The sequence below is a fragment of the Schistocerca serialis genome, chromosome 6 (genome assembly GCF_023864345.2).
Source record: "Schistocerca serialis cubense isolate TAMUIC-IGC-003099 chromosome 6, iqSchSeri2.2, whole genome shotgun sequence".
NCBI lineage: Eukaryota > Metazoa > Arthropoda > Insecta > Orthoptera > Acrididae > Schistocerca > Schistocerca serialis.
This window is the reverse complement of record NC_064643.1, coordinates 743,660,714-743,946,690: the sequence shown is the minus strand read 5'-3', so window position 1 is coordinate 743,946,690 and position 285,977 is coordinate 743,660,714. Positions and strand designations below refer to the sequence as shown.

Genomic DNA, 285,977 nt, shown 5'->3' with positions numbered 1-285,977 from the left:
TCATTCTAAAGCCATTTGTTAAAACTGAACAAAGGGCTCCTCTTCTAACTATAATCTATTGTAGAAACTTCAGACAAAAAACCATGCTCAGTTCTTGGAAAAATGCACAGGTCACACCCATCTACAAGAAGGGTAGTAGAAGTGGTCCAAAAAACTACTATCCAATATCCCTGACATTGATTTGTTGTAGTATCTTGGAACATATTCTGAGCTCAAACGTACTGAGGTATCTTGAGTAGAATGACCTCAATGCCAAAACCAGCATGGATTTTGAAAACATCGATCGTGTGAAACCCAGCTCACGATTTTCTCACATGAAATACTGAAAGCTTTGGATCAAGGCAATCAAGTAGATGCAGTGTTTCTTGATTTCTGAAAAGCATTTGGACTTAGTAACGCACCTACGCTTATTGTGAAAAGTGTGATCGTATGGGGTATAAAGTGAAATTTGTAACTGGATTGAGGACTCGACCACCGCGGGATAACATCTCTTCCGCAGAGAGAGCAGCCATTCGTTCCCTTAGGAATGATGACGAAGTAGTAGTTTTACCAGCTGACAAGGGGAATGCCACGGTTGTAATGACGCGGGATGATTATGTCCTAAAAATGGATTTACTTCTCAAAGACCCGGCGTACAGAAGACTATCTAATGACCCCACAGAAAGGATCAAACGTAAGACACTTTCACTGCTGAAAAAGAGTTCGTTATCAGATGATTTACGTAAGAAACTTCATCCTGGTGCTGCCGTTCCGCCTAGGTTGTATGGTTTGCCTAAGTTGCATAAGGAAGGGGTTCCTCTACGCCCTATTGTTAGTAATTTGGGTGCACCGACCTATAACCTGGCAAAGTATTTATCATCTGCTCTCAGTCCGTTTGTTGGCAAATGTGAACACCATATATCCAGTTCGGTGGATTTTATTCGACGATTGGGATCTTTGAAGTTGATTCCTTCAGATCTGTTAGTGAGTTTCGATGTGGTATCCCTATTTACACGAGTTCCTCTGGAAGAGTCCCTTAGTTTGATCAGTGAAAAACTGGATGAAGAGCTGGTGAAGCTTTGTCGTCATGTGCTGACCTCCACGTATTTTTTATTTAACGGTAACATTTTTGAACAGAATGACGGAGTGGCTATGGGTAGTCCTTTGTCACCCATAGTCGCCAATTTATTTATGGAGGACTTCGAGGCTATGGCACTGAGGACTTCAGCTTTGCAACCAACGTGCTTCTGGAGATACGTGGACGATACCTTCTTCGTATGGCCGCATGGACGTGCTGCTCTTAACAGGTTTTTGGACCACTTCAACTGTCTTCATCCCCGTATCAAATTTACTATGGAGGTTGAAAATGATGGGATGCTTCCATTTTTAGACGTTATGGTTTATAAAAAACCAGATGGAACTTTGGGACACAGCGTTCACCGAAAGCTGACACACACAGATTTGTATCTGCACCCTAAGAGTTGTCATCCACCACACCAACGTAGTGGCGTCCTTAGGACTTTGGTACGGAGAGCATATGCCATTCCCGACGCAGACAGCTTAACCCAAGAACTTGAGCATTTGATGACTGTTTTTAAGGAAAATGGATACACCGAGAAACAGATTCGTCGGGCTATGGAACTTGGACCGTCTCCGGAGGTGTCCGAAGAGGAACATAGATCTGTGGCCTTTCTTCCTTATGCTGGAGGCTTATCGTTTAAGATTGGACGAATTTTAAGGAGTTTTAACATTAAGAGTGTGTTCCGTCCACCCTCTAAGATTAGGGCTCTGCTCGGCTCTGTGAAGGATGATTTGGGACTTAAGAAACCTGGGGTATACAAAATCCCGTGTCAATGTGGGAAAGCTTACGTTGGCCGTTCTATTCGCACAGTGAATGACAGGTGTGTGGAACATCGCCGTCACACGAGGCTACAACAGCCGGAAAAATCGGCCGTAGCAGAACACTGCCTGAATGAGAGACGTAAAATGAAATTTGAGGAAACTGTTGTAATTGCCAACATTTCGGGTTTTTGGAATAGTGTGTATAAAGAGGCGATCGAAATTAGGTTGGCTGATAATTTAATCAACAGGGACAATGGGTTTCCTCTTAGCAAAACGTGGAATCCTGTATTATCTCGCATCAAAACTGAACGTTCTTCGATGCGGCCTTGATTGCGATATATCGTTGCCAGCAGTGTTTCACTAAGGGCGGCGCCACCTCCCTGTTTTGGAAGTCAGAAACCGTGATGGGCGGCGCATGTGCCGTGTACTGAACGGTGGCCTATATAGGACGTCGAATTGCAATCTTGCGTCAGTTCTCAGCAGCAGAAGCAGCATTTCCTGAAGATGGCGAACAGTTGGATTGGCGAAATATCGAGTCAAGTTGATTTTAGGATCCGGCAGCAAACCCGAAAAGACTTTCAAGATGGATTGAGGACTTTTTGTTAGGGAGGACACAGCGTGTTATCTTCGGTGGAGAGTCATTGTCAGATGTGGAGGTAACTTTGGGTGTGCCCAGGAAAGTGTGCTGGGACCCTTGCTGTTCATGTTGTATATTAATTACCTTGTAGACAATATTAATAGTTAAAACAGGCTTTTTTGCAGATGATGACATTATCTACAATGAAGAACTATTTTGAAAGAAGCTGCACAAATATTCAGTCAGATCTTGATAAGATTTCAGTGTGGTGCAAAGTCTAGCAACTTGCTCTACATGTTCAGAAATATAAAATTTTGCACTTAACAAAATAAAAAACAACAGTATCCTGTGACTACAATATCATAAATCACTGTTGGACTCGATCAACTCATACAAATACTTTGGTGTAAGATTTTGTAGGGACAGAAAATCTAATGATCACATAGTTGCAGACTTCAGTTTATTGGTATGATATTGGGGAAGTGCAATCAGTCTATAAAGGAGATTGCTTACAACTCACTCATGTGACCAGTTCTAGAATGTTGCTCAGGTGTGTGGGACATGCACCAGATAGGACTAACAGAGGATATTGAACATACACAAAGGAGGACAGCATGAATGGTCGCAGGTTTGCTTAATCCACGGAGAGCTTCACAGAGATACTGAACTGGCATACTCTTGAAGATAGTCATAAACTATGCAGAGAAAGTCTATTAACAAAATTTCAAGAACTGGCTTTAAATGATTGCTGTAGGAATATACTAATACCTCCTATGTATTGCTCACATGGGGATCATGAGGATAAGATTAGAATAATTACTGCACACACAGAGGTATTCAAACAACATGCTCCCTGTGTGCCATACATGAATGGAACAGAGAGAAACCCTAATAACTGTTACAATGGGATGTACATTTTGCAGTGCACCTCATGGCGATTTGCAGAGTAGAGATGTAGATGTACCTGTAGAAGCACTGGACACTGCAAAGGCTGCAGAATCCTGAAAACAGGAGAGACTGGAACAGGCAGTCTTGGTCTGTTGTAATAGGCACAGGGCAGCCAAACTGCGATAAACCTGGTTTACAGTAACACGTTTGCCATTGTTTCTGCTGGAATAGCAGCTAGTGGCACCACTTCTACTCAGCATGTTATACAATACGTGGTTATCGTGTATCTTAGGGCGGTAATAACACACTTTAGAGGGAAGCTTCCTCACTAGAACTCGTAATCGTCGTGCCAGCGCGGCAGTTGAAGACAGCGTCCAGTGTGAGAAGTGGGCACATTGGAAACTGTGCTGCCAGAGTCTCTTGTGTCAAACAGCTGTGTAAGCGGTGGAACGTCACTCGAAGCATCTGCAGCGTGGGGAGGCAGTGACGGCAGGCAGATTGGAAGCGTTGGAAAGCGGGTTGGGGAGGGTCCACGCCAGCTTTAAGTGGTTAACAGAAACTGTTTGAGGTCGTCTGTTCAGATGAATTATGAGCATTTCACTCCATGGTGCAGGCCCGGATAAGGTGCTTGCAAGGTCGCTCACACGGAGTCCTTGTGCAGCATCATGAATTCACATGCAAGGTCCTTGTGGACGAACACCGGCGGCGTGGAATGAGGGTGAGGCAGGGGGGTGTGCAGTCAAGCAATGTGCACATGTACCCATTCCACAAGGGCCAGAAGATCGATGGCGACAGCCGGTGGTGCGTCCTCCACAAACTTTCCTGGAAGAAGGAGGCATTCTCTGTATTGAATCTCTGCCAGTGATGCATTCAGGCCTTCCTTATGGACAGAGCAGATGCCGCATAAGACCCAAGGTAGGGCCTCGGACCATAACCCACCATGGCAAATGAGCATGGCTTTGAGAGTTCGGTGCCACCGTTCGACCAGGCCGTTCACATGCAAGTGACAGACTGTGGTGTGGAATCTGGCTACACGGCACAGCTCGCACAGTCAAGCAAAAAGTGTGGATTTGAACTGTCGTTCCTGATGAGTAGTGAGGGGAAAAGGGCAGCCGAAGCTCACTAGCCATGTGGATATGAAAGAGCGAGCGATGGTCTGCTGTTATGTCGACAAGAGGGACCGCCTCGACCCAGTGAGTTATGTGGTCAATCATAGATAATATGTATTTGTAGCCCTCGGAAAGGGGGAGTGGCCCAACCACGTCAATGTGGACATGTTGAAGGCAACCCCTTGGGATACTGAACTTGCCTAGTGGAGGCTGCGTGTGGCTGCTGACTTTACTACTTTGGCATGGGACACATGCGCGAGTCCAAGTGTGGCAGTTGTGCAGCACGCCAGGCCACATGGAGCATTCAGTGACTAGCCTCATCGTGGCTTGCGTTCCGGGGTGGGCCAAGTTGTGTAAAGCACTGAAGATCCAGTGTCAAAGAGCGGGCGATACCAAGGGGCAACGAGTGACCGTAGAAACATCGCAAAGGTTAGGGCTCGTCGACCTGTGCAGACTAGAGGTTGGATAGCAAGTGATGACTCACTGTCTGAAACCAGTTTCTGTGTATCATTGTATTCGGTCTAGAGTCAGGCAAGGTCATCTGAGTGCAAGGGTGCGGTAAGTGCCAAGATACAAGATAGATAGTCAGCTACAACATTCCCTGTGCCGCAGATGTAGCAAGCATCCAAGGAATGTTGATAAATATAGTCCATATGGTGGAAACAGCTCAGTGGAAGGTCCTCAGCCAGGTAGTGTATTGCATCCACAAGAAGCTTGTGATCCGAGTAGATGAAGTTGCCCCTCGAGGTCACTCTAGAAGTGTTTGATTGCCTCATAAACCACAAGAAATTCACGGATGAAAACCGACCACTTACACTGGCTCTTAGTTAGTTTCTTCAAAAAGGAGGGGGGCAGCTGGGTGGAGTTGATGGTGCACTGTTGTAAAACAATGCCCGCAGCTGAGTCACTATCATCAGTTGTAATAGAAACAAGGGCCTCAGGATCGGGATGGGCGAGTGTGACAGCTTTGGCGAAGACAGTTTTGAGATTATCAAATGCATGGGTTTGGTCCAGTCCAACTTCCGTTTCCCCATGGTATTTTTGCTGGAGAGGGCGTCAGTGAGGGCCAATTGGACAGAGGCAATCTGAGGGATATGGCATCGGTAAAAGTTTATCCTATCGAGAAAACTAAGGAGTTGAGCATAATCTTCATGAAGAGGCAGGGCAAGAATGGTTTCGGCACAAGAATCCATTGGTTGGAGGCCATTGGCCAAGACAGTATGGCCTAGGAATGTATCTGATATAGAATAGAGTTTAGATTTATTGTGGTTGGTCACCACACCATTGGCCATGAGGACCAAACGGACAGCACTGGTGCTCCTCGGCAGAGAAGGAAAAAATCAGAATGTCATCCAAATAAGCAAAAGCAAAAGGCAGAGATAGCAAAATGGAATCAATGAACCGCTGCCACATCTGCGCAGCATTTTTCAAGTCTAAGGCATGTAACAGTATTCAAATAGGCCGTCTTCGGGATATCCGGCGTGTGCATAGGATTTGGTGATATGCCTTCAAACAATCTAAGACAGAGAAGAACTTGGAACCATGTAGTAATTGCGTGAAATCCTGGATATGTGGAATGGGATAGCTAATGATAATTGTCCAAGCATTAAGGGATCTGTAGTCCACGCACATGCGTAAGGAGCCGTCCATTTTATGGACAAGGCAGATAGGTGAAGACCAGTTGCTGTTGGATGGTCAGAGCATGCCTGAAGCCAATAAATCGTGAACGATTTCTTTTGCACGTAGAAGTTTGGAAGCATCAAGATGCCTAGCTTTCTAACGTACAGGTGGTGGTGTGGATTCTATGACAAGTGACATTGCTTTTGGCCAATACCTGCAAAGGTAGGCAGGCAGGGGTGAGCGAGAAGGGGGCGGGGCAGATGTGACGACAGTTCACTGACCTTGCCAGGCCAGAACGGCATGGGCGGGGTGTCGGGTGCAGATGATGAGGGAAAGCGTGGCGCAGCAGCCACGTGATGCGAGGAATCCCACAAAGTGAGAAGAATGTGATCATCCTGTACAGTAACCAGTGGCAACACGGAACCAGCAGCAGGCAGAGGAAAGCTCGACACAGGAGCAATGTAGTGTGAAGACACAGTAGATGCGAATGTTGGTTCCTCTTGTTGTGGCTCTGCAGACAGGCTGCGAATCTTACTACATGCGTGTGACAATTCAGCAGAGATGCTGACAATGCGGGTGCGTAATGCCTCGTTCTGTGTGCGGAGCACATCGATTTGTGAGCATACATCTGACAAATCAGAGAGCCATGCAGTAATATTCTCGAGCAAAGATGCAGATGAGGAAAGCATAGCGAGGGATGTGGAGAGCGCAGTCATGCTTAACGCGTTTGATCACGGAACAGTAGAACTAGATGCATGGCAGAGTGCAGCAGCCTGCAGGTCTGGTGAAAGTTCGTAATGGTGTAGAAAGTCCAACCTGATCACAGGTTCATCCATGTCAGTGACATGGAAAGTCCAAGGGGAGGTGGCAACTGGTGATAGGTGAAGTGACATCTTGATGGAGCCAAGGACCACGATAGGGGAATGATAAGCAGCGATAAAAGCAAGGTTAGCAGGGGCAAGCATCTTGGCCGGGATAATGCTGATGACGGCGCCAGTGTTGATGAGAAAGCAAGTGCCCGATGGCAAGTCAGTAACGTAGAGACGTCACACCGCTGGAGTGAGTGGTGTGGTGTCGAACGGTAGGCGCCATGAAGGATCATGTCAGGAAGTGGTGCCTAAACGTGCCCACCGGAATCATTTGGGTAGGCACAAGGCGCGCGACAGTTATGTGCGGCATCCCCATAAGTAGCATGGTACCAGCATAGTGGGTAAGCTTGAAGGTGAGGAGTGGGAGGAGGCCACAGCTGGCTAAATCGTTGCTTGTGGCCACTTGGGCTGCTGCTTAGGCGGGGTCGGCTGCTGTTGAGAGGCTGCAGGCCACTAGGTGGCAGCTCCTGACAGGCTGCTGAGGTGCTGAGGCAAGCGTGCTGGCCTCTGTCAGCAAAGCACAGAACCAAAGGTGCAGGCATGCCAACTGATGGCAATGGAAATGTCGTCTGTGGCAGTGTTGATGACAAATGATAGCATAGGCTTGGTCGGTGATGTTTAGGTGAAACTCGAGAGGGTCAGCAACATGAGATAGCAGATGAAGTTGTAGGTCTGAAAGCAGTTTGACCATCCACAAGGTCCAAAGCGCATCATCAGGTAATGCTTGATCATCAATTAATGCACGAAGGCACCGCCAAAGTTGCGAGGGTGTGCGGTCGTCAAGATGCTCATCGTGAATAATGTGGTGGATATCCTCTGGCGGTGGGTGAGAAAGGCGCTCGATGAGCAATGTTTTTGCCGTCAAATACTTGGGCGAGGCAGGCGGAGAGAGCAGCAGATCACTGATGAGGTCTGAGTGAGCGTGGAGGTGACTCACCAGGCAGACAAAATGTGCATCGGTGTCCAAAATCCCAGGGATATCCAGTAGGTGATCCACCAAGCCCTATGGTTGTCCTTTTGCAAAGCAGGCAGCTTCATAAACCTGCTGGGTAACACATGTTGATGCAGCACTGGCAGACAAAGATCTGTGCATGCAGGGCAGGAAGCCCCCCAACACTGGGAGTGCAGTAGCGGTGGATGGTGTGTCATCTGAGGTATGCATGGGGAGGTGGCCACAAGCAGCACACAATGTGGAGTGAGCAGCTGCAACAGACGGCACGATGTGTCCCAATTGCAGGCCCAATGACGAACACAGTGAAGGTGTAACGTCTGGTGCCGTTTCAACAGTGGGCAGAAGGTGGTCGCAGTGCAGCTACGGTGGGGGAGGCTGATCCAGTAACCGGCACAGGCATAACGGTCGGTGCCACTACAAAAGTGGGCGGAAGGCGATCATGGTGTAACCACAGAGTGACAGTTGCGGAAACCGGCACGGTTGAGGCGACTGGCGTCACCGAAATGGTGTGCAGGAGGGGAAAGGGGGGGGGGGGATGTTGTGACATTAGGTATATAAGAATGTGCAACCCCATGCACTGGAATGTTCGATTCACAGTTCTGGAACTTCATTGGCACATCAAACCAAACCTAAAGGAGACTGCATAGCCGATGGGTAAACCACAACATCCTTGACTCAGTTGTCGTTCACAGTGTCACTAGGCAGTGTGCACTGTCCATGTAGTGGCCGTTGCTGCATAGTTGCACTTGATGGTGGCTGTCTTGAGCCAGTTAATATCAAGTGGCTGCTGGCGTGGCTGGGTGTAAACTATTGTTCACTTTTAACTAAACACAGATTTGGTACACGTGATCACTCGTGCTCACAAGCACAGTTAATAGGATGCATAATACTAGCATCGAAAGACACTGGTAGATCCATTGTTCTGAAGACAATGTGAGTTGGCACACAAAGTCTGTTAATGATGAATAGAAGCACGAAATAACTAATGAACATATGACGACAATTTCAGGGTCTCCACTGTGGTTATCACACATCGTAGGGCAGTAGTAACACACTTTAGATGTCGTTTATACATTTATGTAGCACTGAAGTAAGCAAGAACAACATGGCAGTACAAAAGTTGCACACCGAGGGAGCGTAGAACAAAAGGTAGTTCAAAGATGCTAGAGTTCAAAGATATGGTGCTTTATGCCAGAGGCACCACAGATACAGTGCCAGGAGTATGTAATGATAACTTTCTGATTCAGTCAGAGGTCTTAAAAGATCAAGACAGACATGTTGCACCCACTCTTTTAGTATTTGATATTTGCTGCGCCTGCAGTACACTTGGCAGCCTACTTTACTCCATTGACAGCTGATGAAAACTTGGGTGCTCAGCTTGCAGCCTATCTTCACTTTGGCCAGACAAAATGTTCCATTATTAATTTTTTAGCTGGTCATACCCCTGGGTGACACATGTTATGCAGATTGTTGAAATGGTTGTACAAAATTTTTGTGGGATTACCAGACATAACCGATTTTGGAAGACGTCACACCATAATTGAGTAGCTGTTCTGGGGATCATAACTGCTCTAATGTAAGTCCTGCAGCCACCTCTTGTAGTAATTCCTTGATTTGCAGGTCTATCTGTTGCATTGTAGTGAGCTCTTCATAACTGATGCTGACTATTGCTGCATTAAGCAATGAAAGAAAATCAGATGAGGTGTTGTTCTCACTCTGAGGATACTGAACATCCATAGTGAACTGGCCAATAAAGTCAAGGTGGCAGAATTGGCATGAGGTACAGTCCTTGCCTGGATTAAGAAAGTGTACTAATGGGAATGGAATGTAAAAATTGTTACTTGTCTGCTTTCAATGTCTTCTCAGAAATACCTGACCACCTCATAAAGTGCTAACAGTTGCTTGTCATAAGCTGACTACTTATATTGCAATGACATGAGCTATTGAGAGAAAAACTATATCAGCTGTTACTGACCCATGACTTTGCTGTAGGACTGCACCTACAGCAGTTTTGCTAGCATCAGTGGTAACTGACAAAGGCACTGATTACACCGGATGTGCCATGTTATGGCTTGGTGTAAACTACCCTTTAATTCAGTCAAATGCATGTTGCATTTTACTGGTTCATAACAGTTTGTTTGCCATGAGCACTTTGACAGCAAAATGTGTCAGTTAATGACACTTGTATTCCTGCAGCCTGTGGTATGTGTCCACAATAGAAACTGATTGTACCGATCAAGCGTCTCAAATCATGGAAGTTTTCTTGTGAAGGCATGTGTAAGACAATTTCCATATGTAGCTGTGTGGGTCTAATCCCTTTCTTTGTCTCCAAGTGGCCTATAAAGATTTATGAAGTAGACATTTTTCCCCTTCCACGCTATTAAAAATTGTTGCAAGGCTTCAAAAATTAGGTGTAGGTGGCCCTTTTGCTCTTAGAGAAATCTAAAAAATACTAGGATTTTGTCTAGACAAGAAAAATAAAATGGGTAATTATGGAGGACTTTATCTACAAAATATCAACAAGTCTGCGTGACATTTTTTAATCGATAGAGCACAAAAAGAAACTTGTGTAGCCCAAATGGTGTAATTATCAGGGGTTGTCGTGTGTCTTCATAGGCCACAGGACTTTACAAATATGCTTTCTGCCAGTCAGACACACTGAATATGGAGGCTCCTGGTAACATATGCAAAATCTTGTACATTAGATATAATGAGCTGATTGGGTACACTTTGGGAATTAAGAGCTCAGTAATTCCCACGTAGGCAGTAGAACTGCCCTTTTCTTTGCTCTAAATGTATGGGGTTGACCGCAGGTGAACTATTTCTGCTTGTACTAATTCATTTGTAATGGCCTTGGTGGCTCATGACCTGTCCAGCGCTAGCCAGCAAGGCTTGGTCTAGTCTTGTCTTGCATAGTATTTAACTTGTGTACCATATCATGTTTAATGGTCCTCGTTATCCTAGGAACACTTGTAACACTGGTAACACTGGGAAGAGTAGCATGTGCACTGTACATGTGCAGTACTGACCTGCATGTATGTGCATGTTGGCAGTCTGCCAATGATTCGTGCCAATGAATCTCCAATGTTGGTGTGCCTAAGTTTACCATCTGCACCCAGTAGCAACTGATTTACGAAGTGCATTCAAGTTCTAAGGCCTCCGATTTTTATTCTAATTAACTACTCACCTGAAATTGATGAAACTGGCATTACTTCTCGACGTAATCGCCCTGCAGACGTACACATTTTTCACAACGCTGACGCCATGATTCCATGGCAGCGGCGAAGACTTCTTTAGGAGTCTGTTTTGACCACTGGAAAATCGCTGAGGCAATAGCAGCACGGCTGGTGAATGTGCGGCCATGGAGAGTGTCTTTCATTGTTGGAAAAATCCAAAAGTCACTAGGAGCCAGGTCAGGTGAGTAGGGAGCACGAGGAATCACTTCAAAGTTATCTCGAAGAAACTGTTGCGTAATGTTAGCTCGATGTGCGGGTGCATTGTCTTGGCGAAACAGCACACGCGCAGCCCTTCCCGGACGTTTTTGTTGCAGTGTAGGAAGCAATTTGTTCTTCAAAACATTTTCGTACGATGCACCTGTTACCGTAGTGCCCTTTAGAACGCAATGGGTAAGGATTACGCCCTCGCTGTCCCAGAACATGGACACCATCATTTTTTCAGCACTGGCGGTTACCCGAAATTTTTTTGGTGGCGGTGAATCTGTGTGCTTCCATTGAGCTGACTGGCGCTTTGTTTCTGGATTGAAAAATGGCATCCACGTCTCATCCATTGTCACAACCGACGAAAAGAAAGTCCCATTCATGCTGTCGTTGCATGTCAACATTGCTTGGCAACATGCCACACGGGCAGCCGTGTGGTCGTCCGTCAGCATTCGTGGCACCCACCTGGATGACACTTTTCACATTTTCAGGTCGTCATGCAGGATTGTGTGCACAGAACCCACAGAAATGCCAACTCTGGAGGCGATCTGTTCAACAGTCATTCGGCGATCCCCCAAAACAATTCTCTCCACTTTCTCGATCATGTCATCAGACCGGCTTGTGCGAGCCCGAGGTTGTTTCGGTTTGTTGTCACACAATATTCTGCCTTCATTAAACTGTTGCACCCACGAACGCACTTTCAACACATCCATAACTCCGTCACCACATGTCTACTTCAACTGTTGATGAATTTCAATTGGTTTCACACCACGCAAATTCAGAAAAAGAATTATTGCACGCTGTTCAAGTAAGGAAAACGTCGCCATTTTAAGTATTTAAAACAGTTCTCATTCTCGCCGCTGGCGGTAAAATTCCATCTGCCGTACGGTGCTGCCATCTCTGGGATGTATTGACAATGAACGCGGCCTCATTTTAAAACAATGCGCATGTTTCTATCTCTTTCCAGTCCAGAGAAAAAAAAACGGAGGCCTTAGAACTTGAATGCACCTCGTACATCCACAGTTGTGAAATGCAAGGTGAAAGCTTCATGTAGTCCAAGGTCCACTGTGAGTGCAAAAGTTCATACAGTTTGATGTTTGTGTCGCTGGCAGTGTGCAACTGGAGTATGGTAGCCAAAATCTCTGCTTGAGATGCTTCTTTGGGGATGGTGTTTCCCTCTGAACTGTTGTCAATAAGAAGATGCTGGTTTGATCTCTCGTCCGTGACATAGAAACTGCAGCTGTCCTCCTTAGGTTGTCTTAAACTTATTTGGCCAACCCATCTCTACTGGCGTGCCATGGCCCACATTACCTATCGTAGGCTACACCTGACATTTGTGAGACTGCGTCAAGTACTCCCACTTGTTGTTGCAGTCTTGTTTTACCTGTGACATCATTGACATGTACTTCCATGAGCACTCAGTTCCATTCAGCAACTTGTTGCTGCAGCAGGTTGGTTTGGGACTACTGCTACCATTGTTGTCCCTTCCATAACAGTATTGCTTTTGTTGCAGGATTGCAAAAATTCTATTCCCTTTTTGTAATTTGATTTCCCATGTGTCATTTTCATATGAAATCATCACTGATTGAATATACAGTGGTCTTATTTACCAAAAGTGTCCAAAGTGAACTATCTGACATGTTTTTCACATCTAACAGTTTACATGTCTCTGAAACTATGAAGGCATGCTGCTGCACAGGTTTTCTGTGTGTACCAGTCACAATATCTGCTGTTCTGGGAACCTAGCTAATTGCTCAAGCAAGGTAGCTTTTGCCATATCAATTTTGTCAGCAGCAGATGGCTTTTGTATCATGTCACTAATAATAGTAGCATATTCATCGCCATAGCCGAGTAATATGCAATACTTCCAATCATCTTCCACTATCTCAAGACAGCCAAGAATGATTTCTGTGATAGAAAATGTGTCATCAGGTGATCTGACTGGAAAGGAAGTAGTTTAGGGTGAAAACAATCTCTCACACATACTTTGTGAAAATCATTTGTGTTCAGCACTTGTTTTACCAAATGAAACCCCAGTCGGCAGGGCTCCATATTTTTGTACTAATCAGTTCAGCTGCATTATTCTTGGTGTGGTTGAACTAATAAAAGTACACAGAGTACTGTTGCACAGATCTGAATTTCCAAGCACAACAGACTTTTGTGCATGAGCACTGTCCCCACACTGTCCTGTAATAGTAGAACACGATCTTAATCATGTTTGAAGTCACTGAGAAGATAAACTGTTCTGAACATTGTCTATGCAAATGTTTTATACTGTTGTCACTAGAAGAAGGTTGTGAAAGTTTGCCACTTTCCATTTTCACAATATTCATTGTCTGTTCAGATTTGTTAAAAACACTTTGAGAGCCAAAATTAAAGTCCTGCTAGTAAAAATGTTCAGATAAAAGTTGCTCAGTGTAAGACACACTGTTGTCGCAAAGCATTCTGTTGCATATCTTGAATTTTGCTGAAAATAATTTTCGTGTTTGTCAAGGGTCACCACTGTGGATTCCAGGTAGGTAGGTAGGTAGGTAGCAGGAATGACACGCGCATTGGTTGCAGGTAAAATATTAACGGTACTTGGTCATAGAGTTGTGGGGCACATGTACAAGACATTCGCATTATCGAACAGCTAAAAATGAACTTAACTCTCATGCAACATTCCAAAGATATCACTAAACTCAAAAGAATTTCTGATAAACATAATTACACAGTTTGTACACAATAAGTTGTTGCTTGGAGGGTGAAGTCCCCGTACATTCATAGTTAGTTCTAACCCTTCCATGTTCTCTCCACTCATGCCATATGGGACTACATCACAATAGTGGAGATTCAGTAAAATGAGTTATGCAAAAGTGTACATTTCACATCTTGTGGAAACAGCTTTCAAAAAATTTTGAGGGTATAGAGACAAGCACAATACTTCCTGCATGTGATCACCATATTTTCTGTCCAGATGAGGTGCTCATTCAAGGTTACAACCAATTTCTGCACTGTCTTCTGATATGGCACTGAAATACCATTGAGAAGTATACGAGACAATTGTTTGCAGAATACTGGACTTATTAGTTTCTAATGTGATAGCACTATTACTTGGGCCTTCTTTGCATTTAGTTTAAGTCCCAGGTTTTGCACCAATCTTAACACTGAAGACTCATCTGGAGAACTGCAGTATTGATATCTTCAGATGAGGCACTTAGGTAAAGCTGGAGATCATGGACATAGAAATGATATTCGCACAAGGACAGAACTGATAAGAAATAATTGACTTACAACAGAAACAATAATGGGTCAAGAACTGACCACTACAACACTCCTGAGAGAATATGCTTGAAGGAACACTTTTCATACCCACAGACTACACACTGCTGTCTGATTTTCAACTAGCTTTCAAACCATTCCAGTGTACTATCCAAAAGTTTTAGCTTTCACATGTTTCTGAGCAGTATGTCAAAATTGGATGAATCAAAGGCTTAGCCGAAGTCTAGAAGTGGAAGATGTGCATGGCATATTTCAGGTCATCAGTTACCTTAATGTAGTGTTTGTAAGTCAGACTAATGTTTGTCCCATAAGTTGAATTTGCAAAAGTGTTCAGTAATTTTGTCATGAACAATATATTTCAGGGTTTTGGGTACAGTGGATAGAATGCTGATTGGTTACCATTCCTAGGGATGGGTCAGGCTATGCTTCTTTTCCATGGAGAGAGATTCATAAGAAAGAAATTAAATGTGTCTGAAAAACAGATATTAAGCTATCAGCAGCATACTTGATCATGGTTATGCTGATACCATCATCATCTATCACTTCATAACAGAGTGTCATCATTGTTTTTCTTATGTTTATAGTAATGAGTTTTAGGTCGAAAGTGTCATCGTTGGATTCTTTGCATCAGAGGGGTTGGCCGCTGCTGAGAAACAGTCATTCAGTTTATCAGCTGAGAGCTGAAAAACAGTTTCTGATTTTGCCTTTCCATGGAATTGCAGGTCTTGTATCAGTGCACACAAAGGAATGAGCAAAATCGTGACACATTGTTTAACATTTTTTTGCAGCTTTCTGCATTTCTCATAGCTTTCTGGTTTTGGATCTAACATGAAACTTCTGTGAGCAGCATTCCTGTTGTTCATTATTGGGCAGATATCAGCTGTCAGTCAAGGAGCACGAATTTTTCTTATGCAGATTGTATGTGTAGGAGTAAATTTGGCATACAGAGCTGTGAGCTTATCTGTAAGTTCACGGATTTTCCCATCTATTGTGGGTGCCCTGATTATACGGTGCCAACGGGTTCCTGAGCAGTCAGCTGTTAGAGCATTAAGACTACATATTTTATGTTCCTACAGATTATATGGCATGATTTGAGCTTTGGGGGCTTTTAGGATTATATGAGGAGAGAGGCCTGGAGCTGAAATCTGACCTACATATATCTCTTACTCTGTCAGTCTTTTCACTGAGATTACATCTATGGGAATCAGGTCACTTAGCTGCTGTAATAACCTGAACGCCACTGGTATGAAAACTTGTATTTATTCTAACTGCACAATTACACACATACACACGTAAACAAGCCTTGCGAGCGTCACCGGTCGAAACGTAAACACACACTGCCCAAAAGCGCGTGCCAAGACCCGCATCCTAAGAGCGTGTCAGTGCACAGCGATACCAGTCTGCTCTATTCCAGTGGTCGGTGACCACCACAGAGGCCCCCCCCCCCCCTTTTCCAGTGTGGAGCACGGTGAGAGGAGGTGATGTAGGTCGGCGTGGTGATCGGTCTGTTGTGATGAAGTCGCGGTACCACGCCAGTGGGCGTAGCAGGCGGCCGAAACGGGAAACTGGGATCAAGCAGCCCGGCGATGCAGGGGCGTGGTGTGCAGTGAGTGGCACGCAAATGCAGAGGTGGCCGTCCTCATTGATCAAAGCAGTGATTGCTGGCTCCTCTGCGTCTGTCGGTACAGCAAACGTGCGTAGGAGTGTAACCTGGGCAGCTGAATCGTCCAATGTGTGTGGGGGGAATGTGCAGGACGAACAGTGTCCCATCTCATAGCTGGAGAGACAGGTCCTTGACCGGAAAAGGTGACACGTGGACGTGGTAAATGGGGACGCTGGCGTCGTCGGTCTGCGTCGGCAGGGCGATGTAAACACTAAGGTAAGGGGAGGGAGGGGTGAAACCTTCACACGTGACCTTTCCTGCAGCCTCTGAGCTGGGGGGAGAACACGAACCCCTGGTGTCACACGCATCATCACACGCATCGTCACATGTGTCACGAGTACCGGAGGGAGGGTTCGGTGCATTTGAAGTATTCGAGATGGAAGGTGGCATGAGAATGTGGTCGGGGTGGAAGTTGTATTCTGAAGTTGCCTCATCGTTCAGGTGCCAAGCTGGTTTAAGGTGAGAGATGGACACTGATTGTATTCTACCGTTGCACAGAATGTCAAAGGTCTGCGGCGAGCAGCTTATCACTTTGTGTGGGCCCGAGTAGGGCGGGTGTAGTGCGGGTCGTACCATATCATCGTGCTGTATCATGTAATCGCAAATGTGTAGGTCTTTCTGCATGAAGGCACGAGGGACCGTGTGTGCTCTTGGGGGCGGGGGGCCTACATTCGCGGCGCAGTGTCGGACGCGTTCTATAAGCGTCGGAAGTTCTGACTGCGGGGGAGGATTGGAATCCTTGACGAATTGTGCTGGGACGACGAGGGGTTCCCTGTACAACAATTCCGCTAGGGAGCCTTGCAAATCGTCTTTGTAAGCCGAACGGGCACCTAGTAGTACCCAGGGGAGGGCTTCAGACCAAGATCTGTTGTGGCACATCAGAGCTGCTTTTAATGTGTGGTGCTAGCGCTCGACCAACCCATTGCTTTGGCGGTGGTAGGTGGTTGTACGTAATTTGTTTGCACCACATAGATCGCATAATTTGCCAAAGAGCACAGCTTCAAATTGTCATCCTTGGTCCGTCGTGACCGAAGATGGGCAACAGAACCGCACAATCCAGGAGGCAATGAAGGCCTATGCGACAGAGTCGGCGGTGATGTCTGTTATTGGAATCGCCTCTACCCACCGACTAACACGGTCGATGATAGATAAAATGTATCGGAAACCCTCGGAAGGAGGAAGCAGTCTGACCAGGTCAAGATGGACGTGACAGAGCCTGCCTTTCGGTACCTCAAACGAGCCCAACGGTGGGTATGCATGACGGCTGACCTTAACGCGTTGGCAAGGTATGCATGCCCGTGTCCAGTTTTTGCAGTCTACTCTAACCCCAGTCCAGTTGAATCGCTCTGTTATGAGGTGTGTGGTAGCCCGAATACTGGGATGTGCTAGGTCGTGGATAGTGGCAAATAACTTATGGTGCAAGGCGGCTGGTACTAGGGGGCGGACAGTACCTGTGGAGACATCACAGAGGGCTGGTAAGGCCGAACCTGGAATTTGGCGGGGCTCAATTGAGAATGAGGTGGACTCGTTATTCAGTAACTGTTGAATGTCATCATCCGCTTGTTGCTGGGCAGCTAGGTCGTCGAAGTCCCAAGAAAACGAGATCGTACCGACCCGTGACATGTAGTCAGCAATGACGCCTCGATATAACGGATGTCTGTTGTGAATTTACATATTAGGTCCATGTGTCTGAAGTGGCGGGGCGGGGAGGGAGGGGGGGGGGGGACGGAAGGGGGGGAGGTTGTGGGATTACGCACAGCGTCCGCCAACGGTTTGTGGTCTGTATATATGGTCACTGACCTACTCTCAATGTCCTCCCGGAAATGCCGAACTGCCTCGTAAATAGCAAAGAGTCCTCAGTCAAAAGTGGACCACTTACGCTGGGAGACTGACAACTTCCGTGAGAAGAAACGTAGTGGTTGTGTGGAGCCTGCCACCTGCTGCAGGAGCACAACACCGATAGCAGCGTTGCTTGCGTCAGCTGTGATTGATATTGGGGCGTCAGACACCGGGTGCGCGAGCGTGACAGCGTTTGCTAGTGCCGTTTTTAGTGCGATGAACGCGTGTCGCATGTCGTCACCCCATGGGACCTTGCAGAGCCCTGAAGTATTCTTTCCGACGAGTGTGTCGGTCAACGGAGCCTGTAGGGATGCGGCGTGTGGGATGTGCCGCCGGAAAAAATTTATCATCCCTAAAAAACGACATAGGTCACGGTAAGTCTCGGGCAGGGGGAGGTCGCGTATAAAAGCGACTCTGTCTGACATGGGGTGGGTCCCTTCCACGGAAACAGTATAGCCCAAAAGTGTCACACTAGCGGACCGTAACTGAGATTTATCGTCGTTGATTTGGACTCCATTCTCGGCGAGAATACTAAGAACTGTTGATAGGTGCTGTTCGTGTTGCTCGAGGGTAGTTGAAATGAGAATGTCATCCAAATACGCATAACAGTATGGGAGTGAGAAAAGGATGGAGTCGATGAACCGTTGCCAAGTCTGAGCGGCGTTTTTGAGGCCGTACGGCATGTAACAGTATTCGTACAGTCCGAAAGGGGTGATAATTGCTGTTTTAGGGATGTCGTACTGGTACATGGGGATCTGATGGTATGCTTTCCGGCAATCAAGTACAATGAAAATGGGTGCACCATGGAGTTGTTGGGCGAAATCTTGTATGTTTGGTATAGGGTAGTTGTCTAAAATCGTTCTGGCGTTCAACTGTCGTTAGTCGCCACACAGACGAAATGAACCGTCCTTCTTTGGCACTAGATGGATAGGAAGGGTCAAATGCTGTTGGATGGATGGACAATACATGTATCTAACAGCTCCTGCACAGCAGTTTTTGCATGCTGTAATTTGGTGGCAATAAGGCGTCGAGCCTTGTTGCGTACTGGGGGGGCCTTCCGTGGTGTTCAAACGGTGACAGGTACCGTTAGTAATCGCACCTATCACCTGCGGGACACCCTGGGGAACCACGATGGGGCTACGTGGGGTAACACGCACTACATTAGAGGCAGGAATGTCACTGACCTGCGGGAAAATGCATCGTTGTGGAGGTATCTGCACCTCGGTGGAGTTCTCGTGGGTGTATCCCCGCAGTGCAGAAGCGTCCTCTGCTGCCTCCCATGTGCGTGACAGTTCGGCTGACGTGGTGGTGATCAGCTGTTGCAGGCGCGCATTTTCAGCGTGAAGGTCGGTGATCTCGAGGGGCCGGGTTGTCAGGCGCGACTGGGCGGAGGAGAGCTCTGTCATGAGATAAGCGCGTTTGGCTGTCACGGTGGGCAAGGTATCACAGTGTGTGGCAGGGGGCCGGGGGAAGGTGGTGAAAATCCCTGGTATCCTGTTGCCAGAAGCGTGATGCAGGAGGGCTGCTGCCTCGAGGTCTGGTGAGAGCCCGAAGTTATGCAGGAAATCCACATCGATAACGGGGCAGTCGACATCCGCGACGCAAAATGTCCAGGTGCAGCGTAAATCAGGCGAGAGATTTAGTTGGAGTTTGGATGAACTGTGGACGCGAATTGCGGAATTGTTGGCTGCTCGCAGTGGCACGGTGGGCATCAATGTCGAAGATGGGGCGCTCGACTTAGGAATGATGATAGCATCGGCACCCGTATCCAGGAGGAAATAGAGTGTGCTTGTCCTGTCATGGATGTACAGTCTGCCGGCACGGTGGGCAGCGGGGATGGTCAGTCGATAATGTTTTTGGCACACTAAACTGCCGGTGTGAGCCGTGGCGCCTATTCTGACTCGCGCTTCCCGTTTGGGTAGTTGCAGGGTGCACGACAAGAATGCGCAGCATCGCCGAACGTGATATGATACCAGCATAGTGGGTATGCTGGGTGTTGTGCCTGAGCCGGCGAGCCGGCAATGTCACGTGGCATGTTCTATAGCGCCCGCGTGAAGGTGGGGCAACCGGCTGAGGAACCGTAACAAGTACGGCCGTCTGGTCACCAGGGGGCTCCATCGGCTGTTGCTGCGAGCTGCGCGCCCAGCCTCTGCTGGCCGGCCAGTGAAACGTAGTAGACGTGACGGCAGTGTCGCCAACATTCGGAGTGTTGGAAAAACAGGAGGACGCGACCTGGCGATGTTTGATGATGGAATGTGCCTGGTCTGACAGTCGTTTTTCCTCCAGAGCGGCGTTTTGGTAAGCCAACAGGTGTAGCTGGAGGTCTGGCGGTAATTTCACAAGCCACAATGCCCAGAATATGAGGTCGGGCCCCCCCCATGAACCATGGACCTTGCCATTGGTGGGGAGGCTTGCGTGCCTCAGCGATACAGATAGCCGTACCGTAGGTGCAACCACAACGGAGGGGTATCTGTTGAGAGGCCAGACAAACGTGTGGTTCCTGAAGAGGGGCAGCAGCCTTTTCAGTAGTTGCAAGGGCAACAGTCTGGATGATTGACTGATCTGGCCTTGTAACAATAACCAAAACGGCATTGCCGTGCCGGTACTGCGAACGGCTGAAAGCAAGGGGAAACTACAGCCGTAATTTTTCCCGAGGGCATGCAGCTTTACTGTATGATTACATGATGATGGCGTCCTCTTGGGTAAAATATTCCGGAGGTAAAATAGTCCCCCATTCGGATCTCCGGGCGGGGACTACTCAAGAGGATGTCGTTATCAGGAGAAAGAAAACTGGCGTTCTACGGATCGGAGCCTGGAATGTCAGATCCCTTAATCGGGCAGGTAAGTTAGAAAATTTAAAAAGGGAAATGGATAGGTTGAAGTTAGATATAGTGGGAATTAGTGAAGTTCGGTGGCAGGAGGAACAAGACTTCTGGTCAGGTGACTACAGGGTTATAAACACAAAATCAAATAGGGGTAATGCAGGAGTAGGTTTAATAATGAATAGGAAAATAGTAATGCGGGTAAGCTACTACAAACAGCATAGTGAACGCATTATTGTGGCCAAGATAGATACGAAGCCCACACCTACTACAGTAGTACAAGTTTATATGCCAACTAGCTCTGCAGATGACGAAGAAATTGAAGAAATGTATGATGAAATAAAAGAAATTATTCAGATTGTGAAGGGAGACGAAAATTTAATAGTCATGGGTGACTGGAATTCGAGTGTAGGAAAAGGGAGAGAAGGAAACATAGTAGGTGAATATGGATTGGGGGACAGAAATGAAAGAGGAAGCCGCCTGGTAGAATTTTGCACAGAGCACAACATAATCATAACTAACACTTGGTTTAAGAATCATGAAAGAAGGTTGTATACATGGAAGAACCCTGGAGATACTAAAAGGTATCAGATAGATTATATAATGGTAAGACAGAGATTTAGGAACCAGGTTTTAAATTGTAAGACATTTCCAGGGGCAGATGTGGACTCTGACCACAATCTATTGGTTATGACCTGTAGATTAAAACTGAAGAAACTGCAAAAAGGTGGGAATTTAAGGAGATGGGACCTGGATAAACTAAAAGAACCAGAGGTTGTACAGAGATTCAGGGAGAGCATAAGGGAGCAATTGACAGGAATGGGGGAAAGAAATACAGTAGAAGAAGAATGGGTAGCTTTGAGGGATGAAGTAGTGAAGGCAGCAGAGGATCAAGTAGGTAAAAAGACGAGGGCTAGTAGAAATCCTTGGGTAACAGAAGAAATATTGAATTTAATTGATGAAAGGAGAAAATATAAAAATGCAGTAAGTGAAACAGGCAAAAAGGAATACAAACGTCTCAAAAATGAGATTGACAGGAAGTGCAAAATGGCTAAGCAGGGATGGCTAGAGGACAAATGTAAGGATGTAGAGGCCTATCTCACTAGGGGTAAGATAGATACCGCCTACAGGAAAATTAAAGAGACCTTTGGAGATAAGAGAACGACTTGTATGAATATCAAGAGCTCAGATGGAAACCCAGTTCTAAGCAAAGAAGGGAAAGCAGAAAGGTGGAAGGAGTATATAGAGGGTCTATACAAGGGCGTGTACTTGAGGACAGTATTATGGAAATGGAAGAGGATGTAGATGAAGATGAAATGGGAGATATGATACTGCGTGAAGAGTTTGACAGAGCACTGAAAGACCTGAGTCGAAACAAAGCCCCCGGAGTAGACAATATTCCATTGGAACTACTGACGGCCGTGGGAGAGCCAGTCCTGACAAAACTCTACCATCTGGTGAGGAAGATGTATGAGACAGGTGAAATACCCTCAGACTTCAAGAAGAATATAATAATTCCAATCCCAAAGAAAGCAGGTGTTGACAGATGTGAAAATTACCGAACTATCAGCTTAATAAGTCACAGCTGCAAAATACTAACACGAATTCTTTACAGACGAATGGAAAAACTAGTAGAAGCCAACCTCGGGGAAGATCAGTTTGGATTCCGTAGAAATATTGGAACACGTGAGGCAATACTGACCTTACGACTTATCTTACAAGAAAGATTAAGGAAAGGCTAATCTACATTTCTAGCACTTGTAGACTTAGAGAAAGCTTTTGACAATGTTGACTGGAATACTCTCTTTCAAATTCTAAAGGTGGCAGGGGTAAAATACAGGGAGCGAAAGGCTATTTACAATTTGTACAGAAACCAGATGGCAGTTATAAGAGTTGAGGGACATGAAAGGGAAGCAGTGGTTGGGAAGGGAGTAAGACAGGGTTGTAGCCTCTCCCCGATGTTGTTCAATCTGTATATTGAGCAAGCAGTAAAGGAAACAAAAGGAAAAATTCGGAGTAGGTATTAAAATTCATGGAGAAGAAATAAAAACTTTGAGGTTCGCCGATGACATTGTAATTCTGTCAGAGACAGCAAAGGACTTGGAAGAGCAGTTGAATGGAATGGACAGTGTCTTGAAAGGAGGATATAAGATTAACATCAACAAAAGCAAAACAAGGATAATGGAATGTAGTCTAATTAAGTCGGGTGATGCTGAGGGAATTAGATTAGGAAATGAGGCACTTAAAGTAGTAAAGGAGTTTTGCTATTTGGGGAGCAAAATAACTGATGATGGTCGAAGTAGAGAGGATATAAAATGTAGGCTGGCAATGGCAAGGAAAGCGTTTTTGAAGAAGAGAAATTTGTTAACATCGAGTATAGATTTAAGTGTCAGGAAGTCGTTTCTGAAAGTATTTGTATGGAGTGTAGCCATGTATGGAAGTGAAACATGGACGATAAATAGTTTGGACAAGAAGAGAATAGAAGCTTTCGAAATGTGGTGCTACAGAAGAATGCTGAAGATTAGATGGGTAGATCACATAACTAATGAGGAAGTATTGAATAGGATTGGGGAGAAGAGGAGCTTGTGGCACAACTTGACCAGAAGAAGGGATCGGTTGGTAGGACATGTTCTGAGGCATCAAGGGATCACCAATTTAGTATTGGAGGGCAGCGTGGAGGGTAAAAATCGTAGAGGGAGACCAAGAGATGAATACACTAAGCAGATTCAGAAGGATGTAGGTTGCAGTAGGTACTGGGAGATGAGGAAGCTTGCACAGGATAGAGCAGCATGGAGAGCTGCATCAAACCGGTCTCAGGAGTGAAGACCACAACAACAACATGAGGTCGGGGAGTTGCTCCTTGCCCACCTGGGCCCTTCAATGGCGCCAAAGTTGTGAAGGTGTACGGTTCCCTATTGGCACATCATGAATTATGTAGTGGATGGCTTCTGCTGGAGTGTGCGATAAGCGCTCGATGATGCGAGCTCTTGCGATGGCATATTTGTGCTGGCTTGGTGGCGAGAGCAATAGGTCACTGACCAGGTCCAGTTCGTCGTGGAGGTAGGTAATTAAACTAATGAAACGTGCGTCGTCTCCCTACACTCCGTGAATGTCCAGAATATTGTCCACTAACACAAACCATGATATAGCGTTGTCCTTCTGTAGTTGTGGGAGCTTCAGAAACCGCCCTACAGGTGGCTGCTGTGGCGTTGTGGGAAGATGGCGATGGGGGGGGGGGGGGGGGGGGGGGGTACAGCAGAGGCCCGGAAACTGGTATAGGGTCGAGTGTCTGTACTGTAGCGCAATTAGGCCTGTGACCACATGACACACACGGTGCGGGAGCAAACGCGGTAGGCGCAGGTGTCGCAGCTGCTGCAAACGTGGTCGCATGCTGTTGGTACGTCGGGAACGTAGCGGTATCCGCTTCGGGCGAAAGTACCTGGTCATGTGTCGGGCTGGTATGTAACATATTCATACGGGATGTTGCTGAGCACTGTGGTGAGGGAAGTTCTTGTTTCACTGCGGTATGAAGTCCGGAAACTGACACGCGTTTGGATGCACTGCAACATGTGTGGGCCACGGTGCATGAACTGTACTAGTGGGGTTATGTTGTGCACACGGGTTTAACACTGTAGTCGGAGCCGTTGATGGCTGAATTACCGGCAATTCATCCATGAATGAAATTGTAGGCAAACTCATGGCGAGCTCTGGGTCACAAATTATGTGGTCGTTCATCGGTGTGTAACGGTGGTAGGAGGAAAGATGAGAAATGGGTGTACTGTGGTCGTATTGAAAAAGTCCGGGGTCACCACTATGGGAATCAGGTCGCTTAGCTGCCGTAATAACCTGAACACCACTTGTATGAAACTCATATTTATTCTAACTGCACAATTAGACATATACACACATAAACAAGCCTCGTGAGTGTCACCGGTCGAAACGTAAACACACACTGCCAAAAAGGCGCGCGCCAAGACCCGCATCCTAAGAGCGTGTCAGTGCGCAGAGATACCACTCTGCTCTATTCCGGTGGTCGATGACTGCCACACATCTAAAGGAGAGTGACTGTGTAGTGTGTGGGTTGCAATGGAAGAAAGCTCATGTTGTTGCATCTGCACAATCTTCTTAGGTTTATTGAGGATGGAAAGTCTCTCAGCAATCTTTATTCATGTCTCCCATTATGATGATGTGCTCATATTGACACTGAAGTGAATGTATTTCTGACTGTAAGGAAGTATTTGTGTTTATAGACTACACCATTAAGTGGTGCTTCTGGCTCTGTAAACTTATTTCAATGAACATGAGTTCAGTCTGTCTTTCTCTGATATGGTTCAATGTGCTTAAGACCATGGGTTTGTGGTTGCTCATACATGTGCACCAACATCCCCACCACATTTCTTTGGCCTCTCAGCACTGAGAAATGTATGTCCCAGGAAATGTGTTATTTTAGCCAGACAGGACGATTGTGTAAAAATTTTGTTGATAAAAAAGAAGGCTTAGTTCTTCTTAATGTGAGGGCAAGGACTGGACATCACAGTGAGCTACTAACAGCTCTGACATGCTCTTCCATATGGACTTTGTTCACATTTCAAGGAAGTGGCGTAGCTCATGGGTGATCAGAATTCTGCACACTGGAGGTGATTCTTACTTACAGTCACTGTATGAGAGTAGGTCACAGAGTTAGGGTTCTCTGAGATTACACAAATATGTGAAATAGAGAATAAATATTCAGTATTATGAGAAGGAAAACTGCTACTCACCATATAGCGGAGATGTTGAGTTGCAGATAAGCATAACAAAAAGACTCTCACAATTATAGCTTTTGGCTGTTAAGGCCTTCGTGAACAGTAGGCAGACATATGCACCCACCCACCCTCCCACCCACCCACACACACACACACACACACATACACACACACACACACACACACACACACAACTGCAGTCTCAGGCAACCGAAACTGCAGTTGTGTGTGTGTGTGTGTGTGTGTGTGTGTGTGTGTGTGTGTGTGTGTGTGTGTGGTGTTGTTTACAAAGGCCTTAATAGCTGAAAGCTACAATTGTGAGAGTGTTTTTGTTGTGCTTATCTGCAACTTAGCATCTCCACTATATGGTGAGTAGCAACTTTCCTTCTCATAATATTGACTTTCCTTCTCGTAATATTGTTACAGTCCATCCTGGATTTTCCACTGTTTGAGAATAAATATTCACTGTGAGGAAATAAATCCAGATAGAGAATAGTATGAAACAATTCAATCCTCTCTCTTAAAGGATGAAGTGTAATTAGTGTATCATACAGCTTAGAGTGGAAAGAAACAGAAGAATGATTTATGGAGCTAATGCTACCAGCAGAGAAAAGTAAACTTCATAAATACAAAGGAGGAGGGGGAGGAAGAGGAGTTTAGAGTTTAATGTCCTGTTGACAGTGAGGTAATCAGAGGTGGAGTACAAGCTCAGATCAGGTAAGGATGGAGAAGGAAAGTGACCATGGCCTTTCAAATGAACCATATTGGCATTTGCCTTAAGCAATTTAGGGAAACCATGGAAAACCTAAATCAGGATGGCCAGGCGCAGGTTTGAGCCATTGTCCTCCAGAATGAATAACTACAAGATTAGCACTGGAAGCTAGAATTTAATTACAAATAACTATAATGAAACTTGTTGTGGTTTCCCTAATTAGGAGTTCAGAAAAGAGATAACCAAGAAAATATGTGAGAAATGAAAGCAGGGAAAAAGAGCAATAATCACAGTGTCACTAGTCAAAATAGACCGAGAATTAAAAATAGAAATATTTGTAGTAACTAAAGTTAAGTAATAAGTACAGAACAATAGGTGAAGGTACAAGTACAATGCTAATTACTGAAACAATACAGTTGCAAGATGGTATTTTCAGAGAAAAAAGGGTATTACACTAGTTCAGTAGTTTACACCTTGGTTAGTGTAGTTTAACTTTATTTTTCAGTCTTTTCACATTTTTAGGGGATATAAGAGACACTGGCACCCCCCCCCCCCCCCCCCCTCCTCCCCTCCTCCCAATCATCAGTCTTTTGACTGGTTTGATGTGCTCCTCTTTTGTGCCAACCTCTTTATCTCAAAGTAGCACTTCCATCCTACATTCTCAATTATTTGTCAGATGTATTCTAATTTCTGTCTTCCCTTACAATTTTTACCCTCTACAGCTCACTTTAGAACCACAGAAGTTATTTCCTGATGTCTTGACACTCATCCTACCATTTTGTCCCTCTTTCTTGCCAGTATTTTCCGTATGTTCCTTTGTTCACCAATTCTGTGGGGAATGTCACCATTTCTTGTTTTATCAGTCAACCTAGTTTTCAATATCTTTCTACAGCACCACATCTGAAACAACTTCAATTTTCTTCTTTTCCAGTTTTCCCATAGTCTGTGATTCACTTCCATGCAGTGCTGTGCTTGAAACATACATTCTCAGAATTTGTTCCTCAATTAAGGCCACTGTTTCATACTATTATACTTCTTTTAGCCAGGAATGCCCTCTTTGCCACTGCTGATGTGCTTTTTATATCTGCCTGCAATGTGTTATTTTGCATCCAAGTTAGCTGAATTCCTTTACCTCATATACTTCATAGTCCCTATGTTAAATTTATTGCAAATCTCATTTCTGCTACTCATCATAACTTTCATCCTTTTTCAATTTACTCTTAATCAATACACTGTACTCATTAGACTGTTCACTCCATTCAACATGTCCTGTAATTATTCTTCACTTTAACTGACCATAGCCATCTCATCAGTGAATTTTATCATTGATTCCCTTTTACTCTGAATTTTATCCCCACTTTTGAACCTTTTTTTTTGTTCCCAGCATCACTCCTTTGATGTATGTATCGAACAGTAGGAGTGAAAAACTAGATCCCTGTCTTACACCCTTTTTAATCTGAGCACTTCATTCTTGGTCTTCCATTCCCTCTTGATTGTTGTACAAATTGTATATATACTACCAGTATTTCCTATTTTTCTCATAATTTTGATCATCTTGCAGTTATGTACACTGCTGAACATTGTTACAGATCGATAAATCCTATGAACACGTCTTGATTTTTTCAAGTCTTACTTCCATTATCAATTGCAATGTCAGAACTGCATCCCTGGTGGTCCTACCTTTCCAAAAGCCAATTTGATTGTCTTTCCCATTCTACTGTATATTATTATTGTCAGCAACTTGGATGCTTGTGTAATAGTTCTCATATTTTCTGCCCTTGCTTTCTTCAGGAATGTGTGGATGATATTTTGCTGTAAGTGTGGTGGTATGTCTCACATTCATAGATTCTACACATCAACTTAAATAGTCACTTGATTGCTCCTTCCCCCGACGATTTCAGAAATTCTGAAGGAACATCATCTATCCCATCTGCCTTATTTGATCTCAAGTCTTCCAAAGTTTTGTTAAACTCTAATACTGGATCTCCCATGTCTTCCATATCAACTCGCATTTCTTCCTCACTCATGTCATCAGACAAGTCATCCCCCTCACACAGGCCTTCAGTGTACTTTTTCCCCTTATCTGATATCTCCTGTGTACTTAACAGTGGAATTCCCATTACATTCTTAATGTTGATGTCTTTGCTTTTAATTTAATTGAAGGTTGTTTCAACTTCTATTAGCTGAATCAGTACTTTCAACACCAAATTCTAGCTGGATTTCTTTAAAGTCATTTTGCCTCAGTTACTCTGCACTTCCTATTTAGTTCATTCCTAAGTCACCTGTATTTCTATGTTTCCAAATTTCCCTAAATATTTTCCACTTCCTTCTTCAGATGATCAATTAAAGTGTTTCATTGGTTACCCAAATCTTCTTCACAGTTACCTCCCTTGTACTTATGTTTATCCATCCAACTCATGTGATTGCCCTTTTTAGAGACATACATTCCTCTTCAACTGAACTGCCTTCTATGTTACCCATTATTGCAGTATCTCAGAAAATTTCAAATGCATTTCATCATTTAACAGTACTTGAGTATCTCACTTCATTACACACTGATTCTTTTGGACAAGTCTTTTAAACTTCAGCCTACTCTTCATCATTATTGAGTTGTGATCCAAGCCTACATCTGCTCCTAGGTATGCCTTACAATCGAATATTTAATTTTGGAATCTCTGTATGACCACGATGTAAGCCAGCTGAAACCTTCTTGTATCACCAGGCCTTTTCCAAGCATACCTTCTCCTCTTGTGGTTTTTGAACAGTGTGTGACACCAATATCAATTTTAAGTAGTTTGTTGTTGTTGTTGTTGTGGTCTTCAGTCCTGAGACTGGTTTGATGCAGCTCTCCATGCTACTCTATCCTGTGCAAGCTTTTTCATCTCCCAGTACCTACTGCAACCTACATCCTTCTGAATCTGCTTAGTGTATTCATCTCTTGGTCTCCCTCTACGATTTTTACCCTCCACGCTGCCCTCCAATACTAAATTGGTGATCCCTTGATGCCTCAGAACATGTCCTACCAACCGATCCCTTCTTCTGGACAAGTTGTGCCACAAACTTCTCTTCTCCCCAATCCTATTCAATACTTCCTCATTAGTTATGTGATCTACCCATCTAATCTTCAGCATTCTTCTGTAGCACCACATTTCGAAAGCTTCTATTCTCTTCTTGTCCAAACTATTTATCGTCCATGTTTCACTTCCATACATGGCTACACTCCATACGAATACTTTCAGAAATGACTTCCTGACACTTAAATCAATACTGGATGTTAACAAATTTCTCTTCTTCAGAAACGCCTTCCTTGCCATTGCCAGCCTACATTTTATATCCTCTCTACTTCGACCATCATCAGTTATTTTGCTCCCCAAATAGCAAAACTCCTTTACTACTTTAAGTGCCTCATTTCCTAATCTAATTCCCTCAGCATCACCCGACTTAATTAGACTACATTCCATTATCCTTGTTTTGCTTTTGTTGATGTTCATCTTATATCCTCCTTTCAAGACACTGTCCATTCCATTCAACTGCTCTTCCAAATCCTTTGCTGTCTCTGACAGAATTACAATGTCATCGGCGAACCTCAAAGTTTTTATTTCTTCTCCATGAATTTTAATACCTACTCCGAATTTTTCTTTTGTTTCCTTTACTGCTTGCTCAATATACAGATTGAACAACATCGGGGAGAGGCTACAACCCTGTCTTACTCCCTTCCCAACCACTGCTTCCCTTTCATGTCCCTCGACTCTTATAACTGCCATCTGGTTTCTGTACAAATTGTAAATAGCCTTTCGCTCCCTGTATTTTACCCCTGCCACCTTTAGAATTTGAAAGAGAGTATTCCAGTCAACATTGTCAAAAGCTTTCTCTAAGTCTACAAGTGCTAGAAATGTAGATTAGCCTTTCCTTAATCTTTCTTGTAAGATAAGTCGTAAGGTCAGTATTGCCTCACGTGTTCCAATATTTCTACGGAATCCAAACTGATCTTCCCCGAGGTTGGCTTCTACTAGTTTTTCCATTCGTCTGTAAAGAATTCGTGTTAGTATTTTGCAGCTGTGACTTATTAAGCTGATAGTTCGGTAATTTTCACATCTGTCAACACCTGCTTTCTTTGGGATTGGAATTATTATATTCTTCTTGAAGTCTGAGGGTATTTCGCCTGTTTCATACATCTTGCTCACCAGATGGTAGAGTTTTGTCAGGACTGGCTCTCCCACGGCCGTCAGTAGTTCCAATGGAATATTGTCTACTCCGGGGGCCTTGTTTCGACTCAGGTCTTTCAGTGCTCTGTCAAACTCTTCACGCAGTATCATATCTCCCATTTCATCTTCATCTACATCCTCTTCCATTTCCATAATATTGTCCTCAAGTACATCGCCCTTGTATAGACCCTCTATATACTCCTTCCACCTTTCTGCTTTCCCTTCTTTGCTTAGAACTGGGTTTCCATCTGAGCTCTTGATATTCATACAAGTCGTTCTCTTATCTCCAAAGGTCTCTCTAATTTTCCTGTAGGCGGTATCTATCTTACCCCTAGTGAGATAGGCCTCTACATCCTTACATTTGTCCTCTAGCCATCCCTGCTTAGCCATTTTGCACTTCCTGTCGATCTCATTTTTGAGCCGTTTGTATTCCTTTTTGCCTGTTTCACTTACTGCATTTTTATATTTTCTCCTTTCATCAATTAAATTCAATATTTCTTCTGTTACCCAAGGATTTCTACTAGCCCTCGTCTTTTTACCTACTTGATCCTCTGCTGCCTTCACTACTTCATCCCTCAAAGCTACCCATTCTTCTTCTACTGTATTTATTTCCCCCATTCCTGTCAATTGCTCCCTTATGCTCTCCCTGAATCTCTGTACAACCTCTGGTTCTTTTAGTTTATCCAGGTCCCATCTCCTTAAATTCCCACCTTTTTGCAGTTTCTTCAGTTTTAATCTACAGGTCATAACCAATAGATTGTGGTCAGAGTCCACATCTGCCCCTGGAAATGTCTTACAATTTAAAACCTGGTTCCTAAATCTCTGTCTTACCATTATATAATCTATCTGATACCTTTTAGTATCTCCAAGGTTCTTCCATGTATACAACCTTCTTTCATGATTCTTAAACCAAGTGTTAGCTATGATTATGTTGTGCTCTGTGCAAAATTCTACCAGGCGGCTTCCTCTTTCATTTCTGTCCCCCAATCCATATTCACCTACTATGTTTCCTTCTTTCCCTTTTCCTACACTCGAATTCCAGTCACCCATGACTATTAAATTTTCGTCTCCCTTCACAATCTGAATAATTTCTTTTATTTCATCATACATTTCTTCAATTTCTTCGTCATCTGCAGAGCTAGTTGGCATATAAACTTGTACTACTGTAGTAGGTGTGGGCTTCGTATCTATCTTGGCCACAATAATGCGTTCACTATGCTGTTTGTAGTAGCTTACCCGCATTCCTATTTTCCTATTCATTATTAAACCTACTCCTGCATTACCCCTATTTGATTTTGTGTTTATAACCCTGTAGTCACCTGACCAGAAGTCTTGTTCCTCCTGCCACCGAACTTCACTAATTCCCACTATATCTAACTTCAACCTATCCATTTCCCTTTTTAAATTTTCTAACCTACCTGCCCGATTAAGGGATCTGACATTCCACGCTCCGATCCGTAGAACGCCAGTTTTCTTTCTCCTGATAACGACATCCTCTTGAGTAGTCCCCGCCCGGAGATCCGAATGGGGGACTATTTTACCTCCGGAATATTTTACCCAAGAGGACGCCATCATCATGTAATCATACAGTAAAGCTGCATGCCCTCGGGAAAAATTACGGCTGTAGTTTCCCCTTGCTTTCAGCCGTTCGCAGTACCAGCACAGCAAGGCCGTTTTGGTTATTGTTACAAGGCCAGATCAGTCAATCATCCAGACTGTTGCCCTTGCAACTACTGAAAAGGCTGCTGCCCCTCTTCAGGAACCACACGTTTGTCTGGCCTCTCAACAGATACCCCTCCGTTGTGGTTGCACCTACGGTACGGCTATCTGTATCGCTGAGGCACGCAAGCCTCCCCACCAACGGCAAGGTCCATGGTTCATGGGGGGGGTTAAGTAGTTTATACAGTGTAATTATGTGTATGTGACTACGAAGTGGTTGTTCTTTACTAGTTAAGATCTTTGAATTGTCAGAGGGAAGTTCAAGTTTGTAATGTACTTATTATAAAAAAACTTAATAATGGTTAAAAGTAATGAAACTTTATAAAATATTATTGTTAAGAAAGAGAAATGTGTTTGTAAAAAACTGGTTCATACATAGGGATCTTGTATTGTATAGTAAAAATGGTGTAGGGAACCCCCTCTGCTACAGAAGTGGCCTGGCATGCGCTAAAAGGTGGATTTGGCAGTCGATATGGATGGCTACTGGGGGAGCATGCTACACAGTCAGTGGCTAGCCGTTGTACGGTTAACAGTGAGGGTGCCAAGTGAGGCATCTGAAAGCGAATTTATATTGAAATTGCCTCAGATGTAGTTTCAGCTGTCGTATGGTGCTCTTGTTATTATGGAATGGCTCTAAAACAAGAGTAATTCATTGCCAAGAAGAATTTATAAAGAGCATTCAACAGTAAGAGTGTGAGGCCAGATAGCCGTCACGTGCTTGCCACCACTATTGTGCCACTGCTCCGCCTGCTTCAGGAACTCAGATGTGTGTCACAGTATGGACCAGCATGTTTGTGTGAGTGGTTTTCAATAATAATTCCAGTGATATAAACATGTGTGTGAACCTTAAAATTGTCCTGATCATGAAACCAATGTAGGGTCCCATCCTAAACATGCAGAAGACCGAGTATCCTGTTTCTGAATAACTATTGATTTGTGTCTGCATTAAATATGCCAAAGTTCAGTGCCAAAGTGTAAAAATGTCAGTAGTTAAATTACCTGCTTCACAGGTAGTGAGAAAGGCACACAAATTGAACTTATACAAAAGTAATTTTGCTTTGATTATTACTATGACCTATTTTCTGAAGTTAATTGAACTTAATAGGTATTTGAATTACTTGCTTTAAAGTATGAACATATAATTTGTTTCAAGTGGGCTTAGAAATCAATATTGGCAAATTGCAATTTGTTTCTGAAATAGTCACAGAATTTGCCTGTAAAGACAGTTTCAGTTTATGGGTTCCCACTATATTCCCTTCTATTATAAGAAAGATAAATGGCATTTACATAATAGTGAGAGTATAAAAAGTGTTTATGTAGTGTTATTTAACTTCATTTGTGGTGCTTGTATATTAGTTAAACCAGGGCACTTGTCACACCCAATTTTAGTCTCATGATGTCTTGAGTAACATCTTAGTGCTGAACTGGTTAATGATTGAGATAGTAACTATAATTGCTATGAGTGAAATATCATTTAACTTCCTACGATTGCTGATTTGTGGTAATAGTAACTACTGCTAACCACTACTCGTTTCATCCGGTAGTGGTGTGTGTTCGTTGCACTATTTAAAAGGAGTATTAATGAAAGTCACTTTAGCAACTCAGTTTCATTTTTCTTTAAACCTAATGTTTCAAATTATTATGCCTAATTAGGCTGGCGACCATTTGTTGTTTCATTCAAGTGAACTTCACTACTTTCATTACTTCCAAAATAAAGCCTTTCAGTTTTCTATTAACTGCCATAGATATGCAATTACTGTTCAATACCTTCTACCCATTAGGAAAACACAGGTTCAAAACATTTCTAAATTCCTCCCAGAGTGTAACGCTAGCTTGCTATATAGTGTTATACATCAGAACTTAAGGTTCAGTTACAAGGATATTGCAGCTCACTTTATAAGTGTTTTTGCTGTTACTACCGTAAATGTATTGCAGAGCTCAATTAGTCTTTCTCCTCTCGTTCCTACTAACAAGCCCAACCTCTCGTTCCTACTAACAAGCCCATATTCTATCTTCTGTCCCTTCTCCTAATACTGTGCTCCAATTCCCCATGATTATTAGATTATCATCTCTTTTTATATCCCAGACATTCAATACCCTCATGTAGTTCTCTTTCTCCTTGATTTTAACTTGTGATGTCAGTATGTATGCCTGAAGTGCTGTTGTTGACATTGGTCTGCTGTTGATTCTGATGAGAACAAACATACCACTGAACTGTTCACAGTAATTCACTCTCTGTTCCATTTACATACTCATAACAAATTCTACTCCTGTTGTACTATTTCCTGCCACTGTTGATGTTAACCTGTATTCGGCTGATCAGATAACCTTATCTTCATTCCATTGCACTATATCTAGGCTGAGCCTTTGCAGTTCTCTTTTCAGATTTTCTAGCTTCCCTACGACATTCAAACCTCTGAGTGTCATGCTGATTCATAGTATGTTACACTTTTGTTGGTTATTCAGTCTTTTACCCGTCATTATCTCCCACTTCGAAATCCCTTCCTAGAGGTCCAAATTGGGGTCAATGCAGAATATTTTGCCAATGGAGAAAGCATAATACTTTCTCAATTACAGGCCACATGTCCTGTGGGTACACATTGCGTGACTTAATGCAGTAGTTTCCATTGCTTTCTGCATCCTCATGCCATTGATCACTGCGAATTTTTCCACCAGTTTCCCACCCCAAGTGCAAGTTGCCTAGAAACTCTGCTCCTCTGCCCTCTTTAACAAGGTCATTAGTAGAATGAGGGCAACTCCCCGTACAGGAGTCTTCAGCCACCATTGCTGATGATTGCTACTAATAATACAATTGTCTATGCCTCCTTCCCTTCCACCTCCTCCTATTGTCTTAGTCATTACCACAAGATAGGGAGAATTGTAGTGAGAAACTTTCTGAAAGCTGGCACCCTACTTCTGTGTAATTTGAAGGGTCACAGGACTCACACAGAGTAGCCAAATGTGTAGTTTGTCCGTGTGTGCCTCTGCAACTTCTTAACCCATCCCCACAGTCCAGTGGGGGTTCTATGGTACAGCTGCCATACATCCTCAGTCCTTGAACAAGGTTTTGGTATTGAACTACAAGAATTGGATTCAAAGATGTGAGTGTTAAAAGAGGGCATTGCACCAAGAAGTTCTTATATAGTTGGTGAAGCAGCTGGGAATCAAGTGTCAAAATGACCGAGACGGGCCAGCACATTACTTCTAGAATGTCTGACGATCTTCTAGATTTTTCAGAATGTTCCATTATCATGTTGTGGTTAAGATATGTTCCAGCTTAGAATGGTATATATAGGCAATGGAGAAATGCATACATCTGTTTACTTTTGTGCTTGTGGAGATGTGAGTGTTTGTAGTGGTCACTATCGTCCTGTGATGGACACCAGAACATCTTCTGTATCTTTTTTGTCAATATATATTTCAAGGCAAAAACTTTGAAATCTATCTATATTATTCTCAAGCTTTTGGCTATTCTTGAATGTTGTAGACTACTCCAGTATTCAGTGTTTTCAAACATTCTTGGATGTTTTAAAATGTTCTGTAAAGTTCCAGTTTTCTTTAACATTCTCGAATATTTATGAATTCTTTGGAATGTTCTTGATGTTCTATAAAGAAATGAATAGGAGAGCGGCAGAGTATTTTATCTCAAACTAGGGCAGTTTTGAATACTAACGTGGATTTAAGAGTACTGAAGAATATTTCTGAATAATTGAGTGTGAAATGTTAACATTTTTATGATGTTTTTGAATGTTAATTTTTATGATGTTCTCAAGCGACCTTGAACAGTTTCTGAAAACAAATAAAAATAAAGACATGTGAAGAGGGTCTTTTCAAACTACTATCTTAATAAGGCAAACGCTGTATGCAAATGTCAACAAGAGACACACTTCATGCCATCTGATTCCCTAGTGTTGAGCAGATGAAAAAATGAAATGAAGTGTCATATGGCGAGGGCTTCCCGTCGGGTAGACCGGTCACCTGGTGCAAGTCTTTTGAGCTGACGCCACTTTGGTGACTTGCATGTTGATGTGGATGATATGATGCTGATGATGATGACGATGATGATGATGATGATGATGACGATGATGATGAAGACGACACAATACCCAGTACCTGAGCGGAGAAAATCTCCAACCCAGCTATGAATCGAACCCGGACCCCCTTGTAAGGTATCCTGTCGCGCTGACCACTCAGCTGTCAAGGCAGACCGAGCAGATGAAAGCTTTATAGCAGGGATGGCCCCAGTGTTTGCTGAGTTTGTCGCTGACTTTTACCAGATGTCACCCATTACCTGACTACAAGCTGCATGTTCCACATGGAATACCAGCATACTGTGTTTACTTACATTCCACACACCCCTCCCCTCCAAACATATACAATCAAGCCCTCTGAAAGCTGAAGACTTGTCTCTCCCATATATGGATAAAGTTATACATTTTACAACCACACTTGGGTCATTCTCCACCACAGATATCATAAAATGCGCACCTGCCATGATATTTCTGTTTTATGGGATGTGGTAAATGGCTTACATTCTACTGACCGCTTCTCCTTCTTAATCCACCTGTATCAGGGGTGACCAAGATTTTGGCCCATGGGCTATGCCCTGACACAAGTGCCATTGTGCTCAGCTTCGCTTCACATTTCTGCTACCGCCACACCACGCTGTCTGTGCGGGAGGAGAGGGTAGGGGGGGAGCCATAACTGCCACATTTAAATGGCAGTGCAATTGCACAGCTTACGTGTTGGTTTTACATTTCATATTTCTCAACAATGTAGATCACAAGCACAACAAATTTTCAGTATATTTAATTATTTTTGGTGTACCAAAGACGTAATTTTTATCTGGTACGAACTGCTGGAATATAGACAGATGCAGACAATTTCATAGATTTGTGTACTCAAGTTGCCACATAATCATGACTTATTTAGTTGCATAACTGTGAAAAGGTCTTTCACACAAATATGTCAACTGAAATATTGTAGCCCTTCTGTAACCTCATTATGGAGACATGGAAACTCTACCTGAGGAGAGCAATGTAGATGTCCTGGACAGTTTTAACATAAAATGATTTGGAATTAAAACAGGAGTTCCATTTCAGGTCAATCAGTTACATCTGTACATGCACATGGGCTCTTTCAACAGAAACAGCAAATGGTCTCAAAAAAAAAAAAAAAAAAAAAAAAAAAAAAAAAAAAAAAAAAAAAAAAAAGAAGGGTAGGACTGAAAGTGTTCTCGAAACATTTAGGAAACAGTCTTTGTAATTCAAGGCCACAATGAATTTTTGACACCTCACACTTTCTTTAATGGTAGTGGGTTTAGGGAACTGAGCTGTGTTTGTCAAAATGAGTCCCTTTCTATAACACAATTTTCTTTTTAAAAGCATCTCCATCAAATCAGAAAGAAGTTGCTCCTCTCCTAGCAATATATTGCTGTGGGCAGTATGCAGTCAAGTCCACTTAAAATGCGAGGTCTGCAATTCAGTCCATATGTTCTCATGTTCATTCTTGCACTCATTTGTCCTTCATAAATTCAACAACAGCAAGCTTTAAGTTTAAAAAATCATTCCAGGACTGCCTCTTGACTTAACAAATTTACTCTGCAGTAATATATCTAAAGACAAAGATTCTGTAACTTAACAAACGAAAGCGTTGGTACGTTGATAGAGACAAAAAAACACACACACACACACACACACACACACACACACACACACACACACACACACACACACACACACACATATTTCAAGCTTTCACAACCCACCGTTGCTTCATCAGGAAAGAGGGAAGGAGAGGGAAAGACAAAAGGATGTGGGTTTTAAGGGAGAGGGTAAGGAGTCATTCCAATCCCGGGAGCGGAAAGACTTACCTTGGGGGGAAAAACGGACAGGTATACACTCGTGCACACACACACATATCCATCCGCACATATACAGACACAAGCAGACATAGTCTCCATGCTCCTCATTCGGTTCAATCAAAAACAGTGACAAGTGCCAGTAGACTAATGTGAGCGACATCATGAATGTTACTATTCATACCACCAATATCTTCAGGTGCTGCATACCTGCAAATTTAGCAGAAAGTGCTTCTTGACGTACTGAACAGTGAATCCATTGGTCATTGTAGTTCTTTGCTCTTTCATTGTTAATTAAATCTTTAAATTCTTTCTGCATGGTGTTGTAATATCATTTCCTAACAAATCTGCAGTACCTGTTGTTTAGGGGACTACATAATGTATCTCGGAAATTCTACTCCCTCTCTTCAGTCATTCCCATTCATTCTTAAAGGCTTGTGATGAGAGGTTGCTGGACTGCCTCTTTCTGTGGAAAAATCAACTGGACCTGTGAATGTCCTTCATACCACAAACAAATAGTGAAGTGTAAACAGCACTGACACAACAAACTAAAGAGTGTTGTGCTGACTGGAAAATGCCATATCACAATACTAAATGAAATATTGCACAGTACCCATTACTTCCAGGAAAGAATGAGACGGAGTCTTCACCCACTCATGGCCCACACTTTCAGCCTGCAAGAAGTTTGGCATGCTGTTGGCGGTCCTGATCTATATTAATCTTCCTAGCAGAGAGAGAGTGAGAACAGTTTTGGAAAGACACCCACAAAATGGGTGTTCAGTAAGGCTAGCTAGGCACTGTATTCCCAGCTGGCTGTAATAAAACACCCTGACAACATCCAGGAATGTGAGTAACACTTAACAGAAGTGGTCCACAGGGCTGTTAATGCATCCATTGTAGAATTTGCCTCACATTTTAGGTGAAGGCTTGTTTTGTGGTAGCACCAAAAAACAGGGTATATTGGGGGACGGTGGGATGCACTGTGAAAATTCATAATAAGTCTACCTACAAGAAATCTAACAGTGTTTTGGATAGCTCAGATTAAAACAAGAAAGGGAGAAAAGAAGACATGAGTTCCATTTTCTCAACAAAAGTAAGGGAATCAATGAAGAGAATTTCTGGGAGTGCTAGTCCTTGTGGATTCCACTTCATAAACAACATCAAAACACTCCTTGCAAATCACCAGACTAGCCAGCCAAAATCTTATATTTTACGTGTGTCATGAAGCTGTAGAGAGGACGTGGAACATTTGGAATGAACAACCACATTCGCGGTGTTGGATGGTTTCAACTCTTTCAGTAGCCCATGATATCTCATGTGGTCCTGGGTTGGCCAAACTAAAATAATAATAGCACAGCATGTTACATCATCTTGACTTGCTATCAATTTAATAACCTAGAGGCCAACAATTTCTTAAACGTATCTCAGTCAACTTTGTGCCTACGTAACCAGATATCTGAAGCTTCCGCATGGCTGCTTCAAGAGTCATACTGGAAAGCATTGTAGAGAATGTGTTCTCTTGCCCATCTCCTTTACTAATGCTAAACCAATTGCTCAGTTCTCCATCCACTCGCACTGCAGCCTTGAAACCAGCCAATGTTGCTTCAATAAGTGAGACATACTTCAATGGTATACCAAGTAGCAGCAAATTATTTAGCATTTGAACTCTATTGAGACTACCAAAGGCCTGCTTGAAGTCTGCATAGAGGTTATAAAGCTCAAAGTTATACTCTTAGGCCTTTTCATGCATTTGCCCCAACACAAATATCTGGTCTGTTGTAGACCTATTAGGCCAAAATCCAAACTGACACTCCACAGAATCTCTTCTGCATATAGCACTAACTTGTAGATAATACTATAAGAAGATCTCATAGGTTACATTCAGCAGAGTAACTCCTCAGTAATATGAACAGCAGGTCTTGTGTCTTTTCTTGTTTATTGATTGAATTCTTCTGGGATTATTTCCTGATTCCATGTTGACTTAACAAGTTTGTGGATCTGCTTAAGATCAGTTCACCCAGTTATTTCATAAACTCCTGATGCTCTGTAATTTTTTAGGCAATACACTACCTTCCTCTAATATCGGATCCTCTATTTCTGGATCTGTAGTATAACAGAGTGGCTGCTCATTCCTGGTAGGATTGCTTTCCAAAATTTCCTTCAAGTATTCTCACTGTCTATCCAGAACACCTAGTTTATCTGTCAGCAAACTTCCCTCTTTGTCGTTATGTTATTTTCGGTCTATATGCTTGAGTTCCTTCTTTAATTTTCTTGTAGAATTTTCTGCTTTCATTCCTTTGGTAGTGCTCTTCCATCTCCTCTGTCTTTCTCTTCATGGATTCCTTTTTTTTCCCGCCTACATACCCTTGCTGGCTCTATTATCTTTTCATTATGTAACACTTGATTTGATCTAGTTTTCTACTGTAAGCATTTCAGCCTTGCTTCCTTTTTCTATTCCATTGCCTGTCTACATTCATCATCATACCAGTCTTCATTCCTGTCCCCTTGTTTCCCTCAGTATTTCATGTGCTGTTGTCCTAATGGTGTCTTTAATAGAGTTCCATTCTTTGTCTGTATCATCTCCACCATCTTTTGTTTGTAGGCCTGTCTTTCAGTTGTTCTATATTCCATTTCTTTGCTCTTGTACTAGTTTCTTTGGCAGCCATGGCAAGTTTCTGTCTCATTGTGGCTCCTACTACGTAATGGTCAGTATCAGAATTAGCTCCTCGGAAAGTGCGGACATTTTCCATGTCGGATGCCCACCTCTTTGGTGTCAATATATGGTCTATTTGGTTTGTTTCATTTGTCCCTGGTATTTTCCATGTCCCTTTGTAGATATTTTTTCTTGGAAAACTGGTACTTACTGCCTTCAACTTGTTTGCAGAAGCAAACAAGGCAACCCTCATACCATTATTATTAGTTTCGTCATGCAGACTTTCCTTACCAAACACACTTCCAAACGCCTCTTCCTTTCCCAGTTTTGCATTATAGTCGCCAAGAACTATTTTGGAATCATATCTGGGTATTCTGTCACAAACCTCCTGTAGATGATCATAGATGTCCACAGTATCTTCATCTGATTCTTCCGTAGGTGCATATACATTCACAAAGGTAACACAGTGAAATTTGCCTTTCATACGAAGAGTACATATTCTTTCATTATTAAGGGGTGAAAGCAATAACAGATCTATGCATATCCTTGGAGACTATAGATTCAACCCCATGTTCCCCTTGTCTTTTGTTTCTTCCTGCATAATTCAGGGAGAATTTCTGCTTATAAATCTCTCCTCTTCCCTTCCACCTGATTGTCTGCAGTGCAACAACTCCCATCCATACCCTAGCATCTCTTCTGCAATACCATTCATCCCTCCTGTTTGCAACAGTGTACACATGCTTCTAATTTAAGCACCAATAAATCCATATTCCCGTTTCCCAGCACAGTTTATCGTCATGAGGGCAGTCTGGCATTCACAATAACCCTTAAATGCATGAATTTTTTAATCTTTCAAAAAAATAAATAAATAAAAATTTCAATCATAGGGAAGAATAGTGAAAAAATTCCTATGTCACTAGTTTTCCAAAAAAAGCACACATCGTGTGTGTGTGTGTGTGTGTGTGTGTGTGTGTGTATACAGTAGTCAGTCGATATTCCACAAAATACAAAATAAAAAGACATCAGTTTTCAATAGTTGTTTCTTATTTATTTATTTATTTATTGAAAATCAACCTATATACATATCCAAACATAATTGTATCTATTTAAGAAAATATATTTAACACATTATGGGTACGGTACCGTAGTGAATGAATTGTGATTAATTTTTTGTAAAAGCAAAGAGGCTAACTGGTTTCCCCACTATTGGTGGAAATTAGTGTAGCAGTTCTTCCCCTTGTTGAAACAAAGGTATGCATTACATTTACTGCAAGTAATGAATGTATACCCTGTGCATCCTGGAAATTTGCATCTATTTCTTTTTGTATTCCACGTAGGCCAATGATCAGTGGAGTCACTTCGGACATCTTGTGGTGGGATAACAGCCCTGTAACACTTCTTCTTTCTTGCCTTCAGTTGATTCTGAATTTCATTACTTGCTCTACGCTCTTCGGTCCACATCTTCCTAGGCTACAAAGACATTGTACCAACTCAAGCCCGAATTGCTTCTGATGCAAGGGTTTTTCGGATGGTCTCTTGATCAGTAGTATTTCCTTGTAAAGGATCCACACATGTATAACTGCAAGATCAAGCAAGAGGTAAAACAGTCTGAAATACCACTTCTTGGATTTGGCTGTAATGGAATGACGACCCAAATGACTGTCCATAAGGTCTACTCCTTCCATGTGTTTGTTATACACTGTCACAATTTCAGGACAGTCAACTTCCTTGTGGGCTCTTAAACTTCGTTCATAGCCTCTTACTTTACTTTCTGGCAATTTTCCTATGAATGTTGACAGAAGAGTCACACATCTGTTTTCCTTAAATATCACAGAAGAGATGTCCACACAATCCACACTGGCTACAAATTCTTCTGATGTACCTCTGGGCACCTTACTTAGCTCCTTCTCTGTTGGTAATTTGCAATTAGGAATTCGGTTTCTTAGGACCGTCCCTATAGACAATAAGCACTTTTTATGCAAATACACCATAAGAGGTAATGCTGTATAATAGTTGTCAAAATAAATTTTATGATTGACATGTTTTGGAATGTACCTCTCAAGTCTGACAACAATATTTGAGCTTGCACCCAAATCTGGTTCTGTTGGTAATCTACTAGCAGGATTGTTCTCTTGTCCAGAGTAGATCTCAAATCCTGTGGTTGAGGAAAGAACAAACAACTTGTAGCCCCATTTATGGGGTTTGTTTACAAGTACTGTTGAAGACTGTGTTTCACTTTTGTTGCAAACATTTGTTCATCGAGTGACAAACACTCATCAATTCTAACTGATGAAAAGCTTTCCATCAGATATTCAATGATTGGCCTGATTTCATACAATTTATCATAACCTGGCTCACCTTTAGGAATCTGTTTAGAATTATCATTAAAATGCAGATGTGCTCAATTTTTTTCAAATGCATTCAAAGACGTAGTCTTCTACACCAAGTCATTTCCAATTCTAGCATTCCAAAAATCTCAAATGTTGCTACCATTGGTAACAGATGTCAACAAGCAGATCTCAAATATTTTTTCACATCAGATGTTGTTATTTGAAAGACTTTAGTTGGAAGTTTTTGTGAGATATACAGCATACTTTCATCTTTTATTTTTTGAAACAGTTCATCTTTGAAAATATATTTGAAAAAGTGATATGGTGTTTACAGACTTTTTATTTCTTCAGAATAATCTAAGTTTCCCTTGAACTTCTTTTGATTCTTGCACAAGAAAAGATTTTTTTTCTTCCACATACAATGAATGCATTTTGCAGTTGCTCTGATAGTTTTAGGTGTACCATTCGTCTGTGATTGGTTTTGTAAAGAATCAATACTTTTGTCATAATTATGATCAGTTAGTGGTGCAACAGAGTGAAAAACATACCCATCATCCACCCTTTGTGAAGTACTTGGAAATACATGGGATAACTCAACAGTTTCTGTTCTATCATCAGCTGAGTAATCACTGTTAGAACTGCCATGACCAAATAAATCATTTGGATTTACTGAAGGATCATCATCACTGCAACTACTGAAGCCACTTAAGTAATCATCATCACTGCCAGAAGGTAAATCTAGTAGCTGTCTTACTTCTTCTGGAGAAATATTTTTCTTCAAAATACCACTGTGATTGAACAATCAATCCATAATCTAAAAGTCAATGACCAACAATTAGACACCATAGCACCTATAATACCCTATACAATAATGTCCAATTTCCATACAGGATCAATGAATGAAAATATTCAAGCAAAAGTCACAAGAACATAAAATGACCACAGCGGCATGGTTTGTCAGTATTCAAGTGATGTTGCACATATGCAACATACGGTCGTTGTTATTTATAATTCAAATTTGGATAGTTTGCGCAATTTTTTTGCTTAATATGTTTCTATGAGGGGCATGAAAGGGAAGCAGTGGTTGGGAAAGGAGTGAGACAGGGTTGTAGCCTCTCCCCGATGTTATTCAATCTGTATATTGAGCAAGCAGTAAAGGAAACAAAAGAAAAATTCGGAGTAGGTATTAAAATCCATGGAGAAGAAATAAAAACTTTGAGGTTCGCCGATGACATTGTAATTCTGTCAGACAAAACAAAGGACTTGGAAGAGCAGTTGAATGGAATGGACAGTGTCTTGAAAGGAGGATATAAGATGAACATCAACAAAAGCAAAACGAGGATAATGGAATGTAGTCAAATTAAATCGGGTGATGCTGAGGGGATTAGATTAGGAAATGAGACACTTAAAGTAGTGAAGGAGTTTTGCTATTTAGGGAGTAAAATAACTGATGATGGTCGAAGTAGAGAGGATATAAAATGTAGACTGGCAATGGCAAGGAAATCGTTTCTGAAGAAGAGAAATTTGTTAACATCGAGTATAGATTTAAGTGTCAGGAAGTCATTTCTGAAAGTATTTGTATGGAGTGTAGCCATGTATGGAAGTGCAACATGGACGATAACCAGTTTGGACAAGAAGAGAATAGAAGCTTTCAAAATGTGGTGCTACAGAAGAATGCTGAAGATAAGGTGGGTAGATCACGTAACTAATGAGGAGGTATTGAATAGGATTGGGGAGAAGAGAAGTTTGTGGCACAACTTGACTAAAAGAAGGGATCGGTTGGTAGGACATGTTTTGAGGCATCAAGGGATCACAAATTTAGCATTGGAGGGCAGCGTGGAGGGTAAAAATCGTAGAGGGAGACCAAGAGATGAATACACTAAGCAGATTCAGAAGGATGTAGGTTGCAGTAAGTACTGGGAGATGAAGAAGCTTGCACAGGATAGAGTAGCACGGAGAGCTGCATCAAACCAGTCTCAGGACTGAAGACCACAACAACAACAACATACCTGTCTTAGTTGGTGTGATTTTTTTCTCCTTTCAAAAGTGGCTCTTAATATGGAAAACACAATTTCAAAAAACACAATATTTGATTTGAACACCACGATTTAATACAAGTTCACACTGCAGCCAACCTTGACACAACTAACACCATAGGCACTTTCTAGACACACTGGTGCATCTGTTAAACACATATTAGTTCACAACATTCCCACTGGAGGCACACAAAACAGTTTTATAATCAAAGTTGCAGATATGCAACACTATGCATTTAAGGGATAATAGATTTTTTTAGGGTATCAACCCTGCGATCAATCTCCAATCTGAAGGACCGAGCCTTCATTTTAGAGTTAGCTCCCCTAGAGGAGTTGATGACCTAGCCTATACAGTCCCCCTACCCTATGGTGTGGGACACACTTCATCTGGCTTCTCAGTCAAGACCACTCCAGCTTGGGTGACCCTGCCAGAAGCTATGCTGCCACTGGCACAGCTCTCGACCTCATCAAAGCATGCAGACCCTTCCTCCTGGCAGTGAAGGTGCCTGCAACAAGGTGGTGTCCCATCGGAGGGAACAACTGCAGTGTCCCACTTTGACATTTTCCTTTAGTTCCGAAGATGAATCTTCAACATCTACACGTGGCTACTGATGCTTCACAAATGAACATTACATTTGGTACAATATCAGCAGTATTGTCTCAATAATCATATCTGATACAAGTCAACACCAGTGACATGACAATAGGCAGATGAACCATAAATTTACTTTCAACATGTATATGTATTCTCCAGTAGAAAAATGCTACTGCTGAAGCACAAAAAAGGTGAATGTGTTCCTCTTTAAAAGAAATTGACAGAAGAATGGGGAACTGCTGCATAGATCCTCATTCCGCCTTCCTCACCAAAAACTTTGGCATGTGAACATATTCACACTCTTTTTAACATACAACATTCTAAATCCTGTTAACCAGTCTCTCTCTGTAGCTAAGTCTTCACACTCAGCATCTTCCTCTCACTGCCACTGTCTATATGTCTCTCTCCCAACGTCTCCTTTTTCTCCCACTGATTTATAGTATATCTCGCCCACTGTCTCCTCTTGTCTTTCTTTCCCACTGCCACTGTCTCCACCATACCTTAGCCACTCAGAAAATCTTTCTCTATACCCACACATTTAAAATTTTGGTCCAAAATATGCTATCCCGTATACATAGGTGTTAAAGTTCGGCAGTCTGGGTTGGTCTAGACCTACAGGCCTATGTATGGTCTCCACTCATCTGTATTTTTTGCTTCCACTGTCTCCTCTCTCTTTTGCTACCACTGCTTATTTCTCCATCCATCCATCCATCTCTCTTCTCTCTTTCTCAGCCACAGTCTCACTGACTGTCAATATCTCCTCTCTCTCTCTGGCTCCTGTTCCTATTGTCTTCATCCATATCTCTTTCTCTTTCACTGCCACTTTTTCTCTCCCACCATCAATCCCTCTCTTCTCTTTCACTGACACGCACTGTCTGTATGCTACTCTCTTTTATCATCAAAAAGTGTGAATTATCTGCGTGCCAAAATTTTTGGTGACACAGTTGGAATGAGGTAGCTTGTTCCCATAGTGTTTTAAACAAGTGCATATTTGCCATTTCAGTGCTCTTGCAGAAGCATTTTTCTCCAGGTTTCTTTCTTTTATTTCCATATATACTTCAACATATTTATATATTTTGACACACATAAACAACAAACAAGTACAAATAAATAATGGTTCACACAAAATTGTTTGATTTACATTTTTTCTGGATACTTTGCTCATCGATCACAATTCATTGGAAATGACTGCCACTGATTTGCATCTTAAAAGAGTAAAAATGTCATTAGAAATATTTTACTGAATTTAGTCTCTCCAGTTTTACATGATTTTGGCAGTCATTTTAAGTTCTTTCCTGGCATGTTAAGAACTTTTTTGTCCATTTTTTCTCACTGAAATACCACTTTGAGCATATTTGTTTGCGTGTGAAGCACCCATGACATTGAGACAGCAAGTCATGAAGTTTCATTGGTGAAAAACTGCTGAATAAAAACATATGCTGGTGACTACAGAATCCCTGCATTGATCTTAGAGCCCCTGTTATGTGTTCACTGTATCAGTTAAAACTGCATTTACACCTCAGAGCAGATATTCTGCGAGTGTTTCACATGCTTAATTACAGTAGCTTTGAACCTCTGGATCTCAGAGACAGATAACGATACTGAAAAAAGTTTCAAAATTCCACTAGATCATCATCTTACGAACATATGGTAAAAATTTTGTGAACTGCTATGAACAGAAATTACAGAACTGGCTGTCCGACGACTGGTACTGTCCATATAAAAAAAGTCATAGTTTTTCGAGGTTTCCACAGGAACCACCCATGAACAAATGGTGCTTTTATATTCCATGTAAGGTCCACCTAGACCACACCTAATGCAAATAAATCAACTGATTTGCTCAATTTGCCGAGGCTGGAAGACGTATGTAACATTCAAATTTTGACCCTGTACTCTTTGGTAGCTATAGTATGCTCATTATTCCAATAAGCAGGCAAATGGTCACTAGGCTAAGGGCTACCCAAAACATTTAACCTCTTATCTCTGTGATCAATAGAACTCGAGATATGAGCCCCTGAAAAATCCCATTTTTGCATGTGGCTTTTTGGAACACATTGGTTCCACACGAGGACCAATTCTTGAGGAGCATTGTTACATTTATCCTACTGGAACATGGATCGTTCGTTCTTGCCGACATTAAATCAATGAATTGTGTCATAAGCGGATGTTCAACACAAACACATAAAAAGTGAGGAAAAGCTTAAAAATGACATCATTCTTGAGGAACTGAATAAGCTAGGTATCTTTACGGAAAAAAAATGGAAAATTAAATTTACATTTATAAAGTCAGAATTTTAGTACTCGTGAATAATGCTTAGATCATAAGGAAAGAAAGGTTACGTGTCAACAAACTCTGATCATTACTAATCACCTATAATAAAATTTAATGATGCTGTCGATTGACTGGACTACCTGTGAACATTTGCACTATACTGCAAACAAGAGCAGTGCATGGAAGGCCCGTAGTATAGCTTAGCCAAATTTTACCTTCCTAGGGAACGAAAATCACTTTCCCATTTCCCATGTCACTAAGTATGAACAACTTCATAAATCACAGATGGCTACTGATGTAATAAAACAGTTTCACAAAAAACACATTCACAAAAAACACATTCACGAAAGCCTATACAGTGTTATCAAACAAAAGAAAATCTAGGCTGGAATAATGGCAATATATTGTGTTAGGTTTCTTTTAATTTGCATTGGGAGTGTTCATTAATTTTGTACTGTGTGGCAGATGATCGGTATTCACTACTTGTCAATGGAAGTAGGAAGTTGTCATTATTGGATCTACTGCCAACCTATGCAGTCTGATAGTGGGTGGCACTCATTGAGTAACTGTTGTACAACAGTCTTCATTTAATTAATTTCATAATAGCTATTGCAAATGAGCACCACATTTGAACATGAACATCTCTATGATGTGCTGCCATGAAACTCAGCTGATAGGTGTGGCACAAGGATGTTGCCAGGAGTGAATGAAGTTGTCTCTCAATTTTTCCATAGTCAACAATGAGTTGCAAGTGAGGAGTGGTGCATGAGTGTGGTTTATCTAGAATTCTGTGCATTGTGAGGTGTAAAAGTACAGTGAATAGGAAGAAAGAATGACTGATATTCTTAAGTTTTTTATACCTCAACAATTATAGAAAGCCAAAAATGAAACTGATGGAACTGAAAAATACACTACCTGTGATGACATATTATGAGAAAAGGGCGACTCAAAATTAAAGGTAGGAATACAATTAGTTGAGAAGCAGGCCTTATGACAGGACCAACAGAATATAACGTAAATGACAGGAAAATGCGAAATCTGGGAATGTAAAAACGTATTTTACTATAATTATACTGTTAACTCGTTTATGTTTTTAACATTGCCCAGGTACTAAAAGAGCACTATAGAAACTGATAAGAAAATAAGATGAGCAGACAACAATGTTCTGACAATTTCTAAATCATATGTACAGGGAAAATGTTTTGTCCCAACTGTCATGAAAACCTGTGTGTGCCCCTGCTTCTGAGTGAACACTATTTTCATCATAGAGACCTTTACTGACTATCATTAAAAAAAACAGATCACCAACAAACAGACTTCCAAAACGTCTTTCCAGTCTACTTACTCTGCATGTGGACCACTATGTGCATCACATTAATAATATTAAACGATGGAAAGTCCAGGTTGGAATATCAACAATATGATCAAAAAGATAGACTGTTACTCACTGTAAAGATGACACTGTGTAGCTGACAGGCACACCAAACAAACTGTTACACATCTAGCTTTCAGCCAAAGTCGTCTTCAGAAAGAAAGCCAGAAATTAAGAATTCAGTAATTTTTATCAGCAGAACTAGATGTCTGCATTTTGGACACATGATATTTAAGGTCAGTTTTGATGTGACCTCATTATTAATGTGTTCCCATTATAAATTTCATATATCTGCACTTCCAATTCTGTGATTGCACAGTGATGGATCTCTTCAACCACACCTTAACGTCATCTTTTTTTTTTTTTTTTTTTTTTTTTATGGTGGAAATCTTTTGATCGGATGGATGGTATTGTGATGGGTATCCCGTTAGCTCCAACTACAGTATATCTGTTAACAGAGAATTATGAGTACATCACTTTGTAAATGGTTCCAACAGCTTATTACTGCACTGTTATGTAGAACGACAGATTTGGTTATATGCCCTGAGAAAAATGGGAATTTCTTGGATTCCTCAACAGCATCCATGACAAAGTCAAATTCACAATAAAGGGGAAAAAAGACACTTCCTTGCTGTCCTCATTTGCTAAAAACTCTATGGGCATTTCAGCAACAACAAAATCACAAGCAGTTTCAGGAGATAGTCGAAAGGACAACACTAACAAGGAAGAGAATAAGTAGCTTCCACATCATAACATTTATCATGAATATGAGCCAAAGTACTTTAAATTAACTATGTAATTAAAAGTCAGATAACTAGCCACAGAGTTATAACACCATGAAACACGATCAATACAATGAAAGAAAACGGTACATTGACTCTATGCTGATGGTAAATGTGGGAAAAATTCTCTCCCAAATGGGTAGTGGCCCATATTCGGCTCCAGAAAACATCCCGTCTATACACTGTACATCGAAGAGGTTTCTGAGGTGAGCTGTAATTAATCTGTCAGTGAGATGGGATAATTCAACAGACACTATAGGAGAACAAGTGTCTTGTACAGATCAGATGACAAAATAAATTGGCAGTAAGATAACTCATAAATAAATATGGCTGGCTTATGCAGAAGCCTAAAGATTTGCTAAGACAAATTTAAGAGAGGTGAATCTCAATCATCTATACAGGCTTCTATCCAACAGCAAGAGCCAGCATGCAAAATGACAATGTTCACAGATCAGTAAATATTTTAAGTAGAATAACATAATGCATCGACAGACTAATATTACCAGAGTTTCTGAAAGTAATAGCGCAATGTTACAGCAGAAGCATCTAACTGATGTATTAATACAGGCAGTAACTTAAGTCTGTGTGCTGTGAGGGAGTGATGTTTACAGGACTTCTTGCAGTTTAAGATGATGAATTATGTAATCGTTGCAGGGGACTGTGAGCATAATGTTTTAATACCTTAAGCTGCCTAAGGAAGAATCCACTTGTGAACTAATATGAAACATTACCTTATCACCTGCCACTGCAAAGTGTAGCTGACAGCACTACACCATAATTACTGCAACCAAAGTTATCATTGAGGAATTCTAGAGCTCCAACACTCAAATACTGCTTCTACTTGTTACACATTTTAGTGAGTAGGGCAGTTTTTATTCCTGTACCTTGAACATTAATGAGTTATCTATGACACTACTTCTTCCCAGTGCTATGTGTGTAGTTAATTTTCGTACAAGTAATATAGATATTTACTTACATACATTAATAAGTTAATGGCTGCTGCTCAAATTTACACTATTGATGGTCATTGGCTATCTATTGTGGTGTAACATATAACTTTGGGAAGGTGATATGTTGCACAACATCTACAGTACCTATGAATGATGATCACCACGTGTGAAAGTATTTTCTTTTACATATTGTCTTCTTTGTTTTTCAACCTCTTTTTTTTCCTGCAGTTGCAGATATACAGTGGTGGTTAAATACTATCTTTTGCAAACTTGTTAAGATCAAACGTGTTCCTCTTTATTCTAAAGCATCTTCTATGGCCACTGTAACAATATGGGTGTCAGGTTTTGTTGAATTGTGTGTTAGAAACTGAAAAAAACTGAGGCTTACTGTGATTTAGCATTAGTTTATTTTCTACAAGTCATGAACTTATGCCTTGAACTGCACTATTTGAAACAATGCCAATGTTGCACACAACGTCCTTTACTACCAAGCTAGTGTCATCAGCAAACAGAAATAGTTTAGAGTTACCTGTAGTACAAGAGGGCATATCATTTATATAAATAAGGAACAGGAGCGGCACCAACACTGATCCCTGCAAACACCCCCCCCCCCCCCCTCTTGACTGTACCCTACTCAGATCCCACATCACAGCCATTCTCAACACTGTGGATGACCTTTTGTGTCTGTTGCTAAAGTGAGAGGTGGACCAATTGTGAGCTACTCCCTGTATTCTGTAACAGTACAACTTCTGGAGCAATATTTTGTGATCAACACAATCAAACACCTCAGTTAAATAAAAAAAAAATGCCTTTTGTTTAACCCATTCAGTACCTCACAGAGAAAAGAGACTATAGCATTTTCAGTTGTTTAACTGACTTCTAAAGCCAATCATGTGATATAAAATGATCAATCATCCTTACGTACACAGCCTTTTCAATAACTTTAGCAAACACTGATGGCATAGAAATAGGTCTAAAATTGTCTACATTTTCTCTTTCTCCCTTTTTATAAAGCAGCTTTACTACTGAGTACTTTAATTGTTCAGGAAAATGACCATTTCTAAAGGAAAAATTACAATTATGGTTAAATACAGGGCTAACATGTGCAGCACAGTACTTTAATATTCTGCTACACTCATGCTCATAAATTAAGGATAATGCTGATTCATGGTGAAACATCGCTCTGGTGGGCAGTTTGCGGGTTTAAATCACCTTGGTGTATGACCATGAGGTGCATTTGACCTGTGGTCGTCGCTAGGTGGCGCTGGCAGCAGTCCATATGTGCAGAGGTGTGTTAGTGCATGTCAGAGTACGGTGCAGCAAGTAAATGTGCTTATGACGTTATGAGGGGTAGAATACTAGGGCGACTGGAGGCTGGTTAAACACAGCAGGTCATAGCACGGGCCCTCCATGTGCCACAAGTGTGATCTCAAGATTATGGCAACGATTCCAGTAGACAGAAAACGTTTCCAGGCACTACAGTACGGAACGTCCGCAGCGTACACCACCACAAGAAGACCGATATCTCACCATCAGTGTCCGCAGACAGCCATGGAGTACTGCAGGTAGCCTTGTTCTGGACCTTACCATAGCCACTGGAACAGTTGTCTCCAGACACACAGTCTACAGACAACTGAACAGACATGGTTTATTCACCCGGAGACCTGCAAGGTGCATTCTATGGACCCCTGATCACAGGAGAGCCCTTAAAGCCTGGTGTCAAGAACACAGTACAAGGTCGTTGGAAGAGTGGTCCCAGGTTATGTTCACAGACGAGTCCAGATATAGTCTGAACAGTGATTCTCGCCGGGTTTTCATCTGGCGTGAACCAAGAACCACATACCAACCCCTTAATGTCCTTGAAAGGGACCTGTATGATGGTGTGGGGTGAGATTATGATTGGTGCACGAACACCCCTGCATTGTCTTTGACAGAGGAACTGTAAGGTCAGGTGTATCGGGACATCACTTTGTACCAGTATGTCCTCCTTTTCAGGGGTGCAGAGGGTCCTACCTTCCTCCTGATAACACATGGCCCCACCGAGCTTCCATCATGGAGGAGTACCTTGAAACAGAAGATATCAGGCGAATGGAGTGGCTTAACTGTTCTCCAGACCTAAACCCCATTGAGCACATCTGGGATGCTCTTGGTCGACGTATCACTGCACGTCTTCAAACCCGTCAGACACTTCAGGAGCTCCGACAGGCACTAGTGGAAGAATGGAGGCTATATCCCAGCAGCTGCTCAACCACCTGATCCAGAGTATGCCAACCCATTATGCGGCCTGTGTACGTGTGCAAGGTGATCATATCCCATATTGATGTCGGGGTACATGCACAGGAAACAGTGGCTTTTGTAGCACGTGTGTTTTGGGACAATTTTCTTAACTTATCACCAATACCATGGACTTACAAATCCGTGTCGTGTGTGTTCCCTATGTGCCTATGCTATTACCACCAGTTTTGTGTAGTGCCACATTGTGTGGCACCACATTCTGCAATTATCCTTAATTTATGAGCGTGAGTGTAAATACTCCACCATATCCATGAGAGTCCTTAGTCTTCGATGATTTAATTATTGACTCAATCTCCCCCTTGTCTGTATCACAGAGGAGTATTTCAGACATCAATCTTGGGAAGGCATTTGCCAAGAGAGTTATATGATTCCCTGTAGAAACTAAATTTTTACCAGCAATGCTCAAAAAATTATTGTTAAATACTGTACATATATCTGATTTATCACTAACAGAAATATTTTTGCTGTGAACTGACTTCATATCGTCGAAGTTGTGCCGCTGACCAGTCACTTCCTCCACAAATGAACATATGGTTTTAATTTTATCCCATGAATTAGCTATTCTATTTGCATACCACATACTCTTTGCCTTCTTAATAACACTTTTAAGCACCTTACAGTACTGTTTGTAATCGGCTACTGTAGCTTGATTGTGACTCCTTCTAACATTTTGCCATAAATCCTGCGTAGTTCTAAATGATATCCTTATCCCACTAGTCAGCCACCCGGGCAGCCTTTTACTGCTCCTAAGCCATTTAGAACGTTCTGATGGAAAGCATCTGATGTAGAAAATGTGTATCCACAATCCCAGCCAAAGAAACATTCAGAATAACAGAACAAGACCTAGATATTCAAATAACTATGCATGAGGTGGCATCTGTTCTTTGACAAGTGTGAGATCAGGATTCCACGCAGAGCTTAAGCAAAAACCACCATCTCTATTGATAAGGTTCCTTGCTTATTTAATTTCAAGAGCTTCCTTAACAACACTATCCCAATAGCTGGAAGTGCATGCCAGAATCTCTCTGTTGTTATTTTCCATAGGACGACCAGTGACACGACAATTTACGGATTGACGGATTAGCTTGGCTGCATGTGTGCCACTTAGGCTCAGTGCACAGGTCCTCCGCAGTCCTGATAGTCTGACCAATATATGATGTGTCACTACTGCAACGAGTATGATAAACACTATCCTTACACAAATCAAGATCATCTTTTACAAAACCTAAAATGACCCTGATCTTAGATGGTGGTCAAAAAAACGCACGTCACACGTAATTCTGCTAGTCCAAAGCAATGATATAGCATTGGCCCCGTCTGCAGGTAAAATAGCAATATCTGGCTCAACTTCTAAGTGAAGGTAAAGCAGCCCTCTCAGCTGTTGTGATATTACTCTTGGGTGGATGTGCCTCAGTCAACACACAAGTTGCTTCCCTCCTAGCCCCCTCTGTAACATCAGGAGATGATTTAAAAACAGCCTGTTCAACAGAACCAATAAAATCAACCACTGGGGAACATTTGGGAGTTGGCACAAAATTTCATTTCCCTCGCATGGGTAAAGCCGCATTGTCGAAAGCTTTCTCAGTGAGAGTTACCACAGAACGTCAAAATATAGTATTAGACTCCAAGCCACAGAAAAGTTCAAACTTTGCCAAATGTCGGCCGCTTACAGAATGAAATTCTCAATCAGATGGTGACCATGAAGCACCTTCCAGCCAGTCCCAAGGAAAAGCCGAAATTTTTGAAGCCAACATTAAATGAAGCTGAAACAATTCCCTGGAAACAAAATCTAATTGCTGACAAGTGTAATGGATCCTTTAAAAGGCAAGAGCTAGGCCAGCACATTGCCTGATTTGACCGGCGGCAGGAGAATTAAGATAATGTACAATTTTGGCAAACAACGGAACAATATTTTGATCACGACACCTCAGCAAAACCAACAATACACACTCCAATCTTACTCTACTGTGAAGTTTATCCAACCTCTGTCTCTCCTGGCATATACAATGTTCAAATAACTTATGGAAAAGCAGCCTGATGATGACGACGTCGACAATTGCTGGTATTTCAACAGGAGCATGCCCTGCCGTTTTCAAGGCGAAACTGCAGTAAGCAAGTAAGTGCTGTGAATTTAAAACCTCGATTTTCGGGGAAACACTGTGTAGATACAACACACACACACACACACACACACACACACACACACACTCTCTCTCTCTCTCTCTCTCTCTCTCTCTCTCTCTCTCTCTCTCTCGCTGTAAACACTACCTCCTGAAGTTGAAGAGGAAGCCACGGAGGGAGGCATGTTGCCTGTTGACTGGGGCATGTCCACTAAGAGTAATATCACAGCAGCTGAGAGGGCTGCTTTATGTCCACTCAAGACTTGATCCGGATATTGTTATTTTACCTGCAAACAAGGGGAATCCTACCGTTGTTTCAGACAAGCATAATTACATTCAAAAGATGCAGGTTTTACTGTCTGATTCAGCGTATTGAAGGATTGGTGCTGAACTCACAAAAAGTAGAGAGAGAAAGTCAACAGCCTCCTGAAGATAAGTTCCTTATTACAATAGACTATCAAGAATTTGAATTCTTACTGTACTGTTCACCTAGGTTATAAGGCTTCTCTAAGGCCCACAAGGAGGGGTACTGTGAGTAACATTGGTACTCTAACATGTCATGTAGCAAAACATCTCGTAACTCTGTTGAGCCCTACAGCAGGTCGCTGAGAGCATCACATTAAGAACTTGGAAGGATTTCTTATGTCAATTAGAGGAAATTTATTTGAATGATTCTGATATTATAGTAAGTTTTTTGATGTGGTCTCACATGTTCCTCTGTTTGATTCATTATGGTTGTTTGGCGCTGAATTAATGAACCTATTCTGAAATGTGTAGATTTCTACTTTTTATTCAACGACCACTACTACGGACAGACAGACTGAGTTGTGATGGGAAGCCTATTGTCACCTATTATGGCCAATTTGTTTATGGAAGATTTCGAGAAACTCGCCTTGCACTCGGCAGCTTTGAAACTTGCATGTTTTTTTTTTTTTTGCATATGCAGACGATACTTTTTTTGTTTTGCCTCATGGCAGCGATGCTTTGAATGACTTAAGAACACCCGAATTCAAACCAACCAAATATTCATTTTATGATGGAAGTGGAAAATGATGGCTATCTTCCCTTCCTTGATATATTGGTCAGGAGGAAGGTGGATGGTATGTTGTGATGCTTACAACAGCCGAGCAAATACACCATCGCATAACATTGTCTTTGCAGTGGCCGTCCTATGAAATGTAACACCATAGAGATTCTGGCATGCACTTCTAGCTACTGGGATAGTGTTACTAAGGAAGCTGTTGAAATTAAATTAGAAGGTAATCTTATCAATAGAGATGGTGTTTTTTGTTCTGCATGGAATCCTGATCTCTAAAAACTCCACCCAAACAGGCCATAAGGTCCAACAGTACTGACCAGCCGCCACATCGACTACAGCCCAAGGTGTCACTGGATGCAGATATGAAGGGACATGTGGTCAGCACACCGCTCTCCCAGCACTTTTGTCAGTTTATGAGACCAGAGTTGCTACTTCTCAATCAAGTAGTTCCTCAGTTTGCCTCACAAGGGCTGAGTGAACCTCGCTTGCGAACAGTGCTCGGCAGACCAGATGGTGACCCATCCAAGTGTTAGCCCAGCCTGACAGCACTTAACTTTGATGATTTGACAGGAAATGATGTTACCACTGTGGCAAGGCCATTGGTAATCCTGATCTCTCACTTGTCAAAAAACAGAGGGACAACATTTATGCTACTCAGCCACTGAGCATTAATTTCACTATCAATGACTTCTGACGTCAGTCATCTTTGGTTTGCGGTGGCTCGTGTTTACAGAGCGCGCGTGTTTCTCTGAAAATCAGAGGTTTTCAATTTGGTGTGGCAGCACTTACTTATTGCAGATTTGGCCTGAAAATTGGAGGGTGTGCTCCTGTCAGGATATTGGCAGTTGTCGATGACTCACCTGCTGCACACCTGTAAGTTATTTGAACTTTGAATATGCTGGGAGAAAGTAAGGTCTCACAAGACCTACATACTTACAATCAGCTACCACAAGAACACACAACAGAGGTAAGCACAATCCTACACTTCGCTAATGACCAAAATTACTCTGAATTAAAGAATTCTGCTTGCACAAAAACAGATTGTCAATGGGAACCCCAATGCTAGCAAATATCTTTATGAGCAAAACAGAAAAAAGAATTTTCCACAAAATAGTATCAGGAAAATAAAATATACTGTACTGGCGGAGATATGTGGATGATATCCTCTGCTTGGTAAATGAACCATAAAATAAAATAGAACAACAACATGCACAGATAGGCACATTACACAAATACAAAAAGTTCTCCCAAGAGACAGAACCAGCAGTCGAAATAAACTTCTTAGATACACCCATCAGAAAGAAAAATAACCAACACTTATAATAACCAACACTCATACAGCTTTTACAGAAAATACACTACAACAGACAATATTACATCAATTGCCTAACCATCCACAGATTCAAAAAGAATTTGCCTACTGATATATGCTCCACAGACTAAACACAATACCACTTGACAAACATAACTATAATAAGGAGCTGGACATGACAATTCAGATAGCAAAAAATAATGGATACCAAGAATCCTCCAGTAACATAATTGTACAAGAAAATCCTGGAAGAAAAAAAAATAAATAAATAAAATAAAATAAAAAATCCAGAGGCCACACACACACACACACACACACACACACACACACACACACACACACATACATACACACACACGTGCACGTGCCATCATCCCTATCACTCCACAGCAAGGGCACAACACAGGAACAAAACAGACAAGCTGTTAAACACTCCCATACTGAAAGAAACTTGACAAGCAAAACCGTGAACATCCTCAAGAAACAAGGAATAAAAATAGCATACCAAAGTAATAACACTTTGCAGAATTGCCCACAAAAGGAAGATCACGCTGATACGTAACAAGAATCTGACATTTAGCATCTCCAGCGTAGCATTTGTTATGCTCTATACTTAGGGCAGATAGGCAGAACTTTGAAATATGATAGAAAGAACACAAAAGAGTATGGAAATATTGTACCAGCCATTCAATATTAGCAGGGCACTTTTGGCAAGAAAACCATCACGCCACAATAGGAAAGCACATGAAAATAGTCAGCTTCAGTAATAAGAAACATCTCCTAAATCTGCCAGAGAACTTCCAAAATGAAAAAGAAATAATAGAGATGATACACACAATAAATGACCAGACTGTTCATGATCTAGGCAAACAAAATTGTAAGAGAAAAAAACCACATTGTTACAGTGACCATTCAGGGATGCTTTAGAATATAGAGAAACACATTTGGTATTAATAAGACCTTCAATACATTTGTAAGACAATGGTATTTAACCTATATGATTTGTATTTTCTTTTAGTTAAGTGATTTAGAATGGAATACTGTTCAGAAGTTTGTTTTTCTATTTGCGCATGTATTCTGGTGTGGAGGGATGCTGCAAGTCTTCAAGACAGGATAATGAGAGCAGTTCCTCTTATGCTTGTGAGACCTACTTGTGTGAGGTTTATTCGCAGCAATCTTGTTCGAGCTCAGAGATGTGCCATACGTCATAGGGCTACAAGTACTATGACAATTGGTACTATGTCACGGGAACAATAGACGAAATTCACGTCATTCCAAACCAAACTGTCATGCCAATTGTACGAACTGCATTTTTTAAAATCAGTTTTCTGTCTGGTTCAACACAGCCCACCCTGGATTCGTCTCCTGTGCTAACCTTTTCGTCTCACAGTAGCACTTGCAACCTATATCCTCAATTATTTGCCGAATGTATTCAAAGCTCTGTCTTCCCCTACAGTTATGACCCTCTAGTACCGTGTAAGTTATCCCCTGATGTCTTAACGGCTGTTCTATCATCCAGTCCCTTCTTGTCAGTTTTTTCCATATATTCTTTTCCTCAAAGATTCTGCAGATAACTACTTCATCCTTATCTCATCAGTCCACCTCCATACTAGAACATCACCTCCTTCATATTTCTCTGTTTGCACTATACATTGTGGCAGGCAATGTTCTCAAGGCATTTGCCAAACCGCAACTCCTTCATCAGACTGCTAAAGGTAGAGTATAGTTAATCATTCCAAATCCCTCACTGCCAGTGGTGGCTCTGCTCTTTGCATCACCTCAAACTTTGCTAAGCACTGACTACATTAATGTGTGGCTTACGAGGAGCTGCTCGGCCACTGTATCCCATTCTTTTTAACTCCCAATGGACAGTTACTGTGCTAGCTGGACTACTCATAGCACTTCGAAAATCATGAGTGATTTGCTCTGCTGATATTTTTTTGCAACCACCTTTCGCAAAGTTTGATGGTCCTTGCCAATCAGTATCTGAGCTCTGCCTGGTCTTCGTTCAACTGTAGTACCTTTGTGTTTCCACTCGGTGCATACATCATAAACACCTCCTCCAATGTTCATTAGATAAACACTTTCAGTGTTTCAACACAGAAACAGCTCCTGCACAGAAGACATCATCCATCTGAAGAACTACAATTCCGGAGAGATAGGTGGTGGTTGTTGGGATGTTTAAGGGGGACTAAACAGCTAAGGTCATTAGTCACCCATTCCAAAAACAGGCGAGACAAAGTCGCGGAGCAGATAAAACCCCAAGGGGGAGGAGACGCCCCCCCCCCCCCTAGGCACTAAAGAGCACAAATTAGGCAACAAACACTACAGAAAAGAAGAGTACAGACGAACACCAGACAGAAAGAAACAGAAGAAAATAAGATGCCCGGAGAATGGTTGACTGACCACAAGAACAAAAAAAGGGAAAGAGTCAACCATCCGACGACACACCAAAACAGCAACCAAAAATGAGAGACGCGAGGACAAAAGACACAGAAAGGGAAAGGTGCAGGACCCCCCCCCCCCCCCCCTAAATGGAACCATAAAAAGGACTACGACGGATAAAATGTAAAACATTGTCAGCCATGGAGGCATCGTCGCATAAAATCAAAGGCAAAGTGCCCGGGAGATTAAAAGACTGCCGGAGGGTGCGCAGTCGGGGACACTCCAATAAAATGTGGGCGACCGTCAGCCGGGACCCACACCGAAACAGGGGGGGATCCTCCTGACGCAAAAGATGGCCGTGCGTCAGGTAGGTATGGCCGATGCGCAGCCGACACAAGATTATAGAGTCCCTGCGAAAAGGCCGCAGGGAGGAGCGCCACACATCGGTCGTCTCCTTGACAGCCCGCAGTTTATTCGGGGCTGTCATGCCACGCCACTCAACAGACCACATCCCAAGCACCTTATGGCGCAACACCAGCTGCTGATCACGAGCCATAAGGCCGATCTCCAAAGCTGGGGCGTCGATCGCCCCTTTGGCCAGCCTGTCAACACGTTCGTTCCCCGGGATGCCAATGTGACCTGGCGTCCAAACAAAGACCACCGAACGACCAGAGCGGGTAATGGTGGAAACAGACTCCCGAATAGAGGACACCAGAGGAGAAGAGGGATAGCAGCGGTTGATGGCCTGGAGGCTGCTCAGGGAGTCACTGCAGATGACGATGGACGTACCTGAGCATGAACGCATATGCTCAAGAGCGCGCAATATGGCCACCAGCTCTGCAGTAAAAATACTGCAGCCAGCCGGCAAGGAGCGCTGTTCAACATGGGCAGCATGAGCAAAAGTGTAGGCAGTGCGGCCATCAACCAGGGAACCATCAGTGTAGACAGGCTCACAGCCCGGAAATGAGGCGAGGAGCGCAAGGAAACGGCAACGGAGGGCCACACGCGGAACCGAGTCCTTGGGTCCCTGTGCCAAGTCCAGACGGACGGACGGCCGGGGCAAACACCAGGGAGGCGTAGGTGCACGGACCCGGAAGGGAGGCAGAAGAGGGAATGAGCCCAGTTCCGACAGCAGGGACTGGACGCGGACAGCTATGGAAAGCCCAGACCTAGGTCGCCGTTCGGGCAGATGGAGGACCACGGCAGGGAAAAGCAGGCGATGATTGGGATGGCCAGGCGAGCAATGCACGTGGACAGCATAGTCGGCGAGCGGTCGAAGGCGGCGAATCTGCAGCGGGGGAACCCCGGCCTCCACCAGTAGACTATCCACGGGGCTCGTACGGAAAGCGCCAGTTGCAAGCCGAACCCCACAGTGGTGTATGGGGTCTAACAACTTCAACACTGAGGGTGATGCAGACCCATAGGCCAGGCTCCCATAATCAAACCGGTACTGCACAAGGGCTCTATACAATCACAACAGCGTGCAGCAATCTGCACCCCAAGACGTGTGGCTAAGGCAGCGGAGGGCGTTGAGGTGCCGCCAGCACTTTTGCTTCAGCTGAGTAATATGAGGAACCCATGTGAGCCGGGCATCAAACACGAGTCCCAAGAAGCGGCAAGTGTCCACCATGCCAAGCAGGTGGCCGTCGAGGTAAAGTTCAGGATGAGGGTGGACCGTCTGACGCCTGCAGAAGTGCATAACTCGAGTCTTGGCTGCAGAGAACTGAAAACCATGAGTCAGAGCCCATGATGCTGCCTTGCGAACTGCGACTTGCAGCCGGCGTTCGGCGACTCCCGTAGTCGTGGAGCTAAATGAGATGCAGAAGTTGTCGGCATACAAAGAAGGAGACACCGACGACCCCACGGCTGCAGCCAGACCATTAATGGCCACTAGAAATAAGGAGACGCTCAACACCGAGCCCTGCGGGACCCCATTTTCCTGTGTATAAGATGAACTAGAGGCGGCACCGACTTGCACCCGGAAAGAGCAGCGCAATAAAAAGGTTTGAAGAAAAGCCGGGAGCTGACCACGAAGACCCCACTCATGCAACATGGCGAGGATGTGATGCCTCCATGTGGTGTCATACGCCTTCCGCAGATCGAAAAATACAGCAACGAGATGCTGATGTCGGGCAAAGGCCGTACGAATAGCAGATTCCAGCCGCACCAAATTGTCCGTGGCAGACCGGCCCCGACGGAAGCCACCCTGGGATGGAGCAAGGAGACGGCGCGACTCAAGGACCCAACACAAACGCCGCCCCACCATACGTTCGAGCAATTTGCACAAAACGTTGGTGAGGGTAATGGGACGATAGCTGTCCACCGCCAGTGGGGCTGCACCGGGCTTCAAGATGGGGACAATAAGACCCTCTCGCCATTGCGATGGGAACACACCCTCGCTCCAAATGCGGTTAAAGATGGTGAGGATGTGTCTCTGGCAGTCCCTGGAGAGATGCTTCAGCATCTGTGTGTGGATGCAGTCCGGTCCTGGTGCTGTATCAGGGCAATCGGCGAGGGCAGCGAGGAATTCCCTCTCGCTGAAAGGAGCATTATATTTTTCAGAACGACGCGTGCGGAACGATAACGGCGTCTGCTCGGCTCGCTCCTTGAGAGAGTGAAAGGCGGGGGGGATAAGTTGCAGTCGCAGAGCTCTTAGCAAAGTGCGCAGCAAGGTGTTCAGCAATGGCGGCAGCGTCCGTGCAGACAGCGCCGTCCAAGGAGATCCCAGGGACACCCATAGGGGTCTGGTGTCCATAAATCTGCCGTATCCGGGACCACACGAGTGAGGGGGAGACACGGGAGCCCAAGGATGAGACATACCGCTCCCAGCACTCCTGCTTACGCCGTGTAATAAGAGGACGAGCGAAAGCACGGAGCCGCTTAAAGGCGATGAGGGTCTCGAGAGACGGGTGCCGCCTATGACGCTGGAGAGTCCGCCGACGGTCGCGAATAGCCTCAGCAATCTCCAGCGACCACCAGGGTACAGCCTTCCTCCGAGGGAGGCCAGAAGAACGGGGGATGGCAGCCTCGGCCGCTGAAATGATGGACATGGTTAAAACACGGACCACCTCGTCAATGTCACCCTGTGGGGGAGACTCAACGGTTGCAGCGGAAGTAAAAGCCGGCCAATCAGCCCTGTGGAGAGCCCAGCAGGGCAGGCGCCCAGAAGAATGACACTGGGGCAGTGACAAATAGATGGGAAAATGGTCACTACCACACAGGTCAGGATGCACTCTCCAGTGGAGGGACGGGACAAGTCCAGGGCTGCAAATAGAGAGATCGATGGCCGAGAACGAGCCATGGGCCACACTGAAATGCGTGGGAGCACCAGTGTTCAAGAGGCTAAGGTTGAGCTGAGCCAACACATGCTCCATGGCCCGACCGCGGTCATCGGAGACAGTCCCACCCCAGAGAGGGTTGTGGGCATTGAAATCGCCCAGAAGCAGCAAAGGTGGCGGGAGTTGAGCCAGCAGCGCAGCCAAGACATGTCGGGGGAGCTCCCCATCCGGAGGAATGTAAACAGAGCAAACAGTAATAGCCGGCGAGAGCTCAACCTTGGCAGCGACTGCCTCTAAAGGCATCAGAAGGGGTACTGGCGAGCTACAAACAGAGTAGTGAACAAAGAGGCAAACCCCACCTGACGCTCGTTGACAGGCAGCGCGGTTCTTATAGTATCCCCGATAACCGCGAAGGGCGGGGGTCCGCATTGCCGGAAACCACGTTTCCTGCAGAGCAATGCAGAGAACAGGGGAAACACTCAGAAGCATCCGGAGCTCAGGCAGGTGGTGGAAATAACCGCCGCAGTTCCACTGGAGAATTGAAGCAGGAAGGGACTGGGAGGGCGTGAATGCGACTAAGAGGCAGACAGCGCCTCAGAGCCAACTGCCGCCACCGGGGAAGAGTCAGCTGAGTCCATAGGAGAAGCCCCCAAGGGTTCCGTGAGGGCGAGGTCCACGGCAGAGGCGAGGATCTCCACCTCATCTCCGTAGCCAGGACTATGTACAGCAGGCGGTACTGAAACCGCCGGAATGTCCATCTTCTTGGACACATTCCGTTCCTTCTTCTCACGTCGGCCCTTAGGGTGAGAGGGCTGGGAGAGCTTCTCTGAAGGAGCGTCGGAGGCTGACGATGACGCAGAAGCCCTACGACCAGCAGGTGGCGGAACCTTCAGCCACTGGCTGACATCCGGCTGGGTAGGAGAAGAAATGGAGGAAGGGAGAGCCCCGAGGGACCCCTTCCGCGAGAGAGGAACCGGCAGAGGCAACGCCGGCGGAGAAGGAGGGGGAGGGATCGAGCCACCCGGTTTTGGAGGAGATGTCACTCCCGAAGTAAGCGTGGGGTGAGCAACAGAAGAGGGTTTTCCCCCAACTGCTAAGGGGGCAACAGAGGAAGGCTTGCCCCCAGGCACGAGGGGGGCAGACAGAGATACACGGCCCCGAGGGCCCACTGAAGGCGGCACAGATGAAGCGACAACCATCGCTCGCGTGGGCGACGATAACATGGCTGCAGCATAAGACGTTCGAATGGAAGCAGGATACAACCTTTCATATTTCAGTTTTGCCTCTCGATAAGTAAGCCGGTCCAGAGTCTTAAATTCCATGATCTTCCGCTCCTTATGAAGAACGGGGCAATCCGGCAAGCATGGAGAGTGGTGCTCCCCACAGTTGACACATACAGGCGGAGGCGCACATGGAGAATCGGGATGAGAGGGGCATCCACAATCTCGACATGGAGCTCTGGATGGGCAACGGGAGGACATATGCCCAAACTTCCAGCACTGGAAGCACCGCATCGGGGGAGGGACGTATGGCTTGACGTCGCAACGGTAAACCATCACCTTGACCTTCTCGGGCAAGACATCACCCTCGAAGGCCAAGATAAAGGTACCGGTGGCCAACCTGTTAGTCTTGGGTCCTCTATGTACACGACGGACAAAATGTACACCACGTCGTTCCAAGTCGGCTCTCAGCTCGTCATCGGATTGTAACAAGACGTCACGATGGTAAATAATCCCCTGGACCATATTTAAGCTACTGTGGGGAGTGACGGTAACAGGGACGTCACCCAGCTTATCACACAAGAGCAACGCTCGTGACTGGGCTGGGGAGGACGTCTTGAGGAGGATGGACCCATTCCTCATTTTAGACAACCCCGCCACTTCCCCAAACTTATCCTCCAGGTGTTCCACAAAAAACAGAGGCTTCATTGTAAGAAAGGAGTCACCATCAGTCCTGCTGCAGACAAGGTATTGCGGTACGTAAGGCTCCCGCTTGGCACTAGATCGGCATCCCTCCCATGGTGCAGCCGAGGGGAACGTCTGAGGGTCATATCAAAGTCTACTCTACCTCGCTTAGAGACGCTGGTGGCCGTGCGACCACCAGCTTGGTGTGATTTATTGCGCTTCGCCACATCCGCCCAGATGCCACCTACTCCGAACGAGGGCTCTCCCCAAGGGCGCCACCCAGCCAAAGCAACGGGTACCTGGCCGATATCCCGTTGCCTGGAGTCCCCGTGCCCCAGACAAGATGGGCACATACTCCTTGGCATGCATGGGGAGGAAACAGCTCTGGCATCTGTAGTGCGATCCCTGCGTGGTCAGGGGGCTACCACCAAGAGGGTACATGACGACCTCACCACAACGGACTGGCTACCGTGCTGGATTTTAGGTGTTGAAAGGGTCCACAGTTGTCGTGGGTGCTAAGAAGAAGAGTGCGCACAAGGCGAGAAGGAGACAACCCAGAAGATGTTGGGCGTAGTCCCCCCCCCACACGACAATAGGTAACATGCAAGATGGTGGAGCATGATGGACCAATAGAAAAACACCACGTAAGGTGTCCTTCCCCAAATGGCACGCACTAACAACGGAAATTTGGAAAAAAAAAGGAGGTCAAACCCAAGAGGGGACCATCACAGAAGGCCGAAACGTTTGAGACTCCTTTTAGTCGCCTCTTACGACAGGCAGCAATACCGCGGGCCTATTCTTACCCCCGAACCCGCAGGGGGATCCAGAGAGATAAGTTCAGGATTTGAAGTTCTCAGTGACTGTGATTTGACCCCACAATTATTTTCCACAAATGAAACACCTCACTATCCATTAATTATAATTGCCTGCCATATCATTCATTGAATAATCTGCTCTAACTGATAGCTTTTAGTCTGGTACCAGTATCATTATGGCCACTCGTGAATTACTCCTTTCTTTTACAAAATTCTTTCGGATCACATGTTAATGAATTACACTATCTGATCAAAAGTACCTGAACACCTATTAGTGGACATTAATGCAGATGGCATGTGGATGCTGTCAAACTTTATGAAGGCTGTTGCTATGCTGGGGACATTTTCGATTGTTATCTCAATGTCTATGGAGAAATGGCAGCCCATTGTCCCTCAAAAATCGAAACCAGAGAGGATAGTGATGTTGGACATTGGGGTCTGGAGTTAAGTTGATGTTCTATCTCATCACAAAAGTGTTCCATGTAATTTAGGTCATGACTCCGGGTGCACTAGCCTACTTATGAAATGTTACTGTTAACAAATCATTGCCTGACAGGTACTGCTTTGTGTGCATTGCCTTGCTGACACACACATTCTCTCTGAACTATTCCTCTGCAGTTCCTAATACACAATGCTGTAAAATGTGTTCATGTCTTTCCCCATTTATCATTTTCTTAAACGCAACAAGGGGGCCACACCATAATCACGGAAAACGCCTCCCGAACAGAGCATCACCTCCTCCATACTACACTGTTGACACTACATGTGATGGCACGTAAAGTTCTCCAAGCATTCGCCACACCCAGTCCCTTCCATCAGATTGCTACAGGGTAGTGTGGTATCACTCTTTGAATCACCTTAAGTATCACTTAGCACTGATTCCAGAAATTTGTGGCTTATGACCAGCTGCTTGACCACTATATCTCATTCTTTTTAACTCCTGGTGGACAGCTATTGTGCTAGCTGGACTGCAGATAGTACTCTGGAAATCACAAGTGATTCCCTCCACTGATTTCGTGCAATGTTTTTGGAAATACCCTCTGCAAAGTTTGACTGTCCCTGTCTGTCAGCACAAGACATCTGCTTCGTCTAACTGTGGTTGTTCCTTTGCAAATCCAGTTCACAATCACATGACCAACAGTTGACTTGGGAGCTTTTGAAGGGTTCAAATGTCCCTGATGGATATCTTACTCAGAAAACATTCAGTGACTGGCTCACAGTAACTTACTGTGCTCTCTTGATCGACCGATTCTGTTGTTACTGCTTCTATATTGACAACACAATACTCCTTACCATTTTTAAGCTGGTGAGTCCACCTCTTGTGACACTAGTGGTCAATTTCTCATTATACAACGGTACCTGCACACTTCTGATCAGATAATGTAATATTGTCTATTAATTGTGAAAAAAAAAATCTTTCCAACAATGTATGACTGGGTGTACGCGGTATATTACAAGCACATGGACAAAATCTGTTAATCATACTGTGTAAAACAAAAGGAGGACTAGGAATTGTACATGAATACAGGAAGAATAGAAAGGAATTCATTGTTAATGAAATAGTAATCTGAATTATTTAGTAACTATATAGTAGCAATTTACAATAAAATAACAATTAACAGTAGCAACAATTTATAAAGATCATACAATGCAGTAACCTCATACATTAAAATATGAAAACTACAAGCAAAAACAATATGCACAAAGTCAACAGGTGTTTTCTCTTACCCAAGAATTGTGAGACGCAGTTCAAATACCATCTCCCCCACTCCAGTTGAAATAAACATGACTAGTCATATAGTTACTTAAAGAAAATATTCTTGCACGTTTTACAATATTCACAATTAAAGCAATATTTTTGGCACAAATACACACTGATATAAAGATACTATAACGCAGTAACAAGTAACCATTTGAATTATATGTTTTAACAATTACTTCCAAAATTCCTTCAAGTGCCCCTTGTTATTTGTAATGTACATGGCATATGAGCACAAAAAAAAAGGAAGTTCAAATTACAGCAAAGTGAAATAAACATATTTTTTTTCTTTTTCATCATGCTCTCCTCCTACTTTCAACCCTCACCCTCACCCTCGCTCACACACACACACACACACACACACACACACACACACACACACACACACACACACACAATACACTTAATTCATCAGACTTAGAAAACATTCTGCAAGTCAGTTCCTTCTATAGAAAACTGGATAATACCCTAAATCATTCCCATTGTCAGTCACTCTTTGGTAACAAAATATCATCACAGATCTAAAATATCCTACAGAACAAAAGGAAGAAAAATATAAAACTGCACTTTTTTTCAATATGTCTGTCTGCAGACGTATTACATTTCTGTTTAGCTGCAGGGCTTTTACAGACCATATCGGAACTTCTGGTAAACATGATGATTATTTCATTTAAAAAAAGAAAAGTAACATTTTTACATGTACACACAGTAACAAAATATAGTCTCTGAATAGATCTTACTACTTGATACACAAATGTGACACTTGTGAGAAACTACAAAGTCACTGAGCACACAACAAAGTTCTAATACAACAGACACAAAATCCGAAAGAAAATACTTTTGCATCATGCTGGCTCCTCAGGCACTCCAAAATATGTTAATGCTATAAGACTTAATACAGGATTAATTTTAACACAGCCATAATACTGGCCTGTTTTCTTTTTATGGTCTGCAAGATTCCTTCACTTTTTTAGTGATATAACGTATATGAGATATATGTGGCTACTATTTCATCATAATATTAATGTAGATCTTACACATAAGAACAGAACCACAGGGGCAGATTCGTAATTTCTCAGTGACCTGGTGAAAGCTGGAATCCCTTAGCATCAGTGAGAGAACAATTACTTTTTCTGCACACTGTTACACAAATATGATTCTTAGCCTGAGAATAAAATGCACAAGAAGAAAGACTGTTATTGTACATTTCAGAAATACTATGCAAGTACCATGGAAATATGTGTAGTAATTTCTCCAAGTCCCTTCCAGGCCATACTGCCATATTATACAACAGGTAATAGGTTTTCATTTGAATAACCTTTCTTCTGGTTGTACTGAGTAATGTCCACAATCATGCATCTCTTATATGCAACTTGGATGCTTTGAGGGTAATCCCAAATTAGTGGAAAGAGAGGAAGGGGAAAGCAATGAGCAATAGTGCAAAACTATATCACGATTATTTTAAACAGGACTATTGAATTATATATTGAATAGACAGAACAAGCCTCAAAACAAGTAAAAATAGTCTGAAAAGAATGCTATTGATGACTGCAATTTAAACAATGGCTTATTTAGTGTACATTTTGGATTAATTTCAATGGTAAATGATTAATGGTCCAAATCAACAAAATGAATTTTCCTGCTGGTAATTTTGTACTTTTGCATAAAAGAAATACATGTTGGGGTGTTTTAAGGAGGTTCATTTTGCTGAGGTTATGTATAATTATGTACTTCTTGCAGTCAAAATTTAAAATGCATGCAATCTAAAATAAGTGACATAGGAATTTATAAAAGAAATGGTTACACAAAAATTATAGCACCAGAACAAAGAAGCAAAGAAACATTTAAAATTAGGTTTACAGAAATACTGCTCCTCAACATACTAAATAATATAACATTGTTCAATTAACAATGATTATCCAAATATTTGGAAAATATAAGGTAAAGTTTGTGTGTCAAACTACTTATTATGGTCTAAAATAATGAAAAAAACAATCACGCAGAAAGGAACTTACATACTGCTTACTCAAAATGTGAGCACAAAATTATTGCAATACATACAACAGTCAAGTTTCACTATAAATTTAAGAAAAACTACAATTACAAAGGGAATTATAGAAATGAAAGAAATATAGGAGAAAACCAACAGATTACATACAATGAATAATCAGTTCACATATTACATATATTAAAAATGTCATTTATAAAATACTATACTCTGTCAATGGGCTTTCAACCAGTGAACAGCATTTTTGTCAACCAAAGCTTTTGCAGATTACAATTTAGTTTTTCACTGAAAGTGTAACGTGAGATTCTGTTGTCAATGAGACAGTGGACCTCATGGCTGGAAATGGAGCATTCGAACATTCCTGTCACACAGAATTTGTAGTTGACATATAAAGCTTTACTTTGCTTTCCATCAATATATTGCGCCATTATTTACACAAGGCATTTCCACATTAAACATTATATGAAAATAAATAGACCTTAAGAGAGAAAATAGCTGTACATGCCAACATAAAAACACAGAAGATTCATTGTTTGACAAGAACAAAACATGCTAGTTCTCATTTCCTCTCACTTCTCCATGTAAATGTACTGTCAAAGATGAAAGTTATGGTACTTGTTGTGGCCAAGATATTATCGCAGTACACGACCAACATTGTCTGATGCTTCTGATGACTCAATATGTCGTAGTGCTGCCTTATTAAAGTTGCAAATCGATCCAAGGAGTGCAGACCGGCTGCTATCCATGGCGACTGATGTGGAGTGGGATGATTCAGAGGGTCCTGAACACATTAGTTGAGTAATCAGACACGATATGTTACACAAAAGATACAAATAATAAATTTTAACCCTTTAAAGATAATTTATTGCTACTTAAGAATCAGCTGCTAGCCAATGCACACACAAAAGAAATATTTTTCAGGATAAGGTTTTAGCTTCACCATTAACACATGTGGAAAGGGTTATAGTAAACAAGATGGGTCGAAACAACATGTTGCAGGAGAGACAGGTGGTCAAGACAAGACGGTAAGCTACAATACAATGAAAATGATAGATTAAAAAAAAAAAAAAAAACAATTAAGTAAGACACAATTTTACACATTATTTTGGACTTATTTGATTTTTTATACTGAAAGAAAAGAGGAGGAGGAAGAAGAAGAAGAAGAAAACAGAAAAGAGCAGGAGGGGGTAAAGAAACAAGGCAAGAAAACAGCAAAGACTGAAATATAAAAGAAATGTTAAAATGAGAAATGAATAATTTATTGAGATGGGAATAATGGGAGTGGTAAAGACAGAAACATGGCCTACGACAGAAAATTGAAAATAGATAACGAAAAACATGAGGAACTGTATTATCTATGTTAGGACAATATTGGAATTCTATTTTCGTGACAACACATTGGATGATGTCAGGGTTAATATAAAACTCAAATTTGTGATAACTTGTTCCGTTTTCATCATACAGAGCTGACAGACTTAACTGATACTATTGTCAATCATAACCAGAATCAACTCCAAATCCAAATGCTGGGTCGTCAATTAAGTACAACACTTAGCACTGAAAGCATATTTGTTATATACACCAACACACAGTTAGAACAGAACAAAACTGATTTCCTGGAGAGAGGATGCTCTTGTTTGTACAAACATTTAATATTCCAGAAAAAACAAACATTATAAACATAAGAAATTTTGAAAATCTTCCCCAAAAATGATAAACATTGCACAACAAATGATTGCTGGTTGTCATGCTCGAACTGGAGAGCCTAAACCTGGTACCCAGTGACACTAACAGCTACACTACACAGCTTGTGGCATTGCTCCCTCTACTGTTTCAGACGTTCTGATTGGAGTAGACTACAACACCCCAGATCTATACCTTAACAACGACCCTCTGTGTGCCAAAGTTTAGTGATCATCAAGTGGGTCTTCAGTTTCCTTCAACAAGATGCCATGACAGTCCTGATCATAAGATTTTTTAATAGCCACCCAATTCTGCTGTACAAGTTGCACAATCATTTAAAGAAAGGCTATGCTCCGTAGCATGGAAGTATCCTCAGTGTCCAATATTAGTACATTGGCATTTTGTGCTGAGTTAATCCTGATTTGTGTGATGTGCCCACCCGCCCGCACGCGCCCACACACACACACACACACACACACACACACACACACACACACACACACACACACACACACACAAAGAGAGAGAGAGAGAGAGAGAGAGAGAGAGAGAGAGAGAGAGAGGCAGGCACATAGTCACCACAGACTTAACATAGCTCTGAACATATTTTTTTGACACATATTCCTTAATTCTATATTTACTTAAGCCTGTAATCAAAAATCTATTGATGTCACCACTGTTCTAGGACCTGAATATTCCAAATCCCAAAGTAGCTAGACATCCACATTGAATGTCTTCCTCCCCTCCCCACACATTTATTTTGTTTTAGAAATGTTAATGACTGAACACAGAATTCATGCATCTCTTTTTGTGATTCAAGATCGGTTTGTCCAGTTTCTGTGACTGCTCTTTTTAGGGATGCGAATTCCTCCTCAACTGAATTGCTTACTGTGGTAGTCATTATTCTAGTATCAACAGTTCTGGAGTCCTTCAAATACATGATACCAATATTAGAGAAGGAAAGTTGTGACTCACGATGTAGCAGAGATGCTGAGTCGCGATACGCACAACAGAAAGATTCACACAATTATGGATTTTGGCCATTAATGCCTTTGTCAACAATAGACACACATGCAGACACTTTCAGTTGGTTTCAGTTGTATGAGACTGTAGTCTTGAGAGCAAGTTGCGTTTTTGTGTGTGTGTGTGTGTGTGTGTGTGTGTGTGTGTGTGTTTTGTTGTTGTTGACAAAGGCATTAATGGCCGAAAGCTGTAATTGTGTGAGTCTTTTTGTTGTGCCTGCTGCAACTCAGCATCTCCACTATAAGGTTAGTAGCAACTTTCCTTCTCTAATATTGTTACATTCCATCCTGGATTTTCCATTGTTTGATAGACCATGGTACCATTGCTCAACACTTCATTACCCCACACATGGGTTCATCCTGACAATTTTCTTAAGCTTCAGCCTATTCTTTATTATTACAAAGCAGTGATCTGAATACTCATTGAGTACTGAGTATCAATCACAAACCAATATCTGATTTCAGAATCTCTCTTTCACCCTGATGTAATCCAGAAAGAATCTTCCAGTGTCTGCCAAGATTTTTCAAAGTATACCCCCTCCTCTTACAATTTTTGAAGAATGTATTTGCCATTAATACATGAAATTTATTTCAGAACTCTAAGAATCTTTCTCCTCTCTCATTCCTACTATCAAGCCTGTATTCTGCAGCGACTGTCTTCTATTCCTCCCCCTACTATAGTGTTAATTTCAATTTATTTAATTGCATAGATAAAAAGTCTACTCACCAAGCGGCAGCAGAACACACATATAAAAGACTGTTGTAATTAGCTAGCTTTTGGAGCCAGTGGATCGTGCTTCAGGCAGAAGGGTTGAAGGGGAAGGAAGAAGGGTGAAGGAAAAGAACTTGACAGGTCTAGGAAAAGGGGCAGAGTTTGGGAAAGTCACCCAGAACTGCAGCTCAGGGGAGAATTACGGTATGTGACGAGAAGGAAAGACTGATTATTGGGGACTGCATCAGAGGAGAATTTAAAACCTCAGAGCTTAAAGGTGGAAGACAGGGTAATATGCAACTCAGAGATTACTACTAAAACATTGTGCACGAGTTAATAAGAATGAAAAGCTAAGGGCATTGTACATAACAGAGGTGGGAAGGGGGCGGTGAAAAATAGATGGGAAAGACAAAGAATGATGTAGAAAATTAAATGAAGTGAAGCATAGAGTAGTTACAGTGAAAAAATGCTGAGATGAAACAAATTAATGTAAATTACGGCCAGGTGGGTGGAGAGAACCAAGGACATGTTGTAGTGTTAGTTCCCACCTGTGCAGTTCTGAGAAACTGGTGTCTGGGAGAAGAATCCAGATGGCGTATGTGGTGAAATAGGCACCGAGGTCACACATGTCATGCTGTAGAGCATGCTCTGCAACAGTATATTGCGAGTTCCCAGTATACACCCTCTGCCTATGCCCGTTCATCCTACTTGATAATTAGGTGGTAGTCATGCCGATGTAGAAGGCCAAACAGTGTTTACATAATAGCTACTATACGACAGGTTGTTTAGCAGGTGGCTCTCCCTTTGATAGTATATGTTTTACCAGTTACAGGTCTATTATAGGTGGTGGTAGGAGGGTGCATAGGCAAGTCTTGCAGCAGGGACAGTTACAGGGGTAGGAGCCATAGGGTATGGAGATGGGTGCAGACGGAACATAAGGTCTGACAAGAATATTGCCAAGATTGGGAGGGCGACGGAAAGCTTTTCTAGGTGTGGTGAGCAAAATTTCAGACAGAATGGCTCTCATTTCAGGGCGTGATTTTAGGAAGTCATGGCCCTGTCGAAGTAGCTGATTAACACATTCCAGACCAGGATAATACTGAGTCACCAATGGTGTGCTCCAAAGCTGTTTTGTAGAGAGATCAGCAGTACCACGATTGGATGTGATGGCCCAGGAAATTTGCTTTTTAACTAGGCTGGTGGGATAATTACGTGCAGTGAAGGCCGACGTGAGAATGGTGGTGTGTATTGCTGTAAAGAGTCTGCATCTAACAAGGGAACCTCCTCATCGCACCCCCCTCAGATTTAGTTATAAGTTGGCACAGTGGATCGGCCTTGAAAAACTGAAAACAGATCAATTGAGAAAACAAGAAGAAGTTGTGTGGAAATGTGAAAAAATAAGCAAAATATAGAAACTGAGTAGTTCATGGGAAGATAGGCAACATCATGGACACTGGGAATGCAGGAGCGCCGTGGTCTCGTGGGAACGTGAGCAGTTGCGGAACGAAAGGTTCTTGGTTCAAATCTTCCATCGAGTGATAAGATTAAATTTTTATTTTTTATGTGACAAACTGTTATGTTTTCATCACTTTTTTGGGAGTGATTATCACATCCACAAGAAAACCTAAATCGGGCAAGGTAGAAGAATCTTTTTACCCCTTCGCCAAGTGTACAAGTTAGGTGGGTCGACAACATATTCCTGTCATGTGACGCACATGCCGTCACCAGTGTCGTATAGAATATATCAGATGTGTTTTCCTGTGGAGGAATCGGTTGACCTATGACCTTGCGATCAAATGTTTTCGCTTCCCATTGGAGACACACGTCCTTTCGTCTACTAATCGCACGGTTTTGCGATGCGGTTGCCTATGCGACCCATGGACTACTCAGTTTATATATTTTGCTTATTTTTTCACGGTTCCACACAACTTCGTCCTGTTTTCTCAATTGATCTGTGTTCAGTTTATCAAGGCCTATCCACTGTGCCAACTTGTAACTAAATCTGAGGGGGCTGCGATGGGGAGGTTCCCTTGTAAGCAAAATACGTTTGCCTCAGAAGCCAAGGCCATGTGGAAGGGAACGTTTGACATGGAAAGGATGGCAACTGTCAAAATGTAAGTATTGTTGTTTGCTGGTACGTTTAATGTGGACGGAAGTGTGTAGCTGGCTTTTGGTGAGGACAAGATCAACATCAAGGAAAGTGGCATGGGATTCAGAATAGGAGCATGTGAAATTTAATTGGAAGAAGGTATTAAGAAATTCCAGGAATTTTAGCAGGCCAGCCTCACCATAAGTCCATACAGTAAAGATGTCATCAATGTATCTAAACCAAACCTGGGGCTGAAGACTTACGGATCCCAGTAAATTCCCTCCAAGCAACCCATGAAATGGTTGGCTTAGGAAGGAGTCATCTTGGTTCCCGTGACTGTACCCTGATCTGTCTGTATGTCTGCCCCTCAAAGGTGAAGTAGTTGTTTGTAAGTACAAAGTTGATGAAGGTGAGTAGGAAGGGTGTCATAGACTTGGAATTAGGCGGGCGCTGAGTGAGTAAATGTTCAGCAGCAGACAGACCACGTATGTGGGGGATGTCGGTATACATGGTGTTTTGGGAGTAAGGGTCAATATTTTAAACAGTAATAGTATAAGTAATCCTGAATAAAAAATGTTATATGAACATAGGTCCACAAATCCTTTGTTAGGGAGGTACGAGTATTGAAAGGAACTTTATTTCTGCAAAATTGGTGTGCACAACATTAACATATACGCAATGCTACTGGACCGTAGCATGATTTTCTTGCAAACAATGCACGGATACAAGCCATGTTTTACATGCAATGTTTACACTACGTAGACTACCACGTATTATGGTCATAACGTACGTAGTACAATCACCCGTTATTTGTGCAGTTGTGCCGTGTAAGCCACATTGTGTAGTATACCGGCGACAAATCGGTTAGCTGTATAGCGTATGGTGTTAACTGTGTTTGTACAAGTGCTGCTAACAATGCCACACGTCTACAGTAATGTGGAGTATGCAGATATGGGTTATGTTTATGGCTTCTGTGATGGTAGTGCTACCGCTGCAAGAGAAGAATACCACAGGCGCTTTCTGACTCGGCGATTACCTCATCACACGGTGTTTACCAAAGAGTTTATCACTTTGCATGCAACAGTATACAAGTAGACATTTTTCGCCTGAGCGTGCACGTCAACTAACTTTGAAATAACAGGAACAAATTATCGCAAGTGTTGAGCGAAGTCCCAGTACGAGCATATGAAGAATGTTCCTGTGTATGAATGTCCCACAGACACTTGTATGGGAAACATTACATGCGGAAAACCTGTATCCATTTCACATAGAGCGTGTCCAAAATCTTCACGTTGACGACAATGCCCATTACTTCAATTCTGTCACTGGATAATTGAGAATAGTCATTTGCTTCCATACATACTATTCACTGATGAAGCCTAGTTTTCACGACATGGAATAAACAACACACACAATAATCATCGATGGTCATGGGAACATACATACGCTTCAGTGGATAGCAATTTCCAAGTTTGTTTTGCCATCAGTGTTTGGTGTGGCAGGATTGGTAACCTTTTGGTAGGTCCATTTATTATCAATCAGTGGGAGAGAGGTACTTGCATTTTTTGGAAAATTCATTTGTGGGACTATTGGAAGACATCCCTTTAGCCAAGTGAACTGGAATGTACTTTCAACATGACAGTGCCCCTCGACATGTTACCTTACATGTGAGGGACCATCTCAACCGCACCTACCCTAATTGCTGGATTGGGCGTGGCGGTGCTATATGGCCTCCAAGATCACCTGACCTTAAACCTTTAGATTTCTGTTTATGGGGTTGGATGAAATCAGAGGCGCACAAAGTCAAGGTAAATACATGAGATGAACTGCTTCGTCGCATCATGGGCGCTGCTGAATTGATTAGGAACCAACCAGAGGCAACTGAACAAGCAACACAACATGTTATCACTAGAGTGCGGCCAGGATGATTGGGTTTGTGGATATTAGGAAAAAGGTAAAAGGTGGGGGTGCATAGTTTGGGTGGTGTGAGAAGTTCTATGGATTGTCCTTGTGATGGGCTTGAGGTTTTAAGGAGGGACTGCAGGTCAGTTTGAATCACAGGGATGGGATCTCTATGGCAGATGCTGTAAGTAGAGATGTCAGACAGCTCGCGTGGACCTTCATTAACATACTCAACATACGTTAGTGAAGGTTTACGCTAGCTGTCTGACATCTCTACATACAATGTCTGCCATCAAGATCCCATACCTGTGACACAAACTGACCTACACTTCCTCCTTACAACCTCAGGCATCTCACAAAGACTAACACATTAATTCATAAAAATTTTTACTCCATTCAAACCACAACACCCCCACCTTTTACCTTCTTCGTAACATCTAAAAACCCAACCATCCTGGCCATTCTATAGTTGCTGCCTTCAAAGCACAGAACATATATCTGCCTTAGTTGATCAACACCTACAAACCATAGTACAAAGACTCCCTTCCTACATAACAGATGCCAATCATTTCCTAGATCGTCTGAAATCAGTGCCCGTCCCACTCCCACCACACACCTTGCTTGTCATCATTAATGCCACCTTTTTCTCTATCAACATCCCCCACGTACACGGTCCGTCTGCTGCTGAACATTTCCTCAGTCAGTGCCTGCCTGATTCCAAACCTATGACAGCCCTCCTACTCACCTTAATCAACTTTGTACTTACAAACAACTACATCATTTTTGAGGGGCAGACATACAAACAGATCAGGGGTACGGCCATGGGAAACAGGATGGCTCCTTAAAACGCCAAACTTTTCTTGGGTCACTTGGAGGGGACTTTCCTGGGATCTTTAAGTATTTAGTTCCTGGTTTTATTTACATACACTGATGACATCTTTACCATATGGACTCATGGTTAGGCTGACCTGCTAAAATTCCCGGAATCTCTGAATAACTTCTCCCAATTAAATTTCACACGCTCCTATTCTGAATCCCATGCCGCTTTCCTTGATGTTGATCTTGTCCTCACCAAAAGCCACCTACACACTTCTGTCCACATTAAACCTACTAAGAAACAACAGTATTTACATTTTGACAGTTGCCATCCTTTCCATGTCAAACGTTCCCTCCCATACAGCCTTGGCATCTGAGGCAAACATATTTGTTCAGGTGCAGACTCTTTACAGCAATACACACCACCATTCTCATGTCAGCCCTCACTGCACATAATTATCCCACAAGCCCAGTTAAAAAGCAAATTTCCCGGGCCATCACATCCAATCCTGGTACTGCTGATCTCTCCAAAAAAACTGCTTTGGAGCATACCACTGGTGACTCAGTATTATCCTGGTCTGGAATGTGTTAATCAGCTACTTCGACAGGGCCATGACTTCCTAACATCACGCCCTGAAATGAGAGCCATTCTGTCTGAAATTTTGCTCACCACACTTAGAATAGCTTTCCATCGTCCTCCCAATCTCCGCAATATTCTTGTCAGACCTTATGTTCCTTCTGCACCCATCTCCATACCCTATGGCTCCTACCCCTGTGACTGTTCCTGCTGCAAGACTTGCCTATGCATCCTCCTACCACCACCTATAATAGACCTGTAACTGGTAAAACATATACTATCAAAGGGAGAGCCACCTGCGAAACAACATGTCATATACCAGCTATTATGTAAACACTGTTTGACCTTCTACATCGGCATGACTACCACCTAATTATCAAGTAGGATGAACGGGCATAGGCAGAGGGTGTATACTGGGAACTCGCAATATACTGTTGCAGAGCATGCTCTACAACATGACATTTGTGACCTCGGTGCCTATTTCACCACATACGCCATCTGGATTCTTCTCCCAGACACCAGTTTCTCAGAACTGCACAGGTGGGAACTAACACTACAACATGTCCTTGGTTCTCTCCACCCACCTGGCCGTAATTTACATTAATTTGTTTCATCTCAGCATTTTTTCACTGTAACTACTCTATGCTTCACTTCATTTAATTTTCTACATCATTCTTTGTCTTTCCCATCTATTTTTCACCGCCCCCTTCTCACCTCTGTTATGTACAATGCCCTTAGCTTTTCATTCTTATTAACTCGTGCACAATGTTTTAGTAGTAATCTCTGAGTTGCATATTACCCTGTCTTCTACCTTTAAGCTCTGAGGTTTTAAATTCTCCTCTGATGCAGTCCCCAATAATCAGTCTTTCCTTCTCGTCACATACAGTAATTCTCCCCTGAGCTGCAGTTCTGGGTGACTTTCCCAAACTCTGCCCCTTTTCCTAGACCTGTCAAGTTCTTTTCCTTCACCATTCTTCCTTCCCCTTCAACCCTTCTGCCTGAAGAAGGATCCACTGGCTCCGAAAGTTTGCTAATTACAACAGTCTTTTATATGTGTGTTCTGCTGCCGCTTGGTGAGTAGACTTTTTATCTATCTAATTAAATAATTTTGTCAATAATTGATTGTTTTCAATTTGAATTTAGCTATACATACTGGGTTACCCTTTCACTCCACAGGTGTAATACCTCTATCTCATGATCATTTGCTTGTGACTTCAGTTTGTAAAACTAAACCACAGTTTACACATACCCATATGGTAAGCTTATTTCCCTGTCTGTCTGATTAAAATAGAAATAAAATAGCATAACCAGTCCCAGAACTGGGACCCTACACCAGAGCCAAGTCTTATTATCCTAGCCAGTCTCTATTGTTATTTATTTTATTATGTTTGATTTATCATTAGCAGTAGGGAGAACAGACCAGCTGTTTATGAATTGGGCTGTAAATTTTTCATGAAAAACAAACATCACGTATGTATAGAAATTAGTACAAAAAAGCATGAAGATTAACTAAATGTGCTTCAAACCACAATATTTGCATAAAGAAGCAACAGGAAGCGCAAAAAATTATAAATACTATGAAAAAATATCAAAATCATCTAGCTTTTAGATAGTTTTTCCCATCTAAGTGAAAAATGGGGGTGGGGGGGTTGAAGAATTTTTTGCAGGAGAGACAAAGACAAGTTATACACTTGTAGATGCTGACCAGGGAGTTGCTATCTTTTATATGCACTAACATCAAATGTTTTATTCTCTTATTTCCAAAAATAGTTTTCCATGCCTCATTTTCAATATAACCATGGAATGGTACACAGCTTACCTCCTTAACGTGTAGTATACATTTTACCTACGTGTTCAAATATGCTTCTAGAAATAGCTTTACGTGTTATTAACACAAGCAATCTTCTAAAGGTCTTATCAATATAGACAAACAAACAAATTACAAACCCACTGAAGATAGCGCATCATATGTTGAAAGAAGCATGGTTGAAAGAAAATAAATGGTATCGTGCATAATTTGAATTCTGTATTGGTGTCTCCCATTTTCAATGTGTTCATAAAAATTCATTTCACTGCTGGAATATATTCTATTTCTTTGTTGTAAAGAGTGCAACAAATGTGAAAATAACACTTTTTTAAAAGTCCAGCACCTTCCTTATCTTCTTTCCTTCCTGTACACACACACACACACACACACACACACACACACACACACACACACACACACACAATACACAAAATTCTAAGATCCACATGTAAGCTTACAGTTTCTGGACCACCACTACTGCAATCACACAAAAGAGAAATAACGTATTACAATAAAGGACAATTACATACTAATCTCATGATTTCTGGAAAAATTAAGGCTTAACAATATCCCAATTAAGTACGTCATTAATCCAATTTTATTCCTATTTTCCTTATCACTAAAATAGATACAAAACATTTACAAAATGCATGCTCATATATCTGTAGAGTTTCACATTCCACAAACACAAAAAGGATAATAAAAAGACTGCATCAAAACTGCCAACAAATGCTGCAACAAATTTAGGATGTCCTACTCTGGACTGCAACTCAACTATGCAGTAAACTTGCCTGCTTACCTTAAACTCCCTGTGCAATGAAAACACACAAACCATACCTATGTCCCAAAATTAATCAAATGACAACATACTTCACATGGGTTTTGTGCAACTCTATCTGAACGTGCCTCCGAAGGCCCAATGGTACCATCCAACCACTGTGTCACTTTCTCACTGGATGCGGATGTCAAGGGGCATGTGGTTAGCATGCTGCTTTCCCTGCTATTGTCAGTTTCCATGACTGGAGCTGTTGGTTTTGAATCAAGTTTTTTCATTTTGTTTACAACATAATCCATTAATTATTTGTAATACTACATGTATGTATTTGTGTGTGTGTGTGTGTGTGTGTGTGTGTGTGTGTGTGTGTAGTGTAATGTTTGTGTTGTATGATAATTATTACGATGATGATGATGGAAGGAAGAGGGTGAAGTTCAGCGCCAGCACATAGCGTACTCCTTTCAAATAGCACCAAATGGGCCATCAAACTTAAAGTCCCCATCCAAAGGGCAGATCAGCATCAACAGTGTCACATGCCCTCACTTCATGACACACTGTGGAAAGGTTTGGTATCTAAACCAACACACTGGCGCAAAGTCTGGTGATCTGGAATTTTATGCCGCCGCCACCACCACCACCACCTTTTAAGAACCCTAAGTGGGAAAAATCATGGGTTAATCCGGGACAACCATCTGCAAAACCAGATCGATTCAGCAAGAAGACAATGGTCTGTGTTTGGTGGGATCAGACAGGTGCGGTTTATCACGAGCTTCTAAAACCTGGTGAAACTGTGAATACTAATCACTACAGACAACAAATGGTCAATTTGAACTATGCATTGATCGAAAAAAGACCAGAACGGGCTAGAAGACATGGCAAAGTAATTTTTTTACACAATAATGCACCTGCACACAAAGAAGAACTGGTTCAGGATACAATCAAAACACTTGGCTGGGAGCCGCTACCCCACCCGCTGTATTCACCAGACTTGGCCCCTTCCGACTACCATTTGTTTTCATCAATGGGACACGCATCGGCTGAGGAACACTTCGATTCCTATGAAGAAGTCGAAAATTGGGTGTCTGATTGTTTTGCTTCAAAAGACGAACATTTCTATTGGCGTGGTGTCCACAAATTGCCAGAAAGGTGATCAAAATGTATGGAAAGCAATGGTCAATACTTTGAATAAAATGTTTTTACTTTTCAATTCAAAATTAGTGTTTCATTTTCACAAAAAAAAACCACTCATTTCATACTGGTACACCATTCGGCAGACCTGGATGCTCACGCAGCAACGCGGCTAGCCAAGCCTGCAGTCTTAACTTCAGCGATCTGATGTGAACCGGTGCTAACACTGCAGCAAGGCCATTGACAGAAATTTTATATAAGCCAAGAAAATTATTTTACATCATTTAATACAGACATAACTACTACCAAAAACAAGCTGTATCTACTTCTGACATTGTGTTAGAGGAATGAAACAGAAAGGGGTGTTACACAGAAGAAGAATTATAAACACAAGCCATGTAACTCCAATTAATATATGTGGAAATAGAATAAAAGCCATGAAATACTTATTTTCGTAATTCAAAATAATTCTTAACAACTTGTCACTGACTTATAAAGGCCAGAGAACTCTTACTGTAATGTCCACAATGGATACCGTCCATATCCATGAGCAGATGTTTATGAAACTAATAAATAAATCTATAATCATACAGGGTGCAGCAGATGCAATGTCCACAGTTGATGTGTCAGTTCTAAATTTTTGAAGGGTTGATAAGAGATTAATGAAACAAAACAAATATTATTTATATTATTTATAAAAATCATAATTATACTGTATGATACAATTTTTCACTCACTTTTACATATAAGACCACTCTAGTACCAGCTATTCTTGATGAACTGTTGACACTGCCCACATAGTTGTCAGTTCAACATGCAGCTGTTTGTGACAACTAAGTTAAAAGATTGAACAATACACGAAATAAGAGAACAGCAACCACTCATATATAGTGGACTGTCATCTATAGTGGACTGATGTGTGGAACATTGAAACATGCAACAGAAAACTATTTTCACTAGCTTTCAAGTTTTTGCTCTTTTTCTAGTAAAAAGTACACACATCCACACATGCAACCACACACACACACACACTCTCAAATGTACACTCCTATGGCCATACTTTACTTAAAAAAGCACTGCACCACGATACAAACTGTGAGAAGCTAACAGGGACTCCGCATCAGGGCTCTGTACCCTTTACAATTGGTCATATGAGCACTGATAATTTGAGTGGTTTTGGATGCTGCTTGATTTTTTCTGAAGTAGTGGCTGGTAAAATTCAGAGTATCATGACAGACAAATCATGTCAATATTCCTAAGAATGAATGGACACACAATATTGTTAACAAAATTCAGCTGAGTGCACAGTGGGTATTGTATCTTTTGACTCCAGATTAGTACTCAAGGAAGGAAATTTCAAAATTATGTTTGGAAATCTGAAGGTTGTTTGACATTGTTACTTGACTCCTCAAAAAATGTTGATTGCTATTACACTTTGAAAACAGAATTGCAGTCAAAGCAGTATCCTGGTGCATGCGAGTTTCTCCAAAGCCAGATAGCATATTGGGTTCCTCCAGCAAACCCTATCAGCTGGCACAGTTTCAGCTTCCTCTCAGCTTGTGTCCCTGCACTGAATATCCTTTGCAAAGGTTCATCTCCAGGTGTTATCAGGTTTTTACTCTATTTCTGCAGCCATCCATTGGTTTCCACAACATCGCTGATTTTGGGAGTCTTCATCTTCCATGTGTAGAACATGCCCTGCAAGCTTCAGTCTTATTTCAGCAACTTTTCAGTATGCTGCATAGACTACTACTTTTCAGCACTTCAATTATCACACCCATGGTTTGAATGATGCTCTTAAAAATTTGCCTCATGTAACATTTGCAAAAAATATTGAGCCTGTGTGCTGATTTTACTGAGTCTTTCAGGTCTCTCATGTATTTTTGGCCATTGGTAGGATGCTAGAGGAGTACAGTGAAGGTTTGTGGACATATTTACAGACTCCATTTGCCATATGGGCCAGATTCATTGGAGATGGCATTCCTAGTTCTGCTGCAATGTCTGCATCTACATCCATGTTATTACAGATAAGACTATTGAGATATAGAAGTACGTCAATATATTGTACTACCTTCTGTTGCATTATAATGTGAATCGATACATTTCCATTTTTTATGCACGTTGTATCTGTCTTATTACCATTTATTTTTAGCCTAACAGAACTCGCCTTTCCATCCAGCTTGAGCATTAATTGTAAACTGTGTGGTGTTTCCATCAAAAGAATGTTGTCTGAAAAATCCATAAATGTAAGTCATGTTGAAGCAGTCCATCACTCTTGTTTCCATGATGAAATCTACGACTAATATGAAAAAATCAATCCTTATTTAAATTCCTCTCAAATTGCTACAGAAAGGCGTATTTCAATCTTCTGTTGTTAAACAGCAATGTTACAGGACGTTTTGTTTAGTGAGTTGAAGCAGAAGCAAACTGCAGGGAAAAATTATTGTTGCAAAGACAATGTGTTTACAAATTATCACAGTTCTTGAACTTGGCTTTGAAACAGTTTCAAACCCACTGTATCTCCCCCCCCCCCCCCCCCTCCTCAATTAACATCCATGCCATTTTTGCTCCTGTTTGCTAAAATGGTTTGTAGGGGCAGAGCAGTTTTAAGTATGTATTGTGAAGAAATATGAACTAATTCTTTCCTGAAGGAATAAAAAATTTGGGAACTCACAGCCTCAAACAGGGTGAACTCAGTTGAGATCCCTACCCCCCCCCCCCCCCCCAAAAAAAAAATTCTTTGCAGAATTTTTTAAATTTTGCAATGCTCTGTAATGGAGGTGGGGATTAGGAGGGGGAAGGCGTGTATATTAATGGGTCAAAGGTTTTTTAATAGGTCATATTTGTAACTGTTGTTGTTGTTGTGGTCTTCAGTCCTGAGACTGGTTTGATGCAGCTCTCCATGCTACTCTATCCTGTGCAAGCTTTTTCATCTCCCAGTACCTACTGCAACCTACATCCTTCTGAATCTGCTTAGTGTATTGATCTCTTGGTCTCCCCCTACGATTTTTACCCTCCACGCTGCCCTCCAATACTAAATTGGTGATCCCTTGATGCCTCAGAACATGTCCTACCAACCGATCCCTTCTTCTGGTCAAGTTGTGCCACAAACTTCTCTTCTCCCCAATCCTATTCAATACTTCCTCATTAGTTATGTGATCTACCCATTTAATCTTCAGCATTCTTCTGTAGCACCACATTTCGAAAGCTTCTATTCTCTTCTTGTCCAAACTATTTATCGTCCATGTTTCACTTCCATACATGGCTACACTCCATACGAATACTTTCAGAAATGACTTCCTGACACTTAAATCAATACTGGATGTTAACAAATTTCTCTTCTTCAGAAACGCTTTCCTTGCCATTGCCAGCCTACATTTTATATCCTCTCTACTTCGACCATCATCAGTTATTTTGCTCCCCAAATAGCAAAACTCTTTTACTACTTTAAGTGCCTCATTTCCTAATCTAATTCCCTCAGCATCACCCGACTTAATTAGACTACATTCCATTATCCTTGTTTTGCTTTTGTTGATGTTCATCTTATATCCTCCTTTCAAGACACTGTCCATTCCATTCAACTGCTCTTCCAAGTCCTTTGCTGTCTCTGACAGAATTACAATGTCATCGGCGAACCTCAAAGTTTTTACTTCTTCTCCATGAATTTTAATACCTACTCCGAATTTTTCTTTTGTTTCCTTTACTGCTTGCTCAATATACAGATTGAATAACATCGGGGAGAGGCTACAACCCTGTCTCACTCCCTTCCCAACTACTGCTTCCCTTTCGTGCCCTTCGACTCTTACAACTGCCATCTGGTTTCTGTACAAATTATAAATAGCCTTTCGCTCCCTGTATTTTACCCCTGCCACCTTTAGAATTTGAAAGAGAGTATTCCAGTCAACATTGTCAAAAGCTTTCTCTAAGTCTACAAAAGCTAGAAACGTAGGTTTGCCTTTTCTTAATCTTTCTTCTAAGATAAGTCGTAAGGTCAGTATTGCCTCACGTGTTCCAGTGTTTCTACGGAATCCAAACTGATCTTCCCCGAGGTTGGCTTCTACTAGTTTTTCCATTCGTCTGTAAAGAATTCGTGTTAGTATTTTGCAGCTGTGACTTATTAAGCTGATAGTTCGGTAATTTTCACATCTGTCAACACCTGCTTTCTTTGGGATTGGAATTATTATATTCTTCTTGAAGTCTGAGGGTATTTCACCTGTTTCATACATCTTGCTCACCAGATGGTAGAGTTTTGTCAGGACTGGCTCTCCCACGGCCGTCAGTAGTTCCAATGGAATATTGTCTACTCCGGGGGCTTTGTTTCGACTCAGGTCTTTCAGTGCTCTGTCAAACTCTTCACGCAGTATCATATCTCCCATTTCATCTTCATCTACATCCTCTTCCATTTCCATAATATTGTCCTGAAGTACATTGCCCTTGTATAGACCCTCTATATACTCCTTCCACCTTTCTGCTTTCCCTTCTTTGCTTAGAACTGGGTTGCCATCTGAGCTCTTGATATTCATACAAGTCGTTCTCTTATCTCCAAAGGTCTCTTTAATTTTCCTGTAGGCGGTATCTATCTTACCCCTAGTGAGATAGGCCTCTACATCCTTACATTTGTCCTCTAGCCATGCCTGCTTAGCCATTTTGCACTTCCTGTCGATCTCATTTTTGAGACGTTTGTATACCTTTTTGCCTGTTTCACTTACTGCATTTTTATATTTTCTCCTTTCATCAATTAAATTCAATATTTCTTCTGTTACCCAAGGATTTCTACTAGCCCTCGTCTTTTTACCTACTTGATCCTCTGCTGCCTTCACTACTTCATCCCTGAAAGCTACCCATTCTTCTTTGTAACTACACATGCTTAAATATTTCATGCCTAATCATTTCCCCTCTTTCCTAGTCCATTCATAAATACTGCATGGAAAGAACTACTGTTGGTAAGGCTTTGTATGAGTTTGAATCTCTTCAACTTTCTCAGCATGATAATTTTGCAACATATGTAAGAGGGGCAGTTGTAAGATTGTCTTACACCTCTTCAAACATATGGTCACCGAGTTTCCACAGTAAACCTCTCTTGCAACGTCTGCCACTACAGTTTGATGAGCATTCCATGATGCTTTCCTTTGGAGCCTCTCTAATTCTACTATTAATTCTATGTGGCAAGGGACCCAGACAGATGAGCAATATTCAACATACAGACCAAACAAAAGATTTGTAAGCTTACAGTTTTGTGAATAAATTACATTTCCTCGGGGGTTTTCATCTGGCATCTACTTTTCTCCACCACTAGCTTCACATGATGATTACATTTCAGATGAATACCTCTCAATATTTTACAACTATTACTGTTTCCACTGATTGTTGCCCAATAGTGTAATCAAATAATAATGAGCTTTTCATCATATTTATGCACAAAGTGTTACATTTATTTACGTTGAGTGACAACACTCAACTGCCAGTTCCTTTACAAAGGACCAATCCGTTCTATTTTGCTACAATTTTCTGGCATTATAATTTTTCAATATACAACAGTATTATCTGCAACAATCCCAGAGAACTCCTGGCACTACCAATTGGATCAATTAAATATACCACAAAAAGTAAAAGCCATGCAATGCTCACTTAAGGTATGCCAGAAGTTACTTCCACATGTTACAATTTCATCCCCATCAAAAACAGCGCGTTGAATTCTATTTGCTAGAAAGTCTGTAATTTTACCATAATGCTAGTCTGGATGTTAAGCTTCAACAATTGCCGTAATTGAGAGCAAAGAAAAAGAGAGAGAATACTATTAATGCTGGCAGAAAATTAATTTTTTGGCATCCTTGTTTTTCTTGGTATTTATTTACCTTTGAAATATGGGAATTATGTTTCCAAATGTGCACATGAGCACTTTGAGTAAGGAGACAAATCAATTTACATTATGGAAGGCTCTAGCTGAAACACGTATTCTTTCAGAGTTAATTAAAAACAATATAAAGGTAATACAGGGTCTTTGGAAATTTCCGTTAAAAAGTTCTAGAACTTGTGGAGAGGAGAGAGTATATAATATTTTGAATAGGAACCCATGTCCGAAAACCTATCGCTTTCATTCTATGATGATTTCAATTCAGTTGTTTAACTCATCCATTTATGCTTGAGGTGTGACAATACAGTTATTACGTAACAATTCGAAAGGAAACTTTATATGAGTACTGGCTTGTTAGTGGATGGCCTCCAGTGCTGATACGATATTTTGCATTTGGTTATCTGATCTGACTCGTCTCCACTCCAAATTTCAATGTAGCCAACCTTCACCAAAGTTATCCCTCAGTCAAGATGGGATCTATTGGTGGCTGAAGAATACATTCCTCCGGTGGGTGGTCAGTAACGGTAACATAGCATGATTCTCCATTGACAGCACTGAGGTGAGGTTCCTGACTGCTTCAGTTGTCCCTACATAGATGCCCATGAGGATGTGTTCTGGCACATCAAGGCAATAGGTGAGCTTTCCTTGTCCACTTGTAATGATTATGTCTGCCACTAATATATAGATTTGTTTTGTGAGCTTGAGTATCTGTTAGTACTTCACTGGAGCTTCACATTTAAACTAAGTTTCTGGATTGTTGACTAGAATTCATCTCATTTAAGATTGTTGGAAGTGTGTTCAATGGTACACTATTGCCAAGAGCAATGTTGTACAAACTTGATAGAGTACCTTTGTCAATTCTGGAGCTCCAATCTCCCACAGTCTATCACTGCTCGCAATGTAAATAAGCTGTGGAATGAGTGGCTGGAACTTCTGATACTGATTGAGATTAAACGAGGCACATCTGAAAGAGATCTTGGCCAGGGTACAAGATGGGCTTCACCCTACTGCCTTTTCCAGGTGCGCACAGAAATGCCCTGTTGTTTGTCTTCTTGTAGTGCAATAGAAACTGAAAATTCTTTTCTCTTTCTTTGCAGTAGCATATAAAATCTCTGGTCATCCACAAGGGAGACACTCTCATTTTGTCCTCCATTCTACGAATGTCCATTTTTCTGTGTGGTTACACAATTGGTAAGGGAGCAACTTGCATCTTTACCATGTAGAAACTCTGAAACTGTCCGACTGTTGTGGCACTTGTCTGGGATTTCCAGGTTTTCTTTTCTTGGTGTCAGCTTTTCTTTTAGGCAGCAGTGTCAATGATCAATGAACCTCTTTCAAAATTAATGATGCTACTTCCCTCTGGTTGGGTTCAACAGTCAATGCTGCTATGTCACCTATTTGGTTTGACATTATAAGGCATCATGGATTCACATAACTCTTTTCTTAAAAACGGCATTCGCCACAATAGTGACAGAAATTGCTGATAGTGCTCAATGACTGGCACAACATCCTGAAGTCTGTCAAATGTCTTTTGGTGTACTCTTTTGTGACGCACTGCATCGATGTGCTGACACCACCTGATAAAATCCTCTCGTGAGGTGACATCTTTCAAAATAAGCCACAGACAGACATCTTCAGCCATGGTCACATTAAGTGTGATACCTTATCGGCTTCAAAGCACTCTTTCTAGGTGGCTGTGTTGTCCCTCAATGGCACTGACTATGTTCTTCAATTGTTCCTCTGCTATGTGGATCTGCTGCTAGCTGAAACCCAACATTTTCTTAATTTCCACCTGAAATTTGTTCCAGCTCTTTATCTCTTCCTTAATGCACTTGAAACACTGCTGGGATGCACCGTCAAAGTCAAAATAGCTGCTAACAAGACACACACGTAATCCTGCTTCTACTGAGACATTAAATAATGTTCCAATAAATTACTATATTTATTTAATAAGTCCCAGAATGTTCCAGAAATCAGAAATGTTAAATCACAAAAATTCCCTGAGTCAGGAATTAGACTGTTGACTAAAATATCACACCCTAGCGACTATAACTGCTCCACAATGGTGTATGTATGATGCACAGCATATGGCAAAATATTCCTATTTTATTTATCACAGTTTTTATTCCATTCCATTTCAGCTCTCTTCTTAGTTTAGTCACCCCTCACATCTTGCTATTTCTTTCAGGTTTAGTTCTCATCCGTACCAAATGGAGACCAGCAGCTCGTCGTTACTAATACTGTGGTAACTTTATCGGAGCTTTTAATAGTTTTAATGTGTAAAAATTTTCTTATGGCTCATCTCCGTTTCTCTCATGAGACTTAAGCAATATTTTCTTCCCTTATGCACCATTTTAGCAACTGTTTTTCCTGTTTTCAATCTTTTCCATTTCTCCTGATAAAGGAATTTTATCACAAGTATTAACAATAATCATTCTTACTTTTGATTTTCAGAAAATTGTATACCAAGTACAATCTTACCATCGTGTTAAGCTTTGTGGTTCACTTGCATTCAGCAAGGACAAAAAAGAGGATAGGAAGAGATACAATGTTCATAAAACTATATAGATCCACCAAATAATGCAAGTACAGGCACTACAGTACAGCTAACAACAACAGGAAGATGCGGACATTTTCAAATTCAAATACAGGGTTTTTCACTATTCCTATAACAGGCTTTGAGGGTTGTAGAGGGGACTTCATAGCTATAGTTTTCTAAATCAGACAAAGTCCATGTACAGGCCTGCAACTATTATGAATACAATTATTGGAAAGAATTTAAAAAGGCTGTTTGATTGCTCAAAAGCAGTTGCTGGTTTTCTCTAAACTTATTTATTAATTCTCACGATGTGTTTCAGGATTAGCCCATCATCTGACGACCTACACTCCTGGAAATGGAAAAAAGAACACATTGACACCGGTGTGTCAGACCCACCATACTTGCTCCGGACACTGCGAGAGGGCTGTACAAGCAATGATCACACGCATGGCACAGCGGACACACCAGGAACCGCGGTGTTGGCCGTCGAATGGCGCTAGCTGCGCAGCATTTGTGAACCGCCGCCGTCAGTGTCAGCCAGTTTGCCGTGGCATACAGAGCTCCATCGCAGTCTTTAACACTGGTAGCATGCCGCGACAGCGTGGACGTGAACCGTATGTGCAGTTGACGGACTTTGAGCGAGGGCGTATAGTGGGCATGCGGGAGGCCGGGTGGACGTACCGCCGAATTGCTCAATACGTGGGGTGTGAGGTCTCCACAGTACATCGATGTTGTCGCCAGTGGTCGGCGGAAGGTGCACGTGCCCGTCGACCTAGGACCGGACCGCAGCGACGCACGGATGCACGCCAAGACCGTAGGATCCTACGCAGTGCCGTAGGGGACCGCACCGCCACTTCCCAGCAAATTAGGGACACTGTTGCTCCTGGGGTATCGGCGAGGACCATTCGCAACCGTCTCCATGAAGCTGGGCTACGGTCCCGCACACCGTTAGGCCGTCTTCCGCTCACGCCCCAACATCGTGCAGCCCGCCTCCAGTGGTGTCGCGACAGGCGTGAATGGAGGGACGAATGGAGACGTGTCGTCTTCAGCGATGAGAGTCGCTTCTGCCTTGGTGCCAATGATGGTCGTATGCGTGTTTGGCGCCGTGCAGGTGAGCGCCACAATCAGGACTGCATACGACCGAGGCACACAGGGCCAACACCCGGCATCATGGTGTGGGGAGCGATCTCCTACACTGGCCGTACACCACTGGTGATCGTCGAGGGGACACTGAATAGTGCACGGTACGTCCAAACCGTCATCGAACCCATCGTTCTACCATTCCTAGACCGGCAAGGGAACTTGCTGTTCCAACAGGACAATGCACGTCCGCATGTATCCCGTGCCACCCAACATGCTCTAGAAGGTGTAAGTCAACTACCCTGGCCAGCAAGATCTCCAGATCTGTCCCCCATTGAGCATGTTTGGGACTGGATGAAGCGTCGTCTCACGCGGTCTGCACGTCCAGCACGAACGCTGGTCCAACTGAGGCGCCAGGTGGAAATGGCATGGCAAGCCGTTCCACAGGACTACATCCAGCATCTCTACGATCGTCTCCATGGGAGAATAGCAGCCTGCATTGCTGCGAAAGGTGGATATACACTGTACTAGTGCCGACATTGTGCATGCTCTGTTGCCTGTGTCTATGTGCCTGTGGTTCTGTCAGTGTGATCATGTGATGTATCTGACCCCAGGAATGTGTCAATAAAGTTTCCCCTTCCTGGGACAATGAATTCACGGTGTTCTTATTTCAATTTCCAGGAGTGTATTACGAACAGACAAAATTATCAAACGTTATGTTACAAATTTTACAGAAACGCTAATTTCTTATAAAAGTCAGTTCTAAAAGAACAGTATTTAAGAACAAAACACTTTTTGATACAGAGATGCATACAAGTACAAATGACTTTCATGTAGATTTCAAATACCGCCTTTGCTAATATACTAATATATAGTATAACAGGTAGCACCACTAATTGCACAGTTCAACCCTAACTGTTGAAATACCCAACAAGCAATGACCAGCACCACCATGTGAGTTGAGAGGAAGGCTTAGTGACACTAAGTGGTGTAACTGAGTTGATGCAAGTTTAAAGAGTGCCACAGAGATTTGTGACCAATGTAAGCATTACAATTAAATTTTTAAGAGGCAGTTGCCTAAAGTGTGTGTTGATACATAAAACATTTTAAAATTACTTGCTCACCCATGGGCAAAAATTCTATCTTACTTATAAAAATTCAAGTGGCACATTATCATAAAAGTAGTGTGTAAAAATCTTAACAAGGCTTTTTGTTTGTATACAGAAGTAAAATCGTCGAGATATGAAATATGTTACAGTGCAAACTGGTTATGTAACTTAGCACAGAAACACATTTTCATTTTTATCACAAAGTGGAAGTTCTTGGGTTGTTGCTCATCCAACCAAGTACAAATACGTAAAACATTAGATGAAATTCAAACTTCACAAATGAAAGATTACAATTCAATTTTTACAACTGACGAAATACTGAGGTTCAAATGGCTCTGAGCACTATGGGACTTAACAGCTATGGTCATCAGTCCCCTGGAGCTTAGAACTACTTAAACCTAACTAACCTAAGGACACCACACAACACCCAGTCATCATGAGGCAGAGAAAATCCCTGACCCAGCCGGGAATCGAACTCGGGTGCGGGAAGCGAGAACGCTACCGCACGACCACGAGCTGCGGACGAAATACTGAGGGCTCATCAATCTGATCTAGTGCAAAATTGGTGTAAAATTTATTAAAAAATGGTTCAAATGGCTCTGAGCACTATGGGACTTAACATGTGAGGTCATCAGTCTCCTAGACTTAGAACTAATTAAACCTAACCAACCTAAGGACATCACACACAGCCACACCCGAGGCAGAATTTGAACCCGCAACCGTACAGCAGCGTGGTTCCAGACTGAAGTGCTTACAACTGCTTGGCAACAGTGGCCAGATAAAATTCACTAGAGGAAGTTATATTTTCACAAATGAAAGGTTATCAATGGCATAGATAATGGTACAAGCAGGAAAGGGATACTGTATTATTTTTTATTTCGATGGAAGAACAGTCTGTATTAAAAACTTATGGTTGCTCATTGTCTGCTCGTTAATCAAAAGGGTAGAGTTAGAGTGGTTATTGACGTAAATGTCCATTTCTTCAAGTACATCCAAATTATTACCCTTATTTTCATTTTGCAATATTGATAAACAATTCCCAATAGAAACTAGATGATGATTCTATTCCCTTGCATGGTATCCCAGGGCACTATCATTACTTCTGTATCCATGCTCCCTGAAATATGTTTCGAATTCCCTTTCCGTTTGGCCAATGTAGTAACATTCTCAGGATCCACATTTGTTCCTGTACATCCCAGCATCACAAAACTTATTTTTTTGGGGCTTCCAAACGATGTCACATGATCTGCCCTAGTTAGTTATTGGTTTGGAAACGGACCTATATTGAATTTTTTTGCGATTTTGTACAATAATGGACCATGGTAAGACAAGGTAATATGTCTAACGTTTTCCTTATTTGTTATTTTGCTTCTTTTTATTTTCCTGAATATTTTTTTCTCACTTATATTCCTAATATCTTTTTCATTGAAACCATTTCCCAAACCTATATGAATTATTGTTTACATTTCCTTACTTCTTTCCACACTGCCCATCCCAAGACATAGCTAGCCTGTGGAAAATGAAATTAAAGATAGCTTTTTTTTAATGAGAGTCAGGGCGTAGTACTTACACTGGCCATGAATATGTGTGGTGCTCTTTAAACATGCATCAACACAGTTCCGCCACCTAGAATGACCGACCCTTTCTCCCAGCACACACAGTGGCACTGGTCATTCCTTGTTTGGTATTTCAACAGTTAGGGTCAAACTGCACAATTAATGGTGCTACCTATTATTCTGTGTGTCAGTAATGACAATATTTCTAAAATGGTACGTGTTTCTGCATCAAAAAGCATTCTGTTCTTGAATATTGTTCGTTTAGAACTGACTTTTATATGAAATTAGTGTTTCTGTAAAATTTGGAAACGTAACATCTGTTTATAACAGTTCATCAGCAAATGGGTTAACTCAAACAGCATCATGACAGTTAATAACAAATTCAGAGAAAGGCAGTGACTGTTTTTAAGCAACCACATAGCCTTTTTAAATACTTTCCAAGAACTAGATACAGTTTTGATAAGGCACCCATGTCTGGGATGTTCCGCTTGGATGTAAAGTAAGTCTGAAGACTGGATCAGTTTCAAATCTCCCACTTCATGGTGCACCACAACTGAGACAATGAGCTCTGACTTGGGTGTTCCACAAGAGCCTCCAGCATTGGCAACATTTTGAGCACTTGTCATCAGGTTCTATTCTACATGATAAAGGATGCCTTCTGCAAGATTAAGAGTGCAGCGTGTCTGGAGTATCACAGTCAACCACGCTAGTTTAACTGTACTGGTTTCTTGCAGCCATTGTTGTAGTCAGACAAAAACTGTATGTGATGTCACAATTACAAAAGAATCTGATAATGGTGCCTTCTTCTCAGTTTTTGTATGTGCTGCAAAGGAGGAGATCTAAAAGTGGTCCAACATTCAAACTCATTTTGTATCCAAATGGTACACTGCCAGACTTGGGTTCCTTATCAAAACTTTATCTACTGAGTCCCTTCTAAAACTGCTAGTAGCCTGTAAAAGGAATTGTGGAACATCTTGCATACACAAAAATTAACAGGTAGGGTTTATAAGTTATCTACTGTGCATCACTAAAATGTGCTGAACACATGACAACTTTTTTGTTTTTTACAGTTTCGACTCTTGGACATGACTGATGGAATTAAATACATGCTACTGTTACAAACAAATAACTAGGTGTTGCAAGAAAAAATGCCAGGCCACCAATGGACAGCAAAAACTACCAGCTACGACAAGGGAGACTAGTTTGCTTAATCGTGTATGGATCTTGAAAGAACAAAAAAAATTTAGAAAGTATTTCTTGCAGAAACATTTGAATATAGAGAATCATGCGTAAGTCTACATAGATGTGTAACCTTTATTTTGATGGAATTTTGATGAGCAGCTTCACAGCCCTACGACACAAAAGGAACCACTGTCAATATGACACAAAAGGAACCACTGTCAATAAGAAAAAATGACAAAGTTATATATTCTTAAAAAATTTTGTAAAAAGTAGCACAAATACACAGCCAGAAAAAAAATTAGTACACCCTTTTAGAGGTTTCCAATTCAATCAAGATTTATGGTTGCAACATTACATATAAATTACAAGATATGATTACATTTACAGACCAACAGCACAAGTGGTTCTAAGGTACCAGATTTTGACCCATGCCGTAAAACCCCTATTAGTTACGTGGAGCAGCCCCCTTGGGCAGCAAAAGCAGGTGCCGACTCTGGCACCCAATGAATCACACAGATGGTGAATACTGTCCTGGGGTACATTACGTCATGCCTGTAAGACTTCTTCAAATAGTTCTGTAAGAGTTGTCAGTTGTTGAGTTGCATGAGTCACTTCTTGTCCCATCATGTCCCAGAAGTACTTGATTGGTGACAAGTCCAGAGATTGTGCTGGTCAGGGAAGCTGCTGCATGTTTTGCAGAGCACGTTGCATCTCACAGGCAGAACTATCCTACTGGAATAACACATCACCTTCCTGTTGCAAGAATGGCAAAAGAACAAGTGTAACAACATTCTGCACAAACCAAGCTCCCTTGCAGAAACAGTAAAGATGAATAGAAGTTCTAATCTATTGCACCCCAGACCATAAGGCACAGGGTGGAGCCACTGTATTGGCATCTGTGCTGCGTGGATGACCAGAACCTTGTCTACCGGTGTGAGAATATTCACATGACCATTGAAACCAGCATCACTGCACGACTGACACACCAACTCATGTTGTAATCCTCTGAAAGTGGCATCCCGTCACTTGAAAGGCCACATTTTGACCCGTTTCAAACTCGCTCAGTTGGCTGTAGGAAGCATGAGTGTGTCTCCGTGGCATGGTTGCCTGCTTATTTCACATGTTTGCACCACACTGAGGCTTCTGGCTGTGAACATTCCCTATTAAAGGTTAGATACAGATAGTGCTCTGGTAGCTATGCACTATGCTATCCATCAGTCGACAATGCTGAAACTGTTATCAGTACATCTCCTATACCACAGGTGGCATATGCCATTATCAGATCAAAATTGACATTGTTTTCTCAGGGTTTTTTTTTTAAATACAGTGTATGTATTAATCACTTTCAAAGCAACACAAAAATACTTTTTTTTTTTGATAAAATCAATCTCAGCAAACTATCTGCTTCTGCACTGACCAAATAATATTTGTTCCTGTAATGCTTATTTAGATAACCACTCTGACTCTCATCACCTTCAGCAACCTCACACCATTTTGCCAGTGCCTTCTTACGCAAGAAAAACTGACAGATATCTCATTTCAGAAGCACCTCTGCATCATCAGCGTGTTTCCTCAACCATTTTCACTTTCTACAGATTTTACTTTTTTCCTCTGCAAACCAAATCTACAAAATATTTTGGTCCATCTGTATGCCATACCTAGCCCAAAACATGATATTCTTGCTGAAGATTCATTTGCAAGGCTGTCCCACACACCCTCCCAGCACTTTTTATTCCATTCCCATCACAAGCATGCCTTACCTGATCAGAGGAAGTGCCACTGATGTAAAAACCAACATCATGTATCAATTCCTACAGCACAGCCTTCTGTGCGGGCTAAATCCAAATATATGCCCACTGCTAAACTGGGGCCAACAGCAAATTGACTGGAGACTTCCCCAGAGCACAGTATACTTTGCTTCAACACCTACTTCACAAATCCAACAATATCAAACCACCTCCACCCGCAAATAACATCTTTTCTGCATTGTGTAAATGGAAACAGTCCTTACAACAAATCCTTCACTTCTATGATCCTGCAGTCCTCCTGGCATCAATGTTCACTAGCCCCTGTCCCACAACATCCTCCTCCACTCCTATCTCTGTGCCTACCTTCCTCCTCTCCCTTCACCAAACTTCATTTCAGTTTGATCTAACTCTAAGCCATACAATTCTTTCTCTGATCATGTTCAGATGAACACCTGGAAGCACGCCGTTAATCAACCACACTGAGAATAGCATTTGATGACCTCCTCCTGTGAAGTCCTAACATGGACAGCTTCATCCATTATTTTCAAATGTGTGACGATCAGAATACAGGATGGTTATAAATTACTGGAGAGTTTTGTAATGCTGTATTTTCACAAACAAGGGACTTAAATACACCTTATAATAGATGGATTTTCAAGTATCAATAAGGGTATCTGCTTCCACATGGAATTTCATAATGAACACTTATTTTTGGTTACTGAAGAACCTGGCAGAATTTCCAACAAATTCATATTGAAGTATGCTTAGATATGACATAATGAGTGTTCAGTAGCAGATGACAATTTGGGCATCATACTGGTATTGCAAAGCAAGTTCAAAAATTGTTTAAACAATTTCACAAAATAGGATGCATATGCCACCAAACAAAACAGAATGAGCTGACAGCCCAAGTGTAAATGACAATACAATATGTGAAACGTACCTACAGAGATGAAATCAGTGCACAGAGCTAAGCAACAGTTGCACTTACCAATGTCTACAGTAATGTTGACTGCAAATTGTACACACATTGTAGTGTAATGATCTCAAAGAGGACAGAATGTATTTTATGGTCATTACCATGAGCTTGGACACTGTCAGCATATATAATGGCAAATAATTACGCTGCAGGCATCAGGAAATACTTGAATCAATACCTACAAGGCACAAGGGCAGGTTGCACAATTCCTGCAGATATCGCTTCTTGCATGTGGTCACCTCATACCACAGATCTCTCAGTGAATTCTTTCTGCACAATTTATGCATGGGCAAACTATCTGTCCCTCAATTTCTAGTAGTGTTACCACAAATGAGAAATTGCACTGCCTCATTCATTGAGGACATTATGGTAGTATCTCACACAAGTAAATTTAAGATGGGTGTAAAAATTATACAGGGAACAACAGGAAGTAATACAAACAATAGAAGAAATAAAGGTATCAAATCACTGCACAAGACTCAGCAGGAAACAAGTTCATCCAGCACATCATTTTCCAGGCTCATCACACAAACATATCCCACTTTACCAAAAGCAGAGCCAACCATGAAAGCGATACTGTACACCAACTCAGTTCGTACACAGTCTTTTATGTGGGCATGACGACTAACCAGCTGCTCCTCCCACTCCACCTCCATCCCCCCCTCCCCTCCCCCCCCCCCCCCAAAAAAAAATTAAAATCAATAGGCACCACCTAACCATGGCCAAGAGCAAAGTTGACAAACAATGACATATCATGCTGCTCAGATAAGCACTGATGACAACCTGCTCAACTCCGATGGCTGCTTCATAATGTGTCATCTGGATCCTCCACGAAACCACTGTCTCTGAAATGAATGGCTATTCTCCTCACAACACATTCTTTGATCCTGCAATCCTCATGACTTCTATCTGCACTAGCCTTATCCCACACTCACTTCCAACACTTCCAATCTTGACCCCATGCAACCCCCTACACCCCATTAATCTACACTAACACTCTTCTCTGTGTGGCCTTCGTCTCCCTGAGAAAGAGAGAGTGAATTTCAGATATTTGGCCTCTGTCATCTTGACATTATTGTTGCATTCTTGAATACAGTAGAGCGTTGATTATCTGAAGTAATTGGGGGACATGGGTGTTCGGAAAACTGGTTTTTCGGATAATCGAACTGTGCATGTTTATTTGCCAAAAAGAAGTACTGTACAGTAAATTTATTCATAAAAACAGGCATCTCTTTTAGTATTACAAAGTAACATACAATGGCAACTTCAGTAGAAATATATAGTATGTGGCACAGTTTATTAAACAAAAATATATACATATTATATACGCATTTTGCATGAACAATACACACAGTATACAAAATTAACGTTTAAAAAAAATCCTTTATTTTGGTCTGTCTAAGCAAGCCTACACGCTTACGAGCAGCTAAGCCATGTATTTTTTTCATTACAGATATCTGAAACTGGTCACTTTCATCTTGGGCTTCAAACCATCGCAAGACAGTATCGAAACAAGTGAACGCCTCAGAAGCTGTTGGTATACTTTCACCTTCACTTTCTGGAGCACTGATTGATGAGATGCTGGCGGCGTCATCTTTATCAGTGATGACGTTTACAATCTCGCTGTCCTGCATGATTTGGTGTCCTGGATCTGCATCATAGATATTCATCCATTCATGAACGTCTTCTTCATCACATTCGTGGCAATCTATTTCTTTTAGCATACCGAGAATTTCGGACATATCATTCTCTTCATCACTTTCAATCATACCTTGTGAATTTTCTTCTGTGTCCAAAATTTTATTCCAGGCTTTCTTCAAATTCTCTTCCTTTACACTATTACATGCTGTGCTGATCATGTATGATGCTTCTTTCAAGTCAATATTCTTATGAGTTCTTAAGAGACTTTCTTCTCCATCCTCTCCTCTTTCTAACAATAACTTACGCAACGATTCTTTCGTGTAATATTGTTTGAAAGTTTCAATAATGCCTTGATCCATGGGCTGTAATAAGGTTACGTTAGGTGGAAGAAATATTACCTTTATGAACTCGTCTTTTTCATTTAAAATATCACATGACGGATGAGTTGGTGCATTGTCAAGGAGAAGTAGGTTTTCTCCCTCTTCCCGTTCTTTAGCTGATGAGCTTTTACAGAGGGTACGAAAACGTCCAGAAACCACTTCATAAAAATCATACTATGCATCCAGGCACTCTTTTGTGAGGTGTACACAACAGGCAAAGCTGGCATATTAATGTGCTTGAAACAACACGGTTTTTTACTTTTACCAATGACGAACATAGGCAGTCGGTGACTTCCAGTAGCAGTAGCACAAGCCAAAGCTGTAATACAGTCCTTGCTTGTTTTAGGACCAGGTGCTGCTAATTCATGACGTGAAACAAGAATTTTTCTCAGTAAAGCTTTCCAGTTAAGTCCAGTTTCGTCAGCATTGTAAACGTTTTCGAGACCATAATCTTCTTCCCTTAATACGTCCCCTAGTTTGACTTTGAAAGAATCAGCTGCTGAAGAATCAGCCGACAGTTTTTCTCCCTGTATTGTAAGCTCACGAATGCCGTGTCTTGACTTAGCGTTTTAACCAGCCCGTGCTCGCTTTAAAGTTCAAAGGCCCTCCAAGTTTTTCGTTGAACTGCATTGCCTTCTCACACAGAATGGGACTTGAGATACGTTCTCCTTCCGATCTCTTTTGTGTAAACCACCTGTAAACAGCATCATCTAGATCTGTGTTAGTGGCAAGCTTCATTGTTTTACGGCTTGTTGATCCATCAGTAGAATCAGGCATAGCTATAAAATTTGCTATGCTCGTCTTTTGTTTTTGTTATATCTGTAATTGTCGACTTCCCCACCTTGTACTCACTGGATAAAGTGGTTGCAGATTCACCTTCTTCTCACCTTTTAATAATCTCATACTTGTCCCTCGTAGAAAGGACAACATGTTTATGTTTAAGCATTTTGTATCGTCAAGTTCACTTCTTCACGCAGCAGCACACAAATGGTCATAACAGAGAACAGAAGGTGACTGTTTGCACCGTGAGAAGCTCTTCTTGGGGGCGCGCAATCCTTCAAACTGCGCGGAGTGGCACGCCTCAACTCTAAGCTGGCACAGCTGTTGCTGTGAACAGCTTTGATACTGCTGCTACTTCTACTGCCAGTGTCAAGCCGCCAGAAGTGTGCTGATTGTTGAAACACAGCGACTGGCAGCTTGGCCGGTCAGCAGTGCCTTGTGAAGGCCCCATTAGAAGCAATGTCCCGCTAGCGGTGGCCCAGTGCAGTGACTACTGTGGGAAACTTGGTTTGGGAGTGAGGGGGATGATGGACGGTTGGGTGGGAGAGTAACAGGTGCGAGCGAGTACACAGTTCGGTTAAGCGGTCGTTCAGTTGACCGATATTCGGATAATCGACGCTCTACTGTACCATGTATAGGATGAGGCAGCTACTGTACTCATACTTTTTGACATGCTGAATATATTAATGGTAATCTTTTGTTCATTCTGAGTAATGTCACTATGGTCTCATATAAGGAGAAATGGTGTTATCGTAACCTGATTAACCACCGAGATGCAGGTATCAAATTCATTTTTTTCAAATGAAACTATGTCATTTTCAATTCCAGAATACTAGTTCTAGATGAGTTCTGCTACTCACTATGTATTCTCTATTAGTTAGTGCACTGTGAACTATTTCTTCATTACTAAAAATCATGGTAGACCAACAAAACATTTACTTAATAATGATACAACAACAACAAATATTTCAGAAGAAGAATTAAATGAACTTCAGCTTTTTTACCAATATGCCTTACCAACTAAAGACTGATATCATATTTCACTCAAATATATAGTAAGGCTGTAAACCATACCAACACAGACTTTCAGTCCACTGTACTTCATTCAAATCTTCATGAAGACATTATACAATTAATTAAATACATCCCATCTCAGCAAAGCAGATCATTGTTTAAAGAAGCATAAAATTCTGGATGATGTGTATTCAATTGACCACAAGAATATCTGGAAAATCTGATTTTAAATGCACACCATTGCTTCTCTTAGAATTTTTACGTAATTACCTTAAAAAATGTTCATAAAAATATTTTCCTTTTTCATATTTGAGTATTTCCTTACTTTCTGGCCCACAATCATTTTAATAATCTTTGTGGGATTGTTTTAAATGGCTGCAGAGATTAGGTGTTTCCTTAAAAATGGCTTAAGTCTGTCCACACAAGTACGAACAGCTTTCATTCGTCCTCTATTCTTTCAATCCTCAAATCACAGCTCTATTTTGAGATATCTGAAAAATATTAATTTTCTGTGAACTCAGCAGAGCACATCCACCCACAGTGACCACTTCAACCACATCCTCATGTCCTACTACAACAGCAATGTAGTCAACCGGAGAGAGCACACTGGGAACAAGCTCCAATTTAGTGTTTTGTATAGTTAGCTCCAACAAGGGACACTGACTGAAAAGAAATGACAGAATGGCTGACAAGTGCTAAATTTTCTGGATGTAAAATTCCAGTACTGCCAATATACACAATTGAAAGTGAAAAAAATTATTTCTCGCCTTTGTAATTGTCAGTTCCTTCCTCAGGGAGGAAAAAGAAACTCATTAGAGAAGGTTAGAAAGAAGGGGAATGTCACTCATACCCCCAGATGAGGGGGGCCACCTGTTGTGGGGCTGAGGAGAAACTATGATCATATTTAGTAATCCACTGATCACTGTCTCCTATCAATCATAGATTCATGTTATACTTGTGTCCGAGTGATCTGCCTCACCTTTCTAACTCTCCCCACCCTATAGCACATTGCTTCCTACAGAAAGAATTATTAATTCTGAAAGCTAACACCAGTTTCTTTCGCTTTCAATTCATCTATCAATAGTATTGGAATTATATCTCCTCAATGCAAGTGCTGGTTAGTTATTCCGTTTCTTTGTAATTCTACAGCTGTTACGTGGTTAGGATGATGTCCCCTTACTACATTTAAGAAAACGCTATATGCCGAAGGAAATGAATAAGTTTTACAGCCCTGTAAACTGTATACAGTAGAGGAACAATTAGGAGACTATGCCTGATTGTATTAGCATGACAATGCACTCTGTCATAAAGCAGCCTCTGGGAGGCTATGGATTGTGGACAGTAACACTACTGAAATTGACTGTCCCACCCAGCACCCTGATCTGAAGCCAATGGAACACCTTTCCGATGAGTTAGAATGTTGGTCTTGCTCCAGATCACAGTGTCCAGCTTCACTACTTTCTCAGCTCTTGATTTTCTGAACTCTTGAGGAAGAATGGGTTGTCATTCCTCCACAGACATTCAGGCACTTCATTGAAACTGTCTAAAACTCCAGATATTTTTGATCAGAAAGTGTATCTTCCATTAAACAAAGCTAACAATCTTTTATGTGTGTGAAGGAGTGATACAACATATGAAGTTTTTATAAGAGAAAAGTATGATTATTACATAAACAAAAATATCACAAAGCATAACACTGGCAAGGAAACTCACTGCATTTCTGAAGCACTGAAAATGTTTTCTGGTTTCTTGCATCTCCCCCATTCATCCATCCAGAATACAGGTGATACCAAATAGTAATGAATCTAGTTTATTGGCATTCCTTTCTACATCCTGGAACCTGGGGCACTGAATTATTCAGACAGCAGCAGTATACAGGTTTCAGGACAACAATTTTATAGCAGTGATTATTTTACGTAACTGCACTGCTGTCCCTGTAGCTTAGGTTGTTCTGAACTGAACAACGATGAAAATTTTTGACACATGGAACTGGCATATCAAAAGAATAAAACAAACTAACATGCTTTTTTTAAGCATGTAACAACATCAACTATTTACCTGCTAAAGTGGAAGGGTCAGAATGTAATAACACACTGATATTTAAGTCAGTTGGACAAGGAAAGGTCAGTTAAACATTTATGGCCTTTAGACAATGCCGGAAGTAATTTATGATAATAATCACCCTCAGATGAGCAGACAGGTTTCTGAACCTCACAGCTCCAAATGTGAAGCAGTGTATTAATTAACCACTGTGTCACCAGCGAAACGGGGGAACAATAATGAGGGCCTGGGGCTTAACAGATTCCTTGAGCAGTATTTTAGTGGCTCCATGTTGGAGCCGTACTGGGTATAAGAAAATATACAGAGCAGCTAAACACGGAATTTTGTACCTCTAGTCTGCCACAATAAGCACAGTATAGTTCAAAAAACATTTTTTAGAGGACATCGTGACTTTCCTTGTGATTGCATAAATCATAAAACTCATAAATGGTACTTACGTGTTGCTACAGTTTAGGTGCAGTAAGCTCTGTTTCTGGGTGTTTAATAATAGTTTTGCTATTAAAACACAGCCATCTAAAATTATAAAACTTTATGAAGAAATGTGTGTCAATAAATGAAACTGAAACTACAGGAGAAAATTTCTTCAGTTCCAAATTACAAAAATCCAAAGTAAAATGGAATGATACAGCCAATGCCTTCTTCTGCACAGTGTGATAAAACATACCTGATGGAGGTGTAACTGTCCCAATGGATGTTGCAGTACTGGTACTGTTCGGACTTTCTGACCGTTCTGGTGATTTTCCATTGGTAATTAACTGTTGTTGTGGAGCAGTCTGTTCCTGCAGTTTCTGTGGAACAAGAAGAGAAGTAGAGAAGTGAAAATATGACACATCATAATTTAAAAAAAAACACTAACTTAACAAGGTAACTATTACATATAGTAAAATTACCCATGTTCATAAACATGCAATGGAAATTGAAGATGAGTTAACACAAACATTTAACGAATAGTACTTCTCCGTATGTGTAACACAAACAGCAAACTTTATGCTTAATACAAGTACAGTTTTCATTCTCAATTACTGTACCTGTACTGAAAAGAACTGTATAAAATAATCATCTCCTGTTTTCAGCACTAATTGGAGGGTCACATTCCAGAATATATTTTGCTTAAAATATGTCCAGTTCATAATGCAATAATACAGCATTTGATACATGTGGATTGTAAATTAAGATTCAAAAGGGGTGAAGGTACAAGGGGATTTGGAGGGGGAGTGGGGGGGGGGCAGCTGTTTGAGGCAAAGGGAAGAAGATGGGTGCGGGCACGGTGACAGGGAGCAATGTGGATGGTGCATATGCAGTGACCATGTAGAAGGCATGGTGGCCGTAGGAGGGGCCCAGGGACACGCGATGCAGGGGGGGGGGGGGGGGCTGAGAGGGCTCAGGCACACGCAAGGGACAGGAGGGTGGACCCCAGCAGATGTGAGGAGCAGAAGGGGGGGGCCCAGCAGACAAGAGGGGTGGGGAGACACAGATGGGCTTGTGTGTGGCGGGCGGCGGGGGGGGGGCATGCAACTGAGGAGGGGTGGGTGTAGAGGTTGGGGGGCACAAGGTTGGAATGGGGTGCGGGGAAATGCGGGCGCGGAGGTGGAGCCATGCAGCGGTGGGAGGACAGCCACGCGGTGGCAGGGGGACAGCCATGCAGTGGCAGCGGGAGGGACACAGTTCGCTGTTGGGAGGGACATACTTCGTCGTGGGAGGGGCACGTGGTGGCATGGGGAGGGACAGGTGGCGGCGATGGGTTCTCTGTAGGAGGGCCGGCACTTGGCAGCAGGGAAGGGGGTGGGGGGCCACTCAGCAACAGGGATGGGGGAGGTGGGGGCCACACTACAGAGGGGAGGGGTTTTCAGGGGCCATGTGACAGCAGTGGCATTGATAGTGGGGCCACGCGACAGATGGCCAAAGCTCTGCAGGGCAATTGGTTGAGACTGAGGACGGAGTGTGTCCACCGGGTGGGGGGAGAGGTGGAGTGGGCCCACAGGGGGGCAAGGCGACACGAGTCCATCGGGGGGAGGGAGGACAGAGGCAGAATAGGGCCACAGTGACTGGGGACGTGGCCCGGGGCCACAGGGGCAAAGGCGGCGCGCGGCCACAGGGGCAAAGGCGGCGCGCGGCCACAGGGGCAAAGGCGGCGCGCGGCCACAGGGGCAAAGGCGGCGCGCGGCCACAGGGGCAAAGGCGGCGCGCGGCCACAGGGGCAAAGGCGGCGCGCGGCCACAGGGGCAAAGGCGGCGCGCGGCCACAGGGGCAAAGGCGGCGCGCGGCCACAGGGGCAAAGGCGGCGCGCGGCCACAGGGGCAAAGGCGGCGCGCGGCCACAGGGGCAAAGGCGGCGCGCGGCCACAGGGGGGACATTGGTGCAAGGCAAGAGAGTATGTATGTAGTAGATATGGAGGGCATGGAAAAATAGGCAAGTCAGATATCAAGATATAGAAAACTGGAATGGATCAAGAAAGGAGTAGTTACTGAGAAGAAATGCTGGGTTCAATGAAGTTAACGCAAGTTAAGGCCAAGTGGGTGACAAGAACCAGGGACATGTTGTAATGCCAGTTCTCACCTGTGGAGTACTGAGGAACTGGCATACGGGGGGAAGAATCCAGATGGCACTTGTTGTGAAACAGACACCGATGTCACAATTAACATGTTGTAGAGCATGTTGCACAACAGGTTATTGTGTGGTGCCTGTATCACCCTCCCTATGCCCATTCATCCTAACTGATAACCTGGTCACAGTCATGTTAATGTAAAGGGCTGAACAGTGCTTACGTAACAGTTTGTGTAAGACGTGCTGTTTCACAGGTACCTCTCCCTTTGATAGTATACGTTTTGCCAAATACAGGGCTGATATCGGTGGTAGTAAGAGAGTGTATAGGCAAATCTTACAGTGGAGACAGTCACACAGGTAGGAGCCACTGGTGCAGAAGAAGTGTTTGGTCTGACCAGGATACTGTGGAGATAGGGGGATGGGAGGGGGAGAGAGATGCCAAAAAGCTATTCTAGGTGTAACAGCAAAAGGACAGAGTGGACCTCACTTTATATTCTTCTGGAATTGCTGCATAGTCTTTGGCTTTTATGGTCATTGGACAGTTGTAATTCCAAGTATGCTGTTAATTTTGACTGCTTTTATTTTTACAGGAAGCTTATTTCAGCTGAAATTCCATCATCAAGTTATCTTGAACTAATGGTTCAAATTTTGGAACATTATTTCTTATTTTATTTGTATTATTACATATATTTCATTATTACATATTTTTACACATGTCTGATGGGCGTTACATCATGCAATGTCAGTTGTTCAGCCACTTTCTACTTGCTTGATACTACACTTCTTTGGTGTTATTGGAGTATATGTAAGACTTGCATTCCAAACAAGACCACTCTTAGATCACTAATTCAAATTCAATACAAAATCTGTGATAAATAGTACATAGGTCAGACAGGTAGAAACCTCATCATTACAAATAGGTACACATTAGAGACAGCAACAATGACCCATCTACTTCTTTCCACCACCTCAAGACCAAACAGCACACAGCAGATAATACAGAACAAGCTATCTAAACTTAACACATAACACCAAAAGGACCACTAATGAACATTCTGGAGGAGATGCGAATTTATGTATATACCGACAGAAAACATTAAATGAGCAAATCAGTCTGAAAACACGAACCACATACAGAAAACTTTATTACAATTATCCTTCAGGACAACAGATAGATACAAAAAGCAAATAATACGAGACAACCAGAGGTTACATTATAGCTAAATTCACAACAGAATACAGATTCGAACGAGCAACACTGTAACTGTACAGCACGACTGGAAATCCTTTCAACAAGTAGATAGAAAGACAAACCTACAAAAATTACAAAGAGTGCGTAGCACACAAATAACAAGAAACAAATATTTAATTCCATTTACAACTGAATATAAATGAACAACACAGCCTATATACTGAATTTTTTTTTTTTTTTTTTTGCCCACAAAAATACATTACAATGACAGTATCCAGTGATGTCATACGGACACACATATATTAAGTAAGTAAGTAATAACTAAAAAATAAAACTACCAAAATTTGTAAATAATACCAAAAGTTAAAAAATACATACACTTATAAGAAAGAAAATATACCGTCACACATATAACCCACAGAAAAAGAAAAAGCATAACAGTAGCAAAAATCAGTACCTACATTACAGCAATCATAAGCAGAACTTCCTGTAACCATACAATATTGCTGGATTATCTGTCATGAAAATACTGATGTTGTTGTTGTTGTTGTGGTCTTCAGTCCTGAGACTGGTTTGATGCAGCTCTCCATGCTACTCTATCCTGTGCAAGCTTTTTCATCTCCCAGTACCTACTGCAACCTACATCCTTCTGAATCTGCTTAGTGTATTCATCTCGTGGTCTCCCTCTACGATTTTTACCCTCCACGCTGCCCTCCAATACTAAATTGGTGATCCCTTGATGCCTCAGAACATGCCCTACCAACCGATCCCTTCTTCTGGTCAAGTTGTGCCACAAACTTCTCTTCTCCCCAATCCTATTCAATACTTCCTCATTAGTTACATGATCTACCCATCTAATCTTCAGCATTCTTCTGTAGCACCACATTTCGAAAGCTTCTATTCTCTTCTTGTCTAAACTATTTATCGTCCATGTTTCACTTCCATACATGGATACACTCCATACGAATACTTTCAGAAATGACTTCCTGACACTTAAATCAATACTGGATGTTAACAAATTTCTCTTCTTCAGAAACGCTTTCCTTGCCATTGCCAGTCTACATTTTATATCCTCTCTACTTCGACCATCATTAGTTATTTTGCTCCCCAAATAGCAAAACTCCTTTACTACTTTAAGTGCCTCATTTCCTAATCTAATTCCCTCAGCATCACCCGACTTAATTAGACTACATTCCATTATCCTTGTTTTGCTTTTGTTGATGTTCATCTTATATCCTCCTTTCAAGACACTGTCCGAAAATACTGATATAAAGAATATAATCTGATAACTACATAAAGTAATAAATCAGATAAAGTGATAACCAACCATTGCCACTCCAACGACATCAAAGGAACATAATCAACATGCAAATATGGAGTAATAGAAGCATCTATGTCAAAACCATCAGATGTACATAAAAATGTACATTAACGAAGTCTATTTAATAATTATCTATAAAATTAGAAATAATGTACCAGAATTATGCACCATTAGGTACAGTTAAGGTGAGGATGGAAATTCAGCCAAAACAGGCCTATTGTAAAAATAAAAGCAATCAAATTTAGCAATGTACTTGGAATTATAATTATTACAGAATGGACCTCATTTCTGGATATGACTTCAGGAAGTCATGGCTTGTCGAAGTAGCTCATTAATACATTAAAGACAAGAATAACAATAAGTAACAGGTCTATTCCTAAGCTTTTTCTTGGAAGGATAAGCAGTATCAGGATTTGTTTGATTGCACAGGAAATTGTTTTTGAACAAGGGTGTTGGGGTAATTATCTCCTGTAAATGCTGAGGTGAGAGTGGTATATTGCTTGAAAGAGTCTGCTGAACAAACCTATTTGCCTTGAATGCCAGTGCTGTATGGTAGTGAACATTTGACATGGAAAGATTGGCAACCGTCAAAATCTAAGTATTGTTGTTTGTCAGTGGGTTTAATGTGAACAGAAGTGTGTAGCTGATTCTCGGTTAGGATGAAGTCAACATCAAGGAAAGTGACATGCGATTCAAAATAGAATCACGTGAAATTTAATTGGGAGAATGTACTACGAGATTCCAAGAATTTTAACAAGTCAGTCTCATCATGAGTTCCTACGACAAAGGCTTCATCAATGTATCTGAACCACCTACATTATTGTCTCCTGCATTACTTTATTTTTCAAACACAGTAGATTCTGCTTTCTACAATGACTTCCTCTTACTGTTTGCCATGTTAACTTTTGTCTTTATGCACATCTTCTACAACTGCAATTTACTGTTGTAATATTTTCTATCGTATAGTCCACTTTTCTGGCAAGAAATTCTCATTCACTTATTATCTCTTGTTTACCCTTGCCTTTTCTCATGATTTTCGTATGAATTTTTCTACATTTTCCCCATTATGTTCCTTCCTTATTTCCTTTGCTTATCTCCCTTTCTTCTCTCATTTTCCCCACCCCTATGCTTCTTTATTGCAAACACCTACCATCTCTAGTACTCCAAACCCTCCTCTTTTGACATGATAAATCCCATTACGTAGTATATTCGGTCCTCTCAAACACACCCTTTAGTTTTATCAAAATTAAGGTCTCAATGTCTTGTTTCTTGAAACCCACCTGTCCCTGAGAGTTACCCTCAAAGTTCTAACACTAAGTCCATGTTTCGGGATGTAATCCTACTCTATAACAGCCTCTTATACAGTTTAAAATACAGCAATCTCTCACAAATACCCAGCTAATCTATGCTGATTGCCATTCCACCAGCCTTTTCTCCTATCACAATATCCTGGAGTTATCTGCCCCTGATGTTTCCATGGGTGGTATCATCTGCCAAGCCACCAAACTACACATCACATCAAAACACTATCTTACCTTCTCCTAAACTACTTCAAGAGCAGTACTCCCTTTCCCATCCCCCACCAGCTCCCTACAGAGCCACACCATCAACCACTACTCCTCTCTTACAAAATGAATTTGGCCAACCTTCATAATAAGCCACAGCCTTCACCACTGCCTCCCAGAGCCATGATCACAAGAACAGAACCACACATGTACTGGGTTCTCAACCTCTCATCTAAGGTATTATATCCTTCTGAATTATCTGTATTATACAAGGCTCTCACTTTCAGCCCTAAACCTGCATCTACTCATGCTGCTTAGGAAGGATTTACTTTCCATCACATGTAATGTCAACTGGAAATATCACTTTGCAACACAATTCCAAAACCTTTCCAACAACATACCTGACACTGAACCCTGTCCTGAGTTCCAATCTCAATCCCAACTTGATCCACTGCTACCACCTCAAAGTCGCCACTTACCACTCTTCCAAGAATTCCTTAACATTCCGTGTTGCTTCAGAACCCATTCCCAAGCCCCTATAACATGACCCTAACCTGACCTCTGCACAACTCCAGGCTCTCCATTCCCTAAAAGCTGATGACTCCTCCATTACCCTCCCAGCAGACAAAGAACCTGCCACTGTGGTATGACACCTGAAGGTACAGCATCTGCCATCAAGATACCATTCCTGTGACACAAACTGACATACACTTCCTTCTTACCACCATGGACACCTCACAAGGACTAACACCTTAATCCATAAAACTTTTTACTCCTCCCAAACCACAACACCCCCACCTTTTACTTTCTTCTTAAGATCAACAAACCCAATCACCTTGGCCATCTCATAATTGCCGGCTTCAAAGCACCCACTGAACATAAATCTGCCTTAGTTGATCAACGCTTGAAACCCCATCTCATAATTGCCGGCTTCAAAGCACCCACTGAACATAAATCTGCCTTAGTTGATCAACGCTTGAAACCCATAGTGCAAAGATGTCCCTCCTATATTAAAGACACCAACCATTTCCTAGATTGTCTGAAATGGAGGGAGTGGGGGGAGGGAGTGGAGGGAAGGGAGTAGGGGGGAGGGAGTAGGGGGGAGGGAGGAGGGAGTAGGGGTGAGGGAGTAGGGGTGAGGGAGTAGGGGTGAGGGAGTAGGGGTGAGGGAGTAGGGGTGAGGGAGTAGGGGTGAGGGAGTAGGGGTGAGGGAGTAGGGGTGAGGGAGTAGGGGTGAGGGAGTAGGGGTGAGGGAGTAGGGGTGAGGGAGTAGGGGTGAGGGAGTAGGGGTGAGGGAGTAGGGGTGAGGGAGTAGGGGTGAGGGAGTAGGGGTGAGGGAGTAGGGGGAGGGAGTAGGGGGAGGGAGTAGGGGGAGGGAGTAGGGGGAGGGAGTAGGGGGAGGGAGTAGGGGGGAGGGAGTAGGGGGGAGGGAGTAGGGGGGAGGGAGTAGGGGGGAGGGAGTAGGGGGGAGGGAGTAGGGGGGGAGGGAGTAGGGGGGAGGGAGTAGGGGGGAGGGAGTAGGGGGGAGGGAGTAGGGGGGAGGGAGTAGGGGGGAGGGAGTAGGGGGGAGGGAGTAGGGGGAGGGAGTAGGGGGGAGGGAGTAGGGGGAGGGAGTAGGGGGAGGGAGTAGGGGGAGGGAGTAGGGGGAGGGAGTAGGGGGAGGGAGTAGAGGGGAGGGAGTAGAGGGGAGGGGAGTGAGGGGAGGGAAGGGTGGGAGTAGAGGGGAGGGGAGGGGGAAAAGGGGAGGGGAGGGGAAAAAGGGGAGGGAAGGGAGGGAGGGGAGGGAGGGAGGGGGGAGGGAGGAGCATTGAATGCATATATTCTGTACACTCAAAGATTTCCTGAATGGCAGAAGAATAACCGAAGCTGACGTAACTAGTCACGACTAAACTGGACTCAGCAAAGGCAACATGGAAGAAGAGCCAAAAATATCAACGGTCTTCATAAAGATGTACAAGATGCACTGAAAGCTTGTGGTATTGCAATTCCTACAGCAGTGATCCAGACCCAGTATTCCAAGTTACCAACGTCACAACGATGTCAAGATTGCAAGAGAAACGAAGATCGGAAAACAAGATTCTGTTGTGTAACGTGCAAGAAACCTGTTTGTAATATACACAGAGAAGAAACTGTTACTGTGAAGTGCATGCAGTGCAAAAATGTACTTGACTGAAAAGTTGAAGAAGAAAAAAAAAAAAGTCTTGTGTTATTTTACTGCAGTGACTGTTGAGGTACATAGATTACTAATTTTCCGTTCGTTGAGGACTGAATTTAGTGAAAGATATAAAATTTTTTTTGTACTTTGTATCTGTGATCTGATTAAATACTTCTAATAACCTGAAAAGCTGTTTTTCAATACTAAATAAACCCATTCAATGGAAATAACTAAATCTGAGAACAAATATTATAATAAAACACAAAACTCTTTTGGGGTAGTCAAAATACCCCACTTGGTAAAATAGAGGTGTGAAAAAGCTTGGTAACGGGAGGGTTAAGCAGACCTTGTGCACAAGATGTCAGTTGTGTAAAAATAGGACATTAAAATGGTTTGTCATTGCTGAAGTATTTAAAAATATAAAGCAACTTGTGCAACACGCTATGTCCATATACATATTTCTCACAGTTGCTTGTTGTTTCATACAAATATGGAAGAGAATAGCACAACTGTTTACATATGCTGGACATATTCTAAACAGTTTTTATCAAATATTTAGGTCGCAACTGTAGCATTATCCCTGACCAATAGTTTCCCTTAGTGGTTGCTATGACTTTAACATTTGGGATCCCATGCTGTAGTAATTTGGAAGCTTGGCCCTCAGGTCACAAGATTTGCTGAGTTGTGAATTTCCATTTTTTTTTTAATTACACTGTCCTGGTACAACATCAAGAAGAGAATTTTAGTACTTTGTAGTCCTTATTGTACCCATTTCTGTGGCAACACTCAGCCGCTTCAGATTTCTCTGGTTGGTTCGGATATGTGTGTCACCAATGCTTGATGAAATCTGTCTTCCATGGTGTGACAAGTCTGTCTGACATGTGACTTCCTACAGGTACTAGGAATCATAGAAATGCCTTGATTGTCCTTTACTGAGGCTAGAAGAGCTTGAATTTCACTGGTGCACAGAAAACATATTAAACATTGTCTTTCTTCAGTAATTTTCCTATTTTTGAATAAAAAACAGCCCAAGTATGGCGTGGCAACTATTCCTCTCTGTTCTTCTAGCCCCTCCCATTGACTGACATGTGCAAGGTGTAAGGCATGGGGAATCCTCCATTCAGAATATCCATTTTGCAGGAAGACAGTGCAGAGATGGCGTAGCTTATTGCATCAGCTCTCTGGATCCAATATGGCTCATGCTCTGTGGACCAACGTTCTAAGTACACAACTTTGTTGTGAAGAATGGTCACAGCTGATGAGTTGTAAGTGTATATCCAAGTTTGTTGCTTTAAGTACACAGCATGACTCAAGGTCCCATCCTGTTATCTGCAGCAACACTCCCAGGAATGGAATTTCTCATTTTTCTCCATCTTCGTTGTAAACCTGATGTTAGGATGCTATGAACTGACATGATTTAATGCATTCAGCAATGCAGTTCTATGGGGCAGAATACAAAGACGCCATCGACATTATGCCAACAACACACTGATTTTGAACTCTGAAACCTGCAATGGTCTCTCTTCAAGATCTCCCATAATGTGAGTTAACGAGCATTCGCTCTCATTTAAGTATGCGGCCAAAAGAGTAACCCTTCAGAAATTGTGAAACGAACCCTGTCATCCAGGACTGTGTGCCACAAAGAGCACAGATCTGCCACAAGATGGGGAAATTCACAGGCATCTACTGTACTGAATGAGGCCTAAGTGCTGTAGCGTGCGAGTGAGACAGACGAGAACCTACATCTTAGGGAAACCCTGTAGAAGATGTTTGTGCCCAAGGAGAGGAAGCAATGTTAAATATGACAGAACTAAGATTCTCCATAAAGGGAAACATTTATGAAAACTATTTAATTCTGTAGTAGTGCAGGTAATGAAGCCACAATAATTTTATTCTCCCATCCTCCATAAATTTTGCTCACATCTATAATAGTTTAGGACTTACTGTTAAAGTGAAATTAATAAGTTTTGTAACAAAGACCTGAATGCTAAAAGCTGAATGCTTTGGTCGATCTTAACGATCAACATTTCATATAGAAGCACATAATTAAAATGACAAATGTTGTAACTATCAACTCTGAAACTTTATTTGTTTAAAAGATATAGTAAATTTAAATTATCAGTATTTTCACTTAAGCATCAGAGAAACATTTCCTCCACACATTGAATGATGACAGCATGACAACTTATTGAATCATTAGGTAATAGAATATTTGAATCATTAGGTAATAGAATATTTGTTGTAAAGTTAGTGCATAATACTTAATTTTGTTCTTTATTTATTTATTTATCAGAAAGCACATTGGTGCAAGGCTACTGGCCGCGACATTCAAAGCTAAGAAGGAAATTGTATCGGTTTGATGTAGACAAATTTAATGTTTATTATGTAATGGATATTATTGTTTCTTTATTTAGAATGTGAAAGTGGTCAAGCTTTGATTATTTAAATATATTAAAATGTTAAATAATGTAGAATAAGCTGTAGCCAATCAGATGGATGGCTTCAGGAGTGAAACGACTTAGAAAATTTCGTGTTGTATGGTATCGCAGGACAGTCTCTGAGCGATGAGCAGCTGTGCGCCTGGAGTGAACTCTAACTTTCTTTGTAGTTAACTAGGTGGAGTACTGGACTTGTAATTCACAATTGTGAATGATCGAACTGTGTCAAATGGATATACGCTAGAATATAACAGTAATTCCAAATACGACCACTTTCACTATTAGTTTACTTTCTGAATAAACATTATTCTAATCAAATCGCAACTGTATGGCCTACGTCATTAATGGGTCATTAATTTAGCTCCCGATATTATTCTTACTGATGATGTATGTTATATTAATATTGTATTCTTCATACAATTTCTAAAACTTGACATCAGTCAGACAATTTAACCAAAGGGTTACATGTGTCTAATTTAGAATGTGTAATGCAACACGTGCAGTTCAACCGCTAGATAGTTTGAGCCAAGACATTTCAACAAAGAGGAACCGTATGTGAGCCCGAACATCGATGGGATGTTCTCTCACAATAAAAAGATTAGCTACAATGGGTGATAAGTGGCTACCCATTGCTACACTTTTAGTCTGTTCAAAGTATTGATCACTGGATAAAAACTAGGTCAAAATGAGCATATAATAAAACAAATCTATGAATACCCCTATCAGCTTCTCATCAAAGAACAACAGTGATTTCTGCAACGGGATTTGACTGAAAGGTGAGACTACGTCAAAATTCACTAGTATAACTGATGGTTTGGATTCCGTAGAAATATTGGAACACGTGTGGCAATACTGACTCTACAACTTATCTTACAAGAAAGATTGCAGAAAGGCAAACCTATGTTTCTACCATTTGTAGACTTAGAGAAAGCTTTTGACAATGTTAACTGGAATACTCTCTTTCAAATTCTGAAGGTGGCAGGTATAAAATACAGGGAGCGAAAGGCTATTTACAATTTGTACAGAAACCAGATGGCAGTTATAAGAGTCGAGGGACATGAAAGGGAAGCAGTGGTTGGGAAGGGAGTAAGACAGGGTTGTAGCCTCTCCCCGATGTTATTCAGTCTGTATACTGACCAAGCAGTAAAGGAAACAAAAGAAAAATTCGGAGTAGGTATTAAAATCCATGGAGAAGAAATAAAAACTTCGAGGTTCGCCGATGACATTGTAATTCTGTCAGAGACAGCAAAGGACTTGGAAGAGCAGTTGAGCGGAATGGACAGCATCTTGAAACGTGGATACAAGATGAACATTAACGAAAGCAAAACGAGGATAATGGAATGTAGTCGAATTAAGTCGGGTGATGCTGAGGGAATTAGATTAGGAAATGAGACACTTAAAGTAGTAAAGGAGTTTTGCTATTTGGGGAGCAAAATAACTGATGATGGTCGAAGTAGAGAGGATATAAAATGTACACTGGCAATGGCAAGGAAAGCGTTTCTGAAGAAGAGAAATTTGTTAACATCGAGTATAGATTAAAGTGTCAGGAAGTCGTTTCTGAAAGTATTTGTATGGGGTGTAGCCATGTATGGAAGTGAAACATGGACGATGAATAGTTTGGACAAGAAGAGAATAGAAGCTTTTGAAATGTGGTGCTACAAAAGAATGCTGAAGATCGGATGGGTAGATCACATAACTAATGAGCAGGTATTGAATAGAATTGGAGAGGAGTTGTGGCACAACTTGACAAGAAGAAAGAACCAGTTGGTAGGACATGTTCTGAGGCATCAAGGGATCACAAATTTAGCATTGGAGGGCAGCGTGGAGGGTAAAAATCGTAGAGGGAGACCAAGAGATGAATACACTAAACAGATACAGAAGGATGTAGGTTGCAGTAGGTACTGCAGATGAAGAAGCTTGCACAGGATAGAGTAGCGTGGAGAGCGGCATCAAACTAGTCTCTGGACTGAAGACCACAACAACAACATCTGATGGTACGAGCCGACGAATGAAGTTTTCCAAGTTGCACATGTAGTGCTCACATTTTCCTACTGAAGGCTAAAGGGCTAAATTGCAAGACTGGATGTTTTGTCAAGTCGTGTGTTCGCACGCTAATAGCCTAATATTACTCACAATGGCTCAAAGTGGCACTATCCTTGTGAATCAGGCAATCTGTATAGCCTGGGAAGGATGGATGCCTGCGCACATAGTCTCTTGGCCACAACATGACCCTGATGCCCTTGAGGAGCTCTAAAGTTCTTTGCTGTCGTTTTGGCTTGGGGTCCTTGTTTAGTACACAATATGCAGAGCCATCCAATAGCTAGTTCATCTTGCTTAAGTATGTCAGTTTGGATAGGATGTCGTATGTGTTGCCCTTATCCTTCTGGAAAATCATAACATGAGGAGCCTGTTGTAAGTATTGAGACACTGACCTCTCTACACTTAAGATATTGTTCTTGGGTACTGACGTCCGTGTCCGAGCACTGCATTGCTCCTCCTAGTCATCTCTACAGTGTCCCTGGTAGTTTCACAACTCCCTGTTTGACAGAGCTAATGATATCCAGAATTAGTAGTATCCTTGGGTTGGGCATGAAGTTCAGACCCTTCTCCAAGACTAAAACCTATGCCTCAGACAAGTTTTGGGCATTAGGCTGCACTTGATCCATTTACAAAGTGTGTCATCCAACTTACCTTCTTACAGCAATCAACAACAAAAGCAATTAAACTTTTCAATTTTACACTTTGTGTCATGTTGTTGCTTCCAGTTCAAGAACACCTAAGTATCAATATAAACCCATGATTAAGAATCTGCTGACGGTCCAGGCAAAAATTTTCAGATCAAACACAAAGACTTCTGAATATGATGTCCAATACACTCTGAGTATGGTGAATCCTCTCCCTCACTATTATTAATTCTTTCGGCCACTGCAGTCTTCATAAACTGCATCCCCTTAGTGAAGATCGGAATAAATCTAACATATTGGAATCTTCATAAGAACGTAAGGGCACACAGCAGTCTGCTCCACTTTTTCTAAAGTTTATCAAACTTATTTTTTTCACAATTTCCTCTCCTGGGCAGGTACTGGATGTGCTGCTATAGATTTTCCTGACGGAATAGTTGTAGGAATGGTTTTCAGGTGAGTAGTTGGATGTCATTGTGATATCCCAACAATATTTCACCAGCACAACTGACCAAAATCTTCAGGTGTGACAAACACATTGCTGAGCTATGACTGACACCTATTTAAGCAGACTAATTGGGAAACACACAATTGTGAAGGTACCAAATTCAGTGGGCAGTAGTTAAGATTTTCATATCACAAGCAAACAGGACACTTCTTGGATGATGAATCAACGACTTTGGCGCATGGGGAAAAGCTGTCATTCCTACTATGTGCTGACATCGGCCACCCCAGTGCCCTTTGACTGAAGCTGCATGCTGAAATAACCCTCTGCACTGTCATACGGCCATCTCTGCTATTGTTGTCCAAATATTTAAGTTGACACTGCACTGTCACCCCTTGGATGACCAGTAGTTTCCCATGATGGTCACTGTGACTTTAGAATTTCCATCACCAGATCCCATGCTGTGCTAAATTGGAAGCCTGTGTGTCTGTTCACAAGATTTGTTGAGCAGCGTATTTCCACCATATTTTTAATCACACTATCCGTGTACGAAGATATCAATGAGAGAACTTTGGTGCTTTTGCAGTGCATATTGTGTGTCGAATTGAGAGAAAAGGTGGTAGACATTCACAGCATCATGTTTACAACAGAGTTGGAGAAAAAATGGAGAACTACTGCTCCTGGATGTGTTGATGTGGAGGAAAGAGGATGGTACTTTGGATTGTGCTGTATATTGTTAACCAACACTGACAGATTCATACTTACAGGCCAGTACCTGTCACCATCTTTCCTACCAAAACGGTATTCTTGTATTGGAGCATTGATCATGAGTCATATCAGATTTAAACAGCTGATCCAATGAGCAATGCCACCTTCATACCACCTCCCTGCAAAATGGAAATATTCTGACTGGACTATTTGCCACGCATTACACCCTGTGTATGTCAGGCAATGGGAGGGGCTACAACAAAGAGAAAAATAAAGAGGAATAGTCATCCTGTCATACATTGACAGTGTTTCTTAGAAAATAGGAAGATCACCGAAGAAACACAATGTTAAATTTGTCTTCTGTCCACCAACAAAACTGAGGACTGTTCTAGGCTCAATGAAGGACAATCTCGGATTGCGAAGGCCTGGTGTTTGTATGATTCCTTGTAGCCATGGACAGCCATACACTGGACAAACTTGTCACAACATGAAAGGCAGAAGTGTCAAATTTCGATGACACACATCTAGACCAACCAGAAAAATCTGCAGTGGCCGAGACTGTCTCGGTATGGCGTACAATATTATCCACTAAACTGCCAACATTTTATCTTTTTACTGGAACTGCATAATAAAATAAGTGGTGGAAATTAACAGCTTGACAAATATTATGAACAGACATACAGGTTTTCAATTCACCAACACTGGCAATATTAAAGTGACAGTGACCAGAATTGGAAACTACTGGTCATCCAAAGGATGGCGATGCAATGGTGACTTAAATGTTTGAATGACAATAGTGAGAATGGTGCTTCAGCATGTGGCTTCTGACAGAGTGCAATGGTGTGGCCTACGGCAGTGCACAATAAGAACGACAGCCTTTGTAAATGCCCTTGGGTCCTCCGTTCATCGTCTGACAGGTAGTGTAATTCTCCTTCCCACTACTGATATGAAAATATTTACTATTGACCACTGAATCTGGCCTCTTCAGGCCCGTGCATTTTCCACTCTGACATTAATGGCAGGCTTCGGCAATACTAAGCACTGTATTTTTCACAGCTGAAGATGTCGGTCATTTGCATCAATGGAATATTGTGGGGATATCACAACAAAATCATCTAATGTCTCATCTGGGAAGCATATTTACAACATTCTGATGAAATCATCTGCCAGATACAGTTATGTAAAACCGAGATATAGCAACTTGAGTGGTAGCTGAAGACCGCATTATTGGTTGCACTAGAGTCCGAACAGCTTATTTTCCTTGCTTTCCTCCTACTGGATCCTAGGTGACAGTAAGTGTAAATCTATGTAAATCCTCTACAACTGTACAGTCTGTGTTCCAGCTGGGTTATCATCATAATGATGCCGTTATTTATGGCAGCTGTTAAAAAACATCTCTCACGTTACCCCAAAATCATCATGATAGTTTTCCATTGTTTAGTTCAGTCACACACTATATAGTTTTACAAGTAGCTTGAAAGGTTGCTATGTTTTCAGCAGCAAATGTAAATTTTAATCTCCATTATACTACTGGTCTCCCACCTTGAAGAGTGACACTTCATACCATCAAGCGGCAGATTACTTTATCCACTTACAGGTTTTAGGAATGGAAATATCAGTATAGTGGATGAAATCTGTAATGTGAAAGTGGTTAATCACTTGTAGGCCATCTGTCAATTCACACTGAGCAGAATTCGCACCAGCAAGAGAGGAGAACCAATAGGAATGTTTCATGCCGAGATCATAAATTCCACTGATATCTCAATCTAGTGCAAAGCTCTGAGCAAGATTAATGAAACTGGGTTACAGCAGATGCCCCACCAATTGCCCTGTGATTTATGTTTTGCCTCACAGCCATTCCCACTTGGCACATGACTCACCCTGATGTTTAAGAGGTTTATTTTTATTTTTACAGAGATGTGTACTACCCTTACAATCTAGGCAATGAACCTAGGAGTCTCAATCTTTGTGACACACAATCTCTCACTGATGCACTTAGGTTGATTTCTAAAGCATGCCTAGAGATTATAGGAAAAAAGGGTTGACAATATTGAAGAGCCTCTAATGAGTCAAACTTTTACCAGCCCAGACTGGCCAAGTTCGCTGCTGTGTGCACTGCTTAGAAAAATTCAGGGTGCACATTTGCTCTGCAAAATGCTTCAGGTAGTGTGTGTGTGTGTGTGTGTGTGTGTGTGTGTGTGTGTGTGTGTGTGTGTGAACAACTCTCATAACATATCAAACAGCCATATAACAACAAAGCTGGCAAATATACAAACCAGTTTCTGCTTCCTGTTTCTTTTATCACCTTCTGTTGTCAGTAACTCTTGCACTTTCACCAAACGTTTCTGCTGCCTGACCTATATAAAATGCAGATACAAACAAAAAGATTAATTTTTTGATGAAAAAATATATATGCTAAATCTGATACTTTGTTACAGAAATTACCATTTTCTGTTCTTCTTTTAGTCTCTCTTCCATCTTTTGTCGTGCATCCTTAAGGGCCTCTCTCAAATGAGATGAAAATTTTAGATACGCTTGTTCATCAGCTGACGTATTTGAAAGACCATTTGAAGTGAAACCATTAAAAAAAGGATGCGCCAAAAGGGTAAGAATTGAGGGCATACCATCTTTGCATGCTTCTGTAGATAAAATGGACTCCAAAAGTGAACCTGAAAGAAGAAGAAAATATTATACATACTGAAACATAACAAAAATTTATTGTTTGCAGCAATAATGGAAATTCCTGGATTGAAAAATATATAAAATAAAGGCACTCCCTCCCTCACCTAAACCAGACTGACTTTGGTCTGACTGTGCTATAGGTGAGTGGTTGACTTTCCATTATTGTATGGCAGAAGAAAAATAAATAGTTACAAAATGAAGCAACAGATGGCACTAAAAGCATCATTATTTAATAATGGTTGACTACAAATGACAAATGAATCGTACAACAATGCCTAAGGTGCACATTTGACGTTAAACAAACTGTACTACTCAGTGTGCATGGGTGTACAGGTGTGATATGTTAGTTAAGTAAGCCAATCTACCACGGCTAGGTCATATCACATCAGATGGGAAAAATCGGTTTTTAGTGGTCCTGAGGCCTAAAACTGCATAAAAAGCACCAATCACATCAGTTTTTAATTGTCCTGAGGCCAAAAACTACAAAAGAATCATAAAGCAAAATCAAATCTGATTATTAATTTCCACGTGACTGACGCAAACCATGTTCAGTATGCTGTCCACCGTTTTCTGCAACAAGCTGAAATCGAGAAACAGCATGTTCCACAACTGATCAAAGTGTTTCTGGGGTCATGTTCAGAATGTGTTTTGCAATGCGTGTGTTCAATGCAGCTAAGTTTGCAATTGGAACACTGAACACAACATCTTCCGGATAGATCCACCGCCAGAAGTCACATGGATTAAGATCAGGTGATCTTGAAGGCCAGGCTGTTGGGAAATGTCGACTGATAATTCTAGCATTTCCGAAATGGCACTTCAGCAGCTGCTTAACTGGATTTTCAGTATGTGTAGGTGAGCCATCTTGCATAAAAATGATCCCATCCACACATCCGCGCTGTTGGAGAGCTGGAATGACGTGGTTGCGCAAAAGACACTCATCGCGATAAATGATGCCGCAAACCCGCACAGTGACCTTTTCAGGAAGAAGTGTTACTGGTTGATTTGCATGTGGACTTTTGGTTGCCCATATTTGACAATTCTGTGTACTGACATATCCTGTCAGATGGAAGCTGGCTTCGCCTGTCCACAAAATCTTCCACAGCCAATCATTGCCCACTTCCATCCGAGCAAAAAATTCTAAAGCAAAGGTCTCTCTTGCTGTCAGATCAACTGGAAGCAACTCGTGAACATGGGTAATTTTGAATGGATAAGAACGATGTTTTGTAGGATTTTACGCACCATGCTCACGGGTATGTCCAACGTTCGGGCAATTCTCCGTGCACTACACGTTTGCACACCACCACTTGTCTCCTCCCACATTACTTTGGCCACCACTTCAAGTCACGTTGAATCAATTCGTTTCCTCCCTCTACCAGGTTGCACACCAAAAGAATCTGTCTTTTTTTGAATAATTTTCTCCCGATCCATGGCAGTCATCGGACCAACGTCTTTTTTCAAACCGGAACTTCTGCACAGTGATGTGTGTACGGTCATCATTCTTGTAATACAGCTTTACAAGCAGAACGCGATCCTGCATTGAGACAGTCATGGCGAAATCACAGACGCGAAAAGAGGAAAAGCCGTGTACCCAGCACGTTTATACCAACTTCAAGGGAACAGGTGTTTTTATTTACATATTCCGACACATACAACACCACCTACTGATCAATTTTCACACTATTTTTTCTACTGCCATAGGTTTTCCCCCTTCTCCGATAATATTCTGTTGCAATTTGACATAATTCTGACCAGTGGTGTTATCTATACAGTGTTTCAGAAAGATTAACTTTGATTATAATCACCCTGTACACAACAATAATTTCAATTCCAAAGAAAGCAGGTGTTGACAGATGTGAAAATTACCGAACTATCAGTTTAATAAGTCACAGCTGCAAAATACTAACGCGAATTCTTTACAGACAAATGGAAAAACTGGTAGAAGCGGACCTCGCGGAAGATCAGTTTGGATTCCGTAGAAATGTTGGAACACGTAAGGCAATACTGACCCTACGACTTATCTTAGAAGCTAGATTAAGGAAGGGCAAACTTATGTTTCTAGCATTTGTAGACTTAGAGAAAGCTTTTGACAATGTTGACTGGAATACTCTCTTTCAACTTCTAATGGTGGCAGGGGTAAAATACAGGGAGCGAAAGGCTATTTACAATTTGTACAGAAACCAGATGGCAGTTGTAAGAGTTGAGGGGTATGAAAGGGAAGCAGTGGTTGGGAAAGGGGTGAGACAGGGTTGTAGCCTCTCCCCAATGTTATTCAATCTGTATATTGAGCAAGCAGTAAAGGAAACAAAAGAAAAATTCGGAGTAGGTATTAAAATTCATGGAGAAGAAGTAAAAACTTTGAGGTTCGCCGATGACATTGTAATTCTGTCAGAGACAGTAAAGGACTTGGAAGAGCAGTTGAACGGAATGGACAGTGTCTTGAAAGGAGGATATAAGATGAACATCAACAAAAGCGAGGATAATGGAATGTGGTCAAATTAAATCGGGTGATGCTGAGGGAATTAGATTAGGAAATGAGACACTTAAAGTAGTAAAGGAGTTTTGCTATTTAGGGAGTAAAATAACTGATGATGGTCGAAGTAGAGAGGATATCAAATGTAGACTGGCAATGGCAAGGAAATCGTTTCTGAAGAAGAGAAATTTGTTAACATCGAGTATAGATTTAAGTGTCAGGAAGTCGTTTCTGAAAGTATTTGTATGGAGTGTAGCCATGTATGGAAGTGAAACATGGACGATAACTAGTTTGGACAAGAAGAGAATAGAAGCTTTCGAAATGTGGTGCTACAGAAGAATGCTGAAGATAAGGTGGGTAGATCACGTAACTAATGAGGAGGTATTGAATAGGATTGGGGAGAAGAGAAGTTTGTGGCACAACTTGACTAGAAGAAGGGATCGGTTGGTAGGACATGTTCTGAGGCATCAAGGGATCACCAGTGTAGTATTGGAGGGCAGCGTGGAGGTTAAAAATCGTAAAGGGAGACCAAGAGATTAATACACTAAACAGATTCAGAAGGATGTAGGTTGCAGTAGGTACTGGGAGATGAAGAAGCTTGCACAGGATAGAGTAGCATGGAGAGCTGCATCAAACCAGTCTCAGGACTGAAGACCACAACAACAACAAAACAACAACTAAAGTTATAGAGTCTTTTATAACAAGAAACTCAACACGAAGCTTTTAAACTCCTTTTGTTGTTAGTCAGCCCCTTTTTGTCATTACACACATTCACCCAATGAGACAAAGAAGAACAAGTAGCAAGCAGGAAAAGTAACAAATAGTCTCATGAAGAAACTTTCTTTTGTGTAAATATTTTGAAGACACAAGGGGTAAAACCCATAGTCTCATGAAGAAACTTTTTCTTTTGTGTAAATATTTTGAAGACACAAGGGGTAAAACCCTGTTATAATGGATCTTGAATACAATTCAGTATTCTAAATCCTACAAAGATGTAACAAACTAAAGGATATAAAATAAAATAAATTAGAGGCTTCAATGCAATTTAAACACTGTCTTAGGTTCAAAGAAATTAAAGCAGGGAATACAGGATGGTTATAACCAAACTTTCATTACTTGAAAGGGCCCTCACGACATATAAGTGATAGTAAGACAGTGAGACTTTGTAGAAACATTTGTAAGGACGCACAAAAGAGAAATAATGAGTAAACATTTGAAAGAAACGCATGTTAATTTCCACATCAGACTGCACAACATGTTTATGTTCCAGGTTACCAATGTTGCTCAAAGTAATGACTACCGGCATCCACAACAGCCTGGCACTACACTACAGATTGCTCTACCACTCTCCAAAACAGATCAGGTGGGATGTTGGATATGTCCCTCATTATAGTCATCTTCAACCTCCAATGTGTGAGACCGTCCTATTGATAAACACTCACCTTCAAGTAATCCCACAGCCAGAAACCACACAGATTCAAATCTGGTAATCTTGGTGGCCACACAGTTTGACATGATCAGCCAATGATTCAGTTTTCTTCAACTGTGTGAAAGCAAGCGACCTAATTAAAAATATGTGGTGGAGCTCCACTGTGCACCAAAGCACCTCTCTCCCATAGAGCAGGGATCACACGTTGACGAAGCACATCACACTGTCCTTGATCCTCTTATGTCATCGTACCAGTACTGGCTTACACTAAAACTATTAGCACTGCAAATCCTGCACATCATTCCTATAAAGTTGTGTACCCATATAGTACAAAGTTTTCCACCTATGCTGACTCAAGTAGTGAAAGTTTAATTATAACCACTTTGCAAATTAAAAGTAAAATAGAGACAATATTATGAGACAGATAGATTGCTACTTTCCATACAGTGGATAAAGAAGTAAGACCTTGGCCAAAGGGCCTACTTCTGAATCAGACAACATTCACACAAATACAAATCACACACATATGACCACTGTCTGTGACTTAAGCAGCCAGAAACAGTGGTCACATGTAAGCAAGCTGTGTTTGCATTAATGTGTATATATGTTGTCGTCCCCCCCCCCCCCCCCCCCCCTTGAACCATGAACCTTGCCGTTGGTGGGGAGGCTTGCATGCCTCAACGATACAGATAGCCGTACCGTAGGTGCAACCACAACGGAGGGGTACCTGTTGAGAGGCCTGACAAACGTGTGGTTCCTGAAGAGGAGCAGCAGCCTTTTCAGTAGTTGCAGGAGCAACAGTCTGGATGATTGACTGATCTGGCCTTATAACTCTAACCAAAATGGCCTTGCTGTTCTGGTACTGCGAACAGCTGAAAGCAAGGGGAAACTACAGCCGTAATTTTTCCCAAGGGCATGCAGCTTTACTGTATGATTCAATGACGATGGCGTCCTCTTGGGTAAAATATTCCGGAGGTAAAATAGTCCCCCATTCGGATCTCCGGACAGGGACTACTCAAGAGGATGTCGTTATCAGGAGAAAGAAAACTGGCGTTCAACAGATCGGAGCGTGGAACGTTAGATCCCTTAAACGGGCAGGTAGGTTAGAAAATTTAAAAAGGGAAATGGATAGGTTAAAGTTAGATATGGTAGGAATTAGTGAAGTTTGCTGGCAGGAGGAACAAGACTTTTGATCAGGTGAATACAGGGTTATAAATACAAAATCAAATAGGGGTAACGCAGGAGTAGGTATAATAATGAATAAAAAAATAGGAGTACGGGTAAGCTACTACAAACAGCATTGTGAACGCATTATTGTGGCCAAGATAGACACGAAGCCCACGCCTACCACAGTAGTACAAGTTTATATGCCAACTAGCTCTGCAGATGATGAAGAAATTGATGAAATGTATGATGAGATAAAAGAAATTATTCAGGTAGTGAAGGGAGAGGAAAATTTAATAGTCATGGGTGACTGGAATTCGACAGTAGGAAAAGGGAGAGAAGGAAACATAGTAGGTGAATACAGATTGGGGCTAAGAATGAAAGAGGAAGCCGCCTGGTAGAATTTTGCGCAGAGCATAACTTAATCATAGCTAACACTTGGTGCAAGAATCATGAAAGAACGTTGTATACATGGAAGAACCCTGGAGATACTAAAAGGTATCAGATAGATTATATAATGATAAGACAGAGATTTAGGAACCAGGTTTTAAATTGTAAGACATTTCCAGGGGCAGATGTGGACTCTGACCACAATCTATTGGTTATGACCTGTAGATTAAAACTGAAGAAACTGCAAAAAGGTGGGAATTTAACGAGATGGGACCTGGATAAACTGGAAGAACCAGAGGTTGTACAGAGTTTCAGGGAAAGCATAAGGGAACAACTAACAGGAATGGTGGAAAGAAATACAGTAGAGGAAGAATGGGTAGCTTTGAGGGATGAACTAGTGAAGGCAGCAGAGGATCAAATAGGTAAAAAGACGAGGGCTAGTAGAAATCCCTGGGTAACAGAAGAAATATTGAATGTAATTGATGAAAGGAGAAAATATAAAAATGCAGTAAATGAAGCAGGCAAAAAGGAATACAAACGTCTCAAAAATGAGATCAACAGGAAGTGCAAAATGGCTAAGTAGGGATGGCTAGAGGACAAACGTAATGATGTAGAGGCTTATCTCACTAGGGGTATGATAGGTACTGCCTACAGGAAAATTAAAGAGACCTTTGGAGAGAAGAGAGCCACTTGTATGAATATCAAGAGCTCAGATGGAAACCCAATTGTAAGTAAAGAAGGGAAAGCAGAAAGATGGAAGGAGTATATAGAGGATCTATACAAGGGTGATGTACTTGAGGACAATATTATGGAAATGGAAGAGGATGCAGATGAAGATGAAATGGGAGATATGACACTGTGTGAAGAGTTTGACAGAGCACGGAAGGACCTGAGTCGAAACAAGGCCCCCAGAGTAGACAACATTCCACTAGAACTACTGACTGCCTTGGGAGAGCCAGTCCTGACAAAACACTACCATCTGGTGAGCAAGATGTATGAGACAAGCGAAATACCCTCAGACTTCAAGAAGAATATAATAATTCCAATCCCAAAGAAAGCAGGTGTTGACAGATGTGAAAATTACCGAACTATCAGTTTAATTATTCACAGCTGCAAAATACTAACGCGAATTCTTTACAGACGAATGGAAAAACTGGTAGAAGCCGACCTCGGGGAAGATCAGTTTGGATTCCGTAGAAATGTTGGAACACGTGAGGCAATACTGACCCTACGACTTATCTTAGAAGAAAGATTAAGAAAAGGCAACCATACGTTTCTAGCATTTGTAGGCTTAGAGGAAGCTTTTGACAATGTTGACTGAAATACTCTCTTTCAAATTCTGAAGGTGGCAGGGGTAAAATACAGGGAGCGAAAGGGTATTTACAATTTGTACAGAAACCAGATGGCAGTTATAAGAGTCGAGGGGCATGAAAGGGAAGCAGCGGTTGGGAAGGGAGTGAGACAGGGTTGTAGCCTGTCCCTGATGTTATTCAATCTGTATATTGAGCAAGCAGTAAAGGAAACAAAAGAAAAATTCGGAGTAGGTATTAAAAGTCCATGGAGAAGAAATAAAAATGTTGAGGTTCGCCGATGACATTGTAATTCTGTCAGAGACAGCAAATGACTTGGAAGAGCAGCTGAATGGAGTGGACAGGGTCTTGAAAGGAGGATATAAGATGAACATCAAAAAAAGCAAAACGAGGATAATGGAATGTAGTCGAATTAAGTCAGGTGATGCTGAGGGAATTAGATTAGGAAATGAGACACTTAAAGTAGTAAGGGAGTTTTGCTATTTGGGGAGCAAAATAACTGACAATGGTCAAAGTAGAGAGGATAAAAATGTAGATTGGCAATGGCAAGGAAAGCGTTTCTGAAGAACAAAAATTTGTAAACATCGAGTATAGATTGAAGTGTCAGGAAGTCGTTTCTGAAAGTATTTATACGGAGTGTAGCCATGTATGGAAGTGAAACGTGGACGATAAATAGTTTAGACAAAAACAGAATAGAAGCTTTTGAAATGTGGTGCTACAGAAGAATGCTGAAGATTAGATGGGTAGATCACTTAACTAATGAGGAGGTATTGAATAGAATTGGGGAGAAGAGAAGTTTGTGGCACAACTTGACAAGAAGAAGGGTCTTTTTGTACTTCCTTCTTTCAGTGATCAACTGAAGTATTTCTTCTGTTACCCATAGTTTCTTCACAGTTACCTTCTTTGTACCTACGTTTTTATTTCCAACTTTTGTGATAGCTCTTTTTAGAGACGTCCATTCCTCTTCAACTGTACTGCCTACCGAGCTATTCCGTATTGCTGTACCTATAGCCTTAGAGAACCTCAAACGTGTCTTGTCATCCCTTAATACTTTCGTATCCCACTTACTTGCATATTCATTCCTCCATACTAATCTCTTGAACTTCAGCCTACTCTTCGTCACTACTGTATTGTGATCTGAGTCTATATCTGCTCCTGGGTACACCTTGTAATCCAGTATCTGATTTCAGAATCTCTATCTGACCATGATGTAATCCAGGTGAAATATTCCTGTATCACACAGTCTTTTCCAAGTATACCGCCTCCTCTTGTGATTCTTGAACAGTATATGCTATTACTAACTGAAGTTTATTGTTGTTGTTGTTGTTGTTGTCTTCAGTCCTGAGACTGGTTTGATGCAGCTCTCCATGCTACTCTATCCTGTGCAAGCTCCTTCATCTCCCAGTACCTACTGCAACCTACATCCATCTGAATCTGTTTAATGTATTCATCTCTTGGTCTCCCTCTACGATTTTTACCCTCCATGTTGCCCTCCAATACTACACTGGTGATCCCTTGATGCCTCAGAACATGTCCTACTAACCTGTCCCTTCTTCTAGTCTAGTTGTGCCACGAACTTATCTTCTCCCCAATCCTATTCAATACTTCCTCATTAATTATGTGATCTACCCATCTAATCATCAGCATTCTTCTGTAGCACCACATTTCAAAAGCTTCTATTCTCTTCTTGTCTAAGCTATTTATCGTACACGTTTCACTTCCATACATGGCTACACTCCATACAAATACTTTCAGAAACGACTTCCTGACACTTAAACCTATACTCGATGTTAACAAATTTCTCTTCTTCAGAAATGCTTTCCTTGCCATTGCCAGTCTACATTTTATATCCTCTCTACTTCGACCATCATCAGTTATTTTGCTCCCCAAATAGCAAAACTCTTTTACTACTTTAAGTGTCTCATTTCCTAATCTAATTCCCTCAGCATCACCCGACTTAATTCGACTACATTCCATTATCCTTGTTTTGCTTTTGTTGATGTTCATCTTATATCCTCGTTTCAAGACCTTGTCCACTACGTTCAACTGCTCTTCCAAGTTCTTTGCTGTCTCTGACAGAATTACAATGTCATCGGCAAACCTCAAAGTTTTTATTTCTTCTCCATGGATTTTAATACCTACTCCGAATTTTTCTTTTGTTTCCTTCACTGTGTGCTCAATATAGATTGAGTAACATTGGGGAGAGGCTACAACCCTTTCTCACTCCCTTCCCAACCACTGCTTCCCTTTGATGTCCCTCGACTCTTACAACTGCCGTCTGGTTTCTGTACAAATTGTAAATACCCTTTCGCTCCCTGTATTTTACCCCTGCCACCTTCAGAATTTGAAAGCGAGTATTCCAGTCAACATTGTCAAAAGCTTTATCTAAGTCTACAAATGCTAGAAATGTAGGTTTGCCTTTCCTTAATCTAGCTTCTAAGATAAGTCGTAGGGTCAGTATTGCCTCACGTGTTCCGATATTTCTACAGAATCCAAATTAGTCTTCCCCGAGGTCGGCTTCTACTAGTTTTTCCATTCGTCTGTGAAGAATTCGCGTTAGTATTTTGCAGCCGTGACTTATTAAACTGATAGTTTGGTAATTTTCACATCTGTCAACACCTGCTTTCTTTGGGATTGGAATTATTATATTCTTGTTGAAGTCTGAGGGTATTTCGCCTGTCTCATACGTCTTGCTCACCAGATGGTAGAGTTTTGTCAGGATTAGCTCTCCCAAGACTGTCAGTAGTTGTAATGGAATGTTGTCTACTCTGGGGGCTTTGTTTCGACTCAGGTCTTTTAGTGCTCTGTCAAACTCTTCACGCAGTATCATATCTCCCATTTCATCCTCATTTACATCCTATTCCATTTCCAAAATATTATCCTGAAGTACATCGCCCTTGTATAGACCCTCTATATACTCCTTTCTGCTTTCCCTTCTTTGCTTAGAACTGGGTTTCCATCTGAGCTCTTGATATTCATACAAGTGGTTCTCTTTTCTCCAAAGGTCTCTTTAATTTTCTTGTAGGCAGTATCTATCATACCCCTAGTGAGATAAGCCTCTACATCATTACATTTGTCCTCTAGCCATCCCTGCTTAACCATTTTGCACTTCCTGTCGATATCATTTTTGAGGCATTTGTATTCCTTTTTGCCTGCTTCATTTCCTGCATTTTTATATTTTCTCCTATCATCAATTAAATTCAATATATCTTCGGTTACCCAAGGATTTCTATTAGCCCTCGTCTTTTTACCTACTTGATCCTCTGCTGCCTTCACTATTTCATTCATCAAAGCTACCCATTCTTCTTCTACTGTATTTCTTTCCCCCATTCTTGTCAATTGTTCCCTTATGCTCTCCCTGAAACTCTCTACAACCTCTGGTTCTTTCAGTTTATCCAGGTCCCATCTCCTTAAATTCCCACCTTTTTGCAGTTTCTTCAGTTTTAATCTACAGGTCATAACCAATAGATTGTGGTCAGAGTCCACATCTGCCCCTGGAAATGTCTTACAATTTAAAACCTGGTTCCTAAACCTCTGTCTTACCATTATATAATCTATCTGATATCTTTTAGTATCTCCAGGGTTCTTCCACGTAAACAACCTTTTTTCATGATTCTTAAACCAAGTGTTAGCTATGATTAAGTTGTGCTCTGTGCATGTTGACCATATATATGGTTTCTTAAGTTTAAGACTCGGCATTTGCCAGATTACAATTAGTGAAGAGGTTCTATTCACTGACACAGATGCTGTGCCTCTGTAAAAAGACTACCTTTCAAAGTTAATTAGCAATGAGGGAATTTCTGGGGAACAATTGTAAAATTACAATGATAGTAGTTTAAATTTCAATATGCTCCCTATGAAAATGTTTGCTTCAAAAAACAAAACTGCAGCACCTGGATGCACGAAAAGTAATGAATGAGTTACTATATTGGCTTGCAATAATGCCTGGCAACCACAAGCTTAGGCTTACATTAATAGGGAAATCACAGAAACCTGGAGCTTTCAAATACCTGATAAATCAAGACTCACTGCCCCTACATTACAATCATCAATAGAAAGCATGGATGAATTCAGAAATCTTTATAACCTGATCCAAAATGAATTTGTATCAGCTGTAGAGACATATTTGAAAGACAACAATTTACCAATAAAAGCTCTGCTGCTTTTTGATAACACATCTTTGCACCCTGCCACTGACAGACTCACAGATGGAGATATCAAAGCATTATTTTTACCACCAAATGTGGCTGCTCTTTATCAACCAATGAACCAGGGCATCCTAGAAATGCTAAAGAAGAAGTATTGCTACCATCTTCTCAGTTTACTGATAACAACAATCGTGAACAATGAAAACTCTGTAAGCGGTGTGAAGGCAATTGACTTGTTAGATGTCATTAGGCAGTTGGCCGAAGCACGGGAAGAGATTCTGAACATATTACTTTTAACGTCTTGGAAAATTCTTTTCGACAATGAAGGTGGACATTTTAACTTTGAATCTGTGAGCGAAACCAAAGTTAAAGATGGAAACTATGACATATCATTGCTCAAAAATGTACTGGCCAGTGAGGCTGTTGATGCAGAGGGCATCAAAGAATACACGGCAAATGATTAAGTCAATGAACTGACAATATTGTGGAAGTGGTGATGCAGGTGGAAATAACACAAGAGGAGGTGGCAAACTTAGAAATGGAGGGATACTGCAACACAGAAGAGGGAGTCATTTATTACAGACTTGGGCCTGACCTTCCGCCACATAGTTGAGTCAACTGTATATGAAACCGATATCATCTTTGTTGAAAAATAATAATAATAATAATAATAATAATAATAACAATAACAATAATAATAATTAGTAATAATAATATTATGTTAAAAGTTTAACACAATAAGATAAGTAATATGGCTAGAAACTCTGTCTTGAGGCAGCCTAAATAATGGCATGCCAATATCTGAACCATATTCCTCCTGTATTTGAGAATGAGAGCATTTACCGACTTCCACTACACTTTACATATAACCACAAATCTTTACAACACTTGACTGTTTCATGTTGCCTACATGTCGGCACTAAGTGTTTAATTCATTGTAACTATTTATGCCATACAGTACATATAGTTGTTCCAGCACTTTTGTATGCTATTTTCACTCTGAACAGGCAGGCAAATGTTCTGTTCTGGTTATTTGTTTTGGTTTAGACATCTGCAACCAAGCTTATTTTTATTGATTGGCGACTCCATGTTGTCTTGTGCACTACGACCAGATAACAGGTATACTTGAAAAAAAGAGACAGCATTGGTCGTATATTTTTTACTATTGCAAAATCGATTTTCTGTCACTGAGTGACCATCTTCAGTGCTAGAAGTTAAAAAATTTTTTCACATTACGATCAGAGAGTACAACATACAAAATCACAATTACATCTGCATATGAACATAACACTTGTTAGAAACAAACCTATATTGTATAACCTAAATTGGGATGCACTGTTGTCACTAAGCTTACGGCAATCACATAGACTGAGGTCGCTGTTTACCTGCACTTGTTCAGCAGACCTCGGTGTGACGGGGCTTGACACGCCCTCTATGTGACATGTGTCACGTGAAGACATAGTATTATGAATTATTAACACTAAATAACTCTTGTACTTTTATGAATGGTGTAGTAATTCAAATTTAAAATGTACGTACAACACATAGCAGACGCAGGAGAATATCTAAAAAACATTGGCGTACTGTTTTTTAACTATAAAACATAAAATAGATCGATGATAAGTTGTTAGAGTGCAGAACATATAAAAAGCAAAAGATAATGCCAAAGAATAATACATGAACAACATAAAAAGAGGCGCAACACAGGTCTTTCTTGAAAAACATAACACCCACCATCTGGCGTGGGAAGTCAAAAGTACAACGTTCGTAAATTATGTAACAAACGTTAATACAAGGAGTCAATATATAAAAAATAACATTAATGCCAAGGAGTCAAATATATAAAAAATCACAGTATGAAACTGCCGTTACTTAATAATTAAAATACCGTGCAAATATAAGGTGTGAACAAGTAGTATACATCAATCATCGAGAAACCATCACGAGGAAGAACAAGTAATAGTGTCACTTATACCAAAATGTACATAGTACTTTAGAGAAATTAAACATAGACTATGCACGATATCCAGCACTTATTCAAATAGCAAAGGAATTGTTAACATACATTAAAAATAATTACGTAAAATGATAACCGGTTTGTATTACTTTGTGTCAACGCCTACAAGATGTCGACTGTCGTTAAATTATGTTCAGTAGGTGTCCATAAGTTCTGTAAATTACAGAACAAAAAAGAAAGAAGCATCTTTTAAAAAACCGAAATTAGTAATGTTATTAAAACAAACTGAAAACATGTGTGTCAACTTGTGGTCATTTATCACAATTTGCAATTCATAGTCAGCTGCTTGTTATCCCTTATATACAATGCCTCAGTCATAGTCGCTACGAGAACACGTATAATGGCCGCTATTTCAACTATCTCAACACATTGACACACATGTTTTCAGGAGGTGGCAAACTTAGAAATGGAGGGATACTGCAACACAGAAGAGGGAGTCATTTATTACAGACTTGGGCCTGACCTTCCGCCACATAGTTGAGTCAACTGTATATGAAACCGATATCATCTTTGTTGAAAACGTTATTTTTTATATATTGACTCCTTGTATTAACGTTTGTTACATAATTTACGAACGTTGTACTTTTGACTTCCCACGCCAGATGGTGGGTGTTATGTTTTTTAAGAAAGACCTGTGTTGTGCCTCTTTTTATGTTGTTCATTTATTATTCTTTGGCATTATCTTTTGCTTTTTATATGTTCTGCACTCTAACAACTTATCATCGATCTATTTTATGTTTTATAGTTAAAAAACAATACGCCAATGTTTTTTAGATATTCTCCTGCGTCTGCTATGTGTTGTACGTACATTTTAAATTTGAATTACTACACCATTCATAAAAGTACAAGAGTTATTTAGTGTTAATAATTCATAATACTATGTCTTCACGTGACACATGTCACATAGAGGGCGTGTCAAGCCCCGTCACACCGAGGTCTGCTGAACAAGTGCAGGTAAACAGCGACCTCAGTCTATGTGATTGCCGTAAGCTTAGTGACAACAGTGCATCCCAATTTAGGTTATACAATATAGGTTTGTTTCTAACAAGTGTTATGTTCATATGCAGATGTAATTGTGATTTTGTATGTTGTACTCTCTGATCGTAATGTGAAAAAATTTTTTAACTTCTAGCACTGAAGATGGTCACTCAGTGACAGAAAATCGATTTTGCAATAGTAAAAAATATACGACCAATGCTGTCTCTTTTTTCAAGTATAAGCTGATTTTTATTTTGACCATTGTCAGTTTTCTAGGTATTATATACCACCAATTACAACTCAGTCACTATGTAGTGCCGTAGTTGCATATGCAATGTCATCTGGTGTCTAACCTCGTACCCTCGTCAATACTGATGAGGAAAGTGCTGTGTATTTTACTACGTAATTTTCCTTACATTGAACTCATCTTCTGTAAATTTTTATTGCTGTTCTTGTACATTTTCTTTTATTCTTCTTGGTTTAGTGCTGCTTGTAAGTCACGTAATTTCATGCAATGCCGCTGTAGAGTGCCATGTCCATTCTTGTAACATCGGCTGGTTCAGGGTATGTGTCTTTCTATGATTGTAATGCTTTTACTGTACATCTATGTTGGTTTTGTGACTCATTTTATTTCATGTATAGTTAAGGGATTTACTTTATTTCTACACACATATGATTATAGTAAATGCTGAAATGCATAATAATGGATTAATAAAGTAATTTTGCATTAAGTCAATGATTTTTCCTTCAGCGACCTATTCAACAGTTTATAACTTTGATATATTTTTCAACATGGTTGCATACCTCCTTTGTGACTTTGTCATGGCTATGTTAAACTCTTTCTCACTGACACACCTGCACAATATGATGGAAGAAAAAAGTTTATCACTTACTTCATTTTCACTATTTATGCAGTCACACTGCAGCATCAGGAATGACATTTTAATTTATTACTTCTTTACTATCTATTCAGAACACAGTTTTCAGAGTATTCACTTCTACCACTGAATGTATATGGAAAATTATGTCATTGTAGAACACACAGTTCAGGAGATTTGTTGTCATAAACATTGAGAACCTTGAAAAACTAGCTTTTGTTTAAAACAGGGCACAAATCACACATACTTTATTCTTCTAGAGTTTCATAATGAGAACATTTAGTGTCTTCTAACAAACTTTAAGTGTTTCGAATCTTTCCTAAACTTTTTCTCAGTTGCACTCTTATTATCAAATATTTAGCATATTAACTCATTTGTAAAGCAATCAGATGTTTGAGGGTGTTTTATACATGGGAACTTGATTCTTTAAAGAATTTGATATTTATGTAATAATAACAATAATAACAACAGACATTGTGCTCAATCATTGCCCTGGAGTATACCAGGTGTATAAGTATGAAACCTGAATTTCCCTGTAGATGGTGCTAGCCTTTAAGAAAACTGTGCAGAATCACATCGAATGCTTGTCGAAGCTTTCGGCGAAAATGCTCTTGGAAAACACAGCATTTCTAGCAGTTCAAAAAATTCAAAAGTGGTAATTTTGACGTGAGAAACGACAAGCACGGGAAATCACTGAAAAAGTTCGAAGACAACAAATTGCAGGCCTTATTGGATGAAGATGGTGCTCAAACTCAACAGGAACTAGCAGAACAATTGATTCGAGCGTTTTAGTGTCCACATTCTATCAAGAAATTGAAGAATAACAGAATAATATCTTTGTTGTAAGAAAGTTCTTGTAAAACATAAAGACTTTAGAATTAATGGTGGTCTCCTTTAACCCTAAAAAATAATATTTTTAGTAGTCAATAAGTGAGTAAAATCTTAACTTCAAGAATTAAATAACAACATTACAGTATACACTAATAAGAGGGAAAGACATTATAGAAACTTAATCTGCATTAATAATAAACTTACACTATACTGCTTGTTCACGCTTATGCCATCACAATTTAATCAAGTAAATTAGCAAGAAAGCTGCTGCCTTCTGAATGTTCTTATTTAGCTGCTGTTTCTCTGCTATTAGTAGCTTAATAGTTACTCAATTACAATGGTATTTCTCACAAAAGATATTTTTACACCTATAAACAGGGTTGTTCTTATCAGAATCGACAGCAAACCAACACTGACAATTATAGTTCAGGTATACATGCCAACATTGCAATCTGAAGACGAAGAGATAGAGAAAGTATACGAGGATATTGAAAGGGTAATACAGTATATAAGAGGAGATGAAAATCTAATAGTCATGGGGGACTGGAATGCGATTGTAGGAAAAGGAGTGGAAGAAAAGATTATAGGAGCATATGGGCATGGGACAAGGAGTGAGAGAGGGGAAAGACTAATTGTGTTCTGTAATAAAAAATGTAAGGATGTAGAGACTTATCTCACTAAGGGGGAAAAGATAGATACTGCCTACAGGAAAATTAAAGAGACCTTTGGAGAAAAGAGAACCACTTGTATGAATATCAAGAGCTCAGATGGAAACCCGGTTCTAAGAAAAGAAGGGAAAGCAGAAAGGTGGAAGGAGTATATAGAGGGTCTATACAAGGGTGATGTACTTGAGGACAATATTATGGAAATGGAAGAGGATGTAGATGAAGATGAAATGGGAGATACGATACTGCGTGAAGGGTTTGACAGAGCACTAAAAGACCTGAGTCGAAACAAGGCCCCGGGAGTAGATAACATTCCATTGGAACTACTGACGGCCTTGGGAGAGCCAGTCCTGACAAAACTCTACCATCTGGTGAGCAAGATGTATGAGACAGGCGAAATACCCTCAGACTTCAAGAAGAGTATAATAATTCCAATCCCAAAGAAAGAAGGTGTTGACAGATGTGAAAATTACCGAACTATCAGTTTAATAAGTCACGGCTGCAAAATACTAACGCGAATTCTTTACAGACGAATGGAAAAACTAGTAGAAGCCGACTTCGGGGAAGATCAGTTTGGATTCCGTAGAAATGTTGGAACACGTAAGGCAATACTGACCCTACGACTTATCTTAGAAGCTAGATTAAGGAAGGGCAAACTTATGTTTCTAGCATTTGTAGACTTAGAGAAAGCTTTTGACAATGTTGACTGGAATACTCTCTTTCAACTTCTAATGGTGGCAGGGGTAAAATACAGGGAGCGAAAGGCTATTTACAATTTGTACAGAAACCAGATGGCAGTTGTAAGAGTCGAGGGGCATGAAAGGGAAGCAGCGGTTGGGAAGGGAGTGAGACAGGGTTGTAGCCTGTCCCCGATGTTATTCAATCTGTATATTGAGCAAGCAGTAAAGGAAACAAAAGAAAAATTCGGAGTAGGTATTAAAGTCCATGGAGAAGAAATAATAACGTTGAGGTTCACCGATGCAATTGTAATTCTGTCAGAGACAGCAAAGGACTTGGAATAGCAGTTGAACGTAATGGAGAGTGTCTTGAAACGAGAATATAAGATGAACATAAAAAAAAGCAAAACGAGGATAATGGAATGTGTCGAATTAAGTCAGGTGATGCTGAGGGAATTAGATTAGGAAATGAGACACTTAAAGTAGTAAAGGAGTTTTGCTATTTGTGGAGCAAAATAACTGACAATGGTCGAAGTAGAGAGGATATAAAATGTAGACTGGCAATGGCAAGGAAAGCGTTTCTGAAGAAGAAAAATTTGTAAACATCGAGTATAGATTTAAATGTCAGGAAGTTGTTTCTGAAAGTATTTATACGGAGTGTAGCCATGTATGGAAGTGAAATGTGGACGATAAATAGTTTAGACAAAAACAGAATAGAAGCTTTTGAAATGTGGTGCTACAGAAGAATGCTGAAGATTAGATGGGTAGATCACTTAACTAATGAGGAGGTATTGAATAGAATTGGGGAGAAGAGAAGTTTGTGGCACAACTTGACAAGAAGAAGGGTCCGGTTGGTAGGACATGTTCTGAGGCATCAAGGGATCACAAATTTAGCATTGGAAGGCAGCATGGAGGGTAAAAATCGTAAAGGGAGACCAAGAAATTAATACACTAAGCAGATTCAGAAGGATGTAGGTTGCAGTAAGTACTGGGAGATGAAGAAGCTTGCACAGGATAGAGTAGCATGGAGAGCTGCATCAAACCAGTCTCAGGACTGAAGACGACAACAACAACAACAACAACAACAACAACAACAATAAACTTCAGTTAGTAATAGCATAAACTGTTCAAGAATCACAAGAGGAGGCGGTATACTTGGAAAAGACTGTGTGATACAGGAATATTTCACCTGGATTACATCATGGTCAGATAGAGATTCTGAAATCAGATACTGGATTACAAGGTGTACCCAGGAGCAGATATAGACTCAGATCACAATACAGTAGTGATGAAGAGTAGGCTGAAGTTCAAGAGATTAGTATGGAGGAATGAATATGCAAGTAAGTGGGATACGAAAGTATTAAGGGATGACAAGACACGTTTGAGGTTCTCTAAGGCTATAGGTACAGCAATACGGAATAGCTCGGTAGGCAGTACAGTTGAAGAGGAATGGACGTCTCTAAAAAGGGCTATCACAAAAGTTGGAAATAAAAACGTAGGTACAAAGAAGGTAACTGTGAAGAAACTATGGGTAACAGAAGAAATACTTCAGTTGATCACTGAAAGAAGGAAGTACAAAAAGTTCAGGGAAATTCAGGAGTGCATAGATACAAGTCACTGAGGAATGAAATAAATAATAAGTGCAGGGACGCTAAGACAAAATGGTGGCATGGAAAATGTGAAGAAACTGGAAAATAAAAGATTGTTGGAAAGACTGCCTCAGCATATAGGAAAGTTAAAACATCATTTGATGACATTAAAAGCAAGGGTGCTAGCATAAAGAGCACAACAGGAGTTCCACTGTTAATTGCAGAGGAGAGGGCAGACAGATAGAAAGAGTACACTGAAGGTCCCTATGAGGGGGAAGATTTGTCTGATGTGATAGAAGAAACAGGAGTCGATTTAGAAGAGATTGGGACCCAGGATTAGAATCAGAATTTAAGAGAGCTTTGGAAGACTGCGGATCAAATAAGGTGGAAGGGGGTAGATAGCATTCACACAGAATTTCTAAAATCATTGGGGGAAGTGCTAACAAAGCGACTCTTCATGTTGGTGTGTAGAATGTATGAATATAGCAACATACCGACTTTTGGAAATATATCATCTACACAATTCCGAAGACTGCACAAGCTGAAAAGTGCAAGAATTATCGCACAATCAGCTTAATGGCTCATGCATCAAGTTGCTAAGAAGGATAATATACAGAAGAATGGAAAAAAAATTATGGGTGCACTAAATGACGATCAGTTTGACTTCAGAAAAGGTAAAGGCACCCTAGAGGCAATTCTGACTTTGTGTTTGATAATGGAAGCAAGACAGAAGAAAAATCAAGAAATGTTCATAGTATCTGTCAACCTGGAAAACGCATTAGACAACGTAGAATGGTGCAAGATGTTTGAAATTCTGAGAAAAATAGGTGTAAGCTATAGGGAGAGACGGGTAATATACAAAATGTACAAGAGCCAAGAGGGAATAATGAGAGTGGATGGCCAAGAACAAAGCACTCAGATTAAAAAGGATGTAAGACAGGGATGCCCCTACTGTGCAATCTGAACATCGGAGAAGCAATGAGGGCAATAAAAGAAAGGTTCAGTAGTGGAATTAATATTCAAGGTGAAAGGATATCAATGATATGATTCAATGATGACATTGCTATCCTGAGTGAAAATGAAGAAGAATTACATGATGTGCTGAACGGAATGAACAATCTGAGGAGTACAAATATGGATTGAGAGTAAATCGAAGAAAGACGAAATTAATGAGAAATAGCAGAAACAAGAACAGTGTGAAACTTAACATCATGACTGATGGTCACAAAATACATGAAGTTAAGGAATTCTGTTGCCTAGGCAGCAAAATAACCAATGACAGATGGAGCAAAGAAGACGTCAAAAGGAGACTAGCACTGGCAAAAAGGGCATTCCTGGCCTAGAGAATTCTACTAGTATCAAAAATAGGCCTTAATATGAGGAAGAAATTTCTGAGAATGTAAGTCTGAAGCACAACCTTGTATGGTAGTGAAACATGGACTGGGGGAAAACCAGAACAGAAGAGAATTGAAGGATTTGAGATGTGGTGCTACAGGCAAATGTTGAAAATTAGATGGACTGATAAGGTAAGGAATGAGGTGGTGCTGCACAGAATCTGAGAGGGCAGGAATATGTGGAAAACACTGACAAGGAGGAGGAACAGGATGACAGGACATGTGGGAATGACTTCCATTGTACTACAGGGAGCTGCAGAAGGCAAAAACTGTAGAGGAAGGCAGAGATTGGAATACATACAGCAAATAACTGAGGATGTAAGTTGTAAGTGCTACTGTGAGATGAAGAGGGTGGCACAGGAGAGGAATTCGTGGTGGCCCGTATCAAACCAGTCAGGAGACAGATGAAAAAAGGGGGAGGGGGAGGTCATTCCATGTCAATTCAACCATTTTTAGAATATGTTCCAGCTCATGAGTCTCAGATTTGGCTGAAATTTAGCACACCAATGCTACCATGTGTGGGAAGCTCATCTACAAAGTATTAAATTCCCCTGAGAATAAGTTCCAGAATTATAGCTTGCAAAAGAAGGTGGTGAAACCCAGAAAATGCAATTACCACCTAGTAACATCGACTAGGGAACCCACTCAATGTGTCAAAACACCAACATGTTTCTGATGGAAAATAAAAGATGTCAAAATGTGATAAAATAAACAACATGTTAAACGATACATACTGTAGGTGCCACCACGCCAAATATAATGCACTCAGGAAGAGGATAATACTTTTTGTAGTGAGCCTGATATGAGCTAAAAACACACACAATGCATCGTGTTCACATCTTACTCTTACACACACACACACACACACACACACACACACACACACACACAAACACACAGACACACACACAGAGAGAGAGAGAGAGAGAGAGAGAGACAGAGAGAGAGAGAGAGAGAGAGAGAGAGAGAGAGAGAGAGATACATGCACAGGAAAATACAAAAAATTGAAAAATCACTGGAAAAATATGTATTTTCAAAGTGTTGTAGCACAAAAGGGACAAGTGATATCCAAGTCAAGTTTCGTACACTGCGTAAGTAGAAGATAATGTAATACGTCTCAAAATTTCAACATGTTATTGCAAGGCATTTATGTATAATGAAAACTGACATATTTATTTGGTTACATTTGGTTTAATATGAATTAGCAATTAATAGAGATGAAGATGACATCTCTGGTCTCCCTTACCTGAAAGATTCCATTCATGATTCACATAAAGCTGCAGCAAGTGTTGGAAACCATTTGACAACTGAAAGTTAAACAATGGAAGTGTTCCAGAACAGGATGAGCCATTGTTAAACAGGAAGAACAGAAGAAACAAGTAAGCTTCACAGGTTACTCATGCTTTCAAGATTCTAGTTCACACTGGTCAGTGCTGTTGTGGTAAAGGCAGTATGGAGGCAGAAGAGAGTGTCTGTGGTGCTTTTGTTCCAACAAGTTGCAGTATTGGTAGACAACAAGAGTCTAAATGTCATAAAACAATGTATGGACCTAAATATAGCATTCACTTTGTACATGATCTGGATAAATCAGACCAAGATTTGTAGCTATGGAGACCTAGTATCGCCCTGTGGGTGCAAGAAATACAATTTCAGGGAACATGAATATTTATCATCACTGCATGTAAGTACTTGTGGGTAAGTATTCTTCCCTACAAAAAAGTTGTTTTGACCCATTTCGGGTCCGTAAGGAGACAGTGAGGTGTAGCCTTCGAGAAGTTGATGTAAAAACAGTACTGAAAGTGAATCAGTGCACAGGACTTAACATGAAACAAGGACAAAAGTTACATTCCAGGTGTGTCACACTACTAAAAAGTGAAGGACATTCTGACAATGTGTACAATAGTGACGAAGAGTATCAGCCACCTTCAACCACAGTGGCCGAGCAATTAAATACTTTACCTCTTGTTTTGTCTCCCATGAAGACACAGAGATTTGGGAAAAGAGACAGACCCAGTGTGGTAGTAGAAAACTACAAGAAGCTGAAATGGAAACTAAACACAAAACTGCAGGGACACTAATGGTGGTAGAGGAAGAATTATCTGTTCCAAAGAAACAGAAATCGTGCTCCAATTTGGACAAAATTGTGCATTATTTGAAAGGAAAATGTGCGTTATCCACAGGTCACAAAAAAGTAGCTATTCTTACCCTTGCAACTTCCAGTTGGTCTAGTGAGCATACTGCAAAGGAATTCAATGTTTCTTGACAAATAGTACGGCAAGCCAAGAAAATCAAAGCAACCCAAGAAGTGCTTCTAGAACTTCAACAGGCTCAGGGCAAGCAACTGAGTTCAGAAATAAAGGTGCTAGTATCATAGTTTTACAAAAATGATGACTACAGCAGAATAACACCCAGCAAGAATGATTATATTAGAGCAACAATGGAAAATGTACATGCGCAGATGCAAAAACGTGTCAAACTATGTAACATTTCTTAAATATTTAGAATTCAAGAAAAAGTACCCTAACGTGAAAGTGGGTTCATCATCTTTTTTTCCAATCTTCCGTCAAAACAGATTGTACATGTAAGTGCAAGGGGGACAAACAATGTATGTCTATGCAAGACCCATCAAAATGCTCACCTGATGATTGCTACTAAAAGGATTCTGGTCTGGATTACAAAGATGCGATGAAACTACAACTGTGTGACATCACTTCCTATCAGAGCATGACTCAAAGATGCAAAAAGTGCCGAGGTAAGGCAAAACTTGCAGAACACATGAATGATGAACTGTAAAAATCTCAAGAATTTATGCATGCATTACCATGATTTTCACATTAACGCATAATGGAACTTTTTCGCAACAAGTTGTGGTAAAACTGTACATGATGGTACTGGTGCTACCATTAAGTGCATGGCATCATGAGCTAGTCTGCAGCTTCCTGCAGAAGGCCACATTCTAACATTTATTCAGTTATTTACCTGGATACTGAAAAATATCTCTGACATACAATCATTTTACATCTTGAAAGATGAAGTGAAATTTGTCACAGAGTTGCTAAAAAGCAGACTGGAACACATTAAAACTATTGCAGGCACTAAGAGCCATCATCACTTCCTCCAGTGCACTCAATGTGCAGATGAGTGGGTAATTTTAAGTTCATGCTCAACATGTGTATTCAAACATGTCTGTTTATGGTGTGACTGACCCTGGATTCAGAAGCAAAAGCGGCAACATACAACCAGGTTGCTACTTATAATGACAAATGGTACTTAAAACATGTTGCAGAGTGCTGTGAAGCTTAAGCTGATGTATTAGTGAACTTCACAGCATGGCAGGACCAGCAAGATCATTTCACTGGGCACATTTGACAGACGTGTGTTGGATTCCTATTGCACATATTCTTATAACAGTTACAGTTCCTATGACTGTGTCAAGAAGATAGTACAGTTTGCTGTACAGTACCTATGGTTTATGGCAGTTGAAGTGCAGTAAGTACTCCTGATACATTGTGTTAATCTACCTGTATGTTGTAGCTTAGTGATTAAACAATGGGGGAGGGGGTAAGAAGAGTTTAAGATACGGTGTCGTCCCCGCCCCCCTCCCCATTCTCCTATGGCTCCTACCCTTGTGACCACTCCACTGCAAGACTTACCCTATGCATCCTTCCATCACCACCTATACTAGCCCTGTAACTGGCAAAACAAACTATCAAAAGGAGACCCACCCGTGAAACAACATGTTGTATGCCAGCTGTTATGTAAACACTAATCGGCCCTTTATATCAGCACGACTACCAACAAGTTATCAGTTAGGATGAATGAGCATAGGCAGAGGTTGTATACCGGCAACACACAATATCCTGTTGTACAGCATGTTCTACAACATGATAGTTGTGACCTCAGTGCCCGTTTCATCACATGCGCCATCTAGATTCTTCCCCCAGACACCAGTTTTTCAGAACTCTGTAAGTGGGAACTAGTGCTGCAGTTGGGAGATAACACTTTGCTCTACTAATCTTAGTGGATATCTTCTTTGCACATTTCCATCCATCAAAATGTTGAGCCACTCATCGATGACATACGCCTGTGAGAACCTATGTAAATTCGATGACTTTATCCAAATGTTCAATGACTGTAATATACAATTCCAAGTTAAAATCATCATTTATTTCTCTGCACAACTGCTTCCTACATTCAACCACATGTCATATTGACGAACTGAGCTTTTTATGCCTTTGTTGCAGGATTCTGCTGTCTGTGATCTAAGCTGAACTTATCACTATCTTCACACTGCTGTGAGCCTAGCCATAGTTTCATCTTCAGAAAAAGGTGAAAGCCACTGAGCAACAAATCAAGGCCACACAGACAACAATCAAACAATTAACTGTTAAAACTATTCAGCAGCTTTGGTGTGCATGCTGCACTATGTGACCTAACTTTTTGTGCATAGAAACGATGCCAGAACTCAACATTTGACACCTTTTGTTCTGGATGGCTATTCTAAACTTGTTTATGTTCTCAAAGAAATTTCAGACTTTACTGTAATACCTCTTTTCATAAAATCAATGAACAGTACTCCTTTGCTGGCAGAAAAAACAGCTGTCATCAGTCTTTATGCAAAAAATGTTTGGCGGCACTTTGAAAGCTTACATGGTGACTACTGTGGCCCCAATCCATCAGATCTCCCCCCCCCCCCCCCCCCCCCCCCCCACACACACACACACACACATTGACATATATATGTTACGGCCCACGTTAAAACATGATTTAAGGAATTAGTCTTCTCCCGCATCAGAAATGTTATGGTGGCTCCCAAGGTATTCATTTTGTGGACAGCAGCTATACCTGAGGGGAAGTGACTGATAATTCTGTAAACATAAACCAACAATTTCCTCTGATTCTGTCATTCACCTTCGCATCAAAACAGATTGTCATCCACTTCTTTCACCCGACCTTTCCAAAACATGTACAGCACGTAACTCACAGGCAGCAGAATTTTCGATGATAGCTGCCATTTTTATTTACAGTTGTGGGGAAAACAACAGTTCCATAATCTTTACACAGCACTGCCAGACTAGCAGCTATGCAAAAATCACTCCACTGCTCCACTCCTCTGCACAGCAGAAAGCACTGGAACTTACTTTCTAAACAGCCTTCATATAGACATTGTTCTTGAACTTGATGTTGCATGTTCATTTCAATGCAGCTGCCAGACTTCAGCATCATTGTTGATAGCTGCAGTAATAGGAACTGCGACACTCTAACGAAATATAAACTAAAACTGAAGGAGAGTTTATGATAGTTTGTCTTAGCCAGAGCATTGAACTTCGTGATATATTATGAGCTTGTACTATATATTAGGACATGGTAATATATTCAAAGTACTGTGCTTTGACTTTTGAATGTGGACGTGGATGCTTGGTTCTTAGTAGTGGAATATTTTAAATTAATAATCAGTGATTTGTGTACAGGTTAGAAGGTAACAGATGAATGGGGTGAAAAGCCTATGTATTTGCTTTGTACAAAAAAAAAAAGTGGAGCTATGTAAGAATTTGCTCCAATTTTTGTTTTATTTCTTTGAGCATTTGATGTCAGTTAGCCACAGCTAGGGAATCAGCTGAATTTTAAGGGGAACTTTCCTGACTCAACACCACACGCAACGAGGTAAGACTTTCATAAGAAATGTGTGATGTTCCATCCTACTTGTGTGTTAATCTGACATATATTTAAAAAAGTGAAATAATAATAAATATAAGTTGTTGATAAATAAATATATCAGTTGCTGATAAGACTATACCAAAAGAAACCTAAACCACTGAATAATAAAGTTATGTGTTTCACTATACAGCAGTACTACCAGTCATAACAAAAACGCTAGTCGCAGATACACATTAAGAATTGTTATTATCTGATACAAAAATCAGACTTCATTCTGATTAAAAATATAAATCTATTCTATGATACTAAGACAATTAAACTTTGGTCTCACAGTTTTAGTTACACTTGTTAACACGAGAACACATTGCACCCGGCACTATACCACCAATTTTAAGGGTAATAACTGAGGAAACTAAATGTCATAATAAATCACTATTTATACTGGCTATGGGCAGTTTTGGCCCCCCTGGCATATAAGGTACCACCTTTTAACACATGTACGGTGAAGCAATATAAAGACAAGTGCGCAATATGTAGTGCAACATGTGACTGCCATATTATGTAGTAAGTTATAGAATCAAAACAAATCAATATCTAATACAATTAATATTGAAGAACATGCATGAGTATAGGGACAAGAGCTACAATACACCAACTAGGTGCACAACACAGGAATCCAATACAGTTCTAACCCAGCGACCAAATGGCAGGAAAGTTCTGGGATATCCCATGAAGAGAGAGACTGCAACAGTCCTTTTAGGAGTAAGACACTTCCAAGATGATAGTGATAATGAATTCTACCCAATAAGTATGTTGCTATATACATTGCTCAACAAGAAGTAGTGAAGCACCCAGAAGGGGAGGAGGAAACAAAATGAAACATCATGGGATGAGAGGGTTCTTGCTATTGTTTCAGCAATAAGAAAATCAAGTCAAATTTGCAAAGAGCTTAGCAGTATGAGCCCGCTTATTAGTATGATGTTGCACTCCTCTGGCTTGAATATGTGCAATGAATGGGTTGCAAAGATTGTCACAAAGCTGTTGTATTCTCTCCTGAGGAAAGCTGTCCCACAACTGTTGTAACTGATCCTTGATATATTTGATAATGGAACTATAACAGAGCTGACATCCAAGCTGGTCCCACACATTCCATTGGTGACAGATCTGGGGATATCATTGACTACAAAAGTACCTCAACATTGTGTGCACAGGTCATACACAAATGTGCCATAGGTGGATGAGCACTGTCCTTTTGAAAAATGGCACCATGATACTGTTACATGAGAGGTGGCACATGATGTCCGCAACATACTGTTGTGCCATTAGAGTTTCCTCAGAGCACCACCAACGATGACATAAGTCACGCTTGATTTCTCCCCACAACTTGACACCAGGATAAACATTGTTGTGCCTCTCAAAAACATTGTACAAATGGGACCTCGCCCCAGGTTGCTGCCATACTTGCCGACAAGGGTCATCTGGGGGAATGCAGAACCATGATTCATCAATGAACACAATGTGATGGCACTCATCAGCAGTCCATGTTTCCTTGACATGGAATCACTCCAAACACAGCTGTTTGTGTTGTGATGTTAACAGCAGCCTACACTTGGGACAGTAACTCCCTAGTCCAACTGCTGCTATAGTTGAGCTGGCGTAAGTTGATCCCTAACAGTTGCAGTGGTCTAGGTGCAGCAGCTTCTCAGGCCTACCTCAATCAATGGCATAGTGGGATTTGGTAAATGTATCTATGGCAATGCCTCGGTGCTGTCACAGCTTTGTAAAAGGCTAGTTTTTGCCTGCAGCCATTAGCACTTCGCAGATGAAAGCCGTCAACAGCAATGTGAGCTGTCTGGAATTTTCTTATGCGGTCTCGACTATAGTTTCTGGCAAATCCTGCAGGATGACACACATGAAGTTTCACAGTCCGTTACTTGTTCTCAGATGGTAAACAGAGATGTGAAGGGATTACCAGCTGTAATATGACAATCTTCCCTTATGGTGGTCAGATGTGGTTAACCAGAATTTTTATGACTACTGCACCTGCCCTCATGTTCCCATGCAGTCAATATCGCGTCACTGTCACAACCAAATGCCCCACAAATCTGGATATTGCACAGTTCAACAAGCCGGCCAAATGGAGACACACAATGAGGCACATTGCAAAATCAAGTGCTGATAACACTGTCTCACAGGAGTATGTGGCATTTTTATGTCCATTACAGTGATCACTCAGCATCAAGCACTCTTCCCAATGTCTTATATACCCTACCATGGCTGGTAACAACATTAGATTTGAAAAACAGTAATCATTTACATACCTGCCAAGAGTGCAAATGTGCTGAAGTTACAACATCTGAGCATGCCTTCTGAGTACTTCACATTTTTGTCAGGCAATTAGAACTATTTTCTTAATGCTACATAATTACAGAAATGTAGTAGTAGTAGTGGTACAGTATTTCCACTATCTTCCTAACAGTTCAAGAGGTTGTATTCAGATATTTGAGCTTCTTACGTAAAAAATGTTGTATTTCTTCTACACTTACGTAGCAATGGCGGACAATGTGGTGGCAGAATATCACAGACTGAGTCATAAAGAGGATAAGCGAAGGCCATTTCATAAATTACATGTCCAAAACAATACACATCTACTGCTTCCATTGTCTTAATTTTTTTGTGGTGTAGTATATACGGCCTGTAGAAAGATGGAAGTCCCAAAATACCATTTTCAATGTCGATTAACTTGATTCGTCCATTTTCTACGATTACATTTCCTGGGTGCAGATGGCCTGTAAAATGACACAAACACCTTAAACAACCATTGGTAACATTCATACAATGATCATCCACAATGTGATGAAAATACTTACCATATGGGAGTCCTTTATAATTTAAGAAAGAAAGGGCTTCAAGGATCTGCTTTCCATACAGTGAAACTTCTTCAACCAACAATGGCTTACGCTGCTTGGGGTTGCCGTACTTTCTCAGAAACGTTGATTTTGGTTTTGAACAATACAGTAAATCACGCAAGGTTCCTGCATTATTTAGAGCACGAACTACATACCCTCCAATCTCATTGCAGTTTATAAATTCTGGTTTCTGGATAAATGGATGCTGTTGGAATAAAGAGCCAACAGATAAATCACTTGCACAGCTACTTTTCTTGGAAAAGTGGTGAAGATGGGTTGAATGGAATTTGCAATTATCAGATAATTTAGTGCAAACAAGATGTTTGAGTGAATGCCCTTCAATGTTTTCAGTTCAATTCACTTAGATCAGCTGCAATTACAATGACATACATTTCTACATTTCATTATCTTCTGCAAAACTCTGTATTACACAAATATTGATAATGACTATAAAAAGAAAGAAAATAAACTGCCTGAATAATGTTAGATCCATACCTGCATACTTGAAATGCTCTTGCAAGCACTTAGCATTTCACGGTCATCCAGATGTTTGTCAGGTCCGTATTCTACCCAAGAAAGCACCATTTCATCTTTAGGTTGGTTATGATTTTTTACCAGGAAATAATGTTTCCGAATACGCCAACCCATTTCAGGTATAGGCCTCATTATTTCATAGTTAACTTCTCCTCTAAGAGCCATTGAGACATGTTGTAAAGCCACTTCTGTAAAGACAGCAGTAGATATATTCAAGAGAAACAGACTACAGAGATTTATTGTGGATTATTAACTAAACATCTAAACTCAGAGTTGTTTCATTAAATTAGTAACACTGATAATAGTAAGTACCCAATCACTCATAGATAAAAAAATGTTCTTTAGCGATGTTCTTGAAATAACAGTTTCTACAATAACTGTATTATGGAGTATCATACAATGATTATGTTATGTAAACGTTGTTCAGCTTTTTACATTGGAATGGCTATCACCAAGTTGTCAGTTAGGATGAATGAGCATAGGCACAGGGTGTATACTGGCAACACACAACATCCCTTTGCAGAGCATGCTCTACAACACAACAGTCATGACCTTGGTGTCTGTTTCAATACATCCGCCATCTGGATTCTTCCCCCAGACACCCGTTTCTCAGAACACCGCAGGTTGGAGCTAGCACTACAACACGTTCTTGGCTCTGACCACCCACTTGGCCTTAATTTACATTAATTTCTTCTAGCCCAGCATTTCTTCACAGTAACTACTCCTTTCTTCACTCTGAGTTTTTTTACATCTTTCATTTTCACCACCACCCCTTCCACATCTGTTACATACAATGTACTTAGCTTTTCAATCTCATTAACACATGCTCAATTTTCTAGCAATAAACCTGGTCTTGCATATTACCCTGTCTTCCACCCTTAAGCTCTCAGATTTTCAAATCTTGTCTAGCGCAGTCCCCCAACAATCAGTTTTTCCTTCTCATCTTGTCCAGTAAGTCTCCATGACCCGGGTTTCTGGGTGACTTTTCTGAACTCTATCCCTTTTCTAAACCTCTCCCGTTCTTTCCCTTCAAACCTTTCCTTCTCATATAAGCTTTCTGCCAGAAGAAGGAGCCACAGGCTCCGAAAGCTTTTATAAGTAAAATCTTTTTTTTTATGTGTGTTTTCTCCTACTGCCACTTGGTGAGTAGATTTATCATCTCTCCAATTACATTATATTGTCAAAGGTTGATTATTTTCACTGTTTAATTAAAATTTTAAACCAGTAGTATGTTACAATACAAAAGGAACTGTACAATGCTAAATCCTACTATGAAATGTAGTGCATGCCCAACATTCTAGATGCTTCCCTAACTTGTGAGTGGTTTGCTGTACAAATGACAAACTATTTCACAAAACATTCTTTGCCAAAATCATTTTTTATAATGCAGTTAGTCAGAGGGCACAGTCATATCTGCTCTCTAGCTTGAATAAAACAACATTGTGATTAACAAATCACTGACAGAGGGCAGTGTTCCTGAAGTAAAGCTAGCTACAGATGACAAGGCTCTGCATAAACCAACAGAACAGGCAGCACAGCAGGCATTTAACATCTTCACATTCATCCTGTAAGGAAAGACAAAGAATCTGCAGCATTTTTTTTATATAAAATCTTTATTTCTATCGATGATATACTACTTAATTTGTGCCTAATTGTGTCCTCAACTGGTTAAGCTGATCAGAAACAATTTCAAGATTTCAACTAACGTAGTAGTTTGTAAAGTTCCTATCTCCCCCCCCCCCCCCCCCCCCCAGGCTACTTCCAACAACCATTATATATTTGAGAAAGAGCATGACATAAAACTGTATTAATCTTTCTTTATTATCATGATCAATGTAAGTAAAATACCATCATCACAGTACCTATATCAATGAAAATAAAAAGCCAACTACAGAAAAACACATACAAAAACATCATAAGGGTAATGGGTGACCCCGAGTAATACTTACAAACAAAGACTAATATTAATCACATGTCATTACATATATAGACATGGAGTCCATACTGACTATACATTCATCGTGATGTATCTTAAGCAGAACAGTAGATGTTATAACACGGTAAGCAGTAACCCATAGGATAGTAATCGAAAACTGATCATGATGTAGTGATCATATACAGAAAAACAGATATTAAAGATGACTGATCATAGAAGTCAAACATACAGAGATGTAACATATACTACATACTTCACATAGTTGACCTTTACAGATTGTTTGACAATACCAATAAAGAAGTGGATTCACAATATTTAGAATATGTCCATCATATGTAATACAGATGTGCTATGCTTACCGCGTTTGTATGATGTAACAAGCATCTGTTAGCAATATGTATATGGACATATGCTTTTGCATAAGGTGCTTTACATTTTTAAATATTTTAGCGATGACAAACCTTTTATAAGTGCTGATTTTTTATTCACCTGACATCTCGTGTGTGAGGTTCAGCATAAAGTGAACATGTTTTACAAGAAAAGATTTTAAGACCTGACCATCAAAACATAGTCTGTTGAAACGGGTTGTCTTAAATAAAGACATATTTTATGCAATCTTGGCTATTGAATAGTTTTTTGCAATATAAAACCACCACTTAATATGTAGTAACTACAAGGCAAATCATTATCAAACAATTCACAAAGCGATATCAACAAAAATAATTGATTTTTGAAAATATAACTGGCTATATAAAAAAATCTATTCACCCAGCAGCGGCAGGAGAAAACACACTAAAGTTAACAAAATGTACAAGCTTTCGAATCCATTAGGCCCTCCTTTTGGCAAAAGAGTTGAAGGGGAAGGAAGAGGGATGAAGGAAAAAGGTGTGGCGAGGTTTAGGAAATCCAGAGAATTCGGGAAAGTAAGTAAGGAGACTTATAGAATGGAATGAGAAGGAAAGACTGATTTTTGGGGGCTGCATCAGATGAGATTTGAAAAGATGAGAGCTTAGTCGTGGAAGAAAATTAATAACCAAGACAGATATTACTGACAAAACACTAAGCAAGAGTTAAGAGAGGAAAGCTAAGTGGCAGAGCTGGGGAACAGGGAAAGACAGATACGTCAGAAAATAAAATATGTAGAAAACTAAAAGGGAATTGAGAACAGAACAGTTATGGAGAAGAAATTATTAGACCGATAAATTTACATTTATCAAGTAAAGCTAGGTGGATAGCAAAAACCAAGGACATATTGTAACGCCAGTTCCCATCTGCGGAGTTCTGAGAAACTCCTGTCAGGGAAAGAATCAAGATGGCATGTGTGGTGCAACAGTCACCAAGGTCGTAATTTTCATGTCGCAAAGCATGCTCTGCAACAGGATATTGTGTGTCACAGTATACTCCCTCTGCCTATGCCCATTCATCCTAAGTGAAAACTTGGTTTGGTTTTGTTTGGTTTAGTTTCGCTTCAGGGTGCACAAATAACTGGGGTCATATGCACCAAAGTCAAAACTATAGAACACAAAGACAGAGAGGAGTTAAAAAAATGACTATGCATCAGTCCCAATTGACATAATATAAGACAGCTAAAAACAGACACATGGAAAAGGGCTAAAAAAAACAGCATACAGAAGCGAAGGTCCAAAACTAAAAATTAAATGGCCTTTGCCATATTGCTTTCGCAGGTAAAAAGTAAGACGCAGTCAACAGACAGCGTGTCATTTGCTAAAACGGCCAATAACTCAGATGGCAAACCCAAATGAGAACATAAAAAGTTAAGAAATGGACATTCCATCAGGAAGTGGTTGACAGTTAAAACTTGAGTGTGATAACTTGGTGGTAGTCATATCGATGCAGGAGGTCGAATAGTGTTTATGTAACAACCGGTACACAACATGTGCTGCTTCACATGTGGCTTTCCCTTTGATAGCACATGTTTTGCCAGTTACAGGGCTGGTATAGGTGGTGGTAGGAAAGAACACTGGGGAAGTCTTACCCTATCTTCATCCTTTAAGCTCTCAAGTTTCCAAATATGGACTGGTGCAGAACCCCCAACAATCATTCTTTCCTTCTCATCCCATCTATGAAGCCTCCCCTGATCCAGTGTTCTAGGCAACTTTTCCCTGATTCTCCGTATTTCCTTAACATCTCTAGCCTTTCGCCTTCATTCTTCTTCCTTTGAAAGCTTGTACATTTTAACTTTTATGTGTTTTCTCCTGCCCCTGATGGGTGAATAGGATTTTTGTCAATTCAACTATATTAAATTTACGAAGATAATAATTAAAAAACTTATGTTGAGCAAAACCAACCAAACAAAAAAAAACTGAATAATAAAAATTAGAACTATGTAACTACCAAGTCACTTTTATTACAGTACAAGGAGCATCAATAAGTAATGCAACAATTTCTTTTTTCTGAAAGCAGGTTGGTTTTATTTAGGATTCTATTACAACATATTATTTCCCACTCTTTTCGCTACAAAGCCCTATTTTTCAACATAATCTCTGTTCAACATGATGGGCTTATGCCACCTTACCAGGAGAGCCTGTATGCCCACATGGTACCATTCTTTGGTTGGCGTCAGAGCCAATGTCTTGCAATATAAATAACCTCCCTATCAACCACTTACTGCTTCCCACAAAGTGAATACTTCATTGGACCAAACTCATTGCTTTTGATGCTCTTCTGTGGCAAGGAAGCCACACACATTTATGTACCCCATCTGTTGGACTAGTGTGTCAGCACTACCAACACAGAACTCCAGTTGTGCAGTGTGGTATTTTATTGTGATCCGTCGATTGTCTCTCCTTGAAATGCACCTCCATTACAGACACCATTTTGAAGGGTATGCATAGTGCCACCACCTAACAAAACTTTGTGAAACTACAGGGGCTGAAGCAGGAATATTGCACAAAGTCCCACAACAAATTCTGCATTCTTTCACCTGACATTGGCCAAGAAAAAAAAAAAACAAGAAAGAAAGAAAGAAAAAACAAGAAAGAAAGAAAAAAACAAGAAAGAAAGAAAAAAACAAGAAAGAAAGAAAAAAAAACAAGAAAGAAAGAAAAAAAACAAGAAAGAAAGAAAAAAACAAGAAAGAAAGAAAAAAACAAGAAAGAAAGAAAAAAAAACAAGAAAGAAAGAAAAAAAAACAAGAAAGAAAGAAAAAAAACAAGAAAGAAAGAAAAAAAACAAGAAAGAAAGAAAAAAAACAAGAAAGAAAGAGAAAAACAAGAAAGAAAGAAAAAACAAGAAAGAAAAAATCAAGAAAGAAAGAAAAAACAAGAAAGAAAGAAAAAAACAATGTGTCGCATTACTTATTGAACGACCTTCATAAAACAAGAAAGAAATGTATCCTCCTTTTTTGACTTTGGCATCGTAAGCAAAATGTGGCATCATCCCGCACTGCATCAGGTTGGTACAAATACATATACTCTTATGTACATAATATATACACTCCTGGAAATGGAAAAAAGAACACATTGACACCGGTGTGTCAGACCCACCATACTTGCTTCGGACACTGCGAGAGGGCTGTACAAGCAATGATCACACGCACGGCACAGCGGACACACCAGGAACCGCGGTGTTGGCCGTCGAATGGCGCTAGCTGCGCAGCATTTGTGCACCGCCGCCGTCAGTGTCAGCCAGTTTGCCGTGGCATACGGAGCTCCATCGCAGTCTTTAACACTGGTAGCATGCCGCGACAGCGTGGACGTGAACCGTATGTGCAGTTGACGGACTTTGAGCGAGGGCGTATAGTGGGCATGCGGGAGGCCGGGTGGACGTACCGCCGCATTGCTCAACAAGTGGGGCGTGAGGTCTCCACAGTACATCGATGTTGTCGCCAGTGGTCGGCGGAAGGTGCACGTGCCTGTCGACCTGGGACCGGACCGCAGCGACGCACGGATGCACGCCAAGACCGTAGGATCCTATGCAGTGCCGTAGGGGACTGCACCGCCACTTCCCAGCAAATTAGGGACACTGTTGCTCCTGGGGTATCGGCAAGGACCATTCGCAACCGTCTCCATGAAGCTGGGCTACGGTCCCGCACACCGTTAGGCCGTCTTCCGCTCACGCCCCAACATCGTGCAGCCCGCCTCCAGTGGTGTCGCGACAGGCGTGAATGGAGGGACGAATGGAGACGTGTCGTCTTCAGCGATGAGAGTCGCTTCTGCCTTGGTGCCAATGATGGTCGTATGCGTGTTTGGCGCCGTGCAGGTGAGCGCCACAATCAGGACTGCATACGACCGAGGCACACAGGGCCAACACCCGGCATCATGGTGTGGGAAGCGATCTCCTACACTGGCCGTACACCACTGCTGATCGTCGAGGGGACACTGAATAGTGCACGGTACATCCAAACCGTCATCGAACCCATCGTTCTACCATTCCTAGACCGGCAACGGAACTTGCTGTTCCAACAGGACAATGCACGTCCGCATGTATCCCGTGCCACCCAACGTGCTCTAGAAGGTGTAAGTCAACTACCCTGGCCAGCAAGATCTCCGGATCTGTCCCCCATTGAGCATGTTTGGGACTGGATCAAGCGTCGTCTCACGCGGTCTGCACGTCCAGCACGAACGCTGGTCCGAGGCGCCAGGTGGAAATGGCATGGCAAGCCGTTCCACAGGACTACATCCAGCATCTCTACGATCGTCTCCATGGGAGAATAGCAGCCTGCATTGCTGCGAAAGGTGGATATACACTGTACTAGTGCCGACATTGTGCATGCTCTGTTGCCTGTGTCTATGTGCCTGTGGTTCTGTCAGTGTGATCATGTGATGTATCTGACCCCAGGAATGTGTCAATAAAGTTTCCCCTTCCTGGGACAATGAATTCACGGTGTTCTTATTTCAATTTCCAGGAGTGTATTTCAAAATAAACACACAAAATCTAACAACAATTGAGTCATACATATCAAAGTCAGAAGATAGTCAAATAACACAGTGGGAGCACAGTGATGACAGTGAACAATTGACACGAATGAGGGAAAGAAGTACAGTAGAAGAAGAATGGGTAGCTCTGAGGGATGAAGTAGTGAAGGCAGCACAGGATCAAGTAGGTAAGAAGACAAGGGCTAGTAGAAATCCTTGGGTAACAGAAGAAATATTGAATTTAATTGATGAGAGGAGAAAATATAAAAATGCAGTAAATGAAGCAGGCAAAAAGGAATAATAACGTCTCAAAAATGAGATCAACAGGAAGTGCAAAATGGCTAAGTAGGGATGGCTAGAGGACAAACGTAAGGATGTAGAGGCTTATCTCACTAGGGGTATGATAGCTACTGCCTACAGGAAAATTAAAGAGACCTTTGGAGACAAGAGAACGACTTGTATGAATATCAAGAGCTCAGATGTAAACCCAGTTCTAAGCAAAGAACAGAAAGCAGAAAGGTGGAAGGAGTATATAGAGAGTCTATACAAGGGCGATGTACTTGAGGGCAATATTATCAAAATGGAAGAGGATGTAGATGAAGATGAAATGGGAGATACGATACTGCGTGAAGAGTTTGACACAGCAATGAAAGACCTGAGTCGAAACAAGGCCCCGGGAGTAGATAACATTCCATTAGAACTAATGACAGCCTTGGGAGAGCCAGTCCTGACAAAACTCTACCATCTGGTGAGCAAGATGTATGAGACAGGCGAAATACCCTCAGACTTCAAGAAGAATATAATAATTCCAATCCCAAAGAAAGCAGGTGTTGACAGATGCGAATATTACCGAACTATCAGTTTAATAAGTCACAGCTGCAAAATACTAACGCGAATTCTTTACAGACAAATGGAAAATGTGGTAGAAGCTGACCTCGGGGAAGATCAGTTTGGATTCCGTAGAAATATTGGAACACGTGAGGCAATACTGACCTTACGACTTATCTTAGAGAGAAAGATTAAGGAAAGGCAAACCTATGTTTCTAGCATTTGTAGACTTAGAGAAAGCTTTTTGACAATGTTGACTGGAATACTCTCTTTGAAATTCTAAAGGTGGTAGGGGTAAAATACAGGGAGCGAAAGGGTATTTACAATTTGTACAGAAACCTGATGGCAGTTATAAGAGTCGAGGGGCATGAAAGGGAAGCAGCGGTTAGGAAGGGAGTGAGACAGGGTTGTAGCCTGTCCCCGATGTTATTCAATCTGTATATTGAGCAAGCAGTAAAGGAAACAATAGAAAAATTCAGAATAGGTATTAAAATCCATGAAGAAGAAATAAAATCTTTGAGGTTCGCCGATGACATCGTAATTCTGTCAGAGACAGCAAAGCACTTGGAAGAGCAGTTGGATGGAATGGACAGTGTCTTGAAACGAGGATATAAGATGAACATCAACGAAAGCAAAACAAGGATAATGGAATGTAGTCGAGTTAACTCAGGTGATGCTGAGGAAATCAGATTAGGAAATGAGACACTTACAGTAGTAAAGGAGTTTTGCTATTTGGGGAGCAAAATAACTGATGATGGTCGAAGTAGAGAGGATATAAAACGTAGACTGCAATGGCAAGGAAGCGTTACTGAAGTAGAGAAATTTGTTAACATCAAGAATAGATGTAAGTGTCAGGAAGTCGTTTCTGAAAGTATTTGTATGGAGTGTAGCCATGTATGGAAGTGAAACATGGATGATAAATAGTTTGGACAAGAGAATAGAAGCTTTTGAAATGTGGTGCTACAGAAGAATGCTGAAGATTAGATGGGTAAGATCACATAACTAAAGAGGAGGTATTAAATAGAATTGGGGAGAAGAGGAGTTTGTGGCACAACTTGACAAGAAGAAGGGACCGGTTGGTAGTGCATATTCTGAGGTATCAAGGGATCACCAATTTAGTATTGGAGGGCAGCGTGGAGGGTAAAAATCGTAGAGGGAGACCAAGAGATGAATACACTAAGCAGATTCAGAAGGATGTAGGTTGCAGTAAGTACTGGGAGATGAAGAAGCTTGCACAGGATAGAGCAGCATGGAGAGCTGCGTCAAACCAGTCTCAGGACTGAAGACCATAGCAGCAACAACAACAACAACAACAACAACAACAACAGCAGCAGTAGTGAAATTGCCAAACAACAGGAACATTATTTGCCAAACAGTAATAAGAGCTAGTATGATTATCATCTTTCGTCGTAACCATAAGGGAACAAAATTAGGGGACATTAAAGCGAATTAATACCAATAGTACTTGAAAAATGGCGCAGAAGATTTTGTCATACCAATTTTCAAGTGTTTCAAAGGTTTGCCAATTTCACAAAAATTTTTCACAAAATTAGTTCTTTGACGTAACGCTTCAGTTAGTTTGGTTGGTTTGTGGGATTAAAGGGACCATACTGCTAAGGTCATCAGTCCGACTCTTCAGTTAGATTTAATACAATTATTGTTCCTTTGGCCTTACTCCCACTTTTACCTTACTATGACTGAAGCAGCTTTGTATTTATATTTATGTAGGTTATGATATTATCCTTTCTAAATGACAGATGACCCTTACTAGTTATTTACCATGGCCTTTGTGTTATTTCTTAAATTTTATCCAATTTTTCAATATATGTAGAAAGGTTTGGTTTTGTAAGATAAATGCTGTCATAATGCTTGTCAACATGCAAGGCTGTAGTCCTAAACTGTATAAAACTTTATCACACTATATGGGTTTAATCAACACAGACAGATTTTTTTTTTTTTCACACACTCAGTATTTGATTATTGATATCTTAATGTCTTGTAAACATTTCTTAAAGATGCTTGTGTTCTTAATGTTGCATTTTTTTGTTATTCATGCATTTCACATCAGTAATTTTGGGGATTTCTTTTCCATTAGGTTACTCTAAGGGCACCTCTGATGCCATTTTACTGCATTTATATACTTTGTGATTTATCTTATGATATGACAAATAATGTCTTTCTGTTAATGTTAGTGCAAACAGCATTTGACTGTTTCATTGGGTATCACCAGCCAGTTTCCTGTTAGCCACCTCCTATGAGGAACTGATGGGAGACGTATTTATTACTTGTGAATGTCATTCTATTTTCTATGTTATGGAGGTTATCACACGTGAGCCAATTGTTCTTCCCTACATTAGGTTTTACATCACGTACATTCCATGTTTACGATAGGCAACATTTGGTATGACATAAAATACTTTTTAAATGTTTCATATGACTGACTTTTGTACAATGTCATTAATATCATTCACAGACTACAATATTTGAAATTATTCTATCTGTGTAAGTTACTATAAATAGCGATCAAAAAGTTTCCGTTGAAGGTCATGAAGTTTAGAATCGGTACGACAATTAGGTAAAATCACCTTGAGCACTGAGGCAATCATCCCACCGGTGCACCAGGTTGAAGGTACCCCTTTGATAAAATACTGTGTCCTGCTGTGTGAAGAAGCCTGTCAGTCTATTAACTGCCTACTGCACATCCTTGACTGACAGGAATCACTGACCTTCAAGGCCTTTTTTAAGGGACCAAAAGCGAGACAATCACCTGAGGAAAAATCGGGGCAATATAGAAGGTGCTCCAGTGTCTCCCTCAAGTGATGCCATATTGAGACGTGTGTTGTTACAAAGCAGCAGAAGCTGCACATGTCGCAGCTGTCTTTTGACAGACATGCTGCTCCACACATATTTTTTAATTCTCCGATGGTTGTCAACTGGCATTTGTCCTCCAGCAGCCCAGAAAAGAATAACAGCATATTGGTCTCACACAGACACATTTGGTAACAATATCATCATAGTTCACATTTCTGCATTTACAGCATGCACATCGAAGAGAGAGAGAGAGAGAGAGAGAGAGAGAGAGAGAGAGAGAGAGAGAGAGAGAGAGAGGAGGGGTGGGGGTGGGGGTGGGGGAGACAGATGGTACTTAAATACCCACATCGGAGTCATGCTACATTGCATATATGCTGCAACAAGGCCCTCAAATGGAAACTTTTTGATCATTGCTTATAATTTTTAGTTTGTATTAAATGACATACAATATTGGCATTAATTTGATGTAATGTTTCCCAATTCTGGTTACCTATGGTTACAACTACAGGAGGGACTTTTGTACTAGCTCCTATTACTGTTTGTCAAATAATTCCCATGTTGTTTGTCACTATCACACAGTGAAATAATTTTCCATGTGCATTGCGTTTCCACTATACTGGAATTACTGGTGTTAGTTATATTGAGGTATCAGTATGACCTGCTAAGAATATATATAGTATAGTTTTTGCACTGTTGCTCCATACAGTGACTATAGCACAACATTTCATGTCTTTTACCATGTGTTACAGTGGTTAGCGGTGCTTAAATTACATGGCTGTCCTTCGATAAGGCCTACTGTTCTTTACATAGCTAATCAAACTGTTTTATTTGACACAAGGCCTTTAGGTCATACAGTCATTTTTTGTAAATTTTATCTGTTTTTCGATTCTGAATGGTTTAGACCACACTGATTGTATTTATAGGTAGTTTTATATGGTATGATGAACAGGAGGGAGAAGAAAACCATGTCTTGTTTTTCTGCTTTTAGCTTTAGTCCTCCTCATGTGTATCTGTATTTGATGTGTTGAAAATATGTTACAACAGACTGCCTACCTTGCAATTATGCTACAATGGTGCCTGTGATGGGTGGCTTCATACAGATTTACATGTGAAGAAGACAGTTACCTACAAGGTGGGGCAGAATGGACTCCCTAGTTTCACTTGCTCCGTAGCCAGAGGCCTCAAATTAGGTTGTGGAGCCAAGTACCTACACGGTGGTGTTAAATAAATGAATAGGACTTGACCAGGTTTAACTGAGGTCGAAAGATGACACTTGTTTCCATGGAAAGAGTGGTGTTTTGTGTGACAATCTGTTGACTGACTGTATTCCAGTTTTATCTTTGTGGAGACCATTGGAGGGAGTAGTTAGGAGTCAACAGGAGATGGTGTACAACTGTTTGCGGTGTACGTTTTCCAGCCCAGTGGTTGTATCAGAGAATCTTTATGAAAGCAAAGGATTTTATTGTGACTTTGGATTAGAAGAAAGATTAACCCTGTCTCGCAGGTCAAAGTGAGGCTGGTGCCCACTATCTGACCAATTTAATAGGTTGGTAGTATGGAAAATTAAACTTGGTCTACCACTAAAAGTTTCCAAGAAAATCTATGGAGCTATATGTCATGCAATTTGTCTCATCAACTTTACATCACTAAGAGTGCACAGATTGTGGTCACAACTGCAAGTGCGATGACATGCAATGCCACAAATGCTCTGATGACGGATAGATGACGGGTTTATTTACTGGGACTTCATCCTCAGCAGAAGACATGACTTTTTCCCATTACCACATATAGATGGGGCTTTCATACTCTTCTTGTTTTTCTGAACTGAATTCCATCTGGGGCATCTTAGCAGCTTCCTTCAGTGCAGCCTGGAGTGTGGAGTCTGTTGCATTAAATGTTACATTAAAGAGGTAATTAGCCATTTCATGTGTTATGTCAGCTGGACTATATAAAATAATCTCATTACTCATTATGGCAGAGGCAGATGATGGTCTGCCTCTATCAGAGACTCTCCTGATTGACTCCAAATTCTTGTGGTTGTTGTGGAATGACTAATGGAATTCAGGATCTCTTGTCATGACATTTTCAGGACTAATTAAATGTTCACTGTGCTTCTGTCATTGCAAACAGAAAGGCTAATAGGTTCTCTTCTAATGATCTAGCCTTGAACTTTGGCACTGTGGCTCACCTATCTGTGGTCACAGTGCAGAATTCGTTGTTCCAGCAGGAGACAGATTGCTTATTAGAATGTTCCGTGGTCTTTGGTATGACTGTCTCAGCCCCATGGTAGATTACATTTGTAGCATGATCCATCCAGTTCTGGATGCTGTATATTATCTTGTTAATTGGCTATACAGCATCCAGTTTGTTCTGCTCCATACCCTTTTTGACAGCCTCCAACTGTGGTGTCCTTTGGTACAGTGCAGTTCCCGAGAACTCAATCCCTGTGGAAAGTGTTGATGGAAACCCAAAGCAATTCTCCATTAAATAGCAATGTGTGTAGGTGTTGCTTCAAGCAGCCTAAGAGAACCTGTTTATCAAGTGTATAATGAGAGGGAAACACAATGGGCATATGGCGAATTTCATTGGCACATGGAGGACAACAGCTGCTCCCTGAGAGCTGCTGGAGACTGGAATGGGTGTGGTGTGGCAAGTGTTAATAATTAACACCAGTCCAGGGCTATTTGGTTTCTCCAAGGGGACATCAGCACTTGCAACATGGCTTTCGCCATAGGGAAACGACGGTGATTAGCAATCCAAAGGTTTTAATCCGATACTCTTCAGCTTTGGTTGGTTTTTAACTGATCCTTTCTTTTTATTTGGATCTGTTTGTATGTCTGCTCCGCAAAGATAAAGTAGTTATTGGTAAGTATAAAGCTGATTAAAGTGAACAGGAAGGATGGAATCAGGAAGGTGTTGTATTCAGCAGCAGACAGACCATTTACATGGAGGATGTTAGTATAGTGCGAGGTGTCATCAATGGTGACAGGCAAGATGTGTGTGGGAGCAGGACAGGCACAGATTGAGGAAGATCTAGGAAATGGTTGCCATCTATAACACCTCTGTATATAGGTTGCAGTGTTGATCAACAACTAAGGAAGATATACTTTCAGTTGATACTCTGAAGCCAGAAACTATGGGACAGCCAGAGGGACTGGGTTTGTGGATCTTAGGAAGAAGGTAGAAAGTGGGAGGTGGGAGTGAATGGTTTGGGTAGGGTAAGAAGTGCTACTGAGATGTTAGTCCTTGCGAGAGGCCTGTTGTTTTAGGAGTGACTGTAGGTCAGTTTGTATCATAGGGATAGGATCTTGATGGCAGATTCAGTACATAGAGTGGTCAGACAGCTGGACAGACTCTCACTTACTCCCACTGCTCAAGTGCCACAGTGGTAGATCCCTAATCAACTGGGAGGATAACGATGGAGTCATCAGTTTTTAGGGAATGAAGAGCTTGGAGTTCCTCAGAGGAAAGGTAAGACGTCATGATTGGTTGGTTGATTTGGGGGGAGGGGACCAAACAGTGAGGTCAAAAGTCCCATCAGAGTAGGAAAGATCAGGAAGGAAGTCAGCCGTAACCTTTCAAAGGAACCACCTCGGCATTTGCCTGAAACGAATTAGGGAAACATAAATCAGGATGGAATACGAGTTCAGTATGCTAATCATTGTGCCAGAAATTCTTGGAAAGCTTGTAAGGGATAAGTTTTGAGGTAGTGGCAAAGGATCAAATTGGGATCATGGTTGGAACTGTTGAAAGCAGGGTTCACTGTCGGGTTTGCTGTCCAAAATGAATTGGGAGTAGGTTGCAAACTGATATTTCCAGTTGACAGTACATGAGAAGGGAAGCAGGTCCTTCACCAAAGCAGCCTTATTACATGCTGGTTTAGTCCTGAAAGTGAGACACATGGATAACACAGATAATTCAGGAGGGGAGGATACCTTAGACGAGAAGTTGAGAACACTGTGCTGTTGTAACAGGTTCTTGTGATCATGAGTTATCATTGCTATGCACAGCACCTGCACTCAAGATCCCACCCCAGTGATACAAATTGATCTACTGTCAGTACAATAATATGAAGACTTCCCTTCTGTATTAAAGACACCAACCATTTCCTAGATTGCCTGAAATCTGTGTCCATCCCACTCCCATCATACAACTTCCTTGTCACCACCGATACCACCTTCATCTAAACCAATGCCAAAATGTACATGGCCTGTCATTGGAGAATGTTTTCTCAATCGGCACTCACCTGGTTCCCAACCTATGACGTCCTTCCCGCTCACCTTAATCAAACAACTATTTCACCTTTGAGGGGGAGATATACAAACAGATCACAGAGTCAGGTATGGAAACCTGGACTGCTCCTTCTTATGTCAACGTTTGCACAAGGCACTTGGAGGGGACTTTCCTGTGATCCACAAACCTTCATCGCTTGATTTGGTTTCGACACACTGATGACGTCTTTGCTGTAAAGACTCATGGTAAGACTGACCTGTTAAAATTCTTGGAATCTCTAAACACATTCTCCCAATTATATTTCACTTGGACCTATTCTGAATCCCATGTCACTTTCCTTGATATTGACGTCATTCTCACTGAAGGTCAATTACACATTTCTGTTCACATTAAACCTACTAACAAACAACATAACTTACATTTCGACAGTTACGATCCTTTCCATGTCAAACATTCCCTCTTGTACAACCTTGGCATGCAAGGCAATTATATCTGTTCTGATGCAGGCTCTTAACAGAAATATACCACCCTTCAGTGGGTAGAATTACCCTACCAGCCTAGTTCAAAAGCAGATTTCCTGGGCCATCACATTGAATTCTGGTAGTGCTGACCCCTCCAAAAAATGACTTACGACTACACCCCTTGTCATTCAGCATTAACCTGGTCTTGAATGTATTAATTAGCTACTTTGACAAGGTTATGGCTTCCTAAAATCATGCCCTGAAATGAGGTCCATTCTCTACAATATTTTGTCTACCACACCTAGAATAGCCTTTCACCAACCATAGATCCCCACAATTTCCTTGTCAGACAATAGCCTCCTACTGCACACATTTCCCTACCCTATGGCTCCTACCCTTGTGACCTTTCCCGCTGCAACAATTGCTCTATACACCCTATACCACCTGTACCAGCCCAAAATGGCAAAAGACGTACTATCAATGGGAGAGTCACTTGAGAAACGACATATCATGTACCAGCTGTTATGTAAACACTGTTCACCCTCTTGCAATGGCATGACTACCACAAAGTTATCGGTTAGATGGGCATAGGTGGAGGGTGTATACTGACAATATACAGTATCTTGCTGCAAAGTGTGCTCTACATGTGCCCCCTGGATTCTTTATACAGACACAAATTTCTCAGAACTCCGCATATGGTAACTGGCATTACAACAGTCCTTGGATCTCATCATGCACCTGGCCGTAATTTACATTAATTTCTTTGGTCTAAGCTTTTCTTCCTATGAATTATTCCTTTATTCACTCCCTTTTAGTTTTCTGTCTTTTCTTTGGTGACCTGTCTATTTTCCCTGCCCCTCACCTCTACCACATACAATGCACTTAGCTTTCCACTCTTATAACTCATGCACACTGTTTTGTCAGTAGCCTCTATCTTGCATATTCATCTACTTTCTAACTTTAAGCTCCCATTTTTAAATCTCATCCACTGAAGTTCCCAAGAATCAGTATTTCCTTCTCATTCCATTGGTTAAGTCTCCCCTCACCAGGAGTTCTGGGCAATATTTTTATAATTCTCTGTATTTCCTGAGAGGGGGAGAGGGGCAGAGAGGGAGGAGAGGGGGGAGAGCAGGGGGATGAGTGGGCAAGAGGGGGGAGAGGGGGGATAGGGGGGATAGGGGGGAGAGGGGGGATAGGGGAAGAGGGGGAGGGGGAGAGGGGGGGAGGGGGGAGGGGGGAGGGGGGGGAGGGGGCGTGAGGGGGGAGAGGGGGGAGAGGGGGGAGAGGGGGGAGAGGGGGGAGAGGGGGAGAGGGGGGAGAGGGGGGAGAGGGGGGAGAGGGGGGAGAGGGGGGAGAGGGGGGAGAGGGGGGAGAGGGGGGAGAGGGGGGAGAGGGGGGAGAGGGGGGGATAGAGGGGGTGAGAGGGAGAGGGGGAGAGAGAGATTTGGAAACTGCTAGGAGGTGAATAAATGAGCTAGATGGGGAATGGGCCTATCCTGAAAATTGACAGAAGATAGTGAGGATACAGGAATAAAGGTTATGGTGCAAAATCCACCAGTTCTGAGTGTACTTGGTTTAGAAAAATATAGCAGAACAAATATGGAAAATGACACAAACAAAGCTTTGAGTGGCACCACAAGGAAAGCACAATGACAAAAAGGAACCAATATAAATGGAAATGCATACATAAAAGAGTGGTATGGGTACGTGTGATACACGCAAGGAGGAAGAAAGTGAAGAGAAAACTATGGAAAGATATGCGAGGTAACGAACAAGCGGGAAAAAAAGAAAGAAAGAAAGACAACATTTCACAATTGGCCGTGTAACAAAAAAAAAACCATCATGATCAGATCTACTTTGCTGTTGTTTCCCATGTCTAAGAGACAGCAAGTGCAAGCTGTGAAATATTAAATTTCACGTCAAGCGGCAGCAACAAGGCTCAGGCAAAGACACTTTTAAAATAACTATGCTTTTGCGACAGAAATGGTGGTAAAAAGTGTGTTGGACTGAGCTGTATTAAGCCAGTTTAAGTTAGGAACATACCATATAGCGAGTGGACTGCGCAGAAGTCGGTGAAGCAATCCTTTTAGTTAAACTGTGGTAGTACAGCAAGTGAAAGTAGACTAATTTAGAGTTGCATGCACAGGCCCCGAGGTTAAGCAATATCTGACATTTCTTTCTTGACTATTCCATGCATCAGTCATATGATTGGTGGAGGTGGGGGTCTGCAGCATATGAGCAGCTGCAGTGTTTGGGGCTCTGGCAATGTGGACAGAGATGCGTCATGTGGCAGGAATTGGTGTCATAATGGTTTCACAAAGCCTAGAAGAAGGAGCAAGACTGCATCAGCTGCGACCCCATCTATAATGGGTGGAGGAGGAGGGTGGCGGCGGGTGAGGGAGGGGTGGGGTGGGGGGGGTGCTCACACACAGAAATATCAACAAGCCACAAAAGTCGGCCCACTAACTGAGCAACTGAATGTACAACACAGTTGCTGCACTGTGCCCGCACTGCTACTGGATACCACACATCTGATGGGTTGGAAGTTTGACATTGGCATGAGTCCAGTGAAGGCAGGGTACTACCTGCACCTACTCACACACCATTTCTCCCAGTACAACAACTTCCAAGTGTTAGTGAGTGAAGTGAATGTATGCAAAGTGCAGTGTTTACAAAAGTGCAAAGCATTAATAAGTGATTTTTCTTTTGTTTCTCTTACAGCAAACACAATTAGATCATCATGCCTAATTCATCATTGTTTATATAATCTTGTTTACTTATAATAGTTTGTTTGGGAACATTCTAATAAGATTTATTAAAAGGAAAAGAATACAGAAGTGACTAGTCTTCAATTCAGGTGATTTCTGGGCACTGACTGCTTGATAAACTGTAGATTTAAACCAATATTTATGCTTGGAACATAATTATGTTCATTCATGTACAATGTGCTAATCCTGATTATTCATACTCTTGATCTTTCTAAAATTTTGCTGAACTGGTTTTGAATACTTGTTTATCTACATTTGATGTACTACATATACTGAAAATACTCAGTATCATTTGTAATTTGTACCACTAACATACCTCATGGAACATAATTTCACAAAGACACACCTTTAATTATCTGATACTACATAATTACTGAGGTTTTCTTTTTTTCTTATAGATTATTATAACTTTCTATAACCTTGTCATGTATCCAGTTTTTGTCGTATTTAGGGTTTCATAATTGAGAAACATTTTGACACTAATATCTATAAGTGCTTGATTTCAGTAACTTGAGTCAAGTCAAACTTGTAACCTGATGTGATATTTTTAGTGTGCCAATGAGTTGAATGCTGCTCTATTGAAAAATGTGGCAAAGCCACAGACAATGGGTCGAGTGTAAGTGTTTAGTTTTGGCTTTTGATCTAGGTGGGGTATTTGTATACGTTATGGGATTTTGAGCTATTATTTTTGACAAAATTTGCGCTTTGGAGGATGTAATAATACCATGACTGATATCCCTGCTAGCAAACTACCTAGCAGCAGGCACTAGCTGGTGATCCTTGGCTTCTAGAACTTGCTGCGGTCACCTGCCTCTTCCGGCAGGTAGAGCATTCCATGTCATTTGAACAGTTTGAGTTACCAGCGAGCGCACAAGGCAATAGTGGTGCAGACTCGGCCAAATGTACATGTTGTGAAAGAATTCAGAGTCATAAACATGCGAAGTTGAATAATAAAGTGTTTAATAGTGCACTGAGGGAGCTATTTTGTCAGAATAGGAATGCCAAATTTGTCTGTGGCTTCTTTAGAGTGAACGACTTTTAGAATTTGTCAGTATCATCATAGTAGTGAGTCTGATGTAGTTAGGCACTTTTTCCATTGTTAGACATGGAATAAATTAAGTTAACAGCTGTTACTGTAGTAATTAATTATGGGATGACAGCTTACAAGAACATTTGAAGGCAACTCCTATGACACCAGACATTAACCACCATAATTGTTCTATACACACCAGTGAACTGTATATGATTGTAGTCAACATGTGGGGCAAAGCCCATCACCGTAACCTGGATGAGGTTACTCTCCTACAAACAACAGCCACTTCCAGTCACCATAAAGAGGTACCAGCCACTCGCTTAGTACACTTCAGAAAAACTATGTGAGGCAACTATCTACTGAGATGAGGATGCCACAGGTGCAAATCCTCGATGGACAACAGTTGCTAACAAGTCTGGAAATTTAGTCAACATCATCACTGATTGCCATCCTGTGCAGGTGCTAGTCAATTCAATAATTTCTTTTTCTGTGATGTCAAGTGTCTCTTGTCAACAGCCATAGAAGACTATGTCCCATATGATACAAAACCAGTTGTGCTGGTGGTCACAAATGGGAAATACAAGTTGACAGGAACATGTATTGCAGAATGCATTTATAATGGTATTCTCAGATAGAACTTCTTACGGGCATCACAAGCAGTCATCATCAGTAGAATATAGAGCTCCAGACTGGAGGAGCTATTCCAACAATCACATACAACAAAGACTGTTATGGACAGTTGTTTGCTGCTGAAACTGCTGTTATCCCACAGACCTCAATAAGAGAAGTTCCAGTCATCAATCTAGAGGCTCAGTTAAAATGAGAAGCTTTCATTGATTATGAAAAGTTATTCAGCCTCACAAAAGAAAGCTGCACCCCAGTAACAATCACAAACATTGCAGGTGGTCAAGAAGAACTCTGGATCACTAACTGCCACGAGTAGCCACAACTCTTCCTTAAAGGTATTTGCCTAGGAACAACCAAACCAGTCCAGGATAGGCAGCTCAGTGCAATCAATGAATCATCATCCTCCACTACAAATCCACAGTGTAGTGGAGCAAGCTACTGTCGGAACATTCGAGAGGATCGGGCTTGACCAAGGAACAAAGTTGTTGAATGTTAGCCATTCTCCACCAATTTTCAGATTCTTTCAAATCCGGAGTGGAGGCAAGACACCAGAACAGCACTGGGGATAATCCACCAATTTTTAGCTGCACTTGTATTGGGTATCACCGGATGAATGACAGATAATCCGGGAGGAAGTGGAGATGATGTTGGAAGATGAAATCATCGAACCTTCACAGAGCCCTTGGTCCTTTCCTGTGTCCTTTGTTGAGGAGTAGGATAACGAATGGCATTTCTGCATCAAGTAACAACAACCGGGAAGGGGTGAGTGGGTGGGGGGTGGGGACATAAACCATGAAGAAAAATTTCTACCCACTGCAGCATGTTGACGACACCCTAGACTGCTTAAGGAGCAAAGTGTGCCTCAACTGCGAACGAGCAGACAGGCTACTGGCAAATTTAGATTGACAAAGCTGGCCAGGAAAGGACTACCTTCGTAATACCTGACAGTCTCTACGATTCCAAAGTTATGCCGTTTGGACTGTGTAATGCTCCAGTGACATTCGAGTGTACGATGGACAGCTTGCTTCAACAACTTAAATGTACACTGTATATTTGCTATCTGCTTGACACTGTTTTTATGAAGACTTTTGAAGCACATCACATCTATCTGACGACTGTGATCAAGTGTGCTATTACTGCAGGTCTCCACACAATTTGGGAAAAAGCCTCTTCACTGGCAAAGAAATAAAAATCTTGGAGTACCTGTTTAATGACAATGGATTCTGTCCCACTCAAGAGAAAATATGAGCAGTCACAGATTTTCTGTCTCCTTGGCATATTCATGATGTAAGAAGTTTTCTCAGCAAGTGCTCGTACTACCAGCGACTCAAAGAATTTCTGTGGCAAGGCATGTCCCTCAAAAGAACTAATGCGTGAAGATGCTAATTTTTCTTGGAATGAGATGCAACAGAAATCTTTATTTGGTCTTAAGGAAGGACTACAATCTTTTCCAGTCCTAGCATCGTACAACATGAACACAGAGGCTAAACTTCACACTGTAGCTAGCAGTTATGGGACAATTGCAGTTCTAGTGCAAATTTGGGAGATGCTGAAAAGGTCTTATGCTTCCAGAATACTCTCCACATCCAAGACGAACTGCTCAACAAGAAAGAATGAGCGCCTTGCAGTTGTTTGGGCAATCAGTAAGGTACAGTTGCATTTATTTAGCAAACAATCCACTGTTACGACAGATCACCACACACAATACTGGCTGACTGATCCGTCAAGTTGACTGCTAGATGGGCACTGAGGACTCAGGAATATGATGTCACAGTGGTATACAAACACAGACACAAACCTATGGACGCTGATTGCCTTTCAAGGAATGTTTTGGCAGAAAATGGTTGCATAGACGAATTCTCAATCACTGGTGCATCAAATGATGTTGCTTGGAGGAGTCAGCACTGCTGAAAACCACACAGAACCCTTGAAGGAGGAAGACCCAGCCAAAGGGGAATTCCAGTCGTAAGCAGAAAACTATATAGTAGGAACTATGTTCCACTATGGTGCAAATAGTTGCTTGTCGTCCCACCTTATCCAAGACCAGCAACCCTGAAGCATTTCCATGATGCTTGAACACCTGGATACCTGGAATTCGTGAAGACTCTGGACAGAATCAGAAGGAGGTATCACTGACCAGGTCTCTGCCAATCCATTACACACTATGTGAACCACTGTAAGGGATGCCAGCAATGGAAGCATGTGCTACATATTACCTCCAGAACACCAGATACCAATTCTGCCAGCAGCTGTGATATTCCACTGTATTGGAATCAAATTCTTTGGGAGGTTGTCAAAGTAGATGAATGGGAATTGCTCCGACTACCCCACCAACTACACTGTCACCAAAGTTGTGGCAACTGCCAACGCTCCAGGAATTGCAAGGTTTTTAGCATAAGACATCATCTTGAAGCGTGGCACACACCACATGATGATCTTTAATCATGAAAATGTTTTCCTATTGAAACTGGTATTCCACAATGTGACATCATCCACAGGATGATAACTACCTACCAACCACAGATGAATGATCTCAAAGAATGTTTTAATGGGATGTTGGCAGATGTGCTCTCCATGTACATTGATGCTGAACATTAAAATATAACACTGTTCTGTTCAATGGTCACGAGGTCGAAACAATAAACCATACGATACTCAGGATGATTATGTGAAACACACCACCAGGACCAAAGGAACAAGACAGTTAGCTCACCTATGGTCCTTGGACACCCAGGAAAAGGATCGAGAGCACTGTAATGCTAAGCACTGGTCAGTGAGACACAGCCCAGGAGACTTGATAGGGACTTTTACACCTGTGCAGAAAGTGAGACTATCAAAAAGGTTACTAAAATGTTACTCTGGGCCATGTTGAATCTTTCAACACTTGTCAAAAACCACATACAATGTCAAGGATTACGATCCTTCATCATCCATGTTCTCTGTAGGAAGCCCTACTACAGTCCTGATATGCAGATCAACGATAGGGGCTTCTTGCTCAATGGAACTAAAGTCCTGCTTTGTGGTCTTGAAGCTTCAATGCGAGAGGCTACCTTCGATGTTAATCACAGCAAAGAGGATGTAACAAAACAATGACAAGATCCTAATGTTGCAGGGATTTCCAATGAGAACATCTAGAACAATGAGTCAATATTTCTCCAGGAGAGGGACCTGTGTTGCATGCAGTGTGGAGTAGTGGTTAGTGTCGCTGGCTGGTGTGCTTTTGGCTGCCAGTTCAAATCCAACTACCAGCAAATATTTGTTATTTAGTATTTATCGTTTCTGTAATGTTAACGAAATTTCTTATGCTTGTAATGTTAGTATATTCTGTAATATTTGATGTTTGTATAAATAGGACTTTTTCCCATCAAGGAGGCAGTTCTGTTTCATCAGTATGTTTGTGTCTGTAATAAACATGTGTTCACTGCTAAATGCTGTAGTTCACTGAGGTCCCTGCTTTCAGATTTGGAATTGATTGTGGTTACAATGTAACAGTATAATAAAACAGCTTAGTAGCTAATGGCCTCTTGATTTCATTAGAAATGAAAACAAAACTATGAACATTTGATTACTATAAAATGAGGTATTGAGTATTAGTTAGGATTATGCCATACCTTGGAATGATGTAGAGTAATTCTCTGGGTCTAGGAATTTTCTTACAGGAAGAGATGAAGCTAATATGGGATTCATAAGTATTAAATTCAAGTAACTCTGAAATTGAAACAAAGACAGAATGTATAATAAGTGACCACAATTGTGACAGAATTACATCTATATACATGCTAAGTACAGTAGAAACACTAATCAAAATACGAATGGAAACAGTAACAATCCTAATAGTAGAGCATTGTTTTAATATGTTCAGGCTTTTAATATACTTATTCCAAGTCAAATTTCAATGACCAAAGGACACACACACACACACACACACACACACACACACACACACACACACAAATCACATCACAGTCTTCTTCTCACAACACAACTACCACAAACTACAATATCTCGATAACATTCTTCACCAGAGATTTGACTATACAAAGTTACGTCACATACCAAAATGAGAAATATTCGTCCTCTGCCATCCGACCAACGTATTATTCTTATCCACCCTTGCACAATTCGTGTTGCCAAACCATCACCCTAGGGGTCACATCCTTGTTACAGGGGTAACAGAAGAATGGCTTGCCCTATACATCTCCTCTTACCACTACTCCAATTCTTTTACTGGCATGTGTCATACCATTAGAGGCAATGTCACTTTTGAAAAAACCTCTGTAATTTATCAACTCTGCAGCAATCACTGAGCAGCTTTCTGTGTCATCATGTTCACTCAGCCTCTGACACCAACAAACTACAGTGAAGGGAAAAATCGAACACACATGTGGACAGTAAGTTGTTAAATACAATATGGCTGTTTAAAGAGCTGCTTCAAACCTCTTGTCAACTAGGTCTAACCATGCACAACAGTAACACCATCATTAAATGGTAGGTACGCGAAATAAGAATTTTCTTATCTTTTTGTAACTGCATTTGCACTTCTGCTTTAAGACCTTACTAGTCATTAGCACATGTAGACAAAACCTTGATGATCTGCAACCCCATAATACTTGTTGATGCTGACACTGTCAAGTGCAGAAACTCCTACACATTGACAGACAAAGCCAAACAGTTGCCATCACACAGACTTTCCACATCAAATATAAGAATCACTATTCCATACTGTATAATGGCACTGTAATATTTAGCATCCTAAATTTCATAACAGAAGACTTAATAGCAACAAAATGTGACTTAACAAATGTATTTTGGCGACTACATTATAGATTATGATGCACATGATCATGATTATTAAAAAGCATGATTTTTTATGTACTTAACAACTTGGTTATTAGTACCCTAATCCTCATACTGCACTTGAAGATATACAGTTGGATTCAAGGCCCTTTTTTTCCTCAGTAGTGAGAATACTACCATAAACCATTAGCCAAACTTATGAAATTAAGCTGTCACAGAGATAAAACAAAGTTAATGACAATCTAGTTTATATCTATCATGTTTAAAAATAATGACGAGCTTATATAACTTAAGCCTGTCATGTCATCCAATAGAAACTCCAGTAAGCAGTTTCCTACTTGCAATTGATGTTGCATGTCTCTAGTAGCTGCACTATCTTCGAGTGTATTATAAAGCATTACAGCCGCTTTGCAGAGCACCTTCTTTCTAGAAACAGAAATAGAAAGATATTTCATCATTCATGTTGGGTTCAGGTGCAGAGTGCAGACTGAATGGTAATCAAGGGAGATACCAGCAACATGAGTGTTCCCCTTCTGTACTCACTCCCTAAGCCGACATGTAACAGACCTGACTCCAGATTTTGCCAGAATATCCACTGTTTCATAGGAAGCTTAGCATACAACTTATGGTTGTTACATCATCTACTGTAATATATGGTAGGTGGTTTCCCTAGTTTCTAGCAACATTGCATGTCTTGGGTAACTGCAGTTTGTGAAATGTGGCAAACCATTAGGACTGCTTTACAGATGTGCTGCAGGGGTTCTTCTTGCATAAGTTCACGAGTACATAAATTTCAGAGACAGCATAAGATAACAGCTTGTCTTCTTGCACTCCGTAGCAATGTCTCTCAGACCTTAGAGGTACTTTTGTTTTTTCAGGGTTGACTGCGATGTGTAGTGTTTTGCCATTCCACTCCCCATTTCATCAGGATGCAGCATATTGTGTATGTTCTTATATCAGCACTTGGAATGTTCAGTTCTACTGTTTATAAAAGTAATATTTCTTTGTATAGTTGGTCCACTAGCTCGTAACTTAGAATGATGAAAAGACTTCACATCCAAAAATTCACAATCTTGTTATACTCTGTTAACATTCTTAAAGACAGCATTTTTATCATTTTTACCAAGATGTTGCATCAGCATATGTCTTGCTGGTTGTGGGGACATGTATCTAGACTGATATAAAGGACTATTTAACCATTTCACTGCTACAGACAAGCTTCCTACATTCTGCATTGCTGAGTCTTTTGTTAAGGCTGTATCACTCACCAAATGCCAACAGACAGTGTTCCAGCCAATATGAAGTACTTATCTGATTTTTCAAAAACTATTCTGTAAAAAAAAAAAAAATAAAAATAAAAAAAATAAATTTGATTTTTGCAAATCTTACAGCCTGATATCTTGATTTGCTGAATTTCTTTTTATTATCTGTCACACTTACTGCACTGCATCAAATTAAGTAATTTTGCACAAAATTTTTAAGAGTTCGAGAGGTAAAAACACTGCATAAACTGTGTGTACAATTGATTTTAGCTCATACATTGCAGAGAATGAAATGCAGATCAGATATCGAAATTTATTTCAAACTCTCAGTAAGAAGATATCTCATTTCATTCTGGAGTTACTGGGTTTTATATCAAAAGGACTGCAGTGCGTGATGCGCCCATTCATGTCCTTGTGCATCGCGAATCGTGGTCATAACAACCATCATATCTCGAATTACTGAAGACATTGAAATGAGGCTTTCTGCAAATGGTATCATGCAATGAGCCTTTCTGCAAATGATAGCATGCAATGAGGCACATATGGTGAATGAGGAATATTTGAAACATTTGTATTCATCAGGATATGGACATAACTTGTTCACAGTAGTGAGAAATCTGTAGCTCAGGAAGCTTACAGACATACAAAGTATTGTACAAAAACCAAAGCACCATGCTTATACACATCCACAGGACCTGGGGAACAGTGTAGGAGGATGTGCACAGCAAAAGGGTTAATCCCTAATCTGACAAAGGGATGTTGTATGTTTCAAATTATTATAAGTTAAAAGATAGGTCATTACAATTTGTCAATAGGTGACACTGTATGAATTTAGGGTGATATTTATGGGATGCAGATATTTCTGTGTACTATACTGCTAGAAGTTCAGCAATATTGATGGAATTAGTGTTAAGTAGACAGACGGAACCTATGTCACTATAGTGCTCTTTGTCTTCTGTGATAGCCTCTGCTATGTATTCGGACCACCACGGAACAGTCTTGTGTTAGGAGCAACTGAAGAGATGGGTATTGTAATGTCTTCAGCATGAATTACTGTTTCTGTTGTTTCTTGAACAACTTTGTTGATTCTCTCTCTGCATGTATGGTCCACACATTAGCAGTTTAAGCTCCCAAACTAGCTCTTTGCAGTGATCAACGTGTTGCAGATTTGGGACCTATGCAGTAATCGGATAGTGGTTATTATCACAAAGGTCATATAAAAAAACAACAACATTGATTGCCAGAGGGATTTCAGTATCTTGTCAAAGGAAGGGGGAAATGCATATGTTGGTAAGAACAAAGAGGAATCTTGCAGCTGTTCTGCACGACAGAAACTCAAAATTACAATGCAAAATTATTAAAACATCAAGGAACTTGCAAATTTTGACAGAAATCAATAATTGTGACAACAGATTTGAGGCTACATGTAAGTAATAAAACCAGCCACAGAACAGGATAATGTCACTATTGTATTGAATTAAGTTATGTATGATGAGTCACAGGTATAAAACATTTTAAGGACATTTCTTAAATATAGTAGAAAGTATAGGGACAACCAGTTCAGGAGAGAAACCGGAGCAGTATGTTGAGAAAACAATTTTCATAAAATTCAGTCATACGAATGTATCACCATCCTTATCTGAAATTATGAAAATTATATGTTCTCTTCGAAAGATAGAAGCGCATCAGGCTTTGATAGTGTTTCTAACAAAATATTAATGATTTGTTCCCATGTAATAAGCCCATACTTATCTGAAATATGTGATACATCCCAGATTAAAGTTTTTCCAGAGAGACTGAAGTATGACATTCTCAACCACCATTTAAGAAAGGGGATTGAGAGATGTTAAAAACTACCGACCCATTCCACTGCTGACATTTTCCAAAATTTTTGAGAAGGTGAAATGTATTCTAGAATAGTATCTCAACTGAATAACAATGATGTCCTCAGCCAATCAGTTTTGACTTCAGAAGAATAGCTCTACTGAGAATGCCATCTACATTTTCACTCACCAAATTCTACAACCATTAAACAACAACACAGTGCCGGTTGGTATTTTCTGTGACCCATCTAAGACATTTAACTGTGTGAATCACAGTATTCTCCTACATAAATTGAAATTTTATGGGGTTGGTGGTATAGCCAAGTGATGGATAATGTCATATCAAACCAAAAGAATGCAGAAAGTTGTAACTACTAACTCAACCAATGTAGTCTGCAGACGTTAATCTTACTGGGGAGAATCCACATATGGGGTTACCCAACACCAAATCTTAGGTCCACTTTCGTTAATCATACATGTAAATGATCTTCCATCTAATATACAACAAGCGGAATAATATACTGTAACTGGACAGACAAAAAAAGTGTACTCACCAAGTGGCAGTGGGAGAACACATTTATAACAGTATTAAAATCTGCAAGCTTTCAGAGCCAGTGGCTCCTCCTCCTGGCAGAAGGGTTGAAGGGGAAGGAAGAGGGATGAAGGAAAAGGACAGGTGAGATGTAGAAATTGGGAGAATTATGGAAAAGTTGCTCAGAAAGGGGAGACTTACCCACAGGGATGAGAGGGAAAGTCTGATGGTTGGAAACTGCACTGGACAGGATTTGAAAACCTGAGAGCTTAAAGGTGGAATATAGGGTAATACACAAGGCAGAGATGAACAGAGATTACAACCAGAACATCATGCACAAGTTAGTAAGAGTAGAAAGCTAAGTGGCCGGGGGGAGGGGGGGGGGGGGGATAGACAGATCCGAAAAATAGAAGATATAGAAAACTAAAAGGCAGTGAAGAAAGAAATAATTACTGTGAAGAAATGTTGAGACTGAAGAAACTAATGTAAATTAAGGCCAGTTGAGTGGCAAGAACCAAGAACATGTTGTAACGTCAGTCCCCACCTGTGGAGTTCTGAAAAACTGATGTCTGAGGGAAGAATCCAGATGGCACTTGTGGAGAAACAGACACTGAGGTCACAACTGACACCCTACACCTACGCCCATTCACTCTGATTATGTAATTGGTGGTAGTTATGCCAATGTAAAAAACTGAGCAGTGTTCACATAACAATTGGCACATGACATGGGTTATTTTACAGGTGGCTCTCCCTCTGACAGTACACATTATGCCTGATCCCACGTACAAGTCAAGCGCTGGCACGACGGTCAGGAATGGTAGAGCAGAGAGGGCTGTGATGAAGACATCAGCCAATGGTAGACTGACCGACCCCTCTCTAAGATCACACCGAGACAGCAGCAGCCTCTAGGTAAAGAGAATATAAGCGCTGCATCACCTGGCCAGGGCCCCAGTTGAAGACTAGCCATTCTATGAGGTCTACAGCAGTGACTTAGGAACTGCATTGTTTTACTTGTATTAGGAGTTGTGTATACTGAAGAGATTTTCTTATATTGTGAATTTTAAAATTTTCCCGGCGAATTGACTGTTCAAACAAATTTCGGGCTTGCAGCCGGTCATCGTTCAATACTTCGCACGATATTTCAACTGGGCACCTGCCAGTCATCTTCAGGTGAGTCGTCGCAGACTGGTGAAAACGTCCTCCATTCCCCAATATATAGCGTACTGTAACTATTCTGCGCATGCGTCGAAAACTTGATAGTTGAACCACACTGCCCGCCGGCAGCGCCCTCCCTGGTGGAATAGCCGAACTCAGTCGCCCTCTGCGTTGCTGTTTGCAACGGCCGTCGACGCACTCTGTCATCTTCGATTTGAGCAAATCGTGGAGATCATGGGATTCCATGCACTGTCCAGCTGGTAGCCGCTGTCATGGTTTAACAAATTTTCCGCCAGTCGTATTTCTACGGATTCTTTAATAATGGAGTCCCAGAAAGATGTTGCTGTGGACAAAATCATTGTTTTCTTATACTCCATTGAATGTCCAGTAGAAATACAATGTTCAGCAATAGCGGACTTGCTTGGCTGCAAAAGGCGGGTGTAACGTTAATGTTCAGTGCAGCGTTCTTTCACAGTGCATGTGGTTTGACCTATGTAAGCCATACCACATTGGCACGGAATCTTGTAAATTCCGGCCTTTCGTAGTAACAGATTGTCCTTAACTGATCCCACAAGGTCCGCAATCTTCGATGGTGGGCAGAAAATAATAATAGTGAATAAAGAGGAGAACATGCCGGAACAATCTTTAGCTTTTCTTCCTTTCGTTGGCAACACTTCGTTTAAAATAGCAAGAATCCTCCGAAAATTTCAGGTAAGAGTGGTTTTCCGCCCACCATCGAAGATTGCGGACCTTGTGGGATCAGTTAAGGACAATCTGTTACTACGAAAGGCCGGAATTTACAAGATACCGTGCCAATGTGGTATGGCTTACATAGGTCAGTGCATGGAATCCCATCATCTTCACGATTTGCTCAAATCGAAGATGACAGAGTGCGTCGACGGCCGTGGCAAACAGCAACGCAGAGGGCGACTGAGTTCTGCTATTCCACCAGGGAGGGCACTGCCGGTGGGCAGTGTGGTTCAACTATCAAGTTTTCGACACGTGCGCGGAATAGTTACAGTACGCTATATATTGGGGAACGGAGGACGTTTTCGCCAGTCTGCAACGACTCACCTGAAGATGACTGGCAGGTGCCCAGTTGAAATATCGAGCAAAGTATTGAACGACGACCGGCTGCAAGCCCGAAATTTGTTTGAACATTTTCTTATATTGTCTGTCCCCCACTGCTTGTGACACACCACTGTAAATTCTCAAAGTTGAGTATTGTCATTTATCTTACTGTCATAAAAATTCATCAGTACGATTTGCTTGAATTGTTGTCTAGCAATCCAAGAAAGCAGGTTTCCTAGCCACCCCATATTCAATGAGTAGGCACGACACAACACTGGCGAGTTGTACCATGAACCAAGAACCGACAGCCACCACAGATTCTCTGTTTTCATTTGACAGGCTACTGTTTAGCTGGCACCTTGCTTCCCTCTGCAAGGGTGTATCTACTTGCTTTAACAGTCTCTTATAGTGTTTTTGCTAATCAATGTTTTCAGGTGGGCATTGCAGAAACTTTATTTGCTTTTGTACTTATTTTTATTGCTTGCCTTGTCTGCATTTGTTTCCTCTAACATGCGCGCACCCCACCTGTCCCACCCCCTGCTCAGGCGCCACAGCTGCCAGTGTTAGATGCAACACAGCTAATGCAGATGTTTCAGTTTCAGACCCAGCAAATATCTACACTGCTAAACATTTTGCAGCAGCTACTGACCAACACTGCACGCCCAACAGACCAAGTGCCTACTGTAGCTCTGAGCACTTTTCACCAGCTTCATGAACAAGACGAGGAAAGGCTTGAATGGTTGCAACCGTTTGAAGCCCACGTAATTGCTCACAACATAACAGGTACTGTGAAACTCTCCTATTTATTGTCTATGGTAGGAAGTGCAGTGTTCTGCCTCCTATAGAAGTAATTTCCTAATGCCGCTCTGCGTGAACTTTCCTATGATCGTTGTTGATTCGCTAACTATTATGACCAACAAGTGAATGTGGTAGCAGCTAGCTACCAATTCTTTAATTGCAAGAAATGGTCAGAACAAACTTATAGGGAATAGGTAACAGATTTGCAGGTATGATGAGGAAATGCAAATTCAAATGTGCTTGTGGTGCTTTATATACAGATGTAATGTTGTGTGGTGCGATCGTGTAAAATGTAACTGATATCAGAATCAGAACAGATTTTGAAACAGTTCGATCCACCATTTCAGCATGTTGTGCAAATACTAGATCAGTATGGTGCAGATGCCGTGTCGGCCAATAAGTTTGAGCAGCCAGCAATTTGTCGAGTCGAGTCGCCCCTTGCTCGAGACCACCCATTAGGCGGCAGCAGCAGCAGCTCGCCGCGCAACACCATGTAAACAGCTCTCTCAACAGGCGAACAGAATTAAGTCATGCCCATGGTGCTACTCATGGCACAAAAACCAACACTGCCCATCCCGACAAGCACAGTGTTATGCTTGTGGCAAGAAAGGACACCTACAATCCGTATGTTTGTAATGGAACAAACATAGGAATTCCGCCCACTCACAAAAATCTAGTCACAAGGGCCATGTAATTAATACTGTGTATTCTAAGCCTGCAATGGGCCTTAACAAAATTAGCAAGCAATCAGTTTCTTCAGTGCTATGCCAGACCAACAAACTTTTTGTTCATTTGCATCTTAGTGGAAAACATGTGAAATTTAATATGGACACACATGCCTCTACTACATTGCTAAATCATAAAACATACAAACTGTTAGGCTCCCCACACCTGTCTAAAACTAGCACACACCTGATGGCTTATAACGGACAAGACATTCTTGTTCTAGGAAAACGTACTTTGCCTGCCATGTACCACTCGCATATGCGAACGGTGACTTTTACGGTGCTACAATCACATGACTGTGAGAACATATTTGGCCTTGATTGATTTGATTTGTTTGGCTTTAGAATTCAGGACAATGTGTTGTCAGTGTCTGCATTCCATGCTAAAGACAGTGTTGCTTGCTGAAAGAATTCCCTGAACTCCTTTCTGAAGGTTTAGGCAAGACTAACAATTTTGTTGCACGTATTACTCTGAAAGACAATGCTCAGCCAAAATTTTGCCAGGCCACAATTGTTTCCATTGCGTTACGGGACAAAGTTGCTGCTGAACTTAAAGAATTGCAAGATAGCGGAGCTATTGGGCTCATACAAGCTAGTCAATGGGCAAGTCCACTGGTTTTGCTCCCCAAACCTTCAGGTTGTATTCGCCTCTGTGTCGATTTTAAGTCTACAGTCAATCCATGATCTGTGATTGATACTTATCCATTGCTATGCCCAAAGGATCTCACAGACAGATTAGGCGCTGGTCGCTACTTTTCAAAAACTGATTTGCGCGACGCATATCTTCAAGTACCACTCGATGGAGATTCTCAAACCATGTGTGTTGTGAACACTCACTTGGGTTCGTTTAAATATTTGCGTTTGCCTTTTGGCAGTAATTCTGCACCCGCCATTTACCAATGGTATTTGGAACAGCTGACTGATCAAGTACTAAACTGTTAAAACTACTTGGGTGATATTGTTGTATCAGGTTGTACACCTGAAGAATACATTTTATCTAATGCAGGACTAAAGTGTAGACTGGACAAGTGTGATTTTTTTAAAACCTGAGTTGCAATATCTTGGTCATGTCATAAACAGTCAAGGTGTACATCCTCTTCAGTCACATTTGTTAGCCATACGAGACCTGCCAGTTCCTTGCAATGTCACAGAATTGCTGTAAGTTTTAGGGAAAATGAAAGATTTATATTTGCTTCACACTGAATGCTGCACAAATTGCTGCTCCATTGCGTCGCAGAAATGTCTCCTCTGCTTGGACAGATGAGTGCCAAGGCGCTTTTCAGAAACTTAAAGATGCACTGCTCAGTAATCGACGTTTGGTTCACTTTGATCCTGACAAACCAGTTGTATTCCAAGTTGACGCTTCCTCTTATGCAATCAGTGTAGTACTTTTGCACAGAATTGGCAGTAAAGACAGGCCTATTGCTTTTGCATCAAAAGTTTTGTCCAAAGCTCAGTGCAACTATTCACAAATAGAGAAAGAGGCAATGGCTATTGTGTAGAGTGTCACCAAATTCTACCACTATTTGTATGGTGGAAAATTCACTTGGTAATGGATCACAGGGCATTCCAGTCCTTATTGCTGAGCAATCACAGATGTTAGGAAATCTTGAAAGGCTTGTAAACAATGTTGAGGTAGTGGTGGTGGATAAAGTTGGGAGTGTGGTCGTAACTGTTAAAGCAGAGCTTAATGTCAGATTTGCTGTTGGAAAGGTTTCGGGATTCAGTTGCAAAGTAATATTAACTCAATCAAGATATTTTGTCAGTAATCTCCCACCTTTAAGCTCTCAGGTTTTCAAATCTGTCTGGTGCAGTTTGCAACAATTAGTCTTTTCTTGTCATTCCACCTACTAAGTCTTCCCTTAATGGGCTGGTAGAGAGATCAGAGCAGACAAGGGTTCTCCCAGGGTCCCTCCAACAGCGAGAAAAGCCCCACCATGCATCTGACCCTCTGGCATCCTGATGAATGTCAAAGACAGTCACAGAGCAAAGAATGCCTCCAAGTCAGCAAATTCAGAACAGTAAAAATGAGAAGGCTAAAAATGCAATAGACATCAGTTGCAACATCAATAATAAAGAAAAGAGGAGATAAATAGGTAAGGCAGCAGGGGGGCATCCCCAGGGCTTCTGTATGCAACAGGAGTCACATCACCCCCCCCCCCCCCCCCAACACCCATCCCACCCCTGCTCCCATGTAGTCAAGGCATTAAAAAGCACTCACTATGCAGAGTGGCCCATTGATCGTGACCAGGCCAAATATCTCATGAAATAAGCATCACACGAAAAAACTACAAAGAACAAAACTTGTCTAGCTCAAAGGGGGGAAACCAGATGGTGCTATGGTTGGCCCACAAGATGTCGCTGCCATAGGTCAAACGGGTATGAACTGCGTTTTTTAAAATAGGAACCCCCATTTTTTATTACATATTCGTGTAGAATGTAAAGAAATATGAATCTTTTAGTTGGACCACTTTTTTCGCTTTGTGATAGATATCGCTGTAATAGTCACAAACATATGGCTCACAATTTTAGACGAACAGTTGGTAACAGGTACGTTTTCTAAATTAAAATACAGAATGTAGGTAAGTTTGAACATTTTATTTCGGTTGTTCCAATGTGATACATGTACCTTTGTGAACTTGTCATTTCTGAGAACGCATGCTGTTACAGTGTGATTACCTGTAAATACCACATTAATTCAATAAATTCTCAAAATTATGTCCGTCAACCTCAATGCATTTGGCAATAAGTGTAACGACATTCCTATCAACAGCGAGTAGTTTGCCTTCCGTAATGTTCGCACTTGCATTGACAATCGGCTGACGCATGTTGTCAGGCGTTGTTCGTGGATCACGATAGCAAATATCCTTCAACTTTCCCCACAGAAAGAAATCCGCTGAACGTGCGGGCCATGATATGGTGCTTCAACGACAAATCCACCTGTCATGAAATATGCTATTCAATACCGCTTCAACCGCACACGAGCTATGTGCCGGACATTCATCATGTTGGAAGTACATCGCCATTCTGTCATGCAGTGAAACATCTTGTAGTAACATCGGTAGAGCATTAAGTAGGAAATCAGCATACATTGTACCATTTAGATTGCCATCGATAAAATGGGGCCCAATTATCCTTCCTCCCATAATGCCGCACCATACATAACCAGCCAAGGTCACTGAAGTTCCACTTGTCACAGTCATTGTGGATTTTCCGTTGCCCAATAGTGCACATTATGCCGGTTTACGTTACCGCTGTTGGTGAATGACGCTTCTTCGCTAAATAGAATGCGTGAAAAAAATCTGGCACCATCCCGCAATTTCTCTTGTGCCCAATGGCAGTGCTGAACACGAAGTTCAAAGTTGTCACCATGCAATTCCTGGTGCATAGAAATATGGTACGGGTGCAATCGATGTTGATGTAGCATTCTCAACACTGACGTTTTTGAGATTCCCGATACTCGCACAGTTTGTCTGCTACTGATTGCAGATTAGCCGTGACAGCAGCTAAAACACTTACTTGGGCATCATCATTTGTTGCAGGTTGTGATTGACGTTTCCCATGTGACTGAACACTTCCTGTTTCCTTAAATAACATAACTATCCAGCAAACGGTCCAGACACTTGGATGAAGTCATCTAGGATACTGAGCAGCATACATAGCACACGCCCGTTGGGCATTTTGATCAAAATAGCCATACATCAACACGATATCAACCTTTTCCGCAATTGGTAAATGGTCCATTTTAACACGGGTAATGTATCACGAAGCAAATACCGTCCGCACTGGCGGAATGTTACATGATACCATGTACTTATACGTTTGTGACTTTAGCAGCGCCATCTATCACAAAGCGAAGAAAGTGGTCCAACTAAAACATTCGTACTTCTTTACGCACTACACGAATATGCAATAAAAAATGGGGGTTCCTATTTAAAAATGCAGTTGATATCCGTTTGACCTAGGGCAGAGCCACGTAGCGGGCCAACCATAGCGGCATCTGGTTTCCTCCTTCAAGCTACAACCATAGCGGCATCTGGTTTCCTCCTTCAAGCTAGGTGAGTTTCGTTCTTTGCACTTTTTTCTTGATGCTTATTTTGTGAGATATTTGGCCCAGTCACTATCAATGTACCACCCTGTATAAGGATGCTACTTCTAGCATACAAAATAGTGTGCAACAGAAAAGTAGGTGAACCACGTTGAAAAGAAATTAAAACAGAGTAAGAACCTGATGAAATAGTAAGCTGGTCAAGGAGGGAGGGCCCATCATCAGTAGGTCTCTAAACAACCTGTTCTCTCAGAATAAAACATTCAGTAAAGATTCACAAAACATTCTGTCATGCCTGTCAATTACGGAACTGTAATTTCCTAAGCTGATTGTTTGATGACTAAAAGTCTTATGCAGTGGTAACAGTAGGATTGGGAAACTTACGTACTGACGAAATTAGATTCTCTCTAAAGTTTTCCATTACATATGGAGGTGATTCTGGTGGGTGATCAAAGGATCCAATTATTAGTTTATGCCCACCCTTGATACTATGTCTTTTCCCAAAAATCTCACATGCAGTCTCAATTTCTATCCCAGTGGATTTGAGTTTCTTGTCTACTGTGACAAGTACCTCACCTCAACTTAACATTAACCTATCCTTTCTACACTGAAGCACCAAAGAAACTGGTATAAGCATACATATAGAAATACAGAGAGATGTAAACAGGCAAAACACGGCGCTGCAGTCGGAAATGCCTATATAAGACAACACATGTCTGGTGCAGTTGTTAAGTCGGTTACTGCTGCTACAATGGCACGTTATCAAGATTTAAGGGAGTTTTGATGTTGTGTTATAGTTGGCGCATGAGCAGTGAGAGACAGCAACTTCAAGGTAGCAAAGCAGTACGGATTTTTCCGTACGATCATTTCACGAGTGTATCGTGAATATTAGGAATCCAGTAAAACAGCAAATCTCCGACATCGCTGTGGCAGGAAAAAGATCCTGCAAGAACAGGGCCAATGGCAACTGAAGAGAATTGTTCAACATAACAGAAGTGCAAATTGCTGCAGATTTCAATGCTGGGCCATCAACAAGTGTCAATGTGCGAACCATTCAACAAAACATCATCAATATGTGTACCCTTAATGACTGCAGAACATGAAGTTTTACATCTTGCCTGGGCCTGTCAACACCAACATTGGGCTGTTGGTGACTGGAAACATGTTGCCTGGTCAGAGGAGCCTCGTTTCAAATTGTATCGAGCAGATGGACGTGTATAAGTATGGAGACAAGCTCATCAATGGACGGACCCTGCATGTTATCAGGGGACTGTTCAAGTTGGTGGAGGCTTTATAATGGTGTGGGATGTGTGCAGTTGGAGTGATGTGGGACCCCCGATACATCTAGATACGACTCTTGATAGGTGATTCATACTCTTACATATCTACGGACAGCCCTGCACGATTCATTGTGTCAATTCCCTCCAGCACTTCCTCAGACATTAGCCAAGTCCATGCCAAGTCGTGCTACAGCACTTCTGTGTGCTCGCGGGGGCCCTACATGATATTAGGCAGGCATGCCAGTTTCTTTCGCTCTTTAGTGTATACTCGCTTTATTTTCCTCAAATAACTCATTGCTATTGAATTTGGATTTTAGCCAGCTTTCCATACCTACAATCTGGTTAAAATTATTTGACTGTTGACACTTCATGTGCTGGAGTGTCTTCCTCCAATCAGAGCACTCAACGTCACATCCGAACTCTTCACCATTGCCCAACTGCCACAACAATTCTTTTTTCTTCTTCTTCTTCTTGAGTTTGGATCCCGAATCCTAGACCTGGCCTTTTTATTTCACATTTCACCACACACGATAAACACACCCAAAACAATGGAGATGAAACAACACACATTTCATACACACCACAAACTAACGACTACACGATTCATTCACACAAGAGACATGATTCAGCTTCACATATTCAATTATTAGCATCATAGATCTGCTTACAATAGGTAAGGTTCATACAACATCACTAACTAAAGACTACAGGATTCTTTCACACAAGAAATGATTCAGCTTCACATATTCAATTATTAGCATCATAGATCTGGTTACAGTACATAAGCTTCATACGACATGGTTTAAAATCAAACTTTCTGAAAGCAGCAAATGATTGTTTCAACTGATTCTATAGACAAATGAATATAGCACTGAAACCTGATGGTCTTCCATAGCAAAATGGTAAAGTTACTGCCTGCAAAACTGAATGTAATGGGTTCGAATTGCGTTGAGTGATTATATTTTTGTTAATTTTTAAATATTTATGAAGATGACTGAGTATATTATTATTTCAATTAATTGGTTTCAATGCTTTTTTTTTGCTTTTAATCTCGTCGTATCACCATCATCATCGTACTGACTTTTTTATTTTCTCTTATTTTTCTTCCTGTCATTCTTTTTCTCATTTGGAATCTGCTTGTATCACTTATTACGTGTGAATGAGCTCCAACCAGGACTGCTCATCGGTCAGCACTGCGTAACTTTGCATAGCAAAAGCGAGATGTTACAGTTCGCTTTTTGCGCTGAAACTGAATTTTCTCTGTCTTGAGTTTGGTCATACAGGTCGACTTTGAGCAAAGTGAGTGTGATTAATAGTTCTGCCACAGGTTGCCAACTGTTGTTTTCTCAGATACATTGCTCGTCAAGAGGCTGTGGTTAGGTTAGGACAGACTGTAAATTCAGGGCTACAAAATGTTTTGTCTACTGCCGGTCAGTCACTTGCCATTTAAAATCAGCTGTGGACAGAGCATCTTGCATTCCCACCATACTGGATGGCAGCAGCTTCCACTGTTGCTCAGCATTATATGAATGGCATTTCAGCTATTACGAGGTGACCCGCTGTGTTTGCATGACACCTTCAATGAGTGATAACCAATGAGGTAACACTGTGTTACCCAGTGACAGACATCATCAATCAATTAATTTTAATTGGACTATAGTATATTGTGAGCTCCATAGCTGTTTAGGAAAACTTCAAAATCTGGCACTTTGTTATTAATTCTTCGGCAGTTCGTCACTAGCACGTGAATTTCGTTGGCTCTTATATTGATGTTTCGAAGTCCACTGCAGTTTTTGTTATCTAAAATACTCTTGTGTGTGTACCCCAATACAGTTGGCCACCTGGGTAGCAGACTCTGATGTGTGGTGCACACCTGACCCATGTAGGGAGACCAGCACTATGGTTCAGGTTCACGATGTGCCAGAGAACCTTTGAAGACTCTAGCTCAATCCTTCCACTCAATTCAGAACCAGAAGACCACCATCAGTTATGGGGACAAAGCTGCATATTTCAAGCTTCATTGAAACTCCATGTACAAGCCTGGTCCTTCCAACCTTCTCTATCAGTTGCTGGAGTGATCGAAATATGACCCAGGAGCCCAGGCAACAGTCATAGTTTGTTCCAGCATGCACCATTATTTGAAGCTGGTTGCACAATGTCCCCTAAAAGGCTAACGGAATAGCCTCTTAAACGTGTTGAATGAGACCCCCAGATATACACAGGCTGCACCTGGTGTCCCTTCCAAAACCTCTGCTGCCATTTTCATAAGGGGTACCATTGTTCGCCATATGCTCGAACTGCCATAGATTAACAGACTCCTACCCTGTTGTGTTTGCCTCCTTTTGATACAGAGCACAGCAAGTTTCCCAGTGGGTGAAGAAAGTTTCACTGGCAGTTTCTGTTCCAGTGAAAGACAGCACCTCAGACTTTTTGGTTATGGGGAGCAGTATATAACAACATGCATTCTCCCTCGTCCGTATCTACAGTGTACAGCGTGCCTAAATCTACCACTGACACGCCACTCACAGCTGAGTGTACGAATAGTGACTACCACACATTTCCTTTAAAGGGGAGAGGACCTGCAGGAGAGGATAGTTTTTGGGGTACCCTTGGTACCTCTAGTATATGCCTCTCAGGAGCTCTCCCAACACACACATTGGCAGCAGTTTCCAACTGCTTGAGAGTAGTCAGATCAATATCCAGCTGCTTATGAAGGTCAACTAACTCATCCTATGTTCCAGGGCAGCATTGTGGCTGGTGCAATATCTTACAGAACAGTACACAAATATCTTTAAAATAAAGCTTGCTGATTCTCTTTTAATTTATGAATGTGTTAAACTAAAGGTATTACTACTTCCCTTTAAAAAATAAAAAATAAAAATAAAAAATGTAAAACAAGATTTCTATTAAAACGAAAGAAAAACCTGTATAAAACTTACCGATTACTTGACGCTTTTTTTTGGTTTTAGTCACTAACAAATTCTAAAATAGTGTTATTTCATGATAAATACGTATAATACACACTCCTGATGACAATGAATACTAGATGTAACAAGATATGTTAGTTATAATGTGTGCTACAGAAGCTGACTACACAAGTGTTGATTTGCTACAAAACAGACTACACACAACACTCACAACTTACAGAAAAATAGATTTTCAACCACCAAAAAATTCTCAAAAATATACCAATTTTTCACATAACTGTACACTGAAATTAGAGAATAATTGTTTTTTTTTTAATGAGGATACTGTTGCAAAAAGTTTCTAAAAATCACAAATTAATTTTATAATTACAACATAGTATCAGTTTCTTGTGGCACTCACAAATGTTTGAAAATGTGTTATCACAATACTGACACAATCAATGAAGGATTATGCAAAAATGACATGAACAGCAAACTGTTAGAATCTAGAATTTTGAATCAGCCCAGCAATGTGTTACACATGGTTTCACACAAATGAAAATTCGGAAGTTGATTACATGTGTAAGTAAACATGCTGTACGTCCAAAGTACTGAATAATATTCTTCATTTGTGTGGCCATAGTGTCTTTAGTTGCCTTGTAATTTTCGAGGGTATTTTTGTTGTGTCGTTGCAACTACAAAAATGCTTGATTTTTTTCAACAGACGCGTTTTGCTTTTTTGAGGTAAAGCATCATCAGTCGTCTGTAATTAAGTTATTTGCTTTTAGATCAAAAAACAGCTCACTGTTCTTACCGAACTGTTTTTTGATATAAAAGCAAAACAATAAAGCGAAACCCCTCTGGTGGCGGGTGGGGAAATCGCGTATTTCTGTAGTTGCAATAACAGAACAAAAATAACCTTAAGAAATGAATAATATGTTTCATTGATTGTCTTCTGTTTGTTGTTTTTTCCCATAGGGCAGCCACAATAGGGAAAGCTATTGGGTTGTAATTTTCTGCACAGAATTCTCTCTCTCTGTTGCAGACAACCGAATCAGTACAATCATTATTAAGGCATTAATTTAATTTGTTTCATCAGACAAATGTGCACCCTGTTGCCACTTCCTCCAATCAAGGACTCTCACCCTGTGCACCACCCAGCCACAACAAAGCTCATTTGGTACGACGGTCATTGCCGAGAATCCTAGTGCTCCAAGATAACATACATCTACACTCGGGCAGTTGTGGGGAACTGGCAGTTCAGGCATCATCTGAACTATGATCCTCATGTTATGAGGATGCTCTACTGACAGTGTACACGACAAGCCCTCCATGCAGGATTGGCTAGAATGTTGGTTTCCAAAGTGCATATTTATGTCCATGCAAAGAAAGAGAAACCTAAAGGGTAGCAGGTTTGGCATTAAGGACTGTCAGAAAGGGACATGAAAGTAAGCAGAAGTGAGCATAGTTGAAAATGGGATGCTGTGATGGCTCAGGAGCCTTGGTAACCACAAAGACATTTACAACATAGTCATGAGTATGCTGAGGGGTCTTCAAGATAGAAAATCCTGTTACTTTTAACAGTAGTACTGAACATTTGCTCAATGTGACCACTGAAATTGATAATACCTTCTTAAGATTTATCAATTGATGACAGAGATACCTAAAGGCTATATTAACCTGAGCATCACATCAATGGTAAAAGCAAAAGCAAACCTTCTGTTTCACAAAAACATCAGAAACTCTGCAGCATATGTTAGGCTGAATTCCACTGAAACAAACAAAACTGTGTCCTTGATTAGAACAAACACTGATATCTACCTACGAAAGGGAAAGAGGTTGTTAGTTTCAAGTCCAAACCTAACAAACTTTGTGTGTGTGTGTGTGTGTGTGTGTGTGTGTGTGTGTGTGTAAATGTAGTTTGTACTAACAACTTCAGAATGAAGAGAAATTTATCTAAATTACCTGAAGACCAAGCTGCCGCTCAGCTACGAATTCTCGATCCATGTTTCCAATAAGTTTTTTAGGAGGTAGTGGTAGAGGGAGACTTGACTGCTGCAATGCATTGTGCAGCGATACAAAATCACTATACCTCCTACAGACATGCCACGATTTCTCTGGTATTGGTCCACGTTGCACACGTATAACATATTCCTGCAGCAGGATGATTCACATTATCAGAAACAAGTTACATGAATGAAGTATTCACAGAAAAATTCAATTAGGCCTAAATAAAAAATAATTCATACATGATGCCACAGTCAATTAAACAAAATCAATGCACTTTACCCTAATTTTCTGTACTAGTAATAGCATACTCATAATACCACACAACCAGAAGCTGATAATTTATAGCAGGTACTAAGAACTGATTTTTTGTTAGTAAAATGAAAAGTTTCTATGCCTGTATATACAGTCAACAAAACAAAACTGTTCACCCATTCTGACAAGCTCAGGTATCTTCAGCTGTGTAAAGCTTACACCAGTGGTAATGCACCATAAACTGGCAATGGCAGCAGCATCACACGCAATATGCTTTTAGCACCGTGTATGTTCCCTTCTTATTGTGACAATTTTACTTATAGACTTTTCTGATTTTCCATGACTGTGTATAATTCCCACATAACTGAAACAATGATATGTTTAAGCTTCGAATATACAAATAAGAGTGAACTTTTACAGTAATGTGGTAACCATGTAGCTATGTTTGAGGCTCTGGACTTCCTGCCTACTTCAGTGTTGGCGTTACACATGATGGCGGATAATGTTCTCCAGACAATTGCTAAAACCAACGCCTTCCATTGGAATGCCACAAGATATAGCGTGATACGTCACTCCAAATCACTCGCTTTCAGTCATCCTCTGTCCACCTTCATTGTGGCGCTTTGCGCTGACTATAAAAAAAATTGGCTTATGAAGAGATGCTCAACCGTTGTAGCCCTTTCTTTTTAACTCCCTACACACAGTCTTTATACTAGCTGGAGTGCTGATAGCACTTGGGAACTCATGAAAGGATTTTCAACAGAAAATGCTATATATGGTTTCACTGATCAAATATTAAATGCATTGAATAACCGATCATCATCCATTGGGATATTTTGTGATTTCTCAAAGGCTTTTGATTGTGTGAATCATGAAATTCTTCTAGATAAGGTTAAGTATTGTGATACGAGTGGGACAGTGCAAAAATGGTTTAATACATACTTAACCAGAAGAATGCAGAAAACTGAAATTAACAGTTTGGATAGTCAGCAAAAACGAACAAGAGTCCTCTAACTGGAGGGGTGTTTAATATCTAGAATGGTGTCCCACAGGGTTCAGTCTTGGGTCCCTTATTGTTCCTAATATGTATTAACTACTTGCCACTCTATATTTATGAAGATGCAAAGCTAGTTCTTTTTGCTGATGATACAAGTATAGTAATCACACCTAACAAGCAAAACTCAGCTGAGGAAATTGCAAATAACGCCTTTCAGAAAATTATTAAGGGGCGCTCTGCAAATGAACTCTCACTAAATTTTCAGAGAACACAGTTTATACAATTCTGTAGAGTAAATGGCATAACACCATTGATAAATATAGACTAAGGCAGAATGCTCAAAATTTCTGGGTGTGTGCATTGATGAGAAATTGAACTGGAAGAAACACATTGATGATCTGCTGAAGCGGTTAGGTTCAGCTACTCATGCTTTTTTTTTTTTTTTTTTTTTTTTTTTGCTAAGACTATTAGTTCTGTTGGAGGTAAAATGAATGAAGGTGTTCAAGTCGTTATAGAGAACAATGTGATGATACACTGTGGCGGCACCATCTTGGATTTTTGCTGTGCAACACATATGGTGGAGAAGAGCGACATTCACTTTGGTGGCAGCAACAGGTAGTGTAATATCCACATCTACACGTGGTTCTTCTGTACGGGAAGGTTCGTTGGGCAGTATCAAAGAGCTTTCTGAGTTCTTTATTTTCTTTTCCTTCTCTCCCTCTTTTTTCTTCACAGGATTTTAAATCTTGAAGGGCTTACCCAAGTAAGACGACGATCAGACCATTATATGGTTAGATACTTTTACGCCTTTCTTCCACAGCCTATTCTTTGCACATGGGCCAGTTAAAATACAGGACAGTAACATCCTAGGCGAGGGTCACCACCTCTCCTACATGCTGGAGAACAAGGGATGGTCTCCAGATGGGGTCAACGGAGGCATCTGATCCCACCTGTCAGCTTTGACCCGTGATGTTGTGTGACGTCATGGAGTTTAGTTTGTGAGTGTATTGTGTTTGTAGATGTCGTCTTGTTGCACTTGGTGATGTCCTCTGGTGGTGTGTATATGGTCCGCGTGTTATGTGGTGTATTGGGTTCATTTGGGTGTCGGTGCTTGAGTGTGCATTTATTGGTCGTGACTGTTATAGAAGAACTGAAATTAGTTTCAGTGAATTGAAAATAAAGTTTCCATTGTGTTTATGTTATTGCAGGGTCCTCTGATGTTATTGGTTTGCTGTTTGTCACGCGGTAAGTCGCTTAATTCAATTTGTGGCTTCTTTTGTTAGGTACGGATATGACTTCTTAGTTTAATAGTGTGCAACTGCGGGCTGAAATGGGGGATGACATGTTGACCATCATTAAGTTTCTGCAACTTTTTGGGCTTGTGACAGAGATAGTGAAATATGACATATACAAGCGAAATATGCGAGTTGGGGGTTAGTGTGTAGTTTCGGAACTTTTTTATAGTAAGTAGTCTTTTTTTTTTTTTTTTTTTTGGGTCTACTGTTCGCTTGTTATGATGTTTGGTGGGGTTTTTGTGTGTTGTTTGATCGGTGTTATTTACTGCATGTGTTGGTGGTTGATGGTTTGGTATCGGCACTTGTGGTTTATTTATGTATCTTAGGGGAAGTACTCCATTTCAAATTTTTTTTTTGTTATAGTCAGTTGTATTTGAGCTGTATAGGTTATGGGAATTGACCAATTCCAATTTGTCATCGCAGCTATGTGTGTTTTGGTATCATGAGCTGTTGGTGACCTATATAAGTCAAGGGAACTGCTCGATTCCAATGTGTCGTCGTAGCTATGTGTTTTGGTACCGTGAGCTGCTGTTGACCTATACAGGTCAAGGGAAGTGTCCGATTACAATTTTTGTTGTTTTAGGTGTTGGTTTTGTGGTATCGATTGTTGCGATGTGATTATAATTTTTGAAGTAGGCCTAGTTGGTTTTTATTTTGTGGTATAGACAATTGTGGTTGAGCTATGTAGTGAAGGAAAGTGACCGATTCCTGTCGATATTGTAAGTGTAGCGGAATTTGGGAATTTTGTGGTGTTTTTATGTCATCGTTTTGTGTGGTCTGAGATCGGGGTGTGTGTCTGTATGTGTTTATATTTAGTTTGTCCCCACCCAAAAATCCCCAATTTTACGCGCTGGTCCCGTCAGTTTGATTATATTTTTGGAGAGAGATGTGTTTGTTGGTTTTATACGTATTGTCGTGTTTATGTAACGACATTCTAGGCACCATATCGGAGACGTTGAGAATGGTCGTTTCCGCCAAATTGGTGACACCATGGGTCAAAACAGAAGGGTGTAATCTGACGCTTCTGTAAGACCTCCAGGTGCATCACCACTGGTACAATATGGATATGTACAAGGGAAGTTTTAATTATTTAGACAATTGTTCATGTCTTTGAACAGAGAAAGTGCTGGGTGCAATTTTTGAAAAATTTATTCATATCCATAGGATGAAGTTACAAATTTTTTTTTCAGACGTCAAAGTATGGCAAGTGATTGCCTTATACTCCTGAATGTTCTTTTATTTTTTTTTAAATTAGGCTAGACTTGCAAGCAGGGAATGCCATGGTCCAAGAAGTTTGTGTAAAATGAAAGTTGTCCACAAGGGCAATATCTGTGAAGAGTTCTGCTACAGGCAGGATATGAAGAACAGTGGAATGATAGCTGACCAAAATGGGAACATTGAATGCACCCTACAGGTGTTCAGAAGTAAGGCTCAACACTATATCTACATCCCAAAACTTCTTTTTCCAACAGGGTGCCAATATGAAGGAACCTGGGTCAACTCTTGTTTTCTGTTAGCCCTTTGTGTGCACTGTACAGAATGAACAATACCATGACATTTCAGATTTTGCCTGAATTCTTTGTAAGACTGGAGGATTAAATCTGTTGTGAAATATAATGCCCTGAGTCACATTAAGGCTTTTGTGTTGGGTAACAGTGACAGGGATATCTCTCAGCTTGGTACAGGCTGAGGCTACGTGAGATTGTGATTCAGTCACTGCTTAAATTAATACGGATCCATTCTGCATGTTTTCCAGTGTGGCTACTTTGCCAAACATTCTTGTTGATTCTCTCCACAAAAAATGTAAAAACATATGTTTTGTTGTTGTGAAGAAATCATCATTTAATGCAAATCCAACAATGGATAAATTGTTTGATGCCCTTTTCCCTAGCCTGACCACTGTCCAAAGGTGTGGCTATCGAGGGTACGGTCGAGGGGTTATGTTTCCACATTAAATTTTCTTCATTCACTCACTGATGCAACTGATACAGTTGGCCAAGATCTGGTGTAAGTTTTATTCCTTTCATTTGTGGGATGTCCCTTATGAAGCCAGCTACTCTGGTTGAGGGTTCTACCCATGCACAGCAAAGTCCATCTGGCTTGATTGGCATTGCTGAGGGTCTCCTCTCCTCTCTCTCTCATTAATGCTCCTGCTGACTTAAGATATTAAAGCACTCATCTTCAGCTGAGTGTAGTTTTCCCATTCACAATTAAAATTGGTCCTTCCAGTCTTTATGTAACTTGTGGCAGATTATATTTAATTGTAATAAACAAAACTGTCAGTTTTTCTGTATGAATGACTCTCTACTTACGTAATCTCATTTATAACCCGACAAGGTGATTAACAAATCCAAATTTTACTCCCTTAGAAATAAAGGAAAGCACCATTGCACTCAGTATTTAACTACACTGAAAAAATATTACGACACTACTGTGACAACCAGGGAGCCCTGTAATGAAACCACATTTTTTTTTTTTAATGATGACAGCACCTAAGATCCTAACTTCACTGACATATCTGCATAATTATCTAGAATCGAGTAAACTGAACTTTTCAATACTGGGTCTGTTCACCAATTAATATGACAACGATGTAGCACGTGATATCATGTGTATACAAACAGAAAGAGAATACGGCACAACATATCTTTTGCATTTATGTTAGTTTTTGAAATGCAGGAAATTGTGAAAGACTGATCTGTAGAGTATCACAAAATTTTGATTAGTATGGTTGGTGACAGTTCTACAAGTTGACAAAGCAAAAAAATAAGAATATGAAATCTTGGAAACGATTACACACTGATTGGTAGTATAACTCAACATCTAGGTGAGGTCAACTTAGCTCTTTGATTGGGAACTGGCAAAGTGGTATCAAGCGCTTCAGTTAATCTTCTATGGGCCATTACATGGAAACTTGTTTAATCTGCTTATTTCAATTTTCATATAGTCTAGGAGAACTGTATCAAATAAAAAGTAGCATCTTGTCAGCAACACTGCAAGCTCAGATCTTAAATATTGATACACTATTGGTGTGATGCCTTTTAAGTTATTATATGTATTATCTTATTTCAATCAAAAGTTTTTAAATTCTCGGCAATTCAATACAACTAGCACATTTGTATTCTTCACTGGAGTCAAACACTATCATAATTAAGATGGCCAAAAGAAATTTAAAATCTGAATGATTATTTTTCCTTAGTTCTGTAATCCCGTAACAAGATAGTTACTATTCACATAAACACAAGTACTTAAAAATAAAATACAAAAACATAACTCAATAAAATACTTTGGTAAAGTACTCAGAGCCTGTACGGGAGAGGCACTATTAAATTTTAACTCCAGTTGCAATCAGCAATATTTCAGTCCAGCTGTTGATGTAAGTTTTGTCAGTACAAGGACTATCAACAAGTTTTCGTTTTAACCAGCTACTTCCATTTTCAAAGTAGTCCTACTAAATTACTTTAAAATATACTTCCATAAAAGTTGTCTTGCAATCATTCCATGTATAGACAATCACAGATGCAAGAAATATTCAAGATCTTTAATTGTGCTTTAATCAACAATTTTGTCAATGTGTTTTCCCCGATCAAATTTCTGTAAGTCTACCAATAAAATTACGTAATATCACACCATCTTATCACTGTGCAACGACACTACTCTTGCAGTGAATCCTCCATGTACGTCTTTTTCATTGTGTGCTGATTATAGTACAAGTTACATAAGATGTAACTTTTTTAATATATCAGTACAAGGGAACTCCTCATAGTGAAAAGAACCTGAACTGTATTTCATGATTTCAGACCTTACACATCAATTTTTAGTATTTGGATAATATAAAATGTTGACTTGTTTGTCCTACTTTCAACCACTAATGTTTCATGGGAGTTATTTCTTTAAAACATTGGGCATACTAAAAACAGTCTCACGGCATGTTTGCTCCCTTATTAAGTTCATTGTGAACAATCAATTACAGTTTGAAAGCAACATTCATAAACGAAATAGTAGAAAAGAGGAAATGTTTGACATTATCCATCACTCAGCTGTAGAGTGACACAAAAACAACGAATGCATTCAGCCACACAAATATTTGACCACCTACCCAGTGATGTAAAGAATTTAATAGGTAATACAATTAACTTCAAATAAAAATTGAACTTGTATCTGCTTAACAACTACTCCATAGTACAACTCGTGTATGTGGTGTGTGTGTGATTAACTCTTGATTACTAAACCCTCGTAAAATTTACGATTGCAGTTGGTACCATCTCACAGTCCCTGCCAATCTGGGATTGTCAGTACAGGGCGTAAAACAGGATATCTTGCGCATATTTTGTATGTGGGATGCCATGGGAAATCTCCTAATTGTAACTGACTATGAATAAAATACGTAGTAGTAAAATTTACGATGGTTTAGTAACAATATAATGTTTGCTCCTCTAGTGTTCTGCGATTAAGGAGGGTAGAGTCTGAACACTGTAAATAACAAATTACTGCACCTATGCAGAAAAACTTAAGAAACCATATACATGGTCAACATGTAGCTCATATTTTTCACCGATGAAGACTTCTGTGATCGTAGAACTTAAGTTTTTCGCATCACAGCAAGGGATTCGGAACATGCAAATAAATCATTACCCCAATTTTGTTGCCATTAACCGGAAAGTCGTAAAATAACATACGAATACATGGCTGGCTCAGTGCTAGGAACTGTCATTTCAGTTCACTCTGACAGTTACCTACCGTGTGCCCTTGTATGTTTTGATAATTTTCAATTGCGCATGTCAACGTTTCCGTATCGTCTAGACAAATTTTCCTTTGGCTCTTCTTCTCGAACATCGCCATTTGTCGCTACAAAACATTAGCCGCCACATCTGTACAATCTGCGGCTTTCCAAAACTCCCAACACAAATTTTTCACGCCATCACCCCTAATAGCAACAAACAACCACTGCTACACATCAAGAATGTTTTAAGTTGTTATTAACCACTGACAACTGCGGTTAGGCAATGGACTAACATCTTTGAACAGTCGGATTACACGGGATAAAAGCGTCTCGCTAGAGACTGGCTGAGGTTTGTTGATTGACTAGATTGTCAATCCTTCAGTATAATGAAGCAGCCTCACACTATCAATAATATTGACAAAAATCGTCTTTTGGCTACACAAGGCTAAGATGCCGAACACCCAAAAGAAAGCGAGGAAATGGGCTCGAGAATGTTCGATGAAAAAAAAGGAGCGACTGGCAGTATATTAACTTAATGACAATCAGAACGATGCACCGGAAAGATTTGATATTTTTTTCCGATGAGTCCTCTACGTACCAATACAGCCAGTTATTAATGTTGAAATGAAATAAAACAGAGAAGCAAGATGCTTTAATGAGAGAGGAAAACGCAGTCAACCAGAGATTGGGCGTAAGGCTAATGCCACACTAGGCAATTTTCTCGTCTCTATAATAATCGCGGCAGGAACAGTTGCCTATGGTGCCACACTTCGAACGATTATAATCGTGGCGGATGAAGTCGCTCCGACGATACTGGATGCCACACTAGCAGCAAAAATCGGTGGCTTCTGCAGTTGTGTTGCAACCAGCCACGAGAGGCACCATGCATGATGACCTGTCATTCAAAACTGAAATATTTAGCTGCAGTAGCATTACACGCAGTTCAACGTCGCAGAAGGCGTAACAGCCAACGAAAATGGTGGATTCATCAAATTATTATGAATCGTCCAAGTGAAGGAAAGTTAGACAAAAAATTTAGGAGTTATCCTGAGAAATTCTTTGATCATTATCGCATGTCTGTAGCATCTTTCTACTTACTGCTCTCGAATATAGAAACTAACTTACAAAAGGATACCAAGTTAAGTGACAATATTGGTGCGGAAGAAAAACTTGTAGTAATATTGAGGTACGTATTTTAATTAAATAGAGTAAGTAATTTATGGACATGAACATACACTTCACATAACATTAACTAGGTTACAATGAAAGAGTTTACATTACAAGTTCGTGTCAGCCGCCTAATCACTTGTAATAATCTTCAAATGACAAGATCGAGTCTTCGTCTGGCAGTCCAGTAAGCGGTGAAAAATAAGTGATTGGACTCTCATGTGTAGGGCTCTGTGCGCTTGTTGATGTCGACGTACCTGACGGCGCAGTATTTATGAAGGAGTCAGTTGTAGTGCTGCTCTCTATAGTCTTTCGACTGTAGGATTTTATTAATTGTAATGTTTTCATTTGAAAGTCTAGTTTATCATCAGTAGTAATTTCTTTAAGTAATGCAAAAGAGATGTCAAAAACAAATCATCAGGATCTTTTTGCGGTACAGCACAAGTTGAACAATGTGTCAAAACTCTTACCAACTCTCTTCCAAATGGATCCTGAAGTTTCCTTTTATTTGTTTTAGCAGTGGAAGGCTTAGCAGCAGTGTTAGGTGGCGATGTACTGTCTTCATGATGCTTTTCCGCTTCACCATACTCAAGAGTAGAGACATCAATCATATTCGCTGAGGTCGTGAAATTAAAAGAAATTTTTTTGGAAAAACCCACATGTCACTTTGTACAGTCAAATGTGTGTGAGATGATAAGCAAATAGTAAGTCGGTACTGAGTAGGTAATTAACTATCAATCCAATGTAAATACATCTAAATGTTATGAAATTATAGAAGAAAATTTTTACTTACTGCCTCAATTCCATGGCTTCTAGCAGGAAAGACATCTGTCTATAGTAGACATATGATTTTTGTAGTCGTTGTGCTGCCAGTCTTTTTATTTTATTTTTTTTAATTCCTCCAGGCTGCGACTGTATGCATCACGCATTTTTACCGCCGCTTTTGTACTTCTTTTCCTGTAGGAACATTAAAAACCATTATTCTTACTCCTGCTCATTGAAATTAATTAATTTCCACCAACCTGTATTGTGTTTTAGACCCTACTTATTTATAACAGATATCTTGGAATGGGAAGCTCCATGCTCCATTAAGTCTCTGCAACATGAGTTTTTACTAGGATGCTCAACTGTTGCATTTATAATTGAAGATACGTGCAGAAAAAATTAGAACAGCTTACAACCAAAGTACATGTCAATGCCAACGAAAAAGGACGTTGAAGAAATATCTCTGAATTGTGAGAAAACTACAAATTTTCCTCACAACATAGGTGCTATTGACGGTAAGCAAGTGTGGTCGGTGAAGCCCTCGAATAGTGGAAGTGAATTTTTTTTTGTCTTAAACAGCTTGATTCCATAGTGCTTATGGCATTTGTGGATAATGACTATTGCTTCAGGATACGTTGATATAGAACACGATGATGATCCAAAGATTTTATATGGAATAACTTCGGAAGAGCACTTTATAATCTAAGGTTACCTTTTCCAGACGCCAAACGTTTGACTGATGAACCAAACAATGAAGATGTGCCTTTCTTATTTATAGGCGGCGAAGGTTTTGCTCTTGATAAACACTTGATGCAGCCTTTTGCAAGAAAATCACACACATCTCGAGGAGAGTGTTTAATTATAGGCTGATTAGAGCAAGGCATGTAGTAGAATGTTCGTTTGGCATCCTTGCTAACAATTTGCGAATTTTCCACAGGGACATAGACGTTAATATTAACTTGGCTGAAAGTTTTATAAAAACCTGTTGCATGCTGCATAACTTTGTGTGGAAGCATGATGGCTATCGGTTAGAAGATACTTTAACCTGTTCTTTGGAATCTATGGAAAACGTAGGACTAAGAGGTAGCAATCATGGTTGTGACATTAGAGACATGTTTTGCAACTGCTTTTGCTCTGTGGAAGAATCAGTTCCTTGGAAAAATGCGTACATTGTGGATAAAGATAAATAGACATCTACAGATGAGGATGTCAAAAGCCATACTTAGTTGTATTAATAGTTGATACATTTCATGTTCACATTGTCATGTTACACTATTTGCTTTATGACTTAAACACATAATGCTACGAATACGTTCACAAGAATACCGTTCTTTCAAACAACCCTTTGTAGTTTCCCTTTTAACTTTTGAAATAACTTAGTCCATAAAACCTTACATTTTCGACTTCTTTCAACTGTATCCTCATAAGGGTCATTTTTTTAGCTTAAGTAATATTGGATTATGATATTAGTAAGAAAAATTTGTACAAATTCAGAGTATTTTAGTATTTTTCTTACTTTGATAAAATATTGAAAATAGTCTGAAAATATCTGTAGAAAACATTGTGTTAAATACTACAAAGTTTCAACACAATTAATGATATTGTTTTGGCGCAACAGGTTTGTATGCATGTCAAACTATTAGAAGGAGAATGAAAAATAAAAATTAAATTACTATTTTAGTAGTTACTAAGCGAAAGTTACATCGATTGTTAAGAAATTTGCATGCACATATATACAGGTATGTATGTATATCATTGCATTGTGTGCATCCAGTGATGACTAGTTCCATTTCTCAGGCCCACCAACATCTGCATGCACCTTCTACCATGCTTCTGTCTTCAGTAGACGATTTTCATAATCTTGCGTTTTTATGTTGTAGAGACAGGGATATTTCTCCATCTCAATTATTATCAGTTCACTGTCCAAATGGTCCATTGGAACGACATTTGCAGTGTTTTCGGACATTGCCACACAGAGACCAAACAGAAGTGAGCACAGTATCTTTGTGGCTGCTGCGCGACTGGCGATAATAACAGTTTAGTGTGGCAGACATGCCGACGATTATTGCCGCGCCGAAAATAGGCCAAGGCCTATTCGACAGCGACAGTCCCACGTGGAAACTTAAAGGAGCGACACCTTCCGTTTGCAACATGGAGCTCCATTTCCGGCGCAACAAAAATCGTTGACCTGGAACAGAGAAAATCGCCTAGCCTAACGTTGAAATTTCTGGTGACATGTATGTCATTTGAATGCTCAAAGTCTAGTTGTGTAATATCAGCAAACACGATTACTCAAATTCCATGGACACTTGTGAAGGAATTATATCCGCCTAACAAGGATATGTCCAGGCAACCGACATAAAACTGTTTTTTACGTTTTGCAATAATTTGGTGAAACTGACAGGCATTACGCAGACCTCCTATTAGTCACTGCGGATATATGACGCATTTTTCGGAATGGAAGCGTTTTTCCAAACTTGTTATCTAATTCACCAACCTGTAGTGAAGTAAGCAACAGCATAGAGAATCCTCTGTCGACCATTCTGAAGTGGTATATACAATGATTACTCTTGCATAGGTCTATTAAAATCGTTTTATGTTAAAAACACCACTTCAAAAATTGAATCCAAGGTATGGAATGAAAAAAGGTGGATTAAAACAAACAGTGCACACTACCGCCGTGAGGGTGATACATGAAGCTCTGTCAACATCTGAATGGAGAATATTGTCAGACTGTTAGTACTTGACCTCAAACGTTCAATATGTATTGACAATACCAAGAATATTTTGAAGGCTATCAATACTGCTCGTCCATATTTCTACCATTGACGTCCTCAAACTGTCAATATTATTGAACATGCGAAGGCATAAGAAACTTACGTAAGGGCCAGTGTATAATCTCCGGTTAGCAGCAAGTAAGCACTATTCTTTACCGGAATAGCGCGAGAAACGCGTTATACGAAACTGGAATAACGCCTAATGGGAGCATAAACAAGGAATAAATAATCGGCGATTTCTGGCCAGGTAGCGAGCATAACTGTCGAGTAAGTTTTCAAGGTGGTGGAAATACTGACAAATGCTGCCAGCGATGACGGCATTTTGGCTATAGTGTTCATGAGGATGAGGAAGAAGAAGAAATGAGACGTCGCCGATTCCGAATTTATGTCCATATTTCGCTTACCAAAGGAAGCCATGCTTGGTCTTTCCAACCTTGTAAGTGAGAAATTGGAGCATATGACACACAGGTGAGACTATTTCTCTGTTTTCTTAAGTAATATTGTTTGATTATAGTAATATGAATTTGATTTCAGTACTTCGTGAATTCTGTCGTGTTACTTATACAAACCAGGCACATTACAAGGACTATTCGTGCAAAAATAGCCTTGTTTATCTGAGGTGTGTTACAATTGCTGCAGCAATGGAAAGGACTGTTTCGTATTATTTAGCAGACAGAGCCGTAATGACGTAACCATATCGAAAAACCGTATGAGTTACGTATACTAATTGTACAGGGTGTCTATAAATGAATATTGTGGTTTAAACGCTTCATAATATTTATTACATTAAACTTACATTTATAAATGATATGTCAACTGAAAGAGCAACTCAAACAGTTTTACCAAGAACCTTAAAAATGTTCAACGTGAGCACCATACCTAGATTGGTTGAACTTCACTGTACCCAAGCGCTGTATAGGCCGCAAGGGGCCCAATGACAGTGCTTCTTTTGCATGGCCTCCACATTCACCTGACCTAACGCCATGCGATTTTTTCCTTTGGGGCTTCATCAAGAATCGTGTCTACGTGCCTTCGCTACCAGCAGACCTACCTGAATTAAAAAACCGGATTGAAGTAGCTGTTGCTACAATCACTGAAGACACACTTAACAACATTTGGAAAGAACTCGGCTATAGACTTGATGTGTGCCGTAAGGCAGATGGTGCTCACATTGAACATTTATAAGGTTCTTGGTAAAACTGTTTGAGTTGCTCTTTTATTTGGCATATCATTTATATCTGTAAGTTTAATATAATAAATATTATAAAGCGTTAAAACACCGATATTCATTTATAAACATCCTGTATTAACAGCATTTTCTGTTTTAGACAAAACGTTTTGATAAAACAGTAGTATCCCAATTTCACTCAGCCGCATTACGTCAATAGCAGAAAATATTGTCCCACTTTGTTTTGTATTAGGAATGACCACAGTAGTGTCGGAACGACTTCCCATTATTTAGTGAAAATATAGGGATGACAGGTCCATTAATACTTCAGAGCAACAATATTGTCTTCCAACTACCATTATTCACTGAAGCCTGTGAACTATTTGTGCATGCACATGCTAAGTTTAACATACTAAGTTTAAGAAGAAAGTTAGATTTAATGCTTACCCAGTACAGAACATATCTGCTGTGTTTTTCACTTATTAGTATTATCCACACACCATATATATCCAAAAATAATAGCTATATACATATTTTATAAGAGACAAAGAGGAATCTAGTTATTGAATCTTCATAGTTGTAATATGTATGAGTGCATTGAATGCTTTGTTTTCACCTTTTCTTAAATATCAACTTATTTTCAGTGTCTTCCTTCATGTGAAGTTGTAGCTAGTTGAAGGTAACTTTAATTGAAATATCTTATATTTACTTGTGTGAAGTACCATTTTTATGAAATTGATGGCTTATTCTGATCGTTTAATATCATAAAAAGTGTAATAGGACACTAATGTCCTGAGTTCATTAAGCTACATCTGTGGCAGAAAATATTGTTCGCTCTTATCTCCCCTTGGGACAACATCTTTCTGTCTTTTGGTGAATGCGTCAGAGCAACAAAATTGTCCACCAACTAGCATTATTCCCATAAACATTTAAATTATTTGTGCTTACTCAAGCTAATTTTAACACTAAAATTAACAGGAAAGTCATCTTTTTAAGAAAGCTATAGCAGATAACTGTTGTATTTCTCAGTTATTAGTATTATCCACATAACTACATCCATATTCATTATAAAACAATTGTTATCTCTGTGTTATAAGAACGTAGGTACTTGTCATTCAGCTAACAGGAATCTTTAGTTATTGACTCTATATAATCATAGCAGTAGAAGGAGTGGCTGGCAAGCTATGTTTTTAAATATCTCTTGAATTGTCCCATGTCATTCTTTTCTTTCTTTCAGAAATGATCTTGTTCCACCCATGAACCAGCTACTACTGACACTCAGATATTTTGCCTCTGGTGATTTCCTTCTGTTCATTGAAGACTTCATTGGTATTGGCTAGGGGACAGTCAGCAGAATTATTAAGAGGACGCATATGACACTGGACAACATGCAGGGGAGACAGTTTTTTAATTGTTTAAGTTCTCTGGTGCTATTAAATGAAAATAAAATAAACCAATGTATATGGATTAACATATTTTTATTCTGAAATCATTTGTTTTAGTTTTCATTTTATGATCCTCCTTTTGAGCTTTACATAGTTCTTCCTCCATTCTCTGGTTCTTGTCAAGCTACTTTCGCAGCAGTGCCATCTGCAACTATGCTAATTCTTTTACATTTGGGAACAGGGATTTTTGTTCTGAAAACGAAACTGATAGTTCTAAACTTTGGTGACTATAGACAAGAAGGAAGAACACCGTGAAGGTGAGACATCTCCAGTTACTTCCCCTTCCCTCTCAGATTACATGTAGCTGCTAGAGATGATTGCACAAGCCAAAACTACGTATGAAATAGTTACAGGGCAAAATTATGTATTACATAGCTATTGTTAGTCTAACATTTAGTGTCACATACAATAACAACACCCTCCAGTTTGGTATGTGCTATAGGTAAATATCTGCTCCAGGATTATAAAAGAAAGATCCCTGGATTTACTCCGAGATTGTACAATTGGCCCTAATTCACTTCTGAAAGTAAATATTTTCCTAATGTGTTTACAGTAGAACAAGAACTGGCGCAAGTTTTCTTCTGCTTGTCGCCTGGGGAAGGAACTCGCTGCAAGTAGTTGGGAAGTCATGTCAAGGCCAATTCACACTGACTGTCACGTCACATCATGTTCCATCCCATCAAAACATTCTGCAATGCATTGCAAATGGCGGCATCCACACTGGCCATCCTGTCCCATCATATCATATCAAGGCACTGTCAAGGTTTCTAAGCAAAGACGTTTTGATGACTGAGCACTCATCAGATGTTGATCACGTGATCCCCAAGCTAGTTTACTCCTGATATATGGCTGGCCGGTGTGGCCGTGCGGTTAAAGGCGCTTCAGTCTGGAACCGCGTAACCGCTACGGTCGCAGGTTCGAATCCTGCCTTGGGCATGGATGTGTGTGTTGTCCTTAGGTTAGTTAGGTTTAATTAGTTCTAAGTTCTAGGCGACTGATGACCTCAGAAGTTAAGTCGCATAGTGCTCAGAGCCATTTGAACCATTTGAACCTGATATATGGCCATGCCCAGATATCCATATTTCGTTTAGTTGTGGTTTTAGTGCAATTGTTTTTTGTTTGTTATTTGTCATAAAACTGATTTGTTTCGTTATTTCTTTCATTAAAATTCATAATAAATGATGTAAGATGAATTGAAGCAGTGAGACAGCAGTCTTTGTTGTATGACAAGAGAATACTAAATTACTTGCCCTCTACTGCATTTATAAAGCGGATTTTTGTACCTACCGGTATGATATTTAATATTTTACAATGAAATTCATGCAATATGGCTGCAACTGAAAGTTTGGAAAGTAATGTGGATAGAATCAGATTGATTAGTAGGAGGAATTTATTTGTATATTGCTGTATTCCCTTTAGCCGCTTTTTTGTCACCTCATTGTCCCTGTAGAGCTGTAAAATGGGAAGCGAGGAGAGGAGGTTGGTTGATGCCGTTCTGTAACACAAACAGCACGCAGTTATTAACTGGATCCGTTATTCATAAACAATGAGTTACTTACCGTCTAAGGTGCTGCAGTCATAGACTGTGCAGCTGATCCTGGAGGAGGCTCGAGTCCTCCCTCGGGCATGGGTGTGTGTGTGTTTGTCCTTAGGATAACTGAGGTTAAGTAGTGTGTAAATTTAGGGACTGATGACCTTAGCAGTTAAACCCCATAAGATTTCACACACATTTGAACATTTTTGAGTTACTTACCTTATTCTCCATGTGCTGTGGTACAACCTCTCTTCTGGGGCCCTATTCTATATCGTTCCTATCGATCGGTGTAGTAGGTTTGTCTCGGTAGTGACGTCATTTTCGGTTCTTTACCGAAATATCCCCAGAAGTGCAGCATGGCGGACAGCTGGCTGGCCACGAAAGCGAGCAGCGCCGCGGCGACGGCGGCCGAGTAGCCGGCGTACAGGCGTCTGGCCCAGGGGCGGCCGCGCGGCGACCACGCCCCCACGGCGCGCAGCAGCGTCCGCGGCAGCCGAGCGTCCGTTCGAAGCGCCGGCGCCGTCCCTTCACAACACGTTCGTACCCCGCGTCACGGGCCCTATTCTGTATCGTTCATACCGATCGGTGCAGTAGGTTAGTCTCGGGAGTGACGTCATTTTCGGTTCTTTATCGAAATATCCTATTCAGTAAGCTTCTGAGACCTTTTACCGAAAGGTCCTCCCACCGATTTTACGATAATTGTACCGAGAGGTTTTGGATTTCGGTGTGGCCCTGTCGATCGGTGAGCTATGGTTTATGTACACCTAGAATTTGTTATTTTAAACATATTTAGCGGTTTTAGCTTTGGATTTAGTGATTGTGTTACTAAAGAGTCACCAGATGACGCATCCAGTTGGAAAGTGAGTTCATAGTAGACTATTTTCCTTTGTTAGAATTGGGGTTAGGTTAGGTTGTTACTGTGGATGATTACATAAAAAAAAAGTTTTCGGTCAATATTCTCTCAAAACACATGTTATTTTTATGCAAATAAGAGTTTAATGATCATGAAATATAAGGACATTGGCTGTGCTTACGTATATTACATGAGTGTGAACTGACATACCAGTGACTTTGTGTACTTTTTCCCACAAATGGTTTAGTTAGTAATTATCGAGATGTGTTTAGAACTTTCAAGCTACAATGGAAAGCAATCATGAGAAGCCTGATATTGGAAACCTTCCAAACTATCACACATTTATGCCTTATGCAGCACTGTTTGGCAACGAAGTCAGCCTTCGTTGCTCTCCGCTATAGTACAGGAATTGAGCTTTAATTTCCGTTGTTTGGCGTGGCCAAGTGGTAATGAGGGATCAAAAAAAAAAAAAAAAGAAGTAGTTAGCACGCGAGAATGGGAAATGAAAGACCACGGGTTCGCGCACGGATGGGTACAAAAATTTTTTTTTTCCTCTTCATATATGCAACACGTTCTGAGACATTGTTATTCATGTCAGTTAAGATTTTTCTGCAATATTCGTTATTACTTACATGTAAGAGCGCACATCCTCAGTAATGATTTCGTGATTTCTGTGTGTTTAAGAAACGAAATATGAAATTGCTGGAGATGAAATTTCTGTGAGTGAAACAACCGACAGTGACCTCTATATTTTTTCTTGTCAGAAATAATTCACCATTTTTTCTGAATATGTACCGATTTCCGAGTATTTGTTTAAACAGGAATCTAAGAGCACAATTTAAATTTCTGGGAATGTAACTAGCACCAGTCATCTTCATAATCTTGCTTGTCACAGGTATTTATCTGCGATCGAATCCTCAACAACAGTAGAAAGAGATAAAAGATCTCCGTCATAATATTTTCAGACTGTAGTACCATATACGAAATATTTTCATTCATGAGATGCATGTTATAAACTTCGACGAACTGCAGGAGCTCTCGAAAATGCGTTTTTTCAGTTTTGTTTTTAAGACCCAAATCATTGACGTATCATATAGGGAAGTGGGGTACTTAATCATTTGGATCTCTAGGAGTGAGTTATAACCACATTCTGTTTATCTTCTTATTCTTTGAAACTCTCAGAATCTACTTTTCGGGTGTTTTTATACATGTATTAGTACAATGTGGTACTACACATTATTCCTAATTCATTTTCCGAAACGTAAAATCCAAAACACAATGTCAGTGTGAATGAGAATAAGATGACATAATGTGGCATTTACGACAATCTGCAGAATACAGTCATGGAAACATGCGGTCAGGGAAACTGTAAAAAATTTCAGTGCATATCAGCTGAGAATCATGGAAATGGATATACTGCGCCTGATACTGTTAAGGAGGAGGCAAGAGCAATGAAGGCGCGCACGTCAGCTCGATGGAATGCGGCATCATGTGTTATGCCATAACGTTATGGCAGTGTAAACACAATTTTCGGTACTTGGAAGAATAGAGCGCCTGTGTCGTCTGCTAGCCGCTTTGTGTTCATGGCGCTGTATGCGCTGCAGTGCACATGCGCGAATCTGCGGCCGCTTGCTTTTGATTGGCTTGCGCGATGCGAACTGACAACAGCGCTTCGGTTCTCTAGAGCCGAACGGTATCGCTTCCGAAACGCATACTGAATAATGCAGGGGCTTTAATTCGAGTACTAGACCGTTCGGTGCTCTTGAGTACCGAAACGATCGGCACAATGGCGGAAAGATACAGAATAGGCACCCTGTATAATCCACGTAGCCTCAATGCTGTTGAAGTCCACTATGTTCACTATAAGATTACTGTATCCTGCCTGTCTCTATGGTAGAGGCTAACTAAGTCTGTGGCTCCTTTTTGGTGACATGCTGGAACTCCATGGCGTACAGACTCGAATTACCTGGCTACTTACTGGCGGCGATCCTAAATACTGGCGGCTGAGAGGGCATTGGTGGTATGTTTCCAGCAAGTCTTGTTGTTGGCCTCTATCGATACTCTCATAACCTCTATGCCACATGGTGTGCTGGTGTCAGTGTACGCCAGTACCTATACAGGGTGATTCACGAAGGTATGTAGATATTTTAATATATTATTCTAAAAGTAAAACTAAAGACAAAAGTTCATATAAACATAGGTCCGAAAATGTTTAGTTACAGACTTATGGCTGATAAAAGATTCTGCATAAAATTTAGCAACTTCGCTAATATGAAGCAATCACACAACTGTACGAGGTAAAAGTAAAGCACAATTTCCATTTATTTTGTTGTTATTGGTCTGGTGAATCTAATAAAACACGTCCCAGACGTGTATCTACAGTAGTTTTCCAGAACATCCAGAGAAGCAAAGATTATTGTATGAGTAAATTTGTCTGCATTAAGAATGTAGAAACGTTTATGCCATTGCTGGCAACCATTAGTGAGTTGTTTCAGTCGTTTACTAACTTTGAAACGAGTTAGTTCTCTGTATTGTTCAGTGAAAGAACATAATAACAGTGTATTTATGTGAAACCACATAGTTTGTAGATTATTTATGAAATAGGGATGCCTTTCAAATTTACGACATATCAATACGCCGATGTGGTGTTTATTTATGCAAATTTGATGGTAGTGCTACAGCTGCAGTTAACGAATATCGTGTACATTATGCAACTTGGAGGATTCTGAATGCATGAACCATTAGTGGAGTATTTCGAATGTTATGGAAGACAGGTTCTCTACCTAGCGTTCATAATCTGGGGCTCTGGAAAACTATTACAGGTACACATCTGAGACATGTTTTATTTGATTCAACAGATCAATAACAACAAAATAAATGGAAATTGTGCTTTACTTTAACCTCGTATAGTTTTGCGATGGCTTCATATTAGCGAAGTTGCAAAATTTCAGGCAAAATCTTTTATTAGCTGTAACTCTGTAACTAAACATTTGTGGACATATGATTATATGAACATTTTTCTTTACTTTTACTTGTAGAAAAACGTATTAAAGTATTTGCATATCTTCTTGAATCACCCTGTATTTAAGGCATTTCTCTACAGACACTGCTAGTTGACTGTTTGAATATGTGTTTGTGGCAGGATTATTTATTGTTAAATAGCTATCAGGATTGTGTGTGGAACAGTTTTGCAGGTATCAGTGGTCAATATTTATGTGATTTCACTAGCTAACCTCTGTACAGATAAAGCACTTGAACTATTAAAAGCCAAATACAAGATGGAAAGAAAACCTATAAATCTTGAAGGGAAAGCTCTTGAGGGAGATATGATTATTGCACAAAACTTTGCACTGGACTAACAACGAAACTTAACCTTAAACAAACAAGTTTTTCATGGGATGTGATGGCAGCTCGTAACAATGTGTTTCTTTTAGTAATTCTGGGTGCAATTTGAAGTAACAAATAAAAAAACTGATGCTTCGACTTTCTCCAATAGAAAATAAAGATTCCTCTTCCTTGAGCTCCTTGTATAGTGTGTGAAATACCTTCTCTGTAACACATAATGATAATTTTCGGACCTGAACTCTTTCTTTTTGTTATCTTCCTTTTCTAATACAGGAGGTATCCCTGCAAACCATTTGAGTCCAATAAATGTCATTTTGGTACAAATGTGGACTCAAATATCCGTGTATATAAGCTACTACGCTGTGTATGTACACTTCATGTGTAAAAACAATTGAAATTCATCTAGCGAATGCCGCAATATCTCCTAGAAAAACAGTTGAGGACAGCCATGCGAGTTGAGAGCACGTGATTTGAATTGACCTGACGTGCTGTGATGTGACAGACAATGTCAATACACCTTGACATGACGGTGCCGTAACGTGATGGTGCCGTGACGAAGAGTATGAATTGGCCTTTAGGAGTTAGGAAAGTGTTAAATGAAATGAAATGTCATGTGGCTAGGGACTCCCGCAGGTACACCGGTCGCCTGGTGCAGGTCTTTTTAGCTGACACCATTTCGGCAACTTGAGTGTCGATGTGGATGAAATGATGATGAAGACAACAGAACACCCAATCCCTGAGCAAAGAAAATCTCTGACCTTGCCGGGAATCGAACCTGGGCCCCTTGGCATGGCATGCTGCCTCGCTGACCACATTTTTTTCTTTATTTTCCCTTTATAGTTCGTTGTGTTTGGTCTGGGCGGACGTCACAAGACATCCGTTCAAGTTGATCGTTGATTCCTTGACTCAGTTTTTTGTTTGTTTTTTATTATTACAGAGAGCACGCAGCCCGAACACGCTGAGCTACCGCGCCGGCGATTTCAAGGAACATTATTGACCTAACTATTACGTGTTCATTTTACAGTTGTCGACGGCAGAATGTGGAACTAAGCATACTGACGGGACCAAAGGCTTCTGACAGTACTCGATATTACCAAATGAGGGAAATGGCTCGGCACTGTACCATAGTGCATTGCTAATGCTGTGTATTCTTAGCTTCTTCTGAAATGATCATTAATCGAGCAAATGTGTGTTGTCAGAGAGTGTGCTCAGACGGAAAAGTGTTGATTGGTAACGTAGTGCAGTTCTGTTGCCAACAAAAAGGGAAATCCAATACCTTTAGAAAGAGCTCTGGAGTGAGCAGCAGCCACATTAGGAAAGAGTGTAAGGATAGTGCATAGTGTTGTGAACGATGTTAAGAAAGCTAGATAGAGTGGTCAGAAAATTGTGACAATAAGGAAGAAGAGACTGAGGAAAAAAACAGAGTGTCTCGACGACTTTGATAAGTGTTTACTGAAAATCAAGATCTTGGAATATCACGACACGAAAACAGAAATATCTGCTCTTCGAAAGTCTTGCAATTGGGTGAAGGAGGACACAGACATTAATTTCACGGGGAAACGAACCACTTCCAGGAAAATTTTGAAGGATATGTGGTTTCGTTTTAAAAAAATTTAAAAATAGACGAACATTTCTGGATGAGAGGGAGGACATCGTAGCATGACATGCTTTCTTACAATTCTGAAAGAAAATGAGAAAGGTGCGAAGAAACCCGTCTTGTATACTGATGAAACGAGGGTGCATACTCTCTATACTGCCAGTAAATGTTGGCAGCATAGTGACGTAACAGGTGTGCAGACAAATGAAAGTTCTGGACGAACGGTAATAGTTGTTCATGTGGGAGAAGAAACGGGTTCATTGACGGTGCAGAAATCATCTATGATTCGATATCAACTTCCGAAGATTATCACAACAGAATGAACACCGGGAATTACATAAAATGGTTGCAAGAGTGCCTGATACCAAATATTCCAGATGAAGGTATTGTGGTATGAGGCAATGGACTTTACCATTGTGTTCATGAAAATAAAGCGACAGACACATCTCGTAAAGCAGACACACAATCATGGCTGACTACGCATAAAATTATATTCGGTGCGGATTAAATACGTGATGAGCTCTTGGAATTTGTGAACATTACAAACCCGAGCCAACATATAAAGTAGATAGAATCCAAGAAAGGACTTACAGTATTACGCCTTCTATCCTGCAATTGTGAACGGAACCCCGTCGAACTTATCTGTAATTTAATGAAACAGAAAGTTTCATAGAACAAAATCAGCAGCATTACCCTTTCTCAACTTAAACAAATGACTACAGCAGCAAGACAGAGCATTACGAAAGACGACTGGAAGAAGGCGTGTGATAAAGTGAAAACTATTATGGACGAATACTGGCACAGAGACTCACTGATGGACAAAGCTATTCTGAGTGCAATTATTCAACTTCAACTAGACACTGACCATGAAATTTCGTCGCTTGGTTCTAAGGATATAGCGGATGAGGCAGATTCAGACTCGACAGAGACAGGTGCTTTGGACATCAGCAACAGCTCTACCTAGTCAGCAGATGAGGCAGAATTGTGTACAGAAGAGCTAGGTGTTCAGCCTTTATATGGATTAAGGGTGTTTGAAAACATTGTATTAAATTTTTCACTAAGTCACATTTTTTGTTCCTGTCTTTCTTTCTTCTTTTGGAATCCTTTTGTACGTGATTTTAATATCTTTTATTTGTCATAATACTTAAACGTTTGAAAATGCGGATTTATTGATTAAAAAACGAAAGCAAAACACTCTGTTTCTGTTGGTTGAGCAATGCAGTTAAAAATGTATTTCTCACTACAGGATTTAATAATATAGTGATCGAAGTCATTTCGATAAAGATTTGAAAATAAAAAAATTACAGCACCTGAAGAGATTTAAACCCTTGGATAGGAAGCAGACAGCCGGCCGGTGTGGCCGAGCGGTTCTAGGCGCTTCAGTCTGGAACCGTGCGACTGCTACGGTCGCAGGTTCGAATCCTGCCTCAGGCATGGATGTGTGTGATGTCCTTATGTTAGTTAGGTTTAAGTAGTTCTAAGTTCTAGGGGACTGATGACCTCAGCTGTTAATTCCCACAGTGCTCAGAGCCATTTTTGATAGAAAGCAGACAGGTTGTCCACTGTACTACTTCAGCTGCCAGTACTTGTTCTCAGTTTTAGTGTTATATAGTGTCGCGTGAAAATCCGTAACTTTTTTTCTTCATCCGTTACTTGTGAACGAGGGTCCACTAAGGTGAATCGCTCCAGGATGTGATAGCTGGGATACAAAATCATGTATACGGTGTCAAAAGTCGATCCCCTCAGTGGCAACCTCATTTTGTTAGTAATTAGACCTTACGCCAAAATTTCTATTTCATTTTCCTTTCTTGTGCTTTGCGGTTGAATGATGTATTAACAATGAATGTATTTTTATCTGCCGCTATGAGATGGGCGAGATTGTGAACACTGTCAAAATTCCCCTTGGTAGCATTCCAGGCACGAATAGTCCAAATGAGGATCTAGACAGGTTACACCAAATAAGGTCCTTTGGGCCTAGCAAATTCACCTGTTTTAGCTGAAGAGCTGTTGAACTGTCATGCGAATACTGGTGCAGCTGCTCATCCGTAGCTTGTGCTGCCCTAAGGTGATCATAATTTATTCCAAAGGAAATTGTAATGACTCCAGAAAAAAATCAGCCACTACATTTTCTGCCACTCTTAGGTATCTTATGTCTGAATTACCCAATAAAATCTATCTGGCAGAACCACTGGCGCGAAAATCTTCCTTGATCTTGCTAAAGGCGAAAGTGATCGGGTTATAATCTGTGTAGATTGTGAAGGATCTAGCTTCAACATTAAGGCGGTAGTTTCACACAACGTTGTAAATGGCCAGCAGCTCTTGCTCGTATGCACTCCAGTTAGTTTGGGCCTTCGTCAGCTTCCGGGAGAAAACCCCAAAGGTTCCCCTCTATTCTCGACATGTTGATGTATAGCATCCAACAACCTGTTGGATGGCATCCACCGCTATCGCTAATGGAGCGTTATGAACTGTGTAGGATAAGAGTATTGCTTTTCGCAAACCAGCCCTTACCTTTTCAAAGGCTTGCAGCTCTGCGTGTGTCCATGGCAGGGGACACCTGACCATAGCGTTGTTACCTGCCACTGTGCCCTTTAGCAGCATCTACATCCCTGCTGCTCTGTGTAGGTAACGTCGGTAATCGTTCATGATCTCCAAGAATATTCTTAATCGCCGGTAATCCGACTGCCGATGAATTTTCTTAATGACCTCTATCTCCTCTTTAAGAGGACTAATACGCATAGCTGAGACAATATGACAGAGAAATACCATCTGTTTTTTTATGCAGAGGACATTTTTCTTCATTTATTATCAGACCATGCCTATATTTCCTGTCAAACACTGCCTTAAGGTATCCTTCACGTAAATCAGCTGTCTCTGAAAATATCAAAATATCGTCTAGGTAGATGAAGCAGATATTCAAGCCCCATAATACTTCGTCTACAAACCCTTGCCATGACTGAGCTGCATTCTTTAAACGAAATGGTATGGTCCATTGATAGTGACTGGGCCAAGTATCTCACGAAATAAGCATCAAACGAAAAAACTACAAAGAACGAAACTCGTCTAGCTTGAAGGGGGAAAACAGATGGCACCATGGTTGGCCCGCTAGATGGCCATAGGTCAAACGGAAATCAACTGCGTTTTTTAAAATAAGAACCCCATTTTTTATTACATATTCGTGTAGTACGTAAAGAAATATGAATGTTTTAGTTGGACCACTTTTTTCGCTTTGTGATGGATGGCGCTGTAATAGCCACAAACGTGTAAGTGCGTGGTATCACCTAACATTCCGCCAGTGCGGACGGTATTTGCTTCGTGATACATTACCCGTGTTAAAATGGACCGTTTACCAATTGCGAAAAAGGTGAATACCGTGGTGATGTATGGCTATTGTGACCAAAATGCCCAACGGGCGTGTACTATGTATGCTGCTCGGTATCCTGGACGACATCATCCAAGTGTCCGTACCGTTCGCCGGATAGTTACGTTATTTAAGGAAACAGTAAGTGTTCAGCCACATGTAAAACGTCAACCACGACCAGCAACAAATGATGATGCCCAAGTAGGTGTTTAAGCTGCTGTCGCGGCTAATCCGGACATCAGTATCAGACAAATCGCGCGAGAATCGGGAATCTCAAAAACGTCGGTGTTGAGAATGCTACATCAACATCGATTGCACCCGTACCATATTTCTATGCACCAGGAATTGCATTGTGACGACTTTGAACGTCGTGTACAGTTCTGCCACTGGGCACAAGAGAAATTACGGGACGATGACAGATTTTTTGCACGCGTTCTATTTAGTGACGAAGCGTCATTCACCAACAGCGGTAACGTAAACCGGCATAATATGAACTATTTGGCAACGGAAAATCCACGATGGCTGCGATAAGTGGAACATCATCGACCTTGGCGGGTTAATGTATGGTGCGGCATTATGGGGGGAAGGATAATTGGCCCCCATTTTATCGGAGGTAATCAAAATGGTGCAGTGTATGCTGATTTCCTACGTAATGTTCTACCGATGTTACTACAAGACGTTTCACTGCGTGACAGAATGGCGATGTACTTCCAACATGATAGATGTCCGGCACATAGCTCGCATGCGGTTGAAGCGGTATTGAATAGCATATTTCATGACAGGTAGATTGGTCGTCGAAGCGCCATACCATGGCCCGCACGTTCACCGGTTCTGACGTCCGCGGATTTCTTTCTGTGGGGAAAGTTGAAGGATATTTGCTATCGTGATCCCCCGACAACACCTGACAACATGCGTCAGCGCATTGTCAATGCATGTACAAACATTACGTAAGGCGAACTACTCGCTGTTGAGAGGAATGTCGTTACACGTAGTGCCAAATGCATTGAGGTTGACGGACATAATTTTGAGCATTTATTGCATTAATGTGGTATTTACAGGTAATCACGCTGCAACAGCATGCATTCTCAGAAATGATAAGTTCACAAAGGTACATGTATCACATTGGAGCAACCGAAATAAACTGTCCAAACGTACCTACGTTCTGTATTTTAATTTAAAAAACCTACCGTTTACCAACTGTTCGTCTAAAATTGTGAGCCATATGTTGATGACTATTACAGAGCCATCTATCACAAAGCGAAAAAAGTGGTCCAACTAAAACATTCATATTTCTTTACGTACTACACGAATTTGTAATAAAAAATGGGGGTTCCTATTTAAAAAAAAAGCAAAAAGACGCAGTTGATATCCATTTGACCTATGGCAGCGCCATCTAGCGGGCCAATGATAGCGCCATATGGTTTCCCCCTTAAAGCTAGACAAGTTTCGTTCTTCGTAGTTTTTTCGTTTGAAGCTTATTTCGTGAGATACTTGGCCCGGACACGATCAATGGACCACCCTGTATATTCCAAGAGAGAAAAAGGCGTTATTACAGCAGTCTTGGGAATATCTTCCTTTGTCACTGGAATCTGGTTATAAGCTTTCTTCCAGTCTATGACACTGAAAATTGTAGCTCCAGCTAACACGTTCCTGAATCCCTTAGGTTACGCACAGGATAACGGTCGGGGAGTGTTCGTGCATTTAGAGTGCAGTAATCGCTACAGGACCTCCAGGTGCTGTCTCTCTTTTTGACTATATGTAATGGTGATGCCCGTGGGCTGTCAGTCCTTCATATGAAGTCTGCCTGTAACATCTCTTGAAATTTTGCTTTCACTGCTGAGAACCTGTAAGATACTTGTCTCTTTGGCCTTCGGTCGTCTGGTTGTCGTCTTAATCTGATGCCCCGTGATAAGCAATACTTTCCATAATTGGCAGACAACCTCTTGTCTAACTTCTGGACTAACCAAAGTACTGGGTGAAGTGACAATATTGTTAGCACTTCTGCATATACGAGGGCAGTTCAATAAGTAATGCAACACTTTTTTTTCTGAAACAGGGGTTGTTTTGTTCAGCATTGAAATACACCAGGTTATTCCCCAATCTTTTAGCTACACAACACTATTTTTCAACGTAATCTCCATTCAATGCAACGGCCTTACGCCACCTTGAAATGAGGGCCTGTATGCCTGCACGGTACCATTCCACTGGTCGATGTCGGAGCCAACGTCGTACTGCATCAATAACTTCTTCATCATCCGCGTAGTGCCTCCCACGGATTGCGTCCTTCATTGGGCCAAACATATGGAAATCCGACGGTGCGAGATCGGGGCTGTAGGGTGCATGAGGAAGAACAGTCCACTGAAGTTTTGTGAGCTCCTCTCGGGTGCGAAGACTTGTGTGAGGTCTTGCGTTGTCATGAAGAAGGAGAAGTTCGTTCAGATTTTTGTGCCTACGAACACGCTGAAGTGGTTTCTTCAATTTCTGAAGAGTAGCACAATAAACTTCAGAGTTGATCGTTTGACCATGGGGAAGGACATCGAACAGAATAACCCCTTCAGCGTCCCAGAAGACTGTAACCATGACTTTACCGGCTAAGGGTATGGCTTTAAACTTTTTCTTGGTAAGGGAGTGGGTGTGGCGCCACTCCATTGATTGCCGTTTTGTTTCAGGTTCGAAGTGATGAACCCATGTTTCATCGCCTGTAACAATCTTTGACAAGAAATTGTCACCCTCAGCCACATGACGAGCAAGCAATTCCGCACAGATGGTTCTCCTTTGCTCTTTATGGTGTTCGGTTAGACAACGAGGGACCCAGCGGGAACAAACCTTTGAATATCCCAACTGGTGAACAATTGTGACAGCACTACCAACAGAGATGTCAAGTTGAGCACTGAGTTGTTTGATGGTGATCATCTCGAACGAGTGTGTTCGCACGCTCCGCCATTGCAGGAGTCACAGCTGTGCACGGCCGGCCCGCACGCGGGAGATCAAACAGTCTTGCTTGACCTTGCGGCGATGATGACACACGCTTTGCCCAACGACTCACCGTGCTTTTGTCCACTGCCAGATCACCGTAGACATTCTGCAAGCGCCTATGAATATCTGAGATGCCCTGGTTTTCCGCCAAAAGAAACTCGATCACTGCCCGTTGTTTGCAACGCACATCCGTTACAGACGCCATTTTAACAGCTCCGTACAGCGCTGCCACCTGTCGGAAGTCAATGAAACTATACGAGACGAAGCGGGAATGTTTGAAAATATTCCACAAGAAATTTCCGGTTTTTTCAACCAAAATTGGCCGAGAAAAAAAATGTGTTGCATTACTTATTGAACTGCCCTCGTAGTACCCATTACCACGTCACTGTCCATCTCAGTTTGTGCGTACTTACCTTTATCTCCAGTCCTTGGTAGTGTAATATCGGTGAACCTCCACGTGAACTTTTTAGTGAAGCCCAGGTCCACTGTCACTTCATATGCGCCTTATGTTGTGAGGCTTAAGCACATTGTCTTATTCCACCTGTTCACCTTCACCCATGACGTTTTGTAGGACATCATAGAAAGGATATAAGTGACCGGTTGTTAAACAAAAGAAAGTTACTCACAATTGCGAATATAATCAGACTCCAGCTACACAACGTATTGGCGACAATGAAGATCTGTGCCTGACTGGGACTCGAACACACATTTCCTGCTCTTCACAAGCAGTCGCCTTAACTGCTTTAGCCATCCGAACACACCTACAGGACTGACCCAATCTTCCATATGTCACCATGCGTCTACGTCCTCTACTTCCACAATTACAGTGATTCCCGCACTGCGAGAGATATATGATTATTGTCGCAGCGTTGTCTTTGGAAATATTATATTGCTGTGCTTGTGTTTTTTACGATGTACTCTGCAATGTCCTGAAGGATATTGCAGAGCACATAATAAAAAAACACAGGCACTGCACTATAGTACTTTATGCCAACATAAGGTCATGACAATAATCGTGTCTCTCCCTGTGTGGGAATCATGGCAGTTGTCCGAGTACAGGACGTACACGCAAGAAGGCATATGGAAGTTTGGGTCGATCCTGGAGGCATGCCCAGACAGTCGAAGAAGTTAAGGCAGCCACTCCTTAAAGCAGGAAATCCAGGTCCAAGTTCTGGTCCGGCACAAATTGTCTTTGTTACCAATATATTGTGCATCTGGACTCTGATCTTATTCAAACCGCGAATACATTTTTTTTTTGTATTTCGTACAGTTGCTGACTGCAGCAGTGCCTTTTCCTTCAGGCATGTATACATGTCTGAAGAACACTGCTGGGTACATCGTAAAAAAAAAAAAAAAAAAAAAAAAAAAAAAAAAAAAAAAAAAAGAAAGAAAAAAAGAAACAGACACTATGACATAGTACTTCAAGTCGTGACGAGGCCATGAAAATAATGACAAGTCTCTCCCTGTGCAGGAACCACAGCAATTGTGCAAGTACCTGACACGGACACACGGAGACATGGGGTTGGGTTGATTTGGTGGAAGAGATCAAACAGCGAGGTCATCGGTCTCATTGGATTAGGGAAGGATGGGGGAGGAAGTCGGTCGTGCGGTTTCAAAGGAACCATTCCGGCGTTTGCCTGAAGCGATTTAGGGAAATCACGGAAAACATAAATCAAAATGCCCGGACTCCGGTTGAACCGTCGTCCTTCTAAATGCGTGTCCAGTGTGCTAACCACTGCGCCACCTCGCTCGGTGGAGACAGAGGGAAGTTTGGATCGGTCCTGGGTGCATGCTCTGATATCCGAGGCATTTAAGGCGACCACTTGGACCTGGGTTCAAGTCCCAGTCCGTCACAAATTTTCATTGTTACCAATACAGTTGGAGTCCGATCACATTTGCAATTGCGAATATATTTCTTGTATTTCATACAGCTGTCGGTTGCAGCAGTGCTTGTCCCTTCAGACACGCAGACATCTATGAGGAACATTACAGAGTACATTGTAAAAAACACACGCACTGCAGTAGAGTTTTTCATGCCAAGGCAGAGCCGCGACAATAAGTCTCACAGTAGTTGTGAGAGTACAGGACATAGACACAAGGAGACATATGAAAGTTTGGGTCGATCCTGGAAGCGGGCTCATATGGCCAAGACGGTTAAGGCGATCGCTCATGTAAAGCAGAAAACCAGTGTTCGAGTTCTAGTGCTGCACAAACTGTCATTTTACCAGTACATTGTGCAGCTCGAGTCTGGTCATATTCACAATTGCGAATACATTTTTGTTATTTCAATCATATCCAGACACTCCGCGATGATGATGGCATTGAAACAAAGGATGACACGCGTAAAGCTGAAATACTAAACACCTTTCTCCAAAGCTGTTTCACAGAGGAAGACCGCACTGCAGTTCCTTCTCTAAATCCTCGCACAAACGAAAAAATGGCTGACATCGAAATAAGTGTCCAAGGAATAGAAAAGCAACTGGAATCACTCAACAGAGGAAAGTCCACTGGACCTGACGGGATACCCATTCGATTCTACACAGAGTACGCGAAAGAGCTTGCCCCGCTTCTAACAGCCGTGTACCGCAAGTCTCTAGAGGAACAGAAGGTTCCAAATGATTGGAAAAGAGCACAGGTAGTCCCAGTCTTCAAGGAGGGTCGTCGTGCATAAGCGCAAAACTATAGATCTATATCTCTGACGTCGATCTGTTGTAGAATTTTAGAACATGTTTTTTGCTCGCGTAGCATGTCGTTTCTGGAAACCCAGAATCTACTCTGTAGGAATCAACATGGATTCCGGAAACAGCGATCGTGTTAGACCCAACTCGCTTTATTTGTTCATGAGACCCAGAAAATATTAGATACAGGCTCCCAGGTAGATGCTATATTCCTTGACTTCTGGAAGGCGTTCGATACAGTTCCGCACTGTTGCCTGATAAACAAAGGACCGCAGGAATATCAGACCAGCTGTGTGGCTGGATTGAAGAGTTTTTAGCAAACGGAACACAGCTTGTTGTTGTCAATGGAGAGACGCCTACAGACGTTAAGGTAACCTCTGGCGTGCCACAGAGGAGTGTTATGGGACCATTGCTTTTCACAATATATATAAATGACCTAGTAGATAGTGTCGGAAATTCCATGCGGCTTTTCGCGGATAATTGCAGCGAAATACAGGAAGATCTGAAGCGGATAGGCACTTGGTGAATGGAGTGGCAACTGACCCTCAACATAGACAAATGTAATGTATTGCGAATACATAGAAAGAAGGATCCTTTATTGTATGATCATATGATAGCGGAACAAACACTGGTAGCAGTTACTTCTGTAAAATATCTGGGAGAGTATGCGTGCGGAAAGATTTGAAGTGGAATGATCATATAAAATTAAATGTTGGTAAGGCGGGTACCAGGTTGAGATTCATTTGGAGAGTCCTTAGAAAATGTAGTCCATCAACAAAGGAGGTGGCTTACAAAACACTTGTTCGACTTACACTTGAGTATTGCTCATCAGTGTGGGATCCGTACCAGGTCGGGTTGGCGGAGGAGATAGAGAAGATCCAAAGAAGAGCGGCGCGTTTCGTCTTAGGGTTATTTGGTAAGCGTGATAGCGGTACGGAGATGTTTAGCAAACTCAAGTGGCAGACTCTGCAAGAAAGGCGCTCTGCATCGCGGTGTAGCTTGCTGTCCAGGTTTCGAGAGGGTGCGTTTCTGGATGAGGTATCGAATATATTGCTTCCCCCTACTAATACCTCCCGAGGAGATCATGAATGTAAAATTAGAGAGATTCGGACGCACACGGAGGCTTTCCGGCAGTCGTTCATCCCGCGAACCATACGCGACTGGAACAGGAAAGGGAGGTAATGACAGTGGCACGTAAAGTGCCCTCCGTCACACACCGTTGGGTGGCTTGCGGAGTATAAATGTAGATGTAGATGTAGATGTAGATCTGTCAATTGCAGCAGTACCCATTTTTAGACATGTATGCATGTCTGAAGGACATTGTAGAGTACATTGTATAAAACACATTAAATGTTACCTGTCAATGTCTAAGTAACGTGTGCAAATTATGATGTTTTTAAACTATGATATTTATTTCCGTTTTCCTCGTGATTTCAGAGGGTAAAGTTACGCACGAACTTATGAGTATAACTTAAATTGTTATGAGTTTAACGATTAGTGATTATAGTGTTGTTTCTTACAGTTCTTTGGCTGTCTTTGTAATATGGCACGTTTGTTGAGGTTAGGCAGGAACCTAAGTGCATAGCTCAAATGCTTGTGGGTGGAAGGAGTAGTGATTTTGAGGTGCGGTGTATTTGAAATGGATTGTTTTTAGGGTGGTCAGGTTGTTGTTAGCGTAAGTGTGTGTGTGTGTGTGTGTGTGTGTATGTAGAATATTTTGTGACTAGCCTTGAATAATTTGGAGTTGTATTTATGAGCTTCTTCATATATAGTTCTGCCCTTTCATAGCTTTCGTAATGTCAGTTGGTAGAATGTATAGGCCGTGGGAGGTTAATTAAGGATTTTCACGGATTAGGAGAGGGGAGTGGCTTTAGGTTGGGTCATGAGATCTGGTTTTTTTCCCGCTAAAGTAGAGAGTTTCAATTGGGGATGGGGGATGATGTTTGCTTGGCGTGTATGTGTTGGTATACAAAGTTTTTATCCTTTATGTGTTTTGGATTTGTGAATGTTACGTGTAAATCTATATGCAAATTCTTGATTTTATTTGGGTACTTTGTTGGGCATCGATATTTCTGGGTCAGTGTGTGTCTCGTCGTTACGTGGGAGAGGTTTGTGAGATGCAGTTGTTTCAGGTGTGTCTGTGTGTGTGTGTGTGTGTGTGTGTTTTTGAGTGTTTGTGTCGCTGTGTGTGTTCTGTTATATGTTTGGTGGTCAACCAAGATTAGTGTGGAGGAGACGATGATTGGTAAGCACTTTATTATATTTATTTATTCTGTTTCTGGAAGGGAGATTTACTTCAGATGATGGTTTTAAATTTCGTGTTTCGTTACTATCATTTGGAGGAGTATGTTTTTGGAATCGATACCAGCGTTTCAGTTACATAAACATAGCAAAAATTGCAATACTGCTTCTCATGTTTCAGTTTCGAGTTTTTTGGTATCACTGTCTTCGTTTGAACTACAAAGGTCAAGCAAAACATTCAATTCAAAATTGTGCGATTTTGTTTTTTTTTGTTTTTTTTATGTTTCATTTAATCTAGACGGATCCTTGTGTGTTATTTCTCGATTATCTAGAGTGTTCGGAAGCGGGATGTCTGATATCGCTGTCTTCGTTTGAGTTATACATGTCAAGCTAATTGTTCGATTACAATTTTGTATTTTATGCCTTTTTAGGCATTCCATTTCTTCTAGATGAGTTCGCCTGCTCCATTTTTCGATATTTTTTGTTTGCTGTTGTAAGAGGTATGCGATGTATGCGCTGCCTGCGACAGGCAAGACTTAGGAGAGTCTCTGACCAGAGAGCAGTATGTCGTTAGTTGTTGCTTGTCGCTAGTCGGCAGTAGTCTGCAGGAGTCTGCGCTAGTGTGTGGCAGTCGGCGGTAGTCGGCGCGTGTCTGTGCTTGTCTGTAGTCTGCTCTGGTCGGGACTCTGGAGGATGAGTATTATTGTAGAAGGTAAAGAAGCAGCCTTGCGCATATCTAGTAATGTATATTAACTGTCATTCAATTTCTTTTATAAAATGCCCCAATAATAAATTTTTATAATATAAAGTAATTTTTTTTAAAAAAAGCGTTCATTTCAATTTAAAGATTTTATCCAATGAATTATTAATTCCTTTCACGAGTCACAGAGCATAGGCCAGCATTGCACGGAGCTGTGCCGAAAATTTTTCATGTAAGAGCAGATATATTCGCAGTTTTTATTGAGGTAAGAATTTTTTTGCTTTTTTTTATTCAGAATACAGAGCCGAGGCGCAGCGCTGCTGTCGTCATAAAATTTACCAGGTTACTGAATTTTTTTTATTATTTTGGTGTTTAGGAATTTTTCTGTTCCGAACTTAACATTAAATGAGAAAAGAATTTTGTGGGAACATTAAATGTGAATGCATTTCTGCACAGAGATTATAAATGGGAGGCAATTTTCTTCAGAGGTTACAATATTTAAAATTCATTTAATTCTTATTTCCGAGGGGAGGTTACATCTGGTTCATTTTTATTTATGAAATATTTTTGTGGGGAGGTTACACTGTACAATAACATTAGGTTTATATCCTCCTCTTTTTATGTATGTTCCTACTCAAAACCCCCTCATTCCCTCAGTTGCCCATTAATTTCATTTTATTTGCTGATTGCAATACACTTTAAGACAGAAAGACGCTGCATCACAAAGGAATTACCCTAATGGGGATATCATGGCAAATTCTGTCCAATTGGGGCATTATATCGTCAAAATCAATATATGTTTGGAAGGCCCTGCCCATAATGTTCCAATGTTTTCAACTGTGGAGAGATCCAGCAACATTGCTAGTCAAGGTAGGGTTTGACAAACACGAAGACAATCAGTAGAAACTCTCACCATGTGGTGTATTATCTTGGTGAAATGTAAGCCCACGGTTCCTTACCATGAAGGGTAACAAGGCGGAGTGCAGAATGTCGTTGAGGTACCACTATGCTGCTGCCTCTGATTACGTCAGCACTGGTGTCTGCAAAAGTAGTGGCGACTCCTTCATCTACACTTCGGCGCGATTCTGGAACTTTGTGGCCTGTTGCTCCTCCTGCAAGCCGCTGTGGCCATTTTGAATGAGCAGGGAGATGTGCATCTCGTGGTCTGACCACCAAAGCTCTTGAAGTACCAATACACACAGCAGTTTTGTCCTCATTGTACCAGCTGGCCATCTGTTTGATACTGCTCACTGGATAGATAACCCTCTGTTTTATCTTTTCTCGTCTAAGTCTTCTTATCAGTTCCTAGTGCCAGCAGCTGTTTCTGGACTGCGTCTGAGCTGGCTTAAGCTGTCGACAGCACAACTGTCGGTAAAGAAGTTGCAAGAAGATCGATAATAGGCGCTGAATCAAGCGCGCCCATAAGGAGAGAGGCCAAAGACATGCAAGCAATGCGCCGCCAACGCCCTCTCGATTACCAGTATTTAGATTGCCGCCACGGACTGGAGGGCCCAGTAAGTCACAGATAGCTAGCCCAGTTGCAGACATAGTCAGGCACAGTTGCAAAGTGTCAGGCAAATCCAACACCTTCCATGAAAACCCTGACATGATAGCAAGTCCGGCAGTATGTCACATAGCTCCGAATAAATCCCGACATTAAATTAACCAAAGTAATACAATCAACGAGTGAGCAAATGGAATACCACAGACTAACACAAGAACGCCTAAATGCATGTTATACCTTCCCACCGTGAAACAGACGCAGTTCCGAGGGGAGAATCGAGAACAGAAGCCGAGAGCAGAGCCGTATAGGCTAGAAGGCCCTACGATAAGGGAGGAATGGACACCCACATCGCCGGCCGGTCGCCAAGAGCAGCCCCCAGCCCATGTTAAAAGATAGAGCCCTCCAGAAGAACAGTATAGATCTTAGGATAACACTAAAAGGGCCGCACCAGCTGCAAGTTTTAGCGTGAGACTATACGCGCCTCTGTTACGTAGCAAACATTAAAAACATTGCCCCACCACGAAAAGTATAACGTTTCTCATTGGATAGACAGAATTTTTGTAGGCGGAGCTTAAGGTTAACATTGAGACACTGATTGGTCAGTTGAAAATAGAGCCAGATACCTTTTTCTTAACCAACTTCGGTAAATTATAGTGAGGAGAAGTTCTAGAGAATTGCTACTGAGATGGCGAGGTGTGTGGAGCTGCGTCGCCCGCCGCCCCTGACGCTGCCTAACGACTGACAAGGTAATGAAAGCACTCGATGCTGCATAAGAGCGCATAAGGCTTCACTCACAACTGCAAAAGTCTCGCCTGTTACATCCCCTTTTTACGTAATTCTAGTGTCGATCGTCAATTAAACTTCGTGGTATTCACATTTGCTACTTGAAGTTAAAATCTGAAACGCGATGATTTTTCTGTTATATAGTTATTGAGAAGCCACATCAGCCACTGTAATTTACGACAAGTTAGATAAGTAATTAAAGATAATTAGGGGTCACTGTAGACCATTTTTGATAGTTTTCTCTTTTATGAAACTTAATTTAAACCTAGATTATAGATGTGATATGGCATAGGCCATACCTTCGATCCATTATTGAACTTGGAAACCCATTCAGGGAATATTCGTTCACATTTTTGTCGAACGCAGTTGGTTTTTATCATCCTGTATTAAAATATTTCCTTTTGTCAATAGTGCAATTTATAAACAATATTTTGTGAGTAGAATAAAAATTCCAATGGTAAACTTAACTGATTTTTCGACGTTATGTCACCAGCTAACTAAAAATAGGAAAGCCTTGAACCCCTTCCACTAAATTTAGTTAGTATTAAGATTCTTTTATAGGGAGTGCAATGGAGCTGACGCTGAAATCATTAAGTATTTGATTATATCATCGCTAGTCTCACTGAACTCTTCTGAACTCTACATATCATGTGTGGTCTGGCGTCTCCTTACCAGCAATAGGTCCCAGATTCAAACTAGTCAATTCCCTAAAAAACACGCTCAGAGCGTCGTTGCGCGAAAATGGTAGGGCGTCTCGACTTAGAACAAACAGACACCACGCAGAATGTTAGACTGTCAGTTCACTAACTAGCTCAGTCACTATTCTAGTTGGCGTTTGTCAGTTCACATCACCGCCTGCGAGAGTGTAGTGTTTATAGCGGGACTTATACTTTACCTGCAGTGAGGCCAATGTGGGCTATTAAGGAAGAGCTTGTACCAGAACAACCTTCTTAAAGATAAGTAGCTTCTTGTTCTTATGAATCAAGAACCCTGTTAATACAGTTGTGTTGTAGAAAGAGGATACCAGCCACCAAATAACATCCCCTCCTTGTTTCCCCTGGTACAAGACTCTACGGTGGCAATGTGACGATACAAAAGTGACGACGAAGATAATTCAACAGTGCAGATTCAATATGGCCGAAGATTTTGTTCACTTCTCTAATGTTTTAGCTTGCAGGGGTGATCATTTTGCTAATTTGTTGTTGTGATCTTGCATTTATTCCAGGAGGGGAGCCGCAGAACTAACCAAGTTTCTCTTTTCAGAGCCTTTGCTTGTTTTCTTTGCTATAACATCTTTATGTAAACCATGGATACCCCGATTCCTCCACCAGCTGTCCCCGCGCCTCAGCTGCAGACAGCGTATTTGTTGGATCTAATACTAATTTTTCAGTTTCAGAAGCAACAAACTGCTACTTTACTGACGATGGTACGACTACTACTGGCTGCACAGGCAGCGTCGGCCACACAGCCAACCAACAAATCAGCATACCACCGTTCCGGCAATTTGACAGACACAAGAGGAATGGCTTGAATACCTGACACCGTTCCAAGCACATTGTGAAGTTCATTGAGTTAGAGGTACTGTGAAGCTCCCGATTGTGGGGTCCCCAGTGTTCAGGTTAATACAAAAACTATTCCCAACTGCGTCTCCCGGCAAACTCAGTTACGACCAAGTAATCGCTGCATTAACTCAATATTATGACCAGCAAGTCCAAGTAGCTGTTGCCAGATATCAGTTATTTCGCTTGCAGAAAAAGCCGGCACAGACGTACCGTCAGTGGTACACAGAATTAACGGGCATGACCAGGAAGTGTAAATTAAAGTGTAGTTGTGGAAACTTTTAAAGTGATTTAATGATAAGAGATGTCATAACATTCAATGTCCCAGATAGTAGAATATGCGAACAGACCTTAAAATACGACCGAGCGAGGTGGCGCAGTGGTTAGACACTGGACTCGCATTCGGAAGGACGACGGTTCAATCCCGCGTCCGGCCATCCTGATTTAGGTTTTCCGTGATTTCCCTAAATCACTCCAGGCAAATGCCAGGATGGTTCCTCTGCAAGGGCACGGCCGACTTCCTTCCCCATCCTTCCCTAATCCGATGAGACCGATGACCACGCTGTCTGGTCTCCTTCCCCAAACCAACCAACCAACCTTAAAATACTCTGATCCATTACTTCCTGAAGTACTGCAAATCTTAGAGCAATACGATTCGATTGCCGCAGCGGCCAATAAGTTTGACCACTCTGCGATTTGTCGGTCGAGTCGCCCCTTGCTCGAGACCGCCTCAAGCAGCGGACATAGCCGCGCGAACAGCCACTTACACAGGTAAACAGACCTGTGAACTTATCTTGCCCTAGATGTTTTTCTCGCTACAAAAGACAGGATTACCCATGAAGTAATGCAAAGTGTTACACGTGTGTAAAAAAAAGGCCATGTCGAAGCAATTTGTTTGAGACAGCACAAAAACACCAATTTTGCTCACTTTCATTAAAAAAAAACAGGCTCGTGCACATCCAGTGAACGCTGTGTTTTCAAAACCTAGAACAGGTTCCGACAGAAGTAGGGTTCAGGTTGTGCCTCCCTGTTACCATAGTGCTGTGCAAAGACGTTCTAAAAAAAACTATTTGTCTCTAACTATTTGACTCTAACTTTCAGTTAGACACAGGTGCCTCAGTAACTTTGCTTAATCGTGCCACAGTTAGGCTCACCACACCTTTCTAAATCTAGCAAGCACCTCACTGCTTACAACGGACAGGAAATTCCATTGCTTGGACAGTGTAGTTTTCTGTGTATAAGTACATGATAAAAGACCCCAAGGATGCCGCAAAGTTAACACACTATATGATCAAAAGTATCTGGACACCTGGCTGAAAATGACTCACAAATTCGTGGCGCCATCCATCGGTAATGCTGGAATTCAATATGGTGTTGGCTCACCCTTAGCCTTGATGACAGATTCCAGTCTCGCAGGCATACGTTCAATCAGGTGTTGGAAGGTTTCTTCGGGAATGGCAGCCCATTCTTCACAGAGTGCTGCAGTGAGGAGAGGTATCGATGTCGGTCGGTGAGGCATGGCACGAAGTCGGAGTTCCAAAACATCCAAAATGTGATTCTTAGGATTCAGGTCAGAACTCTGTGCAGGCCAGTCCATTACAGGGATGTTATTGTCGTGTAATCACTCCGCCACAGGCCGTTCATTACGAACAGTATTGAAAGATGCAGTCGCCATCCCCGAATTGCTCTTCAACAGTGGGAAGCAAGAAGGTGCTTAAAACGGCAATGTAGGCCTGTGCTGCGATAGTGCCACGCAAAACAACAAGGGGTGCAAGCCCCCTCCACGAAAAACACGACCATCCTGTAACACCACCGCCTCCGAATTTTACTATTGGCACTACACACGCTTGCATTCGCCAAACCCACACACTGCACACTGCCATCGGATGGTGTACCGTGATTCGTCACTCCACACAACGTTTTTTCCATTGTTAAATCGCCCAATATTTACTCTCCTAACACAAAGCAAGGCGTCGTTTGGCATTTGCCGACGTGATATGTGGCTTATGAGTAGTCGCTCGACCATGATAGTCAAGTTTTCTCACCTCCCGCCTAACTGCCATAGTACTTGCAGTGGACCCTGATGCAGTTTGAAATTCCTGTTTGATGGTCTGGGTAGATGTCTACCTATTACAAATTACGACCCTCTTCAACTGTCGGCGGTCTCTGTCAGTCAACAGACGAGGTCGGCCTGTACGCTTTTTGCTGTATGTGTCCTTCACGCTTCCACTTCGCTATAACATCGGAAACAGTGGACCTAGATGTTCAGGAGTGTGGAAATCTCGCGTATAGACGTATCACACAAATGACAGCCAATCACCTGACCACGTTCGAAGTCCGTGAGTTCTGCGGAGCGCCCCATTCTGCTCTCTCACGATGTCTAATGACTGCTGAGGTCACTGATATGGAGTACCTGGCAATAGGCGGCATCACAATGCATCTAATACGAAAAACGTATATTTTTGGGACTGTTCGGATACTTTTGATCACATAGAGTATTTATTTAAGAACAAAACAAAAATGAAACACTGGTCGAATAGAAGCACTAGCAACGATGTTAATTATGAATGCGCGGTAAGGCGCAGACAAATGAAAATACATTTTTTCATTAATTTTTTTAGTACACTTTCTTTTTTTTTTAGAGAGACACACTCATACTCTCTCGTATGTAGAAGGACGATGAGGATGTGTGATTTTAGATATGAAATATTGCGATCTCGTTGTATCATATGTATGCGTGAATAATACGATGTTAAAAAACCATATCAAGCATTTTATTTATTGAAGTGAAGAGGAAAACTATAGTAAGAGGATTTTCGTGATTACAAGCGCCGGTGTTCCCGGAGTCCACAGCATGCACCTTCAACTAAAAAATAAGCAAAGTCTGATCGCCAAGAAAAATTAAGATAAGCACAGACATTTTAATAACGCAATCATATTCAGTTACATTTATTTAATAATTATATATATATATATATTTATGTTGTTTTTTATATTACAACTGTCGAACTGTGTGCCAGGACTTCAGGACACCGGTCGTGAGTAGTGTTTGTTAACTATTGGTATAGTAAGAAATTTGTCTGACATTGTTATGAATTATAAAAACTAATTGCCTGTATTTTCTGTTTGCATAAATCACGACGGGGAGCAAGTAACGTAAAAAGGCAAAACTGAGGAGAAAATTTTTGAAAGGAATAAGAATTGGACCCAGGTCACGTAAAATTTTCCATAGTAAGTTGTTTTGTTCAGGGCAGCGAAGATAGAACGGCTACGCAAGTTACTTGCATAGTTACGCTTGGTAGCGCCTCTTTTGATGTAGATAGAAACCTTTTCCTCATTATTCCCTTCCTCGAGTTTTACTGGCGAAAAATTTACAGGAATTTTTTGGTGTGATACGCATTGCCAGTGAAACATAAAGAATTGTGACACAATAGTTTGCACATTATAATAGACGTAAAACAGGTTTAGACATTACGTAAATTAGATTTATCAAGTGTAACAATTAGCGTATGAAATTTTAACATTTTTGTGAAATTTCTGTTTTTGGCATATTCAGTTAACGTGGCCGACAATTGTATGCCCATTGTTGATAACGATAGCGTAAACGCAATCAGCCAAGATGGCGTAGAATTGGGATATCGAACAATTCAAGTTGAAGCGCCATGCATGCCTACTGCAGAATGTTAAAGTAGATCAGAGATGAGTGTCGCAGGAGTGACAAATGATTGCGACGCTCCACAACAGAATAACCTTGACGACACAATGTTTACCATTGACGAGACTATATCACTTGTCTCCCAGTGCAACATATCGTTCATGAATGAAACGTCGGAGAATGATCCAAATATGAATCTTGACAACACGCTACAAATACCACTTGGTCACAACACAAACATTAACTTGGGTTCAAATGGTTCAAATAGCTCTAAGCACTATGGGACTTAATATCTGAGGTCATCAGTCCCCTAGATTTAGAACTACTTAAACCTAACTAACTTAAGGACATCACACATATCCATGCCCGAGGCAGGATTCGAACCTGCGACCGTAGCAGTAACGCGGTTGTGGACTGAAACGCCTAGGACCGCTCGGCCACAGCGGCCGGCATTAACTTGGGAAGCACAGCGGGCAGCACCCACGGTAGTAAAACTGACGCACAGCTATGGCAGATATTATATACCATAAACACCAATCTGAGCGATATGAAACAAGATATGAATACCAAAATTGATAATTTGGCACAAGATATGAACACGGTAAAATAGCAACAAAACACTGTTACACAAGATCTAAATGCAATGAAGCAAGAGCAAAAACAAGTATTCAAGGATTTGCAAGACACGGTCTCACAGAAATTCGATGACTTAGCCAAAAATTTTCGCACTGAAATCGACGAAAAATTGGAATACGTGAAAACACAAATAAAGCATGAAGTACTTTCTGAAGTTAACAGTAACATTACGGAGGTAAAACAGAAGGTAGAACAACAGATAAAAAAAATCACAGACGCAAACACAACCATTGAAGCCACACAAAACCAATTGGTTTCGACAGTAAAAAAGGTAACCACTGTCATTAACAGACTAAAGAGAGACTATGAAGGTGTACCTCTAGCTGTAGAAGCGCTTACTTAAAGGGAAGCAACATTAGAAGTTGACTAAGCATGTGAGAAAATGAAATCGTGAACAAGGTAAACATTAACCTACAAGCTGCGGCAAATAGAATCCGCAATTTTTTAGAAGAAAATGTTACCGGATCTCAGAATATGCATGTAAATAATACACACTGGCTACAGTGAACAAACCACAACCTTTTGGTATTTATTCACAAATTGTCACCAGTCCCACAGCAGGTACCAGTGACAGTTGTAGATTGCAAAATGTAAACATTCCCACAACTCCAATATCTGAACAATTACCAGCCGAAATTACAGGTAACTACATCAACAGCATAAATACGACCGAAAATGCCATGCGTCTATCAACTATTGTTGCAGTCGAAGGTTTGTTGAGACATCGACAATTTCCTACATTCACTACCGAAGGTAAAAGAATGAATCCCGTAGAATTTATTAGTTCTTTTCGTCATGAAGCACAGAAAATCAGATTTGTTGTGGGATATACGCAAGGTGATGTGCTTTTGCGGGCAACTGGAGTGGCCGAACGTTGCAGCACATATATCCAATTAAAACGAGCTTTCCTCGACAAATACTGTCTGAGGCAGTGCAAGAAGGACTCAAACGCGAGGTTTTCAACCCCGCACCATTCAATGGAAAATACTGTAGTCTATGTGGATACTTTGAAAAATACCTGAACAAGGCACGCTCCTGGACGAACCCCATATCAAAGGTAGATGTGTTAAAAATTTTGAAAAGTCGTTTACCATCGCATATTAGAGAAAAATTAGTCACAACGCCAGAGTATGACACTGAATACTTTTTGTCAGTTCTTGATTCTATCGACTTAATCTATGAAGAAAGACCTGTACCCGATACAGCAGCAGAAAATCAGGCACAACAACAACATAATTATGTAAATCAGCCAGCAAATCGTGATTTAAACACACAGCAAGGCTGGCACACACCACAGCAAAATTACGTATCCAGAGGAAATGAGTACGGTAACGGGAACGGGAAAAACAAACGATGTAAAAGAAATTTCCAAAACAACAGGGGTAATTCCAACGCACGTGCGAATTACAATTCACCATTACAAGGCCCCATGCCATTACAAGGCCGCAGCAGTGGCCGACGCGCGGCAACAATGCGATGCCTTACGCTGTACCGCAGCCGACCTTTGGGCAGAACAACACCCGAAATATAGAACAAAAGATATAAAAATTAATTATCCTGATCTTTACGGTAGCTACTGGCAACAAAATATTAACACTATTGAAAGTTTGACCAACAGAAATACTAGGGATCTAACAACATCTATTCCACGGAAAGAACTAAACGAAAGACTATCAGATGATCACAAAATCTACGAAGTATGAAACTCTAAATAAATAATTCAAAATATATGCTTTACGAAGATTAAAACCCAGACGAGGTAAAGTGATCAGAGATAATATTTATCCAAGAAAAGAGCTGTAGCCGCCTCGAGCTGTAAGTTCGCTGCGACTACAATGAAAACCTTCCATGGAGATGATAATTCGCTATCTTGTAGACGTCGCGATAGAAGCACGCTTATTGACCGATACTAGATTATTTCACACCGATCTGGAATTTTAAAGTTTTTCAAGTTTCGTCTTGAGGTATTAGTCAAAGTCCTGAAGAAAAGTGATAGAACGTTTACCGTTTAACCAAACAAAGGAACAGATATTATACGCGAGGGAAAAGTAACTCGTCTGATACTTAATCAATTCTGGGACTTAGTCGCCGTGATCTGTGATCGTCACGAACATTGAAGGGCACAACAATATACCAAACGCCGACATAAACTCTACAAATAGACCCGAGCAGGAAACATATACACGCAATCATGAACAATTCGCAGGTGCGCCGTGTTCTCGGAGCTGTAGTCAGTATCAGAATTGCTGATGTAAATCGTAGCTTCGATTCCTTGATTGACAGATCGGTGTGCTTTCCAGTGCAGTGTTTAGGTAATTCAGAAGTTCAATAAAGTCAGTTATAACTTTAATACTTCGTGTCGTCTACATCATTTAATTGAACATTGTATTACGACGGTTTCTGTACGTTATTTAGAGAATACATTATCTCTGGATTTACGACGTAGGAGTTGTTGAATTAGCACCGTAGCGACGCATTAATGGCGCTATAATACTTCACAAATCAACATCCTCGCAAGACTATAATGTGGCATCGGCTTGAATGGTGGAACCTATAATTCGAGATATCATATTATCTACGTTTGAACATTCATTTGCAAACTGAGCAAACTACTCAATAAAATTCTTCTGGGTTTGAGACCGCATTGCCATCTGTAAAATTCCGACGTTTCGGCGACTGTTGCAAGGCGTTAACACACCCTGAGAAATTTTACAGATGACATTGCGACCTCAAACCCAGAAGAATTTTAGTGACTGTGACAACGGCCGCGGAAGCCTACGTTTACATAAAAACTACTGTCATCAAGTTTCCCGTAAGCTTGTAAGTCCGTCGCGAACACACGAAGGATATTTGGTTTATTGTTTCAGATAAAGGGAGTTCTTGCGGAACCAAGCAGTTGCAGACGCTGTGTGTAGCAGTAAAGAATACAGACATACTTCGAACACCATTGCTTCAATTATAAGCATTTCGGCGTGCTGCTCCATCGATACGCGGATATCTGTTAGAGGGAGATAGTATCTGAAACTAAAGAAACAAAGCGAGGAGTTTGTTTTAACAGTTACAGAAGGAGTTGTCGCGATCGACGGACGCCGACCTGTGTCATCCAGACTCGAACAACCATCTCTATCGAGCCGACACACACACACACACACACACACACACACACACACGCCACATTATTTGGCGCCGACAACGCGCGGGGCAGACGATCCGCGCCTATGAGACACTTATCATCCCATAACCAAAGCCTATTTTTTCGTAACAAGTTGAGCAATGCATATTGTTCATCAGTTATTGCGGAACGAATTCACGAAAAAACTAAGATCTAAAAAGACTTAATTCTTTTTTACTCCTTGAAGCTGGACAATTGCGTATGACATCAAGTTTTTGCAGATCAGATAATATACCTTGTTCTGACCAAAACTAGACTTTTTTAAACTGGCTGTTACTCCATAATCTGCAAATCGTTGAAGCACCTATTAAATATGTTCTAACCAAGTGGGTGTGGATTAGCAGGTCGTCAACATAGACAGCGACTTTGCTAAGCAACTCTGGTCCTAAAACCTTGTCCAATGCCGATATAAACACTCCTGCGCTAATGTTCAGTCCAAAAGGTAGATCACGGAATTCGTAACTTCGGCCACCACAAACAAATGCTGTATATTTTCTACTTTCTTCGTGGAGTTTTATTTGCCAGTAGGACATCTTGGGATCGAGTATACCGAAATATTTTGTATTGCAAAACTTTAGAAGCTGTTGGTCCAAATTGTCTGGCCTTACGTGTACTGGTACTATAATCGTATTGATACCTCTAGCATCGAGAACTAATCTCACAGAACTATCTGGTTTGCTTACTGATAATATTACACTACAATAAGGTGAAAATGAAGGTTATATTTATTGTTATTTAATCACACAATTGATCCCTTCCCTTACCGCCTCTCGTTTTGCCCATGGAATAGGATATGACATTACACAAAATGTTTCATGTGGATAGACTTCAAATTTATATTCATATTCTTTGAATACTCCTGGATGCTAACGGAAAACACTGGCATACTTAAATAACAAGTTAGAAAGTTCTTATCGTTGCACCTCATTTAGTACCTCTGGTTCACTTAGTTTGTGCTCTGTCGTTTCGTAACTAACCACAGTGCTTCTTTTTGTTCAGTATCATATTTGTTTGTGACATATAGCTGGCATAGAATATTGTACAACTATATTAGACTCTGGTTTGTTTTTATTACTTTATCAGGTGCTTCGACTAAGTCAATAGAAAAAATCTGATCCTTTACATAAAAGTGGCATTTACCTTTTACCTATGTCAATTTGTGTTTTGAATGTTCTAAACGTGTCCATGCCAATAAGACAGTTAACTATAAGTTTGTCAGTTATAAGAAAGTTGCACTTCACTGGAAAATGTTCAGTTTGTAATGGAGTAAATGCCTAATGTTTAACCAATTTAGTCTTACTGCCTGCAGCTATTTGCTCCTTGCGATTTTGTAGAAGAAATGTTGGGAACTTGCCTCTCTTATTCAATTCATAAAAAATGTATTCGAAATTAGGCTGGTAGTTGTACCTGTATCTAAAATTAACTGTGTGTCAATGTTAAATATTTTGACCTTAATTATTGCGTGTATTTGTTCTTCCTTGACTTTATCTTCTATATCTAACTCATGCTATGCAAAACATCCTTGATGTCTCCTCGTTTGTCAAATCTTATGAAACATGTTTATAGTGCTGCCTTGCCCCCACTCTCTGAGAGGTCAAGAGAATTGGGCTTAACTACGACCAGTTGGTGTTTTCCGACGGTGTAGTATGACTTAGTTGATTACCTGGAGAAATTTCGGTTAGTTGCACTATTTGTGTACCTCGCCAATTTGTGTCGTTAGCTGCTGTGCAGTTATTTTGCTGCTGTACCAAATCAACACAATAGGTGGATCAAATTAATTGAAGATTTTGAAAAGATGTACAACGACTACCAAATATATCAACTGGGTATTCGCCCACTGAGGTTATATTTAATAAGCGGATATTAATAATTGGCTTAATAATTTATCATGTGTTAAATTGAACCAAAGGATCGTCATGCAATTATAAAGGAGGTCTACCTGAACTAGCAACATAAAACAAGTATTCGTAAACATCAATTTGATTAAAAGTTAGGCTTAGTAGTCACTTATAAGGTCAAGGTATAAGTCTTCAAAGCTAAGAAAAATAAATCGAAAGTGGAACAATCTTTATAAGGGACCATATAAAAATCATTAATATCCCACATGAAGGAAGCTACTTATTAGAGGGTGAAGAAACCAAGAAGAACAAGTGGGTGTATCCTCACATTGAGTTAAAAAGATACTTTAGTTGACTGAAGATTTAGCCGTTAATTCCGCAAAGGAGAAGGCTTGATGCAGAAATATGTTTCAATAGCGTTTGTGAATTTTTTGATTATTTGCATGGGGGCTTAATCAAATATGATTGAAAATACTTTTAGTAGCTGTATGTCCGATTACGCTGTTTCGTAATCGGTTGGCCCTGACTAGTATTATAACGCAATCTGACTGCATAGAATAACAACAAACAATGAAAGAAAATTTTCGTAAACACAGTTAATTAATTAAGTCCCCAGCAACTATAAAACCTACTAAACCAAAGCACAAGTATAACTGTTCTGTATGTGGAAGTATGACTCAATGCACATCTGGCACGGTTCTTCTTCAACAAGACAAGAATTTTTAAATACCAATTATACTGACGTGATAAAAGAAAATTAGAAATACTATAATTGCGCAAGAAAGCAGAATTAAACTCTAATACAAGAACACACGCCAGATGCTTGTTGACTTAACCTGTAATGACGCATTATTTAGGACACTGAAATAAAAAGAAACGGAGTTTATTACCTCATTTATATTGATGAAAATCACTCTAATCCTTACATTATATCTCACACCGACTCTCTACTATCACATCTCAACCAGAACTCTCCAATATCACATCTCAGCAAGCACTGCCTACAAACACTCTCTGCTATGAGTTCTTAACAAGTACTGACTACCACGAGACCTCGACAGGCACTGACTACCACGAGCTCTCGACAAGCACTGCGGAGGCGGCTTAATAATACTCTTTGGCGCCATCTCTGGCTCAGTGGCTCAGTGTAGCCACCTTTCATATGCCCCTCCTCCACAGGCCAGAATTTGATGGTATTTTTTGCCAGCATTGGTGGTGAAAATACCACCAAATTCGTCCACAAAAATACAGACAAAAATAAAAGATAATATTAATACCTAAATATCACATAATTAGTTAAAATTTTGGCTTTGCACTGACCTTTCAATAACCTAATATATAAAATACAGTAAGCAATACAACTTCTTTTCATACATGTGACTTTACATAAGAGTTCACACAATACACAAAAAAATCAGTTTATACAAATGTTCACATAAAATGCTTTCAATGATTAGTTTATACAAAAAAAGACACCAACAGGTGACATCTTTTCAGTAGAAGCAGTCCATCAGTTGCACCCAGCAATGTTGAGCAGGTGCAGACACCAACAAGTGACATCATTTCAGTAGAAGCAGTTCCATCTGTGGCACCCAGTAAAGTTGAAGAGGTACACACAGCAACAAGTCACATTAGTTCAGTAGAAGCAGTCCATCAGTGGCACCCAGCAATGTTGAGTAGGTGCAGACACCGGCAAGTGACATCATTTCAGTAGAAACAGTTCTAACAGTGTGCGACCAAACCGCCGAATCTTTCCATCAGTAAATGGGGTATGTTCTCAACTGACTCGGTTGTTTTAACCCCCTCCACTGACAGAATGACCCGCTTCCTACTTCCGTATGTATATAGCCGATACGGACTTGTAGCTGTCACGCCTTTGCGCTTACTGCTACGTATTTTAACCGTAAATAGCTCAGCCCTAATGGTAAGAGGTAGTAGTGACTTCACGTTATTAATCTTTGAAGACAGCACAGCTGCCACAAGCTCAGCTCACTTTTACTCCACTCCTAACCTCGCCATTGCACCACATTAACTAGGTGCTACATGGACCTTGCTAAATTCACTTGCGTATACAATTTTGACCGTTACTCGCCAGTATTTACCTAATGATTAGTACACTCCTAACCGGACTATTTCCCAAAGAGCTGTGATGATTGAACGGGTTCGATCCACGGCCTACAGTGCCCTACAGTTCACACGGTAACACTGCCTACCTGACCCACTTAACTTGGTAGTGAGCTTATGTATCCAATCACCACTGCTAGCAGCAGTGGATAATCCTATCAGCACGACGAGAGCAGCAGACTTACCGTCGAATCCTCCTGAAAATACTTATAACTACGGTCGCCAGCTCTGAAGGAGCAAAAGAATAAATCAATTTTTTGGCTCATTTCAAAGTGAAACGGCTTGAGTTGAATTTAAACTTAATTCTGAATATTACTATTTCTGATCATTTTAGGTGATTCTACAAAGCAAATACTCTCTCAATTTCTGTGAGTTGACTTGGTAATTACCACCAAGACAACTTATGCAACTTAGGTTAACAAAATTCTATCCTTCAACTTATTTAATGATTTTGGATATTACTCTTTGGACGATTGATATAGAATTAGTTAAGTGACTTTACTTGAAAGGTTACTCAGAAAATTTAAGTAACTATAAATAGGCGACTCATTCTGGTGTGACCATTGCTCTTTTCAACATTCTTATACGCTAAAGTATTCTACACCCAAAAGAATTGTAAATGAAAGAGGCGATGGTGGCCTCAGTCTGATTTCACTACACTATGTTTCAGGTTACTACACTTTACAATGAACAACATGCGTCGTAATTTTACTCATTACTATATTCTGTCTTCTGCACTTGCACAAAAGAAAACTGGTATTCTCCTTTTACATGTATACAAAGTTCGACTTAACAATTGCAAGCAGTCTTGCCTTGGGTAGACGTGTCGGTGCTGGTGGTGAGATGCATGTGGCTAACGCAGCTCTTCACGCCTCATGCCCTCAATGGCGGCTTGAACTACGAGCTGTAGCACTCGTATAAGCTACTGCACGTCCGCCATAAAATCTGGGCGCAGGAACTCTTACAATCAGCCCCAGTGGCATAGAGACGGCTTCGACAACCATTCGTCGCATTCTACTCCACAAACGGCGACGATATTCTCCTCTTCGCTGTTGCACAATCACTTTTGCGTGAGCACAGTTACGCATGTCCGGTCACGTCAACACTGCCCAGGCCATTCCATTGTTCAGTCCCTGTGTCTCCAGCTACCTCTAGCTATGCTCGTATCACCAAGACTGGGGGCGTTCCCCTACCACCTTTTCACCGAAATCATTTAGTATTTAAGAATATTTATATTTATTACCCTGGAGTTCATACCAGTCATAATAATTTACAACTAGCGCTTTATAACATTAAATCATACAGTAATAACTTATAATTACCAAGAAAAAGAATACATTTGACTCCGAGAGCTTAGTGCATTGTCTGAGAGGCAGCGCTAATTCCCAGTTTCGCCAATAGATGGCATCAGGGTGCACTCCCTGGCAGTCTCACACCAGCGCGCCCATTTCCGACGCGCGGGCTCCAAATTACTGTCAGCCCACCATCATTTCAGTTCCATTACACATGCCCCACTTCTTATTGAAGTATCTAACAGTGATAATTCAATATGAAGTCTCTCCTATAATGAATCTGAAATTTTCGTTAAGCTTTTTACCAAGGGTTTTCTCTTTCTTACTGATACACCTCGGTACTTATATTACTTATTTAAAATTAAACACCAATTCTTCCTATCTTTCCTGCTAAACATTACATAAATGATTTACATATATTCTTTCCAATTTTCTTACTTCTAAACACAGTACACTTTAAACATCTTTTTTACGAAAATTTTAAATACACTTCTTTTATCTCAGGCAAGTAAAACACACGTTATGCGCCTATTACTTTAGAGCCCGTCCTTTTCACTTTACCTCCTCACTTTTCTACCTCTTCCACAACACTTATTTACACATCTATTAAGGCTTTCTTAGAAGCTCAGTCTTTCCCAGTCTGTTTAGTCTCTACTTAAACTAGAAGTTTCATTAGAATACTGCAACATATTTTAGTGAACATTTACCTTTCACATAGAACAAAAGAAACAAAACTATTTACATATTGGTTTACTTTAATATTTATTTATATATTTATTTTCAATCTGGTAGAATTCGTGGTTCATACCTTTTGAGATCCACTATGTTTCTTACTCCCAGGCGTTTGCCTGTTAATGGGTACTCTAAATAATAAGCATTCACATTGGGTATGGACACTATTTTAAGTGGTCCATTATATATATATTTAAATTTGCTGATCTCGTTATTAATTTCACTTGACTTTTCATGTGTTTTGACAAGAACGAGATCACCTATTTTGAATTTAGGATTCCTTACTTTTTCGTCATGACGACGAATTCTCGCATCTGCTTGTTTTCTCATCTTGTCTTTTACTAAGTTCTTTTTACTATGATAATCTAATTCAACTCTATCTGGAAATTCTAGTAGGTCTTCTACTAGACTTTTACTTCTTGTCTTTTTCAGGATTTCTTCTGGAGTAAATCCAGTGCTCTCGTTTGTTAATGAATTCATGATTTCTTCGAATTCACTCACATACATGCCCCACTTCTTGTGGTTGCTATGGCAGTACGTCCTAAATAACCGACCTATCTCACGCATATATCTTTCTGCCGGATTGCTTGATGGGTGATAAGCTGAGATATGTACCACTTCTACCTGATTCTTAGTTATCCCATCCTTCCACATTTTTGAGCAAAACTGAACACCATTATCTGATAGTATTCTCTTTGGCTTCCCTACTTTCACAAAATAATCACACACCATTTTATCATACACAGCTCTGGCAGTAGCTTTTCTCAAGGCATATAGCTTTATATACTTTGAGAAAAGTTCAACTGCTACAAATATGCACACAAAACCCCCCATGGTTTTCGGTAATGGTCCAAAGACATCTACTGCTACTATTTCTAATACTTCATCAGGTTTTATTGATTGCATGGGCCCTTGATTAGTTGCATTTGTTACTTTCGCCTTTTGGCATAGATCACAAGATCTTATCCTCTGTGCTACCCTTCGTGCCATGTTGTTAAAGGTAATGCATTCATCTAACTTATCGGTACACTTCCGTGCACCACAATGGCCATATGCCAAGTGAACATAATCTATCAGCACTTCAGTGTGTTGTTCCGGCCAACATACTCTCCACTTCCCTGGATTATTTAATCTTTGAAGATACAGTACACCTTTGTGTATTTTATATGAAGCCCTTATGTTAGTTGCGTCCGGATTGTCAAACTTGACCTTTACCGACTTGAGTGCATCATCATCACTTTGATATCTTCGCATATTCCGACATATTTCCCTAATTTTTTCTCTTCCTTCCGCTTTTTTGAAGTAATTCACCTCAAAAACATCTTCCCTATTCTTTACACTTTCTAGTGTCTCACATCCTTCCGGTAATCTCGACAAAGCATCCGGTACTGCATGTTCTTTCCCTTTAACATACCTGATCTCTATATCAAATTGTTGTAAAAACAGCGCCCATCTGGTCAACCTGTTATGTACCAATCTGCAGTCCTTCAAAAATATTAAAGCTTTGTGGTCTGTATGGACCACAGTCTTATGTCCCCATAAGAAAAGTTGAAATTTCCTAAAACCCCATACTATAGCTAAAGCCTCCTTCTCTGAAACCGTATAGTTTCTTTCGTACTTAGACATGGTTCTACTCGCAAATGCTATTTGTCTATGAGTTTTTTCCCCATCTATCATTACCTCCTGAAATATGGATTCTCCCAATCCATAATCTGAACTATCTGTTGCCATGTGCAATGGTTCACACAGGTCAGGGTGCCATAACTTTATGTTTTTAGCCAAATTGTCTTTTAGCCGGTTGAATGCTGTTTCACATTCCTCAGTCCATATGTACACACTGTTCTTCTTAAGTAGGTTGTTCAGATGTGGGCTATTGAACACCTGATCATCCACATACTTACGATAAAAGGAACAAAGTCCTATAAACGACTTTAGTTGTTTTTTTATTCTTGGGAGCCAGACAATTTCTTATTGCTTTGACTTTATCGGGATCCTTTTCAATTCCCTCTGGTGTTACTATGTGACCTAAAAACTTTATTTCTTTCTTCACAAACTCGCATTTTTTCAGGTTCAGGGTCATTCCTCCTTTAATTAAAGCTTTGAACACCCTGTCGCATAACTCCATGTGCTCTTCCCATGTCCTTGTAGCAATTAACAGATCATCTACATAAACCGTGATTAGCGAACTAAGTTCACTCCCTAAAATTTTGTCTAAAGCCCGAATGAACACTGAAACGGAAGTATTTAGGCCAAATGGTACCACTGTGAAATGGTAGCATTTGCCATTGAATAAAAATGCCGTGTACTTCCTAGACTCCTCACTTAATGGGATTTGCCAGTATCCTGCAGTTAGGTATAAACTAGTCATGTACTTTACACCATTAAACTTCTGCAATAAATTATCTATGTTCTCCGGACGATCCAACTCCCTCTTCACTACTTTATTCAGAGTACGAGCATCTATCACTATTCGTACACTTCCATCCTTCTTACCTACTATCACCAGTGGGTTATTATATGGGCTAGAACTCCGTTCAATGACCCCACATGAAACCATTTTATCTATTTCTTTTTGAACTGCTTCTTTCTTAGACACGGGTACATTATATGGTGGTTTAAAGAAAGGTTCATGCTCCTCTACCTCCATGCAGTACTCATAATTTATCACTCGTCCCGGTTTGTCCGAAAATACCTCCTGATTTTCTTTCAGAATTTGCCATAGATCCTCCCTTTGGGCATCAGATAATCCTTCCGTTTTATCCACTACATTTCGAAGGAGTGTCTCCTTATTTCCATCTTCAACTATCTGCCTCACGAGAAACCAATCGAATTTTTGACCTATTCCTGAATCATGATCATCTCTAAATTCTACCCATCTCAGCTGGTTCTCTTCCATTACTCTAGATGATTCAAATGGTATTTCTAATACCGCACTATCAACTTTACAAACTATTATCCCATTGTCACAATCTATAATTACTTTCTGTTTTATTAACCAGTCAATGCCTAAAATGATCTCGGCACTGAGCTCTGGAACTACTAAAAATGCATTCGAAAATAACTTGTTTTTTATCTTAAATTCCATCATCACTTGATGTTTAACAGGTTTACTACATTTCCCTGTCGCCCCTATCACTTCAACACCTGTTACTGGCATCATGACTACTCCTCGTTGCTCTTTGATCATCTCAAAAAATGCGTGCGAAATAGCACTTATTTGAGCACCCGTATCCAACAATACATATAAATCGTACCCACATACATTAATGGGCAGGATTGTTTGCATCCTATTGTCCTCTTTCATACTTTCTTTATCTTCCCATAATAAATCCTTTTCCACCGCCAAGTCTTGCCATATTATTTTTCCGGTTTTTATACTGACCATTCCATCTGGAGGTTTCTTTCTCCTTTTCATCCTAAATTCTTTCACCACTTTTTCCAATAGTCCTTCGTCTAGGCTCTTTAATGCCATCTCGTTCTCATTCGAATCTGTCATGCCTGAACTCTCGGTTGCGGGATCGGAAACTTCCTCTACTTCTTTTTCTCCCTGGATGCTTTCTGATGATTCTGACGATAATTCCTCCTCCTTAGAAATATGACCTTCTTCGGATTCAAATAATTCTTGCAAATTATAATCCATTTCTCTATTTTCCCTTTGTTGGATAGTGCTTTCGCCACTCTTACTTTCATTATTTTCCCCTACTAATGGAATTCCAGTCTCACTCAACTCATTTGCTTCAGTACTACAGGGATCACAACACTCTTTCTCTTGGTTAGATACACTTTCTCTAATTTCTTTAAAAGAATCTTCATCACAGTCATGTACTCTTGCTGTCACTAGGTACACATCATAATCGGTATGGCTCTCTGACACCGTCATATTTGGGTCCAAATTAATCACTTGAGTGGAAGATCTTTCTAATTGTGCTGGCTGGCTTTTGAGCTGATGTACATATTCTGCATACGAGGTAATTTCTGAATCGGCATGCGTCTCTGCACTATGCCCCTTTTTCTTATCCACCCTTTCCTCTTTAATTACTTCTCGATGCGATTCGTCGACTATTCGTACGAACCTTTTACCATAAGTCACATCACTCCTACCTTGCCCCTGCCTCTCTGCACAGTTGCCATCCCTACCGACAAACAACGCCTTCTCTGACTCTTCCTTCATCAATTCGTCACTCTGACCTCGAATTGTACTTATATCATTCATGTGCGCCTTCACATCCGACCGATATTCTTTTCCTATTTCATTTCCCTTAATAATTCCTTTCTGCTCTCTCTCCTCTGTTTGTATCCCTGCATTATACTTCGCAAAGTTTCGTTTATGTAACTGCTCTTCAGGCGAACGACGCACTATCCTACTATAGTACTGACTACTCCGATCTTCCCTATATTTGGGCCATTTCTTTCTTTTCGCGCGCGTTAGGCCCTTGACCTGCGCGGTATTTAGTTTTCCTGATTTTGATAATGCATCCCGTTTCCCTGATAGTGTCCTCTCCCTCGCTGAGAGTTACCTCCTCGACCTCTTCCTCTCATCATGTTAATTTGCGGTTCATTCCTACCACCTTTTACTATTCCATTCTGATTTCTGAAACCTCGAAACTTTCTAGTTTCACGCCACCTATCTTCATTCTCGATTTTTTCTAAAAATTCATCGAATGTTCGATGAGTGCCTCCTACATAACGCTTTGAATCGTCAGGTAGCTTTTTCCACAACTCCCACACTATCTCCGATTCTGATCTACGATCTTTAAGATACTCCAAACGCTTGAACCATCCTTCACAGTATTCTTTCATGAGCCCACGCCCATGTTCTGGCATTCTGGCGACAACGAATTCTCTCCACAACCTATCTCTCTGTTGTGTGCTCCAGAATTCCTCAAGGAACTTTTCTTTGAAGTCTGTAAACTTCAAATTGTCGATATCCAAATTCAATCCCCAACGTTTAGCATGACCTGCTAAAGCGTCTATTACTAAATTAATTTTTTCTTTATCCGACATGTCTGTTGGTAAGACACGTTCACAATTTTTTATAAAATCCATTGGATGCCATCCACCTTGTTTCTTTTGAGGATCGTATTTTTCCTCCCTACTCAGTATTTCCGATTTTTGCATTACCAATGGGATACCACTACAGTTAAGAAACGTCTGATTCTGAACTTGCTGACTTAACAATTTTATCTCATTACGCAGTGTATTTTCCTGCTCCTGCACACATGCATCAAAACTCAACATGGTATTGCACAGTGTTTCAATATCAGCTGCCGTTTCTTTAACAATCTCTTTCTTTACAACTGGTACTATCACCTGTAATTTACTTTCAATTATCGGTTCTAATTTTTCACTAACCAAAGGTTCCACTGATTTCTCTATTCTCTGAATTTCGGTATCAAATCTTTTCTCTATTTCTGTGACTTTTCTCTGAACATTTGTTATTTCAGCCCTAATGCTATTTACTGATTTGTTTACCTCTGTGATACGCTGGCTTTGCGTATTCAAAATATCTAAATTGGCTTTTATTTTACCAGATAGGTTTTCATCCAATTGGGATATATGACTAGCCATTTCTGCTTTCAAACTAGCATTCCCTTCTCGAATTTGCGCCATCATCCTATTTAACAAACTTGTTAATTCCATATCCTCTCCCTTGTGACTTGCATCCACAGATACATTGGGTTCACTTTTCACTACCTTTGGTTTCACTTCCGGTTCCTCCTGTTTTCTGGGTGTGGATTCATCTATAAGATTTTCCAACCCTACAACAGTATCTACGGTCCCTAATTCTGGGTCTGACCTTGTAATGTTTTCGTCTTGCTTGTTACTATTCGACTCCATCTTATGCTGCTGTATTTCGTCCCTAATAGAAATGTTTATTAAACCAAGTATTACTTGTTTAACTCCTACTATTGGACTTCCTTTTGCTGCTTTGCAGGTTGTCGTCTTGAACTTACCAATTGTGGTATATTTGTCTACAACAGAATTTTAAATTTACAATTTTCTTGAAACTACCAGTTTATATAAAACACTTTTATTGCAGCCATTATTCTACAAACTTGGTAAGTCCTGTCACGGTCGCCACATGCGACCAAACCGCCGAATCTTTCCATCAGTAAATGGGGTATGTTCTCAACTGACTCGGTTGTTTTAACCCCCTCCACTGACAGAATGACCCGCTTCCTACTTCCGTATGTATATAGCCGATACGGACTTGTAGCTGTCACGCCTTTGCGCTTACTGCTACGTATTTTAACCGTAAATAGCTCAGCCCTAATGGTAAGAGGTAGTAGTGACTTCACGTTATTAATCTTTGAAGACAGCACAGCTGCCACAAGCTCAGCTCACTTTTACTCCACTCCTAACCTCGCCATTGCACCACATTAACTAGGTGCTACATGGACCTTGCTAAATTCACTTGCGTATACAATTTTGACCGTTACTCGCCAGTATTTACCTAATGATTAGTACACTCCTAACCGGACTATTTCCCAAAGAGCTGTGATGATTGAACGGGTTCGATCCACGGCCTACAGTGCCCTACAGTTCACACGGTAACACTGCCTACCTGACCCACTTAACTTGGTAGTGAGCTTATGTATCCAATCACCACTGCTAGCAGCAGTGGATAATCCTATCAGCACGACGAGAGCAGCAGACTTACCGTCGAATCCTCCTGAAAATACTTATAACTACGGTCGCCAGCTCTGAAGGAGCAAAAGAATAAATCAATTTTTTGGCTCATTTCAAAGTGAAACGGCTTGAGTTGAATTTAAACTTAATTCTGAATATTACTATTTCTGATCATTTTAGGTGATTCTACAAAGCAAATACTCTCTCAATTTCTGTGAGTTGGCTTGGTAATTACCACCAAGACAACTTATGCAACTTAGGTTAACAAAATTCTATCCTTCAACTTATTTAATGATTTTGGATATTACTCTTTGGACGATTGATATAGAATTAGTTAAGTGACTTTACTTGAAAGGTTACTCAGAAAATTTAAGTAACTATAAATAGGCGACTCATTCTGGTGTAACCATTGCTCTTTTCAACATTCTTATACGCTAAAGTATTCTACACCCAAAAGAATTGTAAATGAAAGAGGCGATGGTGGCCTCAGTCTGATTTCACTACACTATGTTTCAGGTTACTACACTTTACAATGAACAACATGCGTCGTAATTTTACTCATTACTATATTCTGTCTTCTGCACTTGCACAAAAGAAAACTGGTATTCTCCTTTTACATGTATACAAAGTTCGACTTAACAATTGCAAGCAGTCTTGCCTTGGGTAGACGTGTCGGTGCTGGTGGTGAGATGCATGTGGCTAACGCAGCTCTTCACGCCTCATGCCCTCAATGGCGGCTTGAACTACGAGCTGTAGCACTCGTATAAGCTACTGCACGTCCGCCATAAAATCTGGGCGCAGGAAATCTTACAATCAGCACCAGTGGCATAGAGATGGCTTCGACAACCATTCGTCGCGTTCTACTCCACAAACGGCGACGATATTCTCCTCTTCGCTGTTGCACAATCACTTTTGCGTGAGCACAGTTACGCACGTCCGGTCACGTCAACACTGCCCAGGCCATTCCATTGTTCAGTCCCTGTGTCTCCAGCTACCTCTAGCTATGCTCGTATCACCAAGAGTGGGGGCGTTCCCCTACCACCTTTTCACCGAAATCATTTAGTATTTAAGAATATTTATATTTATTACCCTGGAGTTCATACCAGTCATAATAATTTACAACTAGCGCTTTATAACATTAAATCATACAGTAATAACTTATAATTACCAAGAAAAAGAATACATTTGACTCCGAGAGCTTAGTGCATTGTCTGAGAGGCAGCGCTAATTCCCAGTTTCGCCAATAGATGGCATCAGGGTGCACTCCCTGGCAGTCTCACACCAGCGCGCCCGTTACCGACGCGCGGGCTCCAAATTACTGTCAGCCCACCATCATTTCAGTTCCGTTACAAGTGGCACCCAGCAATGTTGAGTAGGTGCAGACAGCAACAAGTGACTTCATTTCCATACAAGTAGTCCATCAGTTGCACCTAGCAATGATGAGCAGGTCCAGAGAGCAGTCCATGATATTCACCATCACCGATCACACTGTTCATCAGAGTATATAAGCACAAATTAAACATGTCCTAGTGGCACCAATCATGTAGAAAAAGTACAAGTAACAGTCCATAATATTCACTATCACTAATCAGACAGTTCAAGCATGAACAATAGTTTGAATGCACATACAAATGCTTTTACACTAAACATACAAATCATAACAAACACACAAATGATGTCAGATAATTTTCATACTAACTATTACAAATACTCAAATATCAGTAAACCTATAATATTTATGGGTGTCAGTGCAAGCCACAACAAACAAATAAAATAATATTTAGGAGATAGGTGGGTAGGATTAGGAAAGGAAAACACACAAAACACACTCCCTCATCTTTCATCCACATTAAGTACTACTGTGTAATTGAATAGTGTTAACTGTGTAAATGCAATTCTGTCAAAATTTCATGTTCGACATGTGTATCAAGTAGTAGTGGCAGCAATGTATAACAGTCAATAATAGTTAAGTCAACGTCATAGTCATCATGTCAAGACCAATGTTTGCCAAGCCAGATCAAATTTACTGTTGTTGAACAACTGTCAGTGAGCCAAGATATGCAAATACTTCCTCTCTTCAAAAAAAAGTATATACTGCTTAGTGATTTAACAAAGTGTGTATAGACTATCTTCCTTCTACTTTAGTGTTCTAGTCTGCAATCTTCATCCTCCTTGTTTTATAAGACCAACAAAAAAAAATATGCTCCTCACTTACTTTACCTCTTATCCACAAAACTCCAATAATCATCAGCATCACATAACCTCAATACTTCAATAATACCTCTTACGTCGATACATATAAATCTTATCATCAATATCATTTACCTTACCTCTTGTCCACAAAAACTCCAATAATCATCAACTTCATATAATCTCAATACCTCAACAATACCTCTTCAATACGTCGATACATATAAACCTTATTACCAATATCATTTCACTTCCATAACAACTCTTTCCTCTAGTCAGTCTCCTCGAACAAGTACAGATAAAATCCTAGTGCAAACTTCAGTTCATCATCCCATACAATCCGAAGACACATTGCCAACACACAACCTCTGTGTAATCCATATGACCCAAATCTTCTACTCATTATGAATTATAAACAAAAGAAATGCATACATGACCTCTAACAGACTTAGTTTGAATAACTCTAAGTAATTAAGTACGGTTACGGATTGTGAATAATCATAATATTTCACAGTGTGTACACCACTTCAAGAATTATGGCAAACAGAAGCAAACATGTGGAGTATTTCTTGTGGCAAGTGTCACTTCCTATTTCAATTGCTGACGAAAAATGCAGTGTAATAACTGTTAATGGCCTAAACCTAGTAATGGTATGTCATGTCGTTAGCTTCCTTCCTATTAGCATAAAGTTATACAGCTTCCATAAAACCTCCAGTTCATTTTCTTATCTTAAAAATATAAGGCACTGAGCGTAAGCAAAACAAGCAATAGCGAGTAAATATACCAGTAGTGAACAGAATGTCAAAAAGTGGATGCAGCACAAATCCTACAACGAGGCTCTGCCAAGCGAACAATCTATAATTAATACCACAGTGTGACCTAAACTCTATGTTCGTACACAGTATATCAGCATTTCTATACACCAAATTAAAGAGTTGTTATGACAACAACAGATATGTATAAATATGCAATCCATACGCATAGCAGTAAACATGTCATTAGCATAAATGTTCATATGTCCTCTTAATAAGTAAACATGAAGGCGCAAGCAGATAAATCACAAAGTATAACTTACACACATAAACACAGTCAGCACAATTAATCAAGTTACAATTATAATTTAAATAAATAAGCACAGCAGGAACATAATTAAAAAATATGACATCAGTGAAAAAGCAGTGCAACCAAGCGATGCATAATATACACAAGTTACAACCCAGTTCATTAATAATCATTGTCAAAATCAGTTAACGTACGCAAGCACGTCGCTTCACAAGTAATTTCATAGAACACGAAATTAGCACAAAGTATGAATCACGTAATCGCGAGCAGCAAATTACGTCTAAAGTACGTACCTAAGTGGAAATATGTTACCTGAAAAATGAACTCAATTAATAGTTACCCTTTTTAGTTTATTAGCTTCTTCTTCGAAATTACATTCTTCCTGAAAATTTCTCGATAGCAAGTCCTCTTAACGTCGGAGACACACAGAATTTACGTGAAGTTCTTAAATATTTTATAGAACCGTATCCTGAAAAATACTGAATGTTAATAACATAATTCATCAAGTCACTATAGCTTTATACTGAATTTAATCGGAGAAATTAAACTGTGTATTTGTTTACGGCTGTCAGTGCATTCTCACTGAGCGCTCGATCAGCTGTAGGCGCGTGACGTAGGAAGCAATTGTTCGCGGTCAACGACTGCCTTGTGCGGCGCGCAGACTTGACTGTTGCTTTGAGCATGTGCCGCCGCCAAAACACAGCGCGGGATCCTTGTACTCTCCGCATGTTTACATCTAGCTGTTAGTTTCTCTAAAGTATGTCATTCCACAAAAATTTTAACGTTTGATATATGATGTACTCCCTTAGAGCTTCGAGATTTAAGAGTTTCTACTTCGACAGTGTTATCATGAATAATTTTACGAATTCTATATGGACCGTTATAAAGCAGAAAAAATTTGCGACACAAGCCTTTTCCTTTGTGAGACAAACGGTGGGACTTAATTAACACTTTTTGACCAACTGACAAGATTTTTGAACGACCAGAACGCTTAGCTGATTTCTCTCTTCTAGCAGCCGCAGATGCAATATTTCGTAGAGCCAGGTTGACAACTTCAGAATGCCGCAGTTTCCGTGAAGGCGGAAAAGGAACTATTTCAGAGATGCGATTTGTCGGTGCTTTATTTTTTAATACCAGTAAAGGCGGTTCAAATGGTTCAAATGGCTCTGAGCACTATGGGACTCAACTGCTGAGGTCATTAGTCCCCTAGAACTTAGAACTAGTTAAACCTAACTAACTTAAGGACATCACAAACATCCATGCCCGAGGCAGGATTCGAACCTGCGACCGTAGCGGTCTTGCTGTTCCAGACTGCAGCGCCTTTAACCGCACGGCCACTTCGGCCGGCTAAAGGCGGTAAAGAAGTTGAATCATTAGGGAGTTCATTCAGAATGTTTTGAAAAATATGAAGATACTGATCCCAAGTTCTGTGATTCTGATGACAATAAAGTCGACACAATTTATTGATTTCCTTCATCCATCTCTCTCAAGCGTTAGATTGAGGGTGAAAAAGTGAAATGAAAATTGGTTTAATTTTACGACGCTGTAGAGTACGAAGCCAAATTTTAGAACGAAACTGTGATCCATTATCTGATATAACCTTATCAACATGACCAACTTCTTTAAGAAAATGTTTGATGAAAGCGTTAGATACTGAACGAGCTGTTGCTTTGCGTAAAGGTGTAAAACATACATATTTTGACGTCAACTCCACTGCTACGAAAATGTACGCAAAACCATTAGTAGAACGAACCACTGGACCGAACAAATCCACTGCAGCCATCTCCTTTAATTTCGCTGGAATGATAGGAAACAACGGTGCTCTGTGAGAAACTTTTGGCGGCTTAGCCTTTTGACATAATTTGCATTTGGCCAGAACAGATCGAATACGTTTTTCCATATTACTGAAGTAGCAATTTTCTCGTAATTTATGAAAGCATTTTCTGGGACCAAAGTGCGCATAACTGAAATGCGTATACCAAATCAGCTTATTAACCCACTCATCAGGAATACAAACTAACCAAACAGAGTTGTCGACCGATTTTCGTTTAAAAAGAATGTCATTGCGAACTAGATAATGCTGTCTAATCGCTACGCTTTCCTTTCTCCTCCACTTCTCCTTAATGTCCTTCCAGATTGGATCCTTATTTTGCTCCTTAGCGATGTCCTGGAGCGAAGACGAAATAAAGTTCTCAAACGCAACACCTTGAATATACATCAAACAATAATTGTTTTCTTTGCAGTCCTCTTCAGCACTTTGTTTCAAACCCATAGGTGCACGTGATAAGGCATCAGCAACAATATTTGAAGAACCCTGTATGTAAACAATACTAAAATCAAATTCCTGTAGGTACAACGCCCATCGTGACAATCTGCCATGAGTTAATTTTGTCGACATAAGAAATTCCAGAGCTCGATGATCGGTGTAAACCTTAGTATGTCTGCCAAACAAAAATGTGCGAAATTTTGTGAAAGCCCAAACAACAGCCAAAGCTTCAAGTTCCGTAATCGAACAATTCTTTTCTGATTTAGAGAGGACACGACTTCCAAATGCAATAGTCTTCTGTACAACAACGCCGTTTTCTTCTATCTCTTGAAATAAATGTGCACCTAGGCCCTTGTATGATGAGTCCGTTGCCAAACAAAAATCTTTAGATAGATCCGGATGTGAAAGAAGTGGAGCAGCAACTAAAGCATCACGAAGCTGTTCAAATTCTGACTGAGCTTCCTCATCCCAACACCAATTAGATTTCTTTCCGGATAGTTCACATAAACGAGGTGTGGCCAAATCGTCCAATTTAACAAAGCGTCGAAGAAAATTACAGACACCAAGGAAACTACGAACATCACGTTTTGTAGTAGGAACAGCATAATTACGAATAGCGTCTAATTTTTCTGGATAAGGGAGAATACCTTCTGTAGAAATAATGTGACCGAGAAATTTCACCTGAGAACGACCAAATTCAGATTTTTCTAAGTTCACTGTAATGCCAACTCTTGCAAAAATACGTAATAATGAATCCAAAATTTTGTTGTGCTCACTCCAAGAATGTTTAGCAATAAGAATGTCGTCAACATATGAAGTAATATTGTCACGAAGATAAACAGGTAAAATTTCGTTTAAGCTACGAATGAATGCTGCTGAAGATACAGTAAGTCCAAACGGTAATTTCCGAAACTGGTAACAGTTACCAAAGGCTAAAAAGGCAGTATATTTTCTACAGTCAGGGTGGAGTTCTATTTGCCAAAAACTTGCGCGCATATCAATCGTGGATAAGACTTTAATTCCATGGAAATGTTGAAGAAGTTCATCTAAATTTTGTGGGCGGTCAGTTTCAGGAATGATGATATTATTTACCTGCCTGGAATCCAGAACCAAACGAATTGACCCATCCTTTTTAAGAACAACGTGTAATGGGCTAGTATAAGGACTGACTGCAGGCTCAATAATGCCCTGATCTAACATGTACTGAAGTTCATTCTTAACCTTGTCTCTGTAAGCCAAAGGAATAGCGTACGTTTTCTCCCGAAATGGTGTGTGTTCTTTTACTTTAAATAAATATTGTAGGCCTTGTATAGTTCCTGTATGATGACTAAATACTGTAGCATGTGAAGTCAAAATTTGGTGCAGCTCTTCTCTTGCAACGTCATCTGGCACTTCAGCTTTCTTAACCTTTTCATTAATTAATTCTTCGCTATTAATTATATCATCCATCGCGTCCATGTATCTATTGTCATTGTCATGAATGAACGCATTGTCTTCATAATGCTCAACGAAAACATCAGAAGTAAGAAACCTTAAACATTTTGTATCTGACTCAGATCTTGTTAAACACTCGAAAAATTTCAAACATTTCGGCATTCCGGCAACAGTCAAATTCATACTTCCTTCTTTAAAGTTCAGAATTGCCTTATGTGCGTTAAGAAACTCCATACCTAATATAATTTGTGTACTGAGTAATGGAACAATAATAAAATTAGCAGAAAATTCGTATCCTTGACAATTGAAATTTAGGTTGGTCTGTTGTTTGACTTCCACACTTTTTCCAGAAATCGCTCCTCGAATTGTAGTTTTAGAAATAGGTAATACAGGACAGGCAATAGTTCTTTCACATATACGAAAAACTGATTCACTAATGACGTTCAATGGGCTCCCAGAATCTAAAACTGCAGTGAACTTAATCTTACCCACATATACTTCAATAAAAGGGTGTAAAAATGCGTCTACATTATTTTCCTTTTCGTCTAGCAAAATGTCTCTCATGTCTTCCAGGCGTACGTAGTGTAAAGTCGTAGTGTCATTACTTTCTGAACCGTCTATATTGCTGCCAGAAGCCGAAGCTGCAAGTCATTGTTGATTGTTTGCGTCACGTCTTTGAGTATTCGCGTCATTTCGCGGATCAATTTCTACGATTTGCACTTGTCTCTCTGAAGTTCTGTCACGTGGAGGATGCCAATTAGGTCCTTCCTGTCTGTTAGATGCAAATTCTTGGCTGTGTCTGTTATTAAAATTTCTGTTTTCCTGTCTGTCTGCATAACTACTTCTTGTGTAATTTCGACTGTCATTTCTGAAATTATTGTTGTATCTACTACCCTGATTATTTCTGTAGTAAGAATTTCTATTACTGTATGAATAATTTCTGTTCTGATGATACCGATTACTGTTTCCGTATGATTGATCATTCCGGTACGAATTACCGCTATTGTAATTGTCTGTGTAATTTCTGTTAGAACGTCTGTTATTGTCATAGGGCTGGTATCTATTGTCCTGTCTGTTACGTCTGTCATTCTCAACATTACCCATATAACGCCCGTTCCGATCACTATCCCTTTTCTCTGAAAATCTATTGTAATCACTGTTACTGAAAAAATTACAGGAAGTCCCATCGTCGTTGTCATACTCTAGTTCTTGCAACAAAGTCTTAAAAGTCTCAATGTCGTCTTTACATCTTCCGGCTAAAGCAATTTGTCTTATGGATTGTGGCAGCTTAGTTAAACAAATGCGAATTAATTCAGTCGGGCTATAAGGGTTGTAAAGGAACTGATTCTTTCGAATCATGTCTTCAAAATATTCTGCTGGCGTGCGGAACTCAGACTGTTTGAAATTACGCTGCATAATAAGACTGTGTTTGACTCTGTCTTGCGTGTTTTCGGACCAATATGCCGATAGAAATGCATGATAGAAATCATTCAGATTATTACAATCTCTAATGAGTGCGCGCATCCGCGTCGCCGGTTCGTTTTCTAAATATCCACACATAAATTCCAGTTTGTGACTTAGTGGCCAATTTGGTGGAAGTGCGTACATAAATTGATCTAACCATGCACATGGATGTATGTCATTCTTAGAATTGCGGAAGATCTTAAATTTCCGAACAGTCAAAAGGTCTTTATAGTCAAAGTTTTCGCTTCGTGGCGACAAAGACCTACCGCGTCTGTCCCAGTCCGAATGTCGATTATTGTCAAGTTCGCGCGCCTGGCGCTCTCTTGTTGCTTCTCGTAAATGAAATAAATTACTTTCTTCATACCCCTCTGCTATCTGTGATTCTAAGTTTCTTCTACTGTCCTTTCCTACTATTTCGCCTTCAATTTGTTTGACTTGCTTTCGTAATGCCTCAAATTCCCTTTTCACTCGTTCATTAAATTTTCCCTGATTTTCAACATGCTTATTTATGTTCTGATACTCTTCAGTTTCTGCAAATGGCAATGGTGCTGTATCATCTGAATCTCTGTCCCCACTTAAACTAAGACTTGTCAATTTATCTGATATCTCCTCAACTCTTTCCGCTAAATCACCTATTTTTTCTCTCTGTTTATTTACGTCTTCCGTAAGTGTCGCGACTCGGGTTTCAGTATTGACACATTTGGTAGTTAACTGTTCATATTGTAGTGTTAGATTATTTATTCTGTCATTTGGTACTGATTCCTCGATTCTCTCAAATATTTCTTTCTTATCGCTTGTACGTTGTAAATTTAACTCTGAAAATTTCTGTACTATCACGCGATCTCTTTCTTCCTGTTCTCTATCCTGTTCCCTTGTCTAATCTCTACTGCAATTAATCTATTATTGTGAGAATTCAAAATCGGTTGTACTTCTTCTCTGATTTCTTTCTTTAATTCATCTTTCATGTTTTTGAAGCATGTCCCTATTCGTGAGTCTAACCGTGTTTCCATTGTTTCCATCTCTGTTTCTAAACGTGTTGCCACTGTTTTTAATTCAGATCCCAAAGTTCCCATCTCTGTTTTAATTGTTCCAATCTCTGTTTTAAATTCAGATCGAAACTGCTCCATTGTTCCCCTATCTGTTTTTAATTCAGATCGTAACTGATCCATTGTTCCCATTTGTAAGTCTAACCGAGATCCCAAATTTAATATTGCACCCATCAACTGCTCCGTACTAACTTGTTCGAAATTCTTTTCGCCCCTAACATTTCCCACAAAACCAACTTCCTTCGTCATAGCTGTAAGGCTATCTGTGTTCGATACTATTTCAGAATCTTCTATCGTTAATCTCGTATTCTGTGAATTTTCTGATTGAGAAAAATTTTGAAATGGTTCCGGACTGTCTTCCCGACTTATTAAATTGTTTTCAACTCCATTATTCATCATACTGTTGTCCTGTGTTGGCGAGTTCGCCATGTCAACAATTTCGGCATTCTCACTATTCATCATTTTTGCCTTTTTCATTGATCGCGTAATCATTTACAAAATATACAAAACTCGTCACTGTACGAAAATTACACACAATGACTCTTTATCTCCAACAATACCATTTACATGAAAAGTTTCCCTCAAACACGATTAATCGAACAATTGAAATAATTGCACTAAATTGTCAAACCCGTAGACAAGACAACAATTTAAATTTTGAAAAATACCATTAGAAGAATGACAATTACCAAATCTACACATGCAATACAGACTACAATTACTAAACTCAAATTACTACAACAATACTATGGTCTACTATTTTTACAATCAGAAGAGTTCCAAAGGACGATCCGAAGCAGCGGTCGCCACGTGCATGGGGGCTTAATTAAATATGATTGAAAATACTTTTAGTAGCTGTATGTCCGATTACGCTGTTTCGTAATCGGTTGGCCCTGACTAGTATTATTACGCAATCTGACTGCGTAGAATAACAACAAACAATGAAAGAAAATTTTCGTAAACACAGTTAATTAATTAAGTCCCCTGCAACTATAAAACCTACTAAACCAAAGCACAAGTATAACTGTTCTGTATGTGGAAGTATGACTCAACGCACATCGGGCACGGTTCTTCTTCAACAAGACAAGAATTTTTAAATACCAGTTATACTGACGTGATAAAAGAAAATTAGAAATACTATAATTGCGCAAGAAAGCAGAATTAAACTCTAATACAAGAACACACGCCAGATGCTTGTTGACTGAACCTGTAATGACGCATTATTTAGGACACTGAAATAAAAAGAAACAGAGTTTATTACCTCATTTATATTGATGAAAATCACTCTAATCCTTACATTATATCTCACACCGACTCTACTATCACATCTCAACCAGAACTCTCCAATATCATATCTCAGCAAGCACTGCCTACAAACACTCTCTGCTACGAGTTCTTAACAAGCACTGACTACCACGAGACCTCGACAGGCACTGACTACCACGAGCTCTCGACAAGCACTGTGGAGGCGGCTTAATAATACTCTTTGGCGCAATCTCTGGCGCAGTGGCTCAGTGTAGCCACCTTTCATATTTTATATGTAGACTTAGTGAACACTAAATTAGTTTTAAGTAGTTCTTGATAAAGGAGTTACTGATGTTACGATTTTATGCGATAGAATATCGTTACGTTAGTATAAGTTCACTTTGGGAGATTCCTAATAAAAAGCTAATTTTATTAAGGGTCAAGCCCAAAGATAGTAATAAGGAACAGGAGATATGTTGGATCTAGTTAATTCATTAAGAACTGTTATGAGCAGCAAGTTCTCAACAATATTAATTTGTATTCACTTATCTTTGTTTAGTTAAGTAGACATTGTTATGTTGATGTTCTCACGTTAACAGTTTATGTTTTTATGTTGACAAGCCTCAATATGTTTTGTTTAACAAGGCACTAGTTTAGAATGCTCATTCGAACACAATGAAAGATCTTACCATAGTCATTCGTGAATAGGGGAATGTATTTAACAAAATCACTTGTTTTGAGGAGTGAGACGCTAAGAGATGAATAAAAGTGAATATGAAGTAAACGACTGAATCAGTAATGCTTGAAAAAGTAAAAGCTAACTGGTAGGAACAAAGAAACGGTACCGGTTTAAGAAGTGTTGTGTGTGTTCACAAACTGACAGTGCATGTGTGACAGTGAAAGTATTAACTAAAGTACTTACCACGAAAAGAGAAGTGATTTATATGTTTCAGCACGCTCAACAGAGGTGATGAAGAATATCTTCGGATGGATTGTGCTGACGTGTTGGTACAGTCGGATGGTAGCGCAGCCACTGAGCAGCGAGAGCGACCAGACTAGAGGGCGTAATCGGATCGTACTCGCTCCCGTATGCGGTTCGATGCTGTTGCGGCTTCGTCCTGGTCGGTCGATAAGAAGACACTGGTATCGAACTGGGCCATGTTCGCAGCTTTGCAAGGTCTGCTGCGGTTGCAGCGGCAATGCGCCGAAGATACAAGTGTGATATTAAAATGAAGTAATGAAATATTTAAGGAACATGAAATCTAGGTTCATTATTGATGTAAAAAGAACACTTTAATGATTTTGATTTTTAGCATGTGTTTGTGTGTGGACTCTAATAAGCCAATAAAAAGAGACTTCATCTGGTTAGGGTCATTGAAGTGGTAAGTCACGTACCCACTTTATCATCCGCAGGGCATACATAACACCCTAAATATAGAGCCCCTAATGACGTCCCTTTTGACAGCAAAAGATATAAAAAATTGTTGTCCTGACCTTGACGGTATCTACCGGCAACAAAATATTAACACTATTGAAAGTTTGACCAACAGAAATACTAGGGAACTAACAACATATATTCCATGAAAGACTATCAGATGATCATTTAATCTACGAAGCGTGAAACTCTAAATAAATAATTCAAAATATATGCTTTACGAAGATTAAAACCCGGACGAGATAAAGTGATCAGACATAACATTTATCCAATGTTGGATAAAACAAGCATTCCTGGTTTTCTTATATTAACCAAATAGTCACCGGTAATCTTTCTCAACATGGGCGTTACGTTATGTCCTAAGAATTTTATTCGATTCCTACCAAATTTAGATTTTGTTAAATTGATCGTGACTCCATACTCAATAAAATTAACTAAACACTCGATCAATTAGCTCGATATGCTCGCTCCAGGTCTCGGTGGTGATCAGTTGATCGTCCACATATACAGTGACACGCTGTAACAAATCGGATCCGAGCATTGTATCCAAAGCCGCTATGAATACACCTCTGCCAATATTGAGACTAAACGACATTACCTTGAATGGTAACTCCGTCCCACGAAAATGAATGCTGTATATTTTCTGGATTCTTTTGAGATTTTCATTTGCCAGTAGAAACTTTGGAGGTCTGCGGAGGTTAAAAATTTCGCCCTGTGAATTTTTTTGCAACAGTTCTTCTAAGTTTTCAGGGCGGGTTCTTACGGGTTTTATGATTTTGTTAATGTCGCGAGCGTCAAGAACTAGTCGAATATGGCCGTTCGGTTTAGTTACTGCTAACAATGGACTCGAATATTCACAAGTCGAAGTTCCAATTATTCCCCAGTCTATCATCTTTTTTATTTCTCTGGACATGGCTTCTCTTTTTGACCAGGGAACCGAATAAGTTGGTTTACAAAACGTAGAGTGTGGATTCGTTTGAATACAATATTCAGTGTCTTTAATAACGCTTGGTTTCTTATTGAACACGGGCATATATCGTTGCAAAGCTTTTCCCAAGTCGTCTTGTTGTTCGATAGACAGACATTCCAATTCACGTACCTTTTCTACGACGCTTGACACACTTATCTCAGCATCGTTTAGTTCCACACAAGAAATACTTCCCAAATGTAAAGCGTTTACAGTTAGACAGTCAACAGTTACATTTTGGCAATATTTTCCCAAAATAAGTTTTCTCTTGAATACAGTTACCTTTAATGGTTGAGTTTTAACCATGGAAGTACATACACCGTCCTTAAAATCTATTACTGTACCGCTGTCACACAAAAAACCCATCCCCCCAAATACACGGCATTGACATCCGAGATACTACTAACAAGGGAACCTCCCCATCGCACCCCCCTCAGATTTAGTTATAATTTGGCAACGTGGATAGGCCTTGAAAGATTGAACACAGATCAATCGAGAAAACAGGAAGAAGTTGTGTGGAACTATGAAAAAATTAAGCAAAATATACATACTGAGTAGTCCATGGCAAGATAAGCAACTTCAACGACAGTAAGACCTCAGGAGCGCCGTGGTCCCGTGGTTAGCGTGAGCAGCTGCGGAGCGAGAGGTCCTTGGTTCAAGGCTTCCCTCGAGTAAAAAGTTTAATTTTTTATTTTCAGACAATTATTATCTGACAAACTCTTATGTTTTCATCACTTTTTGGGAGTGATTATCACATACACAAGAAAACCTAAATCAGGCAAGGTAGAAGAATCTTTTTACCCATTCGCCAAGTGTAAAAGTTAGGTGGGTCGACAACATATTTCTGTCATGTGACGCACATGCCGTCACCAGTGTCGTATAGAATATATCAGACGTGTTTACCTATGGAGGAATCGGTTGACCTATGACCTTGCGATCAAATGTTTTCGGTTCCCATTGGAGAGGCACGTCCTTTCGTCTACTAATCGCACGCTTTTGTGGTGCGGTCGCAAAACACAGACACTAAACTTATTACAGTGAACAGAGACGTCAATGAACGAACGGACAGATCATAACTTTGCGAAAATAAAGAAAATAAAATTTTCACTTGAGGGAAGACTTGAACCAAGGACCTCTTGTTCCAGAGCTACTCACGCTAACCACGAGACCACGGCGCTCTTGATCTCACACTATCCTCGATGTTACCTATCTTGCACATGCACTACTCAGTTTGTATATTTTGTTTATTTTTTTCGTAGTTCCACACAACTTCTTCCTGTTTTCTCGATTCATCTGTGTTCAGTTTTTCACGGCCTATCCACTGTGCAAACTTAAAAATAAATCTGAGGGGGGTGCAATGGGGAGGTTCCCTTGTAAGAAAGTGCTTTCAACTGTCTACACCTTGTAGTTCTACCGTCACCAGTACCTGTTTAATAATGCGTTGCGCCTTTGCGATAAACGCTCCTGACACCGCGCAGCCCGTTATGGTAAGGTGAGTATCTTTCTTTGCTTACTAACCATGTTTAGGCAAGTCATTGTCATTACGTTAACTGTAGCTCTTGTGACTATGAGCACGTTTATCGGTACGTCATTGATTTTTGCCTCTACAATTGCTTGTAAAATGCACCACTCTCGTTTGTTTCCTGTCTCGGTTCTAACATAAGATCCTCACAAATATCGCTCTCCTTATTGTAGTCCAATATATTTGTTAGCCCACGACGTGTGCCTACCTCCTCAATATCAGTCACCCGAGGAGGACCTAAAATGACTGGCATTAAAAAGCCATGTCTCCGCAATATCCTTTCTTTCAGGAGTGCTAGTTCTGCAAGGTTCGCAGTAGAGCTTCTGTAAAGTTTGGAAGGTAGGAGACGAGGTACTGCAGAAGTAAAGCTGTGAGGAGGGGGCGTGAGTCGTGCTTGGGTAGCTCAGTCGATAGAGCGCTTGCCCGCGAAAAGCAAAGGTCCCGAGTTCGAGTCTCGGTCGGGCACACAGTTTTAATCTGCCAGGAAGTTTAATATCAGCGCACACTCCGCTGCAGAGTGAAAATCTCATTCTGGATGACTGGCATTAATTTGACCAACTTTCGTTTTGGTTCCTCAGCTGCTCGTGGACCTCAACTACATGAATTTCGTTCCTCGGTTTTGGATACGAATTATTTGTAACTCCACCTCTTTCATTTGATAAAGGTTTGGGTCTATTGGACCCGGAAGATGCACTTGGATGGTTTGAATTTCCCCAACTTACATTATGCATTAGACAGTTTCCCCAATTCGATTGATTCTGTTGATTCATAGGAACGTAATCGTTACTACAACTATTATCGCCGGCCGGAGTAGCCGAGCGGTTCTAGGCGCTTCAGTCTGGAACCGCGCGACCGTTACGGTCGCAAGTTCGAATCCTGCCTCAGGCATGGATGTGTGTGATGTCCTTAGGTTAGTTAGGTTTAAGTAGTTCTAAGTCCTAGGGGACTGATGACCTCAGAAGTTAAGTCCCATAGTGCTCAGAGCCATTTGAACCATTTTTACAACTATTATCATAGTATTGAGGGTTCAATGTTTTCTGCCCCCATACTTTCTCTTGCTATTAGTGGTTACAACAATAACCCGCTGAAAATTTTTCGTTCCTGGCACATGATTGTTGGTTCCCACCACATTCCCTTTCTAATATCGATAATTCCAGATCCTTTTCTGATTCTTAATTTGGGAGTGACCAAAATGATTATTACCATTCTTGGAGTTACCGTTATTACGGCTGAATTCCACAGAATGATTATTAAATTGGTTACCACTATTCCACGCGTTGTTACCACCGTTGTTCTTAGCATAATATTGGTTGTTATTATTATTCTGCCACTGTTTTGCATCATCCATTAGCATATCGATTGAATCGATCATTGAGAGGAACTGCTCGACGTCTGAATCAGGAACATGAATCAATTTTCAACTTTTGTAGTCCTGTCTCCCTCAGTTGTGTATAATAGTACGGTATATTGATAACTTTTACTTATGGACCGTCTGACAGCAACTGAATAAAACACAATTTTAGTGCCATACGCGTTTCGCCTTTATTTTCTGCAAGGCATCAGTTGCAGGTTGCGTGGACAATTTCTTACATATTACGCTCCTTTTGCATTTTTTGGCGTTGTTCTTCTTCTTATGATTGCCAATTTGCGTTTTTTTTGCCCACATTCCACAGCACAGATTTTCGGGTGGAGGTCGATTGCTTCTTTCTTTTAGAAAAAGTGTCAAAATTCCGCAACAAGTTCTTTATTTCTTTAGGTTCAAAATTAAAGAATTAACGATCAGCCTGTATTTATTTAAACGACTAATATCAATGTCCTCAGCTCTCAGTTCATACAACCCAGTATACTCGCGAGACAGCCAGAAATGTTTTAAGTCCGACCCGCATTATTATGTGATCTACAGTCGATGCTCTGCTACAATATATGAGTTTCACATTCAGCCTTTTTTTCAGTGGATTTCTAATAAAGAAACTGCGCGCCTACTATTCCATAGATGAATATGAAACATGCCACGTGGTATTTTACAAAGGCCGAAAGTTCACACGCGTCTATCTTTCCAACTAAACACTTCACAAAGCTCAAATTTCCACAATCTGTCCGTAAATGCAACTGCTTTCACGGCAGTACCATCCGGACACGAAATACCAGTAACTTCTTCATTTTACTCATAACGTAGATGGACGCGTCCAACATGACCTGTACGTCTGATAGCTAGCCCATGACTGACTCCCTTCCGTCCCTTCCAGGGTCTATAACTACATGCTATAGCGCGGGAAGTGCTTAACTCTAATCGGTTATTCAAAATGACCTGCCAATCAAAACAATCCTTCGAGTTCTTTCTCGAGCGAAAACTGTCCTACGCCAATCAATATTCACAGATGCATTTACGTCACTTCAGCATGCAAATCTTAATAAAATGTTTAAAAAAACCAAAACGAAAAGAAAACTAATCTCGAAATGACTTTAGAAAATGGCTATTCTGTCTGCGTTCTTACAAAAGCATGTACCCTTGGACATACGCCATCAGCACAGTGCGAAAATAACAGCTTTCATTGCAACTGCTTGCTTCACACTTTCCCGTAACATAGTCACCCAATGTTTAACATCAGATAATATTAAATCTTTATGTTGTCCCACATATACTCCGTCGCCCACTCTCCTTTATTCACACAACAAAACAAATATTTATTAAATAAATATTAATCCTTTCTGAATTCTATGTTACGAAAATGAAAAATAGTGAACATTTTTAATTTAAAAGAATCTAAATAAATTGTTCTGCCATTTAGCGAACTTCAGTAATAATTCCAAATGATACCAAGAGACAAACTGATATGAACCCTGACTGACTTTAATCTTATAAGAGTCGGTTTTTGGTGTTTTATGTAATTGTCTCTAAATCTGAAAGTATCTCAGCTAGATAGCTGAGATTTTAATACAACATTTCTTTTAATAATAAAGGGCTGTACAGTGACTTTTAACACAACAGAATAATATGTAATACTGTTTATTTAGATTCTGTCGCTCGAACTAACACAGGTTGCGCTTCCCACGGCTAGGCTAGCAACTGCTGCGAGTGAGTCCGCGGCTGTATATTGCCACCGCCAACGGCTCCAAAGCTACGAGCCCGTACTTCAAAGAAGCTTACTGCAATAAAATGCTATTGCGTGTTGACTCGCTACGCTACAGTCCCCATACCCTTTGTTGTCAGCGTAAAGAAAACTATCAGTTCTCTGGGATATAATTAGTTTTATGTGTCACCTACAAAACTTGATTCTTGGGGCATGACATATTTCGGAACTCACTAACTCATTTATATAAAAAATGGCAGTTTAAGAGGTTTGCCCTCTCCCACCTGCATGAATTTCTGCGGACACTCTCGCTCACTGGGTAGTTTGCGGAAGATTTTTACAGATGAATATCTCACTTCTTTTTGTACCATACTAAAGCTAACTGATAGAGAGTGTAAGTCATTTCTCCTACTAGTATTATATTTATGAATGTTACCGTTTTTGCTGTTTGTGATAGATTGTTGACGGCAGCCTTCATAAGGTAGTAAATTTTAATGGTGAGGCTGTTGTCAGTATGCACAACTTTTTAACCCTAGCAATATCAACGCTTTTTCATAACATGTCTTACCAAGGGGAGGGGAGGGGGGAGGGGGTACTACATGCACACTAAGAAAAGTAACAAAAATCTAATCTGATTATTGTTGATAACTTATAGTAACAAAATATTTTTTAAAGAGGAAATGACGTGTAAGTAGGGCCCAGAACATGAAAATACGTTTCAGCACACTCTTAGCAATACCAATGCATTTTCAATAAAGTATACTACCAAAGGGGGTATGGATACTTTATGACAACCTCAAAGAAAATTTTTAAAAAATTCGTTCATTTTCGTTGGCTTCTACTCACAACATATTTTATATAGAGAAACTCATCTGTAAGTAGGGTCCTGACATTCAGTGTGGAAAAGCACATCTACTACTAAGAATTAAATTTTTAAGTTAAACGAAAAAATTTAAAACATTTATGGAATCTCATAGAAGACTTCATTTTAAACAATAAATATTTTTTCAAAATTTAAAATAAAAAATACCTGGCTAGATTACAACATTTTCAAAAGGTGAGTGTAAAGTGTCCCTTCCCCCTTGGTATTCCGTTAAAGAGTTGTCTACAAGAGGGTCTACAGTGCGAACCACACGTTATCCCAACTACACGATTCTGTACAGCAAACACTTCTTTCCTCAATGACGAATTACCTCAGAATGTGATGGCATAAAACATTTCCGTTTTGCTGTTTGGGCAACAAAATCAATGAAGATGAGTGAAGCAGAGATGATACATAATGAAGGTAAGCAATAGCATGAAATGAGTTCCTGGAAAAAAAGTTACCATCAAATATAAATTTAAGTGCTAGGAAGGCTTCTAAGGTATTTCTCTGCCGTATAGCCTTGTATGGTAGTGAAACGTGGACGGTAAACAGCATAGACAAGAAGAGAAAAGAAGCTTTTGAAATACTTTGCTTCAGAAGAATGCTGAAGGTTCTGTGGCTACCTGGGACAGCTAATGAAGAGGTACTAAATCTAAGGCGAGAGAGAAGACATTTGTGGTGCAACTTGACTAAAATACGGGATCTGTTGACAGGACACAACCTGAGGCCTCAAGGAATTGTCAGTTTGATGTTGGAGGGAAGGGGGTGGTAAAAGTTTTAGAAACATGCCAAGCACTGACTACAGCAGGCAGGTTTAAGTGGACTTAGTTTGCAGGAGTTATGCAGAGATGGAGAGGCTTCCACAGCGCAGACTATAATGGAGAACTGCATCAAACCAGTCTTGGGACTGAAGTCCACAACAAAAAGAGATTATTGAATGAAAATAGGAAAAGCAAGTAAGCTTTTTGACATTTTTATTTCCAAAATCTGATTTACACGTAACACACGTTTAGACTTTAAATAAGGTCTGTAACACGTGACTTGCAATTCAGGTTTTTATCAATATAAACACCTCAGAAATTAGAATTTCTTCTTCAGTTTATTAGTTTACCCTTCTATATTATGTCTATGGCTGTGGTCAAACCTTATGCCAATTTGCAGGGAACCAATTATTAAGTATTGATGTTATTTCCAAGTGTTGAAGTTTCTCCACTAGCAGAAGCTGGACGAGATAGTTTCATAAAATATCTAGATGCTGTGTAAATGCTGTCCTTGAATAAAGGTGAATCTGTTACTTCATCTTCCATGTTGGCAGATTAGTTTTCCGGGATTGTGTTATTATAAAAGATGTAAGCATGTACCGCAACCAGCCTCTATGTTTGAGATTGTTAGTCTTATGTCATTCATTTATTACTGACACGTTACGAACCACCAGTGCTCATCGTCAGGCATTAATTCATGAAAACCACTTGAACATTATTTATGCTACCACTTCCTTGCCAACGCAAGCCTTCACGAAATGACGGTTTATGGCGGAGGAAAATTTATAAAAAAGTTTGAAATGGTCTACTACATCCTTTCCAATTGTTATAAAAAGAACGAAATGAATGGCTGGATTGGAACAACTTAAGGACTTCTCAAGATTGCAACCACAGCTGAAAACATCAAGAAAATGCCCAATACAATGCGACAATTGGTGATTAAAGGTAGACAGTATAGCTAGAAGCAGCTATTAGATGATCTATACAGTATGGGTCTGCACTTGTTAAATGCTACCAAAAGGCAAATGCGAAAGCGCGTTTCCCAAGAACGATTGCTCGGTTTGAAACAAAAATTGATCGATTGTTTTCAATGGGGGTGGTGGCTGATTGGTAAGGCATTGGACCACCATTCGGGAGGGCTGCGGTCCAAATCCCCATCCCGCCCACCAGAACTAAATTTTTTGTGAGTTCCCTACACTACTTAACCCAAATATCGGGAAGATTCCCTTGAAAACGACACAATCAGATTCCTTTTCTCAGCCTGAGCTTGTGCAATGTCACTAATGACCTCATCCTCCTAGGCTTCCTTCTTTCCTTACTTCGACTGATTTTGTGTGTCAATTTATTGTCCGTCACTTCAAACCAAAAATGAAGTAGCAATTAAAGCAGTGGCGGAAAGGTTATGGTCAGATTGATCTCGGATGCAAAACAGGATCTCCTTACTAATTATCCTCTAGCGTCTTTCTTTATCTCTCTGGAAAGCGACCTCCGAATTACATTTGCTACCGTGAGGCGATATGCAGATGAACTATTTACCGAACTCGGAATTCTATTATAAATTTCCCCAATGTGATTCTTACGCGCTTAATGACACATGACTATCCAATCCAGGAATCTCTTGAGAAATCGGATTGGGTGAGGTCGCTTGCCTCACAGAAAGTGCTAATGCGTATAAATTACGGAAGTCGTTCAATAAGTAATGCTCCACATTTTTTTTGTAAAAAAAAAAGCCATTTATATTCATAGACAAACTTCCTTGTTGGTGCTTCACATTTGATTTTTGTCTGTGCGCCGGTGAAGTTTCGAACCGTTCTGGCAGATGGCAGAGACGTAGTACAACGTCAAAATCGCGTATACATACAACTCACATTACAAGCAGCGTGCTGCTATTGAATTCTTCTGTGCAGGAAAAGAAACCGCGGTGAACATTCATAAACGTTTGTGTGCAGTGTATGACGATGCTGCACTTGATAGGAGTACAGTTGGGCGACGGGTAAAGAAAGTTACAGCCTCAGGAAATGCAGAAACAGAGATCCATGATCAACCACGCTCGGGACGTCCTGTCACAGCCACTGCTCCAGACACGCTGAATCGTGCGGATACCATTACTCATGCCGACCGGCGCATCACAACTCGACAGTTGGCTCTACACTTATCGGTCAGCATTAGAAGTGCGTCTGCGATGACGGAGGCTCACGATGGGGTCCACGAACGCTCGCAGCGGATCACAAGATACAAAGAAAGGCCATTTCATTTGAATTGTTGGAGCGTTTTGAGACAGACAGAGAGGCTTTTCTGTCACGGATCGTTACGGGGGGAGAAGGCTGGGTGCACCACTTTGCACCGGAAACAAAAAGGCAGTCCGTGGGGTGGCATCGTCCTCATTTACCACAAAAGAAGAAATTCAAGACATTCCCTTCCGCCGGAAAAGTCAAGGTGGACAGTCTTCTGGGATTGTAATGGCATCATTCTCGTGGATGTGGTGCCAAGAGGGTCAAACATCAATTCAGAAGCATACTTGAAGACTCTGAAAAAACTCAAGAACCGTTTCAGACGTGTTCGATCGGACAAGAATCCAGCAGAAATCTTGCTCCAACACGACAATGCACGCCCACACACAAGTGCGAGAACACGGGAACACATCGCCAAATTGGGATGGACATCATTGCCTCATCCACATTACAGTCCAAACTTGGCACCCCTGGACTTCCATCTCTTTGGGCTGCTTAAAAATTCTCTACGGGGAACACACTTTGAACACGACGAGACTGTCAGTGATGCAGTGAATGCATGGCTGCGCCTACAGGACAAGAGCTTTTACCCAGCAGGGAATACATGCTTTTCCACAACTTTGGCGTACGACCGTAGAAAGTGGTGGAGACTACACGGAAAAATAGGACATGGTCAAGAATTGTTGATGTATATTGTCATCAAATTCTGACTCTTAGCAATAAATATGTTCTGAGGGGAAAATGTGGGACATTACTTATTGAACGACCCTCGTAGGTTGCCACCTTGCATCTCTCTCTCTCTCTCTCTCTCTCTCTCTCTCTCTCACTCACTCTATATATATCATACACACAAACACACACACACACACACACACACACACACACACACACACACACGCGCGCTACTTAACTGTGCAGCAATCATTCCAGAGGTTTGGTGGTATGTAAATTCAGTAAGCAGGTGGAAATAATTTATTGGTAGCTCAGTAACCACATTGGAAGCCAAATGGAGAATGACAGAGAGAAGGTCGAAATACTGAATTCGGTCTTACTAAACTGTTTCACCGCGGAAGAGCATAATGCGGTTCCTTCTATCAAGAATCACGCGAACGCCGAAATAGCAGATATCTGATCGCGGGTCAGAAAAGCACATATAATCGCCAAATACTGGGAAGATATCTTGACTGGATGAGATACCTGTGAGGTTATATAGAAATTATGAAAAAAGAACTTGTTCCCTCTTAGCAGTAGTTTACGGTAGGTCACCGGAGCAACTAAGGGTAAAAACCGATTGGAAAAAGCGTTAAGTCATTACTGTTTCCACGAGAGAGGAGAGAAATGGTTCAAATGGCTCTGAGCACTATGGGACTAAACATCTGAGGTCATGAGTCCCCTAGAACTTAGAATTACTTAAACCTAACCAACCTAAGGACATCCTGCCCGAGGCAGGATTCGAACCTGCGACCGTAGCGGTCGCGCGGTTCTAGGCTGAAGCGCCTAGAACCGCTCGGCCACACCGGCCGGCCATGGAAGAGATGTTGGTAATTATAGGTCAATTTCGCTGTTGCCAATCTTTCGCAGAATTATGGAACATGTTTTCTGCTTACTTACTAGGATGTTTTTGGAGAACGAAAACCTCCTATGTAAAAATCGACATGGATTCCGCAAACAGAGATCTTACGAAACTCAGCTTACTCTATTAGTCCATGAGATCCATAGTTCTGTAGACATCGATGCCCATGTTGATGCCGTGTTCGTTGACATCAGGAAGGTGTTCAGTACAGTTACACAGTTGCGTTTAGGGCACAAAGTACCGGCTCACGCTGTATCGCACTGGATTTGTGACTGATCTCAGGACTTATTAGCAGACAGACCTCAACACGTCGCTATTGACGGAACAAAATCAAGAGATGCAAAGATAATTTCAGGAGTAGCCCAAGGAAGTGTGAGACGTCAGTTACTGTTAACGGTATATTTAAATGATCTAATGGATAACGTAGGAAGCCCCATGAGGCTGTTGTCACATGATTGCAGTTGCCTGTAAGAAGATAGTAATGCAAAGAGATTGTAACGAATTGCAGGAAGACCTGCAATGGATCGACGCCTGCTGCACGGTCTGACGTTTGTTCCTGAAAGTAAACAAACGTTTTGCGGATAAATAGGCGAAAAAACCACTACTGAGATTTTCAGCCACCTCAAAGAGGAAACGCTGCAAGAGCGACGTACTGTATCGCCGTGTGGTTTGCTGTTAAAGTTCCGAGAACGTATATTCCGTGAAAAGTCAACCGATAAATTGCTTCCTCCTACGTGTATCTCGCCAGAAGATTATGAAGATAAAATTATACAGATTCTAGCCCACACAGAGGCTTGCAGCTATCGCTCTTCCCGCGAATCACTCGCGGCTGGAAGAGGAAAAAGTAAAATAGACACTAGTTGCTCAAAAGTACACTCTGACACATACCGTAAACTGGCTTGCGGGGTTGAGATACAGATGCAGATGAAGATGTACTGTACAATCACACTGTTGGTATCAAATCACTGGTAACAGTAAATACCTAAAAATACCCAGGAGTAACCATTTGGAGAGACTTGAACGTGTAATGGAGAAGCTTATAGGAAAAGCAAGCTCCAGGCTGAGATTCATTGGAAGAATCTTATGGAAATGTAATTCGTCAGTGAAAGAAGCGGCTGACAAAACACTTGTAACGTTGATTCTTGGGTACCGCCCGTCAGTCTGGGAGCCTTACCAGATTTGGTTAATAGAAGAGATAGAGAAAATCCAACTACGGGCGGCGCGTTTCGTCACGGGACCGTGCAGTCGATGCGAGAGCATTAAGCAGCTGCTTAGTAACTTCAGTGGCATACACCGCAAGAAAGTCGATGATCATCACGGAAAGATTTAGGGTAAAGTGACTATATTGAAAGGTGGCTACACTGAGCCACTGCGCCAGAGATTGCGCCAAAGAGTATTATTAAGCCGCCTCCACAGTGCTTGTCGAGAGCTCGTGGTAGTCAGTGCCTGTCGAGGACTCGGGGTAGTCTGTGCTCAGATGTTGTAGCAGAGAGTGTTTGTTGAGATGTGCTAGTAGGCAGTGCTTGCTGAGATGTGATATTGGAGAGTTCTGGTTGAAATGTGATAGTAGAGAGTCGGTGTGAGATATAATGTAAGGATTAGAGTGATTTTCATCAATATAAATGAGGTAACTAACTCCGTTTCTTTTTATTTCAGTGTCCTAAATAATGCGTCATTACAGGTTCAGTCAACAAAGCATCTGGCGTGTGTTCTTGTATTAGAGTTTAATTCTGCTTTCTTGTGCAATTATAGTATTTCTAATTTTCTTTTATCACGTCAGTATAATTGGTATTTAAGAATTCTTGTCTTGTTGAAGAAGAACCGTGCCAGATGTGCGTTGAGTCATACTTCCACATACAGAACAGTTATACTTGTGCTTTGGTTTAGTAGGTTTTATAGTTGCTGGGGACTTAATTAATTAACTGTGTTTACGAAAATTTTCTTTCATTGTTTGTTGTTATTCTATGCAGTCAGATTGCGTAATAATACTAGTCAGGGCCAACCGATTACGAGACACAGCGTAATCGGACATACAGCTACTAAAAACTAAAAGTATTTTCAATCATATTTAATTAAGCCCCCATGCAATATTTAGGATGGTTGCCTAATTGCGTGTAGCGGAATATTTACGTTGCATGATGCTGCATTCTGTAAATCTCTCCGACAACTGGTAGCGAAGGTCATTCTGGTACACCATTGTAAAGTTGGCGCCGGTGCTGTTAACGTTTCTTCTCCGCAGCTGTTTTTTCGTTCTGGCCAAGATAAGCATTTTCTACAGCGTTCCATTGGAGGTCCTCCTCAAGCCACGTAAGACTTATTTTCAACGTATTGCATATGAGACAGCAGTTTGAGTCATAATCTTTCTTATCTACTCGATAAGATGTGTCGTCCACAGACCACTTGGGTTAGGTTGTGCCTAAACAGAAAAATGGTTCAAATGGCTCTAAGCACTATGGGACTGAACATCTGAGGTCATCAGTCCCCTAGACTGTTACCTAAGGACATCACACAAATCCACGCCCGAGGCAGGATTCGAACCTGCGACCGTAGCAGCAGCGCGGTTCCGTACTGAAGCGCCTAGAACCGCTCGGCCACAGCGGCCGGCGCCTAAACAGAAGTAAGGGATGGATGGTCCCTTAATAGCGTGTACTAATGGGCTGCACTAATTAGGGTACCCGAAATTTGGCGTCAGTTTATACAAACAGATGTTCCGAATTTTATTCCACATATCACCCATCTGGTGTTTGAGAGACAAAGTCACTGGGGCTGCGCGTACTGCAGAGCCGCAACAATGGAAGTGGTTGCAAATGGTTTCAAAAAAATGTGGGATCTGTCCTTGTGACCCCGTGGTTTCTTCATCTATGGATTTTTCTCCTCAGGAACCTGCAGCAATTGCGGATGAGGCCTAAGAAGCCACAGCAGGGCCATTGTCGACTTCATTTAATGGAATGCACGCACAGTGGTTTCCAGTTCGAAAGCAATCCACCTCCAGTACTTCTACCCCCAAACCCAAACACAACAGGTAAATTAGTGGTGCTGACCTTATCTCCTTTTAAAAGGAACCTCTGGCTAAACGGAAAAACGAAGCAAGTACCAAGACTACAGGAGAGACACCACCTACTCCAGGAGCCTGATTCGATGCACCTGATGCACCTTTGGCACCTGGGGCTACCAAAAGAAAGCTCTTCACAAAGAAAGACCCAGAGAGTCACGAAGCACCAGGAACATGGTTAATATGAAGAGGACAAGGAGCGCAATTGCCACGACCCACTGTGGTCAGCTGATACATCTAAAGAGACTTTAGGTGTATCGGTTGCTTTCGCTGGTGTTATGAGCTTTGTGCAAGTACCGACGATGATACTTTTAAAGTATATAAATGTAGCTTCTGTATCAAAAGCACGAAGTCCGAGCATTTTTCTTGTTATGGTTGAAACGTCTGCAGAGTAACAGACAGTTATGCAGCACTCTTTACTCAATGAAACAAACATTTGTATGAATGAAGGCTATGATACTGATGATTAAATTGTAGTGTTCATTTGCAACTTGTAATTAGGAAACTCGAAATTAGCAGACATATTTTCCAGAGGTAAAAATTATAGATTTAGGTTGTTTGTTCAACTATACAGAATGAGAAAATATTCGGAAGATTTCTTTGCAAGCATGTTATTGGAATATTCCTTAGCGACAGTATATAACATTTTCCATAATTTAGAGACTTCTTATTTACTGGTAATTTGAAATTTAAAAACGGTCCCCGGTAACAGGGCACTTTAACCTACTACAGAAATTCCGAGAGAGTACGTTCCGCGAAGAATCTGGCAATATACGGCTCGCGAGTTGATCACAACGAGAAAGTTAGAGAAATTAGAACTAATGCGGACGTTTACCGACCCATCATTCTTCCAAGACACCGTTCACGAATGGGACGGGGTGGTTGGGGAATGGGTAATTACACTCCGCTACAGACCGGAAGCTGGCTTGCGGAGCAAAGATGTAGACGGAAGGCAGGATGGTGAGAGGTGTACAGTAGAAAGTGGGACGCGGCCCTTGTTCACTACGTTTAAACTGATAGCTGACGAAGGGACCTTGTTTCTGAAATATACGGCTTTGTTAAATGGAAACAAAACATATGGAAAAAAAGTAAGAAAACTGTTTATTAACTGAAAAAATAGCCATATCTGTCTATACGGTTATCCCATTGGGAGACAAGACCGCCAGTGCTCCATGGAAAAATGTTTGCTCTTGCCTATGGAACCATGATTGTACCCAAGCGTGCAACTCTTCGTCCGAAGCACATGGACGGCCACGAATGTCTTCAAAAAGAATGGTTCAAATGGCTATGAGCGCTACGGGACTTAACAGCTGTGGTCATCAGTCCCCTAGAACTTAGAACTACTTAAACCTAACTAACCTAAGGACATCACACACATCCATGCCCGAGGCAGGATTCGAACCTGCGACCGTAGCGGTCGCGCGGTTCCCTACTGTAGCGCCTAGAACCGCTCGGCCACCCAGGCCGGCACGAATGTCTTCCTTTACGGTTCCAAAAATATGGAAATCACCTGGGGAGATATCTGGAATCACCCCAGAGAAACTTCTGCAGCGTATTGGAAACAATCTTAGCAATGTTTGGTCAGGGATTATCTTGCAAAAGAATAATGCCGTTCGTCAACATTCCTGAGCTTTTGAAATGATGGCGCCCTTCAATTTTTGCAAAGTGTCCACGTATCGCTGTGCGTTAACTGCGGGGCCGTGTTCCAGAAGGTTCGACTTTCCCGGAGCGTGTCTGTTGTTCGAAGACGTTGTAGAAGTTTTGCTGGGAAGCTCTTAGACATACTCCGCAGAGTCCCGATATCTCCCCATGCCATTTCCATGTTTATGGAGCCCTGAAGAAAGGTCTATTTGCTTCGGACGAAGAGGTGCCCTCGCGGTTCCGTAGGCAGCCACAAACAATTTTCTACGAAGGCACTGGACAATCTTGTCGTACAGGGGGCAAATGTGTTAACAGTTACGACGATTACTTTTGAAGTAATGAACAGTTTATTTACTTTTTTCCATTTGTATCGTTTTAATTTAACTGCCCCGTATTCACTGTAAGAAGGAAGAAAGAAAGTTTGCGGTTTAACGTCCTGTTGACGTCGAGGTCAGTTGAGACGGAGAATAACCTCGGCTGTGGCAAGATGGAGAACGAATTCGGCCGTTGTCTTATCAAAGGAAACATCCCGGCGTTTGCATTAACCGTTTTTGGGAAAACCACTGAAAATCTAATTTCGGATTGCCGGACAGTATATTAAACTGCCGGTCTCCACAACGAGACCCAGCGACATACTCGGCACCTCACTCGAGTGTAGGATGTGGAACATATGAGTAACATATCTAAAATCGACAACTTCACTACTTCATGGCTACATCTGTCATACGCGTGATATCCATTTCTAATAGCGGACGACTGACGGGGATACTTTACGTCAATAATGCAAAACGCTTCTAATGGCAGGTAAACAGTTCTTTGTATTTCGCTGACCAAGAGTGAGCAAATAAAAGAAGAAACAGCACGGCATGTCTCTAAAAGTTAGGAACAAGTGTTTGTAATTAGCGAAGAATGGTGTAAAAATTTCAGGACAGGCACTTGGCGGCGTACTGTTTGCTTCCACGACAAAAAGAATAAAAAGTAGCAATTCAGGACACTACGAAAGATTTTTCCTCTCAAGTGGACGCAGATTTGGCGGTGAATTCGTACACACAGAAGTTAATGCTTCATTAAATGCGTTCTTCAGAAACGCAGAGGTCCCATCGCATTAATAGTGACTCATCGCTGAGAGACCGTGGACACAAACGGAATGGAAAATTGTCCAAGTCCTTGGATTCGGAGAGAGTTTTGCCGGAGAAGTTCCCTCATCGTCTCTGCTGCGGCAACTGTGGACGCGGCCATGGAGAAGATACGCGAAGAAGGTATAACTGGTCTGATGTCAGACGATGTCATTGCTGCTTATTGTCCTTCCCTTCAAACGTTTTCGACCGGGGAGGAAAACTTACTGCTAACGTGCAGAAAGTTTAGTGGTGTTCAAATCATTTAACTGGAGCAAGGTACACCTGCTCCTATTCTCCTAAAGCCATATAACGGTGTGTCGCAGATGATACTTCTTCTTCTATTATAATTTCCCTCTACCGCTTGCGAATGGCGGATAGAGGAACCACTTTGAGGATACTCTGTACGACCTGGATTTTCTCCGATTTTCACGTCATGGTCATTCTGTAGAGAATAAAATGGGAAGGAGAGAGGAAGTAATGCACTGACGGAAAAAATCACAACACCAAAAAACTAATTAATGTAATGAAATTTCGGGAATACTTTTGTCTAGGTAACATTGTAAGTGATAAACATTGCTAGATCCCAAGATTATGTAAGCGCGAGATAAGCCATTACAAATGTGAAATGTTGGTACACTAATAACCGATGTCACTGTCAGAATGTTGAATGCAAGCATGGAACTTGCATAGGTTGTGTTGTACAGGTGCCGGGTGTCAATTTGTGGGATGGAGTTCCATGCCTGTTACACTTGGTTCAATACAGGGACGGTTAATGCAATTTGTGACTGATGCTGGAATCCTCATCCGATGTTGTCACATATGTGCTCCATTGGAGACAGATCTGGTAATCAACCAAGCCAAGGAAACATGTCGATAACTTTTAGAGCATGTTGGGTTAAAACAGCTGTATATAGGCGTGCGTTATCCTGTTGGAAAACACCCCCTACATGGGCGTGCGTTATCCTGTTGGAAAACACCCCCCCCCCCCCCCCGCCACCCTATCCAGAATGCCGTTCGTGAATAGCAACACAACGGGCCGAATCACCAGATTAACGTACAAATTTGCCGTCAGGATGCGTGGTATAAACACCAGAGTGGTCCTGCTGTGATACGAAATCGCACCTCAGATCTTAACACCCGGTGTAGACCCAGTGCGTCTAGGACGCTGACAGGTTGGTTGCACCGCTTCATCTGGCCACCTCGTAACCAGCACACGGCCATCACTGACAGTGAGGTAAAACCAACTTTCATCAGAAAACACACCACACCTCCACCCTGCCCTCCAATTATCTCTTTACTTGACACCACTGAAGTCGCAAATGACGGTAGTTCGGGGTCAGTGGAATGTGCGCTACAGGGTGTCTGGCTCGGAGCTGTCCTTGATGTAACCCATCTGTAGCATTTCATTGTGTCACTGTGATGCCAACTGCTGATCGAATTGGTACTACGGATGCAGTACGATATGCCAACTGCGAACACGATGTTCTTCTCTCTCTCTCGGTAATGCCACGTGGCGTCCGGAGCCCGCTCTTCTTGCGACACTACATACTCGTACTTGTGACCACCGCACAGTGGCTACATTCCCGCCGAGTCTTTCTGCAATATCGCAGAAGGAACATCCACCTTGTCGTAGCACTATGTCGCCTTAAAGGCATTCTTGGACTAATATAAACTAACTACGTCCAATCTCAAAGACAACCAATGCTCACGACTGTTGCAACGTATAATTAAAGCAAACCTGACCTGCATCCCGGCGGGGTCAGGGATTTTCTCTGCCTCGTGATGGCTGGATGTTGTGTGCTGTCCTTAGGTTAGTTAGGTTTAAGTAGTTCTAAGCTCTAGGGGACTGATGACCATAGATGTTAAGTCCCATAGTGCTCAGAGCCATTTTTTTGACCTGCATCCTCATAGTGGTGCTACTAGCATCGCTCTTATGCGACTGGCGCAAAATCTGAATAGACGTCATCTTCCAGATGTAGAAACGCGCCTACCAGCCTACTCCTCCTTGGTGCTGCGTTTTTGTTTGTCGTCGGTGTATTTCGTCTTGCTCTTCTTGGAGCGTAAGTTCTAGAAATTTTCATTGTATTTTTCCCCCTGATGCACAATACCATTCTTGTAGGCTCTGTCACTAGAGTTTGATGAGCGTTACCGCAATGCTCGCGTTCCTATTAAATTAACTCGTGTCCAAACCACCACTCTTCTTTGTATCTCAGATATGACGTATCTCCTAGATATTTTGCAATGATTTGATTAATCACCATTAGTGTGATAGAGCAATAATAAGTCTGCATCCCTTTTTATGCACAATACCCTACATATACGAGGGTTGGAACTTTAATAGTGGCAACTGTTTATTTCAAAGTTTTACTGATCTTCAAACTAGTCACCAGCATTGTGTATAGCGCGTTACCAACGATGTGGAAGTCGGAGGATACTTCTGTCTCTTGGCTGGTCATAGGTTGTGTTCCAAATATAAACAGCATAGAGACAGAAGTGGTAACACTTTCTGCAGGTCCCAACCATCATTTTGCAGGACGGTGCTCAAGTACGTACAGCGCAAGCTGTTACTGATTTGTTTGACTGAGTGCTATACCATCTACTGCACTCTCCTGACTCATGCCCTCGTGTGTTCAACTCGATTTCTAAACTGAAGGAAACACTTCACGGCATTCGCTTCAGAACTGCTACAAATTCGTCGGGCAATAGACCGCGCCGCTCGAACTGTCAACACAACTGGCACTGCTAAGAGTATCCTACGACTTCCACATCGCTGGCAACGGGTTATACACAATGCTGGTGACTACTTTAAAGGTCTTATAGATCTTATAATTAAATGTTTCCCTGAGACAGTTAAGTCTCTTTTTATTATCTACGATAATGATCGAAGCAGACGAAATGAATTAAAATCTGTGCAGCGAGCGGGGCTGAAGTGCTAACCATTACACCCCCACAGGATGATGGTCAACGTTGCTGCACGAACTACCTAAGCTGAGTGCCCTCCCCAAGACAGACTTCAATTCATCTTTCCCTTACATATTGCCACTACTGCCAGGGCTGCTTGCCAATATCGGAGAGCCCTGGCTTCGATCATTATCGTGGACTTTAAAGGTCAGTAACTTTGAAACACGTATCTATTTTGTACGAGCTGTAAATAAACAGTTGTCACTATTAAAGTTCCAACCCTCGTATAACGTGTCCCAGAAAAATGACCTGTTTCAAACATATTATTACACCATGAAGATATACAGCTACAGTAGTGCGCATTGTTCCAAAGATGACTTCATACCATTTTATTTGAAATGTCACTTTTTATAAAATATGGACTTAAGGTGTCCATCATTGTTGGCGATGCAATTTTCGGCACGGACACACGCAATCGTCTTAGCCTTGCGAAGAATGTCACTTGTTACGGCCTCGATTTCGGTGTGAGTGTTGTTTTGTCAAGTCTTCAATAGTTGTTGGTCTATTAGAATACAAGTTGGATTTCAGAAATCCCGAATGAAAAAAATTCACAGCCGATAAATTGGACTAACAGGGTGCCTAGTTGACGTCACCCTCTGGAAACATTCTGCATAAGACTCTCATCGAAGCTCCAACCGTGTGTATGGTTGCACCATCCTGTTAGAACCATGACACATTTCCTGCATTAAGAACTGTTGACACATAACAACATATCGATCTGGTGTTGCTATGACAGTGTCACATGCATCATTCTCAAAAAAGTACGGACTGATATCAACTTGCACGGACATGTCACACCATACAGAAAATTTATCGCTGTGAAGCGATCTTTCGCGCATTTGATGAAGATTCCCCGGCGCCCAGTTTTATTTGTGCAAACAGCCCGATAAATGAAAACGGGCCTCATCAGACATTATGAAATTGTTGAGAAAATCTGATTGATTGTCGATCTTCTCCACAGGCTGTGTACAGAACTTGTGACATTCTTACTGCTCTCTGGGCAGTAACTATTGCAAAACTTGGAACTTTAAGGGATGGAAATGAATATCCAGAAGCAACGTGGGCCGCACACTTTTGTCCAACATGTTACGGACTTATGAGAGCCGACGAACTATCCGCTCTGGACTTCCCTGAAAAACAGCGGTCAGGCGACCTACAGACGATCTGATTTGGTCAGGCGCTCTGGTGGATATTGTCAGATCAGATGCATTGTCAGTCATATGTAGCTTTGTCGGCTGACTGATCAGCTGTCGGATTTGTCAGGTGGCCGCGCCGATCTACTGTCTGACCGCATTAGGTCGTCTATAGCTGTGTTGCATGGTATAGACTGCAGAGCCAAAGAAACTGGTACAATTGCTTTCTATCGTATAGAGCCTCCGCGAGCACGCATAAGTGCCGCAATACGACGTGGCATGGACTCGACTAATGTCTGATCTAATGCTGCAGGAAAATGACGCCAGGAATCGTGCAGGACTGTCCATAAATCCGTAAGAGTAGGAGAGGTTGGAGATCTCCTCTGAACAGCATGTTGCACGGCAAGGCATCCCAGATATGCTCAATAATGTTCATATCTGGGGCGTTTGGTGGCCAGCGGAAACGTTTAAACTCAGAAGAGTGTTCCTGGAACCACTCTGTAGCAATTCTGGACGAGTGGGGTGTCGCAAGGTCCTGCTGAAACTGTCCAAGTCCGTCGGAATGCACAATGGACATGAATGGATGCAGGTGATCAGACAGGATGCTTACATATGTGCCACCTCCCTAAACGTATCAGGGATCCCATATCACTCCAATTGCCCACGCCCCACACCATTACAGAGCCTCCACCAGCTTGAAGTCCCCTGCTGACAGGCAGGGTCCATGGATTCATGAGGTTGTCTCCATACCCGTACACGTCCATCCGCTCAATACAACTTGAAACGTGACTCGTCCGACCGGGCAACATGTTTGCAATCATCAACAGTTCAATGTTGGTGCTGACGGGCCCAGGCGAGGCCTAAAGCTTTGAGTCGTTTAGCCATCAAGGGTACACGAGTGGGCCTTCGGCTCCGAAAGCCCTTATCGAGATGTTTTGTTGAATGGTTCGCACGCTGACACTTGTTGATGGCCCAGCACTGAAATCTGTAGCAATCTGCGGAAGAGTTGCATTTCTGCAACGTTGAACGATTCTCTTCAGTCGTCGTTGGTCCTGTTCTTGCAGGATCTTTTTTCGGCCGCAGCAAAGTCGGAGATCTGATGTTTTACCCGATTCCTGGTATTAATTTTACACTCGTGAAGTGGTCGAACAGGAAAATCCCAACTTCATCGCTACCTCGGAGTGCTGTGGCCCATCGCTCGTGCGCCGACTATAACACTACGTTCAAACTCACTTACGTCTTGATAACCTAACAATGTAGCAGCAGTAACCGATGTAACAATTGCGCCAGACACTTGTCTTTTATAGGCGTTGCGGACCGCAGCACCGTTTTATGCCTGTCTACATATCTCTGTATTTGAATACGCATGTCTAAACCAGTTCCATTCGCGGTTCAGTGCACCTCGTCAGGTTTGCTTGGAAATTCACCACAATAAGCTCGTGCGCCTCAGCATCATAATTGTCACTGTTTCTATTAAGCAACAAATAATTATGGAGTTCTTAGTACTCTGTAAGGATTTCAAATGTTTGTGATACACTTCCGAAAAACGGTATTGAAACAAGGAAATCAGAAATCACGCTCTATAAATTCTTGAAGTGGAACCAAAAACAGTTGCAGATAGTTGAAACACATATGAAAAGAAACACGGCGCATAACATGTAGGAGAAAACGTGCTACAAATACCACAAGAAAACAGGAAAGAGTAATCCACATGGCACAGTCATTACTTTCAGCTGAAAAGAAACCAGCGGAGATATATGGAATGGCTGTTGGCCTACAGGTAGGAGAACTGAACGATGTTCAACGTTGCCCTGCAGAAAAACTAGTATCCGATGTTAGTCTGTACGGAAAATCGGGAAGGCTCAAAGTACAGTCATCGGTAGCGAATTTAAGTGATACCATCCTGTTCTCTCACAGCCACCTTCATCGTCATCAGGCAAGTACAGCGTCAGTTGTTTCAGCAGTACGTGAAATTCAATAGTTCCCTCGATTGTTTAAAATATACCCAGT

The 285,977-nt window shown here is 41.0% G+C and overlaps 1 protein-coding gene across 2 annotated transcripts; it reads right to left on the bottom strand.

Annotated features, from left to right (window-relative positions):
- Positions 1–67,785: 67,785 nt before the first annotated feature.
- On the bottom strand, positions 67,786–200,690 carry LOC126484070 (PX domain-containing protein kinase-like protein). Of its 2 annotated transcripts, XM_050107440.1 has the most exons (11): positions 200,416–200,690; positions 193,087–193,275; positions 174,336–174,432; positions 151,112–151,338; positions 150,578–150,821; positions 150,254–150,496; positions 121,873–122,096; positions 121,704–121,784; positions 105,103–105,226; positions 95,966–96,004; positions 70,656–70,785 (listed from the first exon to the last, which is right to left on the bottom strand). In XM_050107440.1, the coding sequence occupies exons 1-10, from the start codon at positions 200,515–200,517 to the stop codon at positions 95,997–95,999; spliced, it is 1,539 nt and encodes a 512-aa protein (XP_049963397.1). In that variant the 5' UTR covers positions 200,518–200,690; the 3' UTR covers positions 70,656–70,785; positions 95,966–95,996. The 2 variants fall into 2 exon arrangements, with proteins under 2 accessions (XP_049963395.1, XP_049963397.1); XM_050107438.1 differs by lacking the exon at positions 95,966–96,004 and having other exon boundaries at positions 67,786–70,785.
- Between the last annotated feature and the right edge of the window lie 85,287 nt (positions 200,691–285,977).

Bases quoted from the DNA above. Each gene is read 5' to 3' on its own strand.
- LOC126484070 (XM_050107438.1), bottom strand. From the start codon at position 200,517: ATGGCGATGTTCGAGAAGAAGAGCCAAAGGAAAATTTGTCTAGACGAT. The intron at 174,433-193,086 runs GTAATTTAGATA...TTTCAATTTCAG, and splicing joins AGCGGCAGCTTGGTCTTCAG to AGTTACTTGAATTTAATACT. The intron at 150,822-151,111 runs GTATGGATCTAA...TTATTCCAACAG, and splicing joins AGAGCATTTCAAGTATGCAG to CATCCATTTATCCAGAAACC.